The 288,358-nt window shown below is 44.1% G+C and overlaps 1 protein-coding gene across 1 annotated transcript; it reads right to left on the reverse strand.

The window, feature by feature from the left end:
* Positions 1-27,304: 27,304 nt before the first annotated feature.
* Positions 27,305-219,203, reverse strand: EBF2 (EBF transcription factor 2; the record flags this gene model as incomplete). Its single annotated transcript, XM_082616105.1, has 16 exons — positions 27,305-27,336; positions 32,877-33,044; positions 40,997-41,182; positions 43,726-43,903; positions 43,987-44,052; positions 45,386-45,474; positions 65,174-65,300; positions 66,225-66,355; positions 67,879-67,996; positions 83,480-83,561; positions 208,226-208,294; positions 214,430-214,503; positions 215,018-215,073; positions 215,347-215,410; positions 216,472-216,628; positions 219,073-219,203. 16 exons carry the CDS (start codon positions 219,201-219,203, stop codon positions 27,305-27,307), a joined length of 1,728 nt encoding a protein of 575 aa, XP_082472231.1.
* Positions 219,204-288,358: the final 69,155 nt, after the last annotated feature.

Consider the following 288,358-nt stretch of genomic DNA (forward strand, 5'->3'; position numbering starts at 1 on the left):
ACTCATTCTGGGCCAAAAGTCACATTTCTACTACATGGATCAAAATACAGGAAGGGTCATTGGGATACACAGGGCAGTATTTTGAAGGGTAGAAGGAGAGGCAACTACTATTTTTGATCCTCTGACATATGCCAGAAAGTAAGAGGTGTGCTTTCACCTAAGGTACCTCATCTAATTACCACAGCGCCACTATGAGGCAGGTAATGTGATCCTAGCTTTGCTAGTGAGGAAATTGAGGCTAGTGACTTGCTTATGGTTATTCAGCTAATGCAGAAAATGGAAGCATCAAGTATGGAGCCCAGCTTTCTGGCTTGAACAAATGGGTGCATGTTATTGCCATCTGCTGATGTGAAAAACTTGGATTGGAGGATAGTTTTGGGGGGGATTCAGAAGTTTACTTTCGACATGGTGAATTGAGCTTTCTGTGAAATATCCAAGTTAGCATCTCTCTGAACCTCAAAAGAGAAAATGTAGATGTGAGCGACGTCAACATAGAAGCAGGTACTAAAAGCCAGGCTTGGGGTGAGAGTATAAATTGACACAACCTCTACAGATGGGGGAACCATGTCATTTATCATCTAAACCCAATACTTAAGAGCAAGAGGTATTATTACTAATAACTACATTGAGGCAATGCCCTTGGCAAACTAGAGCAATCGGGCTTTCTTTCTATAGGAGGTAATCTGGCAATTACAAAAGCATATAATTTATCCTTCAGACATACTACAAATATTCTCATATATGTGCAAAACAACAAATTTATTAAATATTAATTACATTATTAATAATAGCAAAAAATAAAAATGTCAATGTCAAGAATAGGGAAATGGTCAAATAAAATATTTACATTAAAAAATGGAATATGATACAGTGATTAAAAATAAGCTTCTCTTTGTGTGTTATGGTAGTCTTCAAACTGTATAGTTATATATGTTTTAAAAACCCACAAGGTCCAAAACATTGTGTAGCATGTGTTACTGTTTGTAGAAAATTTTGGCGGGGGATTTTATATATATATATATATATATATATATATATATATATATATATATATGATTACATATATATATGTGGTTATATATATAATATATAGAAAGAGAGAGAAAAAGAGAAATTACAGATAGATAAATAGATAGATAGACTACCTCTGGGAAAATACACAAGAAATTGGTAATATTGGTATCCTCCAAAGGAAATTGGGTGACTATGAGACAGTGTCTGAGGGAAATTTTTCACTGTACCTTTTGACTATCTTGAATCTTAAACCATGTTAAGATGCTACCTCTTCAAGAAAAAAAAACCAACACATATTAACTTTAAAATAATTCAATAAAATAAAGACAGACTGAACTTTAACCCATAGAAGAAATGTAATGTGAGACTTGCAGTGTTTTATGCATTGTTTCATACAAGGTAAGAACTACAAATACATTAGATTATGCAGGGAAAACTGTTCTTCTCATGTATGGTAACCAAGACATCTGCTCTCAGACCAACAGACTGACACTAAGCAAAAGATGGCAAAATACCGTGAAATGGTATTCCAGATGAATACCTGGAAAGGAGCAATCATAGCATCCAGATGGATACTGAAGATTAGTAAAGATGCTCTATGCACACTTCTACCCAGCAGACACAGACTAGGAAGGATCCCTTCCTGCTCATGAATGAGTAAATAGAAAATGACCACATGGATCTGTTCTGTGAATGTATAGATAAAGAGTGGAGAGCCCAAGAGTCAGAGAAACAGCATATAGTTTTGAAAAAAGGTTTTTCAAAAGAACTGTGACAGTGAGAGAAAGAAAACAAAAATAGTGAACCCTCCAGTTGCTGTGGCTTCCTGCCTGGAGGCACTTTCTGGACCTCAGCACAGGGAGGAGGAACCCAAGCAGGGCACGGCAATCTTGCTGAGTTGAGGAAACAGATTGAAGTTTGTGGGGCAAACTACTGGAGACAAAGAAGCAATAGGAAGGGAATGGCGTGGGGGGAGAGAGAGAGAGAGGGAAAGAGATGTCCAGAAGTCTGCATAAGAGCCTCCTAGAGTCTGATACTGAATAGTAAGCCATACATATATAGGACGCAATTCCATGAGGCCATACAAAATCTACTGATGGGAACTGTAAAGCTGAACAATTGCCAGAGTTCCCCAAGAACTGAGAGATGTCCAAGTTCCAACCAGCCAAAGTGGAGAGACATCGTTGAACACTTAGGCATTCAGGAGACCCCAGAAAGGTCATGTCTTAATGGGAAGACGAAATTAACTCTGGAGTAAAGGCTACTCTAGATTTTCCCTTAATATTTTTTTGGATCTGTCTACTAAAGCAAAGGAAATAAAAGCAAAAATAAACAAGGGACCTAATTAAACTTAAAAGCTTTGCACAGTAAAGGAAACCATCAACAAAATGAAAAGACAGCCTACTGAATGGAAGAAAATATTTGCAAATTTTATGACCATTAAGGGATTAATACCCAATATATATAAACAGCTCATACAACTTAACATCAAAAAACCATACAACCCAATTAAAAAATGGGCAGAAGCACTGAACAGACATTTTTCCAAAGAGGACATACAGATGGCCAGCAAGCACATGAAGAGATGTTTAACATCACTAATCATCAGGGAAGTGCAGATCAAAACCACAATGAGATATCACCTCACATTGGTAAGAATGGGTATTATCAAAAAGAACACAAATAACAAATTGTTGGTGAGGATGTAGAAAAAAGGGAACCCTCATACACGGTCGGTGGGAATGTAAATTGGTGCAGTCACTGTGGAAAACAGTATGGAGGTTTCTTACAAAACTAAAAGTAGAACTACCATGTGATCAAGCAATCCCAAGATGGGTGGATCTAGAGGGTATTATGCTAAGTGAAATAAATCAGACAGAGAGAGACATACACCATATGATCTCACTTATATGTGGAACCTAAAAAAAAAACAAATGAACAAACAAAGCAAACAGACACAGACTCATAGATACAGAGAACAAATGGGTGATTGCCAGAGGGGAAGGGGAGCAAGATAAGTGAAGGGGATTAAGAGGTACAAACCTCCTGGGCTTCCCTGGTGGCGCAGTGGTTGAGAGTCTGCCTGCCGAGGCAGGGGACGCGGGTTCGTGCCCTGCTTTGGGAAGGTCCCACATGCCGCAGAGTGGCTGGGCCCGTGAGCCATGGCCGCTGGGCCTGCACGTCCGGAGCCTGTGCGCCGCAACGGGAGAGGCCACAGCAGTGAGAGGCCCGCGTACCACAAAAAAAAAAAAAAAAAGAGGTACAAACCTCCAGTTATACAATGAATAAGCCACAGTGATGTAAGGTATAGCATATGAAATATGGTTAATAATATTTTAATAACTTTGTATGGGGACAGATGGTTACTGGACATTGTGGTGATCATTTCATAATGTATACAAATGTCAAATCACTATGTAGTACACCTGAAACTAGCATAGTATTGTATGTCAATTATATTTCAATTTAAAATAAATAAGAAAATAAGAAACATAGAAACTAATGACTAGGTCATGTAGTAAAAATCCCCATTGCTTAGAAATTAGAAAAGTGCACATGAAATAATACTTGGGTCAAAAACGCAAAACCAAAATTAAGAATATTGTCAGCTCCCTGGTTAAGCAAAAAACCAAAAACCAAAATTGATCACATTAAGCAAAATAGAAAGATGTACTGAAAGGATCCTGAGGTAACACAAAGAACTGAACGGCAATATGGGCAAAGAAATCTCAGGAAAGTCCAACCACGGTCGTTCCAGGACCTCTCACAGTGGGAGCTAATGGTGGCTCACCGAGGCTGCTGCTAAAACTGGGAGACGTAGGTTCAGTAGATGAAGACAATAGTTACTATGATTCCACAGATGAGAAAAATGACAATTTAAAAACAGTGGGTTGGAGTCAAATCTGTATTCAGAGAGAATTTAAATAACATTAAATCGTATTTCTAATAAATAAAAAGGTAAATAAACTTCACTGAAGTTAAAAAAGAAAACATATCACCACACTATTCCCCCAAAGGAAAGAGATAAGAAAAAACATGATAAAAGTAAACTTTGAAATTTTAATGGAGAATTAGTAATAAATGCAAGAATTAGTTCTTTGAAAAAATAATAAAGTACCAAATTACTAAAAGTTTAACCCCTCCCAAAAAATAGGCCACAAAAAAGTAGGAATTATGCATAATTCTATGCTAATCAATTTGAAATTCTTAATATAATGGTCATTCATGTAGAAAAATTTAAAGTGATAAAATTGACACAAGATGAAATAAAAATCCTTAATTAATCAGTAATTATGAGTAACACAGAAAAAGCTGTCAGAGAATTCTCTCCAACAAAAGCTCCAAGCCCAGAAGTTTTTATGAGCAATTTTTAATTGTTTTTCAAGAAAAATAATTCTCTCCTGTTATGTAAGCTAAAAAATAATGAAAGTATTCCAATTTATTTCATGATTCTAATATTACTCAAGAACACAAGCTTGGTACTGCTAAAAATGAAAAATATAAACCAGTCTTACTTTTGATTTGACTACAAATCAAATCCAGCTGCTTATTTAAATGAAGAACACAGCAGAATGTAGAGTGCAAAAATGGTTTAATGATAGGAGATCTGTTGATATAATTCATCATCTTTATAAATCAAAGGAGTCACATGATCATCTTACTAGATGCCCAAGATACGTTTGATAATTTTCAGTATCATTCTTGACTTTTATTAAAACAAAATTTAAAAAGAAACTTCTTAGCAACAAATAGAAGACTTCCTTAACCAGGTAAAGAATATTTATGTCAAATTGGCCAATATCATATTTAATGAGGAAACCTGGATATTAAAGTCAGACCTAGACATGTGAGCTTGCTATCATCACGACTTTTTAATATTTTCTGGAACTCTTAGTCAACAGTACGTCAACAAAAAGAAATATGAAGTATAAATATTGTATAGGAGAGAAAAGCTGTTATTTGCCTCAGAGGTGACTAGAATAATATCCTTGATGGGCTTGGGCTTTTGGAAACCAGATTGTCCGTATTTTCTGCTTTTTGCCCCGTCTCCTTTCTCCCCTGAGGCAATAAGCAAGTTGCCTTCTATCTGCTTGAAGTAGAGAGAGAAGGAAAAGGGATGTATAGTGGGAAGAAAGAAAGAAAAACTGGGAATACCTCAAAAATATTACACATGCACACAATACACACACACAGAGAAAACAAATTTGGAGAAAATTATAACAGGGCTTATTTCTCAATGGCAAAATGACAATTGGGTTTTTTTCTTTATGCTTTCCAACTACTTCCACATTTTCTACAGTGAACATTATTACCCATGTACTAGAAAAAAAATCATTGTTGTTTCAAAGCAGAAGGCAAATAGGGGAGGAAAGGTTTGCACATTGCAAGAGAGATGTGACTGGCAGGAAGCTGCCAGAAGCAAAGGGGTATGAGGCATTGGGATATATTGGAAGAACCATGACTTTGCAACCAGAAGACCTGGATGCATTTCTGGTTGTGTCACTTCTAAGCATGTTAACTCCAGGCAAATCCCTTAACTCTCTGAGCCTTAGTTTCCTTTGGGGGAGACTACTATTCCCCCCTCCTCACATTCCTACATGGAGGGGCTTCCCTGGAGAAATAGGGCTTTCACCTTGCGTGACATTGGACCTCATGGCTCAAGTAACCATGCATCACAATTTGCCCGGGACAGTTAATCCTTTTTTCTCATAGTATTTATTCATCTCTTGCTTTTCACTCTCAAAACTGTCCTAGTTTAAACAATAAATGGATGTGGTCAGCCCACTCCTGGCGGCTTTGTCCATGGGAAAATGGATATTTTTATACTGTTTTAAGTAAAAGTGGACTTTAGCAGACTCTAGCTGCCGGACTTGAACGAGCAGGCCGCTGGGGTCTTAGTGAAGCCCAGTTTCACGTGTGGCGGCTGCAGCTTCCCCTGGAACCACCGAGGCACAGCAGGGCATCGACGACTCTTAGGCACTGGCACGCAGCACTGTGCTTGCAGCTTTGACTGTGGCTCATAGTCAAGTCTGCAGGCGAAAAGTTTAAATCATGTAGACAGCACATGATCTGCAGAGCCCAAGGGGGTCTTGTGCTAGGCATAGGTAAAGCGGGGCTAGATCAGAGGTTCCAGATGACTTTGTGTTGCTTTGATCTCTCTTGGCACTGAGGGAGGGAACCATGGAGGAATTCAGAAATCTAGCTGGATTCACATGGCTTGTTCACACATTCCAAAATTCACCCCACTTTGGCTTTGAGTTTCTTTAAACACATAAGCACTGACCATGATTTTAGATTTCAGGACCCAAATTGTGGCTTAGCCCACAGATTTTCTCCTTTCCCCCAAATATTACTTACTGGGCCTCTGGTAACACTAAACACTAAATAATTGTGCTCAGATAAGTTCTCTGGTGACTGGAGATTTCTTGTGGTTCCATCTTATGTGTTCTGTTAACTCCTTGAACATGGGGCTCCTGAGAGGATATGAAGGAGCCACACCCATTCCCATGGAAGGCAGCCTGGTCTGCAGCTGCTAAAGGCCAAGACCCTCTGGTTGAGACTGGGCAGGACTGGAAATTGGAAAATGAAATCTGGACATGAATTTCTTTGCATATCAAATCACAGGAAAAACGAAAAATTTGAATTTAATTTCTTGGACTTTTAAGTCCACAAGTTGAGGAAATTTAATTTTGGACTTTAATTCTTTTGGACTGAAACTTCTTTGGACTTGCCTTAGACGAGGATTATTTAATTTTTGGATTTCAGTATCTTCCTTGGAATTTCCAAATGGGAGGGAGTTTATATTCAAACTCGGTCCCCTCTATGTTGCTTGTTTATATAATTGACTATCTTTGTATTGTTATTTAACCATATTGTCAAACCTCTGAAAAGCATTATATTAGAGAATGCGGCTGAACAGTTTTGGTCTGGGGCCGGGGGAGGAAAACAGAGTGAATGTGTACTTAGTTAAATTAATGTATTCTTTGCATCCATTCAGTCTTCTGAGGGCAAATTCTAAACTGTCCACGTGCGATCCCAGAAGGGTTCGCTGAAGGTGCTGTGGCTAAGGTTGGGGGGCTGGCCTCCCCAAGTGGGAGCAGCACTGCTAAGAGAAAAAGTTCCCTCAGGAAAAACAGACTCCCCTGGGATGACCGTCATGTTGATGGTTACACGCAATGCGCTAGGAGAACAAAGGAGTGGGGTGCATCGCTTCCCCTCCTCTCCTGATGTTTCCATGGGTAACACTACTGGCTCTCCTGACCCCTCATCTACTTGTCCCCCAGAAGAGGAGGGAGTTCCCTGATCACTAAGTGGCAGCTGTCTGTAGATGCCTCTCAGTGGGATGGGGTGCGTCTTCCAAAAGCCAGTAAGCACAAGAGATGCGTGCTGTTCCCCCTCACCCCGGATTCTTAGCAAGTGAGTCTGCTGTGAATACTCAAACCTGTACTTGAATGGGCTGCCTCAAGGTCTATCCTGACGTGTGTTGTGTGTGCCTGTGGGAATATTAACAGACTCATCACATGTCTCAGTCACGCTGCCAGATAACTTCTATCAGTAACAAAGCTGACATTTTCCTCTTCACTTGCCTGGCTCCCCTAGGTTCTGAACTTGGGCAAGAGCAGCAGTATTATTTGTTTACTCTGTAGAGCCCCCCAAAAAGTCATCTTTAAAGGGTGAGTAATAAGCACCTCTTCCAGCCAATCTCGAATGGAAAGTCTAAGTAGGTAATGGATGTGAAAATATTTTGTAACTTGCTAATCATTACGTACTTTAGCCAGTGATCGTTGTTACTTTCATTAGTTATCAGATAACCATCACCTATTCTGCAACTCAGAATTTAAAAGGGCAGTGCTCACTGTAGTGTCTTAAGAGTGAAGAATCACCACCTATTGACTGCGCTGGGCGCTCAAGACAGTTTCCCACTCTGAGCATTTCTTGCTTAATGGACATCACAACTTTCCTCCAAATGTCGGGAAAAATATGAAGTTCCTGCAGTAGGGACGGTGGGATGTAGAGAAGGATGAATGTATGCCAACAGGAGGTGCTGGATGTCATTTCTCATAAATACAGAAAAGAGGTGATATTTGATATGGTCACAGCCTTAGGCAGGAAGAGTTGTGAACACTCTGTGTTCTTCTTCAAGGTTGGAAAGGGGCATAGGTTACCCACTTCCTCTCGTTTAAGTTGATATCGCTGTGTCAACTTCCCATTAGCTATTCTGTCGACACTCCGTATAGCTCCAGCTGCCCGGGGAACCCTATCCCCCAAGCAGAGATAATGAGACAGTGCTCCTTATATAACCTGGTCTGATTAGAGTCTCAGATCTTTGCACCTCAACAGCTGTGTGTTGTCACCAATGGAAATTTTTAACTCGTCTGCCAAGTCCCTGGTTGCCCAAATAAGTGGCTGAAAGAGTGGCTGCTGTTTCATCGTTTATTAGCATGGAATTTAGGTTCTGATAAACCCTAATGCTGAAAATTAGCTTCAAGGAAACTGCTGCTGCAGTTCTTGGCCTCTGGCTGATAGGAACAAGTAGAATTTATTCAGGTGGGTTTTTTTTATCCTGTAGACAGTTCAGCACACAAATTACTTCAGAGCTATTCTTAAAAACGTAATAGGACCAATACTTAGGAGAGCCAGATGCAGTGTGAGGAGGATCAGAAAGCATCTATTATAGGCTTGACATTTGCTCTCCTGCAAAGCCTCGAAAGATATTGAAAAATCTCTTCCCGATCTTCCTGGAGGCTGAGCCAATGTTGCTGGAGTTCTCTGGGTGTTGGCACGACCATGGGTGAAGAAGCCATGTTAGCCTGCAAAGTCATGTTGGAATTAGCCTTTTCTTATGGGAGAAGTCAGGGGCATCCTTCTTTATTCAGACTGTGAGTCACATGGAGAGGTCACCCCACGACTACATTCATTCAAAACTTGGGCAATTGAACATCTTTTTGAGGTCTTCAAAGCAAGAGATTTTATATACTTGGCTGGTGTGTTCAAGTGTCTCACACCTATTTCAGATGGAAAAAGATAGTTATTTTTCAAAAGCATTCTAGAACTTTCTTGTTCTGCTGTCATGGAGCATAAACCCTCTTTTCATTACCACTCCCCTCTGATTCTTTTACACATGGTTCTTGGTGGTTGTAATGAATTCCACCCCCTTGGCTTGTCCTTTTTCAGACTGAAATGATCCATAGCTCAACCAGAAAATACTACGTTCCCAGCTGGGAACCTCAGCGGGACAGGAGGAGGCCACTGAGCGAAGTTATAAGATACAGTTCCTGGTCTCATTGGAACTTACCATCTCGTGAACAAATTCTTTAATTTTTTTCCCTGTCAGGAAAAGTTTTCTTGTTTCTCTCCCAAGCTTTTGTCCGTTTTGGCCGTGTCCTTCCCAAACCTTTCCAAGTTCTCCCAATTCCTGCTTTGTTTCCAAGGCCCAGCTTGAATCTTGTACAGGGAAACAATAATCTTATTTTAAAAGATTTTTAAATTCAGAAAAAATGACATCTTGCTTATATTATCTTAAAATTCAGATGGGAAATCAGGGGAATTAGAGGCAGGGTTGGATTCTGGCTCTGCCTGGCTGTCAGACTTCTGGCGAGGGTCCCTAACTTTTCTCAGCCTCAGTTAAGTCACTTCTAAAATGTGGGATGCAATAGTCGATTTCAGGCTTGGTGGGAGTATTAGACACTAGATAGAGAACCTTGTACTGATTTCTTAAAGTGAAACATTAAAAATATCTGAATCCTATTGCCTTTTAATGAATTCAAACAGGCCCGTGAGTCTCAAAAACAGTGAGTGATACCTTTCCTTAGACAGAGCTGGACCTTCCTGGCCAGTTCCCACAGCCCACGGTTCATGCTCTCCTACCTAATAGAACATTCTGGAGCTGTGTGTCTATAAACCTGCCCCTTCATGGGTAGTGAGGTCCTCCGGGAAATGTGGAGCGTCATTTCACCTATGCGTCCCCAGCACATTGGTACTTGCCTCCCAGTTTATAAATCACTTTCAGATGTGTTTTCATCTCCTCTCATTTAGATCCTTTCAACAATCCCAAGAGCTAGTTGTTTGGGCCCATTTTACAGTTGATAAAATGTGCTCAGAGAAACCACGTAATTTTTCTACCATCAAAATGCTCAAGAACTGGGAGATTTTTGTTTAATGGATATAGAGTTTCTGTTTGAAATGATGACAAAGTTCTGGAAATGGAGAGTGGTGACGGTTGCACAATATTGTGAATATACTTAATGCCAGTGAATCGTACATTTAAAAATGGTTAAAATGGTAAAGTTTATATTATCTATATTTTATCACATTAAAAGGGGGGGAAGAGCTGAAAATTATATACATTATATATATGAAATTCATGCTTCTTATAAAAAGTTAAAATATAAAAAAAATGCTCATGAACAAAGTAACTTGAACGTGAATCTCAGTCTTTTCTTGTTTTTTTTTTTTTGCGGTACACGGGCCTCTCACTACTGCGGCCTCTCCCGTTGCGGAGCACAGGCTCCGGACGCGCAGGCTCAGCGGCCATGGCTCACGGGCCCAGCCGCTCCGCGGCATGTGGGGTCTTCCCGGACCGGGGCACGAACCCGTGTCCCCTGCATCGGCAGGCGGACTCTCAACCACTGCGCCACCAGGGAAGCCCAGAATCTCAGTCTTTTGACAGTTTATTTGGTGTCTCTGCGGCCTCTCTGTCCTATTGCCCTGGCATTCTCTGTTTCCTGCTTCCCCTGCTATCCCTTTTACACACATGCACTCAACGTGCTTCTCTGGGCCTGGAGGTTAAACCACCCCCAGCTAGGCTGAAGGCTCAGATAATCCCCAGGCTTGTGAATTCCAGAAGCGTACTTAAGTTGCCGGGTATCTCTGATGGAGGAGCAGGCTTTGACGGGGACCCACCCAAAGAGCACCAGGCTGTCCTGGGAGCTTGCTCAGCTTACTCTGTGCACCAGAATCTTGCTTGGAATAGTTTTGTATTATCTATAAAGACACACTGAGTGGTTTTAAACTCCAGGCATCATGTGGACAAAAAAGGTGTAGCTGAGAATGGTCAAAACCACACAGTTGAGCAGATTCATAGGCAATGGCTATAAATATCTTATTGCAGCTTCTGATCTTAAGTCCTATTAAGTCCTACTTCCTCGTCACCAAAATGATTAGCAAGTGTACATAAGGTTGGCAGGGGGGTGGGGGTGGGGGTGGGGGGGTCCTCTGTGCTGATCCTGACCAGATTTCTTTTCCTGGGTTACTGTGTTCACTGTTCCCGTCTTGTCTATCCTGGGATATACCCGATGCTCTTCCTCAGCCTCTGCCATCATACTTGCTCAAGGGTCTGTCTGAGCAGAAGGTTGGTCCACTCCCATGTGCTGATCAGAGTGCTTGTTGCTTCTTCCTTTCAGGGAGAAGGAAACAGCTCTTTCTGTTTCCTCAACCCTGTAGTTTTACATCTCCGTTGATTCTGGAAGCTCTGCGTCCTCTGACCCGTTGTGCTTGTGCTATAGTGAAGGGAATGGACGCTCTGTTGTCCACTTCTTTTGGAAAAACCATGGGTTCCAAGATAAAAATTGATTCCCCAGTGGACAAAAGCAAGGACACCAGGACATGTTGTCAACATTCTTTCTGATCAAAACAGACGGAACTTTTACAGTTTTTGTATTTTATCTCCAATCATGGGTGGGCTCACCATGTGTCCAAGGAGCAGATCTTGGCTGTCATCTTCACCTGAATTGGAAGAGGAATGGGATGCCTCTAGAATCCTCGAGGGTGGGGGAGGGGTGTTCCTTGTCATCCCCTGTGTTCTTTGTACAGCCTGAGGCCACCAAGGTGGGGGCAGGATGAAGCTAAACAAAAGAGGCAACATAGACCCCCTCTGCTGTAAGCCTTAGACTTTTTTTTCTCTTGAATTTATCTTTGTGTCTTTTTGTCTCTCTCTTTTTTAAAACCACTTTGCGAAGGCATAATTGACATACAGTAAACTGCAAGTACTTAAAGCATAGTCTTTCTAAAAAACTCTTAGAGGAAAACATAGGAAGAACACTCTTTGACATAAATCACAGCAAGATCTTTTTTGACCCACCTCCTAGAGTAATGGAAATAAAAACAAAAATAAACAAATGGGACCTAATGAAACTTAAAAGCTTTTGCATAGCAAAGGAAACTATAAACAAGATGAAAAGACAACCCTCAGAATGGGAGAAAATATTTGCAAATGAATCAACAGACAAAGGGTTAATCTCCAAAATTTACAAGCAGCTCATGCAGCTCAATGTCAAAAACAAAAACAAACAACCCAATCCAAAAATGGGCAGAAGACCTAAACAAGACATTTCTCCAAAGAAGACATACAGATGGCCAAGAGGCACATGAAAAGCTGCTCCATATCACTAATTATTAGAGAAATACAAATTAAAGCTACAATGAGGTATCACCTCACACTGGTCAGAATGGCCATCATCAAAAAATCTACAAACAATAGATGCTGGAGAGCGTGTGGAGAAATGGGAACCCTCTTGCACTGTTGGTAGGAATGTAACTTGATATGGAGAACAGTATGAAGGTTCCTTAAAAACTAAAAATAGAATTACCATATGACCCAGCAATCCCACTACTGGGCATATATACCCTGAGAAAACCATAATTCAAAAAGAGTCATGTACCAAAATATTCATTGCAGCTCTATTAACAATAGCCAGGACATGGAAGCAACCTAAGTGTCCATCAACAGATGAATGGATAAAGAAGATGCGGTACATATATACAATGGAATATTACTCAGGCATAAAAAGGGATGAAATTGGGTCATTTGTAGAGAAGTGGATAGACCTAGAGACTGTCATACAGAGTGAAGTAAGTCAGAAAGAGAAAAACAAATACCGTATGCTAACACATACATGTGGAATCTAGAAAAATGGTACAGAGGAACCTGTTTGCAAGGCAGAAATAGAGACATAGACATGGAGAACAAACGTATGGACACCAAGGTAGGGGAAGGGGGGTGGGATGAATTGGGAGATCGGGATTGACATGTATACACTAATATGTATAAAGTAGATAACTAATGAGAACCTGCTGTACAGCACAGGGAACTCCACTTCACTGTACAGTAGAAACTAACACAACATTGTAAAACAACTATACCCCAATTTAAAAGAAAGAAAAGAAGACAAAGGAAAGTATAGTCTTTGAAAGTTTTGACATATGTAAACCCCCATGAAACCATCGTTAATCAAGCAAGTGAATACACCCAGCCCCCTCCAAAGTTCTCCTATGTCCTTTATAATCTTCTGAGATCCCCAGCAGCCACTGATCTGCTTGCTGTCACTGTTAGGTGAGTTTGCAGTTTCTAGAGTTTTATAAAAAGGAGATCATAAAATAATGTTCTAAAAGAAAAACAATTTATTGAGATATAATTTACATCCAGTGAAATTCACTGGTTTTAAGTGCAGTGTTAGGGTTCTCCAGACAAAAAGAATATATACATATATGTCAGAGAGAGAAATTTGTTTTAAGAAATTGGCTCATGTAATTGTGGGACTGGCCAGCCTGAAATCTGTAGGGTAGACCAGTAGACTGGAAACAGGCAGAAGTCGATGTGACAGTCTTAAAGCAGAATTTCTTTTCCTGAAAACCTGTTTTTGCTCTTCAGGCCTTTCACCTGATTGCGTGAGGTCCACTCACATTATCGAGGGTAATCCTCTTTACTTCAAATCAACTGACTGTAGGTGTTAACCACATTTACAGAATACCTTCACAGCAACAGTAGACTAGCATTTGATTCAATAAATAGATATTTTCACCCACAAGTTGACACTCAAAACTAACCATCACAGGGTACAACTCAATAGTTTTAGTCTCTTTATTTACTAAAGTTCTGCTCCATCATCAAACCTAATTTTAGGACAGTTCCATCACCCAAAGTCTTCAACACTTTTTCCCTTGGATTTACCTTTCTATGTCTCTTTTTTGTCATCAAGGTCATCAGTGGAAAAGGGACCAAAGCTACCTCTAGTCTAATTCTTCAGATCTTCTGACCTAACAAAGTTTAGCAAGGCTTTTCCATAATTGCCTACTGATTATCTATGACTTATCAATATATTAGAATTGTAAAACAGTCACTGTGTAATAAGGGCCCATTCCTTGATTCACACGCGAGCACTGAATCCCACTGGTGGGTATGGACTTCTGCTCTGTGCTGGGAGCATTCACAGGAGTTGTCACGCTTGGTTCTAACCACACCTCACGAGGTAATTAGGGTTCGGCCCATTTGGCAGGACAGAGAATGGAGTGTCACAGAGGCCAAGAGCTGACGCAATGAATCAGCAGACACACTGAGATTTGAAGAGGCCTTCTGATTCTGTGTCCTCCCATTGCAGGCCAGCGGCCCACATGAGACATTGCCTGCTCTGTGTTCTTTAAAGAGCCGGATAGAGCATCACATGCACATGACTAGACTTTGTCAGGATAAAGAAATACCTTGTGAAGGTCCTGAAGGCAGGAAGCTTGATTAGAACCTGAGAATACAGCTTCACCTGGTATTTCCACGCACGCCCGAAAAGGCCACCACAAAAGGGCACTAGCATATTTACCTTTGTTACAACTATTGAAATTCTTGGTTTTTAGAAAACTAGTTTAGAGCATGTTGGAGAAAGCATCCTTCCCAGACTGATTCCCTCTGGCCTTTCTATTACCAACAGAGTCCTCTATTAGACAGCAAGGACCAGTGCTTACAGGAGGAACCTGGAGCCTTTTGCCTAAGGCTTTGCATCTCCTTGCTTCTTCCTTGCCTCCTCCAGCTGCAGCCTCTGCTTCAGGTTCCTTCTCCTTTGTCACTCTGAGGAAGGTCAAGGTGAGGCTCCATGTTCTTCTGTCATTTCCCAGAAATGGATGCCGTCAGTCACCTCTCCTGTGTTCTCACAAAGGAACAGCCCCCTCCTCACTCCCACATCAAAATATGTCCTACAGGACAGAATTCGGGTGTTGCTTCCTATTTCTCTTCTCTTGTGCCTAAGACCTCTGAGAATTTACTGAGCTGAACTTTTCTTCAGCGTGGTGCTCAGTTCCTTGCCAGTATACACCGCCATGCTAGAAAATTCTTCTGTTCTTTGTTTTAAGATCAAATCCATATCCTATTACATATTTGAAAGTTGCTGAGAGAGGAAATCTTAAAAGTTCCCATCACAAGAAAAAGAAATTTTCATAACTATGTAGGTGACGGATGTTAACTAGACTTACCGTTGTGGTGGTCATTTCACAATATATACAAGTATTGAATCATTCTGTTGTATGCCTGAAACTCACATAATGTTATGTGTCAATTATACCTCCACTTAAAAAAAAAAAGATCAAATACATATCATGTCCTCTCTTTGCTTTATCTCTTCTTCTGCTTCCTGACATTCCAACTTAAACAAAACAGAACAAACAATTAAAAAGGAAAGAGAGGGTAACTAGACTGGAAACTAAACACCATGCAAATTAGCTTAGGCTCACAAACTTGGGGCCCTTAGCGAGTATGGTATGATTCAACATAGAAGAGAAATCTAGCCTCATACATGAACATTGCCCCAGGCTTCCAGGCACACCATTTTCTCTACTCAATATGCCTACCCTGTGAAGCCTGCAGAAAGGGTCGATTTTTAGAAGGCTTATTATACAGGATGAAATTTCTTTTTGGTTTTCCTGCAAAGCCAGGGTAAGTTTCCCTGAAGAGCTGGTTCACTTTCTGTTCTCACCTCTTGCACACTCAGTCAACTCCAGAAAGTGATGTATTCTTGGGTCTCAGCCCACACATACATAAAGACTGTGGAGACAAGAACCAGTTGCTTTAAGTTATCAAAAATAAGACAATGAAAGCACCAGGGCATCACTTAGTAGGTGATTTTGTGGCTTATGCCATAGAACTCTGTACCTCCTGGATTTTCTAAGACAACCCAGTTTTAGACACATTTATAGCTGTCAAGTCATGCATTCTGATTTTTGGCTTACAAAATATGATCGCTTTGGTTATAAGTAAGCCTGTGCTACATGAGGTCATTTTGGGAACTTATTTTTCGTGGGTGGTGTCAAAGATGACTCTGAGTTCTACCAAACTATAGGCTAAATGAGTCATATTATTGAGAGGATACAGTGCAGTTACCAGGTGGTTCTGCTAATAATTAGAAACACATTTCTATATTTCATAGAACCAAAGAAAGGAAAACATCACCAGGAAAATGTTACATGTGGGGACAATTATTCAATAGGTCCTTGGCTGGGATTTGTGGATATGAACATAATTCAGAAGCAAAAATGAAATACTGGACTAATACATGGAGATTTCTGTTATCAATGCTGAGTTGCAGAAAACAGGAATTAACATTCAGCCAAGTCTTGATTATTCAAGGAATGATGACCCAATTTGTAGCTTACCAAAACCTTCCCTCCTCTTTCTCGTTGCTATAGTACAGTACTTCACAAGTTCAGGTAATGTATTTAGAAGAAAATCTTTAAAAGGTCACAGTGTTTCTTAAATGATTGATATGATCATTGTATTAAAATTTACACAGAACTGTAAGATCTAATATTACATTCCTTATGCTAAACTAAAATTTAAGATTAAATTTGTAGACGCTGTTTTAAATAAAAATAATTCATAAAGTAAAAACACCCAACATTGTGAAATCAATAAATGGAATATTAACTCCATTAATTCCCAGTAATGGGTGATGCTGTTCAGCTGGATTCTTTCCTTGTGACCAGAAGCAGACATGAACCAAATATTAGAGATTAGTTTTAGAGATCTGCAACTCCCGCCTCGTCCCATTGGCCATCACACTCCTCCCCCAGGGATTTATAAATCTTAGCTTGAGGAGTACTTCTTTTATTCATGTAGAATTGAGTTTCTTTTTCCATTCCTATTTTCCAAGATCTGCAAGGGCAAAGAAATGATGTGAAACCAAAATGGCTCAGATATCCTTCTTGTTGGTAAAAATTGTCACTAAAGGGAACATAGAGTGATTTGTAAATTTCAATTAAATAAACTTTTGACCTCTTTTCGTTGGTTTCTCATCACCCAGGCTATTAGAGGATCATCTGTAATATTGCATCTCCAGAAATGCCTGCCAACTGCACAGAACTGGCTGTAGCATGGCAGGCAGACACATGTCTTTTTCCAAAGACTTCCACATTGATTTTTGAATGAGGGAACACATTTATTAGGACTCACTTACATTGTAAGCAGATCCACTTGAAGGAGCAGCCAACTCATGTATTGTGATGTAAATGGTGCTGTTCCACACCCAGCACTTGCATCTTCTAAGTGTTTCACAAACACTGACTAATTAATAATCCCACCTTCAGGGCTGCCAGGGAGGAGTTGTACAGAAAGAGTGATGGTGGTTTTCCAGATAAACACATGTTAATTTCTACCCCAGGCTAAGGAGAAAGAAGCAAAAATGTATAGAACCAACACTTTTATATTCATTTTTAAATTTAAACCTCAACCTTGGCGGGAAAATAATCTTGGCGTAAAGGTCTTCTTATCACTATTTTTACAGAGGACGAAGCTGTAGCTCCTTAAGATAATTTTCTGATAGTTATACAGTTACAGTAAGGGATGGAAGTGGGATTTGAACTCAGGTCTGCTACTTTCCAGTGCTCCCACTCCTTTTGCCACTCCACAGTGTCTAGAACGGAAGTTTAGCATTTTCACTGTATTCGTCATTATCGTTATTATTGCTAACAACAAGTGTTATTCATATTTGATGACTGATATTTCACATTTATGTAGTCACAATCTTTGAGGCACTAAAAGCTTTAGGCAACTCTTCTGCCCTTGCTCAGTGCAGAAATGGTAGATATTTGGATTTGATATTATAAGTCATTCTGGTCTCATTCCCGTCTTAAAAGCAATTTTTCACGGGTTCAAACTCTTGGACTTGCGAAAATCTGGAATTGAAAACAATGCTTGCTTTGTCTTCAAAAGTCAGATTCATGACACACCAGATGTTCTGGTCTATGATAAAAAAAATTCTTCTTAACTTTTAATGGAAGAAAACATAGACTGGTGATTGGGACACACATCCTTTACTCTTTTTTTATTATCACTTAAAAAGAACTGGGACCGTGGCTTCTCTTGGGTATACCACTCCCAAGGATGCAGAGTGCCGGAGAGCTCTTTCCTGTTCATGGGGCCTATTGCTCTACCCTAATTTTTACTGTTGGCACAGAGGGTGTCCGTGACCAAATAATGGGCTCATTGCTCTTCATTCTTTTATCCCCAAAACAGACTGGAGTGAGCCTTGTGCTCTGACTGCTTCTCTTCTTAGCTCCTGTCTTGAGAAGCAGCTGGAACCGTGTGAGAGGAAGATGTGAAGTGATTCCAAGGCAGGACCAGGCACGATAGTTTGGCTCTTGCAAAGGTGATGAACCAGAGAGTGCTGAGTTCCCGTGCGTATTCCATCCTTTTACTGGCAAATGGGAGAACTAGGATGCAAACCTGAGTCTGTAGAACTCAAAAGCCCATGCTGAAGCTGTGGTTTTGAATTCACTGAGGCATTTTACATGGCATCCACATGGAGGCATCCAGGAATCCACGGGTAGGCATTTTAGGCATTTTACATATTCATTTAATTGTTAATTTCTTATTGAGGGCTGCCTGCTCAGTACTATTTGAAGTGCTGGGAATAGAGTAGTAAACAGACCCAAACCAGAAAATTATCACTCATGGAGCTTACATCCTTTAATGTACATACATGTTTTCTTTTAATCATAATAACAATGATACATATATACATACATAATGATATCGATCCTTAGCTGTGTACGTCCTTAGTTATGTAATCTTGAATAAATTGCTGCATTGGGTCTTGGTCTTCTCAAATGCAAAACAAGGAAAAGAACAATTCTGTGTATATATGGGTGTGTGTATAGTATACATATGATAGCCATGTGTGTATACATACACACATATACATACACATATAGATGTATAGTTGTTCTTGGTTTACATCTGAAAAGAATAAGACAATGTAGTGATTTACTCAAGATTACATAGATAAGGATAGTACAATTTGAATTTGAATCAACATCTCTGAATTCTAGCCATTCCCATTTTATCATACTGCCTTCTATGCATATGATTTATGGAAAATAGAGTTTTACTGTTTAAAGTGGGATCATCTTTGGGGGAATAAACAAGAGCACTGATGGCATGACAGAGTATGTGCCATTTCATCATATTTCCAAGAGTCAAGCTATGGGTCCCTTTTTGTTTTTTATTCATTGTGACAAATTTCAGCTGGACAATCATTTTACTAGTCGTTTGGGGAATTACGTGTATCTTATTATTTGTGTTTGGTAGAGTCCAATGGAGAAAGTGAAGAATGTAGCCAGTGAGCTGGGCCCCAAGAGCTGGTTATCAAGGGTAATCTACAAGGTCAAAGGTAGAATGGTGGTAGAATGGAGTTCATAGCCCTGTGCAGCAATCCCTTTTTCATGAATTACCAAGATGCAAGGCAGAGAATATGAAGACGTCAGATGAAAATGCTATCATAAGACCTTTTCCATCAATTCCCACTCAGAATCACTCAAAAGAAAACAAGGAAAGGAGAAGGAGAGGCGTGCATTTCACCTTTGATGAAACTAGGAAAATTGGTTACCCCAAAACACAATTAATGAGGAGGGGATGGCAGTGGCAGTGAAAGTCAAACAGAAATGGGTAGAGCCTGAGAAAGGATGCTTCAGATGCTAATGTCAGACAAAGCTGCTGGGATAAATGCGGCTATCCTAAGGGTCAAAACCAACAGTCTCTTGTTGAAACAACTGGAACAAACAGAATCTGACCGTGGACATATCTCTGGACCCCATTTGACAGAGGCAGGAAGCACAGAAGGCAAGACTGATGAGGGAATTGCCCAAACAAGCCAGAAGTGTAAGAAGCAGCCAGTTGGTGAGGAAGAGTAGTATGTATTGTGAGCATTTGTGGAAATGCTGATTTATTTTGCCCAAGAAGAAGTAAAAGCTAAAAGAAGTCTCCCCACCCCCCGACCCTACCACTATTCTTGTATACAAACACATGCACATCTCTGAAATAAGAATTCCTGCTGGCCTGGTACATGGTCCTAGACCCTCTGCTCTCAAACTTCTGGCAAATAGCTGATCCAGGAAAAACTCACCTCAATCAAAGATGAATATTCTCAAAGAGGTATCTAAATATGATTTATATACATAGACCATGAAGGGAAAAAAGAAAAAGTAAACAAATGATAGGTAAAGATACTTACCTGAAAAAAAATCAGTTTTCATGGAGCAGATGGTAATTTTGATCAAGTTCTTTATGATGATAATAATAATAAAATCACAAAATAATTTCTCTATAAAACAATAGCTCAGTGCAGAGATGCAATAGCTCAAAGAAAATAAGCAACACAATAGAAAATGATAGGATATAAGGTGGCACAGCTTATGAAAAAGTGAAAGAGAAAAATAAAACTATCGGAGAAATTAAGGCCGCATGAGAAGGGATACAGAGGAGGACAAGAGCGAGAAAAGCAAGCATACAAATGACCTAAGAGTCAAGAGTGGCTGGAGAGAATGTGATAGACGTGAATGGTGGACCCTAGAGATCCAGCAAATGCATAATTTGTGTCTCTAGTAAGAACAGCGAAAATAAAAGGAACAGAGAAAATATTTTAATATTGTATTTAAAGAAAAACTTCCAGAAATAAAAGAAGACTTGAATCTACACATTGAGAGGGAATGCTGCATCCCAGGGGGGAAAAATTACACAGAACAATCAACACTAAGACACGTCCCAATAAAGTTACTGGACTTCAAATACAAAGAAAGACTCCTTTGGGCAGGCAGACAAAAATACGAAGTCATTTATAAGTAGAGTGACCAAGTGCCAGTTTACTTCTGTTTTCTAGTCATAATTATTGTGGCCTTTTCACGCTCAAAAGTGTCCTGACTTAGAAAACAAATTATAGGATTGCCTTGCTTATATGAGAGCAATAAAAGGAGAGAATGAGAAAAAGAGGCATTAAAAAAAAAAAGAAAAAGAGGCATGCTTCAGACGTCATCACAGAAACATTCAACACTAGAAGATAGTTTTTAAAAACTCCTATGAAGTCCTCAAAGAAAGAGAGTGTAACTCAGGAAAATTTTATACCCAACTAAACAGCCAGTCAAATAGAAATAGAGTAGCCATTTGTTTTTGTATGTGTGAACCAGGGAGTATAATTCTCCTGAGTCCTTCCTGAATAAACTGTAGAAAGCAATCACCAAGTAACCATGAAAGAAAAGGAGGAACTGCAACAGATGTGCCCCAATTTAAAATCATCATATCTTTCAATTCCCTGCAACAGGTTTCTCTCTTTATTCCCTACTTCAGCTAATGTTACCACAAAATCCAATAGTCTAACTAGCAAACTGGGAGTTATCCTAGTCACCCCATCTCCTTCATTCTCACATCTAACCCGTTATAAAGTCCCGTCAAACTGCAAAGCTTTCTCTCAAATCTTTCCTCTACTTTCCATCTCTGTTGCCCAGCCTTAGTTCAGGTATGACTCTCTCTTGTCTGGATTATTGCCATAGCCTCCTAACGGCAGAGTCATTTTAAAACATTTATCAGGCTTCCCTGGTGGCGCAGTGGTTGAGAGTCCGCCTGCCGATGCAGGGGACACGGGTTCGTGCCCCGGTCCGGGAAGATCCCACATGCCGCAGAGCGGCTGGGCCCGTGAGCCATGGCCACTGAGCCTGCGCGTCCGGAGCCTGTGCTCCGCAATGGGAGAGGCCACAGCAGTGAGAGGCCCGCGTACTGCAAAAAAACAAAACAAAACATTGAGCAGCTGGCATGGCACAGACACTGACCAACCAGAATGACACCAGTTGTAGCGGTGGTCCAGCACACTGGTCCTTGTCAGCTGTCTTTTATCCCTAGCCTAATTGGTCTCCTTGCCTCCAATATCCACTTGCTCCAATCCATAATCCACACTGGAATTTTTCTATGGCATAAAGTGGATCGTGTCACTCCTTGACTCAAGTTCTTTTAATAGTTTTCCATTACCTACAGCATAGTCCTGTGGATGAAGACTAAACTCTCTGGCATGATGAACAAGGTCCTTTAGGACCTAGTCCCCACCTAGTTCTTAAAGTTTTCAATCTCATCCCAGTCTCACATTCAGTGCCCTACAGCCACTCTGAACTTCTTGCAGTTCTGTGAATGCACCGTAAGCTCTTTGAGATTTAGGTCTGCAGTGGACAAGTCAAGTGGCATATCTGGAATAGGAATGGAATGTACATTCCCCCAAAGGACCCCATTTCTGGTTCTAGAATGACATCTGAGCATCAGGAGAATCCACAGAATTTCTAGGGCCAAGGGACAAAGTGACCTACCCAACAGGATACCAGCCACAGATCTTTTTTTATTCCTCACTTCCTTCTCATTTTGAGTTTCCTATGTTTATTAAGCAGCCAGTCACTTTATATTATAGACACACTCCATCATTTTTTTTGGGTTAGCTGACTGACAAGATAGTCCCTAAAGAGTGGATTCTCAAAGTGATACTGTTTCCTATCATTTGTGACAGATCAGCTGCCTCTCCCACATGCCAAGGCAGGGCTGCCTCTAGGGATCAGAATTCAGTCTCTCAATTGCTCATTTAACAAGTATTCGTGGGGCATCTCAGGCACTGGGCTCTGAGCTCCACATCCAGGATTGTGACAGATAATGGACCCTGTTCTTATGAGCCTTCAATCTAAAGTGGACCACAAATGAATTCAAATTACAAGGACACAAACAGAGGCCAGCTAAAGAGAATAGGTGGGAAATCTGCATGGTCGGAGGTCAGCAAAGTCCTCCCTGAGTAGATGCTACTTAAACTGTGGCCTGAAGGCTGAGAAGGCACCAGGCAAAGACCCGGGGGAAGCACAGTCTTCGCAGAGAGTCGGTCAACACGGAAAAAAGCAAAACCACAGTGGCTTTTTCAGAATAGTGATTAGAAATAGCATCTCATCCACTTATGCAAGGAGCACAATTTATGTGTTCCTTGCAGATCTCTATACCCTTGTAAAAGAAATCAGATAGTCCTATTATGAGTGTGCTTGTGAATAGTCTGGTGGAAAAATGGTGCTCAGAATCACATTCTCCTAGATGTGCTTTGTGAATTTCCCTTTACTTGCCTTTTTCATGATGGCCTTCCCCTCTGCAGTGCTCACTGCCAACCTCTACTGCAACATTTCTACCGTCCTTTGAAGGCCCCATCAAGCCCGGCCTCCCCCATGGAACCTTCTCTGACCACTCCAACTCGCTGTGATAGCTGTCTTCTCTGAGCTCCTACAGCGCTTCCATCTTCCTGTATGAGCTATTTTCTATAAATTATCTCCTTCCAGAGGCATGTGTCTTGTTCTCTTCCTATGATCTAAAAACAAGCATCACGTCTGTGTCCAGCCTCAGTGTCTGATGGATCAGCCTATAACATTTGTTCAATTTTGCAGTTTCAAATCTAAGTAGACTACTCACCTACCCTAAAAAGTCCAACCCTGGATGTAGGGTCATTGAGTTTTTATGAAGGGATTTGACCAGATGGACACATAAATAAATACATACAGAAAAATGGCCTAAAGTCATACATGTTTCCTCTTCCAGGTAAGCACCTCAGAACACTTTCCATGTAAGCAAAAGATAATAGTAAGATTTCCTCAACCAGAGTTCAGGGACTTGCAGCTATGAGAAGATCCCCAAACTTAAGAATAAGTTCCAAAGTCAATTTTTTCCACTTCAAAAAAAAAAAGCCGGGCTTCCCTGGTGGCGCAGTGGTTAAGAATCTGCCTGCCAATGCAGGGGACACGGGTTCGAGCCCTGGTCTGGGAAGATCCCACATGCCGCGAAGCAACTAAGCCCATGCACCACAACTACTGAGCCTGCACTCTAGAGCCTGTGAGCCACAACTACTAAACCTGTGAGCCACAACTACTGAAGCCCGCGTGCCTAGAGGCTGTGCTTCGCAACAAGAGAAGCCACTGCAATGAGAAGCCCGTGCATCGCAACGAAGAGTAGCCCCACTCGCCACAACTAGAGAAAGTCCATGTGCAGCAACTAAGACCCAATGCAGCCAAAAATAAATATTTTTTTTAAAAAAAGCCAAGTTCCGGGCCTCCCTGGTGGCGCAGTGGTTGAGAGTCCGCCTGCCGATGCAGGGGATACGGGTTCGTGCCCCGGTCTGGGAGGATCCCATATGCCGCGGAGCGGCTGGGCCCGTGAGCCATGGCCGCTGAGCCTGTGCGTCCGGAGCCTGTGCTTCGCAACGGGAGAGGCCACAACAGTGAGAGGCCCGCGTACAGCAAAAAAAAAAAAAAAAGCCAAGTTCCAATTATTTTTACAGTACAAAAATTTTATTTTTTGTTAGGATAATTTAAAGTTTAAAACTGAAGTAGACATATTCATTTTACAAACAAGATATTCTTTCATAAGTAAGACCATTAAAAACAGTAAACAAAAAAGCTGTCTTTACAAAAAGCTCTGTGCATAGCAACTTTATACTGTATATAACTGACAAAGCAAAACGATAAAATGAAACTATACAGTTTGAAAATGAGACCTTACTGTACAAAAGGTAGAGAAGGGGATGGTTTTTAAACCATGCATAATTGAAATGTGCAAAGAAAAACTGGGGGAAAATATGATGCTATAACAAAAAAAAATGAGATAAATAATGAAGTAAATTGTCCCTTTAAGTGAAAAATCTTAACACAGCTCCTTTTACAAAGATAGGATAGAATTTGTAGTTACCTACAGAAATACTTATTCCAAGTGGCACAAAATAACCTGGGACCGGAATGATTTAACAGCAATGACTAAAGAGGAGAGAGTAGCTTTGTCTTTAATTTATTAGTAACTAAAAATCATCCTTACACACATTTGTACACTTAAATAGATCTGTCACTGCTGAGGTTCTAGCTGAATGGTCAAGGATGTCTGGTATTTAGTTACATTTTTCGGTGTAAAGCTACCAAGAAATTCTACAACCATTTTGAAGACAGTACTGCACTCATCTTCATGCAAGAGTGAACTTCACAGATTCTAAAAGCAACGCTACTTAAAAAAAAACATTTCCTTATGTTGGATTGGCTCAAATCCAGGTCTAAACATGCTTAGTTTTGTTCTGCTTTCACTTTTGGGTGGTGATGTTTGTCATCCACACTCTTCCTCTCCCATCAGATTTTTCACTGGGGAAAGTTCTCTTGTGTGTTTCCGTTTTTTTTTTTTTTTTTTTTTTTTTTTTTTTTTGGTGCTTTAAGCCCTGACTAGGAGGAACAGGGACGGTCAGCAGGAATTACAAGTATGCCAGGTTTCCAAACCCTTGGATTATCATGTGCGTAGAACTAATATTTGGGTCATATTGGGTAGTTCTAGAATAGATTAAAGGCAAATAAGACCATTGGGGGTTGAATAGGTGTGAGCAAATGGAAGGAAGGCTGAATTTATGAAGTTGTCCAAAATTGGCTCAGATGCACTAAACATGTTTTTCCAGCAGAGCTGCATCCATTTCTAATAGAACCCCAACCAAGAAGCCCAAACTGAAGTCTGTATAGAGACTATACTGTGGTGCCAATGAGTCAGCAAGGAGAACCCTGGTCTGGAAAAAAAATGACATCCTTGTTGGCAATCCAGATAATTCTGGAAACAGCTCCAGGATCACACAGGCTTTCAAGACTTTACTCCATGTTAGCAGTTCCTGCAAGGTTTCTCCCACTAAGAGGTAGCCCCAGAACTTACGAGTGCCTGTCGCAGGCCTGGGGAAATGTGTTGCTTGGAACACAGATGCCCCTACTCTCTGACCCTGCTAAGAATCTAGGTTTCCATTTCTTTGAAGATCAGAAGAGAGATTAGGGCTTTTAACATGCCTCTTCTGCACCCCATCACATTCTTGCCTGGAAACTGTGTCAAATTGAATATATATTTTTTTCAGGTGAGTTTAATGCCATGAAAGGGGAAATCTGCAGCGAGAAGAAAGAATGCGAACATCCTAAGATTAACGATGAAAGAGTACAAGAAACAGAGTCACCGTCTTCAAATCCAGTTTCTGAAGTTCTGTGGGGCTTAAATCTCTGTGCTGAACCAGGTAAGCAAAGAGGAGGGAGGGAGGGGCTCTGAAAGGGAGATTCCACAGAGGCCACTTGTTTGGGAAAGTCACATGGCTTTGGCTGTCTTTAAGGTGAGACCCGTCTTTGCCTGGGATGCAAAGCCGGGGACACACTAAAACATGGGAATTCTCTGCACTGCTCAGGGGAGAATGTTGAACGCTAATATAAATTTTAAAAATTATGTATTCACAGAGAGTGAATACCTAAAGGGACATGTAGACTATTTAGAAAGCAGACGGAGCTGGGAATGGATTGATGGATTTGAGTATTTGTGTACGTGCATGGCCTTGCATCGTTGTTTCTGCATCGGGTTGTTCTACATAAGATACATGTTCTTGCCTGTGGGTCAGTAAAATGATGGAAAAAGAGGGGGATGCGGGATGGGGGATAAGAGTCTAGTAAGTAACTGCAGTAATAATCACACACCTTTTAAACTTGTTACTACATGTTTGCATCACTTCCATTTTACATCAGGAAGAGAAATTCCTCTCTCTTCCAAAAAGGTCTTAATTTCTACCTCTACTTACAATAAGTTACACGTTTATTTATTTAAATAATTGTAAAACATTTTAAAATTTTTCCTTTTTGTTTTTTTTTTTTGTTTGTTTTTTAAAGAGATTAAACTATAAGCAAACACACATACAACAACATTTCATCATTCAATTCAGGTTTCATTTTAAGAAAGTCTTCCATGCTGGTACCCTGTTTTGTTCAATTTTTTTTCCTGCATAAACTAAATTGGTATCTGAAAGGCTTCATAGAAAATAGAAACTTTCAACTTTTTTTTCCTACAAAGAAAAACAAATAGTATCCAAAATATTAAGCATGAACCGTTTGCCAATTTTTTTTCTTAAATATTTTACAAACATAGGAAGGTGGTTCTCATAATGTTCATAGCAAAGAATTGCATTTCTGCTCTTAGCACTGACTACGTCAATGACATCTTTTGTCCTTGTTCCCAAGAGGGTCAGTTTGTGTAGTTACCATCAGAGCTACACAAGAAACGTGAGACCAGGTAAGAGGCAGCTCCTTGCAAACCCAGATCTGTCCATCGTGTTCACTTGGGGCACAACTTTCCGCAGAGAGCCCCTAGTGCTTTCTTCATTATTGGTCCATCAGAGTAAGCAGTTTTGTGCTATAAGAAAGCAGTTCTTCCTCTTCTTTACATCGGGGGCACGACAAGTCCGGTCATGGCTGCAAGGGAAGAGTGGCACAGGCATGAGACTTAGAGATTCTTTACATGAAGGTCTAGAAACCAGAGAGAGGGGCGGGGCCTGGGATGGACAGTCTGGTACCGTCCAGGGCGATGGTGCCCTCAGCTGATATGGGAAACCCATTTTCTCCAGGTCTGGTCTAGCAGACAGCCAATGAGAGGCACCAAAGCCTTATTGAATCACTGAAACATAAACAAAGCTTGTTGAAGTTTTGCTTGGGAGGCCAAAAATTATGTTTTGCTTTACATTAATGGGTTGTATACACGACATGAGAGATGTAAACATGTAAACTAAATTGTAATATATGTCTAATATATTTTTCACTATTAGACTAAAATAATTTCTATATTATATGATTGGAAGAGGAAAATAAATTCCAGGTGCCAAGCCTATTGAGTTACTTACTAGGCATCGTTTATAACAAATCGGACTTTCTATCCATCCTAGCTGAAATTGGATGAGTTGTTTTTTTTTTTCCTAACTAGCTCATCTTCCTTTGGGGCTCACTGCTGTATGTGATGTCCATTCACTAAGGGATGCTGATCCACTGGAACAAAAGACTTAATTTAGTTCCTAATTTGGGAGTCACCCCAATCTCTACTCTTCACCCCCAATCCAAGCGCAGTGTCCAGCGCCCCTCTGTCAAGAGGATACGGAAAATGCCTGTCTGGGTGGCATCAGGTCCAAGGTTTCCCCTCGATGTGAGAAATAAAGCAGCATCAGCACAATGTGGAAAAATCACACAGCAAAACGCAACCCTCTGGCCTTGGCTTTCGGGTGATGAACCCATCGAATTTTCACATTCTTGGAAACGGGCAGAATAGTTTCCTTGTGTCCACACTTCACACTGCATCTAGAATTTGATCCTTTGAGTTTTACTGCCTAAGCCTCATCTAGAGGGCTTATCAAACATCATAGGAGCATTTTGCTGAACGGTGTTCACTAACCTGATAAGCAAATGGACAGAATTCTTCCTGCTTCTTCCAGCACCGATCTCTCTCCCTCCCTCCCTCCTTCCCTCCTCTCTCCCCCACCCCTCCCTCCCCTCTCCCTCTCCTCTTCCCTCCCCTCCCTCTACACCTCTTCTCTCCTTGCTAGCCAGTCTTCTCAGGCAGAATTGTCAGCCATCTATTTCCCTGACCATACAGCCTTTATTGAATGTTTGTGAGATCCAGATTAAGGTCTTACACAGCGAGCAAACCCTTAATTATTTTTGCCTGTATTACTATATATTGAATCGATGTAACTTTTCAATAAAGGCAGTTCAATTCTGGACACTCCCCAATGATTTGGAGATATAGCAACCCTGGTAATTATCCCAGAGTGTAGGAGGTATTTTATTTTATTCTTTTTTTTTTTTTTTTCCTGGAGGGAGCTGGAAAACGAATCTGGCACACAGCGCACACTATTATCTCGACGATCTATACTCATCAACTGTGAATGCCTGATAAATGAGGTAGAAGGTGGGGAAAATGAACACTGCATGTATAGCTCCCCAGCAGTAGGTTTCGGGCTCACGTTTTCAACGTTAACTTGTCTATTACACTTCAGACTCACCAGCCCCTTCCTTTTCCTGCGTCCTCAGAGTTATCTAAGGAGCTTATTAAAAGGGCAGAGCCGCTCCAAGAACAAGATCCACTGCATGACTGAAGAACAGCAGATTTCATGGATTTTCCTTCTTCCTGGTCCCACACCAGGCACTGCGTGGGCTGCACTCTGCTCCGTGGTGACCCTGACTTTTTGCTTGTAGAAACCGTAGCCAACAGACAGAAAGCAGCAGTGATTTGGGAGGATCCTTAACTGCACTTTGTCCAATTTCTTTTTACCTTTGACGTTTCATGGGAATGTAATAATCCCTCTTCGGTCCAGGTGGAAAGTTGGTACGGGCGAACGGTGAAGAAAGGACCTATACTACGTCTGTCCCCGGAGAGACAGCGGGCTGTCGGAGCACAGGCTCTGGGGTCAAAACGTCTGAGTTCACGTCATCAGTCACTGGCTGTGTGGCCCTGGGCAAGCTCCTTAACTAAAAATGGTGATACCAGTATGACCTTCGCCTTTGGGTCACACAAGAGGCTGGAACAAGATAATTCCTATAAGGCACTTGGTTCAGCGTCTTGCACGTGGGATCCAGGCACAGTCAGCGAGTCTTGGAGAGTGTGGGCTGCACAGTCCCTCTGCAGGTGACTAAGACGACCTCACCTTAGAGCAGGTGAAGAGAAGAAACTCCCTCTCAGCCTGTGATCACCCTCCACCTCAGGCCACATTTACACTCTCCCACTGTCCCTAAAGAGATGGAGCGTCCACTCAGCCCCCGTCACCCCAGGATCCCTTCATTCGGTGATTGCAGGCAGTGTATTCCAGGTCAGCGTGGCTCTCTGCACCAGCGGGACACCTGGTGATGCTGGACCTTGAACTGCGAGTCACCGGTCCCAAATGAGGGAAGAACCAGAGTGAAGGCTTCTGGAAGGCGTCCTTTGTCAGCTCCAGCCTCTCTCTGCCGTACGAAACGTCCTTCACCTCTCCTACTTCTTTGCACACGTTGCTTCTCAACCACCTTGGGATAGAGCGAGCCGTTCTCCTGTTTAACAGGCTAGGAGACTGAGGCGATCCGATGACAGTGACTGGTACGGATGCACTGGTACAGCCTGCAGTGTCTGCTGAAGTCAAGTTCCGTGTTCTCCCCACGGTTGGTAGTCTTTGAGGTTCTCCTCGGAATTCTCTCCCACTTCTCCGCACACTACTTTGTATTTTCATAGTTCTTTGTGTTTCAGTCTCCAGCTCCTAACTTAAGTGTTGCTATCTCCTTCCCCTCCACCTTTTCCTCCTCCATCCCGCCCCCCCATCCTCCTCCTCCTCCTCAAGGTTAAAATCACCAGGGCAATTGGGAGGGAGTTGTAGGATCTCAAAGAGGCTCAGGACTTCTCAGTGATTCTATAGAAATGAACTAGAGCCCAGGACCCGTGTCTGTGTGTAACCAACTCAGTGGTCACTCCTGCACACACAGTTAAGACTGTGCCGCTCAGACACTCCGTCACTGGTAGTGACGGAAGCTCGCAAGGCCGAGGACCCTAGGGGGGGGTCTTCTGGCTATTTCAGCTGCCGCTGCCTCTGCCAGGAAACCTTGCTGTGACCACACAGACCGTTCCAGCCCTTTGGGACAACTGCACCCTGACCAGGTGACACCACAGGAGGCCCTTGGGCATGCAGCCACCAGCAGGGTGGAGATTCCAGGCCACGGCTGCCAGTGAAAACTTTGTCCTGGCCTCCCTGAGGGCTGCAAGCTGGACAGGCCCCACAGATGGGTCTCCCTGGACAGCACAGACACAGAAGGGCCTGAGTCAACCAGCTCTGTTCCCCCGGCTCAGCCCCTGCGTGAGAGAGGGGCTGGGGGAGGGGTGGCAAGTGGCGGGCAAGTGGCACTCTTCTTCCTCAAAGTGAAGCTGAAAATATTTACAGGAGTTGATGCCTGGAGTGAAGGAAGGGCTGTGCCCCTCCTGTCCTCCTCCTGCACCTGCGCTTGCCCTTTGCCCTTGGTCTTTCTTGGGCCTCTCACTCTGCATTTCCCCAACGAAACCTGTGTGGCCCCCGCCAGGTTTTTTTGTGTTTTTAAAAAATTTTTCTTGGAGCCTAGTTGATTTACAATGCTGTGTTAGTTTCTGCTGTACAGCAGAGTGAATCAGTTATACATATACATATGTTCACTCTTTTTGAGGTTCTTTTCCCATATAGGCCATTACAGAGTATTGAGTAGAGTTCCCTGGGCGATACAGTAGGTCCTTATTTGTTATCTACTGTATATACAGTCGTGTGTATATGTCAATCCCAATCCCCCAATTTATCCCTCCTCCCCTTACTCCCTGGTAACCACAAGTTTGTTTTCTAGAATCTGTAGCTCTGTTTCTGTTTTGTAGATAGGTACGAGTTCCTTTGTACCCTTTTTTTAGATTCCACATACAAGCCATATCACACAATATTTGTCTTTCTCTGTCTGACTTACTTCACTCAGTATGACAATCTCTAGGTCCAGCCATGTTGCTGCAACCCTGCCAGGTCTAACGGACATGACTACAACCGTAGTACTTGGAAAGGGGAGTCATATTGCTGAAGGGGAACATGCAGCAAGAATTCAGCAGTTGTTTTCCTATCCCAGTCTGGAGGTGAAGCCATCGTGGGAAAAGTTCTGAGCATGTCCCCTAATGACAGGCTAGAAACCACTGGTCTCTGTTGGGAGGTGTGGCAGGTGGAGACGCTTAGCTACAGGCTGAGCCTGTTTCTCTCTGGATCTGACATCTGGATAAAAAGCAAATACATATATATATATTTTTCCTACAAATAATACAGATGTTTCCAACTATTCCCATGCTGGGCGGTATGTAGACCCAGCTGCTTTGTCTAGTTAGAAGCAAAAGAATTTTTAGGGGCTCTTCTGAGGGCTGGGCTTTCAACTCTTATTTCACAGTTTGTCTGTCAAGTCACTTGACTTCAAGGAGGTACCATCGCTCTACTGGTAGAATGTGTCAGGAAACTGATGTACCTCCCAGAGCTGTGCTTGGCCACAACGGGTGAGTGCACCCTCACGGGTGTCCCCAGAGGCTCGGGAACCCCTGTGCAATCATAAAGCCACTAGGCAGATGCCATTCCAGGGACAGCACAGCCCATTCGAGGCTCTGCTGACCTCGGAGGCTTTGATCCACGAGGGGTTAACCAAACCAAACCTCTGCCCTCTTTGGTTTTATCCAACACCGCTTGTCGTGAATGTTTTCATGTCAAGACGCAGGGAGCAGCCTAAAAATAATGTGGGTCGTTAAGCTCCCTGGCGTTCAGCAGTTTCCAATTTGCTCTTTTGCCATCAGCTGCCTCCCATTCACAATAAGATGATTAGATTCTCATGTACTCATCACATTCGTGCTATGTCATGTCATATTATATTTTAGGACATTGCTCAAAAATGGGTTTGACGGGGGATATTAATGTTTGTTCTTAGACCCAGTATGTCTTTTTTTCTTTCTTCCCTACCCCACCCCGATCAGGCACCTGCTATCAATTTGACCAGCATGTAACCAGAATTCTCAGAACTTGCTCGTGGCTCCTGACGGATCTTGTCCATTCGTGCCATGGGACTGGGAATGCACTGCAGATGGCAAGCTGATTCGGTAAGTAGTAGTCACCACGTGGCATCTGCTGTGGTGGCCAGGCACCTTCTGGGAAATAGTGACATGGCCTTGTGAAAAGCAGAGGTCTGGGGAGTCCGATTCTCCTAGAGGGTATATATGACCCCACCATAGTTAATCTGTGTCCTTGCAGAGTTGTCCGACTTCTCTGTTATTCCCCCATCTCGCTCTTGGATAGAGAACTAGCCCAGCTGTACAAGTCATTTTCAGGTCTTGTGATGAAAACACCAAAGCATCTCCTTGTAGGTAAATGGCTAGAGATACAGAAGGATGCTGAGCTGTTTACTCTTACTTTGCTGACCCTGTGGCACATGTATCATGCGGATGCCCAGGGTGCTGCTTTGCTTACCTCTGAATCCATTTCCGTTGCCACTGGAGCAAGCAGGTGAAGGGGAGCCTTGGGGCCTGATGACAGGGGCGAAGGCACTCTTCTGTTTGACAGCAGGAAAAACTGAAGAGGAAAATGGGAGGATGGAGGACGTGCTGGAAGATCCAACAGTGGGACTGGATGACATGACTGGAAAGCAAATGCACAATCCTTTTTTAGAAAGAGAAACATCTAGAAGTTACGTTCTGTCTTCAGTACATACAGCCTCTACACACTGATTGAGAAATCACGAATTTATTCCAGGCATTGTTCCTGATTCCAGGGATTCAAAAAGAAGTTGAATGTGACAAGGTCCCTGCCCTGTCCCGTGGGAGGAATAAACAAATAAAAAAACTACTAGGGGGGCTTCCCTGGTGGCGCAGTGGTTGAGAGTCCGCCTGCTGATGCAGGGGACACGGGTTCGTGCCCCGGTCCGGGAAGATCCCATATGCCGCGGAGTGGCTGGGCCCGTGAGCCATGGCCGCTGAGCCTGCGTGTCCGGAACCTGTGCTCCGCAACGGGAGAGGCCACAACAGTGAGAGGCCCGTGTACCGCAAAAAAAAAAAAAAAAAAAAAAAAAAAAAAAATACTAATAGGGTCATTGTCCTATTGGAGGAGTGTACACGATGCTGAGATACAGCGGACAGAGTGCTTTTCCGCCTGGAAGAGTCAGGAAAGTGTCAGCAGGAGATGAAATTGTGATAGGTCTTAATCCACGAGTAGAAGCTCGACCAGAGAAGGCTAAGACCAACAACTGAAAAATTATCAAGTCTCCTAAAAAACAGAAACCTCTTTTTTTACCCTAAAAAGTAGTCCTGTCTGGGAGCCGTGTGCTTCCCTGGCAATTCTCAGGGCACCAGAGGTTTGATCTGTAGGGTTGGCATCTTCTCGGAGTGCACCATCTCTATGGGCCACTTCCTCATTAAATGTAAAAGTTTATTAACATTTAAGAGATTACCTCCTTCTTCCTCTACTTTCAGAGCTCCTGGGAAATAAACTGCAAGTCAGCCTCCTCAGATGTGATGTGTAGAAAAAAATACCAATATTAACATTAAAGTGACTTAAAGGAAGCCAAAAACTAAGTATTGTGGATTTCCAGGAAAAATAAAGGCAATTTACACAACGAAGGGCCCCATGTCTTAATGTCAGACACTCCACCAAGTCACATCATACAAGAAGAAAATCTTCTCCTAGGTTCAACTTGCTCGAGAAAGGAGTAAACTTGAGTTCACAAGGGTAGAATTGTTCGAGATAGCATTTTATAGTATAAGGTCAAGTATCAGGGGCTCATTTTAGCATAATGTCCAGAATTCTGAACTGTCCAAGTCACATGACTTGGTAAAAGAATTACTGGAATGTAATGGCAACGGCCATGACAAAGGCTAAGACTGATTTCTACTTCATATCATCAGTGGTCCAGATACTCCACAAACTAAATCTGAAAGTGAGAACATGAGTGCGAGTTATGGTTCAAAGACCAAGTACAAGGTGAATTGAAGGTCCAGTGTTCTGATATCCTGTGGAAGACTCCATCCCCATTTCCCCCCTCTCCATATAAAGATAGACTTTAGGCTGTGTTCACAAATTGTCTATATAAAGCAATCATACAGTGTACCTCCAATATGATGTCTTTTACAGCTGTACAACAAACCAAAGACTTCAAAAAAAAAAAAAGAGCTTTATCTAAAAACTTCTTATCCTGAAGTGGTCCTGATTTAAAGGGCAGTGCAGAAGGAAGCATCCGAATACATCTCGGTCTTTCCACAAGTAATATGAATCAAAAGAAAAAAATGGTGGCATCAATATATAGAGAATGAATAAACAAGGTCCTACTGTGTAGCACAGGGAACTACATTCAATATCCCGTGATAAACCATAATGGAAAAGAATATGAAAAAGAATGTATATGTATGTATAACTGAGTCACTTTGCTCTACAGCAGTAATTAACACAACATTGTAATTCAACTATACGTCAATAAAAAAATAGAAAAGAGAAAAAACTGGAAAGGAGGAAAAATCCTTAAAGAATCTCATGTCATACTTGAAGCTGCAAATGAAGAAGTCTGGCTAATTCACTATTGTTATGGGAGAGGATACAGGTTTAAGCACTGAGAATGGATCTTATTCGTAGTTCTAAGTCAATCTCCTCTTCTAGCCTTGGTTTTAGTATCAGTGAAATGGGTGTGTGTGAGCAGGGTGGGTGGGTGAGTCCTCTCCTCTTTCTGTAAGGCACAGAATCAGAGGCCAAAGGAACGCTGAGAATCAGGAGCCCCTGATTCTGACCACCATCCAATCTCTGCCATTGTGTGATCCATGCGAGCACCAAAATGGCACCTTGGTTTCTGAGTCTGCAATAGCAGAATCTCCCCTCATACACCATGATAGAGGAGGGTTTTTATAACGTGAATTAGCACCCCCCCACACACACACACTCAATTCCATGTATGTTCAGCATATGACTCACTTTTACAAATACTTCTTTTCTAGTAACAGATCTAAAAGCATGCTCAGTAGCATGGCCACCTCTCAGTGGGAAAGGAGTCACTTCAGGCTTCACCAAGTGGTGTAAAAGAATTGTTACAGAGTTGAATAAGCACAGAGCTGTAACATGCCCATTTAAAATATTTTTAATCAGTCTTATACTAGCATAGAAATAGGCAGACCAATCCTTGGCAAAAATAGAGTCCAGAAACAGACCTGAGTATACATGAGAATTAGAACTTAATAAAGGTGACATTTCAAATGAGTGGGGAAATAAACACATGGGAACAATACGCTAGCCATTTGGAGACAAAATTTAGAGTGCCGCCTCGTGTTAAACACGAAAGTAAATCTAAGTGGATTAAACAGTTATTTGTAAAGAGCAAAATTATAAAGGAGCTAGTAGAAAAATTAGGAAGTTATATAATTTACCTAATCCTTTCAACCCCAAAACCTAAACAGAACATCATAAGACATGACAAAAATATTTCTGTAACACATACAGAAAAGGCAAATGACAAATTAGGAAAAATATCTGTCATAATTATTTAGATATATTCAGATTCTCGGTAGCTAATAAGTTTTTATAAATTAATCAGAGAACATCCCACTAGAAAAATGGGCAAGGGAAGTGAAAAGGAATGTCACAGAAGGAAAAATGAAAATGACCAAAAGGCCTTTATAGATCTATAAATGGTCAAACCAATTAGGAATCATATGCAAATTAAAACAGTAATGAGATGTTATTTTCCACTTGCCAAATTGATAAAGATTAAGAAAAAATTAAGAGGGCAGGGAAACAGATACTATCCCTTTTCTAAGGGGAGTACTAACCTCTCTGGAGGACTTCAATAATATGTATCAAAGTATTTGAAAATGTGCATATTTTTAACCCAGTAATTTAATTTCTAGAAATTAATCCCAAGGAAATAATCATAAATGTGCAAAAAAAAAAATCCAAGGGTGTTTTTATAGTCTTGAAAAACTGGGAAATAAGTGAAGTGACCAGCAATAAGGTAAACTATATTAGGTCCATAAAGTGGAACACTATGCAAACATTAAAACTAATATTGGAGAAGAATATTTAATGGCATGGAAAGATACGCCTCCTCAGATGACTAAAGCAGATTACATAATAACATAGACAATGAGCCCACTTTTATTTTTTAAAAACACAAAGCAGAAGTCTAGAAGGATGTGATACACATCCAAATTTTTAATGATGATATCTGGTTGACAGAATTGTGAAGATTCTTCAATTTCTTTCTCTTACTTGTCTATATTTTCAAAATTTCCTACAATGAACATGTATTACTTTTGATGTAGCAGAAAGCAGCAAAAGCTGTTAAAAGAAACAAACGGAAAATCTCTATTTCTTTGGGAAAAAATAGTATAGTCCTGAGCAATAGGCGTAATAGCTTTCCTGGATGTTAATGTGCCTCTTTGATCTAAAGTTTAACTGTCTGTAAACAAGGTTGTCTGTTAACTGTTCTTTCACAAATTCCTGGGAGAAGCTTGTGACTGTAGTTAACTTTGCAACGCAAACACCACTCCTAATATCTGTTCTCCATTCTTAGGACACAGGTCTGCACTGATGGATTTTACGGAGCCTAGTTTCATAACTGTGACTGAGAATTTTGCCATTTTTCTTCTGCTCTCTGTTTCATTGATCTTATGGCTGAAACCCATTAGCTGTGCATCAGAGCAGACGCTGTAATTTTCAAAATGTATCTATCCGTAACTGCAAGGCTATACTTTAAAAGTTAACCATGGTTATCTCTGCATAGAAATGAAGTGTGTCATTTTTCTTTTCTTTTTTACATAGGCGTGCTTTTCAATGCGTCTACAGTGAGAATGTTACAATTGTCATAGGATATTTTTTTTTTCCTTTCTGAAGAAAAAGACAATAGAAATACACCAAAATATTAACAAGGTGGTTTTTTAGGATGGGAGTATACTTTCTTTTAAAAACTATTTCCACGTGTTCTACCATAATCATTTAACACTCTACGACAGAAAATGTCTTGATATTTACTTTTGAAAACATGAAAATATTGAGGCCTGGGACAGACTCTAAGACTATATAACTGAAGTAGGAATCCCTGAGACCAGGTTGGATTCTGTCTGTATGGATCCTGTTCCAAACTTTGCATATGCTTGGTGGCTATTCTACTTTGGAAGAAGTGGTCCCTTGGGTGTTGCAGGCTTGTTGAGTACAACATCTTTGGGGACACCAGAGTGTACTGTTTTAGGAAAGTTGATCACACATACTTGAAATTGAAAATTTCTCTGGACACCTCTCTCTGTGCATAGAGGCCAAAGTAAAGGCAAGCACTTCTAGCCCAGAAATCTCTGTGAACATGGGGAGTTAAGGAAAAACCACTTTTCTTCTTCTAAGGATTGATTGGCTTGCACCGTCCCAGCTGGAACTCACCAGGCACACATCCTCCTTTGCATCGAGCCATTGCATTTGTTGGCGCTAAGGGGTCTGTCAGCGTTTCATTATAACCTCCTATTGTCAGGGGTTTAGAATTCAGCCATAAAAACTTGCACTGAGCTGGAACTTGGCACATACTGCTACCGCCAGGAAGTGAAGTTTGTATGTGAAATTGAAAAAACATCTGTTTGGCCATTTTTGAAGTGGTGTGAGAGCAAAAACAGTAAAGATGCAGGTTTTTGATACTCTGCGTTGGCCGTCATGCAAGTCAACTTGACTGAGAGGTTTGACTTTATTTCTTTTTAACGTCTCTGGCAAGTGATTGCTCCATGGCATGGCCCAGCCACATCAGACTAGTTTAGAAAATAAAATGAAAAATCAGAGAAGGGTGTTTTCAGACACAAGCAACTGAACTGATGAAATGGTATCCCCCTGAGCTTTTTAATTTTTTTTATTTGAAACAATTTTTTTTGTATTTCCCAGAGAATTTGAGACTTAGCTGGGTAGAAATACAGGTCACGTGCTATTGTAATGAACTCCATAGGGTATTCAGTATTTTTGCAGTAGGGGATTTTATTGTTATGAATGCACTGTTTGGAATTCCATTCCCAGTCTGCAATTCCTTCAGACCATTCCTCAGAAAAGGAAGGTGAAAGGGGTCTCACAGACCCAGTAGGAAACAAGAGGACATTCTCTGCTGTGTTTCCCACTCCCTCTGGGCAGGGCACTTTCCTCTTTCTATTTTGTGTATGCTCTCTCTCTTGTTTTAATGGGTGACTTGAAGACAGGGTGTTACTATTTTTCTTGTGGCAGTGGGACTGACTGATCAAGAAAGGATAGTGGAAGGAAGCTGTCACTTGCTGGAGTGGGAAGGGTCCCTTTCTACCGAATGAATTATCTAGTAAGTAACATCAAGCCATCCACACCAGATGGGCAATTTCATTCATCCATTCACTCTCTCTCTGTCTCTCTCCTTCTCTCTGTCTCTCCACCCACACCCCACCCACTCCTTCCTGTCTTTTTTTTCCTCTCTCCCTCACCCATCACCACACTAAGCACTATATTGTTATATTAACCATGTTTGATCTACAAAAATGAGAATTTCACATGGTTCAACCATGTTTATATGATTGAACATATGAAATTACACATTTTGGAAATAAAAAAGAGGTGGTTTCATACGGCTCAGCCTAATAATGTGTTATAAAGACATGAAATATTTTTAATATTATTGAATAATTTAAAAACATGATATCCTGAATCTGATGACATATGATCTAGCCACATTTTTACTGTTTATTGGCAATGAACCCTTGAGTAAGTCATTTAATAACCCTTCATATCTTAGAAGGGAAAATGATGAGGATACTAGTATAATAAATTATATTAATAAATATATAAACATGTAAATTATATACATAATAAGTTATTATGATGATTATATCCATATTATATGGTTGTGAGGATCTGATTGGACTCTATGTGTGAACATGCTTTTTAAGCTGTAAGGTGGAACGTGACTGTAAATTACTCTTACTGTTGTGACCGTTATCATGTGACATTATTTATGCAATGGCTCTTTTGCCCTTGTGTCACTTGCAGGGGCTATTGAAGATGTGGTCCCTTCTGCACGTAGGGTACCCTCTCCACAAGGATGCATGGGAGAAATCTCTCCAAGGTCTCAGCCACAGAAAAATCAGGTTTCTCTTGAGCGGCTGCTGCTACTACTAATAATGTGTGGACATAAAACTTTATAACAAATAGCGCTTGTCTCTTTGCTTTACCATCTTGTAAGCTTCCGAACCAAAGTAACGACTCCCTTCAGTAGACCAAACGACATCCATACTAACCCTTGGGTTCATCTAATTTTCTGATACGTATTTTTTTCTTTTATCTGTTTCTTATAGTTTCTATTTTACACTTTCATACTGCCCATCTGACTATTAATATTCCCCCAGAACATTTTTGGAACAAGAGAAGGTAAAAACAAGTAAGTAAGTAAATAAATAAATAAATGAAGCAAGCAACAGTTTGTTTTCCTCGGTCCCTCTGATCTCATTGATCTAGTTGGCCATCTGACAGGACACCATGAAGAACTCATGTCTTTGCAGCAATGAGATTTTAGTTGTCCTGGGAGAACCAACCTCTGCTGCTTGGCTACTATATCTTCACCGCACTTAGTAGAGTGTTGAGTGTAATGAATTGAACAGATAACCCAGAAGTAACTCCTGGATGTGTGTCCCCAGGGAACCACAGGCCCAAAGGCTGAGAGCGGTGGCCTCCAGACCCTTGGCACCACTTCCCGAGCTGCGGCAGAAAAGGCCCTGACTCACCCTTGTTCCTGGCACGAGGGAACCGCTCTGGGCAGCAGAGCCTTGCAACAAGGTACAGCATTTCAAGGACACTCCACTCAATCGCTCAGGCTCTCCACGGTGGCTTCTCCCCCAGCCTGAAATATTCCCTAAGTAGCCTCATCTTCTGTGAGGCTCCTGGGTTCATTGTGCAAGGTCCCAGCTTAGCCCCCAAAGCCACCCGAACGAGTTTTCATAACTTTCTAGAACGTCTAGCTTGCTGCTAGCCCACAGATTAGGACTAAGAGCTTCTGTCCCCGTATATTACACTGTCACCGGCAGTCAAGTTCCGTCTCTCTGGAGGTACATAAGGGAGGGGAGAGCCATGTAACAAAGTGAAAAGGGAGATGGTGTGTTACACAGAATAACCTGAAGTCATCAACTCTGTGTCCAGATTCTTGTCCTGCTCCATTCTAGCTGTGTGATCTTGCACAAGTCAGTTAACTGCTGGGTACCTAAGCTTCCTTGCCTATACTGGCCTCAGAGAATTCTTGTGAAGAGTAAATAAAACACTACATCTGAAAGTGCCTAATGCAGAGTACACAGAATGTTAACTGAATTGGAATCTTCATTCCTTGCTCTCATCTACACAAGCCACATCTGTTGTTTCCCCGTAAAAAGGGAATCGTTTCACTCCTTTTCTCTCCCTTGAAAGGCTTTGAGTAACCAGATGAGCCCAAGTCCACTAAAGGAAAAGTACAAAAGGCAGGAAAGGACCACTCCTCCGTGTGTCAGTGAGATGTCGGAATGCCACTCTACCTCAAAAGGCTGAAGAGTAACACCCAGGGACAGAGAGACAGGGAGAGCTGGAGGGGTGGACAGGGCACTTACTTCCGTAAGGGGAGCCTGTGGGGGAGCCGTTTAGAAACCCTGGAGACCCTGGGACACCCAGGTTGGCCATGGGGACGTTGCTGTAGCCGTTCATACTGTTACTGGAGGTGCCGTAGTTAGACTGCTGAGGCGTAGAGCTGGAAGAGTAGCCCCGCGGAGAGATGCTGCTCGTGTTGCGGATGTATCCTGGACAACAGAGAAAGCCCAGATAAACGAACCTGGACACACACAGACACAGACACACACAGCACAGACCAAACATGGCAGCATAGGTCCACGTGGCCCCCAGTCTACAGAATTCCAAGTTGACTGTGGGCTGTAGTGGAAAAGCCTGCAGTTTGTCTTCACACTTCTTATGCCTTCCTGTCTCTTCCCCATCTCGCACAAAGCCATATCCCTGCAATTCCCCCCTTCCTCGTCTTTCCCACTGGCAGTCAACGTCTCCACCTCACACCAAGGAGTGAATGACTAACAGCAGTGTGCAGTGACACCTCCCAAATCCTACTTCATGTAACGCTAGAGCCCTCTGAGATACTGATGGGTGTCACTGAGAAAAGCGTTCTGTGGTCAAATAAATAAAGCTTGGCAGATGGTGCGTACCGTAGCATACTGAAGATTCGTATATGAAGGTCCTGGAGAATAAATAAACCGGTTTTACTTTGCTAACCTAGTGTTTCCCAAATTTAACATAACATAGCGTCTTTTCTGGGTGTGATGGGGAAAAGGCATCCTAATAACATTTCAAGAGGCACTCTGAAGATCACAGCTATAGAAGTCTGAAGTTGTTACCATGCCCTGCTGTGTGGGGTGGGGAACATTTTCATTTAAAATGCATTGACGGGCTTCCCTGGTGGCGCAGTGGCTGAGAGTCCGCCTGCCAATGCAGGGGACACGGGTTCATGCCCCAGTCCGGGAAGATCCCACGTGCTGCGGAGTGGCTGGGCCCGTGGGCCATCGCCGCTGAGCCTGCATGTCTGGAGCCTGTGCTCCGCAACGGGAGAGGCCACAACAGTGAGAGGCCCGCGTGCCCCTCACAAAAAACAAACAAACACATAAATAAATAAATAAAATGCATTGATAAGTTCATCTAAATGGGCTGTTCTTTCGAAATAATGCCATTTGCAGCAACATGGATAACACCAGAGCTTATCATACTAAGTGAAGTAAGTTGGAAAGACAAAGACAAATACCATATGATATCACTTATATGTGGAATCTAAAATATGGCACAAATGAACCAATCTGGGAAACAGAAAGAGACTCACAGACATAGAGAACAGACTTGTGGTTACCAAGGTGGAGGGGAAGTAGGGGAAGGGATGGATTGGGAGTTTGGGGCTAGCAGATGTAAACTATTTTATATAGGATGGATAAACAACAAGGTCCTACTGTAGAGCACATGGAACTATATCCAATCTCCTGGGATAAACCATAATGGAAAAGAATATGAAAAAGAAAGAATGTACACATGTGTATAACTGAGTCATTTTTCTGTACAGCAGAAATTAATGCAACATTGTAAATCAACTACACTTCAATTAAAAAAATAAGTTAAAAAAATAAATCAATGGGCTGTTCTTTGACCAAAGACTTGGAAGCATCAGCAATTGAATGCATGGAGATCCAATCCAGAGTGGGATGAGTCCTCCCCGTACTTCTGAAACCCCAGCACAGAGACCTCACCTAATCTATCCTGAAATAACCCACATAGGATAACTGTCTCTAAAGCTATTTAAGAAATGACCCAAATTTAGGGGGAAAAAAAAGGTAATAATATGTCCCACCCATATTTCTGTAAGAAGAACTCACCCTGAGCATGAGACTGAGGAATTCCCTTGCAATGGATGATAGAATTAGAAATAAAACTATCCCAAGGTTAGGTACATCAGCAGAAACATTTACTCCTTTTAAAAAATGATTTATGATAAATTTAGCACCTTAATACAATCAACCTCGATGACAAAAACCTTTACTCAATGTGCTTTACATGTAAAGGCAATGTTAACTGTGTTGCTATATTTATATATTTGTATACATTTGCACATATATATATATATATGAGATAATACACAAATAGAAGTTACCAAACAAATCTAAGCCATTCACCCTTGGCACTAGGAATTTGGGTGCAATTAACAATAATAGCAATAACTCAGCTTCTTTCCATTATTCAGTTTGATGATCACAATAGCAGAAGTGTAGATTTTATTCAAATAATACCTGTAAATCTAGTTTTAGTAATCCTAAACTCTTCTAAATTCACAATACTTAATCTTATTCTTAAATGTTTCCAGTTAAAGGATTCTGCCAGGTACCTAAAGAGCTTAAAGTCTAACAATACACCTAATGTTGAGATAGATAATCCAATGATTGCACTGCTTATCTGGGACACACTCTTTTTTTTTTTTTTTTTTTTTTTTTTTGCGGTATGCGTTCCTCTCACTGTTGTGGCCTCTCCCGTTACGGAGCACAGGCTCCGGACGCGCAGGCTCAGCGGCCACGGCTCACGGGCCCAGCCGCTCCGCGGCACGTGGGATCCTCCCGGACCGGGGCACGAACCCGCGTCCCCCGCATCGGCAGGCGGACCCTCAACCACTGCGCCACCACGGAAGCCCTGGGACACACTCTTTTGATGGCATAGGAATCAAGCTTTAACTCCTTCCACTCCAGCAGAACCAGCCTTTTAAATGTATAAGACGTTTGCCTTTTGACTCTGAGAAAGGCAGTACCTTGATTGTTTCCCTGTGTTGACTCTGAGATGCTGACCCCAAGCTGGCTGCCGTAGGAATTGATGCCCATCATGCCACTGTGAGCCGGAGAGCTGGAGAGAGCTGGGATCTGGCTGGGATTCCTGGGGACACTGTACAGGGCTTCAGCGATGTCTGCGGCACGCTTCAAAATGATGTCCTACAAAGTGGCAGGTTGAGGTGAGTGTTTTTATCGAGCAATAAGAGATAGACCCAAGAGAGTGCAAAATGCGAGCACCTCACCTGGTTATTGTGTGGCGTCCCGTAGAGCGCCTCCACCAGATCTGCAGCTCTTTTCAACAGCATTTCCTAGAAAAAGAAAAGAAAGCGTGGGACATAAGCAAAGGTAAAACCCAAACTGGCCAACACAAAGGAAAATTACATATAAAAATTGAAAGTCCAGGCACCCCCCTAACATGTAAGTAACTCGCCAAGAGGTCCTATATTTGGTTTGACAGGTAGAATAGAATCACACGCATGAACCCCCCTATTAATGCGTATCTACGTGAAATACTTCTCAATAAAAGGGCTCCATAAATAGCTTGGCTACCTCAACAAAACACAACCACATTAAGGGTAAAGTTGGCTAAAATTAATAACGTCATGGGGGTTCCATTAAAAACTACTTACAGACCATTCCATTAAAAAAATCTGGTATTCTAATTAACCAAACAGTCTCAAAATGATTGATTGACCTGAGTTTAGCTGCTTGCCAAGGAGTTGTCCAGAGTACTGAAATTATCTTGGCAATGTCTTCTGCAAAATTTTACTCTAATAAAGATGAATTCTTTCAGTAATATTTCCCCCTGTTCACTTTAACCAGAGAGAATTAGTAACCAGTAATCCCTTTCCTCTCATTTTGTCTTTTCCACCTTCTGTTTTTAACGGCCTTTTAAATTGCTATTAACCTACTTTCCAGATATCATCTAATTTAATGGTGGGGCTGGGGATTTTTCCAAGAGGAAAATAAAGGTGTGGTGCAGAAGCAACTGCGGTACTTGAATTTCACTCACACTACAGAAAAGAGAACATGGCATTTTATAATGTATATGCTTAAAATGTAAATAAAAATGTTAAAATTTCATAATTTCTCATTAATTAATACCTAATAAATTGACGTAGTTTTAAAGAAAGCTAAAATAATGGGCCAGATTCACTATATAATTTTTGTGAGCAAGTTCATTTGAAACGGATACATTTCATAGAAATTATATATGGATGTGTTTTCACTTCCTTAAATATCTGTGCACGTACTAAGGCTTCAGTGAATACTTGATTGTGGATTACTATGTCCCTGTAATTACGGGTAAACAAAATTACGTTTAAATACAAAGGAATGGGAACTTATACTTTTAAGCAATTATACAGTTATTTATTTTCATAAAGTTGGCAATGTTTTATAAGCTGAATAATTGTAGTGTGTTTGTTTTATAGGCCCAAATTTTCAGATTTCATATTTCCTCAGAGATTGATCATAACATATTTCACAGTTAGTAGATATTTTATGCGCATCTTGTATCTCCAGCTTAGCCAAATTTCAATGCCTAACTTAATTTTAAAGAGACTTAAGTCGCTAGATTTATCTGAGTTTGCTGAAATTCTCCAAGAAGGTTTTCACATGTCATTTTCCAAAGCATCTTACCTTAGCTAATCTCTCAGGATCTCCAGGATGCCTTGGGATGACTTTCTGCAGTCTCTGAAAGCCATAGTCTATGGTGGGTTCATTTAATGCTGAAAAACAAAAGTCTTCTTTTTGAGTATATAAACTGGCCATAAAGCAAAGCTTCTAATTAAGTCTGCCATGGGTAATAGAAAGGTCTCCAACGTTCAGGATTATTATAATTATTTTATCATTTCTGCCTTAAGTACACACACTTATCATTCTCTGCTCACTCTTGAATAATCAGAAACATTACACAGTCAACCATATCCCATCCCAGCTTCTTAGGAAGACGATAAAGTACCTTTACATGCTTTTCCCATCTTCCCTCTTTGCCTTCTTCCCCAGTATGCCTTCATCATCTAGTAGTTCTTCTCCTAAACATCACTTTTTCTTAATTATGCTCTTAAATATTTACGTTCATACATATATAAACCTTCTGTGAGTTTATTCTCATAAAACCCTCTATGCATAATAGACTTTCAGAATTTTCAATTATGTTTTGTTACACATACGTTCACTTCATGTCAGGCTTCACCAGATACTGCCAAGTTCCACAGGAGCAGAATTCACGCTTACTTTGTTTTGCCACTGTGTCCTCATTGTTGGAGACAGAGCCTGGCACATAACAGGCACTTAGTGTCAGCAATTGTAAACTGAATGAGTGAGGGAATGAATGAATGATCTATTTTGGCATTTCTACTGCGCTAAAGAGTTTGGGGGGTTGATTCCTTTATCCTTTGTCTGTCTTTCCTCCTTTACTTTTAAATAATTTGTTGCTTATATTTTATGGTTTTAAAATTAATGCACGATCAAAGTAAAGAAAAAAGATATAAAGGGTAAAATAATCATCACCTGCACTCCCATTAGGCAGCAGTAAACACAGGAGGGTGTATTTCCTTTTTAATCTTACTTTTTGCATATATGTTTTATAAATATTTGTTTCTTTTATTTGAACTCTCAAAGCAACACCTTTTATTTAAAGAAATTATTGAACTTTTTAAATATAGAAGCAAAAATAAAATCATCCATAATCTCACAATTTTAGAGATGATGTGGGTTGACATTTTTGCTTATACCCTCCAAGATTTTTTTTTTTTTTTTTTTGCGGTACACGGGCCTCTCACTGTTGTGGCCTTTCCCGTTGCGGAGCACAGGCTCCGGACTTGCAGGCTCAGCGGCCATGGCTCACTGGGCCAGCTGCTCCGCGGCATGTGGGATCTTCCCGGACTGGGGCACGAACCCGTGTCCCCTGCATCGGCAGGCGGACTCTCAACCACTGCGCCACCAGGGAAGCCCACCCTCCAAGATTTAAACACACACACATACTTAAAATTATTCAGAGCATACTATTCATACCATTACATAACCTACTTTTTATCCATTTAAAAATATATCAAATTTTCCCCCAGGTTATTAAATATTCTTTTATAACATTATTTAAAATTCCTGCATATTTTTCCATGACATGGTCTGTAATTTATTTAAATGGCTTCCTAATGTTTGGCATTTAACGTGGTCCTAATTTCTCATTATTATAAAAATCAGAGCAAAAATTATCCTTTGTGCATAACTTTAATTCTTTCAACTGGAAAATTCTAAGAATTACCAGAGCAAAAATTATGATTTATATTTAAGGCCTTTCATACATACTGTCAGACCACTCCTCAGAAGAACATATAAATTTATACTCTCTCCAGCAAGGCATGTGGTCCTTTTAACTTACATTTCTTTATTCATCAGAGAGGCTGACGTTTTTTTCTTACACTTGCTGATCATTTTAATTTTTTCTTTTATGAACAGCTTATAATACTTTCTGCACTCTTTTCTATTGAGAATTAGGCCTTTTTTTTTACTTGTAAAAATACTTTACATATTAATACTTTTAACACTCTGTCACCATGTTACAACATTATGTCCAAATTTGTCCTTAGGTATTACAGGTAGAAAGACCATCCCAACTCCAAGATCTGGCAAAACACACACACACACACACACACACACACACACACACACACAGTGGGGGGGTGTTGCATATACATACATATATATACATAAACGAATTCTTTAGGTCCACCAGTAAAATGTGTACTGTTCATCGTACAGGTAATAAGATTTTTGGTTTTCATTTTTTGCTATGTATTTCACTTTTTGTTGATTTTATTGTGAATATGATTACTCCCTCATCATATTTTCTAAGAGTTTTACTAGCACCTAGAAACACTTTGGTTGATATGTGTCTGCACAGGCAGTGTGTGTGAGGGTAGTGTGTGGTAGTATATACTATAGTCATTAAGAGAATCAGCTTTAGAGTCAAGTAGATCTTGGGTTTAAATTCCAGCTCCGCCATTAACTTCTGTGAGCTTCTGTTTAAAATCCATCTCATGGGTTTGCTGTCAAAATTAAATGAAACATTGTATAGCATGCCCCCAGCACAGTTCTTTGCAGGTAAAAGATCTTAACCAATAGTAGTTGTCTCTTATTTTGTAACCAAACCCCTGACAGATGTACTTATTTTTTCTGTTCATTCTTAGGCTTGTACATTCAGAGCATCTATATGTGATGATCATTTTGTCTCCTTTTGATAAGTATATTAATTCCATTTAGTTCTCTGAATCCCATTCTTGTATTGGCTAAAACTTCCCAAAAAGTGTCTGAAAAGAGGATGATAGTGGATATTCTTGCTTTTTTTCCTTTAAAGTGGGAATGACACTAACACTTCAGCACCAAATGTGATGTTGGCTATTTGAGATAGATATTAGTTATCATGTTTTGATAAGGGCTTTTATCAGGACTTCTTAGAATTTTAGGAAATTACAGTCATATGAATTTTCTCCCTGGACCAATTTAAATTGTATTTTAGAGTAGATTTCTCAATATTTCACAATTAATCCTTGACTCATGGATGTGGTATATAATTTGCTTAGTATACTTCTGAATACAATTTGTTAATGTTTTCTTATGATTGCTGGTGGGAGGATGAAATCAATTACATTACTGAGAATAGTGCCTGGCACATTTTAAGCCCTCAGCAAGCGTCTGTTACTATTATTGTTGCCGGGCATTTGTGTGCCCATGTTAATAACTGGGACAGCGTGCATGGTGTTGTCGGCTTCTGAATTTTTATTGTATACCAGCTTTGAAAAAATAAATTGAGAAGCTTTCTATATTGTATCCTATGCACTATAAAACTTATATTGCATGGATATTATCTCTTGACTCAAAGTTTGAAAGAACCCCTGTGAAATTGCTCTTGTCAAAGTCACCAATAACATCTTAGCCAAACCAAGAGGAAATTTTCCATTCTTATCTTAAACTCAAGTTAGCATCTGACCCTGGAAAAACTCTCCTGCTGGAAATACTTCCACTCATTGGCTTTCCTGAATGCACACTGGCCTGTTTCACCCCCGCCGCTCCACTCAGGCAACCTCAACCTACGTTGAGGACTGCTCTTCCTCTGTCTGATGCTTCTTGTTGCCAAGGCAGTCTTCTGCTTGCCTATACATTCTTCCTCAGCAACCTCATTAGTGCCCCCAGGATTCCCATGTCAGGCTACATGCTATGACAACTCTTTATTTCCAGTTCAGATAGCCTGCCCAAGATTCAGCCTTATTTATCCAAGTATTGGCTGGAAATGTCCACCTGGATGACCCATAGATTCCTGCCATTCAAGATACCCCAACCTCATGCTACTCACACTGAATAGCCATGAGCCATCAAGAAATCATGCATTTCATTAAGATTTTAACTGTTTTAGCATAGAATCTAATATAGTATTTGTTTAAAATTTCTACTCTCCTAGTTTTGACGCTCCACACAGTCCCTCACCCCGCACCAACTTTGTTACAACATTCTGAAGAGTCCTGTTTCTAATTTTGGCTTCCTTTAGTTCCAAAGAGAATATCCTAAAGTTTCTAGGTGATTGAGTATTAAACTCTTAATTTATTCTAATTAATTGCACTGGATTCAAAAAGGTGGCCTGCAGAATACCTGCCTTTTGAAATTTATTAAGTTTTTTGTGAATTCATATTAGTCTTGTCTGTGTTCCCCGGGAAATGCTTTCAATGTATTATTTAATCTATCTTTTTTTTTTTTTTTTTTTTTGCGGTACGCGGGCCTCTCACTGTTGTGGCCTCTCCCGTTGTGGAGCACAGGCTCCGGGCGCGCAGGCTCAGTGGCCATGGCTCACGGGCCCAGCCGCTCCGTGGCATGTGGGATCTTCCCGGACCGGGGCACGAACCCGTGTCCCCTGCATCGGCAGGTGGACTCTCAACCACTGCGCCACCAGGGAAGCCCTAATCTATCTTTTTGAACATATTATTTAGCATCTTTTATACATAATTGCTACTATAAATTTATCCTTCCCCATGTTCCTGGTATGTCTAATAGGTTTTTAATGTATATGTTTTTCTCCAGTGATTAGGAAGATGCACATCCTATTTTAATTTAAAATAGCCCCTCTGGCTTTCTATAAAAGTATTTTATTTTTCCTAATTGTTTGAGTCTATGGAGCCCGTCCACATATAAAAAAAAACTGTTGCTTACCCTTAATTTCCCCACCTCATTCTCTTTTTGTTGATGGTTCATCCTGTTTAGCTAATATTCCTATTATTAGATTTTCTATGATCTGTCCCTTTAAGACATTAATTTTCATGTTTATGTTAAGCTTTGTCATCGTATTAACAATAATTCAGATACTATATGTTTCACCGCTTTTTCTGCTGACCAGTGGGCCTGTGGTACCCTAACTTTTCCTTTCTTGCATTCCTCACTGATCAGTTCTCCAGGAGTCAGCTTACCTCAGGAGGAATAAGGACTGAATTCTGCCGGGGCCCCTGAAACAAGAGAACGTCTTTCTGTTTTCCCCACATATTAATGACAACGTCTCGGGACATGGAATTGTTGAGCGGACTCCTTCTACTCAAGATCTAGTTTCTGCTGTGTCGCTTGTTCTCACTCTGGGGGAGGATCTGGGAGGTTCTGTCAGGGTTTCCCCCATTATTTCCTGGCCCAGCTCTTCTTTTCCCACGAGCGGAATGTCACACATCCTCCAACACAACCCCATCTGCACACATCAGCACAATGGCACAAAATTTCTGGCATATTGATGAGACCAGCCTAGCTTCACGCACGAATACCAGATTTCCCTTATTTTTATGTTTTCTTGAAAATATTCTCCAATATATCCTGGGGATGGGGGCCGATTAAACACTTGTACTCAGATTACCATCTTACCCAGAAACACATGTAAGAATAGCTGTGTGTATAATTGGAATCATTCCGTAAACTGGTTTTTTTTTTTCTCCACTTAGCACTATAATGTCAGCACTTTCTGAAGACTTTTTCTTTAATTGTAGGATTTTTAGTGGCTATAATACTCGAAAATGGTTACGATCTCTGTTAGAATGAAGGTTTTACCATGTTACAGGCATTATGCTCATGCCTTTTACATATATTAGCTCATTCAACCCTCATTACAACCCTAAGACATGGATTTTATGCCTATTTTAAATGCACCTCCGGGCGGTAAAGGTGGGATCTGTACCCTGGATTCTATCATTTCAAGGCCTGTGCGCTTCATCTTTTCTGCTGTAGAGCCAGAGGTGTCATTCCAAGCCCCCGCTAGATATGCCAGCAGCCCCCCCCACCCCGGGCCAAAGGCTACCCCTCTGTCCTTCGCTACTGGACTGGAGCTGACCAAGGGCAGGGTGTTGAACGTGGCCATGCTACCCTCTGCTCCCACCCACCCACTCCCTGCACCGCCTTCCACCCCTCCCCAGGCTCCCTCTGCAGCTCCTAGCAAAGGGCAGATCAGACAGTGCAGCCCTGCGCAGAACACTGAGGGGGAGAGAAGCCCCATTTGGTATCAATCAGCGAAGACCAACAGCGTCCCAGCGCTGCGGGGTGAGCAGACTTAGTGAGAAAATGGTCTAAATCCATCATAGCCTCGTCTTTTTTCAAATATGCACCATTTCATTACCTAAGATGCTGATTTTCTTACATGGAGAAAACGGAGATTTTAAATATGGGTATACTCACACTGTGCTGAGCATAAAGTACGGGCATATCCCAGAAGGCAGAGAATCTAGCCACCCCCCCCAAGGTCCCCACCGTCTCCATGACTGTCCTTGGCCCTTCTCATCCATCTGCACGGGGAACAGGTTCTCGCTCCCTCTCGCTAGAGCTCTAGCGGTCCACCCTCAGCTGCCACTAACCTCCTGATTCCTGGGTCCTTCCTGCTGCTCACAAAGGAATCTGCTAAAGCTGGGCTCTGATCAGCCCACATAATGCCTTCTCTCTCATAGACTTTATCACACGGTTGTACCCACTGTTGTCCCTGTTAGATGAAAACCCCCAGGACACAAGGGTGATGTCTGGTTCGTCTTGTCTGCCCTCCCCTCCTTGCTCCCCACCTAAGTCCGAAATAGCAGACTCTCCTGACCACACTGGGTTAGCAATTCACGTTTTAAACTGAATAAGCAAAACAGACATACTCATCTATTTCTCACGTTGAGTGTTTTCTGGAGGCTCCTGCCAAACTTCACAGGCATAACCTGTGGATGGGTTCTGTGTGCATCCAAGATGAGAAAGGGACACACACCGTCATGTATATCTATATGGACAGGGAATAATCACACGGGTGTGCCTGTGAACACACACGCACACACACACACCATGCCACTTAAGTGCAATTGTGAAGTAAAAATCATGAAGTCCATACTGTTTACTCAACACCAAACTGTAAGAGGAAAAATCAGTCAGTCCCTCAAGGGTTCAGCCTTCAAAACATCAGGATTGCATTGGACAACTTTTACTCTGGTTCCAAACTCACGTCGCATCAGACCAGTTGTTCGGCCTCACCTTGAGTCCCAACTTCCCCCCTCCCCCCTCCCTGGGTGTTCTCTGACTTTTCAGGCCTGGTGTGAGCCAAGTGTACCTCAATTAGCTAATGAGGTGCCCGAGACCAGCACCAAGACTGTCTCTAAGGGCCAACCAGATCATTAACTGCCATCATCAGTGTGAATTTACAGCCTCTGCTACCACATGGAGTGCGGGCATGGTGTGAAGTCCTGCCAACCCCTTGGCTGACGGGGACATAGAGAAATGCTGGCAAGGCAAAAACACAGTAAATTAAAAATATGCTTCAATGTATAGGCTCTATTTATCTATGTCTTTCTTTAGTAAAATAACATTAAGGTAAAAGGTCATATCCCCACTGAAATATAATTTATATTTACCTTTTATTAAATAATTATGGCATGGCATGAAGTTAAATATTACAGAAGCTAATCAAGGGGGAATTCAATAGAGAAAACTCAGACATGAGAATTTCGCCTTTGCTATACATAGAATGTCTTAATCCTCCACTGGGAGTCATTCGGGTTTGCTTAAGGAGTTTAATAATACACATTTCAACTGCCACAGAATCTAAATCCCATTTGGATCAGCCTTGGAAAAACTTTCATCAATACCTTGAGATTTCATAATATTTCTCCTGAGAGCTTGGATCTTACGTGTCATTTCTTATTTTGATTGCAGGGATAATATATGAGGTTACTTACGTATCTTGGACCCAATGACTAGATATAAACTATAAGCAATGTGTGAAGGGTTCCCTTTATAAGTAAATAGTATTTAACTAAAAATATCTACTGGGAACCACTCATTTTTAAAAAGCTGGCTGTTGCTCAATATTAATTTTCCCAAAGCATTAGTGAGATGGATAAATTCTATATGATCGTTTTTCCTGAAGAGGAGTCCCAGAGAGAAGATAATGCTTACCCCAGCTTATGCCTCTAGTTCTGTTTCCCAGAAATAGAGGGAACACTGGCTAACATGGAAAGGGGACTCCTGGTTAGAGTTCTGGTCAACCCTCAACAAAGACACTGTTGACTTTGCAGGTAGGTGATCATTTCTGCCATTGACCAACAGAAGTACTTATCGCAAAGGTGGCAATGTCAAGGGCCGATTGAGTTCCTTCACAGAAATTTGAGAGGAGACCAAGAAGATGATGGGGTGAGGGAGATCTGGGTGTTCTGTCAGGCTGCCACTCTGGGATGTTGGCCTGGGTTGCAGCTTTCCTCACTAGTAAGTCTTCAGTTGGAGCCTAGGACATTGCAGAGTCTATGGGTGGCCATCAAGAGGCCGACAAAAGTCTAGAAGTCCGAACCTAGTTGTGGGTCTGCAGCTACGTGCGTTTATCTGCAGCAAAGGATCTTCACTTCTATCACAGAGACCACGGGCCACTAAGGGGTTCAGGCCACAGAACTAGAGGATCTCTCCAGTCCTAAGTGTAAATTCCAACCTTCTCCAAGAATAAAGAAAGCAATGGAAAAAGAATCCTGCTCAAGAACACTAAAGTCTATGTAATGTGACTGCCAGATCAGAAGATGGACTTTGATGTGCAGGCCGAGGAGAAAACATGCATGAGGAACACCTCTCCGCACAGCTCTGGTCAAAGACAGTTACTCTCTATTGACAGGACAGGAAGGAGTAAAACAGCCTTGTTTGCCTGGGGAGGAATTTGCATGCACACCGACTAGCTCCTGCCCTCATGCCACCTTTAGGATGTCTCCATTCTGCTCTTCCCTCAGTGTCTATGTCTTCAAAGTGCTTTGATCTTAACGTATTGATTCCTGTGAGGTCTGCCTTCTTTGTGCTATGATTTTGGTTCCTCTCTTTCTCTCCCAATCCTTCCAATTTTCTCATCTATTCATCTACCTTCTGCCATACTCCTCAGGTGTCCAAGATTCAAGGCTATGTTCGATTGGCATTATAATGCTCCCAAGTTAAATAGTTTCATAGCATTTGATGGTGTGGTGGAGATAAAGCTGGCCTTTTCCTGGGATGCCTTAATTCCTAACCCTGACCAATCACACCACCTTCAAGGGCAGGTGGACTTTGGTTTATGTCTCTGCAAAAACAAAAGGTTGGGCTAAATGGCCTTGAAGACCCCTTGTAAGCTCTTGCATTATATGATTCTAGGACTATTACTTATTTGGTGCAGTGAAATTCTTCCTTGAGAAGTGGAGATGGGTGGAGTTGAGGCCATGGGCTGTTGAATTAAGTTGTCTTTAACCTTTGCTTCACTGAAATCTCTCCCTACATCCATTTGTTTCAACGTAGCAAAGGTTCAGTGTCACCAATGTAAAAAAAAAAAAAAGAACAAAGATAATATATAGGAACACATTATAAAGAGGTGGTACCTGCCTTTGTGGATACAGGAATGAGAACACGAGGTGAGAAATAGCAGTGCACAAGTGAAAGATTCGACGGAAGCCTTTGATATTTAATTTTAAATGAAATATTAATTTAATATTTAATTACGCTTTGGTTTCAAGAAAAACTGCAGCAGCAAGACAGATTGTTTGAAGAAGGGAGTAATAAACATGGTTAAGGAGACAACTGTAAAAATTACAGATAAATTTCAAGGGTAAATCTAAATGCCACCACGGAGCAGTTAGGAATACGCTCTGCTCTCTGTAATGTGCATTTAGAATATTACAGCTGAGACCTCCAGGCCATTAAGAGGCTGTGATGTCTCTAGTGAAACAACAGCCCCCTATTCTGGGGTCTCCAACGGAGACATCCTTCCTCAGACTCAGCCGAATGATGGATCCAAATTTTACAGGCAGTGGGAGTTTTAACTTCAGTAAAGCTACAGGCTACCAGGAGGGCTCTTCATGCAACCTGTTTCTAGTGCAAACCGGGAACAACTGGTACTTGGGCCCCTTTATGATATCCGAATTGGGTATGTTTAACTAAAAATCAGATTCATTTCTTAAATGAGATTTTTTTTTTCAGGATAATGCTATAAGAAAAAAAAAGAAGAAATGTGAACTGGGTGAGCTATTAACAGTTGCCATCCAGCGTGCACATCTGTGCAGTGCGGCTCAGTGGAAGCGGGACCCCATGCCCTGTGCCCAGCCTCGGGGAGGAGGCTGTGCAGGGCATGATGTGGGCGGCAGGGCTGTGGAAACATCTAGGCCTCCCATTTCTCCTCCCAAGTGCTGCCTGGTTTTGGCCATTTTCTTGTTGATTAATGCTTTCGCCCAAATAATGAACAGGGAAATCAAATGCAATTGTTTGTGCTAAAGGACTTGAGGACACAGGGAGGGGGAAGGGTAAGCTGGGACGAAGTGAGTGAGTGGCATGGACATATATACACTACCAGATGTAAAATAGATAGCTAGTGGGAAGCAGCTGCATAGCACAGGGAGATCAGCTCGGTGCTTTGTGACCGCCTGGAGGGGTGGGATAGGGAGGGTGGGAGGGAGATGCAAGAGGGAAGAGATATGGGGATATATGTATATGTACAACTGATTCACTTTGTTATACAGCAGAAACTAACACACCGTTGAAAAGCAATTATACTCCAATAAAGATGTTAAAAAAAAAAAGTAAAACATAAGAATTGTTCTGGGAAGGAGGTGAGTTGACGTGGATCCTTTGGCTTCTACTTGTTTCTACATAGCCAGGGTGTTTTGTCAGCTTCTAAGTTCAGTGCACACCTTGGGAAGCAGCTCCTGAGCCTGCACCTGGGCCGGCTGGGCCCTGTCGGCCTCTCCTTTGAAAACCTGTTTCCCCTTCAACCCACTTGCAAACAGCACCCACGCTCTCGGGCTGCCTTGGCCTTCTCTGTCACCTAAAAACCCTAATTTCTAATCTCGACCCAGATATGAAAGGTGTGATACAGTGGGTCTTTCAAGAAGAAGCCACCTTTTACAGAAGAGAAGGCATGCAAAACAAAGTCCACCCTTGATCAAACAGCAGTGAGGAAGGAATACCAAGAACTCATCCCAGGAACTCTGTATCCCACAGCCAAACACTTAGAATAGTAAATTTTGCTCTTATTTGTATATTCCTATACAAAATACATTTGCATATCTATGTAATTTCATCCTCCCAGTAAGATAGGTATCTTCCTATTTTTTAGGTTAGAAAACTAAGGTGAAGAATAGGTGATTTGCTGGAAAGTTCAGACTCAAATTCAGGCCTCTAAACTCTGCATCACTGACTGTCTTCCATTCCAATGCTAAGTTTTCTCAAGTTTAATAACAAAGTGGAGTTCATACTTTTTTGCCTTCTGCAATTTCAGTTATTCATGAAGAGGATAATTTCTATGACTTCTAGGGAATTCAAAGCACTTCATGGGCTCTAAGCCTACATATCACACTGAAATAGAAATAGCCATTTAGCAATCTGGAACACCAGGGCATGGGTAAGGCCATCCTCTGAGCCCCCTCCATGCTCACTGGCCAGGCCTGTCTCCCGTGTACTTCCTCAGAGTAACAGCCAGAGAGCCAAGGCCACTGGCATTTGCCAAGTAAAACTCCGGATGAAGCCAAATAATGGCCTTAGCGTAATTTCTTGGAAGAAGCTATACACTATTGGTAAGTGGCACAGTTCAATGGTTAAGAGCACAACTCTGGGATAAGACGGCTATGTTTGGACCTAGCTTGGTGGCCTTAGGCAGCAGGATTCTCATCTCTAAAGCTGAGATACGAATGGAACCATTAACATGGGAAAAGGTGGTGATTATATGAGCTCAAAAGACAGAGCCTGGCCCTACGTGCTCAATAGACGACAGACGTGATCACTGAAGTAGTGGCATCATTTTTTTTCTTATAAGTTCTGTCCAAACTTAACCAGCAATCAAATGTGAAACCCAGACTCTGCAAAAGGCCATATAGGAAGATACTGAAAAGCTGTGCACATTTACTCCCATACCCTCAGTGACCTGCCATCCACTCACGCATCATGATCTTTCACTGGTTTCTGTGGATGGTACAGATTTTACAATTGTAGACGGTGGAAATCCTACCCCCAAATGCCTTGTTCCAGACTTTCTCTCCCTGCATCCTCAAGACAGACAAGAAGTACACTGAACAATCAATAAGCATGGTCCCATTGGGTGCCCCTACCAGGATTATATTTCTGCACTGCCAGTTTTTTGTAGAAAAGTCTGCAAGGGGTATAGGGGATCTCTTCCCCACTAAGCCTCGGCTGGTACCATCTCTAGGTCTCAGACCAGATAGAGGAAATGGGACCTTTCCTGATGAGCTGGATTCTGGTGTGGATCTCTTGACGCTGCAGCAGCAGGCTGCACTTTAGCAAATCGTGGTTGGAGGAAAATAGACCGGCAAAGTCACATGTGTGAAGAAAACGTGTTGCTTTTCAGAGCCCTGATGTTGTTTATATTGTACTTGGCAGCAACAACTGTGGGAAGCTGATTACTGCATCTTGTCTAATTATACCAGGTAAAATTCCATCTAACAGGCTTGGGTTTATTGTGGTGGTGCATCCTTGGATACAGGAACCATCAACAGTTGGACCATGAACCATAAGATGTGTGTGGTGGGGTGGCGGCTGAGGGAGGGGAGGTTTTCTGGAGGCTGCCATCCTACCTCCTGCTTTTTGAGTCTCTTTCTAGAAGATTCCACTTACGAGTAAATACTATTGCGTTCGTGGTGTAAATGACTCAGTCTCAAAAGAACTGCCCCATGTTGTCGAACACTTTACAAGCCAGGAAGTCACTGCAGCAGCCTGATGAGCAGGACTCAGGTTTCCCAAACTCATTTCTTTGTTTAAAACACAGATTCTCAGACCCTCCCAGAAGAGTACAATTCGATATGTCTGGAGCGGGGCCCAGCATGATTCTTATCCTCAGCCAAACTCGGGAAACATCTATGGGTCATAGTATAATTAGCACCAGAGCTTTATAGATGAAGAAAATGAGGCTCAGAGAGGTTAGGTGACTTGACAAAAGGACAAACAAGACGTGGATGACACAGCCCACATCCAAAAGCAGGTCTTGTGGCTGAGTCCGCTGTCCCTCCTCTTAGATCCCATCCCATCCCGGAATCTCACTCCATCCCCACTAAAACCCTCTAGGTTCAGGGTTTCCCTTTCCTCTGGCATCAATGTGATATTTCCCACCTCACCACGGAGCTGAGTGTTGTGTCTCAGCCTTCAGTGGTCTCTGAAGCATCTTCCTGTAGTAGCACTGGCTGGGACTGGAGGAGCTGATTCCCAAGGGACTCACAACGTGTGGCTCTGAGGCCAGGCTGGCTGGAACGCCTCACAGGGAGAAGGCCACCACGATCCTGCAGGCTCCCTGGAGGAGGCCCCAGCCCCATCTTCAGTCACCGGGGCGAAGCCACTGCCTTTCCAGCTGTTGGTCTAAGATTCCCAGTGGGTTGTAAATTAGCTTTACATGTTAGTGGCTGCTAGCTGAGTGGACCAGAAAAGAGACCACCCATCCACTTCCTGTGGTGTCTGGTCCTCTCTCTGGATAACATCAGCCGCTTGCCTCCACCAACCTGAGTCGCATTTGGCCCAGGAACCTCAAAGCGGAAGTTTTTAGGGAGAGTGGCCAGGCTCCTGAGCCATCCTGGACCGCGTTTGTATTTCTGTTTTCTTCTCTGACTGCGAAAGCGTACACGTCTGCGTCCCCACTCTCCTCACCCCTAACTGCCTCCTGAGGTCCTTCCTTCTCAAAGGCGAGAAGGATGAAGTTTCACTGCTTCATCTGGAAATACTTTCTTTGTACCTAAAGAATCAAGACTGCCGATGTGTGCTGTTTCCGTATTTAAATGTGTGATGCTAATTTCTTATAGATTTTCTTCATTTAATTTTGAGTTTAAAATTACTTCATTTTGTTAGAAAATAATAAATATAAGTAAAGAAAATGAAAAAAATTAAATAATAATATCAACATCCAGAAGCCACCACTGTTAACACCTTGGTATGCAGGCTTTCATACCTTGGGTTTTTTAATGCAACTACTCTTTTTCATATATATATATATATGTGTATGTATATATATATACACATAATACATATATATACATACACATACATATATATATATATACACACATACATACATATACATATATATATAATTGGACCATACTGGACATACAGTTTTTAAGCTTTTTTTAAAAAAAAATCACCAACATCTTTCATGTAACTAAATATCCATCCACAGCATTACTTTTAATATCTAAAATGTGTTTCAGTATAAGGATGTTTTGTTATTTATTTAATGAGTTCCCTAATGGACACTAAGAATGCTTTTAATTTTTCACGATTATGAACAGTGCTCCAATGAACAACCTTCAGGCAAACTTAATTATTTCCCAAGTATACATTCCTAAAAGTAGAATTGTTGGGTTAAAGGGTACACACACTTTTTTAAGGCTAGTACCATTAGGGTACTCTCCTGAAGCCATCTACCTTCCTATAGCAGGATGTTAGAAAGTCCCCACTTTCCTCTAATTTTGCCATCCTAGGCATTTTCATTTGTTTAAAAAAAACTTTGCCAACTTGATAGGGAAAAAAATGTTATCCTGCAGTTGCCTTAATTTGCTTTTATTTGATTATCAATGTGGTTGGGATTTTTAAAAACATGTTTATTGCTTGATTATATTCCTTCCTGAATTAATTCCTGATGCTCCTTGCTAGCTTTTTAAAATTAATCTTTATTGGAGTACAGTTGCTTCACAACGTTGTGTTAGTTTCTGCTGTACAGCAGAGTGAGTCAGCTACATGTATACACAGATCCCCTCTTTTTTGGATTTCCTTCGCATTTAGGTCACCACAGAGCACTGAGAAGTGTTCCCTGTGCTATACAGGAGGTTCTCATTAATTACCTATTTTATACATAGTAGTGTATATATGTCAATCCCAATCTCCCAGTTCGTCCCACCCTCCCTTCCCCCCCGCCCAGTACCTTGCTAGCTTTTATTTGGGGGGGGGGTTCTGCTTAATTTATAAGATATCTAATGTTCACCTGGTTATCCACAATGTATAACATAATGGCTGACAAAGAGTAGGCATAAAATGAAGTTTGCTGAACAAATGAATGAATCTTTTTATATGTAAGATAATATGTCATCTGTAACAAATACGTTCCCAGTTAGTCCTTTTCCTTTTGATTTAATGAGGGAAACTTAGACACGCAAAAATTTTCTTTTTATGTTATCACATATTTATGCTTGGTGGTTTCTGTCTTTGGGATCAAGATTAGCAAGGCTCAATTATAATAATTTTTTAAATGCCTACATTTTTAATTAAAAATATTTAATTCAAATATGTTTCAGTTTATGATATGAAATTAGATATCTAACCTTTTTTTTTAATGCTTAACTAGTTGGCCCAACACCGTTTGTTACACATTCCATATTTTCCACACTGACTTGAGATGTCTCCTCACCCATACAGATACTTCTGTATTTATACTATTCGTGTGTACAAAAACTGTTTATTTTTAAGTGTTCTCTCCTGTTGCATGACCTTTCTATATGTTCCTGCAAAACCCCATATTCTTCTAATTATTGAAACTTAAAATAGGTTTTAAAGTCTGGTAGGGTGAGGCCCTCTCATTTTTCAAAATGCGGGGTCCTACTTTAGCACCTTTACTCTTACAGGTGGACTTTTGTAAAGTTCCCCCTAACATTTTGTTGGTACTTTGATTGGCATTGTGTTAAATTTATTCATTAATCGACATCTTTACATTATTAAATCTTCCCACCTCCCCACCAGCTGGAAGTATTCTGTCCTTCCTCTGAACTCCCTTAGCACTTTATACCTTTTTAAAAGTCACTTTTCTAAGCTCTACCCACCCAATTTCTCAAACCTGAAACCCGAGAGTCGTCCCCTCCCCTTCCTTCCCCAACCTTCACCCCATCCAATCAATCATCAAGTCCCGTCAATGTTACCTCCTAAATTTCATCCACTTCTGCCTGTCCCCACCACCAGCACTCTAGCCAAGCTGCCATCATTTCTGGCTGGGGCCACCACACTGGTCCCCAACTGACCTCCCTAGCTTCCAAGCCATTCTCACTGCAGCAGCCAGAATACTCTTTTAAAAGGCAAATCTGATCATGGCACTCCCAGCTTTAACTATTCCAACAGCTCCCCATGGCACTTGGGATAGAGCCAAACAAGCAGCCTCAACCCTCTCTTCCAGCTTGAACCCAACCTCTCTTTAACATTCTTTCTTCCTTGTTCATAGTTGCCATCAAATATATCCCATGTTCTTTCCTACCACAGGGCCTTTGCACATACTGTTTCATGTGTTTGAACTGTCCTTAACCTTCCCTATCATTTTAAGATTCCTCTGACATATATCCCCAGCATCCTATACAACTCGTCACATTTGTAATTCCTTGTTCAAGTCAGCCTCCGTGATGATAACAGTAATAGCAATAATAATATTAATAATATACACCTTTTGAATAATAAGATACAGTTGCTCTCTATTTCAAATGCTTTACATGCAGAGGTGCTCTAGACCTGGTGTGTACCAGCTCATGAGAGCAGGTTGTTAAATTTTCAGGAATGCTGTGAGCTAGCTGATGTCATACTGGTAGCTTGAAATCAGCCATGGCGAGAGTACCTGCACCATGGAAATCAGCAAATGCTACAAACCAATGCTCCCCCTCCCCTTTTCCCTGGAGAGCTGGCTGTTAAACCTTTACCGGCACACCACTGTTGCCATGCACTGTATTAGTCCTCATCACAGGTCTGGAAGGTAGGTAGCCCATTTTCTAGATGGGGAAACTAAGAGGTTAAGTCACTCCTACAAGATTTAAAACTATGTAGAGGCCAGCCAAGCTGTGCATCCAGCCAGTCTGACCCCAGAGCATGAGCAGCTCATGTTTATTTCACTATATCATAACGTTGAGGAAGGAAGGTTCCCCCTGGTCTGACTGGTCTGCAGCGTCCCCAGCACAGAGCACAGGGCTGAGCAGAACGGGCACTTTCAACTGATATTTGCTTCAGGAATAAGTCAACGATGTCTCAGCACACCAGGAAAACAGAACTATTTGCCGACACTGCATTGCTAAACAGAAGTCACCAGACAGGATGGCCAGAGCCCTGAGTCCTTGTTCTGACTCCACACTGAATTCAATGGGCAAGTCATTTCTCCCTGGGTCTCAGTTTTCTCACCTGCAACAGAGGGAGTTTGACCAGATGCTCTTCGATGTCTCATTATCTCTAAAATTTCTGGATTTACATGTAACATAACATCTATTATTTTTACTGTTATGTGGGCTCCTTTTTTAAAAAATCAGGCTTATTCCCACCTCTCAGGCTGTCATCTGTTCTCTACCTGAGACACTTGCCCCCAATTCATTGACTGCCAGGTACTATTCTAGCTAACGCTGGTGAACCAAACAGAAAACACAGCCCCGAGGAGGTCCAGGGACAGAGGAAATGTGAATGGAGAGGACAGGAGGTCAGAAAGATAAGGACGGAGGCAGACAGATTTCCACACCTGCGATACATGTCTCTGCTCAATGCCCCTTCCTCAGAGAGACCCTCCCTCATTCTCTATCCCGTCCTTGTCACTATCTGAAATTATATCATGTATGTTCTTGTTGTCTGTCTCCCCCTCTAGAATGCAAGCTTTATTAAGATGGAGGGCTTTATCTTGCCCACTTCTATATCCCAGAGCCCAGAGTGGTGCCAGCCCATGGTAGGCATGTAATAAATGCTCATTTAAATGACTCAAAAACTATGTCCCTTTGGAGCTAGAATAGTAAATATTTTATTGCAACTGCAATAGAGTCTTCCATAGAGCCACAAAAAAAGGTAACCCAACCAAGATGTGCCTATCGCAGAGAGAAAACCTCAGAGGCAAAATGTTAAATATATACCTAAAAATCACCCTCTTCCACCTACTCCTAACTGATATCTAACCTGACATTTACGCTTAAACAAGAACAGGAGGTTAAGTCCAAATGAGAAAGAATACACTATAATATTATTAGAAATTCATAATATGTCTGATATAGTTTCTTGATTTCTATATTTCTTTCTTTCCCCTTATCTTCTCTTCAAAATAACAATATTCTAGTTGATCTCCCTGCCCTCAGCTGTTCCCCTAACTCAGTCTTTATATATCAACAGCATTCGTTTTTCCTAAGATAACAGCTTTGAGTTACTCTCCCTCACACAGGAACCTTCAATGTCATCTTAGATCTTGCCAAATTAAGTCCTAGCTCCCATACAAGGCCTTTTTTTCATTTTTTAAAACAGTGGTAAAATACACATAACAAAATTTACTTTTTTTTTTTTTTTGCGGTACGCGGGCCTCTCGCTGCTGTGGCCTCTCCCGTTGCAGAGCACAGGCTCCGGACGCGCAAGCTCAGCGGCCATGGCTCACGGGCCCAGCCGCTCCGCGGCATGTGGGATCCTCCCGGACCGGGGCACAAACCCGCGTCCCCTGCATCGGCAGGCGGACTCTCAACCACTGCGCCACCAGGGAAGCCCCAAAACTTACCTTTTTAACCCACTTCTAAATGTGCAGTTCGGTAGTGTTAAGTACATTCACTTTGCTGTGCAGCCAACCTCCAGAACTTCTGCATCTTGCAAAACTAAAACTCCGTACCCATTAAACAACAATTGCCCCCATCCCCCCAGCTCTGGTAACCACCATGCGACTCTCTGTCTCTATAAACATGAACTTTACATCAGTTCTCCAGGCTTTACTTCATGCGACCCTGCTTTACATCACTTCCGCAGGCTTTTTTTACGTCTATTCCCCAGGCTTTTCGTCATGTGACCTTGTTTAATGTCACGTGACCCTGTTTTAGGCACCATACGGAACTTTTTTTTTTTTGGCGGTACGCGGGCCTCTCACTGTTGCGGCCCCTCCCGTTGCGGAGCACAGGCTCCTGACGCGCAGGCTCTGGACGCGCAGGCTCACTGGCCATGGCTCACGGGCCCAGCCGCTCCGCGGCATGTGGGATCTTCCCGGACTGGGGCACGAACCGGTGCCCCCTGCATCGGCAGGCGGACTCTCAACCACCGCACCACCAGGGAAGCCCCATACAGAACTTTTGAGCTGTTTTATGGTTCCTTCCCTGCCATGCCTAGCTCATCTCAGCTAAGTTCTGGTATAAGTTCTACCTAAGTGGATCCCCACAGCTGTTGAACCAGCCTTCTCTCCTCCAGATATAAGCACACGTCACCCTTTGCACCTTTGCACGTAAGAGTCCCATAGTTGAAACTCTCTTCCTTTTTCTCTTTACCTATCCAAATCCTCCCCATCCTTAAAAATGGTCTTCAATTTCACCTCCTCCTTGAAACCTCATCCCACTACTCTAGTCCACATTAAGGTCACTCTTCCTGAAACTCGTATTCCATTCACTGGAAATACTAAACATTTTGAACACTCTAACTCTCCTGCTGTTCTGTGCAATGTACCATTGCCTCTTCCAATAGTTTCTAAATTTCCAAATAGGGACCATGTCTTCTATGTCATTGTCCCTTTAACCAGATGGAAAAAAGTAGTAGATACAATGTAGGCATTCAACAAATATTGAACCAATTAGATAATTTCTACTTTCATAAAATTTTAAAATCATTTGAATCACTCTGCAGCATCATTAGGCAACTTTCTTGAATCCTTTTCAAGAAAATTTAGTTATAGCCAGCAACTTTGTTGAATTTTTTAATCTGATTTGCTTGGATAAAAATCTATTCTAGCATGGTTCCAGCTGAATTAAATTCATAAGGATGGACTCCTGAAATGAGGTGCCATGACCATCTCCCAGACTGCAGAAATTGCTTACATAAAATACAAATTTAGAATCAGGTTCACATGTCCCCGTTCAATGCCTATCACCCAGTCCACACTTCCCACACCGGTAGAAAGACCTAGAAGAGTTAGAATGATTATAAAGTGTAAAGAGTAGGAACTAGAGCAAAGGTGAACCGGGAGCCAGTCTCCCTTGGAATCATTTTCTCACCCACCTGTGTAAATGAACCTCCCTGGAGCTCCTTTGCAGAACTGTTTGGATTTATAAGATAATGTCACTTCTACTACTCCAGGAATGTGCCGAGGAGGAGTCTGCACTCTGATGGCATGAGGAGTTATTAGCTGAGGAATGAACAGGCAGAGAAATAGAATACCTATTATACAAGTTATCATGGAGATACTGAGCACAGGAGCATCTCCTGCTGCTACCCCTCCCCCATCCAGGGCAAACTGGTGCACTCATGACACCCCAGATGCTTTGAATGCCCTGTCCCTGTGTCTCATGTGTTTCTCTCTCTCACCCTGGAAGTTCCTTTCAACCCAACCTGTGTACGCTTCCCTTCCTATCAGCCCAGCTCAAGCCCCTCTCACCTCCTGTGCCCACCCCGCCCCCATCCCTGTCATCATTCCCTTCCCTCGTTCCTACACTGCCATGACCTCGCAAATTGATTTGGCAATTTCTGTTACAAACTTAGCACTGTTGCATATCTTTTTGTAACTTGTTCTGCTGCTTTTCTCATTATCACAGTAGAAAAATTGGAAATTACAGAAAAATAAAGAGAAAACTGTTAACATTGCATAACCCAGAGACAACCGTTATTCATCTTTGGCATGTTTTCAGTACTCTTCTATGGTTGTGTGTTATATAATTAGATTTTACATCCATAGATACTGTTGTCCTGGTTTTTTTTCGCTTAGCATTATAGCATATGTTCCCTTTTCCTGTGCCATGAAAAATATTTCAAATAAAATTTTTAAATGAATGATGACACTTCATCATTTAACCATTCTTCTATTATCCAGTATCCAGCCAGTTTCTAATTTTTCACAATTATAAACAGTACTGCAGTGAATATTTATCTTTTTTAAGGGATCCATGCCTGCAGTAACCTGTGGCTTACGTGTCTTTTAATCCTGGTGCCCCACTTATAATAGGTACTCAGTAGTGTATGTTCCTGCTGCTGGCACTGCAGAATTACTAGTTTCCCCAGATCAAAACAATCTTTGGGGCAAAGAAAATCAGGGAAGCGAGTTGCCTTCGCCTACCTCACTCCATACAAGCATAGTCCCAAACACCACTTGGAGGCCATCAAAGAAGTTGTCCCCAATGATGATGACCATGGCTCCTCCGGTGGTCCAGCCTTCACTCGGGCTAATGGCTTTGATGCATGGAGTAGCTAAGAAGATAGGAAAGAAGAAGTCAGGTTTGCCCTTTGGTGGTTGACGTTTGGAGTTTGGGGGCTGGCTTCTCTTGAAAGCTCTTGGTCATCTCAGAAGTTCAAGTTGAGCTTTGCTGACTTACCCTCATTCCCTAATTGGTTGTTGGTTTTCACCAGGTCATTAAAGCCTAATGAGTTGACCAGTATATATGAAAATGGCCAATTGTGCAAAAGGTGCTTTTAAAACTCTGTTGTTTTTCCCCATATTTTAATAAGTTGATCACACTACAAATGTGTAAATCCCTTTTCTCTCCCCACCTCCTCTGTCCCGAGATGTTAAGATCTACAAGGTCTGTTAATGTGCTAGAGAGAGAAGGAGAAAGCAAAATCTATCAGGGTTGAAGGTTTTTTTCAGCTCTATCAAGAGACAATTTCTAATCACTTGCCTAACGTTGTAGGAAGGATTTTCCCTCCTTCTTCCATATGTTCAAGGCCTCTGGACTTTACATCCCAACAGGAACCCAATATGGTTTTCAGGCCATAACTAAAGTCAATCCATCACTCCATTTCCAAAGTTGACAGGGTCAAAGGTGGAGGAGAACTTTGGCAGGACTCCAAAAACATGAACCCCCTTTGAACAGCCAGCCAATCACATCCAATCAGTCAAAAGAAACTGGATGGGTTCCTAGTTCTGAACCCTGGGATTTTCTTCCCCCCTTTCAGTGCCCACTGTGGGAGAATTAACACCACTCCAAATTCTTTACTGATTCAATCATTTTCTTTCAGTTCATTAATTCCTGTTTGAAACGATACAAGACACATTTTAAGGGCCAAGATGGGGTGGGGTCTGGTGGGCAGTATACAGCAAGACATCACACTAAAATAGGAGGCCCATTTAGCCATTCATTCTATATTACAAGAGTTGAGTTGTACACTAATGAGTTGAGGAATGGGGAAAAAAGAATGTAGATGGGATTTACTTAGGTTTGTCAGTTATCTTCCTCCATATACTTTATTTTCTTGGACAACTTGAAGTTTAACAGTTACCAGTATTTCTAATTACTTTAACGCACTTGGAAAACTACCCAGAGCAGACCATGATTTCTTCTTGTCCAAGCAAACAAAAATCAATTAGTGTCAGTTTCATTCTGCACATTGTTTTGTTTTGCCCACAATCTGTTTAAGGGCACATCTGACACTTATTCATACACGTCTGGCACGGTAATGTTCCTGTTTAACTAAGATGTCATAGGCCTACATTTGCCTGAAATGCCCCTCTAGCAAAAAAAGGAAAAAAAGAAAAACCCACAGAACTGAATGAAAGGGCCAGTGAGGCATGGGGGCCTGAACATTGGCTGGGAGATGTGTGGGGCTTACATGAAAGCAGGCAGAAGTCACTGTTTACAGCTGCATTTTTAAATCCACATGGTCTTGTGTACTTTCTCCACTCCTACTCAGAGACATCAATTTGAAATTCAAACAAGGAAATCTGTGAACATCATTTGTCTGCCAGGCTCAGCCTGGACAGCAGAGAGCCCTACCTTCGGATGGGTCCAGCCTTCTTGCTCTCCGCCCGTGCTTTGAGTTGTTATGAACAAACATGTTGTCGGAAACAGCCAGCACGTGTCCATCCACGTTCACCGTTGTTGACAAAACGACCTGCAGATTTCAAGGATAAGAGGTGGGGGGGGGGTGAGTTAATTTCTCAGAAAGTCATAAAAGTTGCAAAATGCTTTTGCCAGACTTCCATGAGGCTAACAAGAGACAGACCAGAACTTTGGGATGAGCCATGCTCCTGGCATCTCAACAGGTTAGCCTTTTCCTGTAACAATAGCAGAGCATCCTAGAAAGAGACGCCGCCTTTCGCCCATGTGCTATCACGTATTTGTGCTCCAACTATGCCCGGGTGATGAAGTGTGGAAGCTGGCAATCTGACTGGCTGGTTCTAGGAACCTCATCTCTATCAAAGGACTTGGACGATCATTCCCAGGTGACCCTTCGGGCTGCAGTCAAGGAGCAGATTGTGCGTGGTCAGGAAGCTAAGACGGAAACACCAGCTGGGAGGTCATTTCTCAATTTTCAGGAATGGGTTCCTGAACATCTGATGTGTGCCAAAGTAATGCTGGGGTATGGACATGCTGCCTGATGTCCTGATGTACCTGGTGTCCCCCATGCTGGAGAGCAGCGGCGGAGATGCTCAGACCTTGGGTGAGAAGGTAAGGTTTCGGAATTCAGTGTTGAAAATGTAGGACATTTAGCATCTAACCAGACGAAAGGGAAGAGATGGGTGTGGAGTAGTGGAAGGGCATGATTTAAAGTCCAACAAAACGGAACTCAAATCCCATGCCTGCTACTTCCTAACTTAGAACCTTTGAAGAATTATACTTAACCTTTTCGGATGTCCACTTTCCTTATCTGTAAAACATACACAATGATGCCTATCTTGAGGACTGAATGAGATAAAATAAGGATAAAATGAGAAAATAAACGTAAAGCATTTATGGATGAGTTCCCATCCTAGGTGCCTCGCCCCTGCCTTGTTTGGCCAGTCCATAGGACAGAGGATATTACTCACTGAGCCCCTCCCACAGGGGAGGCTCCAGCAAGGGGGACTCAGGGGCTAGGTGACCACAAAAGTTACAAGGCATAGTCCCTACCCTCAGAGAGCTTACTTGCAGGTTGGAGAAACATGGCAAACAAGCAAAGCAAGTAGCACACAGAATGAGGTCAGATTGAGTTCTGTGTGTGTGTGTGCTGCAGATCAGGGTGCAGGAGGAGTTCAAAGAGGTGGCGACCGGCCAAGGAACAGTGGGAAAGCACAGCAGAACTGCGTTGACTTGGGCATATCCACCACCTACTTACTGACCCAGGAAGGTGAGTCATCCTAGAAACCAGTCTACTTGGTAGTTACACATGCCATTTTTTTTTTGAGAAAGGAACTTGTTACATACATATTCATGTATATGTATAGGCCGGAGGAAAGGCATTGAATAGATATGTAATGAAGAGCTGTGTTTAAAAATGGCTCTTCCTGTCCACTCCCAAATGAAATTCACTGATATGCTACTTGGAAATTTTCTGCCATCCCTTCCTTACTTATTAAACAATGTGGGGACAAACCTTGACCCTGCCTTACTTCTTAACATGAAAGAAGATTCACTCCACAGCACTTAAAGTTTTTTTTTTTACTATGAATTATTTCAAGCAAACAAAATAAATAGAATGAACCCCCCCTTTTAAAGTGAAATTTACATGCATTGAAATGTACAAATCTTAGCTGCACAATTTTGACAAAAGGGATACAGCTAGGTAACCCACGCCATATCACAGTATAGAACATTTCTATCTCCCCAGAAAGTTACCTGGTGCCCCTTTTCAGTCCACCCTACCCTCTACCCCTTGCCAAGGCAACACTCTCCTGAATTTTTTTAACCTTAAATAGGATTTCAGATGGTATCTCTAAAAGGAATTTTTATATGTATTGTAATATAATAAGGGTTTGGGAGAACCCCTAAACTCATGAGTCCACAAAGTATTTCACCTAGCCTGGTGCCATGGCATAACAGTGGCATACAGGAATTTTTACATGGACATAAATGGCTGTGCTTACCAACTCCAAAGCATTCCCTGAGCTCCTGGTATGTATTGGGTATTATTATGTCAGGCCCTAGAGATTCTAAGACCACAGAACACTGTGTTCCTGGTTGGCTAGTGTCTCTCCCACACCTCAGCTCCTCACTTGTGACGGCACCACCGATTCGGTGTCCCTGCCTCCCTGTGACACCAGAATGAACTTAAAGGAAACTCCGTTGTCATTCAGAAAATTCTATCAGTGTAATTGCTCACAAGTCAGGGATGCAGCCTGTCTAGCGCCAGGTCTGTTTTCAATTGTGTCCATGTTAACATGGTAAGAGTCTGGGGAAAGGCCTTCCAGAAAGTTCCTATCCTGCAGTGGCAACCATAAGACAGAGACATCCATCACTCCCTGCAAGGGCACGAGGCACAAGCTCTTATCAGGGCCTCTCAGCAGAGCACAGGATGGAATCATAGTCAAAGGGAGAGAGGGGTTAAGATGAACACGAAAGCTGAAAGCAATCACCTCTGTTTCTGCTTATCCGCAGAAAATAATAGGACAAAGCGGAGTAAAAAAAGAGGAATCGGATCACTTTTGTAAATTGTGTGCGTGAATGGATTTTCAGAGACATAGCTGTTAAGATGCAGGGGTGGCAAAGAAGGTAGGCTCCAAAATCACTCTTAGTCTTTGTGACTGGAAGGATGCTGATTTCATCACATTATTCAGGTAAGACCAAAGAAAGAGTATGTCTTAGTTTATATGCATAAAATACCACATCCACTCCTCAGCTTAATACTTGCTGTTCCCTTGATCAGGAACACTGTTCCCATCCTTCAACACACAAGTTAAAAAAAAAAAAAAAAAAGACATAGCTGTCATCCCTGGAAAAAACCAAAAACGAGAGGGTGCTTCAGGCTTTAACTGCTAACGAGCTGTGCTAGGCGCAGGAGGGGAACCTCAACCTGTGTGAAGATGATGCGGATGTGAAGAGCGTTCTCTCCGAGACCACGTTAATTCATTCCACAAGCTCCGTGTTATACTGTACTTGAACGCTCCTCGTGCATTCCTGCCACAAAATATGGGGCTTTCTTGAGCCAGCTGATTTCATCATTGTCCATTTGGGTGGAGTGAGACTTGGTTCCAAAGAGAACATTTCCCGAATGACATACCCTGATGGTTCAGATGCACTTCATTATTTTCTATTAACAATGGAAATAAATTTTAATCTCTTGCTGGCTAGCACTGGCCTCTCATGACAGCAAGGGAATTAACCTGAATTATTTCAGTGTCTGCAAAATTTATTACAAGAATTTAAATTATGTCCAAATGTATGTGCGTGTGCCTGTATATATATAGATATGAGGCAAGTTCCCGTTTTTAATATTCCAAATATCTTAGACTTTGAGGGATCTAAGAGAGCCTGCCAATTTAACTGAATTTATAAAATGTAAAGGATTTGATACACAAACTCCACCACGTGAAACCAGACATGTTTGGTGGTGGTTCTTTTTTTTTTTAGGAATGGTTGTTTTTCTTATACATGGAGACACACACAAATATTGACTTTTCCATACACTCACTCTCCTTCTGGAAGAGTGAACTACATTATGGAGGTGAAGATCCATTTGGTACATTCAAAGCTTCGAGTTTAACTTCCTTCACTGTTTTCTGATGAACGATGACAACACTGATATTATTCTATTCAGAGAAGTTAACGTTTCTGAATGTTTGAAGACTGAAGGAAGTGGACTGTGCATTCCAGCATCGTCTCCCTCCCAGGCCTTCCCCTTCCACAAGCCAACTTCTTTCCCCCAGTGAGTATTTCCTGGGTCACGAAGGCTGACCTTTTCCATCTGGAGTCAATCAGTCAACCCCTGACAACTTCCTGAAACACCTCACTCCATTTCCTGTTCTCTCCCCCTTCTCTCTTTCCCCCTGGTTTGCTTCACTCTTCAAAACTGCAGGCCACAGCAGCTTAATGTTAGAGGGTCAGACACAGTTAGACTCCAAAACACTACACAAGGACACCTTTGACCTTCAAAAATCTTTACATCTTAGCTAAACAAATCAAGGTCAACATTTCTTACCATTACCTTGTTAACTATTTGTAGGCATCTTTGCCAACGATCTTCTGATCACAGACTCATCAATACCATACCGCTTGTTCTCCTAAGATCATAAACTGATCTGTTTTAGAAGTAGTGAATTTAGTATTGACAAAATACCATTCATATTTTAGATTGAGTTACCTGAAACAAAAAATCTCGAGTATTATAATAAACATATGGAGAGTATTCCATCCAAAAGGACTTCTCTGTCTCATCAGTGTCTCCTATCACCTAAACCTGATACCTAGTCTTCTATACAGCTGTCAGACTCTCTTGGCACTGCCATTCTGCTGGCACAGCCCGAAAGGATGCCAGTTAGGAATACAGATGTCCATAATTTGTGTGGGATGGACCCCCAGCTTTTGCTGTTGACACTGGTGACAGCTTTCATTTGTTTCTCAAAGTTGGTGTATCTGTATTTCAGCTCAAAGCTCCAGTAGGAGAGTCTGCAGATCTGAAAACTAAGCCATTGTAGACTAGAGCTCTCCTCAACTGGTACGCTCCAACTCAACACAAAAGCAACAACCAATTATATTCATGCAAATATCATTTATGACACGGTAGCTTTCATTCAAGGTGTCAAGAAAGAGAAGTAAGGATCTATTGAAATTGCTTGCATTATTTTAAGCGAAAGTAGTTTTTCACATTTTGCCACTCCTCATTTTGTTTAGCGTGATCTCTAATTTTTGGTGAGGCCAGATCAATAAACGCAGACCAACTGGTGCGTGACAGTGTAGGTTCCATTTTGAATCATCCAGTTAAACGGCAGTTTTAGCTGATTATACAGAGGTAGAAACGTGAGTAAAAAGTTTGTATTTCCCCTTGAAAAATACAAGAAAGTTTTAAGAACAAAAGCTACAACTGTGTGAGCAGTCCACTCAAAGTACTCAAGAAAACGGATTGGCTTTCTCAAATTATATTTTCCTTCTCATTATCCAAAAGCACTCCCATGTCCCCCACTCTAATAATTTATACAAAGCAGGAGCTGAGTTGTAAAGAGCTCTTTCCTGCCTATAAAAGGCCACAGTGGGAGTTACCCTTTAGGTGGACACATCCGTTAATCTGCCTGTACAACTAATTTTCCAGTAGAGGAGCTGTTTCTTTGGCATCAGAATGACAGCACGTGGCAGGAGGACTTCTACCACCCTGATTGATTCCCACCATCTCTCCAAAATGTCTATGGCTCTTTGGAACATCACATTTAAGAAAAAAAAATCCATCCTTCTCAAAGCTCTAACCGTATGACTTAGTTGAATCAGAAGAATGACCAGCTTGGATACTACTCCCAGCCAGGCTTTCTCAGCTCATACCCAGGTGTTCCTACAAAGACCCTAAGTCTCATACAGGAGGGTAAAAGAAAAAGAGAAGTCAAAATGAAAAAGGTGTGGAATGACTAAATGATCTGCTCTTTGAAACAGGCGAGAATCCCAGTGTCTGTACTTGCTAGAGAATAATCACATTGGTTGGAAACCTCCCTGTATGGATCAGAGTCGTTGCTTTGAAAACACACCCAATTCTACCATTAGTCAGACACATTTCCCCTCCATTTCAATGAGGATCATGTACCTTCTAACTGCAGATGGGGCGTTTGGTAGTTTAATCTCAGTTAAGTTACAATAGGTAGCATTTATAGCCCACTCGACGTGGAAGACTCTGATACCTACTTACAAACATGCGTACACCAAGCTAAATAAGATGGCCTCGAAAATCCCTGTTATTTTGCCAAGTATGGAAAAAATTCTTTATGACATTTTACATCTGGAAATGGACTTAAATTCATGATGTGCTTTCCCCTTATAACTGTTCGGTTGCTATATATGTTATTTCAGCTTTCCCAAAGCATAACTATTATGTGGGATTTTATTTTCCACCTGTGGAAGGAGGAAAGAAACGCAGAGACGACTAAAGGGACAGAGAAAATCAAGACAGACTTCTGGTTGTGGTGGGCAATCAGGTTTGGAGTCCATATCGTGAGAAGAAATACTCCATTGATGTTTTTAAACACTGGCGAGTTCTCACATTCGACAAGGGGAATCTGATGAAACAATTAGCCTAAGCCTCCGTAATTCAACCCAGGCAAAGAACAAACAAATTGGCTACTGCAAATTGTTTCTCCCTACCTCTTTATTCTTGGCACACATTACATTTCCAAGCCAGATTGAAAGCCCGGATTTTTCTTTGTTACTAGACTTCAGAGTCTCCAAAATTACCTTTAAACACCTACCTACCCCATAAGTATGGATTTTGTCATCCTTTTTTTTTTTTTAAGAAATTCCCAGCATTCTTAGCAATCGCTGGTGTTTCATATTCCCCAAGGTTACATTTTCTGTTCAGTTGAGTATCAAGTAGCAAACGAGAGAACGCAAAGTTGATTGCTGCTGAGACAGATGTGGGGCGTTCTGGAGTTGCTCACAGCAAGGGAGGGGGCTGTGGCATTAATGACATAAGTCCCGAGAAGATACATTCGTAAGTCACCAGACAGCGCTGTGTTTCAGTGAGTCAGAGTTATTTTGTGATCTTCCAGGCACCATGCCACATGCAATGGAAGCCTACAGAAAACACTGTCACTACCTCAAGGCGTTTACCATGCAACTTTTTTTTTTGCGGTACGCGGGGCCTCTCACTGTTGTGGCCTCTCCCGTTGCGGAGCACAGGCTCCGGACGCACAGGCTCAGCGGCCATGGCTCACGGGCCCAGCTGCTCCGCGGCATGTGGGATCTCCCCGGACCGGGGCACGAACCCGCGTCCCCTGCATCGGCAGGCAGACGCTCAACCACTGCGCCACCAGGGAAACCCCCTAGCATGCAACTTTTAAAGCAGAACAAACACTACACATAATCAGGAGATATTACTATGTGGTAATACATAATTGAGGGCTGAATTATGTGGCCACTGTATCCTCTAGGAGTCCAAAGGTAAGAAAATTAACCCGAACTGAAGGCAGTAACAAACAGTTTTATCAAGGAAATGAGATTTGAGATAGGGCCTTGAAGAGCTGAAAAACTTTTATCATACAACCCAAGGGTACCAAAAGGATTATTCTGGCAGTAAAAAAAAAATTCTAACTGGTGTAAGTGGAGCAGTATGCCAAAGGGCATGTCTGCTGGCATATTTTGGCAAGTTTGGCTTAGGATGGACACCTTTTAGAGCTTGTTTTTAAAAAACTAGTTGAATAGGTACAGAAATCAAGTGGCAATTTTTTTATCCTGCCTTTTAGGTCATCAGGAAGCCCAAAGGTCATTGACCTGCTTTACAACCAAATTTCTCTTCATCTCAAAGGCCAGTGATGCTTGCTACCATCTACCCTACATCATTTTATTCCATTGAGGGCAATGCTTGTCCCATCTGAAACGTATGCCAAGAGGGATGGTTATGGTCCAGGGCAGTATTTTACTAGCAAACATTTTGAGGCTCACAGGGGAGCCTTAACACATTCGATGCCATTCTTGATTTGGCTGGGCCATTCTCTTTCACCAAACTCTGTCCCTAGGGACCTCGTGAATCACCTGTCATGCGTCAAAACCCAGGAGCACGTAGGCCCCATAAGCAGCTTAAGAATCTATGCACTCTGATTGTGAAACTAAGAAAGCTTTGCTTTCCAGGAAGTTCTGCATCTGATGGTCCTGGAACATGTTCAAGGGTAGGTTTTAGTGCCCAAATTTGAGTCTCTTAAAATGGTGGAGCATTTAGGGTTTGTTTCCACCTAACTGAAATCTGACATATCCTTTCCCAAGGGTTATATAGGCAACTACCTGCTTTTGTGTCTCTCCTTTTCTCCCACAAATAATTCAAAACACAGTTCCTGTGTGAGTTGGTCAAAATTCTTAAACCCTAATTCTTGTCCCCATGTGAGATAGCAAAAGTAGGGGGTGATGGGGGTGGGCAGAGGATATACTGTCCAACAGGCAAGAGCTTGAAGTTACCCACAGAAAGCTTTTCCCAAGCTTAAAGCATTAGACTGGGCAGAGGATCCTCAGGCCTTCAGGGGTTTTCTTCTGACTCCAAAGAGATAATTAGTATTTCTTTTGTGTGTGTGTGTGGTACGCGGGCCTCTCACTGCCGTGGCCTCTCCCGTCGCGGAGCACAGGCTCAGCAGCCACAGCTCACGGGCCCAGCCGCTCTGCGGCATGTGGGATCCTCCCAGAGCGGGGCACGAACCCAGGTCCCCTGCATCGGCAGGCGGACTCTCAACCACTGTGCCACCAGGGAAGCCCCAATAATTACTATTTCTTAATTTGGACTCGCTGGTTTGTGCTATCACCAGATAATGGACCCACCTGTTGATCAGAGACGCCATAAGTCAAGTGCTTTTCATTCTGTGCTTTAAAAGTGTGGCTCAGTAGCCCAGCAACCTTCACACGGTGGGTGAGATCACAGAGCACCTGGGGTGGATCTTGAACTGAGAGACTTGAACTGAAGAAACCTGCAGGCAGCTGGAGCTGTATTAAATCTTTACCATTTGGAGTTAATTTAAACTCTCGTTTCCCTCTTCACGGGTGTGAGAGAAATAGTCACCATTCTTTTTATTTAAGGAAAATAGATGGTGATGCCATTAAAACGTTTTATGTAAGAGCTGGGGTTTAAGAAGTCATACGGGTTTGTTGGATGGAGCTTGGCCCCGTTCCAAGGCATGAGTAGCCCTGCCCTTTGCTTTCGCATCGTTTAGTCAAATAGACGAATGGCCGCCACCCAGCTGTGTGGACTAGGGGCCCTGCCATCCACGTGAACTTCTCCGTTGTTTTGGTGCAGTGGTCGCCTCCAGCACGTTGCAGTAACAGGCTGTAGGCCTCCCACGTTATCCAACTACCCTGATGACGTCAGTCCATCCTCACACGCCTCACTTCGTTTCTCCGTTCTGATGGAGGAGATCTTGGTGTCTTCTCACCACCGTGCATGTCTGCTTTCTTCCTCAGAGGTCTGCGAGACCTGCTAGGTGTGTCCTTGCAAAGGACACCAACCCCTCCCTCACCTCCTCCAGGACCCCCCTCAAAAGGCCCTTCTAGCAGGCCCCTCCTGGGGTTGTACACAGATCTCTGTAATCAAACAGGAATCAATTCAGCACTGATGTCTCTCCCAATCTGACCCTGGAAATGACTTCTCTTTCACCTGAAAGCATGTATGCACCCCTCCACACCTCCTGAATTCTTATCTTTTGAAGCAAAGCATGGCGAGAACTGTTGACGTATCTCCATTCTCTCCCCGACACGGCTGTATAACAAAATGATTACTTTGGTGGACCTCATCTAAAAAGGGAATCGTTAGGGGTGAACTTGAGAGACACCCGTGAGTCACTCAGAAACGTTCAGCAAATGCTAGGAAGAATCTGTATCCCAACAACAAGAAAGCTACACGCTGGAATGAAGGAATTCATTTTAAATGATTCTAGGGTTGGAGATTCAAGGCACCTGCTACCAACTCCAGAAAGAGTAATGTAGCAGTTGGTGCAGCCCATGTGATGGGAAATACTGCAGTCTTCTGCAGTGGCCAGGTCTGTTTAAAACAGTCCTTCTGAGGCAGGGTGGGGTGGGGGAATTGGTAAGGCCTCTCAGCTTCCCAGTCTCCAGTACGTGATCTGCTGACGTGTGTCCTATTATAGCTGATGCTGTGGAAAACTCTGAAAGCTATTGGGAAGAGCATCCACACTTGCTATTATTACAATGGCAGGTAGCACTGGGCTCCCATACCATCTGTACCTGACCACACCACTGAGTCCCAGCAGGCAATACGAGGACGACGGGCACCAGGGCCCCTGTGCCTCCAGTCAGTTCACTTGAAGACCTCAGAAAAGCAGAGCTAAGCTACGTCAATCACTCATTTATCTCACTTTCCTCATCTCCCCACTAGGATATAAGTCCCACAAGGGTGAGGAATTTTCTCTGTTTTGCTTGCTGATGTATCTGCAGCACCTAGGATACTGCCTGGCTCACAGAAGTTCCTCGATAGTACTGGTGGGGGAATGAATCAGTGAAGGAGAGCGTCTGTGTTTTCCCTCTGACGCGGAGCAGACCCAGCCAGCCTGTCTATGAGAGTGAACTGGCAACAAAAGCCCTGATTCTTGTCAACTTCTCCTGTGTTTCAGAATTTGAATGTGGGTAATGACAACATGCCTGACTCTTCCAAGAAAGTGGCTTGAGTTTCTTCTGGATTTTCCAACTGTCTGCTCTCCACTCACGATGCAGAGAAATAAAGAACGGGGTACATTATGTCTTAACAGGCCTGTCAGCTTAAACTATACATAAATTTCTTTTCCTTTCCTTCACTGAGCTGTTAATCTGCGTGTTTCAACTAATTGTTCCATTTCAAGGAGGGCAGAAGTGATTTTCTGCCTTAATGGTCCATGGATTCACATACTTTGGGGGCCCTTTTCTTATTTTCCTTCCTCCCTTTCTCCCTCCCTCCCTCCCTTTCTTCCTTCCTTCCTATCTTTCTTCTTTCTTTCTCTTAAAAAATTCATTGAATAGGGCTTCCCTGGTGGCACAGTGGTTAAGAATCCACCTGCCAATGCAGGGGATGTGGGTTGGAGCCCTGGTCCGGGAAGATCCCACATGCCACGGAGCAACTAAGCCCGCGAGCCACAACTACTGAGCCTGCGCTCTAGAGCCCGCGAGCCACAACTACTGAGCCCACGCGCCCAACTACTGAAGCCCATGCACCTAGAGCCTGTGCTCGGCAACAAGAGAAGCCACCTCAATGGGAAGCCCGCGCACCGCAACGAACAGTAGCCCCTGCTCTCTGCAACTAGAGAAAGCCCACACGCAGCAACGAAGACCCAACAGAGCCATAAATCAATCAATCAATCAATCAATCAATCCATTCATTTAATAACAATTTTTTGAGCTCCACAGAGTGACTGGCATGGGGGAGAAATACAAAAATAAATAAAACATACAGATTATCCTCAAGCAGCACACAGGCTATTAGACAAATAGTAATTGGAAGACAATGTGATCAATGGCATAGTAGAAGCCTGTAGAGAAGTATGTTGGCCAATAGGTCTGCCAGAAAATGCCTCACTAAAGAGATGATGCTCAGGTGCAGGCTTGAAGCATGAGCAGAAGTCACAGACTGGTGAAGAGTAAAGGGCTCCCAGGCAGAGGGGTGAGAAGGTTCCCAGCAATATTCCATGGAATAGAAATCAGTGAGGTGTGCCTGGTGGGTGGGGGAATGTACGGAAGCATCAGGACGGGCGCATGGCAGAAGCCCTGCCTGGTATGAAGCTACTTCTCAGCCGTGCCTTTTAAAATCTGAGCTTTTGTCCATGGACAGGAGATATTTATCACCTACTTTAAGCAGAGGAGTGACATGTTCTAAAAGATCGCTTTGGCAGCCGTGCTGAGGATGCAGTAGACAAGGAAGGAGGAAAGGCAAGGGCCTACTGCAGGTTTTCAGGAGAGGGAGGCTGATTTTACAGATACTTAGGAGGAAGGCACGGATCCGGGAGGAAGCACTGAGTTCTGCTGTGAGCATGCACTCACTAGTCATCCAAGGGAAGATGCCCAGGAGGGAGGCAGATCTGGGTGTCTGCAGCTCCAGAGAAGGGGGGGTCTGAGGATGTGGATCCAGGCGTCATCCGGGAACAGCCAAGAGAAGGGGAAGATCATCAGGATGTGTCCTAAGTGGACAGGTCCCCATCGTAAGGGTTAAGTTACACAGAGGGTGCCCACTGGGTGGTAGATGAATTTCATTTCTTTAGATCAGGGGTCCGTGGAATTCTCAGAGATGTCTTAAGAGGTCTCGGAAGCCCTGACATGGTAAGCAAAACTTTGTTGAAATGTAGCTTTTTACTGGGACAAAACTACAGCTCATACCAAATTCTCAAAGGGGTCTCAGCACCCCCCCAAAAAAAGGGTTAAAACCCTTGCGTTTCAATAAATATTTTATATGCCCATGATACTTAGGACTTGAACTGAATGAAAGAGAGGTTTGGTTCAGATTGGAAAATAAGTTTGATATAATGATTTTGTTCTCATTTGATCATTTTTGGAAAAAGAATTTAGGTTCCACCAATGTTTGGGGGATAGTGGACAGAGAAGGGGTGAGAGAGGAGAGAGAGTTTGGCTGGATTCATGATTTGGTTAGAAATATTTTGTATTTTTATCCTGCTCAGATCAAATCTCCACAAAAAAACAAAACAAAACAATCAAAAAACTTCAGATTAAATCTACGTTTGATCATATAACAAAAGTAGAGCATTGAAGTTATTTGTTCATCTGGTTTAAAATTATTACATTTGTCATTCTGAATGATATATATGTATATTCTAGGAATTCCTAAGCTACCATTCCTTTAGATCACTCTCATGATTATCTACCATCTCTGGTTTTGTTTCATATTTTGAACTTGATCCAAGCTTTTCACTTGACCATTACAGCACATAGTCAAGCCTTTCTGCATGTGAAAGATCTTTCATGGAAGGCTATACTTGTCACAGAATCTGAGTACGGTATAAAAATTGTCAATTCTTTTGTGAATCAAAGGATAGTGTCAAGAAAGTGAAAAGCCAGTGATAGAATGAGAAAAATATTTGCAAATCACTTATCTGATAACAGCCTAGTATTCCGAATATATAAAGAACTCTTACAACTCAACAATAAAAGAGTAAACCAATTTGAGAATAGGCAAAAGATCTGAATAGAGATTTCTCCAGAGAAGATCCACAAATGGCCAAAAAGTACATGAAAAGATGCTCAAATCATTAGTCATTAGGGAAAGACAAATCAAAGCCATAATGAGATACCACTTCACACTTACAGGATGGCTAGGATTTTTTCTATTTAAACAGGAAATAACAAGTAGTGGAAAAGATATGGAGAAATTGGGACCTTCATACATTAGTGATGGGAATGTAAAATGGTGCAGCCACTGTGGAAAATAGCTTGGCACTTCCTCAAAAAGTTAAAGCTGGAGTTACCATACAACCCAGAAATTCTACTCTTAGGTATATACTCAAGATATCAAAAACATGTTCACAAAATAACTTGTACATAAATGTTCATAACAGCATGATTTATAAAAGCCAGAAAGTAGAAACAACCCAAATGTCCATCAACTGATGTACAGATAAACAAAATATGGTATATTCTTACAATGGAATATTATTCAGCCATAAAAAGAAATGAAATACTGACACATGCTACAATATGGATGGACCTTGAACACATTATGCTACGTGAAAGAAACCAGACACAAAAGGCCACATATCGTATCATTCCATTGACAGGAAATGACCAGAATAGACAAATCTGTAGAGACGGAAAGTAGATTAGTGGTTGTCAGTGGGTGGACAGAAAAGGGAATTGGGAAGTATGGGGTTTCTTTCTGGGATGATGGAAATGTTCTGGAATGACATGGTGGTAATTGTTGCACAACACTGTGAATATACTAAAAGCCACTGGATCACACACTTTAAAATGGTCTAAATGATGAATATATGTTATATGAATTTTATCTCAATAAAAAAATGCAAAAAAAATTTTTTCCAGTTGACTTCAGCTCTACCCCAGAAATAAGACAGTCGTAGAATCCACAAACTTAAAAAAAAATCTTTTCCCTTGTCTTTGCAAAAGTCAAGTACATTCACATAGGATGAGAATTCCTCGTATTTTGAGATGAACAATATTTATTCTAACCCTGTTAAAAAATTCAGGCACATGAAAAATTTCACTCAGTAAATAACTGGAGAAGTAGAGGAAATATTACGTGCATCTGCTTAGTAAGTACATTTCTAAAATTTGGGATAAATAAAATAAAATAAAAAGTAAAATGACAAGGCATTCTATTTAAAGCCTCCTAGAAGTGTCTTCTCAAATTTAAAACTCTTTGGAAGGGATGATAGAGAGTAAGGGGGGATAGGAATCTAAGCTGCTAGCTTCTTTCCCTGCCTCTGTTTCTTGCAGACGTGAAAGCTAAGCTTTGGTCATCTGGGCACTTTGGAATTCTTTCGAATTTCACTCTTTTGGGGGACTGAAATGATTAATGTTTCCATTTGGAACACTGAGTACCATAAACTTCCACTGTGCACCATGTTCCTGCTTGACGCCCGCCCCCCCAAGAAAACAATTTCATTTCTATTTGTCTTCTTATCATGCAGCAGGGGAACAGTCTGCAGGATGGAGAGCTGAGGTTTAACTTGCTCAGGCGAGGCTTGTATTAGTGCTCCACAGCGAACAAAAAAAATCGTTCCAGTCACAGCAAGATAGTTTGATACCCATGATGCGGTGAAAAAACATTACAGGAATTTTTGTTTTTCAAGGTCGTGCTCCTGGCCTTGCATGTACCCATCTCTCCTATTAATTCTTTAATGACTCTGCTGCCAAACCACAGAAGCTGTTTGAGCAACAGGCAGGAGCAGCTACATCATTTGTGGGATCCAGTGTAAAGCGAATATGTGCGGCCCCTTGTTCAGAAATGATTCAGAATTTAGAAAAAGGCAACAGCAAAGCATAAACCTGGCAGCTGCACACGCTGCAAACCCAGGGTCCAGTGGAAAGAGCTTGATCAGACACATCCTCCGGCCTCCGGGTTCCACCACCTCCTGCCCGTGATTAGAGGCGAGTTACGTAAACTCCCAGAACCTCACTTTCCCCACCTGAAACGTGAGGCTAATAATCCCCATCTCTCATCTCTCACGTTGCTCTCAGGATTTTTCTTTTTTTTTTTTTTTTAAGTCTCAAGCCTGAATAATATTGTTTAACGTGTTTTCCATTTTTCTATGGGGAAAGGAGCGGGAAGTATTTCCATTGGGCGTGAGTGGCAGGAAAGCCATTTGGTGGATTAAACGTGGGTCCTTCAAAGATGAAGGAGGGGGCCAAGAGGGGCTGCTTTCCTCGCATCTCCAACCTGACACACTTTGCCTCGCTCTGTGTTTTTATTAGCTTGTATCCCCAGTACATCAGTGGCAGGGGTGATGAAACCGGTGGCAGATTTAACTGCCAGGCAGCTGGGTTACTGTCCCGTGGGTCTTGTTGTCATGCTGAGATCTTAAAGTGACCACGGCTGCTTGGTCTGCTGCTGTCCCAGACACTCTGAGAGAGACCACTGAATAGTTAACCGGTGGCAAAGGAAAGGAAGAGGCTGTTGCTTGCAGAAAGCACAGAGAAGCTGCTTTGAAAAATCCCAAGGTGGCTGAGTATCAGGAACGCTGTTCCTGCTTGTGGGCAGCTGTGTGTGCGAAGGCCAGCCTGAGGGCTTAAAATCAAATCTCCAGCCTGGGTTGGTGCCCCTCCCCTGGGGCTTTGGCAATGCAGGCAGAAGGCCTTAAACACTACAAAATGAAGAAACCCTCAGTACTGTCTGAAGAGGGCGGTCATTTACAGTTATCTTTTTTGTTGTTAGCAGCACCCGTGAATAATGTTTTCTAAGGGGCGAAAAAAAAAAAAAGAAAGGAAAAGAAAAAAAGAGTGCTAAGGAGAAAGAAAACAGGATGACTTATTTACCAGGAAAGAACGGCAGGCCCCTTACCTGAAACCTTCTCATGTCCCTTGGGTTTCCTGCTGTTTTCAAACAATTCTGATTGCACTTGAGGAAAAATTTTAAAAAGAATCTGTGAAGAGAAAGCAAGGTGTTACCTTTTTAAGTAAACATGTTTTAGGAGAGAATATATCTGCATTATATTAGATTTGATTGGAAAGTGATTGGATTTCAGGTCTGGGGAATTTCAGCCAGCCCTGCCTGTGAAGGAACATAGCTGACCCACTGCAGTTTGCAAATTTGGATGTTTTTGGTCCCAAGTTGGCTCTGTTGAGGGCTGCGAAGTGGCTCACAAGCTGGGCTCTGGTTTGTACACCCACCCCCGAGTGGCTAGGGCATGCTCTCTCCAAAAAAGAGAGACAGAGACAGAGAGAGAGAAAAGAAGAAAAAAAAAGGCTTCACAAGCAGCAGTTGACTCCTGCTGTATAAAATTAGCTTGCTCCAGAGGGTTAAAAGTGGCATGACTTAGCCCAGAATCCCAGGGTTCGTCACGTATGTGGCTTTCCGCTGGCCACACACATCTTCATGCACACATACCTCACACGTAGACCCTCACACACAAAGGGGGCCTGATATTTTCAACTGATGGATATAAAATCAGAAAATAATGTTACTGTCCAAAGACAGTCAGTCTGTGCAGGTATATGCTGGGGTTTTTATGATTAATAACAAGTGTGAATGTCCTTTCAGACCTTCTATAGATTATCCAGAAATATACAAAGGCACAGAATAATGGTCTGAGGTTATCATTTGTAAGACATATTTTTAAGCCAATATTCTCCTAGATAACCTTTTTGTGCACTTTTAAAATTGGGCTTCTTTGGTCAGATGAGTACAGAAACCAAGAAAAATGGCAGAAGTGGTCTTTTCAGCCATTTACCTATCTAATGTTTGGAATGTTTCGAAATACAATAAGTTTTTCATTTATTTCACTTGCAGAGTCCTCTTCCTTAAAAAAAAAAAAAAAAAAAAAAAAAATCCAGCTTTTGCAGTGTTAAAGTCCCAGGTGAGCAAGGCCTATTTCCCTTTCTGTTACTATGACAACGAAATTTTACCGCAGTCCCAAAGTCCCTTCAGAACTCTACCATCCACGCCTTGAATTAGAACTTTAAAGGAAAAGATATACATTTTTTCCCCAGGATTTACTAACAAAAATAAGTAGAAATCAACAATGCTTCCAAAAATTCTATTTTAAAGCAACGGTTGGTGAGATGCTGTCGTGGTGACCTTCTGTTTATTTTTATTTCTTTAACAATCACACGAAAGAATTAGAGAGTGTGCCAATTAATTGTATTTAGTGCTTAAAAAAAAGAAAACCTGATGGGGAGATAAACAGTAAATGATGAAAGAGGAGAGAAGAGGAATTGCCCTTTTCAGAGCATTTTCTCTAGATTTGCTAAAAATATTTGGCCGAGTGTTCCTGACCCCTATCTATGAATAAGGTTGGGTGTGAATCTAGAAAGAATAGCTAAATACTTTTTTTTCATAATTTTATAGCATCTGCTTTTCACTTCTCTCTTTGCATCCTTTCTGGGGCGGGGGCTAAGCATTGCTTCCTGGGCCATGAAGGTGTCCAGGGCCTTTATCCGAGGTACCAGGCAGAGAATAACAAGGCAGGGGAAGCCCTCTCCTTGCTGCTTTATGCCGTGTTCACATTCACAGCCTGCCTCTGCTTTCGAAAGTGCAGTGGGGCGTCCGTCCAGAGCAGCCGGAGTGCGTTAGGAAGGAGAGCTGCTTGTATTTAAGAACAGATTGGTCAAAACTCAAACCGTTTCTTTCTTAAGGCGAAGCATTCTTTCACTTGCGCCTTCCTAGCGGGGTCACCTACAGCAACTTAACATGCCTGGAGATGCTCTCACAAAAGACTTAACACTGGCCTTTCCCTCACTTGAGTCTCCTTCCAAACAAAAACCCCTGCCCTCACACCACCTTTGCCCTCCAGCCCCCGCCCCTCCCCCATGAGTGATGTACATCTTTTCCCCTACTAAAACCAAATTTTCTTTTTCTCACAGATTCCTTGGTTTTTGGCAAGTGTTAGCACAACCGGACTCCTTATAATGCATCCTGTGTGTTATACTTCCCCTCACCTACCCACCCCCCTCACCTTCCCGAAAATGTATCTGTTGAAAACATTAATGTTCGTGAAGGCATTATTATACGAATGGTATGAAAGTGCAAAGGAGATAAATGTTTACATAAAATCAAATTGATTTAGGGACAGAAGGGACCCGCTGAAAGGCTTGATTCATTTTAAATTACGACCCGTAACAGTTCTTTGGCTAGAAAACACCCAGTGTTGACTCTTTTGCTGGCCTGGGGTCTGAGTTTGGAACCTACCCAGCCCCCTGCACACCAAGGATATAACATCCTGTTCACCAAGGGGAAGCAAGGGGGGAAGGAGGGAGGGAGGAGGGGGAGAGAGAAGGAAAATTCCTTTACACCGTGTAGTACTTTCTAAAAGAAGGCGTAGCTACTTCTAAATGGCTAGCACCACAAATTATGAGCTGCGTATTTTAGATGGGGACCTAGAAATCAATTTAAAGGCATTCTGGGGCTTACTGACATCCCCATTTTTTTTCTCTTCCTTTTACTGATGTCTCCCACTTTCCTTCCCTTCACCCCCTCCACCCGCTATGCTCAGGGGCTTGGTACAGAATCCTCTACTAACCATCCCATCCATGAACCATAGGGTAACTTGCAGGGAATAAATCTCCTGGGTCTAGATCCCTCTGAAGCCTGGAAAATGTCAGCTCTCTCCACTCAGTGACGGGAAACCAAAATGAATTACAAGATTCAGACCAAATGTGCAGAGATGCATCAGGATGGAAGTTGTAATTTTCACTGTCTCCAAACAATGTTGACTCCAGAAATATTCTAACCACTTAGCATGGTACACTCTACAAGGCTTCTGATCTCATTCCTTAAGAGTGAATGCTAACGGCGACAGGTTTATCCTTGTTTTATTAGAGAAAGAGGAATAGAGAGTGGGGTCCAAATCTGAACTCAAGCCCTCAGCTTTCAGTCTGGTTCCTGGGTCAAGTGAGGTGACAGAACAGACCCAAAGGCAGTCCTTCACTGCCCTGATATCTATTAAATGCTGACAGTGTACTAGTCTTGAACTGCTACCAACTAACTATGTAACCAAGTTACTTTGCTCCTCTAGGCCTCAGTTGCTTTGACTGTTAAAAGGAGGGTTTAACTGGATTATCTCTAGGGTTTCTTCCAACCTTATTATTCTATGATTGCAAAGAAAAATGTGTAGGGTTGACAACCCTCCAGAAATGGCGGCATTGGAGGAAGAAACCACTGGAAACAAAAGTCTGTGACTTATTGAAGTCCAAGTGGGGGTGTGTGTGGGCGGTTTCTGAAAGAGAGAACAAACCCCCTGATCGGAGACTGGGAAAGAAGAATAAGTGAGGAGAGCTGATGGGTGGAAAGTGGGGCATCTTGGCTGATGCCTTGGCCAGAGCTGGTGGGACCCAGAGGTTGATGGGCCGGTGGTTGAGTGAGAGGCACCATTCTCTTAGGATCCTTTCTCTGTGCTTCAGCAGCAGGAGAAGGTAGCTCAGGAATATCACAGATCAGAGCCATCTCTGTCCCTGCTCGCCATCCTGTGTGGTCCAGAAGCTGAAGGGTACAGGGGTCACAGTGGGGGGGAAAGAAGGTTTGCCAAATGTCAGCTCCATGCCACACTCTGAGCTATGTGCTTGATATCCAACGCCTCATTTATTTCTCACAACAACTGTATGAGTGACAAATCATCTCACAGCTAGGAAAAACAAAGACGCCAAGAATTTAAGAAATGTGGCCCAAGCTCACACCGCTTGTCAGTGGCAGAAACAAGGATTTGAACCTGGGTCTTTCCGGCAGCAAGCTCCACCGGGCGTTCTATGTTTCCTGCATCAATTACATTGTCGTGATGGTTGCACAACGCTGTCAGTAGAGTAAAAGCCATTGAATGATACGCTTTGAATGGGTGAACTGTATAGTATGTAAACTATATCTCAATATAACTGTTTAAGAAGAAACTTCAGAACACATAGTCTGAAAAAAATCAAAAACCACCCCCAAAAACCCATGAAAGATGCTGGTTTCTTGGCGAGGGAGAGAGAGGACTATGGTATCCCTAAAGGAAAACGTGAGGTCAAAGATAGTTGCGTGGAAGTAAATGCTTACGACTGAAACCCCCTGATGAATTCATTCATTTACTCATTTGGCTGATTATTAAGTGTGGAATACGTGCCATAAAGGTTCAGAAGAATGGCAAACAAGATGGACGAAATCGTGCCCTCATGGAGCACACAACCAAACCATTTGAAAAATGCTTCTTCAGTTTCTGAGATGAGCCTGGAGACCCCTGAATACGGGTCTGAATAAGATCCCAGGGGATTACCTAGTACCCAAGAAATCTCTTCTCCTCCTCATCTCTGGCATATTAGAACACTCGGCATTGTTCAAGAACACAATAAAAGCTCCTAGATGGCTCTAGACATGTCCTGAGCCCACCCCAAATAAAAACAAACTCAAACTAGATGTACCAATAGGGCGCAGAGTTCAGGTCCAGTGGTGGGGTCAGTGGGGAATCTCTAAATCACAGGAAGGGTAGCTACTTAATATTCATGCCAGACTTCGAGATTATAGCCAGTGATCTAGTACAAAAGCAGCATACTCTTCCTCCAGAATTGTGGAAGAGGCCATTCAACTGACCTCCAATCAGAAGCCCAGGATCTAGCGCCTTCTAAAAAATGATAATACAAAGAATCTTTCGGAAAGCACTGTGGAAGGCACAAAGTCTTCGTTCAAGGAAAAAATTAGATAGGAGTATATATCAAAAGAGTGTGAACTTGGCACCAGTAACAGCTACCATTATGCAGAGCCTTACTCTATGCAAAATAACATGTAAAGTACCTTTCACTTTGAAATTTCATTCCTTATTCCCTTAAAAAAATTCAAATTCCATCTACTCTGGAAACAGCTTCTGTGATGACATGGCCACATCTCATACACCACGGAGATGGGAACATCCCCACACTCTCCAAGGGCCAAGAATGGGGATACTGTATCTGGTTCTCTTTCTGCCACAATGGCCACATATGCAGGTTGGATCACTAAAGGCTGAGCGCTATATAGAGTTGATAAACCATGTAGGTGCTTAAAGGTCTCTGTCTATTGATTTTTGAGGAAGACACATTTCACCTGGATTAACTGCTAAACTTCCTTTTCCAGAGTCCAAAAAATTAAAATGTCATTGCCTTCCACTGTTTGTGCATACTGCTGAAAAGAAGATAATCCCTTTCTCTCAGAACACTCTCTCATATGATTTGTGAGAACTACCAAATGTTGGGATGGGCTGAATCATAAAATCATATGTGAAGGAAATGGGCAGTTACCTCTCTTCTCCCAGGATTCTTTCAAGCTTACAGTCTTTACAGGCAGAGGGAGAAGTCGTGTTGGATGGTCACATCCATGGGGCCATTTTCTTACTCTAAGAATAGCCTGCATGGCAGCTCGCTCTGCTTTAGACGGTAGGAAAACCCCTAAGTGATTGGTTTCCACTTGAGACCAGTGTAAAACACAAAGATAATGTTCAGCTTTAATCTAGGTCTTAATTGTAACATCCTCTTTGAACCTTCTGACAATAGAGAGAACACGTTTTCCTCCCCACAAAGCCTCCAACAGAATCCAAACTCAGGCAGCCCAAATAAGGAGAAGGACAGCAGTGGGCCCCAGCCTTGGCCAGAAGATGACGTGCCCTTGATCAATCTGTTGATTGTTGAGGTGTCAGCCCAAGATTAGAAAGGGACCTGAAGCTCTTAAGGCCTTGTGAAGACTCTCACTCAAGTCCACAAAAAAGAAGAGACTGTGGGAGGTCAAACTTCGAGTTGGCTCTTGCTACACCCCAAATAAAAGTGTGACAATGGGACATCTGAGAATGCTTGCTACTTGCAATCTGCTTGGTAAGGTGGCAGTTGGTACAAAGACCCAAGAAGATCCATGGAAAGAGGAGATAATTTAAATTTTTTGACTGACTGGCTTATTTAAGCTTAAATCAAATACTCATTTTTATAAGCTGATTTTCCATGCAATCCATTTATTTACACGACTCCTTAAAATGTAAATATAAGTACACAAACAGAGTAAGTACAGCATCTTTACTCTCTACAGACATTCCTAAAGGGTTGTATTACCACAAAAGCTTATTCACCTGCATGATTCCAATGAAAGCCCATTTCAGATCTGAAAGATTTAAGTTTACAGAAAATTCTTAAGGAATATATTTTCTTACTTCTGATTACATTCAATCCCTCTAACTCCCCTTGGCTCGAAGTCTAATTATGATAATGATTATGAAAATAATAAATAAATAGCCCCTATTCATTGACTTCATATTATTAGCCATGTATGGTTTCATTTAATCGCCCCAACTCTGAGAGTAGGAGAAATAACATCCCCATTTTACAGAGGAGATAATCAAGACTCATAAAGGTTAGATTACTTGCCCAAAGTCAAACAGCTGGTAAGTGGAAGAGCCCAGAGTGGACCTCAGGTTTGTCTGACTCAGGAAAACATTGTTAAGGTGGGAGCTTGGCCAAGTTTCTTCTGAAGGAAAAGATGGAACATGTTGCCAAGCAGCTCTCTTTTTCAGGAGACCAGTGAGTGCCTCATCGATCTACACGGGGGATCATGTCGCTGTCTACATCTTACTCTCTGTAAATAAGCATGGGGTCACTCCTCATGTTACAAAACAAAACAAGCAAACCAACAACCATGTCTATCATTCCTATCAGGGACTGTGTTCTCTAGAAATTCTGTGGCTGCATTGGATTCTGCAGAGGAAGATAAGCAAGTCTATCAGATATTTGGAAAACAAGACACCTCAAGAACCCACATGGTCTCAAGAGGGCATGGCCCACATGGCTGTAGTCTCTACAAGAAGAGTGTAAAAGGTTGCTTCAGTGGATGAGGAAGATGCAAGGTCATTCGTCCATCAAGACTATGGAGGAAAAAAAGCTGGAAGTCAAATGTGTAACATAAGAAGTTGAATTAAGTCTTGGAAAATTTTTTTGAGGATAAGTCACCAAAGCTAAACTTTGAAAGCATTACCCAGGGGACGGAGGGGAGTCTTCTACATTGGAGATTTTTAAATAGACCAGCAAGCGAACTCCTTTGAAGGCAGATAATTTCAGTCCATGTGGTACCTCACTGGGGTGTCCCTATCAAGCCATTTCCAGGGGATGTCAAGGCTTTTGCAGTTATTATTATTGTGGTTGTTGCTTAATGTTTCAACAGGGACCTTCAGTTTCATCCTCTGTAACATGACCTCAAAGGCCGATAGTGAGGATTAGTTATCCATGCAAAGTCTTTGGGTAAATGCCTGGTAACGTCACCACTCGCTCTGCCCCCCTCCCCCGAATTGCCCCTTCTCCCCCCACCACACTTTAAAATGGCCCATTTTGGGCTTCCCTGGTGGCGCAGTGGTTGAGAGTCTGCCTGCTAATGCAGGGGACACGGGTTCGAGCCCTGGTCTGGGAAGATCCCACATGCCGCGGAGCGGCTGGGCCCGTGAGCCACGGCTACTGAGCCTGCGCGTCCGGAGCCTGTGCTCCAGCAACAAAAGAGGCCTTGATAGTGAGAGGCCCGCGCACCACGATGAAGAGTGACCCCCCGCTTGCCACAACTAGAGAAAGCCCTCGCACAGAAGTGAAGAACCAACATAGCCAAAAATAAAAAATAAATAAACAAATGTGGGTTTAAAAAAATATATATTTAAAAAAAAATAAAAAATAAAAAATAAAATAAAATAAAATGGCCCATTTTCCAAACCAAACTATACCAGAGGGGACTTGCCACAAATTCAAACCTGGTTCTCTCTGCACTGTTTATCTCTCCAGTACTGGTATATACTCCACGTGAAGAACTTCCCTTAATTTTTAGGGAGAGGTACTTTAAAAAAAAATGTAATTAACCCATTACAACAGATTGTAGGAAAAGCACAACAACAACAAAAAGATGGTAGGTCAAAAATCCTCATCACGGTTTCCAGGAAACTATGGTCAGGCAAAAGAATTCAGAGCCGCGTACACCCGCTAACTGGCAGTGGGCCCCATCGAATCATTTTCTGTTCAGCATTCACTCCAATTACAAGCTCCTGGAAGTGGCATTTCAGTTTGGCAATACACCCTTCGTTACCAAACACCAACTCCTGAGTGGGATCTGCTGTGCTCATTTAGGTACCAGAAGGGAGCGACTTCCCCCACTGTGTAATTCTGATTCCATAGCCACAGATTTCATTTCCAAGCCATTTCATGATTTCTTCCGAAGTGAGGGTCTCCCAAGCTCAAGTGGCAAGGAGTTGACTGTAAACAGCCACCGAGGTGCAAAAACAGGGGCTACTTTGATTCTCCACTTATTTCTGACTAGTGACACACTACAGTTTCTGAGGACCTGGTGTTATATGTTGGGAATTTTTTTTCTTCTGTATTCAGACATGTCTTCACTCTCCTGAATTCCATCACTTGGCACCAGGAAGCTTGTAGGGAAAAAAATCTCTAAGGAAAAGTCCTTGTTTTTGCACTCAGATGAAAACCTGACACCACTAAGGAAAATAATAATTGAACTCTTTGGGCTTGAATTGGAATGAAACACAACACTAAGAGCATGTTTGTAATTCCAATTGTTCTCATAAAATGTCTTTGGAGCGCTCTTTGCAACGCGCACAGTTCCATCTTTTCCTCTTTCTGTTGTTGTTTTTAACCCGAATCCTCTTCTTTGCCCTATCCTTTCCTCTCCCTTCTCACCAAGAAAGAAAAAAGACTGAGCAAAACTGAACATGCCACAGACTGACTTCAGAAAACGTCTTGCAGTTAGACTTCAGAATTCGTTTACGAATCTATTTCCCTTTCTGATTCCATGACTACTCGGGTGAGGGAGAGAAATGAAGTTATTAGCCAGCCATCAGCTTCATGGGTCCTTACTGTCCTATTTCCTTAGTGTCCCTTCTCCCCTGCTGCAGCCTTCCCCTCCCCCTCCCGCCTTTCTGCCCTCCCCGTGAAGCTCATCTATGCTAGGCTGAGCAGTGAACACCAATTACACCAAGAGCCCTTTGCTGCTGCCTGGTCCGCTGGTTTTACTGCTTTGCCAGATGGTTGAGGCCAATGTGTAAAACTCTCTACCCTACCATTAATTCATAACTCCGTAATAACTTTCCCACGGCTCTAGGAAATTGAAATGAAGTGCAAACGTGAATATTTGGAAAGGGAATCAGGGTTGGACAACTATTTTACACCTGACAGAATAGATACCAGTCAGACAAAAAGATGCCCCTCTTTACACAGGCTGGAGCGTGACTTTCCCGAAACTAAGGCCAACTGACTCCATATGCGATGTTGGATAATGTAGCAAACGAAGCTCAGAGCTGGGGTTCCTCCCATTCTCGCCTTCTCTCTGCAGTTTCCAGCTTTATACCTATTGCACCTATGGGTCCATTCACTGATGACCTTGAGTTTGAGCATCTATGTAATGTTATATTCTGATGACAGAGTTATAGATTAGCAGATATGAGTGCATTCTCTTGCTAAGACAGGACACCATCTAATGTTTGTTAGCATCATTAAACTAAAACTGACTTTTCACCTGCTCCCATACCATATGCAGCTGCAAATTTTTAAATTAAACTATGAAGCCATGCATAAATTTACATATATTACAGACTAGCCTCTCCATTTAACATGCAAATGTACTCCAATGTTTCAGAACACCTTCTGTCGCTAATTAATTTGCTGAATTATAATTAGACTAATCCTGCATAATTAATAAGCACAGATTTTTTTTTAATTTGTAAGCAGCTTGAGGAGATCATTCACTTCCTTCTATAAACTGCTAAGTAAGTGTTAAAAAAAATCTGGAAAGAACATGTGTGAAAAGGTATGTTTGATGTCGCATACAAACTCAAACTAGCGTGCAAGATGCAGAAGTCAGTACTGATAAAGGTACATATTTGAAGCCAACATTCAAACAATCAAAAAAAATCACATTCAGAGGATGGGGACTAATTCTCCCTTTGTCTCCTTGTATATAGTGTTTTATTCTTTGCCTTCTATCCATCGGCTCTTCCAAGATCACAGAGGCGGGAGAGGATTAAAGTAACCGTATGTTGTATTAGGAGAGATAATGATATTAACACTCCACTGTATATCAAAACACTCTGTGCATGCTGGGTGCTTATAAGCCCCTTTGATGGTATTTGGAATCATTTTCATTTTGGCTGCCAAAAACACCCGAGATCCATCTAGTGGAAACAATTAAGTTCCATTAGTACTGTATCCATTTGGTAATGATTACAATGAAGGGTCCCTCTTTAATGCTGAAGAGTAGAGTCTCAAAGAAACGTATGCATCTGTGCACTTGAAAACGTGAAACCACACAGTTTTACAACCAAGCATGAAGCTTAATTTTGACCCCTAAAATAAACCAGGATCAGGAGAGCTCAAGGTATGGGTAGATGACCAGTTAGAAAATTTGAAGCAAGGTGGGAATCTAGAAGGCCAAGGTATGCTTAATAGATAGCCACACAAATTGAGAGTCTAGAAAGACAAAGTGGGAAATGTGTGTCCTGGCAGGGAAGTTATTAAACCTTCAAAGAGAAATTGAATTTTAGAGAAAATAGAGAGCTCCTTGGCCCTTCCACTCAGCGAAATCACTAATATCAGCGGCCAAAAGATTGTTAGGCCAAAAGGATGGAGCCACCTGAAATAAGCTTGGCTTTCTATCATTGCAATTTCATTTTTTATAGTGACTCTATATACAGTAGAAATGTCTTCTGAAGAATGGGAAACAATATACACTAATGATGAAAAATGTGAAAGAGAAGTTAAGGAAACACTCCCATTTACCATTGCAACAAGAAGAATAAAATACCCAGGAATAAACCGACCTAAGGAGACAAAAGGCCTGTATGCAGAAAACTATGAGACACTGATGACAGAAATTAAAGATGATACAAACAGATGGAGAGATATTCCATGTTCTTGGATTGGAAGAATCAATATTGTGAAAGTGACTTTACTACCCAAAGCAATCTACAGAATCAATGCAATCCCTATCAAACTACCAACGGCATTTTTCACAGAACTAGAACAAAAAATTTCACAATTTATATGGAAACACAAAAGACCCCGAATAGCCAAAGCAATCTTGAGAAAGAAAAATGGAGCTGGAGGAATCAGGCTCCTGGACTTCAGACTATACTACAAAGCTACAGTAATCAAGACAGTATGGTACTGGCACAAAAACCAGAAATATAGATCAATGAAACAGGATGGAAAGCCCAGAGATAAACCCACGCACATATGGTCACCTTATTTTTGATAAAGGAGGCAAAAATATACTATGGAGAAAAGACAGCCTCTTCAATAAGTGATGCTGGGACAACTGGACAGCTGCATGTAAAAGAATGAAATTAGAACACTGCCTAACACCATACACAAAAATAAATTCAAAATGGATTAAAGACCTAAATGTAAGGCCAGACACTATCAAACTCTTAGAGGAAAACACAGGCAGAATACTCTATGACATAAATCACAGCAAGATCCTTTCTGACCCACCTCCTAGAGTAATGGAAATAAAAACAAAAAGAAACAAATGGGACCTAATGAAACTTAAAAGCTTTTGCACAGCAAAGGAAAACATAAACAAGACGAACAGATAACCCTCAGAATGGGAGAAAATATTTGCAAATGAAGCAACTGACAAAGGATTAATCTCCAAAATTTACAAGCAGCTCATGCAGCTCAATATCAAAAAAACAAACAACCCAATCCAAAAATGGGCAGAAGACCTAAATAGACATTTCTCCAAAGAAGATATACAGATTGCCAACAAACACATGAAAGGACGCTCAACATCACTAATCATTAGAGAAATGCAAATCAAAACTACAATGAGGTATCACCTCACACCAGTCAGAATGGCCATCATCAAAAAATCTACAAACAATAAATGCTGGAGAGGGTGTGGAGAAAAGGGAACCCTCTTGCACTGTTGGTGGGAATGTAAATTGATACAGCCACTATGGAGAACAGTATGGAGGTTCCTTAAAAAACTGAAAACAGAACTACCATATGACCCAGCAATCCCACTACTGGGCATGTACCCTGAGAAAACCATAATTCAAAAAGAGTCATGTACCACAATGTTCATTGCAGCTCTATTTACAATAGCCAGGACATGGAAGCAACCTAAGTGTCCATCAACAGATGAATGGATAAAGAAGATGTGGTACATATATACAATGGAATATTACTCAGCCATAAAAAGAAACGAAATTGAGTTATTTGTAGTGAGGTGGACGGACCTAGAGTCTGTCATACAGACTGAAGTAAGTCAGAAATATAAAAACAAATACCGTATGCTAACACATATATATGGACTCTAAAAAAAAAAAGGTTCTGAAGAACCTAGGGGCAGGACAGGAATAAAGATGCAGATGTAGAGAATGGACTTGAGGACATGGGGAGGGGGAAGGGTAAGCTGGGATGAAGTGAGAGAGTGGCATGGACATATATACACTATCAAATGTAAAATAGATATCTGGTGGGAAGCAGCTGCATAGCACAGAGAGATCAGCTCAGTGCTTTGTGACCACCTAGAGGGATGGGATAGGGAGGGTGGGAGGGAAACGCAAGAGGGAGGAGATATGGGGATATATGTATATGTATAGCTGATTCACTTTGTTATAAATCCGAAACTAACACACCAGTGTAAAGCAATTATACTCCGATAAAGATGTTTAAAAAAAAAAGAATGGGTAACAATTTTCCCAGGTTGATTACCAAACCAAGTATATCCTCTCCCTTACTAGCCAGCCAACATTTTTTTTTTTTTTTTTGACAAAGCTAAGACATAAGCTAGCTTGAGACTTGAGAAGAAAGTTAAAAAGTGCACTGATCCCTCAGAGGCCCGTGGCCACATCCAGGAGCAGATGCTGGGGGCTAAATGGAGGGGCTGCTTCTGCTTCTGCCCTGAGATGCATTTATTAGACTCCTCCCCTCCTTATCCGGAAGGAGGACCCAGAACAGCTACCTCCTGGGGCTAGTGCAATGACTAACCAGAGTGAGAAGAATATTTTGAAAGCACCTGGAAAAAGCTGCTGCAATTTTTCTGAGCGAAGCCATGTTATTACTTGGATAGTTTGGACACATAAGACATCTGGACCGTTCTTCTGATCCAAACCATAGCCTTTGCCGTTGGTCCCCATCTGAAGAGATTAAATGGTTCAGGAAGATTTTTAAAAGCCTAAAAGAAAGGGAGCTTTCTGTGCCTTTCTGAGTTACTCAGAAGGAACATAACAACAGCTGGAATAATAATATTAATAAGAGGCTAAAATTATTTCCTTTCCAAAAAATATACGAGTGGCAGTGGAAATCTTTAGTAATCTCTTCACCTTTCAAGAAAAATCATTTTAATGTATTGTGCTTGTCTTTCAGACTCCCCATACCCCATTTTGAGTGGTTATAAGAGGAAATCTGGATGCTCGGTAGTCGGGAACGTGTGCGGGTCTATTTTTCTAAAGCCAACAAGTGTTTAATGGTTAAAATCAAAGTGAAAGGCAGGGTCTCCCCACTTCCTACCGTAATGTGTTGGACCGAGCATCCTACCGACTCTCTGGGGAGCATCTTAGAGATGGAAAGAGCCAGACAGGTCGCCCGGTCAAAATCCCTGTATTGACAGGCAAGTGGTTTGGTTTTGGCATTTGGGGGGTATTTTCTTCAGCTTTGCCCAGTCAATTTATAACTATGTCCCAGTGGGAAAGAGCAAAGGGGAAACAATTGTGATCCACGTATAGTTAGCTTTTGAGAAATTCCTGACAAGTTCTTAGGGGGAAAGAGAAATGACTTAGGGGCATTTAAACACAAAGGTGTAAAACAATTAGCTCACAAATCCACATCTCCGGCTGGTGGGTTTTTCCCCTCACAGATATATTCCAGGCAATTTCTCTAAATTAATTTTTTTGGCAGGAGGATTTTCCCCCCCAAACATCATTCTAGTTTATACTTGTGATTCATTCTCTCTCTTTCCCTTTCTCTTCTCTCTCTTCCCAGTTTCCAAATTCAGGATGGTGTGTTATGGTTTTTAAGGGCTTCATCAAAGTTCACGGCAGGGTCGGGGGAGCGCTGAGTTGGGAAGAAGAGGTGACTGCAGAAAAGACACCAAGATGAGAATTACATCAAAGCTCCATTTCATCTGAAAAGTATGACGGCTTGCCTCCACTCCAGCCACGAAGACCCACATTCACAGCTAATGTAACCTTCATGCCAAAAAAAGGGAAAAAGAAAGACCGTGTAACCTGACAGGTAGCAGGTGGTACATATGGAATTATCATTGGCTATTAACACCAGGTCGGATATCATATTAGCCACTTTCAGACTGCCTCTGCCAAACCCACATAAAAATATAAAACCAGGTATTTCAATATTCTGTCGCTCCCTTAGCAAAACAGATTTCCTTATATTACTCATAGTGGAGTCAGCCGGCTTTCATTAGAATTTTTTTAACTTTTTTTTTTCCTTAAAGGAAGAACTAAACCTAGTTGACAGAAAAGAGAAACTGGGACAAAAATCAGGTCAAGAATTTAATACAAAAGGCATTCAGATAAAGCTAATAATATTCCAGAGTGTTGTTAGTTGAGCAGACTATGATTACATTCGTCTAATCTCAACCCAACCCCTATATAATCTACGTGAGGTTCCAGGAATCAGACAATATTTCCATTTTTTTTCATTCAAACTTTGTTGATTCTAAGTCCTCTATTCACTCTGTGGGATGTGACTAACTTTTTGGAGGTTTCCAAATCTTAGAACCAAAAAAATGAAACCTTTCTTTTAGCTGCCTTTAAGAGATTTTTACATGTCCCCCTTTTCTTCATTGTCTGGAATACAACTGCATTTTGTATTAACTCTGGTCATCTCAGAAAGGCCACTAACTAGTCAGTTTTCATTTTGCCCATGAGTAGAGAACCAGAATCTCTCCTTTCATTTTCTCTTTTAAAAAACTAAGGCTCTGACGAAAAGTCTCATGATGGAGCCAGGAATCATCTAGACCCCAGCCTCTCCACGGGGAACAGAAGCGGCCCCTGGGCACTTTTCCTGGGCCATCCCACATTTCTAACCTTTCTCTTCCATACCATAGGATCAGTACGCTGGATTACCAAAACAGGACATGAAACTGAACCACTTTATTTCAAAAATGGAGGCTAGGCATAAAGCCCCATTTGAGCTATTGGGATTTCTCACCCCAGGTTCAAAAGGAGGCTAGATGTGAATGGGGCAGATTCATGTGACGCCCATAAGTCAGCCCCAGTTTGCTAAAAACAAGGCCCTGAGTTCATTTTCAGGGTTCAAAAGTCCTTGACTGAGCCTCGCCAAACTCCAGCTGTCCCAAGAAGTCCCAACTGATGAGAGTTTATCTTTTTTTTAAACCTGGTTTTATGTTACTTGGTGTTGTACAAGTCCAGACCATTTCTAAAGATTGAAGTTGATTTCTGATACTTATTCCTACCCTTCATTAAATGAGATCTATTCTTAAAGCCTGCTGCAGTACATAGTGTATTCACTTGAGACCATATAATCAGGATGACTCTAATAAAGAAAACTGTTCTTGAGAAACCGACTGTGAGGGTATTTGATATCTACAAAGATCCTAAACTTTAAAATAGTTCAACTGCTCATTTCCTCTGCCAGAACAGAGAGCATTATTGCGTCAACACGCACACACATGCGCACACGAGACAGGGTAGCACAGAAAAATATAAACGTTGCATCTAGTCCCTAAAACTCAGTTGCTATTGGCTTTCTCTCTCTCCAAAATGCCTTTGAAAGAAGTTCTCATAAGCCAAAAGAACCACCGCAAGTTCTTTTCAGGATGCGGCAGAGAATTAAGTAAATGACTAAAATTTTAACATCGTGAGGGTAAAGGAAGACCCGGAAAAACAACATGCTCAATATCAGAAAATCTGCAAAAACCTGAGACTGGGTTTTACCCAAAGGAGCCTTCCCTGCCCTAGACTTTGGAGTTGGGTTCATGGTCTCTCCCCACTCGGTGGATAACGGAACAAAGCCATTAATGAAGAAAAAAAAAAACTGACTTCCTCTGGGGAGTCAAACAGCTGACCTGGAAGTAAAACATCTCAGCCCTTCACTCAGAGGCCACAGAGCCTGTTCAGCTTTCTCAGCGAGCACAGGACTGGGTCCAGGAGCATGGGAAAGCGATGGCCACAGCTCCCTGGGGAAGACGCACAGAAGGTCGCGCGGCCAGGCTGGGAGAAAGGCAGCTCTTGCAGCCCAGCAGTGGCTGACTCGGACACCAGCAATCCAATGCCAGCTTCTCCCTGTTGAACCCATAGCCAGGACGGCCACCCCCAGAAATGGCCCAGAAAAGCCTCTGGCCCAGCACAATCCCAGGGAAGTCATCTTGTCCCATGCGTGAGTCGGAATGTATTGGCTGTTCATTTGACCTGAACTGAAGTTAAAAGTCCTCCGCTCCTCCCATTAGAATCCTGCCTTGAAATACAGCAGAACCAGAAAAATCAGGCCCATTTCTTTCACCAGCCCTCAGCTTGCCAAGGTGATTACAACAAAGCCACGCTGAACAAACAGCTAGGCATCTAGTCCGCGTCTAAAGTTCTTTATTTTTTAAGAAAAAAAAAAAAAGAAAAGAAAAGGAGATTTCACTATTCCTGGTGTGACATGCCTGCTTCCAATATTTTTTTAATAATACAGGTTTTGAGCTGATCAAAATGTGTTTCCATCTCTCTGCTTTGTTATCTAAGGTCTTAAGTTGGAGGTGAGGGGGGCATTTTTAGTTCAAGTTCCATATAAGTCAGAATGAAAGGCCCAGTGAAGTCTAACTCATGGTCCTTCACAGTTTGTCCTAATCTTTTATGATTTTGTTAGGAATATATTCTATCTTGGGGCTGGCCAAGATTATAATAATGCCTTTTTTGGTGAACAAAACTAGGCAGATTGACTTTTATATTACAATTTAGAAAAACAACAACAAAAAGTAAAACAAGAGATTAAAGTAGTTCGTGGACCAATTTTGTTCTTAACTCTTTTAACCTGGGCTTCACCCTTCTCCGAATGAGATGACTCACTGAAAAGTGAAGATAAATGTCATCTCCGTTCCATGTGATCTATAAAATTAATCCCCCATGCTCATGTTAATACCGATCACGTAACGTAGGATGCAGTCTGACCTACAGGATAAAACAGAAGAGGCAGGAGAACATGTTCAATCACTGTCTATACTGCCGACAATATTTTCACCTCTCTTGTGTTTCACTTGTCTATCTCACCCCTTGTACACGTTCCCCCACATCTTCCCTGTAAAATTGGGCAATACCTCTGAGAGATGCTGGGAGAATTACTGAGGTGCTTTGGGAAACAACTTAAAACACCTTTTAGAACTTTCCTGTAAAACAGCAGATATCGTTTCTACCCATAGCATCGGTCTTCTGGTGAAGAACCACAACACATTTAGCAAACTGTCCTTCTCCTCAGTAGAAAAACGATCCCCCGCAGGTGACCCTCCCCCCAAGGTGTTCCGTTTATTTCCTGAGAATAAATTACACGGAAGGAGGGCACGACGTCTAGGAATTAAGTCGCCAAGTGACGAAGGGATCAACGCTTACACTTTAGGGGTTAAACCCAGAGCCGATGACTTCGGGAAGGAATTCATGTTCTGTATTCAGCTGTAAAATAAACTGGGAGTTCTGTGTTTGGTGTCTGAAACGTCTTTCGAAACACGAAATCAATTTAATATCAATAATTGCCAGATAGATGCTCGATTAAATGAACCAACGCAGACAGCTTTGTTCACAGAGAAAACAGGGCCAAATGGCTTTCGTTAGCATGACTAATCCTGAAGTTGCGTGGTTCGATAATCAGACGTCTAAGCATGAATTTTGACTCTTGCAATATAGAGTTTGGCACAAGACGTTATAAATCCAGCTATCCTACGCCTTTAACATACAGGCTGGATGTCAGAAAAGCAAGGTGACATTTAAAGCACCTGTATCAACTACAACGGTGCCCACCGGAGCTCGGTAAAATACCAGATGCGTGGAAAATAAGGAACTTGCCCTTCAGTGCGGGGCTGAGGCTTTTCCCAGACCTGTTTCTGGGGTGCTCTGGAAACACCTGCTTTGCCCTTGGGGGGACGATCTTAACAGCGGTTTCAAAAACCAGGCCTGTTTTCATAGCTCTCCAGCAGTCCTGTAATGCCGGCATTTTCCTGTTGTGATCACAGGACCAAATGGGGCCCCGTCACGTGGGGAGTTGGTAGTATTTTCACCTCAGCCCCTGAGAATATTTCCATTTTCTGGAAATTCGGACATACCTCTTCTCCTTGTAACGCCCTCGATTGTGAAAAGTTATGACAAATTTGATCCCTAAACCACCTGTGAATTTCAGACTCTCTCTCAGGCTTAAGTGGAAAAGAATGGGCTTTGCAGGAAGGCAGGGGTGTATAAAATGAGTCAAGGAAGGTGAGCAGAGTGACTGGTGAGGGTGGAAGCTGGGGGACTGTCAGGGCCTGGGCTCCTCCAGGGACTCTGGGCCCTGGTACAGGGGGGTGTCACGTGGACATGTGCAGTGCTGGCAGAGCATTTGGGACCTTGCAGAAGGTACCCTGTGCACGTTGTCACTTGTCTCTAAACCCCAGGTGCAGCCACTCGCCCTTGACCCACCGTGACATCAACTCCAGCTAGTCCTTGAGACTACACTTCATCAGTTGCCTTTTGAAGCGTGTGTGTCTGTGTGTGTGTCTGTGTGTGTGTCTGTGTGTGTGTGTGGACTGCCAGAAACACAGAATAGCTCTTCGGGGCCTAATCACGGGGCGGCCAAACCTCTGCTCAAGTCTCCTTTGGAGGTCTGCGGGAGCCTTGGGTCTGAGCAGCTGCCTCTGAGTCACGATGGGCCTTGGGGCCCCAAATCCCTTCATAGGCCATCTGGGGAAAGGGAGAGAGAACTCAGCTTTTCATTTCCATGATACAAAAGAAGATTTTTTTTTTAAGCCCTTATAACCTATGCGGGGAATGCATTTAAATGTCAAGCATGATTATCTCTATATTTGGGTTTGAAATTCACAGACACTGATTAGAAATGTTTCTGAAGTACAACTGATTTCTGCAAGTATCAGCCAGTTTCTTCCAGGCTCTACTCTCTGTTGGTGTGTGAGTGTGTGTGTGTGTGTGTGAGTGTGTGTGTGCATTGTTGATCATAATGGTTCTCTTACTTACCCAGTTTACATGGCTGCAAACTGTTCCTCAACCCTCCCTAACCCAACAGGAGTTCTCAGGAGTCTGGACTCAGACGCGCAGTCAGCTCAGAGGAGTGAAGAGGTGTCAGGCTCTCTGCTGTGAGGCGGGACCACCAGGTGAGGGCTCCCTGTCCCCAGGTACCGACAGACCACACCACGACCACGACATGTGAAGAGGACCTCTTCGTCCTCTCCCTGTGGTGGCCTGGTTGAGAAATGAAGGTTTTCTGTGAGTTCTCTGGGACTGAATCAAAGGCAGCCTGGCTCACCCACTGGAGATGCCGTTGCAAAAGGAAGGTACTTAGGAAACATCCTGTCTGGCCCATGAACTCTCTCCTCCCACCCCCACCTTTCCTGTCTTTCTAATGGTCTTCCCAAGTCTCGCTAAGAAATAATACATGACTGCTTGGATTGGATGGTGATCAAGTCTCTTAGGAAATAGTCTGGAGAGGTGGAGAGGACTCCTGCCTCTGTGAGCTGAGCCTCGGTCTTTATCCCTCGACCTGGACTTTTTCTCCAGCATCACCTTCTCTGATTCAGAGTGCACCTTATTGAGGGTTTTCATTTCATCAGAAGATCTGCGTGGGTCCCAGTTTCCATGAGGCTCATTGATCCCTCCCACGTGTTTTACTTTGTAAAGAAGTGAAGGCCAACTCCCAGAGGCCCGAGTCCTGTCCACATTTCCAGGCTATTTCCTATGAGATTTTATCACCTTCAACCCAGGCAATAGTTTATTATTTTGCAGCAAGACTTGAGAGGTACCCTAGAAAGTTCTATGCATCACCTTTGAAGCAATCTAAATTCACTAAACTACCTGAAAGGTAGGAGAAGGGGATCTCCAAGTTCAGGTCATCTCTTGGGATCAGGAAGAAAGTCCCTATGAGCTCTTGGGGCCAGCAAGAGGGTTTTGAAGTCCCAGGATTCAGGAAACAGAAGAGAGTTTCAGAACTGTGACGGTGAGTTTTGAATGTCAACTTGGCTGGGCTAGAGTACCCAGTTATTCAATCAAACACTAATCCAAGTGTTACTGTGAGGGTATTTTGTGAATGTGGTTCACATCTATAATCAGTCGACTTTCAGTAAAGAAGACGATCCTCATAATGTGGGTGGGCCTCATCCAATTGGTTGGAGGCCTCCGAAGGGCTAAGATGGACGTTTCCCAGAAATTCTGCCCCAAGATTACAGCATCAATTCCTGCCTGAGTCTCTAGGCTGCCAGGCTGCCCTGTGGGTTTTAGACTTGCCAACCCAACTGCATGAGCCAATTCCTTAAAAGAAATAAATTAATATATACACTTAATTTATTTATTTTAAGGCATTATATATATATATTTGTTGAATTACATATATTATTTATTTAAAGAATTATATATATGTATATATATGTACACACACACACACACATATATATATAGTCTCCTATTGGTTCCTCTCCAGAGAGAACTTCCATCATAGACACTTAAAGACACAAAAGGACCTGACAGTACCAAATAGTGGGCACTTTTTCGCCTGCGTGGATAACTCCTGGTGAGCTGTCCTGTTCTTGGTGCACAGTTAACCTTCCTTCTGAGTGTTAGAAGATGGGATGCGGGAGGAGAAGAGGGAAGAGCACTGTGATTTGTGTTGCCCTGGCCTCACAACACTTAGTTTTACATCTCAGTTGGAACTTAACTCTGAAACAGAGTGAGTTTACATGATCTTGTTTTTATTATGGTCCAGCTCTAATTAAAGTGTGTCAAGTATTGTGGGTTTTTTTTTTTTTTTTTCTTCTCTGAGAAATTCCCTACGTCTCCAGAAGGGTTACATAACTAATAAGAAAATCTTGTCAGGAATAAAACCTGGCCTGTATGGCCTCAGGAAATGTATTTACTCCATTCAGTGAAAACAGAAATACAAGGAATCAGGCCCACTGTATACGGAAACAAGGCTTGTCCCCTTTCCTCCACACAACTGTGGCCAAGCTTTCAGAAACGGTCAAAGTGGGTTTCCCCTAATTAGTAGGGAAAAGAAACGGTTGAGACTCTGGTAGATTAAATGTTTTTCTTTAGGGTGAATTCAGTCAGGGGGGCTGGGGCAGGCGGGGGAAGGCACAGCTAGCATGGATTCCTAAAACATTTACCCTGCTTTCTTGGGGCTGTTCGGCCTGTACGATGCACATGCCGAATTTCCATGTGCTTCAGGAAGAGAAGAACCTCTTAGAAACCTGGTTTTTCTGAGCTCAAGTCTTACATATGTTGACTGCAAAAGAAGAGTAAGAAACCCACAGAAACCTTTCATTTGTTCCAGTCCATGGGGATGGAAATCTATTCCACCATGGAGACGGAGGGTGGAAATGAACCAGAGGATATCCCTTTTCCACCAAGAAGTGGACCAGACTTGGCAAAGCTACAAACTGAGCAGGAAATATTCCCTACCTTCCAAGATGAACCTTCTATGTGGGAGGCCCCTACCCTACAGGGTTCTTATTGAGATGCCTCCATATCAACACTCCATAAGTGGTAGTTGTTAGTTTTGTTCTCAGTTCAAAAAGAACTGTGCAGAGTCCTACTGCAAATAATACAACCACCTAATGCTCGCTGAGCGCTGACCAAGATCTGCTTGTATGAATTCATCTGCACGCTCACAATGCATTAACTGTATTATATTCATGCGTTGCATTAATTGTAACGTATGAATGCACTGAATGCTTGTGAGATGAGCATCATTCACATCCTCCTTGTACACAGATGGGGAAACTGAGATGTAAAGAGGTAAGGCGCTTGCACGAGGTCACACAGCTATTGGACGATGTAGAAGGGATATAAGCCCAGGAATTCTGGCTCCAGAGCTGACGTGTTTAACCACGGCACTCATCCAACTCCCATGAGGTGGAGAAGTGATCACTGCAATTTCTTTTTTCCTCTGAAGCATTTTTATCGGGTGATTTAAAGAACTGAGTTCAATGTTTATTGAGAGCAGACACTCAGTAAGGCTGTTTATTGTGTGATCATTCTGTTTTGAAGGCAGAGAGCGTTTCTGTTTTAAACTGTATTCCCTTTGTTCCTTCATTCCCTTCTATCGGGTACCTTTTAATTTTCTGCTTTTGAAACCTAAGTTCTACTCATCTTTTGGGGAACACACAAAGGTCATCTCCTTTATAAATCTTGATGCTTCGGTCCACAGGGTTGCTCCCTCCTTGGCTCACATGCACACATGCATGAGGAAGGTCGTACTGGTCCTGGGGGAGCCTTTACAACTCCTTTCTCCACCCCCGCCCCCCTACCCTATCACTAAGTTGCAGGCCTTAACCAGATGCAGATAACTAGTGGGAAGACGAGTGATGTGGAATTGCATTAGAAAGGGTTAAGGTTTGCAAGAGACAGACAGACAGGGAGAGAGAAGGGGAAAAAGTGAGAGGGTGAGAACTTAAGGATGAGAATGAGGAGAGGGGATTTCGTGGCAGCTGAGGGTGGGAGAAGGATGGAGAACAAAATAACGATGCAAAATCTTATGAATTGCATCCCCTCACTTACTTTACTGCTCCTTGAAAGATGTTTAGAAGAAAACTAGAATTATTTTCAACTACTTCTGAAATGCTTGGATGTGACACATGTTGAGACAGGCACACACAGGCTTTTGGTTGTACTCAGCTCACATCCCCAAGGCTCATCCAAGATCATGTATACTTCTTGACCGTACTGCTGACTTGGTCCTTAATCTTCCACTGACCTGAGTTGTCCCAAGTAGTATAGAAGAAAAGTTCTGGGAGAACTGGTTGAGAGCCCATTATTTCACCGCTGTGTGACTTTAGGGAAGTCACTGAACTGCTCTGAGCCTCACTAATATCCACCTTTGAGAAGCAGGTAAGACAATCTATGCAGAAGTGTGCTGGGAACCATGAAGTGCTACATAAATGTTACCGCGGCTCACTGCCTGGAAGGGACTCATTGAAATCTTGTTGATTGATTGACTGATGGATGAACTCTGGCCAGCTTCCTTAAAACTTCCCTCATTGAGCTGAGAAGGCGGACAGCTCTGTACGTCAAGCGACATCCAAGAAAATCCACTTGGCTTTAGAGCAGCCCAGTCCAAGGGGTTTTTAAGTTTATAAATTTACTTACGAACAAACCACTTTCTGTTGTTCAATGAACTGCACTTTGGTTGAGATGATGAGATTCGTCAGAAGAAATGAGAATGTCATTTTGGCTAAAGGCACATTTGAAGTTGGAAGGACCTGGATTCCCAGAATCTAATTGGAGAAGACAGAGACGCCAACACCCTGGACCAGCTCTAGACACACAGTAGGCGTTTCTGAAAACACTAGGGCTTTGATTGGGTCCATCCATTTCTGAGTATGCTAGCCTGCCTGGTAAGGCTATTGTGAAACACCTCAGCACTTCCGTGACCTCATGCAAACAAGAATGACTTGAAGTTGAATAGCGTTGAAGTGAAGGAAACTTCAAACTAAATTTTTATTGAAATTCTCCCCATTGTCAGCCGACATTTTCAATTTTCATTTCCCTGCCTCAGCCCATTTTGCCATAGAAACTTGGATGTTTTCATTGAACAGCAGCCAGTGAACACTGGACTGAAGGGGTACACTATAAATTTGGAAAAATAAATAAATGCTTCAGAACTTCCACTTGAAAACCACAGCTAAAAATGAAATCAAATCTGACCCACCCCTTTTCTTTTAAATTGTGGGAACAGACTCAGTCTGCCTCAATTTTTAAGCCCATATTAAATTTTATATAAGCACCTTGGAGACCCATGCCTGGCCTGGTCTGAAGAAACTGTGGACCCTCTGACTCATACACAAGGTTTGAACAGCTTGAACGAGAAGGTATCATCCCTCCTACACCATGTTCCTTAATAAACATGTGTGCTTAAAAAATAAAAAGGGAAGAAAAATCGGTTTATGGGCATAGAGAAAATAATTTACTCCAAATTGCTCCTTTGATGAATGTGGACAAAAGAATAAAATTTGTCACCCAGCTAATATTACCATCAATATTTTGTCCAGCTACATTCCTTCCAATTTAAAAACAGTTCAATATCCCTTTTACCTTCAAGTAGCAGCACTTAATAAACAGTGATGGATGGTTTTTATTTTTGTTCGCATTTCAGTCTTCCCTGCTTCTGTTACGAGGGCACTGTTTTGCTTGGGGGAAATGTAGATCTTCCGTCTTTCTTGCATTGACATACATCCCTCAAGGAAAGACGGCCATATTTAATTCATAACCCCCATCGGCTACACAAACATACAACTTCCCATCAATTAGGCAACACAGAGATGCTGTTAAAAATCAATGAGCTTATTATTAAATATATTTTTTTCATGTAGCAAAAATAGTTATTGCCACACTATCGTTATTACTGCAATGTCAGCTGTTTAGGCAGCTTTTCAGAGAGTTTGATTGGTTTTGATGTTGCTAGCAAGGCATTCTATGAAACGAGGGATCCGGGTGAGACTCTCCTGTTCTGTCTCCTGCCACATTTAGAAGCCATCAAGAAAAGGGGGAAAATGAATGCTGTAGAGGAAGGAACCTTCGACTGGAAGCAAAAGACCTGGGTTCTAGACCCAGCTCTGCACATAACTAGCTGTGTGACCTTGGGTAAGTCTCTTCTCCACTCTGAGCCTTAGCTTTCCTCATTTCTAAAAATGAGAGGGTTAGCCCACATGATTGCTGGGGTCCCCTCCATTCTGAAATGTGGGTTTTTCTAATAACTGTTGTTTTACTGGCAACGGAAACAGGGAGAAATTGGTTCAGTTCAGCAACCCTCAATTGTTCTTTTCAAAAGACTCTTGTTTTAAAAAAAGGAGTGGGTAGAGCAGGGGAAATGCTACCAAATCTGGAACAGACGTTCAATTGATCCGAAAACCAAGTACGTCCATGTTTGTGTTTTCATCCTCGTTGTGTGTTTATTAAAAATAATTTTGATATTTTGACACATGCCACTACTGTGGGAGCCTCCTGCCTACAAACAGAGATGTTAAAACTGTGCCAGCACATGCAAAGGTTAAAAACAACACTGCACAGATTTTGGCAACTACATCATATGCTGTCTGGCCGCAGCTGATCTGAACTGAGTCCCCCATAATTACAGGAGAAGGTGGAACAGGTTTGCTGCTAATTGGAAAATTCTGCAAATGGCAGCACTGAAGTAAATTGACAGTCGTTAGAATATTAGCAAAATGAGAGTACTGATTAGTAAAAAGCTCAGATGCAGACTTTTTTTTTTACTGCCGGATTCTACGGGCAAATTGATAATAAAAGCTGAACTTAATAATAACAGCTGTTATTTGACCTGGTAATATTTTTTTTAATCTGTTGCTGTTCCCAGACCAATAACACATAAAGAAGGTCTGTATCCACTGTTGCAAAATTATTTTGAATCCCAAAAGGTATGTTCAGAGTCAGTGAAGGAAAACGGTGCTTAAAGGGGCAGCCCATCACTAGCCACGTTCTAATGAAAGTGCATTCACTGCAGAGCCGTGAGTTGTCTTGTTCTCACCTGCCACCTTCCAACAGGCCTGGGTGGAGGTGCTGGGTGTTAAGGGGTCCTTTTCGGAACAGGGCCTGAATTTTACTTACAGTTCACTTTAAATCTGTGACTGGTAACAATGTCAAAGTTAACTTATTTTTCACTTTAAAGTGGACAGGAAGGAAAGTTGGACTTTGCCAGATTCTGAGCCTTCTATCAACACTTAGCTGTTTGTACTTATTATTTTTCAGCCAGATGGGAGGAGATTTGGGAATGGACATATTAATTAGAAATGCTGCCATGAATCTATGGAAAAGGGACTGTAACTTCACCACACATAGTTCTACATTATGCAGACACACACGAATATGCCCAGAAGACTTGCATTTTGGGGTGCCCTGATCCACTACTGGTGGGAGTACAAGTTGGTCCAATCTTTCTAGCTATATGGCAATATGGATCAAAAATCTTAAAAATGCCTATAGCCTTTGACCCAGCAATTCTTTTTTAAGGGTTTTTCCCAGAGAAAGAGTCACGGATACACCTAAAGCTTTACCTACAAAAGATGTTCCTTGCAGCATTGTTTATAATAAATATAAGTGCAGAAACCACGTTTGTCCTGAAATGAATAATTGACTATGATATACAAAAGAATACTACATAATTATGTAAAATCTGTTGTAGAATATTTAATGATATGGGAAGATAGTCTAATAAGTGAAAAAATAAAACAGACTACAAAAGAATAAACAGGATATTCACTCTTTTTTAACTATACAAACAGAGACAAGAGTGGAAGAGGGGTAACCAAGGAGATTAATGGTTCTTCCTGAGTGGTGGGCTAATTAATGGGTAGTTTTCCTTTTATTCTCTTTTGCTGGTCCAGATTTTCTAAATTTTCTCAAGTTAGCATGCATTGTTTCAGTCAGAAGAAAACACACAAATTATTTTTAGATTAAAAAAATCTCTAGAGGGTTCCTATTGTTGTTTTAAATAAAAATTCAATCTATAGCAGCGGGCACAAACATATTCCCGAATAACAAGTTGGTTCCTTGACTACAAATCCACATTTGATCTAGGGAAGGAAAAGGACCAGCTGAAAGCAAATCCTAAAACTCTAGGTAAAGAGCCAGCCTGCTGCTTACGGCTAATTTACACACACGCGTGCACGCGCACACACACACACACACAGTAACCCTCTTTTTGATATCTCTTCTCTGAAAACACAGGTCAGCAACCACTTTAGGCCCTTACAGAAATGGATTTCCTTTTCTGACTTTGGACCTCATACTCTGGTAATTTTGTCGTTTTCTTTTGCCCTTACTATGATAACACAGACCCTCGTTTGTTTTGAAGCCGTGCAGGAGGGGGTCATTGCAATTTTCAGGGTTTGTCTGTCCACTAGTCGACTGGAGGGGAGTGGGGGGGTTGCCGTGTGGACTCAGAAAAATCCAGATACAACCCACGGCCTCACGGAACACACTCCGTCCGTGTATTATCACAAGTAAAGTTCACTCCTAACCAGACGCAGCCAGCCATGCTGCCTAGGCCCCATTTGACGGATCTCTGCATATTTAACCTCAGCCACAAAATGTTAGTACTTGAGCTCTCAAGACACCCCCTGTACTTGAATATCAGCCAAGAAGTTGAGCCAGGCTGCAGCATTGCAGAGCTGGCCTTAGACTGCGTGTACATCTGCTGGGGCGAAGATGGATGCATTGTGTTTCTTAACAGGTCTGCTTTTAAAAAACCGTGTATTAACATCCTACGGCACCACTGCCAAAAACATAAAATTCCAAAGGCAAATCCCCTCAGTTCCAGCACTGCCAGGACTGGGCTGACTAGGCTCCGCCCAGGGACTGTAAACGGCCACAGTTGCTTCTAGCAAGGAGCACAAAGCCCACCCCATTAGTTTCAGTCACAGGACCAAGCGACTCTCAAGCTGCTTCTCGCCAGGAGTGTGGGTGGGCAGTGGGCAGGCTCCCAACGCGACAACTAGACTCAATTGACTGTAACCCAGAATTTTTTTTAAGTGGCTTTTTTGGATGATGGTACCCAGCGCCCACCCCCCGCCCCACATCCTTCATCCTTTCTAATGGGTTCTGCAGCATCAGGACAACAAAGCGAGGGGGAGGGGGAGGGGGGCGTTGCTGCAGTCCGCGTGTGCCAAATACAGTTAAGGGTGGAGAGGGAGGTAGGATTGGAAAGGGGGTAAAAAATCAAGTCACTTTCAATCAAGTGTCACACCTTTAAATAGTGGTTAAATCTTTGCATTATGCAGCTCATCCCTTTACAACATGGGGTTCCCTTAGAGAATTCCCTGTTTACACTGGGAATTCCTCCAGGGCCGCATCAATAAAGCTGAACAGATGTCAGGGTGGAATGCCAGCGGCAATGGCTGTTGTCAGGGGTACTGGGGAGGGAGGCACAGAACAATGAGGGAGGCATCTGCTACACAAAGCCTCGCGCGTGGGTCAGGTTCTGCCGGCGTGTAGAGATTCCACCCCTACCCTTTGTCTGGGCACATTGCCTTTCTTGTTTCTCCATGACAAGGGTTTGACACATGTCACCCGGCCCTATCAGGAGTGTTATTTGTTTGCCACTTGCATATGCACCAGCGTTCCTGACCTCCCCTGCCTGCCTCTCCACCGAACGCACGGAGCAACGCGGAAACTCTCCAGCGCTACCCCAATCCAGGATTTCATTATGCACTTGGAGTCGAAAGTGGGATGTAGATGTCCTTCTTTTTAATTAAAAACATGATGGATGAGACTTAACTGACAGTAGGAAATGCAATTTAAATATTCCTTAAAGAGGCACTAACCCTGTTTGCGTGGCGAGGGTTGCGTCGGTCTGCAAAGTTGGAACCAGCGGGAGAAAGGGAATTAAAATAAAAGCCCGTCAGAAGTCCGCTGGCTGTGGAAGGGTGGTAACATTACACAGCATCTGCAGCCGTGTAACCAGAAACTTACGTGCATTAGGAGCTAATGGGAGGTGTTCCTCGGTAATGGGGCTCTTCGCTGTGATGAAAGCGGCCGATGAGTGGGGAAGGATACGACCGGGGAGCGTGTCCAAGCAAAAACCAACGAATTCACCGTATTGTGAAGGGACGACTGGCTTCCAAGACCTTATCCCCGCACTCCCCATTTGTCAGCTCTACAAATGTGGTTTTTTCCCCTCGCTGCTGTGTTGCTGGATTTCTCCGGCCTCGGCCCCTCTCTCGAGCTGCTTTCCCTACACCGTCCCTTTAAAGTCCACAGTATAAGAAAAGTCCTCCGTGCCTGGGACAGTCCGTCTGCAGCCTGGACTGAGTCTGCAGGTCTAAGGCAAACAGGAAAGCGTTCACAATTTTGTGTTAAAGGCCTTCTCAGATGTATTCCCTCGGTGACTGCTAAGTGATCAGGAAAAATTATGCGGACCACGGGATACAGTAATGGGAAGCCCGAAACGCACTAGTCGGAGGCCGGAGCAAGTTTTCCTAATTATGGGACCTTGGCCTGGGTGTTTTCAATCTAGAAATAATAGATGAAGAATCTTGGTCTGTATTAACGTAGCATAACTTAAATACCAACAATAATAGCAGGTTGAAATTTATTTTCAAAACAAATCTCCCTCTCTCTTTCTCGGTATCATTTACAAAGGGATAGTTTTGGTTGTTGTTTCGGGCTGCTTTGTTTTGTTTTCCATGGAAATAGTTATTTTCTGAGAAACAGCAACTTCGAATTAAAAAGAGAATAATACTTTCCTAAAAGTACACACAAGAATAGCCGAGTCCACCCTCTGGAAGCCTACTCACAGCATAATCTTCATATGTTTTTCAGACCTAAAGATTTTATTCTAGGTTTGCAAAATCCCCTAAAGAGCCATAGATACTACTAAAGTCTAGATCTTTTCCATTTAAGACCTAGTTAAAGGCTGAGAAAAAGAAAAGCTTTTACTGAAATGCTTGGATTAAAAGGAAAGGGGGTTACAACTGGAGTTGACTTTTGGTGAGTATTTAACTAGCAAAGGTTAATTAGAATTGTAGCAATGAGATGTAAAATAACAGATTCTGATCAATTGATTAATGAGATGTCGGAAGGTGCAAGAATTCACCTTCGGGAGAAACATATTAAAAATGAAATATATTTGCAAAGCCATCATGTCTTCCCTCTTATTTCGTTTATTAACGCTAGCAGCCGCTGTAGATGGTTTTTCCATCTATGACATCTGCAGAAAATAATGGCCCCCAAATCCACCAAAAGCACCACCAAAATGTTACCCAATGTGCCCTAATACCCATAAAAGTTCACAAAGTCTCTAGGAAGAGGCCAAAATCTTCAGCAGTTCCTCTCGGTCCTCTCTCTCCGCATTCCTTCTGCATTATAGATTCAGATTCATTTAAAAGATAAGTGGTTTTGAAATTCTGAAACTATTTAAATCGGGCACGTTATGCCCATTCTGGATTTATCGATTCATTAGCCCCGTATCGATTTCACAGTTGACGTGGGGATGGGGTAGGGGAAAGAATGTCACGAACATTTTTCCTTTCTCATGCAGTGGTCCTGGTGGACAAACAGATCCCCCTGTTTGTGGCAGAGATGTCCTTTGTCACAATAACCTACAGTATATTATGTTTAGATATATCCTTCAGGCATGTCACAACAGTTTGGCATTCTGAGCTGCTCTACCACAGTGTACATTAAATAGTCATGTAGTTACATTAAACAGTGGGGAGTTCACACTTCACAACCACTCAGTGTTTTAAAACAGATGTGCGCTGTCTGTTGTCAGACTCTAGTGCAAAAGCTCAGAAGGATCTGGGTGGGAACACAATCTCCAAATGACTGAGGGCTCCCTAAATTTTCCACAAAAGTTCCTTCATCCCTCCCATACTAGAGGTTGAGCGTGAGAGAGATTTGGGGGAAAGGGAGAGAAAAAAAGGGGTGCCAGGAAGCAACAACTTTTATGTCTTATAGAACAGAGATCTGAAAAAAAGAATTCAGAATTCGGAATACTTTGTGGCATGGAATATTTTGAGCGGGGTGGGCTTGCTAGGGTATCCTGGGATTTACTGACAGGAGAATTTTTGACAGTTGATGGACAGATGAATTCCGTCATGGAAGCGTTAGTCGAAAGCGGCAAGGCCAGATGGAAACTCACAGCTTGTCTTTAATATTAATTTTCTTTTTTTTTTTTCAGGAGATCAGAATTCCCTAATTCCCTAAAATGTTTCAATGCATCTTGAGGTATTATTTTTCAGATGCCTTTCTCCACCTACTCTTAGTAAGAGTGTTCCTTTGTGTTAATGTTTCTTCCCTTACTTTGAAAAAAAAAGCCTAGTTTGTTCTTTTCCTTCCTTCCTTCCTCTCTCTTTCTTTTTCTTTCTTTCCTTTTTTCCTCTAGTTGTACAATTGTTAACATTTTTCCTTCATTTCCAGCAAACATAGAAAGATAAATATAGTAACCTTGTAAGATACTAAATCTAAATATGAGAAATTCATCCGAAGCAATTGTGACTTAGAGCTCTGATAAAGGAAATAACGGTAAGACTGTCTTTGTGGCTGAATGAAAGGCTTAACTCTTCCTGCTTTCCGAAAGATGGAAGGGGCAATTGTTTTCAGGGTGTCCATCTTCTGGACAGTAAGAATTAAGTCATCTCCTCTGCTCAGTGATGCACTGGGGAGAGAACTGAGCTCAGAATCAAGGGCCAGACCGCCAGTCCTGGCTCTGCAGACTTCTCTGCGTGACATCACCTGAGTCACGACAATTGCCTGGGCCTCAGTTTCCTTATCTGCAAAATACAGTTGGTATTGCAAGAAGGCAGTGAGTCCCCAGCGATCTCCATGGCTCCTTTGAGGGTACCTCGAAACCTCTAAGAGAAAAGCTGACTGTTGGTATCAATAAGTCACGACTACTCCATTCTTCACCTCCCTGCCGAGCTTCTTAGGGACCAGACAACCCCTCCGTGGCAGTTTAGGGACTGCAACGATGCCCCCACCTTTATTCTCAGTCTTTTTTCTGCTGTTCCACACAAAACATAACTACTGTGCCTCCTGTCGTGGTGACTTCATTCCTAAGACAAATATCTAAAAATAAAAAAATGAGTGACCAGGGGTGATAGTCCATATTCCAACAAAACAAAGCTCAAATGCTCCTCAGTTTTCAGTTCTGTGATCTTTTTTCCCTAGTTCCTTTATTTTACGTCACTGGACCCACTCAAGTTGAGAGCAGTACTTTAAAACTAAGAGATCTTTCTTCTGTGTCTGTGTGTTATCTATTTTCCTAATAGTCTTTCCAGTTTAATGTAAAAACATTAACGTGGGACAGCTTTCTCCAGTTTCCTGATGCATCACTTTGGTTATATGTTGACTCCCTGTGTGTGTGTGTGTGTGTTAGTGAGTTTGTCTTGGTTGACCAGAAAAATCTTTTGCAATTAATGTAATGAAAACATTTAGCTAAACCAAGGAATCCAAAACAAAGGAATGGATTGTGGTTTGTTGGGAAAATGACACAGGGGCTTCCCTACATCAGTTGCAAGACCATTTCTCTGTGGCTCAGGGAGTGTAAGCAGCAGTGATGAACACCCCCGGCAACAAGTTCTCATCATCCTCTGACATGTCCCAGGGATGTGACCAGGGACAAGTCACTTTGTCCTTTATCTGTGAAGCACAGAGAAGATTATTAAGCTAGACAAGAGAAGAGTCTGAGATAGAATTAATATGAATAACTTCAGATCAATTAGGGTTCCAGAAGATGGGAAGCAGGACCAGTGGGTAGGATTGACCAAGGAGCAGACCTGGCTCAATATGAGAAAAACTTGATAAAGTATAACACAGCTCAAAATCAAAATCGGCTCCCAGGTTGGGCAAGATTTCCCCATCATGATAACTGATCCATTGTCAAGGATGCTGTAAAGAGAACTGCTGTGTGACTTAGCAGGTTTGGACTAGATGACACCTAAGCCCCTTCGAATCAAAATATAGGTATCTTTGATGATTTCAGATGCACAGCTGGTCAACAGGGTGCTTCACAAAATACTTGGAAATATAGTCACAGAAGAATAGACTATTAGAACTGGAGAAGACCTTGGGGGAGAAAACTTGGGGCAGCCCCTACATTCCTCTGAAGCTGGTGGCAGAGCCAGGGTCAGCAATGACATGTCTGAAGAGTATTTTGTGACCTAGTTTTTCATATACCTCCATTGAGCCTCACAGCAACCTTCTGAGATGGGACCTACCAACTGTACATTTTACGTGACTTGCGTAAGTCTGGGCAGTCAGCAAGCGGAAGGGTCAGGGCTGGGACTCCAGGTGCCATCCCCGAGCTGCTCCCTTGTCTCCTGGGCACTTTTCTTTCCAAGACCTCTGAGCATTTCTCTCTGAGTCTCCTTATTCCTGCAGCATTCACGCAGATATGCGTGAGTATTATCAGCTGCAGAGACTCTTCAGTTACCAGGGATGGAAAGGAAACTCTATGGTCATTTCCCTCCATTCTTTTGTTTTCCAAAAAAGAAAACTGAGGCTTGCAGAAGTCATCATTTAGTGAGCCCTCTGCAATGAAAACCTTGATTTCTCAAAGACCCTAAAATAGGCACCCACTCCCTCAACCAGGCAAGTGATGATTTAAACCAGGTGAGTGCAAGAATGATTTCATTCATTGCGTTTTTCCATGTGCCTCTTGAGGGAAGGCATGTGGAACATGTGTACATAGAGAGAGACCCCCGACCACCGTCGCCTCCCCCTCCTCCTGCACGTAGTAGACTAGTAAATGTTTGCCAACTATTTGCAAGGCTGACGGTGGGGATTATTTTTCCCATGTGCCAAGCAACTTCATCCTAAAGGAAAGATTTCACTCTGGCAAGATTTAATAACAATTACAATGATACTTTGTACAGCACTCTAGTTCTAAACTATTTTTTCCAAGCATTATTTCATTGGTTAGTTGATAGGGTGTGACACCAAGCCTCAAGGGTGTGAAGAGTGAGCTGGCAGTAATAGTAGGGGTAGAGGCCACTCCCCCTTCTGGTCCTGGGGCCTCCCCACCCCCATGCTTCCACTGCTACTGAGCTGGATGACAACTGGTGGCCCCGAGGTCATTGCTGCTCCCCATCCTTGATGGTCACCTTTCCCATCTGACATTTTTTGGGTGGCGGGGATGGGACAAGAGCACTACAGAAGAAGCAAAGGAACCTGGGAAAGGAAGGGGCCTCAGAAACCAGGACTCCTCCACCATAGGATGCCTTAGTCTGTGCTTTATGCCACGCAGAAGCATTACAGACACCCAGGTTGACCAGAAGGATCCAACTACAGACCTGGACCACTGGCTGTTGTCAGAAGGGCCAGACCCATGTCCACATCGCCTACTGGCCCTGCCCTCTTCCTCTCCTTCTTTACTAAACGTCCCACTGTCACCAACTTATTTTTTGCAACACTGCAATAAACTTGTTAAAATGTTGTCAGAGTCTCCAAAGTGAACCGTGTCCAATCATAAGATGGCCTGGGGTTTTAGTCCATTTTAGGCCATGCCATGGCTAAATTATAGCCACACCATGGCTAAATTATGGATGACTTGTTCATTCAACAAATATTTATTGATTATTTGCTAAGTACTGTGCTGGAGGCTGGAAAGAGAAAAGCATGTTCCTGCCCTCAGGGAACTCGTGATCCAGTGGAAGAGATGGACGCTGGAGAGAAAACTGTGAGATGATGTGTCAGGACGCAGGACAGAGGTGAGCCCAGGATGGAAACTCAGGAAGAACAATGAACCCCATCAGGGGACACAGAATGAGTCTCAAGCATAGTTGCCAGTCTGAAAATGAAACATGTAAAAGCCACCTCCAGCAACCTGTATTCTAATAGAACCTTTTCCCAGCTGACTTTGGTGTGTGTCTTAGAGGATGGAGGTGTGGTTAGATGGTAGCCAAAAATCAGGCGCCTTTTTTGTGAAGAATGTACAGTCCAGTCACCCTCAGTATAATATTGCTCCGTGTCAGTCCTCAATTTGTGGAGTAAATGAGGCCTCCAAGGAAAGGGGGTGTTTCCAGGGAATCTGGGAAGAGACGGACTGGGCATAAATCCTATTATGTTGCCAAGCATTCAATTTCTTTAACCTTTTTAAGATGTTGTATAATTTATGTTTGGTTCATTTGTAGGATATTTTTTTGGAGGCGTTCATATTTTGCAGTTTTGAAAACTGGTAACAAAGAACATTTTCATTCTGGAAAACAGATAACTAAAAAGCCTTCTGCATGGGCCCAGGGGGTGACCACCAGGTCCTGGAAGAGTGTCTGTTTGTGGTTTCACTGCTTTGCTTTTCACTCTGGGCCCTCACTCGGGTGTATGTACGTGATGCAATCTGACACTACGAATGGCTAGCATGGTGTATCTGTCGGTGTGCACTCACTACGATCATGGGAAATGTGGAGGATCCTTCTGAGGGATATACTGTGTTGTAGTACTTGATATGAGAAAAAAAATATGTAGACATATGATATATATAAATAAATAGTATATAGAACATATGTCATATATAATGAATATTATGTAAGATGTATACATATATTAACCTCCATAAATGTCTGCTGGATTAATATATTTATCAATATATTCATTAATTACAGCAACTCCCTTTCCAACGCCCTGGGATTTGGGCAGCAGCTCCAACATGGTAGGATTTTAGAACTGTCTCCTCCCTTTCCTTTCTTTCCTGTATTCTCAATGCTCCCCAAAACCCCTGATCTGAATTCTTCTCCCACTTCCAGGGGCGAGCTCTTTGTTACCCAGAAGTTCCGGGATCCTCAAATGGTCTGAAAATCGGTCCACCTAAGTCTGGTTCAGGATTGAGAGAAGCTGCAAATTCCTCCACCCAACGAAGAGAAAGTCTTCAGGCTGCAGTGTCCTGGAAATACACTGTTTTTCTTTTCTGGGAGCAGCATTCCTCCAGTACTTGGGGGTTTCCGAAGCCTTTTACAGTCATTAGTAAACTGACACACCATCCCTGTGGGGCTTAGCCCCCTTTTAGAGAGGCTCCAGAGAGATTAACTGCTGTCTAGGGTCACCCAGAGCAGAGTCGAAGCCCAAGCCCCCTGCCCAGGCGCCTGCAGAGATACATATATGGCAAAATCGCTCTGCAGCTGGAAACTGAAAGCCTTCTCTAACTTGACCTAAGCCTAAATTGGAGATTCTACACATATCTCCTTTCCTCGATAATTAAATGAGGAGGTTGGGGCTTTGAGGCCCAGAGCGGCCGTGAAAGCTGGACCGCCCCTGTCCCTGCCCCGCCTACCACCTCCAGCCTAGGGGTTGCTTCCTTCTGGGGCCACAGAACTTAATGACTACTGTATATGCTCTTCCATTGGTCAAGGTTGCTTTGTGGACTTGGCGCAAACGGGTTGGAGGACGTTTTGCAGATGTGTACGTGGTGCGCTGTACGTGTTCTACCTCAGGGGAGGGGTAAGTTCCTTGAGCACGGGAATTTTCTCCGTGAAACTTGTCTGAAAACTAGAGTTGATCTTCACGAGGAACTTCACGGGGCTCTTTTCTCTTCAAGCTTGAGCACCTTGTCTCAACTGGGTAGGGGCTGAATTGGCCTAATAGCCAAATATTTGTTTCTCCTATGGAATAAAATTGTTAAACTAGACTCCAGAGGCCACCTGGTGGAAACATCTTATTTAAAAGTGAGTTTTCCCAACTCCTGGCTCTCTGTTCCTTCCTGTTTCCCATCTTGCTAGTGCAGCATCTTGTACCTGGTTGCCTTCAAAAAACTAGTTGGCGACTGCATTAGTCCTGGACACCTGGCTCGTAGATTAGGTGATAAGCCTCCACCTATTAAAACAGGACCCTCTGGGTTGAGCTGGAAAGCTGGACAGCCCCAGAAAAATGCAGTCTTCCCAGTATAATTCCCAGCCAAAACACTATGAAAGAGGCCTATTTTGATCTAGAACATTCTTCTCTTCCTCCCCCATTCTTTGCTGGAACTAGGGTGGAGTAAGATACCAGAGAATTCCCACGACTGTCTTGATATCCTGAAGGATCACAAATGTCCTTATCAGCTTTCAGCCAGAGGAAAAAAAATCCTGGAGGAGAACGGGGCCCCACTGTGCTCCAGACTCGTGGCCCCCAGCCACACCCCAAACAGGCTCTTGTTCGCCCTTGGAAAACACTTGTCTGAACACATGAGCTTAAAAAAGAGGACATCTCCATAAAAAATTCATCTCCTTAAGATTTTTTATTCAAGTTATGTTAATCACTATTATTTGCTCGGCTTCTATTGGGTACTCTATGGGGATAAGAGAAAAGCATAAGCAGGGTTCCAGCTCTCCAAGAAGCCACAGCTAATATGAGGAACAGACGTAGATGACAGAACTAGCAAGAAACTTAACAACCTAACATTTATAGACAACTTCGTAACTCAGATGAAGTAATCTTTCTCACCTCTAAACTCCTAAGTACACCTACGACCCCATCCCTCTTTAGACCTCTAGTATTGCCTGCTTGGCTAGTGCATTCCTCATGGGTGTCAGTCTTCTGTCCCGAGGAGACTAGGAATTTTTGCAGGCAGAGGTCCAAGTATGCTGTTTGAATCCCCCTTACCCTCTAGCACAGAGCTTTGTACATGGTTGGCCTTCAAAAACGATAGATGGAGGCTCAATGATGAAGCACAGTGGCATATCCAGCTAAGGAGTCAGGGCCTTAGAGGTATTCTGACTCGAGGCCTCTGTTTGGTAGGAAAGGATGCAGGTATTCAGGCCTGCTCTTAAGAAAGCTGTTTAACTCTTTGGGCTTCAGGTGTCTCAAATGCAAAACAAAATATTGGATTCGATTTTAAGATCCAAGGGTTTGATTCATGTCCTTATCCCATGTGATGATCCTTCAAGCATGTGAAGATTGCTTTGTTGCCCCCTCTCCTCCTGCCCCAGACTCGTTTGCTCCAAGCTTCTCCAGCCTCATGACCTGCACCATGGGTCCATGACCCAGTTTCAGGGCCTGCATGATTCTAATTCTCTCTTTGTCACAGGCCCAGTTTATCAGTGTTCTTCTGCTGTGGCCCCAAAGCTGAACCCAATAACTTTCTCTGTCTTATTTCACGTGAGTTTCTTTGGGGCCATAACTCCCTCAGTCTATATTTACGTGGTGGTCCAGACCAGGGAATTTCTAACATTTCTTCCCCTCTGTAATTCTGTGTGTTGCTAACTTCAGGGCCAGCTAGACTAAGGGAACCCTGCCACCCTCTTCTGTGCTTTTCCTGCATTTTATTCTCATTTTATTCAAGCTCTTGGCCTGAATGAATCTTCTTGCATCCCCTGGTTAGAGGAACAAAGAGAATCTGCCCAGGTTCACCCAACTCTGAGGGTCTCCTGTCCCAAACATCAAGATATGGGAAGAGTGGTATAATTGATAAAGAATCGACTATTTCTTTCTTCCCCTATTTTATGTCTTTCTTCAACTTAAGCTGTGTTTAGCTTCAGGGGTACAGTGAAAGTGTTGGAAGGAAGGTGGTTCTGATTCCAGCTCTGTTAAATTTTTAATGCTGCTGGAGGGTAACTAAATTGACTGGGGGAAAGGGAATTTGTATTCCTGGTGTTCTATAAGAATTCAGGACTCCTAAACCTCCTAAAATGATCTTTCTTTCATACCAAATGCAGGAGAGCTTTTTACTATTAATAAAGAATGCTGAAGTGTGGTCTCAGAATGAACAAGGGCTTGGAACTGGAAGGTTGGTCCAAGGTGAAAGCAGAGCAGCCGTCATCTTTGTGGTTTGCCTGCCGAGGCACCAGGAAGTCCTCACAGACCAAAAGCTTCTCTTCCACTGTCTGGTATGATGGGGAAGTGCCACCATGAGATTAAATCATTTCTGATAAGGAGTTCTTCAACTTCCAGAATCTCCTATCAAAGTGTATCCATTTAGAACAGCCAAATCTCCTTTATCAGAAGTGTATTTGGAATGAGGCAATAGGTAACTAAGAACAAATTCCCTTCGGGAGTGAGGCACAGCAAATGTGAGCATCGGATGGAGGGCAGGCCAAAGAGAGTGTATACGAACGAGACCAGTATGTAAACACCTTGGGAATGGGGCCTGTACCTTATTCTCCAAGGCCTAGCATGGTATCTTATATCACATACAAATACAAATATGCCTGCTAAGAGAAAAGTGAATGAAAGAAAAATGGAAAAGTACCAAAGACCTCCCAGTTTTCCAGTCATCTGGATGGTAGAGAGGGGACCACAGCCATTAATGGGAAAGATTTATTCTTCTGGATTCTACAGAGATGGTATCATTTTCACCCTTCTGTGCCCTCCACCCACCCCATCTCCATAACCTAAACCAGGAACTACTCCCAAACTATCCTCAGGTCGACACCCACCTCTATATCCAATCTGTCAACTAAGGTAGAAACACACAAGGCAGCCCAGACTTCTCCCTCTGACTCACGTTCACATCCAATCAAATCCTGCTGCTTCTGCATCTACCAGTAGCTTTCAAGGTTGTCCCCTACTCTCTGTACCTACTGCTATGCCTTCGTTCAAGCCTCCATCACTTCTAGCTTAAATTAGCCGATAGTCCCCTAGTTGGTTGCCATGGGGGCGCTCTCCCCCATGCGCAGTCCTGGCTCCACACCCCACCTCTAGTCAAAGGCAAATTCAATCACATCACCCCCCCCCAGTTTTCTAATTCTTCTCCAACCACCCCCAACACCACCACTGCATTTAGACCAGAGCCATACTCGGCCTAAGAATGCCTTGATAACTGACACCTCCCTCCCGCCCCAGCCTCACCGTGAGCCCTGCTTCAAGTTTTGCAATGTGCACATACGCCTTCTCTTTTGCACGTGCTGTTGTTCCTTCTCCCTGGATGCTGTTCCCTCCTTCCCTACCCTAGTAACCCTGCTTCACTCCTCACCCAGTCTGGGCATCACCCACTCTGGGAAATTATCCATGATTCTGCTTTTTGCCAAGGCAGTAGTGGGTGCCCTTCCTATAAATTTGGCACAGACCTTTGATAAACACTTACATGTTCTTCTGTCATTTTGGGCTTCCTTGTCTTCTCCTCTAGCTGAACTAAGACCCTCTGGAGAACAGGGACTGTGACACCCAACACAACCCATAGAGCAGAAAGTCTGTTCCACGGAAGATGCATGATAAATATCTCTTAAGGGCATGAATGATGCCAGAAAGTTCTTCCAAAGAGCTTAGTTGGCCAAGCATTCATTCATTCATTCATTCTTTCATTCATTCATAGAGTCATTCTACAAGCCTCCTCTACTTTGGAGGTAGAATCTGACTAGAGGTTAATCCTAAGGGAACTGGTTCTCTCAGTGATTCGATTTCTCCTTGCCCTGTCTTGAAGAAACCAAAATGACAACGAGGGCAGTGTCTCTCCCGCCACACACTCACCCCAGCTCAGGGGTTCTGTGGACGAGTGAAAATTCTTAACGTGTTATTTCTCTGGAGAGCAGGCACTGTTACTCTGGGTAAACAAGCCAATTCTATGACTTTGAACAAGCAACCACATAGAACAGCCTAGAAGACGATTGGTGAAAAGTCACTCCTTTTCCGGATACCCCTCTGATCCAGAGGAAGCAAACCAGCACATTGCTTTACCTTCCCCAGTTACAATGTCTTGCGAGGGATGGGCCCAGAGTCCCACTCTAATTATACCCTGTTTGACTAGGAAACGAAGCTCCTGATCGCACTCCTAAATCTCAAACTGAAGCGACATTTATAACTACATTAAAAAGGAAATGCTCTTTGCTGTGTGCCTTCACTCCAGATAATTGTACAGCGGTAATACGGTAGAGGGCCTAAGGCCCTTCCCAAAATGACAGAACAGAACCATGACTCATACAGTGAAGGAAATAGTAGTTCCCTCCTTGAGCCCTGAACACAAGGGAAATAAACAGAGCCTTAACTGAAAGATGAACGCATCTCACAGAACTCCGGAGTCTGGGAACTCGGGAAGTTCCAAAATCTAATCCTGCATCGGTGCTCACCGCTTCGGCCTCTTCTTATCTCTGCAAAAGGAGGCCAGCCAGGGTGTGCCTCGACCCAGACTCCAACTATGGTTGCAGACTCCTGGGCAGCTGGCGGGTTACTGCAAGTGATCCCGGAATCCTAACGCACACCAGATATCATGGCTAATTAAAAAATAGGTCTTGCACAGGTATACTTTCTTGCACAGATATACTTTCTTGCACAGATATACCTTCTACTTTCAAAAGTTTTCAGTCATCATTATCATCATCGTTATCATATATTGAGGGCTTACAACATGCCCAGTACCTTCCAACACTATCTATACATGAACTGATTGAATCCTCACAACCACCCAGGGGGGTACATTACCATTATTGTTCTTACTTCATAGATGAGAAAACAGAGGTACAGAGAGCTCAAGTAACTTTCCCATGGTCACACAGCTAGGAAGAAGTGGAGCTGCAGTTCAAGCCAGACCATCTGGTTCCAGCACGCCGTACAATGGACTATATTATGCTGCCTCCCCCATTTCTCAATTACTGGTTGTTAAAATTACCCCCATCAGCATGTTGGGAATCTGATGACTTCCTTTTATCTTTTTCTGTTTAACAAGGATCCTCACATAATTTGGAACCATACTGATTGGGCTAAATAAAACTATTGTAAGAGCTACTCCCTGATAAAATATTCCTCCTGCTAACGCCTAACGTTGGCTATCAGAGATCTCTTCCGTGGGTTTAAAGGTGACCTTCTTCATGTCCTTTTAAGATCCAAGGACTCTAACAAGGGTAATAAAAGAAGTCACTAGTACTCACACTAAGGCGTGAGTGAGGTTTCCGGATCATTCCTTCATTAGCAGAAAAGAAAAAAATCAAGGACATTGAAAGGGTATTATGGGAAGTAGGGGAAGGGGAGTGTGGGAGTATTGGAAAGGGAGAAAAGGGAGATGGTCCTGAAAAGGATGGAGAGTGACCACATCCAGAAGCAGTCAGGGACGTCGAAAATGAACCTGGCCTACTTCACAGTTTTGCCTAGAGCTGGCCTAGGGGCATGCATCAGTACCACACAGGATGACATTTTTGGTGACATGTTTTAAAATCAGTGAAGGGCTAAATCATTATTTCTAGAACTATTAACCTCACCACCTTTTGAAATAAAAACTGTACCAATAAGCAAAAGGCCAAGCAAATCTGAGACTTTACTTGAGGAAGACAACAGGGCATAGCTTCTCAGTCTAGAAATGTATTAACGAAGAGCGTCTGATGACCCACTTTGATAAAGGGCGGCCTTCTTTATCAGAGCATCTGAAATGAGCCACCCCACTAAGCTGGCTGTTTTCCCCTTTTATTACTGATGAATAGTGGAAAGCTAGGTTCCTCTACTTTTGCAAAGCCCTCTCTTCCATTAAGCTCATACAATGGCCTCTCAAATTCCATAGTTTGCTAAAACAAGATGGCTGCCATCACCAATACCCACCCCACATCATATTTGCACACTTTTATTAAAAAGAATAATAGAAATGTATTACAATACAATTGGTCTCATTTCTCAATTACAAGGAAAGGCTGGAAAGCTCATGCAGAGTCTTTGCATAAAGATGCATCTGTAACACATGGGTCCTCAGACTCTACATGCTCCTGTGTTCCAGAAGGCTCCTGAGGGCTGAGGCAGGTAATCAAGCCACCTTTGACCACTGCCCTTAACATCTCATCTCATTTGGTCCAAGAGGGACAAAAGTCACCATTAAGAACACCTTATCAGGGACTTCCCTGGTGGTGCAGTGGTTAAGAATCTGCCTGCCAATGCAGTGGATACAGGTTCGAGCCCTGGTCCGGGAAGATCCCACATGCCGCAGAGCAACTAAGCCCGTGCACTACAACTACTGAAGCCTGTGCTCTAGAGCCCGTGCTCCGCAACAAGAGAAGACACCGCAACGAGAAGCCGGCACACCACAACGAAGAGTAGCCCCCGCTCACCGCAACTAGAGAAAGCTCGCACGTAGCAACGAAGACCCAACGCAGCCAAAAATAAATAAATAAATTTATTAAAAAAACAAACCAAAAAACACCTTATCCATTGTTACATCTTAGTATTAATGCTTGGGAGTAAGTTATTACAGCTAAATGAATAACAAAAAGATTGGGTCTTCTTAGGGGAGGAGTGGGTTAAAGTCTGTTAAACTGTTGACCCAGGCTCAAAGATGTCACCGGAATTGTTCATCATCCACCTCAGACATAGAACCACAATCTTAGGGTTTGGGCAACTTTCGGGCAATCTTTTTAATGCCCGGGTGCTCCAAATTGTATCAGAAATGCATAAGTCACAGGCCAGTTAACAAAGGAGGTCAATCCTCCACAATTTTAACACAAATAGATATAAAGAATCCAGACTAAAAATAAGTGCAACTCATAAATGAAATGAAAGTAAAAGAGTTTTTTCTTCCTCCCACCACCCCTACCCTGAGCTGATACCCCAACCTAGAACAAAGTAGTTTTTACAGATTTTCAAAAGAAAAAAAATCTCTCTGAGCATGCTGTATATCTTTCTCCCCAAATGAAAACCAAAAATAGATGTTGCTTCCCAAATTTATCTGGTTTGGAAATTATTTGTCATTTTTAGAAATTGATTTTTCCAGTCAATTAAATTAGCCAGTAATTTGATATCACCATCTTATTTCATTATATAGAACACATGCTGAAATGGCACACAACCTCATTTTCATTTATTATTTTTGCAAATTTAGTACTCATAAAAAGGTGTTTGGATTGACAGTGCCAGCAGCTAGACTCTTCCCTGCTGGCTGGGAGAGAGCCTGAGCAGCGGTTACGTGAGCTGGAGCCCAGGCCCATGCAGGCTGGGATTACCAGCTGTGAGAGCAAGATCAAATCCCACGACGGACAGCTCTTTATTCTCTGCTCCAGAATCCATCCAATTGAACATGATAAATGGCGCCACCGCTGGATGGAATCCACCCCCTCACTTCTCAATGGCCACCTGGTATTTCTATGATGCCTCTGTCCAAAGAATTTTTAAACACCTTCCAAGTCATCCAACTCAGTCCTCCAACCCTTTCAGACAAAGACAGATCTTTGAAAGCCTGAAAATTCACTTGGGAGGAGAGAGGACACACACACACTTTGCTGCAGCAGAAACGAGTGAGTTTTTGCCTCTCTGCAGCTTCTAAGGGTGTACTGCTCTGTCCTGCTACAGGGAGAATGAGGGTGAAGATTTCTTTTGGCTCCATAGGTTCTTAGGAAGAAATGAAAGTACCAAGCGTTTCCTGGGTCATCAAAGGCACAGAAAGGAGCAAGGGCTTCAAGCATGAACCCTAAGACAAAAAGGCAAGGTCAAGATGAACGTCCAGCGTTCGTCAAAAATGATACTTTTGTTTAATCTTTTTTTTTTTTTTTTTTTTGCGGTACGCGGGCCTCTCACTGCTGTGGCCTCTCCCGTTACGGAGCACAGGCTCCGGACGCGCAGGCTCAGCGGCCATGGCTCACGGGCCCAGCCGCTCCGCGGCACGTGGGATCTTCCCGGACCGGGGCACGACCCCACGTCGCCTGCATCGGCAGGCGGACTCTCAACCACTGAGCCACCAGGGAAGCCCTATTGAATCATTTTTAATGTGAACACTTCGAAGAGTGATCAAAGGGGGCTCTGTTAATAATTACACCAGGAAAACAGGCATGTAAACCAGAACCGTCTGGGGCTACCTGGGGCATATGCTCACCCTGTGCGTGTTGGAATTTACAAACCACCTGGGCAATCGTTAAGTTAAGAACTATTACAAATCATTTCAGCCTTTTGACTCTTCCCCAATATGCCAGGTTCACTCCTTGCAGACTTTGTTAATTTCCCCCAACTCCCATGCCTGGAGTATCCTTCCTAACCTGCGCTTCATCTAGGCAAATCCTACACTTTAGTTAAAACCCAAATGAATGTCCATCTCTCCCTTGCCACTCTTTTTGCCTACTCCAACTCATTCTATTCTTTTCCTTTTCTGATTTTTTTTTTTTTTAGTATTTATTATGTATGTCATATAACACAGCTCTGACCTACAGAATGCTTTGGAATTTTTCCTATTTGTTGTGTTGAGTATGAAGTTCTTTTCCCAATTAGGCTGTAAGCCCCTGGAGGGCTGGGATCTGTCTTATTGCTTCTCTTGCGTCCTCCGCAGGACAGCCTCACACCTTATTCAAGATGTTCAGACAGCTAGGGGCAGGACAGGAAAAAAGACGCAGACATAGAGAATGGACTTGAGGACACGGGGAGGGGGAAGGGTAAGCTGGGATGAAGTGAGAGAGTGGCATGGACATATATACACTACCAAACGTAAAATAGATAGCTAGTGGGAAGCAGCCGCAGAGCACAGGGAGATCAGCTCGGTGCTTTATGACCACCTAGAGGGGTGGGATAGGAAGGGTGGGAGGGAGACACAAGAGGGAAGAGATATGGGAACAGATGTATATGTATAGCTGATTCACTTTGTTGTAAAGCAGAAACTAACACACCATTGTAAAGCAATTATACTCCAATAAAGATGTTAAAAAAAAAAAAAGATGTTCAGGCGGGAAAACAAACAAGCAAACAAACTTCACAGAGCCCATCTAATTGAGCTGCAGATCAAGAACCTGAAGCCCAGTGCCGCCTTCCCAGAGACCCCCAGCTCTGACACAGACTGGGGTATGGTCCCCTGCTCTGTGTCCCCACGGGACTTAGTGCACTTCACTGCCTGGCACTCGCCACTGTGGTATTTCTTTACCGTAATAACTGGACCATAATGACTTGTTTACTTGGTTGTCCATCCACCATATCAGAAAGCTTTGGAGGGCAGGAATTCTACTGGATTGATTATTACATCTTCTATATATACATAATAGACCTTCATCGAAGGAATGATCGAAGGAATGAATGAATACATAGTTTTCCTTAAGGTACTAATACAGGCACTAATTGGATTTAATCCGATTACTAAAATTTAGTCAGGAGAGAAGAGACTTCTTCCCTTCCCTAGACAAGTCATAGGAAGCAGACCGGGGTAGCTGATTCCTGGCTTCTGCTTGCTTTCTAGACTGGCTAGGAGAACCCATTTCCATTGGCTTTCAGCATCCTGCCATGGAGCAGAAAAGGCACTGAAGTCAAAGTCAGAGCAAGTGATCTGGGAGCTGCCCTCCACTGGGTCTGTAGCACCACCAGCAAGACACTGCTTTGGGCTTCAGATTTACCATCAGAAATAGAAGAAGCCTGACCCCAGGGACTGGAGAGGCCCCTCCAACGCCAGTGCTTATTGCCCCAGACCCCAACTCAATGAGCACTCCTCCAGGTGAATGAGGGTCCCTGGGCAGGGCGACACAGCCCCACAGGGCTGGATGCACCAGGGCTCCTGTTCTCTTCAGTCAGGGAGTGACAGCTGAGCAGACAGAGCCTCTGACTCTCCCTTCAGCTGCTTCCCGGTGGGAAAGTGAGCTTCACAGTAGCACATTAGGTTACATATTAAACAGATGGGATGCAGATTTGAGACCTCTTAAAGGCTGGGGGTTTTCTTTTTTTTTTTTTTTTTCATAAGCTGCTGTCAAGGTGTGTTCGTATCTCTTTATTTAAACAGCCTCCTTAAGTCTTGGTACCCAGAGCTGGGACTCAAAAAAAAATTGAGTAGAATAAATAATCTATCATGCTAGCAACATAATTATAAGAACATATGTTAGCTCGAACTAGCTATATTCTCGTCATATTAAGGGTATGTGTGGGAGAAAGGATGGCAGGAGCATCTCAAAATAGCTCAGGCAGAGGAAGAGTGAAATCAGGCTACATGGTAATCCAAACTGCTTTCCTAGAGCCTCCATTCTAGCATCCCTAGTGTCCCAGAGGGCCGCCTTAGGTGGTGGCCTGCTGTGAAACGCAGCCACCTGGGTCTGGAACTCCAGCGGCATCTTGGCTGCCCCACCTGAGCGCCCAGGCCAAGAAGGCAGTGTTCCTGTTTCACCCAGTCGCTCTCTGCCAGGTGCAGAGACAGCACGGGTCCAGGGAGAAGGCGCCCGAGAGGCAAAGGCAACCAACGGGTCTTGGTTCTCACAAATGCCCCATGCTCAGAGGCACTGAAGAAAAAATATCCACGTATTTTTTGACAGCCTTCATCAAGGGAGTCAATTGGAAATATATACATATATACATAGTTTCAGCTGCTTCTTCCTCTCTGCTCATCCAGATGTCACCCACACCGTTCAAGGACCTACTCAAATCTCCCTTCTCGTCCCCACCCCCCGCCAGCTTCGCCCACCTCTCCTGCTGGGGAACTCCCACACATCTTCAGGCCTCCTGTCCCCATCTCTCCCAACGGGAAGCTTTTCCCGCTCCCTACACGGGTTTGGGTCCCCTGGTTATTTGCTGCCATAGCATCCTGCAGTTCTGGATGATACTGATATTCATTGCACTTTTAATTATACCATGTCTGTCTTCCCCATATGGATTACTGCCTCTGCAAAGGTAGAAGCTGTGCCTAATTTGTTCATCACGGTGACGGCTGCGCAGGCTTTGGGACCTGGGGTCTCCGCTCTGAGGATGCAGACACAGCGTGGCAGCTTGTGACACAGCTGTAAACTAGGTGCCCTAAGAACTGCCCTACGCTGGGAGGATCAGAGAAGGGGGTCCAGTGCACATCCTCGAGAACAACTTGAGCAGCAGAGTGGAGAAACCACGTGCATCACTGTGATCACAAAGCCTCGGCTCCATGCTAGCCTGGCTGAGCTGGAGACCAAGGACTGATGCATGGTCTTCCCTTGCAGGTACCAGAAGCTGCTGCCAGGTCCTTAAGCAGAGGTGCAGATGCCATCAAGTTTGAGCTCTAGGAAGTTAAAAATTCTGGGGCAGAAGAAGCGCCTGGAGACAGGAAACCAGCTGCGAGGCCACTATATTTGCCATGGTGAGAGATAAGGGGCTAAATTAGGGTGGAGGCCATGGGAATAGAGAGGAGGAAAAAGTTCCAGAGACATTTTATGGGTAGGATTATTATTTATATTATGAGATGCTAAGCATTTGGGGGGGGGCTTAAGACGTTAAGGGCATAATTGAGATTTTTTTTTTTTTTTTTTTTTTTTTTTTTTTTTTGCGGTATGCGGGCCTCTCACTGTTGTGGCCTCTCCCGTTGCGGAGCACAGGCTCCGGATGCGCAGGCCCAGCGGCCATGGCTCACGGGCCCAGCCGCTCCGCGGCACATGGGATCCTCCCAGACCGGGGCACGAACCCGTATCCCCTGCATCGGCAGGCGGACTCTCAACCACTGCGCCACCAGGGAGGCCCCATAATTGAGATTTAATAAATACTTGCCAACCTGTAAAATACATACACTCATGTGTTTAGGATCATATATAAAAATGAAAGTGGATTTTTATAAAAATATTTTTAAATATTGTTATTTTTAATACATTTTCTATATTTTTAGGTAGTCTGTTGATGTTTTTAAAAGGAGAAGAAATAAAGGACATGAAGGAAGGAAAAAGGATAGCTCTTGGGAGAGTCGACTGCTTATACTCTCAAAAATGCATTCACAAGCCATGTTCAAGGGCACTTTCACCTAACTGTTCCCATCCAGGTTACATCCCTTTAAAAGGTCTCATTTTGGCTACAGTTAAGTGCTACCTTCTGTACAGATAAGTGAGAATAGATAAGAAATTGAAATCTTGATGTACATTTTCTCCTCCCAAAAAGCAAGGTACAAGATGGTAGGATGTACAGGTAGGTCTGCAGATGGATGGGCAAGGGAGACCATTACTTCTGATCCGGGAACATCAGAGGAAGTTGGAAAGGTAAGGATGGAGCCCTACGGGGGGCTGGTGGTACTGCTGAGACAAGGAAGTTTTCATGGTCACCCGCACTCCAATTCTTACCCAATTTTCACTTTTAAATGCTAACATTTAAACAGTATTCTTTCCCAAGATGACACACAGTCAGAATTGAATGTAATCCAGACATTATGTCAACAGCATTGATATAAAACACATGACATTTGTGCATATCCCCAAGGAAACACTGCTCATCAAGTGGAAGAAAGCGGGAAGTCCAGATTGATATATTACCCACTGCTGTGCATTTGCCAATATCCATATTGATAGATGGGAAATCTTGGCCAGGACCACATTTATTGCTACATCTTCTACTGCTCTTAAAACACGAACCAGAGGGGCCACAGGGCACATCAAAAAGCATTCACTTTCACTCTTTGAAAGAAATGACTGTGGGATGTTTGTGTCCAGACTGTCTTCTGCCTCGTGACACCTTACCTCTTTGCTAAAATGGCAATTTCACCTCTAAGAGCAGACCTTTCCGCCCACAGATGATGAAGGTGATGGTACTTTGCGTAAGAAAACACAGGATATTCTGCAAGACCCTTTCATACGTATTTCCTCACAAGCATCTCACCAAAAAACAAATGCTCTAAAATACATTGGGTAGTTACAGTTAGTCCTGTTGGGAAAATGAGAAATTGACATTTAAGGGTGGCAAAGTGACTTTGGCCCGTGTCCCCTTCCTAGTTCAGAATCGAAGCCGTTTCCACTCCCCCGCAGGTTGCCTCCACCACGCCCACTGCCTCCCAGCCCCACTGTCTATGGATCTAGTATTTGGCTGGGTCCTTCACATTAGTTATTTCTGCCCAAGGACGGACAAGAAAGAGACAGGGTACAGTACAGAGGCCAATGGCCAATGTCAACCTTCCTGTTCGTTAAGCCAAATAAGACAATGTTTAAACTCAGGGACTGTCCTGTAACTCAGCCAAAGAGGTTCAACCTAGCACCTCCAGATGGGGGTGAGATGGGGAGGGGGGCAGAAACAAAATGATCAGCCTCCCCTCCACAGCCAACCGAGAGGGTGACTGCTAGAGAGGGTCAGACCTCCTGTGAGCTCCCCAGACAACTAACCCGCCCAATGATCCGAGCTCTCCGGAGATGTCCCACACATTCTAAATAAAGAGCAACCGATGGATGGCGTTCCTGAGTGGACCCCAAAGAGCAACTCATACCTGGATTCAGCCTGCCCAGCCCCACCGGGAGCCTCCCGACAGAAACAGCCCAGTCGGTCCAGAGCAGGAAAAGGTAAAAGTAAATAAACGCTGCCTTAATCTCTCCCGTAGATTGGAACAATCTGACCCAACCTGTAATTTCAACCAGACATGCGGGGAGAATAATTTTTAAAACTCTGCGAAACAGAAATGTACCTCTACTCATTATGATTTCCTGGGCATATTTTTTTCCTTCCTAGCCCTTCTCCATCTGCACTTTATTCAATGAACACATCTGCATTCCTTCTCTCTCTCTCTCTCTCTCTCTCTCTCTTTTTTTTTTTTGGCCAGAAACTCTATACAACCTTATCACTGACACCTCTCTGCAGTTTCAAATTCCAACTTTGTGCCAAATCCCCATTTCCTGCTGCTTAATTTCCATTCATTTACTCTTGTTTTTGCTTCTTCTGCCATTCCCAGCATGGACCAGCTCCAGCCCAGCTTCTTCTAATTTTTTAAGGAAGGCTCCCCATCGAGTGCTATTGGAATCTGAGCCTGCGCTCCATGCCAGTGACTGGCCATTGTTTATACTACCTAACAACAGTTGCCAATAGGACTGCTCCTTTCCTTTTCTTTGTTTCACTCCCTGAGTGTGTACACTAAGGCCCAAGAGAACTTTTCCCCCCCGCATATGGTGACCCAGTGGGTCTGGTTTTATTATGACTTCAGTAGAATCTGAAGTAGCCTCTTTCCATTTCTTTTTCGAGAGGAAAAAGAAAAGAAAATCGAGCCTGGATGCTTTGTTTACCCTGCTCTCAGCAGCATGATCAACCTCAGCCCCTGCTAAACTGCTCTGAGGACTGGGTCCTTGGGAGCCTCATCAAGTTAGGGCAGTAAAAGGGCCAGGAGAAAGGTGCTGGGGCAGGATAAGCTGAGGCCGTTTACAGAGGGGTGGAGGAATGACCACTCCGGAGTTCTTGGGCTCAAGGAGGTCTTAGATTTGTTAAGATTGTTCTGCAAAGAAACAGAGTCACAGATGTAGGGAACAGACTTGTGGTTAGCAAGGGGGGAAGGGGGTGTGGGATGCGCTGGGGTGTTGGGACTGACATATATACAGTACTACGTATAAAACAGATAACGAATGAGAACCTACTGTACAGCACAGGGCACTCTACTCAATGCTCTGTGGTGACCGAAATGGGAAGGAAACCTAAAAAAGAATGGATCTCTATACGTATGGCTGATGAACTTTGCTCACAGCAGAAACGAACGCAACATTGTAAAGCAATTATACTCCAATAAAAATCAATTAAAAATTAAAGCAAGATTGTTCTGCAAAGACGAGGGGCAACGTAGGGTTGGTTTTCTGGCTTCCGGGGCTTGGGGGGGCGGGGGTGGGGGGAGGGGCCAACTCATTCTTAAAATATGTTCCTACAAGCAAATGACTTGTGGTATGAAAAGGTAACCAACGTTTTTCTTCCCACAGAGGGGCTGATCCTAATCCGTTGTTTGGGGAGGGGTTTTGTTTGTTTGTTTTTAATTTCTTCTTCCTAAGCCCGTAGCTCAGCTGCCAGCTCGGCCCTCCACATCACAGCCATTTCACCGTCACTCCAAACATCTCTGTCTGCAACTTCTGCCCCCTTCCTCTCCCTCTGGGTTTCATTACCTAGATTTACATCTCTGCAGCCCCATCTAAAACACGGCATCCAAAATAGAAGTGTTAAAAGTCAGACGCCTCAGAAGCAAATGTCATCAGGAAGTGAGGAAAGAAAATCGTCCGTCGTCACAAGCACTCCTGATCGTCTCTCCTCCCATCTGTTCCCACTGCAGCCCCTAAATTGCAGAGCAGCCTCCCTGAAATCCCGCTACATCCAGGTTTCTTTGTCCATCTGGCCTCTGGTCTCCTGATATCAGGTTCTCCTATGCTGCACTCCTTCTCTGAAGTTGCAGTTAAAACATGTTGTGTCCAAGAGGAGAAAGTTCCATCCCACAAAGTCTGAAATGTTCTCAGACACTTTCTTTCCCAGTGTGCACAGCAATAATATCACTTCTCAGGAGGGCAAAGGGAAGGCGTCTTCTTACACAGTTTTATGGTGTAGATGTGTCTCCAAAACATAACTTTTTGTGGATTTACTTCATTCACATTTTAAGAGCAAAGTCATTTTTCCAGTAGAGCAGAGTTGGGTTATCCTCCTGATCCAACCCAGACCAACAGTCCCTCAAATCGTATAACTTAAATAACACCAAAGACCTGAAAGCATTTCTCCGATTTTTAAAAATTATTTGTGTGTCTGGTCAGTCCATCTCAAGAACAGGAACAATAATTAGGTGATAAAGCTTCATTCTGCAGATAAGAAACCAATAGTTCAGGGCTGTACCCAAGGGCAAGTCTAAGGCAGAGTAAACACGAATGATCCAAATCCCAGCCTACTTGTGTTTCCTGGTTTCTGGCAGGGCTACCCTTGAACTCATCTGTTACCCTGAAGCAATGATCTTCAAGCATCTAAGGGAGGAGGATCGAACTTCACTGGCAACTCAAAGGTTATGACCATCCACCCTCACTTTGTTCCTCCAGCCCATGACGGGCAGATTCAGCCCTTGCTCCGTGATGTAGGCATACTCAGTATCATGACCTCATTTGAGTTCCTGAGTGAAGGAAAGTCTGTCATCAGATGGACAGCCTACTTTAAAAGAGGTGGGAGTCCAACTGGAAGGACCAATCCCACACCCTGGGCCATCTGTGGCTCTCTTCACTCAGCTTGGCATAGGGTCCCTAAAGCTAGCTTGTAAAGTAGGCAGTAAGGCCCATTTTCCAACAATGGAAGGCAAAGCAAAAGTACTACCTCTGAAAACAAACTTCACATACAAATAAACAAATAGATGGCCAGAATAAACAGTCATCAGATTACACTCAATAAATGAACGAGGGATTAAAATTTGTGGGACTATCATTTATCACAATAACAGTCAAGATGAACCCCACTGGGAAGGTTCAATTTACTGTAAATTTTCTGCTTTGCTGGAGGATACCTGTAGATGTTTCTCACACTAGATGACTCAGTAAAAGAAGAAGTGGTCCTCTGAAAATACTTTGCATATTCAAGAGCCTTTACTCTTTGACACTGTTCTCTCTCAAAAGCATCATCAAAAGATCTCCTGAGAGCTGGAGTTGTTGGGTTGGTCAGGATTCTTTATACCAGTGAAGAATCACTGGTAGATTCTTCAGAAAGCCAGAATATAATATGTAATTAATTAAATCCACTTAAAGGTATCTTTCCCCACCTCTTTCAATTCCTCAACTTTAGACTCTTAAAACTGTGGATGAGGATAATGCTATTGGAATATAAATATATATGTGTATATATATCCACATATGTTTTTTAAATGTTATATGTGTGTTCATAACTATCTCTATCAATCAATATAAAAACTCAAAGACTCATTTCATTATATGCATGGCACATGGTGGGGAAAGAGGCAAAAAATGTATACTGTGTTGTGTTGTACAGATGAAAAAGAGAAATAGCAGAAAGTTACAATTAGAATTCAAAAAGAAAGTTGAAACGAGCTTGGGTGATAGGATACATGAAAATTCACTATATTATTCTCTCCACTTTTATGTGTGTTTGAAGTTTTCCAAAAGAGAAAGTTTAAAATGTAAACTTAAAAGATAGGAATTCAACTTCCCTGCAGTAATTTAAATGAATTTTATCATTTGTTATTTATGGGACATTTTGAGTAAACAACAACATGGAGACTCTTCCTCATTTTGCTGGTTTTCCTAAACTGCTCTCAATTCTGAACAGAAAAGAATGAATCTTTTTGGAAGGGCTCCACACACCAGGGGAGCCCACAGTTGAGGATGGGTAAACCAAATGGTGGTTCTCCCCGAGATGGAAAACACATTCATCATTATTCCTATCAAGTTAAAAGCTCACTTTTTGTTATCTTTCTGTGGAGTACAGTCTATCCAAACTGTCTTTAGAAAATTTATAAGCCAACCATATTTTACATAATTCTAAAATGTCCTTCCAGGGAATTCCCTGGCTTCCACTGCAGGGGGCATGGGTTCGATCCCTGATCGGGGAACTAAGATCCCGTATGCCGTGCAGCGCAGCCAAAGAAATACTTCCACCCATTTCCCAGCTGACCTGGGCATAAGGAATAGTCATATCTAGACACAAATAATAAACGAGGGTGGGGAGGGATGTGCATTTTGAATACCAAATACAAATCTTATTTGTTTCCTGCTCCATTCAAACATGTATTGTGAGTTAGTATATCCCCACACATGAAGGGTAAAACAAAGAAACGAGAGGGTGGTCGAATTTTTGATTCCAAATCCTATCCAAGACCCACTTTCTTGAGGGTTATGAGCAATATGAGTACTGGGTGTTGGGGGTGGTACCCTCTGATGCACCTGGTTTCCTGGTACCCAGTTTCAAGAGGTCTGCCTCGCATATCAAGTTAGTCCCAGGATAACAGTCCCCTCCAGAAGCAAGAAGTATTGGCCCTGATGTAAATATGCCGGTCCCAAGAGACGGCAACCCCTTTGGATCCACTTCTGTTATCCAGACGTATCCAAACCCAAAGCCACCATCCATCACGGGAAATACCACATACTTTCTTGGATCCACACAGCCTGACCCCAAGAAAAAAATCCACAAGTGTGTGACATCAACATGTTTTCCTCGGCTAACAAGCTTCTCTATTCTCCAGCAGCCAAAAACTTTAAGTGCCTCTTAAACAAAGACAGCCCCACGAAAATAATGATGTCAAGCCCAAGCCCTAGTTCCATGGTGTGAACACAACATCTACAGAACCCAAGTGAAAAATGATTTACAGACAGTTTGATCAGAGTCAGATGTAAAATGGTGTCTCACTGGAGACAGGCCAGGGGCTATCAATCCGAATCCCCTAGAATAAGTGATGTCATTAGTCAGAATCGATACATTATGGAGACGATTTTCTCTTTTGTCTCTTGGTCCCGGGAGTTTTTTGTTGCGTTTCATCACTAGATTGCAAGGCACTCGTGTTACAAAGTGGCTGACAGGAATCGCAACCAGGACTCCGTCACACGGCTCTTTGGAGGAGCGGGGGAAAAGTTCAAGGATTAAATCCAGTTAGACATGGGAGACTCGGAATGACTAGTCCAAGGTCTCTGTTGTCAGGTCGATGTTGAACCTGTCTAACCCATTCCTGTTGTTTATATAACTTTGAAGGGCATGACTTTGGACTCTCAGGTGTAAGAACAGTATGGGGGGAAATGCTTAGTTCCACGTCCCCCCATGGGAGAAATCACCTGGTCACCTTGGCTTAGCCAAGACTTAGGGAAATGACTCTCCTTGCCACCAGACAGCCCCGTTTACCTGTAAGATCTTCATGTCCCTACAGTCTTCCTAAATCCCTAAAGAATGGCCAGAGTGTGGCCATTTAATATGAGGGCAGTTCTGTAAGATCCTCCCCAAGTACCAATATGTAGACAATACTTCTTCTCTCGTTAATGTTATCAAGGATATTTTGCATCATACACAGCCTCATGTTGTCTTTTAGGATCTTCCAAAGCTCTCTTAAGGGGTATGGTAGAGAATAGGAATGAAAACAGGAAAATTAAAGAAACTGAGACTCTCATTTTCTTATTGCCTTCAAGCTCTTCCTAGAGAAAAATCCTCTCTTCAGTCCCATGTGCGTCTCCAATACAGGGTATTTTTCCAGCTCACTGGTATTTCATAAACACCATTTGTTGTCATGTGGTTAAATTAAAACTGAGGATATCAAACATCAAACAGTATGTTAATGTCAAGTATGCTTGAATAAATAGTAAGAGTTCAACTGAATGGAATATGTGGATTGCTAGCTAATTAAGCAAGAAGCAGGTGTGAAAAAAATCTAATTTAGGCAATTTTTTTATAATTAATAATGTTTACTTGTAGTACCCTTCTAATGGGGCTCTAGTTTAGCCTCTTGTGAATTGCTAGGAGTTTACTCCAGTATTTTAAAATTATAATTGAATGGAGAATTTTACGAGATATCAGGTTTCCTTGCTGATGATGAAGCAAGTGCTATGTACATGGAAATGTCCTGACAGTATTTTGTATCAATAGGATCAATTAGCAAATCACTCCCAGCAATTAAAACTTAAAGCACACACAGGCAGACCTCCACACCCAAAAGTTCTCTTGTAAACCCCAGCACCTGTGAAGGTAGACGTGAACTTGGATGAACCAACTTGAATGAGAATATTGTGTTCAAACCAATCGCTGGACATGGATGATGAGGGCTTTGGTGAGTGTCTTGCAAAGAGCAGTGACAGAGAACATTTTGTTGCGATTAGGAACAAAAAAAATTAAGATCCTATCTAAACTGTCCTGGCAAATTGCATACCACCCATCAATTAATCCAAGTATACATTTAAATTTGGTTTTCTTTCCAAGAAGCCAAATGGAAGTAAAGGAGGAGAAAATGTCCGCAGATGTGAAAACAGACCTGGATTATTTCATGGACGTGACATATCTACTGCATTTAATTAAAAGAAGAATGTATGAGAACAATGTATCCTTCTCAATTGGGTTGAGGGAACAAAACAGGACTGGATTAGATAGGACAACTGTAATCTCCAGAGACAGGCCCGTGTTTAATGGGAGGAGCACATGTTTGATATGCAGGGAAGTAAGTGGGTGTCCTGGACACAATCCACTATTCATCATAATACCACAGCCTTGTTCATTCCCAGAGAAGAGACTGGAAACCATGAAACCATATGTAGAATATTAAAAATCATTTAACGTTAAAATGCACATTAGGAAAGCATGCACTTTGGGCAAGGCTGCAGTCCAAGAGAGCTCTGAGAAATCTCCAGTTCAGTAGATAATGGTTGTAAAGGTAGACTGAGTTGTCCACACACACACACACACACACGGACTCTTACAGAAACTTGGTCCTTAGCTCTACGATGCTGCCTTTTCTCACTCTGTTTTCCTTACTGATTTCTGTAGTGAGGTCAGTGGTCAGTATTAATAATTGACTGAGATATGATACCTAGAGCATCAGTACATTAATTTATAATTAAAGATGAGAAACACCGGTTCCTCTCCTATCACCCATCATTTGGAATTAAATTTTGTATATGTATATATATGTAAAATATATGTGTGTGTGTGTGTGTGTCTGTGTGGCAGATATTACATTGTTTCACAGACAGAGTCAATAACCTTACTATATTTCCCTGGTCTTTTCATTGTCACTGAATTAATCACAGCCCTGCCCCTAACCACATGGAATTTTATTTCCCATAAGAGCGATGTTTACTTTGGTTTACTCTGTTGGAACTCAAAGTACGTATTCAGTCTATAAAGATTTAGTGTAGCATATTTTGTTCAGCAACATTAAAAGCACGCACTAACAGACCCTGTCGTCCATTGCTTTGCGTCCATGCAGCATCTGTGTGCCTTCCATCTCACATCACTCCCCAGCAAAGGCAATGCTGAGTCCCACCCCAGGTTGCGTGGAAATGCTAATGCCTTCGGAGACCAAGAGTTCTATTTATTTTCCTCAGTTGCCAAAAATAATATATGGAGTGAAAAGTGAATGCCTCGAAGCTGAGCCTGCACCTGGGGAGAAATCCTATTCGTCAACTTTTAGCAGGAGATGACAGACATCAGAGATGGTACCAACTCAAACTGTCGGTGGTTTGAGTCTTACCATTATAACTAAAAACATAGGACAGATGACTGCTATAAGGCTACAGGGGACATTAAAAGTCCCCTGCCGAAGGGGACCCACCTCCTTCCCCATCCCCCCCACAAACTCACTGTAGGGCTCTAAAGTCACCTCTTCCACCCGTTGTCCCAGCTCTGCAGGTGGCAGATGGGAGGACATTTACTTGAATGGCAAACATCAGATCAAATGAGAGGGAAACCCAGAGGTCTGTCCCTGACCAAGAGCAGCATGGCTGTGAGACTGCCGTTGGCAGGGCTTTAGCAAAGTGTTTCCTGCCCTCAGCTACGCTGACTGCAGCTGACACATCACGACTCACTGAAGAGTGACTAATTGTGGAGGAGGTGTGTCACCTCCCTAACTGATCCTTTGGGGAGGAGGTTGAAACAGTGCAAGGAAGGGGAAGCCAAAGGGAAATAAGGGTGGGGAACTCCTAGCAACCCAGGTGTGGGTACCTATTCCAGCATACTCCAGGTCGGGCTGGCTCCTTCTCAAAGGAAAAGGGGGCTTTTGCTCAAAGCCTGAGGCCTGAGGAACAGCAACATCTTTCTAATGGGGAAAGGGGGGCACATGACTTCTGGAGAGTTTGATGAGAAGCCTGGCAAGACAAGAACAGGCATATCTGACGTAAGGGACTGACAACTGCCCCTGGCCCCAAGCAGATGGAGAAAGCAAAGCGCAGCACTGCAGCATAGGCACTGTTCTCCCTCTGCTCTCTTCCCAACCCAAGCCTGTTTCTAGGAGACTCTGGGACCCCGAGGGAATCACTTCCTGGACTTTGCCCTCACCCGCTCATTCACCAAACAACAGAACATCAGTCTAGGCAAAAAGAAAGAGAACAGTAGTTGCAAGAAGGTAACTGCAGTCTGAGAGTTTTGCTGCAAACTACAGGAGGGCTGTATTCTATTACATAAAGTACGAGGTGGAGGTTTCAGAACTGTCTTTGTGAAAAAACCAGAGTTCTTTCTCAGCATCCTGATGAGAAGTTGCCTTGGCCCATCTCCTCCCTGTGTGCCTGAGAAAAGACCCAGACTACTATACTCCTTCCTGCAGCTTCAACCTTCTTGCCTTTGGGGTGATGAGAGCCTTGATAAAGCAAGGCAAACCTAGACAATCAGCATGCTGCAATGCACGAGAAGACAAAAAGGAGTTTTCCAGACCAAGATGGTGCTACAAAGAGCCTGGCACCCTTCTTGGCACATGGTTGGCCAGAGATCTTTTTCTGTGGTCTGGCAGTAGATGACCTGCCCTGACATCATACCAGAATATATATAATTTCTTAAGTCAATATCAACAGCATATGGGAGAAGTGACCATGGATAAGCTGCAGTGGATTTAGCTTCAATAGATGGTGGGGAGGCTAATCAACTAATTCATCTTCAGTGATGATGTAGGAAAATGCAGATGAGTCTATATATTTGGGAAATCAAACCTCTAATGAATGGTGCACCCAGCTTGTTCCTGGGTGGGCGCTGACTTTGGGTGGAGGCTGGAGAGGAAAAGGTAGTAGATGTTTATTAAATCATGGCTAAGGACAGAGGCTAGAGGTAAGAGCTTGGGAATCTGTTGTTAAGTCTTGAAAGTGAAAACAGAAAAATAGAACTCTTTCTTGGGTAGAGAATCGGGATATATGTGTATATGTGTTGGGGGTAGGTGGATACATTTAATGGATCATTACCCACTTTCCATGAGGCAGCAAAGAGTTCAGATGGCAGCTCTGGCCTCAGACTGCCTGGGTTCGAGTCCTGCTCCCCTATTTACTAACTTGGGCCGATTTCTTAATCTAAGTCTTATACACTCATATGTAAAATACGGGTCATAATAGGACCTCCCACATAGGAGTGTAATTGTGAAGCTAAAATGAGGTAGCTAGGTAAAACACCTCTCACAGTGCCTGGCACACACTGTATGTACTCACAGTATGTACGCACATACTTATGTACTTACAATATGCAGCTTAACTGAAAAAATCAGGACAAAAGCTTTTAAATATATATATAGGCTGCAGGTGGTAATTTTTCGGGACACTGATGGGCTATTTAGTGAGACAGGGTGCCTGAGAGCTACTTAAGAATGTCAGTGAATCACATGATCAAAAAGTCCTTTTCCAATGGAGATTCTGGTCCCTGGTCCCTGGATTCTCCCTGTATCAGAGGCTCCTTCTCTGAAGACACCCCCAAGTCAAATCTTGGAGAATAAAGAATTGTCTAAGAAGATGTAGGTTCAAGTCTGATTAACAACAAAATCCATCCCTGAAAGTTGACAAATTCCTCCCCATTCCATATTTGAATGGCTTCCCTGGTGTCTAGAACTGGCTCCATTTCTGGTGGGCAGCCTAGGAATCAGAGATTTTAAAAAAACCATCCAACAGTGTGAGCTAGGAAGGAGGCTCTGAAACCAATCACCTGTTTCAGAAAATGGAAGACAGTTGAGACTCTTGTCCCCTGGTGGTCTCCCCGTACTTCTGCGGGGCAGGGGATGAGCCTAAGGACCCCTCTGAGTCCCAGCGGGCCTGGGTCTCTTTTATGGCTGGCAGGAAAGACAGTATCAACATGTGTGGAGCATCCATCCTGGGAAGACACTTTCTAAAAGGAGACTGTAAAGGGCAAAGGACATTTTCAATGAGAACCCGAGAACATCTCAGGACACAGTAAATGTGTGTCACCGCCATGTTACTTGGAAGGTCTTTCTCACCCATGAATCTCATTCGAAGCAGGTTAGTTCAAAGCTCAGGCTTCAGAGTCAGACAAATCTGGGTTGCTGAGTAACCACGGGCAAGGAATTTCAGCTCTCCTGGCACCAGTTCCCTCACCTTCAAAACGTGGCTGACGTCATTACCTATTTCTTAAGGCTGCAGTTAAAATCCAGTGAGGTGACGGGTCAAAGAGGCTTAGTCCAGTGCCTAATATGTAGCAAGTGCTCAACGAATGGGAGCCATTTTATTTATTATTCTCACTACAGGCCTTTGAAACAGATTTTCTTCTCTTCCCATTATTAAGAAGGAAGTGGCCACACAGAGGTGAGTGACATGGCTAAGGGGATGTTGTCCCATCTACATCACCCCCTCTTCTGGTTCCATCCTTTCTGGTCTGCTTTCGAAAGAGAAGAGCCCTTTGGATCCCTGGACAGGCCAGGCCAAGGGTTCCGGATTCCAGATAAAGCAGGAAGCTGCTTCCGGGTTGGTCTCTGACTTTCCCATCCTGAGCTGGTGCCAGTGCGTAAGTGAAATGCTCTGCCGGCACTTCCATCCCGCCCGACAGGAGCCTTCATCTGCTCCGCCTCTGGGAGCACACGTGGGTCTCCGAGCCTGGTGCTGAAGCAGGTGCGGGCATATTTTAAGCTCCAGCAAATAACTTTAATTGAGCTCTCCTTAGACATATGAACCCACAGAGCGATTTTTTTTCTCCCTTCTAATAAAAAAAAGACCCACAACAAACCAGATGGGTCTCGGTCCCTCTCCGACACCTCCTCCCCACTCTTCAGGCTCCCCTAATAAATCTTTTAACTCTAACGAAATTACCTTGCTTGAAGTGGGTATTTTATGTGGTTGCATGTGTGGACCCGGGCTGCCTCTGTGGGCCGGAACAGGGGTCACAAGTTACGCACGCAGGCCGCAGAAGTGAGGCCTGCTGATTCAGGCCAGGTTGGTACTTGTGTTGGTACTCATCCAGAACTTTCCATCGCAACTTGTTTCCCTATATCTCCTGACCACCTCTGTGGCTACCCCCACCTCTCGTCAGATTCCACACCTTCACCTTTCATCGTCCTCACCTAAAGTAAAACCTCCACCTTGGTGTGGACCTTCCGTGCTGCTGGCTAATGTGGAAGGATCTAGAGAGAATCCCCTCCACTAGAAGCCAGCTTGACTCCTGGGCCATGGGTCCAGAAACAGTGATGAAAAAGGAAGCCGGACGCCCCCTGTCACCAGAACAAGGCAGTGCTGGGGCGCGGGGTTCTGTCTCATTTCGCAGACGTGAGCTCCCTTCTAAGGCCCCATGAGAAGATGGCAGCAGGAGAAGGAGGGAAATGCGATGTGAATGGATTCCAGATCCCCACTAGAAAAAAGACTTCAAGAATCGCCCAGGGCAAGAGAGAGGGAAGAGCAACACGCTCTGGGTTCTGATTTATGAGCCCTGAATTAGTGGTAGGAGGGGCCCAGGAGGAGTCATTTACAACAGAAATTATTGCAGGCCAATGTTGGTTGGTATTTTAAATCACTCACTAATATTGATAGGTTAATGCCTGTCACACTTGCTTAAGGGTCACAGGGAAAAAAAAAAAAAAGAAAGAAAAAACCCACCAAGCTTTATCTTCGACTTGGTACCGGCTAAGTATAATGTAGATACACCTTTTTTGGTTTTGTGGTTTTGTTTTGCTTTGTTTTTTTTTCCTTGAGCAAAGCCTGCTGTATTATTTATGGTCTTCTGAGTCACTAGCTGTAGCCTGCATGTGGATTCTAAAAGGTTGATTTGCAAAAAAACAAAAACAGGGCACCCGTCTAGCGAGGCTGGTGGGAACACAGTCACTGCTCACAGCGGGCCCCTCCAAGGGCCCTCGGCTGTTCAGGGAGCCTCGGGCAGCCGGGGCCAGATGGCGAGGGCATATTGTTCCCTTTTCGGTGATAGTCCTGCTGTGGCAAATAAAGTTAAATCAAAAGGTTAGCGCTCTGCAAGGGGGTGGCCGAGTGGCTGCAGCTGACAGGGGCCAAGGATGCTGAACAGCGAGGATGCAGCGGCTGTTCCCTCGGAAGGGAACACAAGGGAGTGCAAAGGAAAAACCCTGGCTGCACAAACGAAGTGGGGAGAGTCATGGGTCCCAGGGCCCTTCCTTCACGGGGCCTGAGGACAAGCCGAAAAATACACCCTTGGTCCACCCACGGCCAAGGCTGGAGCGAGGGACAGTCGCTCTCCATCAGTCTGAGGTCAAAAGAGCTCCCCCGCACACACACCGCAGCCCGACTGGACTTTCCCCAATAAACAGTGTATTCCTTTGGGGGTGATTAGGTGATATTTGCAAGGTCGGGGGAGCACAGCCTGGGAGGGTCAGGTGCCCACAACTGTCATGAATGGAATAAAACTTTGGAACCCGGGCAGGCAGCTCAGGATCATTTCTAATGGGGGCATAAGATTTTCAACCCGGACACAGAATTCACGGATTACTTCCTAGGATGTCAGAGCTGGAAAAGATTGAAGAAACTATGGAAACCGCCTCTCTTCCCCCCACACCCCTGCAACTCACCCCGCATTTTACAGATGGACCAAAAGAAGGCCAGGGCGGAAAAGTGATTTGCTCAAGGCTCAAGGTCACACGAGGGAGGACGTGGATCCAGCACCGAGGGCCAGCCTTCTGCTGCACCACCTGGGCGGCCACCAGCAGGATGCGTGGCGTGGCAGGGCTCCGAGTGTGCCGGGGGTGTGCAGAATCACAGGATCTATAAGGTGTGCGAGTTTTAAACAACGACTGGGAGAGGATGTTCCCATAAAAATAAACGGATCCAGGGCTTCCCTGGTGGCGCAGTGGTTGAGAGTCCGCCTGCCGATGCCGGGGACACAGGTTCGTGCCCTGGTCTGGGAAGATCCCACATGCCGCGGAGCGGCTGGGCCCGTGAGCCATGGCCGCTGAGCCTGCGCGTCCGGAGCCTGTGCTCCGCAATGGGAGAGGCCACAGCAGTGAGAGGCCTGCGTACAGCAAAAAAATAAAAAAATAAAAAATAAACGGGTCCAATATGGAATAGAATGCCGTTTGGGTGTTGTTTGTTAAATCACCTTTTTCATAAATCATGTCTGAGCTTGGCTTGTGCTTCAAAATCTGCCCCCCACGACCCCCAGCTCCAAGGGTGGGAGCTTCTGCTTTCCTCTCCTCTGCTGGGCTCCGCCCTGTGCTCTAACTCGAGGACACGTCTTTTTTCTTTGAGTTTCCAAAGCACACCATTTACCCAGAGGCCTGCCGTTTCCGGAGTGTGGAACACAAGGAGGCGGTCTGCAGAGTGTCTGTTATTTACCTGTGAGACCCAGGCCGTCCTTTGGTACCACTGGGTCTCTCAGGTAAATATGAACTTGGGCAGACTCAAAAAGGAAAGAAAAAAAAAAAAGGTAAACATTAAAAGGGTTATTTAGGGAGTTTTAAATGCTGATTCCGTTCTTTTTCGTTAAGTACCTTTCTTTCCCCCGCCCCACTTCAGTCCTCTAAACAGAATATAATTTATGCGATTTCAGTGCTTCTGACGCTGTTCTAATTTAGACCATATTTATGGGCTGACCTTGTTTTTTTTTACCACATTTGACTGGCTTGACTGCATAGCAACCCGTTTCTGTTAAGCAGTGTTTTGACTTCCCTTTGAAAAGTTACTTAGGAGAAGGTGGTATTTCCAACAGTGTGTAAAATCATTGATGAAACCGGTTTAACTTCAAAAAAAAAAAAAGGGAGCTCTATTTCCATTCAAGCAGACTTAAAAAAAAAAAAAAAAAAACTCTCAAACCCCTCCATTTCCATCCTCACATCAGTCCGCAAGGTTAGATTGTTTTACCCCCTTGAAGCCTGTCGAAGTTTCTCACCTGCATTAGGAAATGCACAGGAATCTGTTCCTTTCCAAAGAGGGCGAGGTCTGAGCGCCATAGCTCTGTCTATTGATTAGAGTTCCAAACGGCCACTATTTGAGAGATTCTAAATTCTTGCTAAAGAGAAGAACTTAACAGTGGGGAGAGGCAGGTAAGATCATGTTATCCGGCTCTGATTTTACAGGTGAGCTCACTGAACACCCAGGTAAACGGGCACAGGTCCCAGATGGAGTGGGCAGGGCCGAGGCCAGGACCCGGTCCCCGGACACCTCGCCAAGTGCTCTCGCCACCACCTCCCAATGACTATCTAGCACCCGACTCGTGGTTTGAGCAACCAGTGACTTCATCCTGCAGGCCTGACGATCACCAGAAAACAAGAGTACATAAGAAATCTGATCAAAGCCTAGTGCATCCGATTATACTTGATACAAGCTGAGAACACTGCTGGAGAAATATCCTAGTTATCAAAGTGAAAACCTCCACCCTTAGGCCGGTTTGGGAAGGTCTCTGATTTGGAGAATAACTAGTGACGAGAGCCAGAAACTGAGTAAGATCTTAGTTTGAACTTTGAATGTCGTGGGAACTAACAACCGAGTTAAAAATTTGCTATTCAACTGAGCATCTTTAAATATGCAGTTTCATTAATATTTTTAAAATATGTATCTGACAGTACACAAATATATTAACAGTAAAGTAAGTAGGACTCGAAGTGTAAAATATTATGAGCTCCCACTCTCCCTCTCCGTCCCTCCACTCTCTGCTCCCACCCCAGCCAAAAAATACAGTTTTCCAAGAACTGCATTTTTCTGACATCTTGTGCCTTTTGAGGTCCAGGGAGACTTCCCATTTTCCACACTCAGCACTTTGAGGGCCAGCAGGGTCAAGGCACCAGTATTCCCCAAAGATCCCTGAGAGTTCATCCAGAACAATCACGCTACTGGGCGCTCCGCCCCTCTCGTTACTAGCTGACATCCATTTCTCAAGGAAGCGTTACCTTTCTGTTGTTGTTTTCTACCAGACACACAAAGCAAAAAGATTAATCAGATACATGATGTAGTAACAGCAGTCCCAGACTCAGCTCTAAGTCCTGTTCCTTAAACACCATGTGCCCAGGTTAGAAAAAATAAAATGAAACTTTACGTCATGGTCTCAGACAGAAGCTTCTATTACCACTGAACTGAAATTCACATCTTCTGCTCAACTCCGAGAGCAGGGACTACAGGGGAAAATGAAAGAAATGATACATGTTTCAAAACTTACAGCAGTTTACATCATGCAAAACTGAAAGGACCTTAGAGGTTTCATTCTCACTGAAGGAGAGTTGGTATAGAATCAGTGAGGTCCCAGGAAAACAGGCCACAGGCACATAATGTAATGTAGGCAAACATGGAAGCAATGTCAGATACCTTTCCCACTGCTTCGTTATGATAAAATTCAGATGCAGATTTTTTACTGGTTAAATAATGTGACAGGGTTATAACAGACATCCAAGCATTCATAAGTTAAGTAATATGCTCTGCAAATTATTAATATGCTGATCGTACACACTGGCTTTATTAAACGAAATATCTGAAATACACAATCTGCTTTTTATTTCATTTTTAAAATTGTGCTCTATATTTTTATGTAAACAAGACATATATTTTGTGTGTGTTATACATAGTTCTTATATAAACAAGATTCTAAGATTCTTTCATCTTTTTCTTGCCTAACCCAAAACTGCAGGATTAGGTTAAATGAGTAGAGTGTTTATATTTCCAAGCATCATTTAAAGAAAAAAAAAAGTTTTCTTTTCACTTCTACAGTAACTCAAACTTATCCTGAGTTGTGAAAACTGGCACTGTGTACACAATTAGTGAAGAGGATTAATAGGTGGAAAGTCATCACAGAATCTGAAAATTCTGTTTAGGGAGAGCTGATGACTGGTGATTTCAGATCTGACTTTGCACAGCTGCCAAAGGAAAGTTAAAATTACATCTAAAGGATGAACAGCTGTGGTCAAAATTATGCTGCAATGTTAATCTTTATGAGCTTCTTCGATAGGATTCAAACCAATGCCAAAATTATCCAGAGATTCCTTCCACAGAATGAGTCAGAGTTACCATGTTCTAAGGTTTGGGTCTTCTTGCAAATAAAATAATAGTAAATTTGATTACATTAAAACTCTCCTCAGATGAAAATTAAAAATGCAACTCTGTTGCATCATGCTTTTTTATAAAGATGAATTAAAATGTCTTCATTGCTTTTAAAGCATGTGGTTAAAATTATTAAATTATTATTAAATCTAGTTCTCAAAAACCACTTGCAGCTTTTTTTCCATGTTCTTCCACATGTTACAATGGAGATCCCTAAAAATTTTGCCAATTTGGCAACAGGTCCCATAGATGGTTATTAAGCAATGCTCAACTGTTAAGCTTTCTAACTTTCATAATATTTTGTAGTCCCCTACAGAACTCAAACTACCATTTGCCATCTTTAGAATAATTCGTAATGTTCTGGGCAAAACCTTAGGAAAATGACACAGAGTTAGAGTTAGCTGCCAAGATACAATATATTTCTACTGAAGACTAATAATATTTGGAAATGATTTCCTGTATTTCTTCTCTACTTATTTGTTAACCTGATATAGTTTCCAGGGTTTGGAATGTTCATGCCTTTTGTATTCTAAAAAGAGATTAGGGGCTTCCTGAAAAAGACCAAAAAAATCAACTTACTTTCCCTAGCTTGAGTCTCACTTCATGCTGAAGGTCTCTTAAGCCTTCCAAGTAAACATAACTGTGCATATATTAGTGGTGCTTGCTTTGAAAAAAACAAAAAGAGAAAAAAAGAAAGGAAGGTTGGCCTTTCCCTGTAAATATGGACTCGTAAGCCTCTAAATGACTTGCCAGGCCGAACCAGATAATAAAGGGTTTAAACTTTGCCACTTTGGGGTTAATGTGAAAGGCTTGTCAACATCAGATTGTTTAGACATTAAAAGGAACGCGCTGTGTGCCTCCTTTTAAACCCCATGTTCACTTGAGTTGCAGCTCCCAGTGAATTTACCCAGCTGTAAGTGATTCCAGATGCTCTGCAGTGACAAGCTTCAGTCTCAGGGTACTTATTCATTTCACATTAAAATCTCATGTTCCCAGGTCTGAGCTGTTATCTGCCTGAGATCTGATTAGGGAATACAGCAAAGAGGCATTTCCAAACCCAGAGCCTGCCCTGACTCCCTGGCACCAATCTCTGACCATCAGGCATCTCAGCGCGAGGGAGAGGCATTCGGAGGTGACAGCAAAGGGGAGGGCGCGGGCTCAGATCTATCGTTCTTCTACACATCACCTACGCCAAGGCCTTCCACGAGGCTATCTCATTGACTCCTGGATGGAGCCCCGGCCTCTCAGCCTGGCTAATTCCGCAATCCAACACAAGCTTCCTCCCCCCAGTTAAGAGGGGCAGGGCGTGGGATTTTGTACATTGTCTGGCACAGCACCCGAGCATGAGGAAGGGCACTCAGTCAATGCAGTGTGAGTGATGATTGATTTGCCAGGTCCACAAGCCTTCAGTTCTCCCTCTAGCCCCCAGCTATGCTCAGACCACGAGAGAAGAAGGAAAGGAGAAGCGCGAGGGAAGAGAAGGAAACAGAAAGGAGGTCAGGGGCGTAGAGACAGCACCTAATTCCACCAAGCTGCTGTGCCTTTGTTCCCACGCGAAGGAGTGGCGGTCCTTCCTGACCTCTGGCACGAACAGGGTACTTCGATCGGAGTCTGTTTTTACTTCTGTACCCAAAGTGCAGAAGTACAAACGCGATTGGCTGACCGTTTCTTCCAGGACACACGTCAAAGACATTTTTCAGGTTACAGAAATATTAGGTGAGACGAAGACTGTGGACAGAGATGAAAGATCATGGAGGCCGTGTGGGGAGGATGCTACCTCTGCGATGCCCGAGTTAGGGAAAAAAATTAGGATCCTTATTTTTTTTTTTTTAATTTTCCCCTCCAGCCAGGTTTTGGGTTTGGTTTGGGTTTTCCCGTCCTGTTTTGTTTCTTCTTACCCCGTTGTCACTTTGAAGAGGTAGAGAGAAAGCACCAGGAGCCCCCAGCTGATCAACTGTGGTCACAGGCTGCTGGGCAGCCCCAGAGCCCGTCAGGAGCTCCTGTCACTGGACTCTCATCACACTGGAAGCTCCAGAAAACATGCATTGAATACTGTAACCACCACCCCACACACTCAGCCTCCCCCCCACACAGGAGGAGTGGAAAAGAATCACTCAAACCCCCAGGTTCAGAAGGGAGAGGATTTAAAAAGTCAGGGTAGCCCCCGACCCGCCTTGGGGGGCTTGCATGAGGAAAACGAGACGGCCACATGCAAGAGGAGCGGCGGCATTTGGTCTGGTGGAAGGCAGCTTTTCTTTTATGACTGCTAAACGCCTGCCTTTCTCCCTAAGCAATTACAGCGCTGTTTCCCATCAAGATGGCTGTTAGTGGGGATCTCCAAGTTGCTGCAAATAAATCAAAAATGCTATTGGCAGCTGTCGTGGAGAGTGGCCTGGATGGTCATTCTGGTCATTCCACGGTGGCGGTAAAGGGCATCGCAGCAATGGTCCAAGCCGAGCTGCAGCTTGCAGCTAAAGGAAAGAGGGCAGCAGCCCCCTGAGGCCCAAATGGGTCAAAGGGAAAGGTATACTGAAGGCTCAGAACCGGAGGGCACCTATGAACTTGAACTCCCCCTGCCCCTTGGCAATGTTTTGCCCAAAGACACACAACCAAGGCACCTCCCTTCTGCACATGGAGTGGCATCGAATGCTGTCATTACAGTTAATTAGAAGCAGCACAAAGGGGCGATTCGGTGCACGGTGGGCACAATTCATGTAGTAATGAAAGCTTTTAGAAGATGATGCCGAGGACGCTTGTTAGACGCTGAGGGCAAATAACAGGTCTGATGCCAGGGAGGATTGCACTCTACAACTTGCGGTGGCTTCTGGCTGGAAAACAGGCTGCTCAAACCTCGTGGCACCTTTGATCTTCTTGTGCCGTGGAGGGTTCTCAGAATATCAGTCCTGAACCTGTTCTTTGTGTGGATGTACACACACACACACACACACACACACACACACACACCCATGAAGGATCCACCGAGAGAGCGATGGTGAGCTTCCCATGGCTTGGCACAATGCTCTCCGCTCACTCTGTCATTTTCACACCCGTATCCCACAGAACCATGACCAGTGACTTGCTGTCTATCCCACAGATGCAGAAGGCATCTCCTCCATGACACTGGAGTGAAAATGAGAGTAAATGATTTGGGGAAAGCTGCCAGGGGCGTTTGGAGGCCAGGTGGGCTGTGTCCTCGGAGGGAAATGCGTACTCGGCTAAGGAGCAGTCCCCACGCCGGACAGGCTCCATGTGCCAGCTGCAGACCCAAGCCCTGCCCCCGGCCCCCGAGTCACTTTGTGTCATGCCACACAGCATTTGGATCCGGAGACGGCTGTGGCATGCTGCGTAATATTTTTAAAAGCCCATTTCCCTGTTCAAGGGGGAAGCAGGTGGAAAGCAGAACCCCTGAAGGGCAGATACTTTGAAAGGCCCCACAGGCAATTCTCCAATAAAAGAGCGAGCAAAGCTGGCATATATCCCAAACTTTCAAATTGACCTTCTCTCTTGATCTGGGACTTAATGCCTCCAAACCAAACTAATTCCAAAAGTCACCTTCTCAACTTCTCTGCACAATTTTTTTTTTGAAACAAATGAAAGCTCAGGTAGAGGCTCCCCTCGCAGCCCTTCTGACGTCCTTAGCTGCTTAAATTAAATCTGAATGGTTCGTCTCTTTTTATTATACGATGGGCCATATGTCACCAAAATAAAAACCCAGCTGAAATCCCAGTACAGATAAAGGGCATGAAAGGCTGTTCCGGCCACAAAATAGAGACCCTGTTTAAATCTTATTAAACAATAACTCCCACCCAAGCAACCCCTCCCCCTCTGGAAAAAAAAATTCAGGAAGGAAATTGTGGTTAAATCATCTCATAGTTTGGCAAAAACTTCTACCTCTGAAAAATGAAAAGGGGAAAAAAAAACCCTTCATTCTGTGCTGGACTCACACAGGCTAATAAAAAGCAGGACTGTATTGCTTTGCACTGTAGCTGTCAAATTCTCAGCAATGAAATACAGATCCTGACTCTCCCTGTCCCTGGAGTCCTACCCCCTCAGACCACCAAAAAAGGAACAACGGGGCCAGGGGTGGGGTGGTGGGTGGGACATCATTTATCCTCTCCCACTCCAGAGTGAATCTTGTTTGTTGCTTTGTTTTATTTTTAATTTTTGTTTTTCTGGCCTGCACATCTCGTTTCCTGAATCAAGTTTCTTTCCATGGTTCTTACGAACAGAGTTAGATAGATATGTAAGGGGGCGTTCGGGGCTTTGACTTTAAAGAGCTGTGATTCTGCTTTCTTACAAAGATACTACACACTTACATTCAGGGAAGTTCAGGCATTGCCACACTGGTATGTGCGTCTTTAAATTAAGAAAAGAAAGAGAGTGAGAGAGAGAGAGATCAAAAAGAAAAAACATTTCCATTTCACAAGGTCCCCTAGTGGCCTCAAACACTCCTCCTCCACCATCAAAAATTCATAAAGGGGATCAGCATTCTTTACCGAATGGATCCCAGTGGCACCATAGACCTTGTCGGGGAGAGAGGTAATAAATATCGAATTATACACCTCATGGGAAGAAAGGACTGAAGACGCGGCTTCAAGCCCTCCACATGGTCCCTGGGGGAGCAGGGTCCAGACTCAAGGTCCAGCGCAGAAAGGAAATGGGTCAAGTGGGTCAATTTCTAGACCAATGACCTTTGACCTGCTTAATGACACTGGGAGGCCACCACTAAAAAAAAAAAATAAAAAAAGAGGGAGATGCCAAATGTCTTGGAGGAAAGATGTGGGAGGAAGGGTACCTTGGGGACCACAAGAAAACTGCAACCACGGCATTGCGTGGGGGACGATCTGTGGACCCCCTTGTTAACTGTGATTTGTCCTTGGGAGGATTTGTCCAGCTGAGTGGTAGAATGTCCCAGAGTGGAGAACTTCATTTATGTATCAACTATGTGGGGCTCCCAGCCCCCGGAATGGCTCATCTTCTGCCTGAAACTCCAAGAGCATTTCTTGCTCATTCCATCTCTTGCCCATGGCAGAGCCCTCCCCTCTCCCTATGATGCCCCCAAGCCTTCTCATACCCGCTGCTGACCCTCACTTCCGGCTGCCACCGTCCTGTGAGCAGCCACACACGTGGGCTCAGTGCTCGGCTGTCCTGCACCACTCCCTCTGCACATGCATTTTGCTATCTCCCTATTTCTATCTCCTAGCCAGCAGGAGCTCCCAGCCCCCATGCCACCCTCCCACACCTCCCACTGTCACGGATGCCCAGTCAATGCTCTGTCATCCATGTCGATTGTTGCAAAGCAAAAGGAAGAGTCTGGGTTCCAAAATGAAATGTACAGGGCAACGGAAGTGGGGGGCAAAGCACAACCAAGTGTGTCCAGAGAGCACCTATCTGAATCTTCCTGGTTTAAAAATGTGCACAGTTATCCATTCAATAAACAGTATACAGAACAGGCACCCAGTATTCCTTTCCTTAAATCAAAGGATCTAGATTTTCAAAATAATCTCGCAACTAGATGCAAGTTAGGAGTCTCACAATCGGTTCATACAGTTTTCTATGGACCAGAACACTTTCAGGTAGTCGCATAGTGTTCATGGACTAAAGCTTGAAAAATAAATAAATAAAAAGCACTTGGCTGCACTGGTCCCAGAGGGAGGTCCCAGGAGCTCCAGCCCCTCATATTAATATATCAAGCTGACCCAATTAGAGTTGGGAGTCGGATGGGCATTTTTAGCTCCTGCTCTCAGAGTCCTGGGCTGAAGTTCCCGTTTACGCTTCAAAAACAGTTAAAGCTCTTCTTCATCCTCTACGCTTTCTGAACTCTACTGCCAACTCCATGAGCTAGTCCTTCAGACATCTGCTAAATGGTAAGTGGCGAGAAAACTGCCCAGAACACCCACACTGAGCTGTTCTTTCTCCCCGTTCCCAGAACAAGGGCTGGGCGGCCGCGAGCCTGAGCCTTCTTCAGCTGGACTCCATAGCAAAAGCCCCCGCCCAGTTAACTGGTGACTCCGCATCTTCACCCTTATCCTCCTCCTCCTCCTCACTCCTGGCCCTTTCCGCAGTGCCTCTGACTCTCCACCAAAAAGTAGGTGTGAGAAGTACAAGGTGAAACTGAGATCGGTCCCAGGGGAAGAGTTTTAGTGCCAGGCTCTGTGGCGGGGGTGGGGGGGGGAGCCTGAAACTACCACCTAATAGGAGGCTGGGGGATTGTGTGTGGATTTCTCTGATCTGTGTTTACACTGCCCTCCAAGACCATCAAGAGGCCCGTTCAGTGGCTCCTAACCTTTTGAGAATGGTAACCCCTTAGTGCTGTCAGATTTCACCAGCCACCCTCCTTTCACCTCCACCTCTATGGAGGGAAAAAGTGTCCTGTTCCTTTCTTTTTAAGTTAACATTGGTTTAACTTATTTCAGTTTTCAGAATATGGAACAGGTCCTTAAATTCAACAGAAACATACAAGGGTGACATATGCACCAAATTTTTTGTGTTTATATTATACCATGTTATTATAATGTGTATAAACATTGTATATAAATGTACTGTTATATATCCATATATTATATTTATATATTATGAATATGTTACATTTATACATTTCTATTTATAAGGTTTATATTTATAGGTAAGATAGGTCTAATAATCTTGATTCTATGGTGAAAAAATGAGACTCAAAGTAGTTCAACGGCTCTCTACAAATCACCCAGCCAATACGTAGCAGAAAAAGGACTCACACCCTCATCTTCTCTACAGGCACGAATAGGTTCATCCCAGCATTTTTGGAAGTAAAAAATTTAGAACTTCTAGATATCAAAAATAACACTGAAATGGTTAAGTGTGTTATGTCACATTCATCTGCTCAATGGAAGAGTATCTACTCATTAGAAAAAGCACAAAGAATATATCAGAGCCTGGAAAATGCTTTTCACTCAATGTGAAAGTTGAAATAACAGAATACAAAATCACTTGCACTCTAACAGGCATAAAAATACACCCATAAAAAAGACTGAAGGGAACACACAAAAGTGAAAATCATTATGCTCAAGTGCGGAGAGTTAGAGTGATTTTTTTCCCTTCTATTTTCCAGACTTTTATTTTGCTTTGCTATTTCATTTTATAACTGAAGAGAAAACTGATCAAACACATGTCCCCAGATCCAAGCTCAGTGCTGCCCCCAATGGGAAGATGTCTTTCACTCCCCTGTCTTCTCCCCTGGCCACTCACTGGCACCCCTTTTGGGGACTGGGCTTTGGGTTCCCAGCACTACCTAAGTAGCTGGAAGCAAGGAAACATCAGGATTCCCAAGTTCCAGTCTCCAAGGTCACCCCCTCAGCCCCAGCTTCCCGAGCCCTGTGCTCGGCTCTTGGCTGTGTGTAGTCCCTGTTCATCAGGGGCCTCTGGGCTTATGAATTATGAAAGCTCTCTGGGTGTGCCCACTGGTGCATATGGATCAGCTGAGATCCGAGGGCTGGAGACATAACAAAGGATTTCCCCCCTTGGTATCAATGTCAATTTAAAAACCAGAAACTTTGCTTTTTGAACTTTATCCTTCCACGTCAGTGGGGTGTTGTTTAAAAGATACCTTAGGATAACTGCTCAATGATCGCTTTAAAAATACAGAGTAAAATCTAAGCACTTCTTTCAATGGTGGATTTTTTTTTCCCCTCCACGTTTGCCACGCTGCCATATGCTGGGTTCTCTCCTCCGAGATCTCGTGGTAATGGGTACCAGGGTCAAGGAGAGGTGTGGGACTAACCAAAAGGTGTGGGTTTACTTTGTGGGTTTATGTAGGTACTTGGATATAAACTGGAATCCCCCCCAAAATATTTCTGGAATGTGAAATCGAGGAGGAGCTAGGTCTTCAAATTTATGAAGACTATAACAACTAGAGCATTTCACAGAGCAGCGCAAAAAAAAAAAAAAAAAAAAAGGTCTGTTTCACTGGAACAGTCTTGGCCGACTAAATTTGAGTGTCAGATTCACACACAGTTGCATTAGCCATATAATTAAAAGCGTATGTAAATAGACTCCAAAATCCAGGTTTGCTTACATTTACAAGCAAGCAAGGCACAGAGCCTGGGAAAACTCAGTGAGCTCCATCAAGCCCGCTAGCATCTCAGAACACCCAGCACCTCACACGCCCAGTTTCCAGGCGATGACATTTGCCCAATGTTCCTTGATGCCTAGATTTTGGGAACAGCCCAGGGTTCTTTCTTTGGGTAGAGGCAGTCAGATTTTTACAGAATGAGATCTGCAAAGCTCAGATCTGTAGCTACCCATCCTGGGTGTTCTCAGAGATTATCCACCCACTCCCTGAAACTGAGAAACATCTCAAAAAACGAGACTTCTGCCAAGACAAAACAAACAAACAAAAAACCCCCACGCCTCTACAATAAGCAAAGGAAAAGGTATCTTTCTTCTGCCTTCAGATCTCAGGGACATTAGATTCTGCTCTTAAGGGGGAGAACTGTTTGATATTTGAAAAGCGATAAAACAGAACTGAGCAAAGCAGGGGCTGCCATGGAGAGGAAAGTTACCAAGATGGGAATTCACCAGTACAATTCAAGCCGCCAATGAGTTCTCAGCGTTCCCCGGGGCTCCATGTGGCAGGCCCCCTCTTTTCTGCCAACACTGTATGAGACGTACCCTTTAAATTGGCTGGGAATTTAGCCACCATCTTCTCTGAAATACCCAGTGGCTGCATATAAAATATATGGTGCCACCGCAGATTTCTTCACGCATGATATACACATAAAATTTCAGCCTACTCTATGAGTAAACCCAGGTGGTAGGCCCCTGGAGAGCAAGGCAGGATACATGGTCCAGGGGACTGGAGAAGTTTCCTGAGTCAACGTGGCCCTAATGAGAAAGCCAGGCACTCACTGGAGAAGCCAGATTTCTGAACAGAAGACGACGCTGTAGCGCAAACACTAACTAGCTGTGTGACCCTGGGTAAGTCACTTAACCTCTCTGGGTTTTGGTTTCCTCCTCTGTAAAGGTACACACTAAAGGTCATTCTCAAGTCCCTGACATTCACGGAAAGGCTATTCTTGGTCCAGCCAGGAGAGCAGTTAAGGGGAACAGGAAGTCGTGGGATTCTCGCTATTGAAAAACAAAGTGAGGTGTTGGCAAAGTTTCATGAGCTTAACAGTGATGCTGCTTAGCCCTAAGATATGCACTCATTTATACGACACGTATTTGCTAAGCAACTACTGGCTGCTGGGTACACAGACTGGAGCGTGAAACACCATGGTTCTTGCCCTCCTGAAGCTTACGTTCCAGCGTGGCCGTTGTCTCTGAAGCTTTCAAGCATCCTCGTGGTACGCGCCAGGCTGGGTCCAGCTCCTCTGCCTTGGTCGTGCTGCAGCCAGCCTCCACCCCGGCAATGCCCTCCACCTATTTAAATCCCACACGTGTTTCAACTCCCAGCTCCTTTGTGAAGCCTTCCTCTATTACTGCAGTCGACACTGACCTCGCTCTTCTCTGGGCTACCGTACTTAAAGGAGCACTGTTGAATGTGAAATCATATCGCGCGTGAATTAGTGTTAAGTGCCCCAAAATTATCACCCTAACTAGATTATAAACTCCCCAAAGACAGGGACAGTGCCTCCCTTTTTGTCACATCCCCCATGGTGCCAAACTTAGTAGTTTCTCAATATCTATGCCTTGATTGATGCTTACCTGTGTGAAAGTCTCAATTAAGGGGGCAGCCTTCTGGTTATCTGAGAGTTAATTTTTATTTCAACCTTTACTGTTTAATCCTTTTAAGTAGGATTAGTAGTCTACTTTGAACCCGTATCCCCTGCATCGGCAGGCGGACTCTCAACCACTGCGCCACCAGGGAGGCCCAGTAGTCTACTTTCTTAAGGTGGCACATCAATAAAAACAAATTTTTTAAAGACTAGCGTTTTTGGGTTTTGGCAGGCACGTTACTTTGTGGTTCATCAGTATCACCAACACTGCTCCGTGATCTCTAATAGACACGGATGGAGAAAGTTCCTGAGACGGGAGCTGAATCTGTGTTGACTCAAACTATTTAAAGCAGCTGAACTCTTCTGTCAAATAACATTTTACAGAGAAGCCCAATGTGGATAAAGTCTCTGCCAAAGCCAAAATGGGGAGCCCAGGCCTTTGCCTGGCCATCCTGTCCTCACCCCCACCAGCTCTGTGGCACTTCTCTTGGACCCTCAACCCAAAACCCCCCTGCTCTAGACTTTACCCCCCAAATTTAAAAAATCCATAATAATTTTCATTAAATAATTTCTCATTAAAGTAGAAGAGGAGAAGGTTAAAGAGGTGGGAAGGGGGCAAGGAGAGAGAAATCAATGATGTGGTCACATTCACTGGATAATAATCTAAATTATATAAGATATGATATGCATATGTACATCATATATAAGTGCTTTATATTAAATAAAACATTGATTGAGACCTTAATTGTGTATTCAACTGTGTGTATTATTTGCCCCCACTTTACAGATGAGGAAACTGAGGCACAGAGAGGTTCAGTAGCTTGCCCAAGGTCATACAGTCGGCAGTTAGTAAAGCTGGGAGTTCATCCCACTTTAAGTCCCAAGAGTCCTTCTCTTAATCACTCCACCACAGCTGTCTCCACAGGTCATTCAAGCCTTCAAAAACCAACAATCAAACCACCTTTTATTTGCTCTACACTTCAGAGTTTTCTAAGAACTTTTATGCCTGGTGTCCCATCTGAGCCATTCAACTATCGTGTATGAGGATCATTGCTTCAGTTCTTCAGCTGAGCCAACTGAGTCTCACAAAGGTTCAATTCTATCCAGATAACACAGCCAGACCAAAGCCCAGGTCTGCTGACCCCTAAGTTCAGTGCTTCTACATCAGACGACTCTTCCCTAAACCAAACTTCACAAGAATCCCACCCCCATTTAATGCCCCTCCAGAAAGCTTCTGCTACACTTCTAGAAGCCCCTCCTCCCAGGGCATTCCAAGCACTAACTTGGGATCCAGGTAGCAGCTGGGTGTCTACAGACACATCATCAACCACTTAAGTATATGTTATAGCAATACACAAAAAATAATAATTAAAAAAAAATCTCTTGAGGACACCAACTTACTAAGGTTTTCACTTTACAGGGAATCTTACAGTTCACTGACTTCTTTCACACATACACTCCATGAACAACTCAGTCGTGTTCCTACTCCCTCAGCACTGCCTGCCCCTCCCAGCCTGGCACTTCTTGTCTGTAGATCCATTTCGTCAGCCATTGGATGGAAGGTTGGGAGTGTGGGTAGGTGGGAAAATAGGGGGTGGGGACACACACTGCCACCCTGGGGCCTTTGCCACACTCCGAGAGCCCTGGACACATCAAAGAGGTGCCCTCAGAGCCTCAACAACCAGAGACCAGCATACAAGCTTCGATCTTGCAAAGGCTCCATTAGCCTCTGTGCATCAGCTGTTAGTAACCACCTCCCCGCTCCCCCGCCACTAATGGTGAACTCCCCACACATGTGCAGAAATACTCTACATGATCATACATGCACACATATAAATGAATTTTACAAGCCCCTGTACACACATATGAATGTTGACATATATATGTATTAAGAAACATTTTTCGGTCTGGCAAAAATTATCTCTTGGGTGTCGCCATTTGAATGGAGACGTATAACGCAGTAGGGAAAAGAAACAAAAGGATGGAAGGCATGGTCTCAGCTTTCAATCAATCAATGAATCAATCAGCTTATATATACTGAGTAACTTCTATGTCGCTGGCACTATGCTAAGTTCTAGAAATAGAAAAGCAATGTGACATAGCCCAGCAAGGAATGTACAATCTAGTTGAAGAGAGAATTAGAATAATAATTCTAATAATTTTGTATTTTGCAAACTAGCCCGTTTCTCAAACACCATCCCCCATGCTTCACACGACATCTACCACCATCCCCATTTTGCAGATGAGGAAAAGGAGGCTCAAAACTGATTTGTCCCAAATCGCAAAACGAAAGAGTGAAAGAGCAAGAACGTCAACTCAGTTCTTCAAACTCCAAATCCACAGCTCTTTCCAAGAAGCCATGCTGGTTCTGCAAAGCAAGACCAATCCAGGAAAACTAAAAGAATAGTATCGTATGATCCAATTATATTAAATTAATGGATGAGACCCGACTATGAGGGACAGGTGGGAGAAAGAGGAAGCCACACTGGACTTAGATGCAGACACCCATGCTCTGTCATTTGCTGGTGAATCTCTGATGACATCACGCAAATCCCTTAGCCAATTCGAGCCTCACTTTTCTACACAATGGTGATAACGGCAGCCACCCCAGGGGGCTGGTGTCGGGTGTAAGAGAAAGAATGTCTGTGAAGATGCTCTACAGACAGAATAGGAACAAAGGAGTGTGACTTGTTAGGTATGGGTGGTGGCGTGACAGGAAGGGGCTGCCCTCAGCCGGGGATGTCGGCAGAGAAAACGATGCCTATGCAATCTAGAAAAATGGTAGAGATGAACTTATTCGTAGAGCTGAAATAGAGACACAGACGTAGAGAACAAACTTATGGATACCAAAGGGGGAAGGGGGGTGGGATGAACTGGGAGAATGGGACTGACATATATACACTACTATGTATAAAATAGATAACTAATGAGAACCTACTGTAGAGCACAGGGAACTCTACTCAGTGCTCTGTGGTGACCTAAATGGGAAGGAAATCTACAAAAGAGGGGATATACGTATACCTGATTCACTTTGCCACACGGCAGAAACTAACACAACATTGTAAAGCAACTATACTCTAATAAAAATTAATTTTAGGGCTTCCCTGGTGGCGCAGTGGTTGAGAGTCCGCCAGCCGATGCAGGGGACACGGGTTCATGCCCCGGTCCGGGAAGATCCCACATGTCGCGGAGCGGCTGGGCCCGTGAGCCATGGCCGCTGAGCCTGCGCGTCCGGAGCCTGTGCTCCGCAACGGGAGAGGCCACAACAGTGAGAGGCCCGCGTACCGCAAAAAAAAAAAAAAAAAATTAATTTTAAAAACATGCCTGGGCCAGTGCCACCTTCAAGCACATTTCACTGCCTCCCAAGTGACACGAGGAGCCCCGTGTGGCTCACAGCGCATTCAAATCTGGGTTCTAAAGATCTATGTTGTAGCAAGTTCGTGGAAGAACAAGATCTCATCTGATCCACTCAGGAAGATGAACAAACAACACGATTTGCAAAGCACATTATTTGGCATACGAAACTCTGATTCTTTTAAGAAATATCCATTTAACAAGGGGGTTTCAGAGAGCACAGGCACTATCCCACTCAGCCCCGTACCTCTGAGGCACTTGGAAGTAAAAGTGATTCCGACATATGACAATGCAGGTGTTTGCAGAGAACTCTCCCTGTATTTCTGGTCCAGTCTGCAACAGAAAGACAGGTGTGTTCCGTATAAATAATGAGACAAAGGGCCTGAGAGGCTCCTTTCCACAAGCTCGGCTGACTTGGCTTCAGGATAAAAGGGCGGGTGGGTTGCCCAGTTCCTGTGCTTACCAGTAAGTCCACGTGATCAGCTGGGGCGCACTTTCCAGGAAGCCTTCCACTGAGGGTTAATGGTTTCCCTCTCTGCCAGTTCACTTGGCCTAGGGGTCAACTGCTAGAGCCTGAAGCTGCATTAGGATTAGCCTGGGAATTTAGCCCCTGAGGACTCTCTCCTGTCATCTCCTCTTCCCAGCCCCCAATGCAGATAGAAAAGGAAGCCCAAGGTCAAGAAGCAAGATCTCCATTCGTCTGCACACAGTAGGTATACGATAACATCTCACCCAAACCAGTTTTACATAATCAGTCACATTGTGGAAATAAGTATCTTGATACACATGCGTACATAGAGCACAGTGCTCCGGGTGTCCACACACTCACACACACACACACATCTATACACGTATAATCATTAGACCCATTCCTACAACAGCACATCTTTCCTCTGAGGTTAAAAGATCCTGTTTAGGGTTTCCCTGGTGGCGCAGTGGTTGAGAGTCCGCCTGCCGATGCAGGGGACGCGGGTTCGTGCCCCGGTCCGGGAAGATCCCACATGCCGCGGAGCGGCTGGGCCCGTGAGCCATGGCCGCTGAGCCTGCACGTCCGGAGCCTGTGCTCCGCAACGGGAGAGGCCACAACAGTGAGAGGCCCGTGTACCGCAAAAAAAAAAAAAAAAAAAAAAAGATCCTGTTCAAATATGCATTGAATCACTTTGCTGTACACCAGAAACTAACACCACATTGTAAATCAGCTATACTGCAATTTTTTTTAAAGTTAGGAAAAAAATAATACAATCAAGGGAAAAATAAAATAAATATGCATTATGAGATTAATAACAAAAAGGTCTATAAGTAGAAACTTTACAAGATCATATACAATTTTAAACAGAAAGCTTCAAATATACAATGTTGAGAGTAATCTGAGAACCCTCCTCCATGTCAACCTGTAATGACAAAGAAAAAGCTCAATTCAGTCAGCTTGGGGCCAAGCCCTCCTGTCCAGGTTCTTGAAGACTGTGTTAGAAAATAATAGCCGGTCCTTCTTATCTCAACAAAATCTGCCATCCCCAGAACTAAATTCAAATATTCTGCATTTTTAAGCCAAGAAAGGGGAAAGGGCTGTCTTTACCACATCAGTAGACTCGCCTGGAAATATTAAATTGACTCAACCCATGTTTTATTAGACACAGCTTAACAACTCTGAGTTTACAAAACTCAGCCAAACAGCATCAGGCTTCAGCATAAACTTCTGCTAACTAGCCCACATAGTTCCCATATGCTATGAGATGTTGTTTGAGCCGACTGGGTATCTTATAATTATAAACACACGTCTTTCAGCTCTTCTGTGTATTCTTCCCAGGCAGAACGGAAATATGTCACTTAAATTAGCACTTGGAGTACAGCGTGGCTGCCAAATTTGGGTTAGCACAAACAGGGTAAATAAAGCAGCACCAAATTAAAACGGTAAAATAAACTTCTTTATGCTCCAGTGGAAACTAAGTCCTAGCTGAATGGCAGCTAATGGGTCTGGGAAAAGGATATCCCTCAAACTGTAGTTCTTGGCTTTTGAATAAGGTTTCCTCATCCAAGGATCTCGAAGCAATTTCTTACAAAACTCGAGTAGTGTGAAGAAAAAAAAAAAAAAAGTAGATGCTATTTCTCTTGCAAACTCTTTGGCCATCATGTTTCTTCATCATCCCCTTTCTCTAATACTGGGAAGGTTTATATTTTTATCCTTATGTAACTCATGGGGAAAGGGAAAGATGTTAGAGAAATAAATGAAAGCGGATAGAGGTGACATACGTTGGCAGAGTAGTAGAGCTAGAAAATGATGTAGAAATCTAATCGTAAAAAGTCTTTCAAAGAGAAGCCTTTGTGGCTACCCTGTATAATCATAACTAGCACTTACTGACTGCCTACGGTGTGCCTGGGACAGACCTCAGAGATTTTTATACATTATCTCACCTTGTCCTTCCATAACCCCATGAGACAGGAATTCTTCTCTCCATTTTGCCCACACATCCTGAATGTACTCTGGAACCCAAAAGGGGGGAGGAGGTAACTGGGCGGGAAGGCAGCAAAAACAAAAGGAAGGATTCATAACAGCTTTATTCATGATGGTGAGCACTGACCACCAGGAGGAAAAGAGCCAAAACAGACTAGTGGTGTCTTCGTACAATGGAATACTACTTGGCAATAAAGAAGGAACAACTAGGGCTTCCCTGGTGGCGCAGTGGTTGAGAGTCTGCCTGCCAATGCAGGGGACACGGGTTCGTGCCCCGGTCCGGGAAGATCCCACATGCCGCGGAGCGGCTGGGCCCGTGAGCCGTGGCCGCTGAGCCTGTGCGTCCGGAGCCTGTGCTCCGCAATGGGAGAGGCCACAGCAGTGAGAGGCCTGCGTACCGCAAAAAAAAAAAAAAAAAAGAAGGAACAACTACTGATAGTTGGACAAATCTTAGAAATATTTTGCTGAGTGAGAGAAGCCTCCCAGAAATCAGTACATTTTTGTATGAAGTTCTAGAATAGGCTCATCCACAGTGGTAAATTATCGCACCAGAAGTTGTCTCTCAAGGGAGGAGTGGGGACAAGAATTGACTGAGAAGGGACATCAAGGAACTGTCTGAGGTGATTGGAAGGTTCTCTGTCTTGAGAGGGCTTTGGATTACTCAGGTGTACTCATCGGTCAAAACTCATGCAATGGTACACTTAAGATTTGTGAAGTTTATTTTGTGTACATTTTCCCTTAAGAGAAAAACAGGAACAGTAAACAAATATTGAATTCTAGTTAGGCTTATTGAAGTACTTGGAAAGAATCTACTGTTGACTGATAACCTCAAATTTACTTTGAGATCATCCAAAAATATACAGATTGCTGGATGGATAGAGAGATAAACAAATATGTGATAAGGCGAGTTTTACAAAATGTTTAATAATGAACTCTGGATGGTGAGTATAGAGGTATCAGTGTAAGATTCTTTCAAGACTGTGTATTTTAATATTTTTATAATAAAATGGAAAATAGCGGGAGGACAGGGAGAAAAGACAGACTATGAAGGAAAGTGAAGGAAAGGCTTGGAAAAGAGAAGGATGGGAGAGGAAGATTATGAAGAGAAGTCTGGGAAAGTAACAGTGGAAGGAAGTCAAGTTGGAGGATGCCAGAAAATACCAACAGAAATCATGGGAGGAAAATATACAAGAAAGAAAAGAAAAAATAAGAAGAAAGGGGGCCACGTATGTAGTAAGAAACAAAGGGCAGATGAGGTGAAAGAAACAGGCAAGAATGGAGAAAGACAGCGTACAGACTGGTGGTAAACGAAGCCCAGGTCTTTTCCAAACCACCCAGCTCAATGAAGCTGAACTGTGACGTGTACAACCGGTCTCATAGCTGCCATGCCACTGCCATGTGGGGATACACTTGGTCAGAATCTAGATTAAGAGTGTGGAGAGGATTTGAGCCTCTTTTGTATTAAAGCCACTGACCCATCAAGCCCAAAGACTAGAGGCAACATGGTATCCTGAAATGCTTTCCAAACTTGATTGTTTAGCAATAGAATTTCTTTAGATAAAAATTTCATGCTTACAAATTACAAGAATATGATAGGCAAAAGGGGTGATGCTCTGGTCATTGAGGCAGCATGGGAGCCAGGTCCTGGGTGCTGAGTTGACCCACTACCTCTCACTGCCCCCCACCCCACCCCAGTGACAATTCCAGAGTCTCTTCAGATCCCCAAGGCCATGAATACACTAGCTAAGTAGAAAGTCCATGGCATTAAAAAACAGAACATGAGGTCATGATTCTATCGCAAAGTGGTGACTTCAAGCAAGTTATTGAATGACCCAGCGTCTTAGTTTTATTGTCTCCATCTGCACTGTCAACCACTCAAGGGTAAGAGGCTCAATTAAGGCATTACTATATCAATTTTAAAGGCATTCATTGATGCTCAACAATTAGGACTCCTCTTCCCTAGAAATTTGCCACATATGCACATGAAGAGTCTGTGAGCCAACCTCTGGTTCCAAATGGCCTCCAGCTAACAGGTCCCTATGTCATCTCTGCTATCTTCTTACTACAAGAGCCAGAGAGACAACAAAACAAAAGAAAGCTGACAACAACATGCACATTTCCTTCTAAAATGTATCTCGAATTCATTGGCTTCTTTCTAACTCTACTTCCACCTCCGTGATCTGAGTCACAAGAGCCACATTAATTGCTCTCCCAACTGCTTCCATCCCCAGCTACCTTCCAGTCCATTCTTCATACAGCAGCCAAGGAGAAAACTGAAACCACGATGTGGACCACAAGCTTGAGGTGCTCTCCCAGAAAACAGAAGGAAAGGACAAAGAAATGCAATGGAAGAAACATAAAAAAACATAATAGAGGAATGTTTTTTCTGAGTTGAAGAAATGTATGTAGATTTTGAAAGCTCATTTTGTTCCAGGAATAATCAATGAAAATCAAGGCATTACCCAACTTTCCCATTTCAACATTAAATGCTACAATCACTAGGCAATGTCTAAGTAGTTTTAAGTGGAAAAGGGTATGACCCAAGAGTTTTACAGCCAATATTTTAAAAGTGAAAACCTCAGAGAAAGACTCTTAGATATGCAAAGTGTCAAAAAATATAGCACCTATGCACCCTTCATGAGAAGATTATTGAGGACGTAATCCAACTTCTGAAAACTGAAGCAAAATTAAAAGTTCAAAAGTGTAGATATTATAATATGAAGGAATTAGTGGAAATGCTGAGATCAATTAAAATAGAGGTGAGCCTAATAATCAATACAAATATTGCTACAAAACTTAAATATAAGTGCTAAAAATAGTTATTCAAAGGGAAGCTATGTAATTTAAAAATTTGATATAATTACATTAATCTGGTTATAAAAGCCAAATTTATCATTTTAAAAGACTAAGAAATAGCATAAAGAGAAAGAGGATGAAAGGGATGATGTAAAGGCAAAATTGTGCTAAATTACTTGTATTAAATAGAAAGGTGCATTTCACTCATGGCTGATAGTAAGAAAAATATAGGCTAAGAAGGTTTTTGAAAAGAATTGAACCAATAGTAAAATTTTAAAAGATACATTTGTTCAGAAATATTCAAGATTAAAAGCAAAGAAAACAAGTTCTATGTACAAAAAGAGAACAGACAAAGGAAAGAGCAAGGAAATAGAAAAGGAACAAGATGACAGATTATGGCCAAAATTATCAGCTATAACAGTAACTGAATCACTTTGCTACACCTGAAACTAACACAACAATGTTAATCAACTATACTCCAATATAAAATAAAAAAATTTTTTAATTAAAAGAAATAAATGTAAATAACTTAAACTCTCCTATTAAAGGGAGATTGAATAATGAAAAGATACATGCACCCCAATGTTCATGGCAGCATTATTTACAATTGCCAAGACATGGAAGCAACCTAAGGGTTCATCCAGATGAATGGATAAAGAAGATGTGGTATTTTATATACACACACACACACACACACACACACACACAATGGAATACTACTCAGCCATAAAAAAAGAATGAAGTTTTGCCATTTGCAACAACATGGATGAACTTGGAGGGTATTATGCTAAGTGAAATAAGCCAGATAGAGAAAGACAAATACTGAATGTATCACTTATATGTGGAATCTACAAATACAATAAAGTAGTGAACATAAAAAAAAGAAACAAACTCACAGATATAGAGAACAAACTAGTGGTTACCACTGGGGAGAGGGAAGGGGGGAGGGGCAATATAGGGGTAGGGAATTAAGAGGTACAAACTATGTATAAAATAAGCTACAAGGATATATTGTATAACACAGGGAATATAGCCAATATTTTATAATAACTATAAATTGAGTATAACATTTAAAAATTGTGAATGACTATGTGGTACACCTGTAACTTATATAATATTGTACATCAAACATACTTCAACTTGGGCTTCCCTGGTGGCGCAGTGGTTGAGAGTCCGCCTGCCGATGCAGGGGATACGGGTTCGTGCCCCGATCCCGGAAGATCCCACATGCCGCGGAGCGGCTGGGCCCGCGAGCCATGGCCGCGGAGCCTGTGTGTCCGGAGCCTGTGCTCCGCAACGGGAGAGGCCACAGCAGTGAGAGGCCCGCGTACAGCAAAAAAAAAAAAAAAAAAAAAAAAAAAAAAAACATACTTCAACTTAAAAAAAATTTTTTAAGGGACTGAACGAGATATTCACATTGAATGAAAAATATATCCAGCTGCATGCTATTTAAAAGAATGTTCTGATGTTCCATTATTAAAATGATAAATTAAACACTGAAAATGGAAGAATTTTATGGTATGTCAACTCTACTTCAATAAAACTGTTTAAGAAAAAAGAACACTCAAATCAAAGATGAGAAATAAAAGGACTTGCAAAGGATTATGAGGCAAAGGTAAGCAAAAACAAGGGAGAGGTCACAAAATTAACAGTAGACAAAGTAAAGTGAAAGGCAAAACGTTCTAAACTGAATAAAAATATATAAGTTTATAATAATAAAAAGTTAACATTTATATTGATAATAATACATAGTAATCATGAATGTAAATGCACTATATCAAAATATATAAATCTTTTTCTTTTTTCTTTGTGGTACGCAGGCCTCTCACTGTTGTGGCCTCTCCCGTTGCAGATCACAGGCTCCAGACGCGCAGGCTCAGCAGCCATGGCTCACGGGCCTAGCCACTCCGCGGCATGTGGGATCTTCCCGGACCGGGGCACGAACCCGTGTCCCCTGCATCGGCAGGCGGACGCCCAACCACTGCGCCACCAGGGAAGCCCCCAAATATATAAATCTTTAAATATTAGAATGCCAAGAATAACTTTGCAGAAAGATCATTATAGCTAGAGATTTTAACATAGCCCTCTTACTCTTTGGCAGATAAAATAGACTAAAAAATAAACAAGGCTGGAGAAGATGTGAATAACATTAATAAAAAATTTTTAGGTCCCTAGAAGTAGAAATGGTCCAAAGCACATTCTCTAATCAAAATGCAATAATTCAAGGTAATCTCTTTGATGTTAACAAAAATAATTCACTTAGAAATCAAAAATGCAGTTTGAGTACTTATAAATAAATGACAGGGGGGAAGAAAAAAGTATGGCAGTCACATCCAAAACTGTACATAGAGAAAAATGCATGGCCCCAAATGCTTTTTTTTGGTGAAAAAGAAAAGAAAAACTAAAAATAAATAAGCTAAAATTTCAATCAAGGAAACTTGAAAGTGAAATAACCCCACAAAGGAAAAAGATGGACTTACCAGAGATAAAAGCAGACCCAATCAAGTAGAACTGACAAATAAATTTAAATAAATAATTTAAGTATAACTTAGACGAACTTCTGCCAAGGAGAATAGGAAGAGAGGGTGAGGGAGTGAGAGGCAAAGAGACACAAATGCACCTACTTCATCAGAAATGAGGAACGTCAGGGAAATTAACCACAGATGAAGTGGAGATTTTTAAAACTAGAATACTATGAGAACTACCTGTTAATGAGTACGAAAAATGTTGACTAAACGCATGAGTTGTAGGAAAATGCTGAATTTCAGGATAAAACTTCTTCAAGAAGAAATCGAAAAGGTACACTGACCAATGATTGTTATAAAACTGTTTTCAAAAGGCATCACGTGAGCAAAGATTTTGTGTTCACAATGGAGGGGGTGGAGGTGGGTTACCGTGAGATCCTGAAGAGGGCACCTACAGCTCACTCCCTCCTGTCCATCCCATGCTAAGATACATCCCATTTCATGCTGTGGTTTCATTCCTCTGAGATCAGCAGGTCTCACAGCTACATTCTCTCTGATTATCACCATTGTTCATGTGATTTAAAAAATTATTTAATGGACTAGGAGAAAATATTTGCAAATGATGTGACCAAAAAGGGTTTAATTTCCAAAATACACAAAGAGCTCATAGAAATCAATAACAAAAAAACAGGGACTTCCCTGCTGGCACAGTGATTAAGAATCTGCCTGCCAGTGCAGGGGACACGGGTTCAATCCCTGGTCTGGGAAGATCCCACAAGTCATGGAGCAACTAAGCCCTTGCGCCACAACTACTGAGCCTGTGCTCTAGATCCCGCGTGCCACAACTACTGAGCCCACGTGCTGCAACTCCTGAAGCCCACGCTCCTAGAGCCTGTGCTCCGCAACAAGAGAAGCCACCACAATGAGAAGCCTGTGCACTGCAACGAAGAGTAGCCCCCACTCGCTGCAGCTAGAGAAAGCCCGCACGCAGCAACGAAGACCCAATGCGGCCAAAAACGAACAAACAACCCAATCGAAAAATGGGCAGAAGACCGAAATAGACATTTCTCCAAAGAAGACATACAGATGGCCAAGAGGCACATGAAAAGATGCTCAACATCACTAGTGATTAGAGAAATGCAAATCAAAACTACAATGAGGCATCACCTCACACCAGTCAGAATGGCCATCACTAAAATGTCTACAAATAATAAATGTTGGAGAGGGTGTGGAAAAATGGGAACCCTTTTATGCTGTTGGTGGGAATGTAAATTGGTGCAGCAATTATGGAAAACAATATGGAGGTTCCTCAAAAAACTAAAAATAGAGTTGCCATGTGATCCAGCAATCCCACTCCTGGGCATATACCTAGGCAAAACTATAATTCGAAAAGATACATGCACCCCTATGTTCACAGCAGCACTATTTACAATAGCCAAGACATGGAAACAACCTAAATGACAGATGAATGGATAAAGAAGATGTGGTACATATATTAAACTGAAGGGGACTTCCCTGGTGGTCCAGTGATTAAGAATCTGCCTTCCAATGCAGGGGACAAGGGTTTGATCCCTGATTGGGGAACTAAGATCTCACATGCTGAGAGGCAACTAAGCCTGCATGCTGCAACTACTGAGCCCATGTGCCACAACTACTGAGCCTGTGCACCACAACTAGAGAGAAGCCCACGCACCACAATGAAAGATCCTGCGTGCCACAGCTAAGACCCAACATAGGCAATAAATAAATAAATAAATAAATAAATAAATAAACTTTTTTAAAAGAATAGTATTGTTTACAAATAAATGGAATACTACTCAGACATTTTTTTAAAAATGAAATAATGCCATTTGCAGCAACATGGATGGACCTAGAGATTATGATACTAAGCGAAGTAAGCCAGAAAGAGAAAGAGAAATACCATATGACATCACTTATATGTGGAATCTAAAACATGACACAAACTTATCTACGAAACAGAAACAGACTCACAGATATCGAGAACAGACTTGTGGTTGCCAAGAGGGAAGGAGGGTGCAGGAGGAAGGATTGGGACTTTGGGATAAGCAGATGCAAACTAGTATATATAAGATGGATAAATGACAAAGTCCTACCGTATAGCACAGGGAACTATATTCAATATCCTGTGATAAACCATAATGGAAAAGAATATGAAAAAGAATATATATGTGTATAACTGAGTCACTTTGCTGTACAGCAGAAGTTAACACAACATTGTAAATCAACTATACTTCAACAAACTTTTTAAAAAATTATTTTAATTTAACAGACCAATTGTAGCCATCTCCACGAAACCTAGAGCACAGTAGAAAGAGCATTCAAACTGGGGGCCAGAAGCCTGAGGTCCAATCCTGTTTTACCACTAACCACAGTTTTAAAACTATTTTGGAGAAGGCTGCTTCTCTCTCTCTGGCCCTCAGCTGACACATAAGCTTCGGCTTGAATGTGCTGTGATTCCATGGATCTAGTTTACAAACAAATCTAAAAGGAAGAACAGCAATGCCAGTTCCAAAAGCAGCTCCCTCGGCACACGTATTTATACTGTCTTCCCCATCCCTTCCTCACCCTCCGCATCCTCCATCACCATCACTGGAAATACTGGACAGAAGCTAGAAACTTCCATCTGGAAGACCACAGGACACCTACCATGCAAAATCAGGCGAGACCTAATTCTACTTGCCAGAGCCTCACAGTGTCATGAGGGAGATGCGACTGCCAGTGTCAAACAGTAGCAGAAAAAAGAGAGGATTCAGGGACCAAATGGGAGGTTAGGGGAAGTGAGCGAGGCTGAGTCCACAGCAGAAGCAGAACTCAAGCTTCCTCGCACTGTTTCAAGCAATACACAAAGAAGGAATTGTCCAGTCTTGAAGGAGACATAGGCAACATGAAGAAAGATGAAGAAAGTATATTTTAAGCGGTCATGTCAGAGCATAATTGCCATAATTGGAAGAATTTCTGCATCCTGATACAGAGGGATCATCGCACATAAACTTCTCTTGGTGACGTTCTGCTTTCTTCCCATTTATTCATAGTACTTTCTGGGTTGTGTTTCAGAGTGTCATTTAATGTCATTTTATGACTCCCTGGTTGTAAGTGTCTGAGTATTACCAGGGCTTCGAGATTTACAGCCTATTTTAAACTCAGATAATGATGTTTAATTTGTTATTGGCTGTGTAAAGGTTAACAAAGAAATAACTCAAATTATCATCTCAGGGATAATGCATTACAAGAGGGCAATTAAGCGCAGTACCTGGCATTACACAAAAGATTGATATCTCGTTACAAGAGTACAGATGCGTTCCGATTTCACAATACAGGAAATACACTCGTCACCACCATCTCTTTGCATAAACAAATAGCGGGTCCGCTCAGCACCACTGAGTAACCAGAAGGGGAAGAAAACACTTTTCAAGAAAAGGAAAGATTGATATGCAGCCAATTTCTTGTAGAAGAGCTGGAGAAGAAAGAAAGAAACTCGGCCTCCTGGAGAAAATGAGGTTGATGTTACTCTAGTCAAAGATTAGGTTCCCTCTTAGACGTAAACAAACGATGCTAACGAGCAAGCAAAATAGACAGGGGTCCAATAGGCCCTTGAGAAGAGAAAGCAAAACAAATAAAAGCGTCAAAGCCAAATCGTTATTAAATTGTCTCTGAAATGGAAAATGAAAAACAATCTATTCCAACCATCACTTTTGTCTCTCTTCTTCTGCCCAAAACACCTTTCCATGATGGCTTGGTATCTGCATTCCCCTGGTTCTGGTGCCAGTCAAAATACAAATAAATAATAGGTTTAAAAATTCATTAGAGGGTTTCCCTGGTGGCGCAGTAGTTAGGAGTCCGCCTGCCGATGCAGGGGACACGAGTTCGAGCCCTGGTCCTGGAAGATCTCACATGCGGCGGAGCAACTAAGCCCGTGCGCCACAGCTACTGAGCCTGCGCTCTAGAGCCCACGAGCCACAACTACTGAGCCCATGTGCCACAACTACTGAAGCCCGCGCACCTAGAGTCTGTGCTCTGCAACAAGAGAAGCCACCACAATGAGAAGCCCGTGCACTGCAACGAAGAGTAGACCCCGCTCACCTCAAGTAGAAGCCACCACAATGAGAAGCCTGTGCACTGCAACGAAGAGTAGCCCCCACTCGCTGCAGCTAGAGAAAGCCCGCACGCAGCAACGAAGACCCAATGCGGCCAAAAACGAACAAACAACCCAATCGAAAAATGGGCAGAAGACCGAAATAGACATTTCTCCAAAGAAGACATACAGATGGCCAAGAGGCACATGAAAAGATGCTCAACATCACTAGTGATTAGAGAAATGCAAATCAAAACTACAATGAGGCATCACCTCACACCAGTCAGCAACAAAGACCCAATGCAGCCAAAAATAAAATTATTTTTTAAAAAAACTCATTAGAGATGTATTTGTATTTCTCAGCCCTCTCTTTCTGGAGTTGGCTAACAAATGCATTAGTCTCATCTGACTAATGCCCTATTTATCTCCCTCAAAGAGGACTCCCAAGTTTTTTTTTCTAGATTCATTTTCCATCCCTTTCTTCCTCTTCCCTCTGCAGTCTTGGTCTCTCTCCAACTGGGTTTTTAATTTCCTCTTTCATTTCTCCCCGCATCTTCTGCTTTCTCTCGTGTTCTCACTCTAGAGTTCATCTCCCCTTTTTGGTTCCTTGCCTCTCATTTCCCAAACCTTCTCCTGTGAGCTTGCATTTTCTCTTCCGTGAGAGTTCCTGTTCTCTCTCCCCTCCTCCAACTTGTCGTGTTCAGTCTTTTCACCCAGTTCTTCTCTGTCTAGTTTATCTACGATCCCATTCTTCAGCAATTCTCAATTCTCTCACCATTTTTGTCACTTCCCACCTCCCACCAAATTTCTCCATCCCCCACTGTGCAGCTCAAACCCTTTTCTATTTGGGCAAAGACGTCTAAACAAAGTCTTTGAAGCGGACATTCCCCCTGTGCTCTTGACCTCAAAACTTTCAGCAATAACAGAGGGTCTGTCCACCCTGACCAAACACTCCTGAGTACCCAGAAACTCATAACCAGAACCATGAAAATTGCAGAAATCACAATGGCATTGTCCCAGTATATTTTTGGAGTCCTGGAGCCTCCTAACTTACAGCCAAGTGAGAGCCTGGCATTTTTTGAGTCCTTACCCCCCATCACGCTACCGCTGGGGCGTTGATATGGGCCCAGTCTTCTGTTCGACTTTATGTCATCAAGGGAAAGAAACAAGGGGTGGTGTGTATAATTTGCCACCAGGCTTCACATTTTTGGCTCGCCCCGTTGACAAAGAACACAAATGCTACCTATGCCACCGTCATCGATATCAAGTAGCATTTATGAAGCACAGACATATTTTGCATCGAGTGCCAAGCCTTGGGGAAGATGGAGAGTCGTGGTCGCTATTGTGTCAGCAATTCCAGCCTGCAAACCGGCACCACCAGCAATGCTTACCAGTGCTGAGGCCACATTGCATGAGAAAAATCGGACAGTCCAATTCAGTAACTAGCCTCTGTTGACACATAAATAAATGCACTATTCATGTGTTCCTTTAATCAACTGGCTGTCCCTTGGTTCCGTAATCCCTAATAAGTGGAATTGTTAGTATTTCATCAGGATGTGTACATTCTAGCAGGCTTGAATGTCACACCAGGGAGTCAAGCTCAGACAACACTGTCATATGGAAACACCTGGGATCAGGGGATAACGCATTAGTTAAGCAAACTAACCTTGAGCTTTTGGAACTGAAATATCAACAAAAGGATAAAATAAATGTGCAAATTGTTCGTCCCTGTGGACATTAGCCAGGCGTTTGTTCTTTAGCCAACAACAATCAACAGGCACAACATACCATAAAAATGCCAGCGGAGGAGCTAATCCAATAAATAAAGAAAAATCCATGTATTATGGATAGGCCGCCAATGGTCATGCAGCCGTGCGAAGTGAGCAGTGAATTCAAATAGGAGCGGGCAGGCGGGAGTCAAAGTGAGACCCACCTCAGGGAGGGCCCCTGACCGTTAACATAAATTTCAGATTTAATGCTTTCTTTAGCATATGATTTCTGGCATGCAAAGCAACCATATGGCAATTTGGGCACCTAAAAAATTGTAATAAAATGCAACCCAGTGAGCGCTAAGTGCATACAAAGTGCCAGGCACTGTGCCTGACAACGGCTTGTTGCCTCTCAAAGGGAAATCCTGCCAAGCTGTTCACCCAAGACCGGAAGGGAAGGGAAGTGAGACATGGGTCGGGGTCTTCTAACACTGGCTCCTCCTACCTTTCAAAAAAGGTTCCTATATTGAGAAGAAAAGAGGGAGGAAGGAGGGAAGAAGGAAAACAGGTTGATGGAAAGAGATCTGACTAGATATCTGAAAGCAGATTTACCCAATGTTATTAGTGGCCAGTCCTCACCTGTGGACTTTTTTTTCCTCTTACAGTATCTGTACTTGCAAATAATCTTTCTCCATTACACATGGAATGTGTACAACAGGAAGTACACTTGTTTAAATTTTTAAAAAGAACATCTCTACCTGTTTTCCCTCCCCATCCCTGTTCCCCACGCAGCCTCCAGACCCTCATGATGCTCTTCTCATAAGGGCCCCAGAAATAGGAAGGATGACAGATAAACGTGACCTGAAATAAACTGAACTCACTACATGACTATGAAAAAGAAGAGAGCTTCCCTTCCCGAGGCATAATAGCCAGAAGAACCTCGGTACCACCCAACTTTAGCACAGATGAGGTGAGAGAGGTGATCAGGAAGAGGAAGTTTAGGGATTCAGGTCCTCCTTGCGTGAAAGCTGGCTGGGGCCCCACTTCCAAGCCTATGGCCTCCTTGTCTGAGGCCACATCAAGAAGTCTGCTGGGGGCGGGGGCTGGGCTTGATGGGAGATGGATTTTATTTTGTTGTTTGGTTCTTGGATAAGGGTGTTAGGGAAAAAATTATTGATGAACTACTTTGTCATCGTTAAGAGTATTGCTGACACGCTCCCAGCAGGCCCACTGCGAGGCAGACAGGGCCCGTCTACCCAACGCCTTTTGTAGCCGAGACATGTGCTGTGCATTAGGCAAGGTGTGTAAATTATAACAGCCCGAGTTCTCCGGCGAAGGCCCGGGTCTGAGCACTCCTCTGCCTCCTTCTCCCTTCTGTGCTCTGTTTCCCCACGGCACTTGCCTCAAAGCCAGTGGGGCTCCTCAGAGGGCACGTTAACAGGCAGAGGCTCCAGCTTGGAGTAAATATTGCAGGATTGAAACGCAGAGGGAATTATACTTCTTTCCCTTGCAGACTTTGGAGCGCTGAGTGAGAAATAAATAATGAGGGTAATAATGGGCCCAATTCTTCCTGGCTCCACCTCTCCCACTGGGTGTGGAGTCTTCTAAAGTTGGAGGGTGGCTGCTTGTGGCTCTGGATTCCATCTCGAAGCCGACAGGAGGGCCAGCCTTGGGCAGGAGAGCAGGTGGCTAGAAGAAGCCCTGCCCGGGACAGTTCCCCAGACAGCTCTCATCTGGAGAGGGTCCCTTCCTGGGTCTGGCCTCATTTTGCCCAGAGAACAAAGGAAATGCCCGATTGTTTTGGGGGGTAGGAATCTGATCCTAGTCTGTACGCAAAAGACTCTTCTGGGTTGTTCCTTTACACCCACTCTGGGAGTCTCTCAGAACTTTGAAGAAAAATGGAGCTGGGAGGTTTGGAGTGCTGAGTGATCGATACGTAAGTGTATGGCTTATCCTCGGGCACTGAGCCTGTGGGCAAACGTGCTCAGAAGTGGCCAGAAACTTCCAGGCTCTTTCAGAAAGGGGCTGAAAGTCCCACTACTTCTTCTTCCCCACTCCTATTCAACCACTGCTGCCAATGCATTTTCTGTGGGTGAGAATTTTCATAATTTCCCTGATAGCTCTGTCTTTTCCCTCTACTCCCAATCCTTTCCCCAAAAGAGGGCGATGAATGTTATTTACAATTAGTACTTGTACAGTCATCACCCAGTATCCAAGGGGGATTGGTTCCAGGACCGCCACAGATACCAAAATCCCCATAGGCTCAAGTGCCTTCTATAAAATGGTGTCGTATTTGCATATAACCTACAGCGCACCTCTAGATTACCTGTAATACCTAATACAATGTAAATGCTATGTAAATCGTTGTAAATACAATGTAAACGCTATGTAAATAGTTGCTGGTGGGCCACAAATTCAAGTTTGGCTTTTTGGAACTTTCTAGAATTTTTTTCTTTGGATAGTTTTGTTCTGTGTTTGGTGGAACCTGAGGATGTGGACCCTGCAGATATGGAGGGCCTGGAGGGCCAACTGTATGTGGTTAAAGCAGCAGGGAGGTCAATCTCCTGCACTGGAACTTCCAGAATCAGATCCAGCCTCAGGAGGTTATGGAGCCTGCTGGGGTCATTTCTATGGGGTGCACAGTGGTGCAGGCAGGGGCGTTGGGGACCTCTTCCTGACCCTGGGCAAGCTCAGGCTGAAATCTGAAGCCCTCTTAGAAGCAACAATAGGTGGTGTTCAGAGAGGTAACTCTCACTGCGAGAAGCCTGCGGGTGGATAACAAGCAAGTCTTAGGGCCCTGGGCCATCAGTACAGGTGCGTGAGTGATTCCCTGGCCTCTACCCCAGACATGACCCCCTAGGAGAAGGTGATGGACAGCTTGCTTCCAGCCCTGTCCTGAGAAGGCAAACATTGGCCCTCCTACCACCAAATTTTTGAAACCTCTGATCTGAACCCTTATATCTTCTTCTGAAAAAATCATCTCTCTGGCAAAGCACCAAGAGAACAATTAGGGATTAACCAAAGTGTTCCCTCTTGCCAGCAAGGGTCTGAACTCTCAGGGGACCAGGAGCAGTTTGTACTGAAGCTCTTTGTCTCTGCAACTCCCTCGTCTTTGTTTTCCATCTCGTTAGGCTTTTTCCTTCCACTGTGCAGAGGACTTTTGCTTCTAGGTGGCATTTAATTGTTGAATTAATATTTTCTCCATGTTCAAAGGCATTAGGACAATAGGGACATGTGGGGGGGAAGAGGGGATTAAAACTAAAGATAAAAAAAACCAACATGTGGAGTTTGTTGTTACTATTGGCTTTGATATTTATAAATCCTTTACACATGGCTTTTTTTTTTAACCCCAATGTCTCTAAACCGGCATACATTTGGTAAAATTATTGCAAGAAAAATGAATAAGGTAGAATTTTTTCCATGATTTGTATCGATACCTAACTTCCAAATTGTACTCCAAGTGCAAGTTACTTCAACTCTTAAGATAGAGCTAAAATCAAAGTGGCCCCTTATATAATGCTACCTATAAAAACTACTCCACCAAAATAAAAACCATCATTTTTTTAAGCACAACTGTCCCCTAAAACGCACTTGAGCCCCTCCACTTTCCAAATGGGATCTTCATAACCAGGGCTGAGAGATAGCTGTCATAGCTCAAACTGAGCCCACCTCAACCAGAATATAGAGTCTGGTTATAAAGAGGAAAACGAAATTGTCTTTAATTTCCTCATTTACCTAGAACAACAGGATCATACACAACCATCCCATGGGGCTGCTGGTGTTCCTTCAAGGCAGACAAGAGACACGAGGAAAATAATTGAGGCACAGAGAGGAAGACCCATCTGCCCAGAAACACAACCTTAATGGCAAAAATCAAGTTAAAGTACAGGGTTTCCTTATCTATCATGTTTTCTACCAGGTCATGAAAAGCCTACAGACTGTTGCTAAGGAGTTACTTAGACAGCAGCTGGGCTATTTTTTGTAAGAGGTGTTTTCTATATTGATGTCTACAGAAACAACTCTATTATGAGAGAGAGCATCCTATGTGTGTTTTGTTTTGTTTTTTTTTTGCGGTACGCGGGCCTTTCACTGTTGCGGCCTCTCCCGTTGTGGAGCACAGGATCCGGACGCGCAGGCTCAGCGGCCATGGCTCACGGGCCCAGCCGCTCCGTGGCATGTGGGATCCTCCTGGACCGGGGCACGAACCCGTGTCCCCTGCATCGGCAGGCAGACTCTCAACCACTGCGCCACCAGGGAAGCCCCCTATGTGTGTTTTTAACGGGAAGAGTTTAGAAGTTACTAGGAACAGGACCATTGGATAAGCAGTGACATCAAAGCATGAGTCTTCCCCAAAGTAGCCACAACTTAATTTGCCACTTTAAAATGGTCAGGGCCTCCATGTAGCGTGTCTCCATTGGCATCCTGATTCCTCCTCAGCACAAGGGAAAAAAGTCCTTCCTGCAGGATAAAGACCCATTTTTACAAACAGCTAAGCATCCTTGAACCTAGATGAATCCCGAGCGGGAACAAAAAGTTAAAACATACTCTGAGTCAAGTCTTCAAAGGGCTGGTCTAGGCGACCCTTCTTAGGAATGTTTTAATTACATTAGGAAGGAGAATCAAAGCAGAACATAAAAAACAGATCCAGAGCCATCATCACACCACCTTAACCACTGACTCTTTTACTTCCCTTGATTTCTGCAGGCACATTTTACAGGGCACCAGGGTACCTACAATATACATTCTCTATTTTTCACTGAACGTTTTCCCACATGGCTAGACAGATAATTCTTTGCATTGGCTACAGACTAGCGCATCAAACTGCTGTGCCATCCTCTGCTTAGTCATTCTCTTCTTTGTGAAACAAGCTAGGTTGCCCAGGTCTTTGCAATTCTAGATAATAAATGATGTAGTGAACATCTTCGTGGATAGAGGGTTTTTCTTTCTGTTATGTGATCCCCAATGATTCTATTTTTAAATCAACAATCTTGAATATACTTCCTGGTGAGAAAACTACGTCGCCCGGTTACATACCTTTTCTTGACACCATCTCTTTGCCAGTGCCCAGGAGGGGTGTTCTCAGAACAAAACTCAGAAGCCCCAAGCAAGGCTGATGTTGGCTTTAGTAGGACATGGCATCCCGCCAAGGCCTCGTCCCTCTGCTTCTAAGAGACTGGAAATAGTATTTTAACTTCTGAGTTGTGTCTCTTCAGAACCAGAGTAATTTCTTTTTCCCTTTAGAGGTCGTGGGACTCGGCAATATGAACACAGCAGTACCCACTCAGCACATACTTTGCAGCCCACAATCTGATGTAATTATCATCAGAAAGCACTCCTCTGACCATCTTCATGTTGTCACCTTCATGTGGCCCAAGATGAGAGCGTAGTCTTTCTCACCAGAAGGGCTAAATAAATTTTTTTTCTGTTACTGAAGGAGCAGGCCTTTCAAGGAAGCCATAGTAGAAGCAAAGAAATTGATCGGGTTAACATACAGAAGCCTTAACAAATATTCTCAATGAGACATGAAGTATAATTTAGAGAACTGTGGTTTAGCCTTGCTCTCTTGAACCACGTTTCTTCAATGAAGATGGCTTCATTGTGATCTGATCATTTCACTGATCTGATCATTTCACATTACCATGTTTTAAATGACTGGGTGAACAGGGAGAGAGGTTGGCCTTTGGGTGAGCTGTCAGGATGCTATGCTTTGTGACCTGCCTTCCACACTGGCTCAGTCCATGACCTTGAGTGAGTCCCTGATCATTCCTGTGGCCTCTGACATTCTCCATTCACAAAATGTGAATCACTTTGGTATCAGTTCCCTTTGGGAAACTCGAGATGCTATTTGCCCCATCATGTTTTCCTGCCAATATTGTCATTTACTATTTGTTCTCCTGTACTTCACTTGAGCTGTTTATCCAAGATCATCTAATCCAGGGTCAATTTGTAACAACAAAACAGATATGCAAAGAAATAAATACCAAATTAGTCCCTTTTAGAAAACAAAAGCACAAGTGGAGGCTGCTAGGAAGGGTCATGCTGAGAGTACAGAGAAGACATTGAGACTTTTTAAATCCCAGCATGGAGGTCCCAGGCTCACACTGGGCCTCCAAACCATAGAGCAGAGGCTGGGCTGCAAGACTGGGATTGTCCTGAATTCCTGGATCAGACTCAGATCTTGACCCCCTAAAGAACCATCACTTTCCCACATGCTTGCAACTTTTTGCATGCGCACGCACGCGCGCGCGCGCGCGCACACACACACACACACACACACACACACACACACACACCACGGAGAAGGAGCTCCCAATTCCACACCTCAGCCCAGCCTGGTATAACTTGAAAAGTATCATATGCAGGTTTCCCTTAAAAATAATTTTACCAGATATCTCAGTGTTTTTCCCTGAAAAAAGAAAGATATTGCTGCATAGTTTCCAAGTGAAATAGTTTTAAATGTCCTACATTTGGGCTAATATTTGAATCCACTTGGGAGAACGTGTCCCCAATTCCAATGCAATCATCATGACCAGCAGGGCCTGGGACATCTTCGAGGTCAATATTCGTTTTCACAAATTGCGTACAAGATGGACTTGAGTGAAACACGGGTGTGGGTCTATTTTTATAAAGCGGTATTTACAGCATACAGCTAGAGGCAGGGACACTTTTCTAAGGCCCTGCCCTCAGGAAGAATACGGAAAACCACAGTGGGCACGACGGCTGTATTCACACATTTTCTCCTTCGTTTACTGCACTTCCCTCCACACGCTTCCTATTCTGCATCTGACCAATAACACTGCAAAACACGCTCTGCCTTTATCACCCTGAGAAGCCTTGGTTGAGGAGGACCCAGGGAGGTCATATTCCAGGCCCATTAAATTGATGTTTAAGCCACTGTTCAAGACCAAAAAGGCAGCCTGCTGGTGCCACAGAGAGACAGACTGGGGTGGTGCCCAAGATATGCAGTGCATCAATCTACTCAGTTAACCACCCAAATACTCATTGAGATACCTGTAATTAATGGAGAGTTGGAGGGGGAGGGAATCCTCTATTGAAAAGTGCAGTGAGGGATATTTCCTGGTGGTCCAGTGGTTAGGAGTCGGTGCTTTCATTGCCGAGGGTATGGGTTCGATCCCTAGTCGGGGAACTAAGATCCCGCAAGCCACGCAGCGCAGCCAAAAAAAAAAAAAGAGAAAAACTAAAAAAAAAAAGTGCAGTGAGGATAAGAATTATGTTTCACGTTTTATTTTTTCCTTTTGCCTGAAATTCTAATGCTGAAATTAAATTAGCAGCATTTTATCACCTTTGCTTTTCATATCCCAGGCATCTGTTCCCTTAGAAACTAAACAGGAAAAAAAAAAAAAGCTACTCTATATAGAAATACATAGTTAACTGTCCATCCCAGAATAAACAAACTACTCTCAACCCCATTTATCAACCTCTCAAAGACAAAACTAAACTAAAACAAAAATAAAAACAACACACAGTGTGTGTGTAAAATTGCAGGCAAAGGTAGTTAAGCTGCAGAGTTTGTGATATTCTATTCAGCATGCTCAAACTAAGAACAAATTTTGGATTGCTTATATATTCTGAAGTGTTTCCTGCCTACATATCCTCAGAACTCCCAGGAGCTTTCCTGGACACATGGAAAATTTCAAGTTGAGCCATTTTTAAGTTATCCATGAGTGAAAAGGGAAAAAAAAAAAAAAAAAAAAAACACAACAGCACATGAAGTGGGAGTTTGAATTTGTCCTCAAAGAAGAAAACAGTTATTTTGTTCTTTCTTTCCCTTCCCTTGAGTTACTTGACAATGGCTGAACATACTTCACCCAAGATTTTTATTTCTCAGAAAGAAGAGAATCGCCTTTGTGCTAAAGCCAAGTATGATCATACTCAGTGTATTCTACACGAGCGCGGCACCAGGGAATTCTGAAGGCAGATCGACGTGTAACCGTAAAACGAGCGTTACCAGACACGAATCAGATCGCACATCATAATGATAAATAACTGCATGAGTAGTAAAGCAAGCATGGACTCAGTATCCATCAAACAAAAAAGAATTCTACTTTTCAAATTATTTTAAAGCGCTTAACACAGAAATGATCATCCACAAGGAGGAGATCGTTTACTGAAACACAAACACGGCAAAAGCCTGGCAGCTGGATGTTGACTGGGTTTCGGGTCCTCCAGCTGTGACTCTCTAAGAAATACTGCCCCCAAATTAAAGGCTTCCGAGAGCCTTTGCAAACGGCCTCCGTGTGGTATCTCGCAGAGCCTAGCAATTGTGTGCCAATAACAGGCGGGGCAGAGAGGTATAGCAATCCTGGAATGTTTATTGGAGAAGAGTTGAACAGCTCAGGAGAGGATAGGGCCAAAACTGCTTTGCAGGGAAACACCCCACTCAGAAATGTCGTTCCTGGCTTCGTGTCATGAATCTCACATAAATATCTGAGGAGATTGCTGACATCCTAGAGCCAAGAGGAAAAACATGCACTGAAAGAACGAGCCAGAGAAGCCAGAACATGGGATAATCATTTCCCTGGCCGCCCTCCACTTCAGATACCAATGCCTGAGACTCCTGTTAAGAAGGAACGAGAAAATGGATGAGAGATGCTACCCAGCCAGGAAGGGAAGAAACTTTGATAAATAAACTTGTCACGGAGATAGGCCACACATCAGAAAGGAAAGGCGGCGCGGGGGGAGGGGGGCGGCAGAGGGGGGAACCTGCATGGCCGTGGCGGGGTGGGGGGTGTGCCCAAGGTGATGGAGCCCTCCCATCTCCCATCTCGGCTGGTCCAGGAGGCAGGGGAAACCGAATATTAGCATTGTCTGGTGGCCCGGGCGATTTTTCCCCTTCTCATAATATAACTTTGTGAATATGTTGAAGAGAGTGTCTGCTGTTATTGGTCTAATGAGCTAACTCTGAAATCTGAGCTAAAGACAGCTCCCTAGTGGCTGCTCACTGTTCCACAGACAGAAAGGAAACTCCTTTCAGGGGCCCATCAGGGTGAACCACTGCTGACAGCTTGGAACGGCACAACACACAGATTTATTTCACAGACAGCCACAGACAGGAATTTAGCACCCTGTGCTGGCCTCCTGCTTCGTGGAGAAGGTGTTAAAATGCAACCATGCAGAGCTCTCCCTTGAACAAAACCCAGTAGCGACTAATCAAGCGGTCACCCGTCCCCCCAGCAGAAAATTCTGGGCGCTGAGCTGGGCGCCCCATCCTGACAGCTGCTGCTCGGGCGCCCGCTGCAGCTTGAGAGCTGCCTCGGAAATCGCGAAATATTTTGCCTGACCTTTCAACTTACAAATTAATTGATTTCTAAACAACGGCAAATGTTATTTATTTATTTATGACATCTCGGAATGCCTGCTCGCAGGAAGGGCGAGACGCCCGGGAGAATATTCCCTGAGGCCTGCTGAGGCATCAGACTCTGAGGGTGCTGGTTCTCACTGTCCCTCCTCAACATGCCTTCCCAGGATGCTGAGCTCAGAGGCACTGATGTGTAGACACTTACCTGCCCACACTCAGCAAGTCCATAACGTTGTACTGCCTGCATAAAATAAGCACGTTGACTTTGTTTTATGCATCTATGTGTGCGTGTATATATGTATTTATGTATGTATATATATATGTGCATGTGTGTGTATATAAAATATAAAATATATATACACACACACGCATATCTGTCTCCAAGGTAGGCTTCACCTTCAAATTTGTAGCAAAAGTTACTAACCCTCTCCCCACCGCTGCCCACCCTAAACAAGTACGCAACAGTTGATCAGCTGAGCTATTTAGGGATAAAGGCAAACTACATTTATTAAAGCAACTGAAATTGCATCCTGGTAACCAGGGGTTGTTCCCAAGGAAATTGCATACCGTTGGTGATACTGTTTATATTGATTATTTTGCTAATCTCGCTCTCACACATGCTACAGTTTCTTCTCTTTAGGTTGTGTTTCTGAAAGAACCAACTTATTCTGGTAAGAGGAGGAGAAAAGAGAGGAGGAGGAGGAACGGGAGAAGAAATATTTTCCTTGCTTATTTTCTGTGCTGAGAGCAAGCTCCTTGTTTTCTCATTTTAAATTCCATTTTGTTGTTGTTGTTTTTTTTTTGCAGTACGCGGGCCTCTCACTGTTGTGGCCTCTCCCGTTGCGGAGCACAGGCTCCGGACGCGCAGGCTCAGCGGCCATGGCTCACGGGCCCAGCCGCTCTGCGTCATGTGGGATCTTCCCGGACCGGGGCACAAACCCGTGTCCCCTGCATCGGCAGGCGGACTCTCAACCACTGTGCCACCAGGGAAGCCCTAAATTCCATTTTGAATGGCTCTAAATGCTGTCCTCACCCACTGTATTCCCAATAAACCTGTGTCTTCAGGTCACTTCTCTTTCTGTCCACCTCAACTCTTAAAGTTTGCCAATGGATAAATAATAATGACCAGATACTCTCTCAGTCTGATTTTGTCCCCATGCACGATGCCAAAGGCAGACACACATCAGTCCAAACAGCAATCCACGTCCCAGAAGGTCTTTAATCAATGACGCAGAAGTGACCATGGGATGGCACCATCAACTGAAAGGACTCTGCCCAAGAACCCTCACTGCATCTTTGCAGAATCAAGCCCACAAATAGCTACTACTCTGCAGCACCGTCCCAGGTGCGTTTTGCCATTCTGTCGGTATTCTCAGGGGAGTATAACATTTATTTGGACTTTTTTTTTAACCAACGTGTTATCAAATTTCTGGGACACTTGCATAGCCAAAAGAGGCATAAGATCAATAGAAAACTGATACTTAGGCAAGCGCCCCCTCTCGGAGCTCCTTCTCCAGAGCAGGTAACCTTTTCCCACCTCACTGTGGTAACTTACAAAGGGAGCCTTGAAAGAAGTCAAGGCTCAGAAAACTGAAGCGAGGAAAGAAACCTCATCACCTCGGGGAGCCAAATCCGTCTGCTCCCATTCCAAGACAGAGAAGAAAAAATGATGCCCTGTTTACTTTTCTACTTCTCCCACTTCTTTGCAGGCATATCATTCTCCTAGAGTTCTTGTGTCGTAGGTCTTGGTTAAAGGAACGAGATTTTATTTTTGTTTTTAAAGTCAAAGGGGGTGTGTGTGTAGGGTGGGGCACAGGAGAAGGAGGGAAGGTAGCCACAGGGAAGACGTGTCAAAGGGACTCTCCAGGGAAGGCGGCCTCTGCCAGTTTTATGGAAGGGCATGTATGTAAATTTCATATCCTACTTACTAGTATAGGAAACATTAGGATAAGTGTATTTCTATTCATATAAAAATAATGGTCTGTAGGGACCCTACACAAAGAAAAATGCAATAAAAAATAAATCACTCGCAATAGACTGAGAAATGTGCCTAATCCCAAATTGAGAATCCCCTAAGCGATTCCTGATACCTACTAAGTTGGTCCCCTTGCTCTCATTTTCCCTCTTGTTCTCTTCCAAGAGTGGGAAGCATATATCTAGTATATTCAACAGGCCCTTTCATTTCGGGGTTTGCCTTCTGAGATGAAATCAATTCAGACGAAGATGAAGTGTGAACCCACATGGGCAGATGAGGTTCTGAACTTTTCCACTAATGGACATAGTGACAGTTTTTATTCTGGACTTGGATGCATATATTCTGCCTTTGAGACATTTTCCCTACTTGCAGTATTTGCAGATTTCAAACAGGTACTACAAGCGAGGCACCCAGGTAAAAGGAAGTGGCCCTGTCTCTTGCTTAGTATGTGCTGTATATACTCAAAGCGACCCCAATACCTCTGACCTTCTCTGTGAAAGATTAAGCGAAGTTTTCCAAGATGCAGGTCTTCTGTTGTGTACTCCTGAAGCAAATAGTCATGATACCAACTGTGTGTTAGGCGTTACTCCAGATGTTCGAGATAAACCACTAAACAGAAAAGCAAAAACCTCTGCCTTTCTATGACTTAGTAGTGGGAGTCAGGGAGGGCAATATGGACAACTGACAAACAAACGAGCAAAAATATATAGCATGTTAATTGGTAAAAAGTGCTGTGGGAAAAATCAAACAGGAAAGAGGGCCAGGAACTGCAGGATTGGGAAGGAAGTGTCCACTGAGAGGACATTTAAGCCACGCCCCAAAGGACAGCTGAGCAAAAACTTCACACTGAAACCTACAGTTCCAGTTAAAAAGTAGATGTGAATTAACTGATGACAGCAATTTCTCCATCCGTTTTTATCATTCCAATCACAGCCAATGGTAAAACAGCTGTATTTCTCCCTATTTTTCTTCCAGAGGCCAGATTGCGATTTCCCACACTGTGCTTTTCCCACTGAACTTGCACCATTTGGTTCCTGCTGTCTTAACAGTAGGTTCTCTCATTCCTTTAAGTAATATTTGCTGAGCGCCTACTCTGTGTCAACATTTTGAGGAAGAAATACCAAGATGGCGAGAGGCAGCGTCTATCATGTCACACACGACTCTCTCCCCGAGGGTCATCATCACCTACCCACTCCACCAGCTCCCACCCATGCTACTTGCTTTTTTTTCCTTCTTAAGGCAAAAAAATTCAGGGATCTCCATTCAGTACTTGGAATTTTTAAATTCTAGATGCCCCCCCAAATTATAAATAGATGTGCTCTGGTTACAACAATTCAGATTCCCTGGTTTTCTGATACACAGGACTTTAAATCGCATTTCTACCCACTATTAAAAAATCAAGGCAAGCCACAACCAGACGACTCCGTGCAATTTTGTATCACAGGTAAAAGAAAACCTTGTCGATATGAAATCAGACAGTGTAAAATTCTCTCCCAGAGGAACCTGGCATTATTACATCCCCCATCAATCATGGTATTGTTTCTCCAACAACTGTATCAGACTCGGCATCTGGATATTGCTATGTCATCCTACCAATTCAGCAGGGAAGTCAGGTACCATTACAAACAAGTCCAGGCCCACCAAAATCTAAACCCTTTCAGGAGATTTCAAAGTCCTCATTGGTTTCCAGCCATGATCAACTCTCCAAATTCCAGGACTTTAGTATTGGGTGTAATGGAATTTGACCTAAACATTAATGTATGACCTATATATATACACTTATGAGAAAACTCTATGAATTTGACCTAGGCATATGTGAAGAAATGCTATATATACATTATAATATAATAATATATAATATGATCATATATTATTAGATGGCATATACTTTAAATCTTAACTTATCAAAGATTAGTTCCTATTCTGGACATTCCATTTAATGACAGGTAATAATTCCCTCCAGCCCATATATGGATAACTTATAGATCACCTGTAGACAGTATCTAGGCAATGTTCCAAGTGTCAAGGATACAATAGATAGATACACTAATGGATCCAGCAAAGCCTCACCTTCTAAAATGACTTTTTTTTTCAGTAGAAATTTGGGGGTTTTGGTTCATCAGATACTCCCAATGTGGGTTAAAAATTACAACACCAAGCTTAAGTTTAGTATAGATACTGGCTGAACTTCGAAACTGCCTTTTCTTTATCCCCTTGTGCCACTAGGAAGAAAACACTCCCCCTCCCCTCTCTTTGCCAGCCCCCCACCAGACTAAAAAGTTGACTTTGAAGGTTTCAGTTTCCCTTAACTTTCCCTTTGTCCCTGCCACTGGTAAACCAAAGCAAGCGAAGTGACGGTCTTGCCTTGGCCCCTGCACAGAAACGGCCACAATACATCCACCTTATGTACCTTATTTATAATCCTCTGTAAATTCACCCCAAAGTCATGAACTACATAATACTAATTCTTATAGGTTGACATATTTCCCTGATCTTTCATGAGCCACATGGGGAAACAGTTTTCTCCTGATCTGAATGAAGAAGAAAAACAGTGATCCTAATCAACCATTTGCCCTTAGTGGCTTCCCTAAACAAATCTGGGAAAGCGCTTAAAGGCTTGGGAATAACCATGACCCTGCTTGATGCACTGTAATAACCCTGCCTAATTATACTGATATAAAAACTAATTGGAAAGATAGCAAATGTCAGGGTAAGATGCAAATCGTAGGGTGTTAATTGCTGAACAGGTGCTGGAATAGAATTAAATGAGCATTCTGATTAAAAGAGTGGAGGAAACAAATGTGGACCCCTGATACAACTTGGCCATGTGATTTCTTCAGAGGTCCATTCCACTAGGAAAAGGTCACGGTGCTGTGACCTCTGTCCCATGATGGGTAGACCAAGAAAATAAGAGTGACCACAGAAGAAAAAAAAAAACAATATAGCAACAATATCAACATGACTTCTAGAACCCACTGCTAAGTTTGAGCCCTGGAGATATCCAGCGTATCTTAGGAGTTCTTTGGTGCGTGGATAAGCTGAGAGAATCAGGAATGTATAAATGCTCAGCTTTTGCCCAGCTACAAGCCTGTGCCGTTCCACCTTGAACCAGAAGTCCTCCTATTCCCCCATGGCATAACCACAGTGCTGAGTGCTACTAAGGACTCACTACACATTTGTGGGCTGACCAAATGCTTGATTAATCAGCTGAATCAGTAGCATGGCTTGACTTCCTTAAGTTGAGACAGTATGAGAGCCATGGCAGTGGGGTGGGATGACTTGACATGGAGAACACATCAGAGGCTCCACTTGCTAGAAGCTACTCTTTTTTTTTTTTTTTTTTTTTAGTTTTTTACTGTGGTAAGAAACACTTAACCTGAGATCTACCCTCTTAACAAACTTTTTTTTCTTTTTGGCTGTGCTGCACAGCCTGTGAGATCTTAGTTCCCTGACCAGGGATGGAACCCAGGCCCTCGGCAGTGACAGCTCCAAGTCCTAACCACTGGACCGCCAGGGAATTCCCAAAGCCGCTCATTCTTATTACCAGTGGTACTCACTGATGCTCTAGTAATCCAAATTTCAAACTACATCTATAAAGGAGATTTCCTCCCTAGCCCACTGTGTCCGTGAAGGTTTCTTCACAAACTCCTGGTGCCTTGGTCAAGCTTTTGGACAACCGTCCTGAAATTTCCTGATGTGTGGCAAAGGCTGGACCAATGGTACCTGCATGCTGAGCCCTTCAAGAAAGAAGAACCCCTGGGGGCAGTGACTATAGGTGGATGCTGGTGAGAGCAGCTCCTAAGCTACAGGGGACTTGATAAGACCCCTTCCCAACACCACAATGGCCTCCATGGCTCTCCTACCTCAAGAAGCCTTTTACTTCCCACTGGAAGGAATGTTCTACTTCAAAGCCCTAATATTTTCCCCAATCGACTGCCATAAATAACCTAGAAGGGAATTGTTCCATTTCCAGGTAGGATGCTACAGCGTAAATGTTCTTTTCTCACAGTAGTTTGCAGGCCTTTGAGATTTATGATGCCAGAAACCTACATACGCTCTTTGGTGCTGGGCGGGTGAAGCAGCCGGTCTTGCTCTCTTCTGATATTTCTCACGTTACCCTGCCCCCCCAGGATAAGAGCAATTCATTTACTGGGCTCATTCCACTTGGGGACCTCTTTACCATTCTGCCTACACAGATTTGGTTTTGGTGATATAGGCTAAGGGCAGCAGGGGAGAGATGGCTCCAAAGTTAACTCTTCTCACGCAGACCTACGTCTACTAAAGTTAGAGCAGAGAACTGATCAACCCAGTTTGCTTCCTTTTATTTTATTTCATCTTGTTTCATTTTATTTTTCTTTGTATTTAATCGATTTGGCCTCTACTTATATTGGTCAAAAGAAAATCCTATGATGGTTACATCAGACAATGCTTCCACTTCAGCAACCCAATTTCCAAATGCAAACAGAGGAGATTCCCAAATGCTTTAAGAAGGAAATGTGGGTGCAGGAGGCATGGGTGAGATTCCACCTTGTTTATTTATGCTTTTATAAGGACACTGAGAATAATAATAAAACAGGATAGGAAAGAGAAAGATTTTGCTCCAGCATAGAGATGGGTGGGTATAACCTCCTCACTCTTTCCTTGTCTTTGATCTTAGGAAAAGCTCACTCTCTCTTGTTCACTCTCTCTTTAAGGAACAAAAATAAACTGTCTCCTGAGTAATAAAGTCACGACAGTTTGCCAGTAAAAATTGGTTAAGGTCATCACTTCTGAAGGTCAAACAAGTTTGAGACAAGCTGTCATGTGGGATCACCATTCAGCACATTTAGTTAAATGGGTAAAAATAATAAAAATAATGACTAGTAGAGTTATCTTTAAAAAAAAAAAAAAAGCACAGAAGGCAGAGCAAATGAGAGAACCAGATGTCCTGAAAGAATGCTGGGAAACGCTTAAGAGAAAGATTTCTCCCACCCCAAACAAAAGCTTCCCCAAGGATCTTTTGAGACTTGCTGTCAGTATCTGATGTCGATGCAACATCGTATATCTTTTTGGTGTTTTGTTGTGCAGTTTTCTTATTTATTTATTTTATTTGAACAAAGAAGACGCAATAGGGAAAACTTTTCTTTTAAAGGATGGCAATTCGAGTTGACCCCAAAGTGAGTCTTTCCCCAGGTCCCTTGCGCTTCTGCCTTGTCTAAAGATCCAAAAGACACTCGAAGTTATATTGCTCCATTGCTGGATTGGAACAGAAAGAGGCCAGCTAGCTTCACATTCAGCTTTTCTGAAAATGATACCATGGATTGAAGGGAGAAGAAGATACCACCATTTATCCAGGTTCCAAAGGAAGATCTCCACTCTTTATAAAACAGAGCATGAACAGGTCGAAGCTAAGAGACTGCTGGGAGATGCAAATGAGCTCTCATGGGAGATCTCCACGGCTCCAAAAACAAACTCGGAATCCACACTGTCAGTGCAGCTGGGGTTCTAGGTTATGCCACATCCTCTCACGGGGCGAAGTGGGCAGCCAGGCCTGGGGCTTTTATGATCCGTTTGCGTTTTACAGGCTACCAGCTCAACCACAGAACCAAAAAGTCTCTGTGCCAAGGGATGCTTTAAAACTCCGGTGAGGCCCCCCTGCAAGACGCAAGTTCCAAGGATTACTCGATGCCAGTGGCAATTAGAACAATCTGAAAATGTTCCTCCCAGAAAAATACACTCTTTTCTGTTGTAACAGAGGTGTAAACGCCAGCCAATCTCTTCTGGCACCCAGTACTGGAAGAAGTGCTTTCACTGTGCCACCTCCCGACAAAAACGCGCTCAACGAGCGTCCTCCAAGGACCAGCTTTGAAAAGGGGTTTCGCGTATCAGGTTAATGCATGCACTTGGCACGGCCCAACTTTTGCACCAAAGGCTCTGGGGTATGGGGTGATAAGAGCCAGGTTCTGTTTGTTAACGATAAGGCAATTATTTCTTTGGTCCTTCATAGGAAAAAAAAAATCTTACAGCAAAGATTCAAACAAGGATCCCTAGGGAGACAACGGAACTCGTAGGTTGGAAAAGTTTGTTTTTTTTTTCTTCTTCTTCACAGGAGCAAACAAATGGGCCACTGAGAGCAACAGACCGGCTAAGACGAAGTTACCGACAAACACGCTGGCAGCCAGCTCCTGCCGAAGTCCTCAGTGACTTAGGGAGAGATACAGGCGAGGAGAGGAAGGAGGGACAGAAAAAGGACAGACAAAACGAGAGGAGAGGAAAAAGAGAAAATGAGGAAAGAGCAAGGGTGAGGGGAAAGTGAAGAGGCAAGAAAGAGAACAGAGAGGGTGGAGATGAGATAAAGAAAGGAGAGGGCTTCCCTGGTGGCGCAGTGGTTGAGAGTCCGCCTGCCGATGCAGGGGACGCGGGTTCGTGCCCCGGTCCAGGAAGATCCCACATGCCGCGGAGCGGCTGGGCCCGTGAGCCGCGGCCTTTGAGCCTGCGCGTCCAGAGCCTGCGCGTCCAGAGCCTGTGCTCCACAACGGGAGAGGCCACAACAGTGAGAGGCCTGCGTACCGCAAAAAAAAAAAAAAGAGAGACTGTGCCATTGGCGGCACTTCCCACGTGTCTAGAGATGGAAGAGGTCCATGAACTTGGATGGGTAAACATTAGATCTTTATTTTCACTGCCCCCAACCTAAATTTAGCAGTTCCTTCCATTTTAAATGTAGACAAGAAGCCCCAACAGTATTATAGATCCATAGGATTCCCTGGACCATCAATGGGATCCATGGTTATAAAACAAAGTGGCGGAGGGGGCCGCAGTTTAGGACTCCGAAATTCTGGGAAGGTAATAGGCATCCTCCCCCTTTGCGGGCATAATAGTTCAGAGGAGAGGTGGGCAAAATTTTCAGTTTGGAAAGGAGATCCTTTCATTTACTCCCTGGGTCGGGTTTTCTGCCTTTAGGCCAAGGTTTCCGAACCTTACCTGGACCTCTCTAACGTGCAACAAGTTTAGGCTTCAGATGCCAGGGAGCTTTCAGAAGTTTTTCTCAAGGTCATCACATCTGAGTAACAGCTGAGAGTTAGTTCCACAGTTTTGCAGGTCAGATCCAACATGACAATTTTTTTTTTCTGACACAGTTTTGCCCAGCTGGTTCCCGCTAAGCTCTGTAAAACTCGAAAAAATGGTAGGCTGTGACTTCCCAAAGAAACATGTCACTGACGCCTCATTTTTAGTTTCCGACTAGGGGAAAAAAAATGCTGAAGAGATCAAGAGAGTCTACAGATGGAATGGGTCTCAAAACAACTGGCCTTCTGCTCAACCCTTGACATTACAGAATCCTGCTGTCAGGGTAGGCTAGCATCCAGAAGTCAGTGGACCATTGGCCCCATGACCTATGGGGTAACTACTAGTTAAGGCCTCTATAGATGCCGGTGGGGATGCCCTTGGAAATTCCCACCTAGTAGTCCAGCATCACAGGTCGGACTGTCCCAAGTGATAGAAATCATGCCAACTCACCAAATGGCTCTCTCTGCTCTAGTCTGCCAGTACTTAGGTTTACTGCAGAACCTGGGCTCTGTGGTAGAAGTTTCTAAGCTAAAGCATTCCCATCCTCACGAAGCAAGGAGACCTTACACCTTGACTTGGGGCTTCCTTGGTGCTGGATTAGGTTGGAAATTCTCAGAATAGGCGTCACACTGAAACCACCTACCTGATCGGGGTTAAGAAAGGAAGAGAAAGTTTTCAGCGAAGAGCCAATTATGACAAATTTCAAGCACTTTTCTCATCTAAAGAGGGGAGTGTTTTAAAGGACAGGGGAGGGCTTCTCAAAGAGAAGCCCACAGCTCCACTTCCTCTTTAGCGAAAGAATGTTTCTACCTGACAAGAAAGAGCTGGGGGGGGCGGGGGGGTCCTCCACGTGAGTCACGCCCATGTGTAGGTGGTGCCGGCCATCAGGGGTTGGAAGGTCAGGCAGAAGGAGGAGAAAGATGCTGAACGAGATGGGCCCCAACCCAAACCATACACAGGATAGGCTAACATCAATGTCTGGTTTATTTGCTTCCAGTCGCAGCGATGGGAATTAGACAATTGCTTTAAAAACTCAGAAGCCACCGTAAAAACAGAAAATTATTGCTTCCTGTCATGACCAAATATTAAACACAGTGCACACCTAATGACTCTATCCCTCCCCAGGGAAGGAGCTTTACGAACAGTAAAATCCCAGCGGACTGGCACTGTTTGGGTTTGGAGGTCTCATGATGCGCTCACTGATCCAGCACACTTTACAGGCTCAGTGGACTCCACTCGGAGTGAAAACCACCAAGCCACAGGTATAAACAGAACACTTACAGTAAAACCAGCATTTTACTCTTCATCGGGGAAGGAAAAGGGGGAAGGAAGGATCAGAAAGAAAGGCATTAGGGACAAGTTGCTCATGGCAAGAGTTCTGACCACCTGCGCTGGAATCAAGTTCAGACCCACCACTAGAGAGCAACGCAGGGACTTCCCTGGCGGTCCAGTGGTTAGGACTCCACGCTTTCACTGCTGAGGGCTGGGGTTTGATCCCTGGTCGGGGAAATAAGATCCCACAAGCGGCGCGGCTCAGCCAAAAAAAAAAAAAAAAAAAAAGCACAAGGCAGGCGGGGAGAAAGCAAGGGAGACCCTAAAGGTGAAGGCAGGAAGGAAAAAGAACGTGAACAAAGGTGAAAGAGGTAGATGGGGACGAGGTGGGGCACGAGAGAAGCAGAAGAGGAATTTTTCAATCTGCTGCTCCTTTTTCTACACAGGCTGACTCGACATGACATCAACTTCTCAAAGTTAGATTTTTTTTTTAAGTTCACTAAATTACCCAGATAGATGTCTACATGATGGTTATCCTTCATCTTGTGACTCAACATCTGGATGATAAAATGCATAAGCCAGTCTACGCTGACTTGGGCAAGCACCAAGTGGACCGCTCGCGTTAAATCGAAGGAAAGTCTGGCTCTTGTTCAAACGTCAGCCCAGTCCAAGTCGGGAGAGAGGAGCTTCCCCTTTACCTTTAACTTCATGCAATTTATCACTTGAGCCTAAACAATCCCACATGTGTGAAGCATTGAAGACAGAGACTCGGGGAAGGCCGAACAAAGGCTTTCAGGAAAGGCAGAAAGTGAACAGGAGACGGTGGATGGTGGACTCGAAGCAAAAGCAATGCTGGGGAGGCGACAAGTTAATAAAACAGGGACTAGACGGGACATGAGCCCAAGGCACCGAGAGGTGACAAAAGAGAGAAAAGAGACAGAACACGGGGCTGCGGGGGAGTGCTGGGTGGAGAAACTGGCAAAGACGAGGGGCCCCCGAAATGCTGCTGGTTCCCAGTAAAGCTTCCTGCTCACCTCTCAGCCTCCAACCTGAATCTCCTAAGTGTGAATCAACTTCCACACGGACATGTGGGTCAAAGGTGATAAGCCCCAGGTGAAGACAGAAAAAGCGCTACCAGGAGGGACCGTACACGTGCTGGTTGGCCCTCGGGCCAGTTGGGGTTCAGAGCTCCTTCACGCATCTCTCTCCCCTTCTTAGCACCGTAAGGCAGCCCTGCCTTCCCTATTCTTCAGATAAGAAACTGGGATTCAGGTAGCCTTGCCAGATAAAATACAGGATGCCCAAGTGATTTTGAATTTCAGACAAACAACGAATACTTTTTCAGTGTAAGTATACTGCATAAGAAAGGCTCATACTTTTCAGTATTTGTTGTTTTTCTGAAATTCAAATTTAACTGGGACTTATTTATACTAAAAAAAAACTCATTCGTGTTTATCTGATATTTAAATTTAACTGGGCATTTTATATTTGTATGCGCTAAATCTGGCAACTCCAGATTCAGTGAGAGGGAGGAATGAGTGAATGGGTGAACGCATGAATGGCAAGAGAGTAGTCAAACCCAGATCTGAGATTATTCTACAGTCATTATCGTAAGACAGGAATAATAGTCACTTCAAGCACTCAACCCACACAGGTCATAAATCTATGTCCTCCGTACAACCTCACCTCTTCTGGAGTAAGAAAAAGCCTTTTGCACAGAAGAAACTGGCTACGTACGAACTGACTGCTATAGTCAACTAAAATGCCACCAGTGTGACCCCTGGCTTGGAAGGTGATGAGTCCTCCGAAGCTCAGTCTGCTTAGAAGCTTTGCAGAACGGCAGCGGTATATCGACATGAATGCCACAGCTTTTCCTGCCTGCTCCCTCAGCTTTCATAGACCATCCCAGCTTTGCCTGGGGAGCTGGAGATCCTGTCTCTAATCCCAACTGAGTCTTTGACCTGCTTGTTACACAGCCCCTGGAGTAGTTGCTCTTCAGTTGGGTTTTCTCATCTGAAATGGGATGACAGCGCCAGTACCTAGCCATAATGAGTCATGTGCTTAGCTTTAAATCAATCATGAAAATATCCTGTGCAATTGTGCAAATTGGACCCAAAGCCAAAAAAAAAAAAAAAAAAAGGCTCATTCTTGGTCTCCATAGCGACCCACCTCAGAGGTCTTACTGAAAGGGCTTGGTATAACAGCATTCACAGGGGCAGTGACCCTAAGCGTTCCACCATTTTGCAAGTTCTCTTTTTTAAAAGTCCTAGCATCTTATGGGCCTTAAAAAAAAAAAATGGAGGTGGGGCTTCCCTGGTGGCGCAGTGGTGGAGAGTCCGCCTGCCGATGCAGGGGACACGGGTTCGTGCCCCGGTCCGGGAAGATCCCACATGCCGCGTAGCGGCTGGGCCCGTGAGCCATGGCCGCTGAGCCTGCGCGTCCGGAGCCTGTGCTCCGCAATGGGAGAGGCCACAACAGTGAGAGGCCCGCGTACAGCAAAAAAAAAAAAAAAAAAAAAATGGAGGTGTTAACCCCAAAGTGTTGGCCTGAATCCAATGGTTCCACCCCTCCAAATTCTTCCACTCCTGCCATTATTTCAGTGGGACTAGGAATTTCTCCCTTACTTCCTTCTCGAAAGCTCCTGTTATACGGGAGCAGCTGCCGTGTTTCTCACCAGCTCTGGCTCCTTGGTGGTCTTGAGGGGGCGGAAAGGTTAAGATTAGAGAAGAACTTTTCTGGAGGACAATCATTTAATTAATTACCTGGTCCAGACTGATGAGATGCTGACTCCCTATAGACTTGGGTCTTGGCTGCCTAACATGCTTTGGGCATCTTGTCACTCAACAACTTTCCTTTCTGATCAAATACCTCCTCCGATGCAACTCTAGGTCACTGTGCAGCACAGAACAGAGCCACAAAAAGAACAACTTTTACAGGATTTCAATCAACAAATAATCTAGTCAAGCCCTAGTGGGTAGAATCCTAAATCTGCAAATCATCTGCGGATAACGACCTTTTCATCTCCTTGGGATATGTGTCCTATTTTCCAGCCATTTGGTCTGGTAGTCACTTGGCTGGGTCAAAAATAGACCCAGAAGAACTTATCCAGCCCTGTTTGCTCAAACAGAAAGGGAGAGAAAATAACTGGAAGTTCTAGAAAGTTCTCTCTGGGTGAGCATGTAGGCTTATCAATCTTTCCTAAGTTCCGGGGCCTTTGTTCCCCCTGAAAGCCAGAGAGACAACTTTGGAAAAAGATACCTTTCTTATAGACAAATATCTATTTCTTATTTCCAGCACAGCACCATTTCAGAGTACTCTTCTTCCACTTCTGGACTCATTTACTTCCTGGCAAATCTGCCATTTAATCACATCACACAATTTTATGAGGAAGAAGCTGGAAGTTGAAGTGTACCATTATCTGTTCTGAACAACCCCATACATCCAGCTGGCCCTCTGACTTTCAATGTGAATTGATCCAGGGGACCTGCTCAAGTACTTTGAATGAGAGGATGCTAGTAAAGGTGAACTGGTTTTGGTCTTTCTCCCTCTTTTCTAAAAAATTACTTATAAATGGTTCAGGTCTGGCCTCCGAGTTTCTGCTTTCTCACAAACATCCAGGCTACTAAAAAATTCACAGATTGCCAGATGGCACAACAGCAGTTCTTTGCAAAGGATCTGAGCTTTCCAGTGAACAAAGGACGCATACTCATGGGGACAAGTGGCAACATCAGCAAAAGCTTTGGAGTGGTGGGTGTATTGGGGGAGGGGAAGTGGGGTGTGGAGAGGTGAGAAAATGGGCCTTTCACCTCCGTGACTGGTATCTGGCAAGGAAAAAACTGATTCCCAGCTGTTGCTGGTAGAAGAAGGCACACACGTCCAGAAGAAGTTGAAAGAAACAGAATCAGAAACTGAAACATTTTATTTCACAAAATTGAAGCCTGTGCCCATCTTCCCAATCCCTGATGGCATAGGGTGATGGAAATAATGCTCAAGCTTTGGCAGGTAAACCTATATATTCCCAAAGAGCCACGAAAAGAAACGCATTTGTGAACCATTGTAACGTCTTCCTAATAGGTTACCCTACATTCATTCTCCATTTTCTCATTGTACTACTCAGAATCCTTTGATATCTTCCCACTGCCAACACAAAAATGTCAACACACTTTTGTAAAGGCGTATAAAGTCTTCGGAAATCTGGGCCCAAATAACCTTTCCACCCTCTCCTACTGTCCCCCTTTACACATATACATGCACCTCTAAAATAATGAGCGGATTTAAGGAATTCTTTGCCTTCCACATGCCTTTTCCTGCATGCCTTCCGTCTCGAATGCCCTTTGACCTCACCTGCCTATGTCCACGTTACAGCTCTCACCACGTACACCACTGCCTAGATGAAATTCATCTTCCCACTTTCAGTTCTTCCAGAGTTTTTAATCTCTACCTCTTTTGTGGCACTTTTCACATTCTACATTCCATCACGGTTATTTCTGCACATCTTTTGTTTTTTCCATTTGAACTGTAAGCTCCTGATGGCAAAGCTCTGTGTCTACTCAGTCTTATTATTCCTAAGAGCACCTTGCCACGTCCATGACACGACAGGCCCTAGATAAATAGTTCCTGAATGATTCATTCTGCCTTACAACCCTAGCTCTCTCTTCTTGGCATTGTTTTGTACCACTCTGCCCCTGGGGGGTAAGACTGCTAAGCAGTTGTCAAATACAGGTACTTACAAGAAAGGTCCTATATAAACTGGCAAAAGACTCCGTCATCTAAACTCTCTGATGCTTGGCAGGCAGAGATTAATCTGCCAACTAATATTTACTGAGTGTCTGTAGTATCCAAGCCACTGGTTAGACACTGAGAGACACAGGCTAATAATTGCTATGACTCTTTTAAAAGCATCTGTTCTGTCATGCACTGTATGGGCACCATACACACGTTAATGATTTAACACAACAACTCAATGGAAGAGGTAGTACTATTAACACCATCACAGAGCTAATGATATTAGAGTCAAGACCTAAGTGACATATGTTGTCTGACATCCAAGAATTACAATATAGTTGGGAATGTAAGGCAAGCCCACATAGGGAAAAAGATAACAATACCCATACATCCTAACAAGAGCGAGTATATGTGACAGTGTCAATGAAAAGACTTTGGCTACAAGAATTGATTTCTTTCAAATGGTAGAATCTAAACAAGGTCTTGAAAAGGGGATCAGATTTACATTGGCAGAGAGTTGGCGGTGGGGATTCCAGGCTGGACTGATGTGTGCAGAGGGAGATGGGGGGCATATTCGAGGTCTGTTTGATGGAACAAACATTTTGATTCCATGTTGATTCTTAGAGAAAGAAATGATGGGACTAGAAAGTTGAAACCTGTCTACCATTCACTCACCTAGTCTTCAAAGCACTTTCACAGTTTGCAAATGCATTTTTCTCTGTGTGATTATTTAAACTGTCAGCTCCATGAGAGCAGAACCATGCCTGTGGTATTCCCTTATGGCCTCTCAGTGCCAGGGATTCACGAATATTAGCTTAATAACTGAACAACAGAAAAAAATACTAAATGAATGAATGATGGAGTGAATCGATGTATAGACAACTAGGCTAGCTTGTGTCAAATGCTAAAGTTCTGAAGTCTAGGAAGACTGGTCAGTCTAGTGGAGACTATAATTCTTAAAAATTAAACCAATTACAGAAATGAAGATCATAACTTTGCAGTTCTTTAATTAGGAGGAGGAGAATGATTTCCTCAAAGGAAATTTCGTTTCTTGTTTCCCACTTGTCTCAGGTTGTCATCCAATGAAGAGTCTCAACCCAAAGGGACATTCTTCTGCACCAGAAATTAGAAGAGTCCCTTCTCCTACCTGTATCTCCCCAAAATGCCCAAGAAACTAGCAAAGGTTTTACTAGAAAACAAAGGAAGGAGAACATGAAAGAATGATGTTTTCACTTTGGTTAAATAATCTGTGTTTTTTAGTGAGAACATCTAAACCTCTCTGAGGCAATGGAATTTTCACTAAAAAAAAAAAAAAAAAAAAAAAAGCCCAAGGCCAGGATTTTGTAGACTCTTCACAGCACTGGGCTCCCCTATGCCCAGTAGGGAGATGGGGAGTCTGTGCAGAGAAGGCACATATGAATAGCTCCCGTAAATTATTGGTGAGAAAGGATGATGAGTTAGCATGCCTGACACCCAAACCTGGGCCTCTGCTAGGAGCAGAGAATTTAGAGCTGGAAGGTAATGTAAAGCTCACCCACTAATCCAAAGCACTTCATTTTACAGATAGGGAAACTGAGGCTCAGAGAGGCGGCTCATGACCTCCATGACATGAGACCGCTAATTAGTGAACGATCTGGGGTCAGAAGCAGGTGTCCTGATCCTAGCCCAGGGCCATTCCTGCTACATCATGCTGTCTCTCTGGGGACCAATATTCCGTCAAACCTGTCACACCGTTGCACATGACTTGTACAATCTCAGAGTTAAATGATACTTCAGAGGCCAGCGATGCCCACCACTTCCCAGAGAACCCATCCTCTCTCTCTAGTGTTCCCATCAGGAGTTCTTCAAACCATGCTCACCAGGTTTTCCTGTTCCTCAACAGCTCTAAATTCTGGGAAGCTTCTCCTTCTATTACACCAAACCCTTTTTCTCCATAACTTCCACCCACTGACGACACTCCAATTTCACCACGGAAGCTGGCTTTGTGACCTACCTCCTTAAGACTCATTTCTTCCTCTGTAAAATTAAGACTTTTCTCAACTGTTGAAGATTAGTTAAGATTAGTTAGTGAACACAAATTGCTTAGCACTCTGCCCAGCACACCATAAGTGCCAGTTAAATGTTAGATAAATGTTGAGTATTGTTCTTATGCATCCTTCTCAGAGACAGAATTCTTCGTTCAGGAGGAGTCACTACTGATATATCTGATTTGTCCATTTCTAGGGAGAGGGAGGGAGTGGTCACAGACTGAAAACCAGCCTGAGTGGCCTAGGATGGTAAGAATCCACTGGGCTTTGTGGACATAAATCTGACCTACAGTTCACTACTATCCAAATACTGCTTCTATGCTGAAAGGGACAGTGGGGTTAAAAGCAGAATCTACACCACAAATCAAGAAGAGATCAATATGGAGTTCATTTGATAAATTAACCAAAAGAAAAACTCCAGTGTTCAGGATTAATGTCACACCCTCCAGCATGCACGGAAGGTCCATAAGGGCTTTACTACCCACAGTTATTCTCTGAAAGCTCCACTTTCTGGAGTTAAGCGATACACGGAGAGAGGAATAGTAAGTGTGGCCCAGAGGAAAGAGGAACCAAACACTTCTCTGGTAGAACAAGGTAGCTGGTGAGGCAGAGAGAAGCAGGAAGAGGATGTGCCAGATGGCAGGGGGAGGGCAAACGAGAAGCCTGGACCAGAGCGGGGGAAAGCAGCAGGTGAGGATGCCTTCCAAGATGGTAGCAGGAGAAAGCTTCACTAAAAAATGAAAAAACTCATACTCATTAGGATGGCAACTATATAAAAAAAAACAAAACACTAAACTAAACAAGAAAATAACAAGTAATTTGGGATGTGGCGAAAATGGAACGTTTGTGCACTGCTGGTGGGAACGTAAAATGGCATAACTGCTATGGACGTGGCATGATGGTTCTCTGGACTACCATGTGATCCAGCAGTTCCACTTCTGGGTGTATACCCAGAAGAGTTAAAAGCAGAGACTCGCAGAGATATTTGTACATCCATTTGTACAAGCCAAAAGGTTGAAGCAACCCATGTGTCCATTGACAGACGAATAGAACAAAATGTAGCACAGCCAGACAATGGAATATTATTCTGCCTTAAAAATGAAGGCAATCTTGATACATATTGCAACATTAAGGAAACTTAAGGATATCATGCTGTGAAATAAGCCAGTCAAAGAAGGACAAATACAGTATCATAGGAGGTACCTACAGGAGTCAAATTCATAGAGGAAGTATCAATAGCATGGTGGTTGCCATGAACTGGGGGGAGGGGGAAATGGGGAGAGAGTTTCCATTTGGGAAGACGAAAAGAGTTCTGTAAATGGATGCTGGTGATGGTTGCACAGCAAGGTGAATGTACTTAATACCTCTAAACTGTATGCTTAAAAATGGTTAAGATAGTTAATTTATGTTATATATATATTACCACAACTAAAAAAAATTTTTTTTAAAAAAAGGAAGATAATATCAGGAAAATGCCTCATGGGCAAATAAATACCAGATATTTCTGTGTAAACCTTCTGAATGAAGATCATTCTGATGCTTGTTTGGCTTCTTGAAAAATAAAATAAACAAAAATTACGGAAACTTAAAACAGTCCTTCTGGAAGCAGAGCTCATAAATATAGGAGCCCAGGATCCAAAGACAAAAGTCTGCGATATTTCGCATGTGAGAAACAGGTGGGAGCTGCCCTTTAACAGAAAATATCATACAAAGATTCAGAAAGAACTCTTGTCCCCTCCTCCCATCTGACTTTTCGTGGGGCTGCAAGAACAGGAACGGTGAAGACCCGTTCTCCTTCTCCCAAGTCTGTGAGATTGTCCCTAAAATCCTCTTCCCATGGACCACCAAACTCTCCTGAGCCCAGAGATGCGGTAGCTGTTCAGAAGAAGTTTCAGAGAGAAAAGAGAGTCTAAAGAAAGCACAGCCCATGAAAAACAAGGTTGAATTAGTGCTTCCTTCTGAAACCACAAACGTAAATCCGTTTGAGCCCTTTTATTTTTATTTACCACACAGAGGTCTTTACGGACAAGGTGTAGGCTGAAGACCTCGGTATGGATTATGTCTTCATTGTTGGTTTTGTTTTGTTCTGTTTTGTTGAGTTTTCTTCAGATAGGAACTTTGAATTCTTACACTCAAAATGAATAAACCCTTACTGCCACTCTGGGCGCGCATTTCTACACAGAGGGAAGGCTCTGCTGGAGGCCCATGATTCAGCAGCAAGTCCTGCTGGGCTGTGTGTTGGCCTGGCTTTTTGGAGAGGCGTGTGGCTGCCCAAGAATTCACAAAAGCATGCCGAAAAGACAATTGAAAATAAAAATTAAATTTATGTTTCTAGAGAGATTAAGGCAGGGAGTCATTTAGACGGGGAAAAAATATTCCCAATCTGGGGCTAAGTCTTAGGAAACGGAAAACTCAGTCTCTGATGGGATGCCCTATTGTACAATCCAGTGATTTTCAATTAAGGGTCCACGAGGTTGTGAAAGCTATTTTTCATATTTCAAACAGCCTATTGGCGATGGAACGTCTGCCCAAGACACGGTCACATGGGCTAAATGAAAAGTCAAGTTGTTTCGTGTTTGAGCTGGCAGTCTATCAAGTTAGGGTGGTAACACTGGTGGTTCTAGTCCAGATCAGAAACTCCGACTGGCCATTGATGAGGTCAAGGGCATTTCTTTTTTTTTAATTTTCAATTCTTTCTTTCTTTCTTTTGGCTGCGCCGTGTGGCATGCGGGATCTTAGTTCAGTTCCCCGACCAGGGATCGAACCCCTGCCCCCTGCAGTGGAAGCATAGAGTCTTAACCATCCTGACCGCCAGGGACGTCCTGAGATCAAGGGCATTTCTGGAATGAGATTTTTCCTTCCCGTTCTGTTGTACGTCTTCAGTTAATAAAAACGAAATTACAGCTGGATTATTACTTGTTAATTGCAGCTTGGCAGGCAAAATCTTGCAGAACCTGGCTCACCAAAGGAAAAAATAAGAGGGGTCCCTGGCGGTGAATATTTGGGAACCACTTTTGATCCGCCCCTTCCCCTCCCCCGGACATACACAATTCCAAGGGAATAAACAGGCTTCCCTGGAGCCAGAGTGGAACATGCCTATTGTGTGAGAAAACTCAGAGAGACAGTGTAAATTAACTGCATCTGGTTAGATGGAGCAAGCAGGGGGAGGAGATAATTAGTTGGCGTTATAGGAACAAGGGCAAAGAAGAGAGTTATCTATTTACTCAGAGAAAATCCAAAATAGACTACTTAGCACCCCTTTGGGGCTCATGGGTCATCTCAACATCTCTAAGCCGGCAGGTGTTGAACCCAGGGACCAGAGGCACCGCTCAAGCCCTGGATGACACAAGACACCCATCCCACCTCCGGCAAATGGAACCCTGCCTTCATCCCCTTTCCCTTCCACAAAGGAAGGGAGGAAGGCAAAGGAATGCCCAAAAGACAGGAGCAAGAAGCAAGATTCTGGTGAAGAAACAAGCAGTGTCTTCAAACAAAATCCCTACAATGAGGAAACCGGACCAACGCATCTGTTTATAATAAGATGAGTTCTCTAAAAATCTGATCCGGGTCAATTTATAGCACCCTTTGGTATGTATGTTTCCATGTGTAGATGCACAACATTTCGGAAGTAACACATATTTCAAGTGATGCAGAGACATCGCTGGGCTGTTTTATTGTGCACAGGCTAGTAAAAATAAATGCCACAGTCACATAAAGCTCCTTAAGACGCAGCTAAAATACAAGTTCCACCTTCTCAGAAGAATTTAAAGCATTCTAGCACAAACAACGAAGGCACACAACCTGAAGATCCTTTCTCTCCATAGATGCCAAAAGCCTACGTACATTAACATGTGCATTATGTAGAGCATGTTCGGCTCTCTCCCTGAGTTCAGGTTCTACGTAGTTTCTTAGAGAAAGAACTGCTACTAAGTGCAGAGCCTTTAGGATGTGTGCTTATGAGATGTAAGGTGCAGGTTAGCATTTACGGGTTTGTAAACATTTCTAAAGCTGGTTTATGGGTTGTTTATTACAAGACAAGATGTAACAACCGTGAGGTTAGAGTACCCTCTTGAAAGAGGAGCTAAAGCTAGTTAAAAAAAAAAAAAAAAAAAAAAAAGACTAGATGAAGATTAGTGAGCTCAGTGGACACGCTGGAAAGGACGGCTTCCGTGTCTAGGCTGCCCTCATGGGCTTCATGTTCCCCAGAGGATCCAAGTGCATCCTAGGAAGTTGGGAAATCATGTCAAGTGTGATCACATAAATTGGGACAGAGAGTGCTGGGAGGAAAACGTTGTGGCAGTGAGAGGCTCACAGGCCAGAAGTAAGGACAGCTGTGTTCTAGGGCCAGTTCTGCTCCAACCAGCTGTGCAACTGCGGGCAAGTCGTGTCACCGTTCCCGAGTTCAGTCTTTTCACCCATCAAATGAGAAAGACAGCTGGCCCCCAAGGGTTCTTGCAACTCATTAATTTTAAGCTTCTGTGCACTTTCAGAAAAACTAAAAACATTCCAGAGCCCCCTAAATTGATGTCACCTGAACCCCCTAATATCGGCAGCATATACCTCCAGCAAACATCCTCTATGTGTCTATCATCCTCCTCCAAGGATCTCCGAGAATACTGCAAAACTGCCATGGATATTTTAGCTACCTTCTGAAACCTACAGCAACAGGCCATACCCTCCAGGTATACCCTTCACGATACTATTGAACAGAGATGTTGAGTGCTTTGTCCAAGGTCAGAAGCTAGGACAGGATCAGAATTCCAGCCTCCTCATTCCTAGGGCTATGCTATACTTTCCACGAAGAAAGCAAGCTGGCTTTCTGGGAAGAATGCCAGAGGTTCCATTCTCCCAACTGAGAATTCGTTGGAATATTGGAATAACAACTTTGGAGACTGTGGTCTCTCCAATCCATTTCAGGACCTGTCTAGAAACACAAAAACCCAGAGAAAGAAGCAAGAGGGAATTATTCCGTTTTTTAACGAAAGAGAAAAAAATTAGGGGTGGGAATATGGGATTTCTTAAAAATTACATGATTGCTGGAAGTTAAATTGGTATTCCTTCATTGGTTTGTAAGTTCTGTTTCCAATCACAAAAACATACAGCTGAGGATGCCGACATCACATTTCAATGAATTAGCATCTTGTCCCAAAGAATCTTTCCCACTCTGAACAAAACATAGAACCCAGAATGCAACCCTCTATGGTAGAAAGGAATCTCCCTCAGTACAACAGAGAGCTTGTCATCATCCTCTAAACCATAATCTAATTTGACAGTCTTCAAGCCCAACAGCACAATCACGGACAATGATAAGAAAGTTACTGCGTAACTTGGGATATACTGCCTCTTCTAGGAAACTGATTGAGGCCCTATCCTGCCAGATGGGAGAGATGTCATCCTTTACCATCTTTTACCATCCACCCACGCCTTATTAGGCTGAAGTCAGTGCACCTGGAAAATAATCCCATCATAGATTTAGAGACATATGTTCAAAAAGGAAGGTTCTGACTTCTTCCAAGAAAGGCCAACAAAAACAAGAAAACACATGTTGGACCAGCTCCAAGCCTTGAAGATAAAATGAAACCAACCTTACGGCAAAGCCCAGTGATCCACACTCAGAGTTGAGATTCTAAAGGAAAGAAACCAGAAACAGTTTTTTTAAAAATCACTTTTTCCCCCTACCTGTCGATGATGACAGGGTCTGAAGGAGTCTCATTTCGGTTGCCACAACTTTTCTTTTCGCAACATCGACTGTAGATTGGGGAGGAGCCAAAAGAGTAAGAGAAATGCGTTAAAATCAAGAAAACACAATGAGCATACAATGTAAGAACATTCACAAAAACGCGTACGTCCTAGGTAACTGCTCAACTATGAGCTGCTTGATATGAATGTACGGCCATGTTCAAAAGCAACGCTAAACTTGAAACCCAGACTCTTCATTCAAATTCTTCCTCTATGACTTATAAACTGGGTCATTCTCAGCAAATCACAACTTTTCTGAGAGCTATATTTATAATTTGAATGATGGACAATTGGATTTTAAGATCCAGAATGTCATCTCCAGCTCCGTGATGAATGATCTTATTATTGTATTTATTATCATATATTTTTAGATCTTTGTGTCGTAACAAATACTTGAAGGAAGAGGGGAGAGGCAAATGTATGAAAAAGACCCCAAGTAGCTGCCTGGATTACTATAAACCTTAGTTATATAACATCTTTCTTCAGAGAACTCGGTGTACTTTGTAACCATTTATTCATTCATTCATTTCCATTATTTTCTAAAGACGAAGAAAGAAGACAGGAACTATGGTGTGCTTTGTCAAATAGGGGGAAAAAATGAGGCAGGGAGCTGTAAAGTGATATCTCCAATAATTTTCAACAAGTCCAGAACAGAAATGGGACACGGCATGTAAGCCCCATCCTGCAAACTCTGCGTCCCAAGACTTCCACTGGCAAAGTGCTGGGTTTCAGGTAGATACCCGTGAAATGCTTACGGAATCATCTGAGAGGAAGAGAGAAAGAAGGGGCCCTAGAGCAAATACAACAGATGGGAAGGACTCCGTAGGACCTAAAGAGAACAAAACACTCCCCTCCAAAGGTACCTGTGTGAAAGACCTAAACAAATATGAAAAGGGCAAGGGAGGCTGGGTAGCTGGAAGCACTGGAAAATCACATCCCTGTGTTGCCTGTTGGCTGCTTGTCAGGACCACAGACTTCTAAATACCTCTCAGCTCATCCAAGCATGTGGTCCACCATGAATAGGAGCTGGTGAAGGATGTAGCCTTGACATGGCTCATAAGAAAAGCATTATCATCCACACCAGTTGGAGAATATGCGTCATAAATGTTAGCAATAACCAAATTTATGTAAGTGTTGCCCTTCCCGTGATAGTTTCTGTATAGTTTAAGATCGATGCAGCACAATAGAAGGACCGGTAAAGTGGGAATCGGGGCTCTGGCGTCTAACCCAACTTTGTCACTAACCAGTTGCATGGATTTAGTCAAATCTCCTTCGCCCCACTGGGATTTGCCTTGCTTATCTATAAAATTAAAGTGTTGGACTAGATTATCTCCAGAGTCTCTTTTAGGTTTGAGAAGGGCACAGGCTATGAGATTCCCTGAGCATCCTTCAATTCGAAAGTGGTGACAGATTAGGGAAAAGACGAAGTCGCTGTGGCATCAGGGACCCAAAGGCCTAACACCATCCCAGTCTTAGATTTGCTTTCTGGTTCTGCGCAGTGCACTTGCCCTCTCTGATCCTCTACAGAATTACCAACAGACAGATATATTTTTTTAAATTTAAGTCCATCTCTCTCATGCAGGGATGTGTGGATTATTCAGTGAACAATTCTACCATTCTCAAAAAGTTAAAAGTACTTGAGAGAGTCTAAAAAAACCTTTCAGCCAATGGGCACAATGGGGTTGTAAGAAATTTAATCAAATTAGTAAGAAGTAAAGGAAAAATTGTCTCAAGTTTTTTAAATACCAGAGTTTGCCACTGGGACGCGGAAATAATAGTTTGCCTTTGAAATTATATTAGGTCTTAACTTTTAAAATTTCCATCTCAAGATTAACACCAATAAAAATTCTGACCGTCTGCTCTCCCAGAACCTTTGTCTCTCTTCCCAACTCCCTACCCGTTGCTCCTGAAGCCACCATCCCTGTCTCCCCCCTCTCCTGTTTCTATTGCTTCAGTCAGCAGAATAATACCTTTGCAACTCAGGCAAACCTTTTTTCTTAGCAAGACAATTTCAAAACACCCTATACAGGCTAGTTATCTGAAGACCTTCTAACTAGACCCCTCTTTGACATCACCAGCATGTCAACCTAACCCAAATCTGTGTGCGATTCTAAGTACAATTTAATTACAAGAGAACACTCTCAGGATGTGCCAATCTATTTAGCTTGAGAAGGCATGATTCTAAGGAGGCCGAGTAAGTTTGCAAAATTGCTCAGCTGAGTTCAGCTGCTTTCCATGGGGACTTTCTCTGGAGGAAAAGAAAAACAGATAAAAATGTAAGCCTGGTGCCAGTGTAATACAATGTGGGGAATCAACTCAGGGAAGGAAATGATCCTCCAAGAAAAATGCAGAGAAACTTTAGGACCCAACCTTCCATTTTCCAACAGTAACATATTTAAGTATAATCTCTAACTTTAACACCCAGAAAAGAGGTAGCAGACACTTGGCTGTCGGACTATAATAGTGAAGGAATAAAAATTACAGGAGTGGACTGTATTCACCCCATCTGAGCCCTTCGTAAAATTTCTCTTGGTTAGCCAAAGCGAATTCTTTTTTCTTTCTTCCTTTCTATTTTAAAAAGAAAAGGTCTCATCAAGATGTCCAAGTTATCCTTTATTTCATTTCTTAAATGACATTCCGTCCTCAAGCCAGCAATAGTAACACAAGCAAAGGGAAATGGAGAGTGGAAGACATTCATGAACCCACATTCCCTAAACAACCGCTCTGGGATCAGGAGGTGGGGAGCTGACATGAAGAACCGGGTCCCTGAATTACTCAGATAATAAGCTCAAATCTCCCTTCCTTTGCTATAGAGACAAAGCCTGAGTGACCAACTTCAGGTGCAGCTACTTTCATGAAAAGGCTTTTTAGGGTTATTTTCTAACAAGCCATTCTCCAAGTCTGAAAGTCTTTTTAAACACTGAACAAGACTAAAAAAATAGGAAGAGAGGGGAAACAAACAAAGAGAAGAGGCAACTGAATTTGGCACGAGGTTAAGGTTGTGTCCCTAACTACCACGGGGAGGCTCAGAAGTACTCTTTTTTTTCCTAATGAATGAAAATGAAAGCTCTTCCTCTGTTCCTCGTTTGGCTTGGTTTGGCATATTTTATTCTTGTCCTTATTTGGAGAACCTTTTACCTGAAATACTCTCAGTTTGCTTACAGGCCTCTTCCACCCTCCCTGTCTCCTCGTGGTGGTCTTTGGAGAGGGAAAGAGAAAGAAAGCAAACCAGTTGGGGATGGGAGGTGGGAAATACGAGAAATTTTCTCCCAATCCTGAATCTTACCTGCATTTTTCAGAAAGGGATCAAGATGGGGGATATGCAAAAGAAAAAAGCCCCAGCCCTGGACACAGGGTGTCCAAGTCAGCCAAACTCCTGCTCGAGACCAGCCAGTGTGCCCTTTCCCCTCCAAAATCGTTTTTAAAATTCAACCCTCAACTTTCAAAAATCTGTCTCTAATTTCAAACTCAAATAAGCGCACAGCATGGTGGCTTTTGTTTTGTTTTCTTCTCCCCAACTCCTCCCTGCGATTGCATAACAAAAGTGTCTAAATTCACACCATCTGGCCGATAAAGACACTGGCCTCACTGCCCGGCTGGCCCATCTGATTAGGGCCCCGTCTAGCCTGCGCCTTGTGGCGAAAAGTCACAGCTGTGGGGTTTGCTCACGCTCAATACAACTCTGTTATTAGCCAGCTGTAGGCCTTGAGACGACTTCTGTTCAAATTATAATATCTTTTAACCCTCTGAGCATTGAGGGCACAGGGGTGGCTGGCAGCGACATAACAACTAGACTTCTCCTTGCTAATAAATGGCAAAATGAACTAAAGCAGGGAAGAGGGGAGAGGAGACAATTGGGGAAGGGAGAGAAAAGTTATACCTAAAAGAGATTTATTTTGTTGCCGCCTAAAAGCTAAACACCAGTTTATGAGCTTTTTTTTTTTTTTAAACTAAAGATTACAGAACACAAAACCATTCAGGAAAATTCCCAGGTATGCCCAAGAACACCATGCAAATGAAACTAAGTGTGTGCAGTACCCACTGAGAAACAGGGCATCTGATTCATCCCTTAATCACTGACTGTGATAACTGACTCTTAAAATGTGACAGAAGGAACTTTTTTCCCTGAAAAAAGTCAACCAGCTCTGACTGACAGATTGAATGGGAACTTCCCTTTTAGATGCATCCAATACTTGCCATCACCCCAGCTCGTCCCCCAAAACACACACACACACACACACACACACACACACACACACACTACAGACACAGTACCCATCCCATGGATCATTTATTTACCCACAGTTAATATTTGTTTTAAATTCTAGTTTGGGAAGAAAATAGCAGAGCATCTTCCCACGTCTCAAATGCAGAAAAGTTACAGTACATTAAATTTTTATATTGTGTTACTAATGCAGACTAAACTAGAGGCTTTAAAAATTGATGCTGCTACTTAAACAGCATAAAATGAGGAGGATTTGATTGGGCTTAAAAAATAAAAATGTCAGCCTTAACTACAGCTGGATAGGGCATGCAAGTATTATTTAAAGTGATAGGTATAATTCGTCAGACAATGGGTCAGATTTAGGTTTTGTTTTCTTTTCTTTGAAGAAGATAATCTCTCCAAACAAAGACATTTAAAAGTAGAAAGAAGAATTTAAAAAAAAAAACCCTGCCTTTCACTTAGCCAACCAAATAAAAGTGTTCTGACTATTTAATCTAGGTACTACATGCAAGTTCATCTTGGAATTGTATTTTCTTTCTGAATGTACCTATCAAGGGGCCCTGGGATAACGGAGTAGCTATTTGCTTACCCCATTGTCCCACATCTCACCCAGCTACTCAGGAGAGGAAGCCTCGAGTCCCCTCAGCTGAGGCCACTGGCAGAGTTGAACTTTGCAGTTGGCGAAGTTTGTTTTTCTAATACTTGGTCAAAACCAAAACAAACATGTCTGATTGTTATGGTTTCTTCCTGACTGCTTGAGGAGGGAGACGGGGCTGCCGGGAGCTGCCCATAAAACAGTCCAAACTAAATCAGACTGCCTGCAATTACCCAAAGTCTGGAGTTGGAAGATATTCACTGAAGCAACAGTGGAGTAAGGAAGAATTGAGGCTTTCTCTCCAATCAGAGATTTTGGAGGAAGAAAAATGTGCATGGAATAGCATTTAAATTTTTATAATAAAATAACCACCTCTTCCCAGAGTTTCCTTTCTATAGCTTTTCTCCTTTGCTGTGGGATTCCCCCATAACCAGCACATATTAGACACTCAATAAACATTTATTGAAAGAATGAATAAATGTACGGGTTAGATTTTTTTTTTAATTTTCTTCTGCTCCAGCAGAAGAAAGGACTCGAAATGGATTGGTCTCAGAAGAGAAGATGGGAAAAGGTGTAGGAATTCGACTTAGACTGCACCTTTCACAACTTGGCCCTCAGAATCCAGCTGTTGCTCCAGACCTCGTACCTCCCCGGTTGGGGTCCTCTCCCCACTTCCTCCCATCCACAGGTGGTGAACCCGACTGGTCTTTCTAGCCGGTAGTTCCTCCTGACTTAAGAAACTCCCGTGGCTCGGGAAATCTAGGAAAAGCAACTTCCCTGGAGGAAGAAAACGCTTCTGCGTCACAGACAGGTGCCTCAGCTGGGGGGCAAGGGGTAGCGCCCCCAAAGCGGGCCGTTCCATCCCCTGCGGTGGTCGCCCTTCCAGACTGCCAGTCGTTCCAGGACCTTGACTCGGTAACTCCACAAGTGGCCCCTCCTGGGCATCTACCCCTAGCGGGTCGGACCGGCGGGCCTTGGACCGCGACCGACTCAGGGAAAGCCCCCGATCCCAAACTTGACCCGCGGCTGCCCAGCCCCTCCCCGCGCTGCCGCCTACCGCTGGACAGCGGACCTTCCATGGAGCACAGGAAACTCCTGAGACGCCTGGGGGTGGAATCCTGAGTGGTTCTGGGTTTCCTGTTTGACCCCCAACCGATTTGCTCTTAGAATCTGTCTTTTAAGGAGGCAAGCCCGGGCGAGGCCGCCCGCTCCGCGCGCCAGCGTTCGCGAAGGTCAGCGCCCGAGACGCACGCGAGCCAGCGCGCCGGGCGCAGCTCACCTGCCCCGCGCTCCGGCAAAGCCTGCAGGAAAACACGGCTCTTACCTGCACATCACTTCGTGTGTCAGGAGAACTCGGCACATTTCCGGATTCTTATTTTGTCCCTCGTAAGCTATGGGCTGCGAAGGAGGCGGGGGCAGGGTGGGGAGATACGAGGGAGTGGAGGGACAAAGAAAAGGGGACTTAGGAGCGAGCACAAAATCGGGTTTCCTCTCTCTGCCCGCTACTTCCTCGGGAGCTCCCGCTGGCAGCACAGGACCTGAGCTGTGGCCTGGTTAACTCGAGCGAAATAGTAAGAGAAAAGTTTGCCCTGGTGAGGACGTATTTCTCGCAAAAGGGAATATTTGGGGGGGACTGAATCTCCCAATAATTGTTTCCGCTCTTCATCCCTTTGCTCACCTACTACCATCTCCAGAGTCTCCCCAGCCAGAAAGACAGGACAACTGGGGAGTGAGAGGGAACATTTATTTTTCCAGAGCAGACAAAGTGTGGGTTTCTGTGGAGGGGCTGTGAAGACTGACCCAGGAAATTGCGGAGGGTAGGGGGAGGTCAGAGACAGGCCAGAGGGGGGAGGGGGCAGGACGGAGGGCCCCACCCCCCACCCCCGCGAGAGGAGGGGACAGCCGGGCTCACCTGCTTGGTGACCGAGTCGATGAGCCTTACGTACAGGTCCTGCTCCGTGCGGACACCTGCCGGGGAGGCAGGAGGGCGCGAGGTGAGGGCCGCGGAGCCCCGCCCCGGTCATCCCAAACCTGTCCCGCCGTGGGGCCCGGGCCCGAGCGCAGGGGGAGCCGTCCTGGGGGCAAACACCACCCGCCCGCCCCGGCCCCCGGCCCTGAGCGAGCCTCCCGCAGCCCTGCACTCCCCAGGCCTGGAGCCCGGCTGCCGGTGACCGCGACAAGGTCAACTGCCTTCCTTGAAAAGAGGAACAAGAGGGCGCCGCGGGCACTCAGGGCGCTCACCGTTGCTGTAGAGGAGCTGTAACTTGTAGTGGGTGCCGTTGTTGGTCTTCTCGTTGCCTTGTTCCTGAAAAGACAGAGTCCCCTGCTTTCCAGCCCCCAAAAAGGAGAGAGAGGGGGCTTCCCTAACCCACTTCCCACTGCCTTTCTCCCAGTCACCGGGCAGCTTTGAACAGCCCCCTGCCCAGGTCCGGGTCAAAGGGCAGGAGCATCTGCCGCTGTCCAAGCTCCAAAACTTTCCAAGGCTTGCGGTCACTTGACCCTCTCCAGCCGTCTGTCCCTCTCCCTTAAAAATGCCCTCAGAAGCGCGACCCCGGCGCTGGGACCACCGGACACTATGTCCAGGCTGCCTTTAAACAAGCCCCACCCAACCTATCGGGCTCTGCCTGTCCTGCAGAAAGGTGAAGGGACCTGTCACTTGGAAGAGCAGCATTTGGCCCTGTCCCACCAGGACAGCAGCCTTGGAGCCACTGCTAGTTCAGGGACCCAGGTCCGGGTTCAAGAAGAAACTTGGGAAGAGCCGGCTCCAAAGCTTGAATGGTACAGCTGAAGAGACGGAGGCCCAGAGAGAGCAAGAGACTTTGCTTTCCTCCCACATCAGCTTCGTTTGAGATAAAATTCAGCGCCCATACCGGGGCCTGGGCCGGGGCAGGTACTGCCTTGGGAACCAGAGTGGAAGAGAAGGCTGGGGGTGGAGAGGCAAGGCTGGGCTATGGGTTTCCACCTTGTACCTATCTAACCCACCCTGCCGCGCTGGCAGGTGCAAAATAATAATAAAATAATAATAATAACCCGGAGAAGGTCAGGGGCGGCTTTGAGTATACGTTTAAACTATGCTCTAGTTGGAAGGGCTTTGCTCCGGTCAGTCCGTGCCCAGGCTCTGCTAATGATCCAGAAGCCGGGTGCGCAGGGCCACAAGCGCCGCTGCAGTGGGAGGTGCGGGCAGAGAGTGCCGGCGGGAGAAGCTGCGGGGAAATCGACTGATTTAAGGGCTAGGGGTGAGAAGCCTCGATTTATCATCCCTGCTGATGTGAGCGGAAAAGTGTCGGGAGTGACAGATGGGATCTTTAGTGCTTTGCAAGGAGGTAGTTATTAGGCCGCGAGGGGAAGAGGGGGACCTGCGCTTACTTTGTCGTTCTCCACGAAGTCTACGAAGGCGGTGCGCTCTATCTCCACCGGCTGCCCCTGCCTGTCGTAGAGCGCCAGGACGAAGTGAAAGAAGTTGGATTTCCTCAAGTTGGAAGGAGGCTGCTTCTCAAAGTGGGCCCGGGACAGGGCTACTCCGCTGCGCACGAAGAGACACGGGGGACACCAGACACGGGAAAGGAGAGAAAGACACGAAGTTACCAACGCGCCCACGCAACATCGCAGAGGGTCAAGGGTCCATGTCCCGGTCCAGGCTTCTGGACCCCTCGGGCGCTTTTTTCTATTAGGATTAAGAAGCGGGCACTCCTTAGAGGAGTCACAGTGGCCACGGGGGTCGGATAGCAGGGCCCACGACTCTGGACTTTGCCACCGCCAGCCGTTCCAGCCTCCGGGCATCTCATGCCCAGTAGCTCAATGTCCGGCCTTTAGTGGAGACCAAGGAATCGCAACTGCAGGCCGAAGCCCGGAGGGTCCCCCCGAGACGGCGGCCCAAGTCTTGTCGTTGTGCCGCCCCAATCTTCTTCCTCTTCCCGCCGCCGACCGGGTCCGGATTCGGAGCTGGGCCCGAGGGGTAGGGGACTAAGCGCCTCGTTAGTTTTGAACAAGTGACCCTTTTCCTTCATCTTCATTGGAGTGACCTGTCCTGGCACTGCTGCCCACAACGCACCACCCCCCAAGCTATCTCGGAAAGGTGGTGGGAGAGAACCCCGTGGGGGCGGATGGGAAGCCCAGAGGCCAAGTCTCGGTCCTACAGGAAGAGGCCTCACCTCCTGCTTCCCTCGCTCTTCCGAAAAGTTGCGCCTGGGACAGTGGCAGGACAGAATCCCCCTCGACCAGTACTAGCGATCGAGGACCACCGCGGACGACATCATACTGAGGACCCCGCCCCTAGAACTGCTGAGCTTGGAGAAGCCGAAAACTTGAAAACTCGCCTCTTGACTCTCGCCTGGGGCCGAGAGTCTCCCCGCTCTAGCCGCATCTCTGGGCGGCGCCGGCCAAACGCGCTGACCGCGAAAGCCGTGTTGGAGGACCCGGCAGACGCCCTGAAGCGTGTTGAGTATGTGCACACACCTCCCTGCCGACCTGTCGCGGCCGGGAACAAACTGGCCGCCAGATCACATTTAACGGGAGACTCGGGGTCCAGGCGAGCAAGCAGATGGACGGAGCTGCTCCGGGGCGCTGGGGTCGCGGGGCGTCCTGCCCCAGGGCGCGAGCATTTTCCCTTTTTTGAAGGGTGTAAAATTTTGACTAGACTCCCCCAACGGACAGCCTGTTCCAACTTGAACAATTACTTGATCTGGGAAAGGAGGAAATTAGGGGAGGTGTCTTTCAGGAGCTCAGCTAGGGAACTGCGCCGTGGAGACCGGTCTGCGGCGCTGCCTGGTTTCCCTCAGCCTGCAGCCCAGCGAGTCCCCAGCGTGCCATCTGCTGAAGGACACTGGCGCCCCCCCGGGCTCGGGCAGGAGGGAGGGAGCCGCCGCCTGCCCCGGTCTCCTGAGCGATGCGACTTTTGCTTCCTCTCCTCCAAGGGTGGCGGCCCGGTTCGCTCTACCCGGGACACCTAGAGTCCTGGCCTGGAAAGGAGTAATTTCTCTGCGTGATGTCGGGACTGCGAGGGGGATGGCCAGGAGAGTGGATAGAGAGGCGTCGGTGCTGGGTAGAAGTCTTGGGGGTACGGGGGCTGTCTCTCGCAGACAAGGTCGTGGAGATCACAAACCTCAGCTCAATAGTGGTGGTGAGGGAGGGGAACCAGAATGTCTTCATGGGGTGGCAGCCTAGACAAGGCGTTTACTACGTCAGCAGGAGAATGCTCACAAACAAAGTCAACTTCAGGGACCAGCAAAACTAGAGGCTTGTGATCCCTGCGTTTGCGGTGCGTCTCCTTTCTTCCGTGACTCTTTCTACGGTTACTCCTTCGTCTTTTCTCTTTAGTCTCTTCTCTACCCTCACCCCCGCCTCTGTGCATCTAGTCCACTGTTTTCTCTCTGCGCCCGTACCCTCCAGCCTGCCCCCCTCCCAGGGCACCCGGCCGCTCTGCCTTCCCAGGCAGGCGCTCCGGCCTCTCCTGCTCCTCTAGCTGCCATCGGGCCTTGGGCTCTCGGCCTCCAAGAATCGGCCGGCAAGATGCGGGAGGAGAGGCGCTCGTAAGCAGCTGGGCGAAACCCGGGAGTCGCCGGGAAGCCGGCTCTCCTCCAGCGGCCGCCGCTGCCGGCTCCGATCCTCACGCTCTGCCCCTGGCTGGGCCCGCCTCGCAGAACTAGGGGCTGAGCTAAGAGGCATCAGATACGACTTTGTTATTTTTCCTCCCAAAGAGTAGTCTGTGGGGAAGGAGTGGAGCATCCAGGCAGTTCAGAAACTCGAGTGTTGGCTGCGGGATAAGTGTTTCCCCTAACTGCAGCGACCTGCCTGCCGGAGGGCGAGCCATAGCGCGCGGGGCCAGGGCGACAGATGCGGGGGAGAGCGAGCGAGCGCGAGCGCGAGCAGCGAGGGGGGTGACACACACACACAGAGAAAGACAGTGAGAGCGAGGGAGCGAACAAGCGAGAGATTGCGAGCATAATCATTGTGCGGCCGTCTCGTTACCTCTGCGCAGCGACATTGGCGTCCACCACGCCGACATTCCGGACCCAGGACCTGACCGAATCCATCTCGGCGCCCAGCGATTTCTCTTTCAGAGCTGGTCCTCTTCCTAAAGTATCTTGGATCCCAAACATTTAAAAAGTCTGATCTACTGTCGCTTTAAAAATGAGTTACAACGCTGTCCTCACTGTCCCCAACGTTGTCACCAAACCGTCTCCTCCAAAGCAATCCAGGAAAAGGGATCAAGTGCCGAAGTTTGAGTCTCTCTTGTGAAAAAAAAATTTAAAAAGATAACCCGTCCTTTGCTTCCACGCGTGAGGTGCGGACTGATGTCGTTAAAGTTTGGGTTATATCCTCCTCAAGTTCAGATCTGCCGCCTCAGGCCCTCCGCCCTAGGTCTCTCGCATCCTTCCAGGGGCAGCGCTGCCTCAAGAAAGTGATCACAATTTTGAAGCATCACCTGTTCTGGGAGAAACAGGAGGAGATTGATGGCTGCCTAATCTCTCCCCTTCCTCCTGGTCCCCCACCCCCCTCCCTGCTCCTCCCCACCGCTCCAATTTAGAAAAAAAAAAAAAAAAGTCCCCAACAGGATCAGTTGTGAAAGGAAGGGGAAGACCCGGAGCCGAGAGGAGGCGGTGGCAGCGAGCGCTGCGGAGCCGGGCTACAGCCGCTCGCCTGCCCCATGAATGGGTTACTACGGCCCGGGACGCGGAAGGCGGAGCCGCGGCCCGATAAGGAGCCTCATTTGCATGGACGCTCGGGATTGGCCAGCGCTGGGAAGGCCCGGCCGACGTCCTCCGGCGGCGCGCGCCTCGCTCGGCGTTGCCTGGAGTCCGGGAGGTGAAAGGGGACAGAAAGCTGCGGGCCCTGCGTCCTAGCCCGAACCCCATGTGCGTGCGTGAGATGAGGGCCCGCAAATCCTGCACTGAAGCGGGGTAGCCCGGCCCTGCCGGCTGGTACGCTCCGGCTCAGTCTGGTCGCGGGAGCCGGAGGCTTCCATAGATCCTGCCTCTAAATGCAGATTTTTGTAGCCTGCGGGAGGCGTATTCATTCCCGGGGCTTGGGTTCTGTGTGCAGGTTTGTGAAGAAGCGGAGTGTGACCGCATGTACTTATGTTTGGTACAAACGTTCCCGAGAGCAATTCAGTTTCCCTGGACAGCTCTCCCAAGTCTCCTGGAGTTACTTGGTGACACTCAGGTTTTGTGTGCGGTTTACAAGTTGAGAGACAAGGATATATGAATGAAGGCGGGGGTGGGGACGAACAAGGCTCAAGTGCTATTCAAATAAACAGAGTGTCGGGGGAAACGGTCAAAGAGCTAAGGAAAATACCCCGGGGCGGACGCGAGCGGGAGTTGCACCCGTGCAGATGAGAGGTTGCTGACAGATCGTGGCAGGCTGAGTGCTAGAGCTGCCCTGCCTTGTCCCGGGAGCCCCCTCCTGTCCCCAGTCCCCCCACCCCCGCCCAGTTCCCGAAACCCGGGGGAGCCAGCAGAGGAGCTGCTGGGAGGCAGCGGGGGAGTCGCGGAAACTTTGCCCAAGGCGCGCGGTCGCCGCGGTGCTGGCCGCGGGCTGATGATGGCCGGGAGACGGCTGCAGCTCCGCCAAACAGCTGAAACTCTAGGCGGCTTTTTAACTACGCCGGGCAGCTCGCAGTGCCTATTAAAACTCCTCCTGGCTGGGTGTTATTTTCTTGCTTCTCCTTTTGTATTCTGATCTGCGCATAGATCTGCTACTGAAATCTAGAACACCAGCGCGAAAACAGATTTGAAGACAATGAATGCAAATCTGTGCTCAAAGACCATCTGCCGTGGAGGAGACAAATCAGCTGTTCCGCAGTTCGAGCAACTGTGCCCGAGCCTCCCGGCCTCATTACCGAGAGGGCCTTGGCGAAAGCCTGGATTTCATTCAGGAGACTCCCCACCCCCCCAACTTAGGACTCAAATCTGAGTGTGAATTGACTCCCGACCAGATCCCATAGGTGTGTAGGTGAGCGCTCACAAATGAACTGCGAGAGTTTGCCGCTAGAGGACACAGCGCCTTGCAACTCGTTTGCCTGGGCGGACAGGAAGCTCGCACTTTCAGAAATGCCGCTCTCCTGAGAAAGGGACGGATCCGCGCCTCCACTCTACCCCTGGGGCAAACCGCGACCTGACTGCGGGGACCGATAGCGCTCAGGAAGCGCATGTCTTTACTGCGGAGATTCTCTTGAAAACCGATGGGGAGGAGGAGAGGGTGCCCTGACCCTCTTCACACAAACCCGGATCCTGGGATTGGGGAGGTTGATGGTGGGGGTAGAGAGCGTAGAGACCGTGAAGTCCCCGCCTCTGGGTTGTGTAGACTGTGGCACCCCGACCCCAGGGCTCTGGATTGGCCTCATTGGACAAGAGGGCAGAGGGAGCCATAAGGGAAACTGGGCATAAGAATATGGAACGGGACTGTTGTAAAAGCCAAGTAAGATAGGAGTTGTCCAAAGAAGGAAGAAGGAGGGTGGGAGAAAAATTGGTAGGATGAAATTTACTACCTTGTTTCAGCTAGGCAATTCTCTATTGTATGCAGATTGTAGCGGTAATTTCAGTCCCTGCAAAAACTAACCGCCCGGAGTCTTCTACCCAGGCCCCACTCTTTGTAAATCTCTCTGAACCTCAAGTAACCACCTACCCCCATCCTCATCCTCGGGCTGTGGCCGGCGGAGCCAATGGGCTCCTTGGCGGAGAGTGTTGAACAGCCCGTGAACCCCTCAAGACGTGTTGAGGAGCCCGGCGACTTTTTTTTTTTCAGGGGGCCTCTGACCTGCAGCATCTCGTACCAGGAGAGGTACGGGGCGCAGCCCCGAGGGGCCGCGAGGCAGCCGTGGGCCCGGGCCTGGCCCGGACCGTCTTCCCCTCGGGCCCGTGTTGGCTGGGGTTAAAGGGCAGACCCGGGGTCGAGGACACTGGCTCTCCTCTCCCGCAACAGCTGCTACCCAAACTTATGCCCCTCAGGAAGCGAATGAATGGGTTCTTTCTCCCGGGTCCCTGCTGCCCGCCCCAGACCAGACCCACCGCACCCCACCTCCCACAGACGAGTTCAGGGGCCGTGGTGCTCTGCCGGGTGGCAGTTTAAAACACCGTGGCCCCGGAACTATGACCTGGGTGTAGCGGGGAGCCGCACCGCTCCTCGCGGGCTCGACTACCGCACTGGGCGATCGGGGCGAACGGACGCCAAGACGCCGCGGGCCCTGTGGGCTTCGAGCCGCGGACGCCGAAGTTCCCTCCAGGCGGGGACGGAGTGCCCTGGCTTGCGCCGGGAGGGGGGTGGAGGGGGTCAGGAATGGGGGAGCAGCCTTGGGCCCCGCAAGGCGGCGCTTCGGCCTTCGCGGAGCAGGGAGCGTCTCTGCCCTCCGAGTTGGGTTTAATTAGCTTCGTGTGGGTATTCGGGAGGGGTGGGCGCACAGTCGGCCACGCGCGCCGAGGAGGAACGCGGGTGAGTGACGGAGTGCGCGGCGGTGGCTGCGCCTGGAGGGTCTCTCGCCTCCGGCGACCCCCGAACAAACCTTTTCGAACACGCCACACAAAACCCGCCCTGAGCCGCACGGAGGCCCGACAGGCGCAGCTGCGGCCCGGGGAAAGCCCGGCCCGGCGGGGGTGAGGCGCCCGCGCGCGCCTCCCGGGCTCCGGCCCGCCAGCTTCGTTCCGCCCCTGGCCGGGGTCGAGAAAATCCGAGATGAACACTATTAAAATGTTTCCCGACCATCTAGTTACATAAAACGGAGGCAGGGGTGGTGTTATTCCGTCTTTTACCCTGTCCCCTCCTTTGTTCGCTCTTCCCAATGAACCCCCGGGTATTTTCCCCCGTTCATGTTTCACATCTGCATCTCGGTGCGCTATGTTCAGTTTCCTCCCGATTGGCTGTAAGGCCCATTTCCCCAGTCTCTCGGTCCAGTCTCCTGGGCGCCGCGTCTCTCCTCCGGGTCAGAGGTTCGAGCTTTTTCTTAGAAAATTGCTCTCTGGGCCTAGTTCTCGTCCAGCATGGCCCTGAGGTGAAATCGGAGGTGTGAGAACGCTTCCCTCCCACAGCCCGACCTCCACCCCCAGCCCCAGACACACACGCGGCGCCTGGGTCTAAGCAACCCGACGGACAGAGCCTGACTACTACCCAGGGAATGAGATCCACAGGGACAGTCAGTCTGGGTTTGATAAATGAAACAAGTAGCAGTCTCTTCGGACGTGAATTTTCAAATTTGTTTGTTTTAGTTGGCACCTTTGATTTTTATTTGTCCGAGTAGAAATAGTTTTGTCACCATCTCAGAACCCTGACGAATATTTAGCTCACAGAGCTTCGTGAAATAATTTTTTTAAATATCCAACTCTCCTCCCTCCCACTTCAAATTTCAACTTTGCATCAGTTAAATATCCAAAGCCACTAACTCCATTCCAAATATCTTACTGAAATTGGACTTGAATGCTCCATAAATGAGAATTCCCGGAGACGGGGGCGGGGGGGCGGAGAAACTACGGTATTCACAAATGTACTACAAATATTTCACGAGGACTCCACCATCCATACCGAACAGAGCCCTTTTAGGACAATTTGGTAAGAACTTAGATTCTCTTCCTGATTTGCTTTTACATACTCAAGGGGATTTTACATACTGAAGAGCTACAGAAATATGGAGGCGTCGAAAAACACTTTCTAGACCCACGATGTGCCACCCAGGCCAGTCAAAATGGACTGAGGGAGCCAGAGTTGGTTCTATCCTAACAACCGACAACTCCAGAAAATCTCTTCCTCCTCTCTCTCCTCTTTTTCTTCCTCTTCTTTTCTCTCCCGCTCCCTCTCCCCCCTCAGAAATACCCTTCCCTCCCATTTCCTTGTTCCGGGAGTGCGGAGCGAGCGAGGGAGCCGAGGCAGAGATGCGGGAAGGTCAAGAGAGCAAATGTTAGGAGCGGCGGCCGCGTTTGGGCGTTCGGAGCGCGGACATCCGAGCAGAGCCCGCGGTGTGTGTGTTGGGGGACAGGTGATCCGTAGGGAGAGCAGTGCCTGGTGCGGCCTCCACGCGCACCTGGGGACCTGATTTCCCGGGTGCGCAGGGTGGCGTGCTCGTCAAGCCCCGGGTTTGGGCTGTGCTGGGGTAAACCGGCCGGTTGCAGTCCCTTCCAGGAAGCTGCGCACCAAGGCGGTGGCATCTCCGTCACCGCGGTATTAAGGCGCAGCGATCTAGGGGCGAATTGACCCTCACTAAGAGGCCCAATCGAGCAAGTGTCCACGCAGAATAGCGCTGAGAGGAAGGCAAACGAACGGAGGCAGGACGTTTACCCAACACTGCCTGGGAGCCAGGCAGTGCCACGCACTTTCTCACCCTTAAACTTGACAGCCACACTTGAAGCGGGACCTATTTGCCCCCATTTTACAGTCGAATGAAATGAGGATGGGAGATGACAAGTAGCATCTCAGCTGATAAGTAGGGAACAAAGACCCCTGCCGGTGTCCCACTTCCAAGGCAACACAATGGCGAGCAATTTAAGGCCTTTAAACAGAAAAAGTTCAATGTGACTCCTCCCCGCCGTTTTTCGGGTTTCTCGGCTCAGTTGAGGGGTAGATAACAGGAGCTCCTCCGAAGTGCCCCCTCTTTTCCTAGTGGTCCCCGCCCCCCCGCCAGCCGGCAAGGGAAAGCCCTCGAGACCTGCCAGCTCCCTCTCCGCTCGCTGCGGAGGTGTGAACGATGTGTTGATTATTCACATTTTTGCCGAGCGTACACTCCGCCGCGGCCGGCGGCGCCACATTTCACACGTACACGCACGCACACACTTGTACACGCGCGCTCCGCGGCCCCGCGCTCTGCGCGCAGGGGCATCGCGCCCCCCACCCCAAGGACCCGCTCCTTGGATAGGGGAGGGGTGACAATAGGGTCCCACCCTCCCTTGCACAGGTCGCCTCTTCCTCCAAGCCCCAGAAACACAGTCTTGGCTTCCAGATCCAACTTTCTTCTCCATAATACACTTGTCTTCCCACCTCCCCCTCCTGGATTATGTGGGGGGAGGCGGGAGTGGGTACAGCTACAGATACGGCACCAGCTAGAATATCATTCCATTGGGCACCAGGCCACCTCCTCCTCCAGCACACAGACTCCACCGTCACCTCCACACACACCACACACCTTGGCGACAAGAGAGCAAATCGGGAAAAGGCACTTGAGTAAAAGGCATGCTTTCACGTGGTCCTTAACGGTGTACACTGGACTTCTAGCTCTGGGATCTCCTCAAACACGGCCCAAGGCCTAGAAATTCCATTTCTGGCTGATGGGAACCCACCTCCGCACCTCCAGGGAGCCGGACAAGCTTTTCAGGGTGGGAGGGTCCAGGGTCAGGAAACCTCAGAACCGGCTGGGAAAACAGCTAGCTCGCCGGGCTGCGTAGCTCCGTCCCACCCTCGAAGGGGCGACAGAATTTCCACTTACTCTGGCTTCTCGGAGGAGACCAGGCAGGGGTCGCGGTGCTTGAGGTGTCCCGCGCGGGAACAGTCTCGAGGTCCCGGAAGCGCTTCGAACAGTATTTTGGGCAATGCCGGCCGAGCCCTATAGGGGGCGCTGGACTAAAGGCCGTAAAACCCTCACAACTGCCGCACTTTCTGCAGCTCTGACCCGGGACAAGTTGGGGCGCACCCGTGGTTCCTACAGGGCGAAGCAGCGTGAAGAAGGAGAAACTCTTCCGGATTTGGTGTCCCCAGACCCAGGTTAGAGCCACGCATTTACTGGTGAGGTCTTAGGCATTTCATCTGACTTGTCGGAGCCTCAGTTTCCTAATGGGTAAAATGGGGGTGTTATTCCTTTGAGCCACAGTTTCCTGATTGGTAAAATGGGGATATTTATTCCCCCAGAGCTTCACTTGCCTTATGGACAAGAAGACAGCTTCGGTGAAAATATCCGGCACGTAGTAGGTGTTCAATAAACGCCGGTTTCCCTTCACCATCTGCATCTGTAAAATGAGCAGGATGATGTTGGCTTATTGTACGTCACTAGGTCCTGTGAGTCCCCTATGGGGATGGTTTCCTCCCACCACCCCCACCCCACGCCACCCCGCCTATGAGCTCCTTGAGCAGGAATTGTCACTTGCTTGTCTTAGCTCCTTGGCCTGCAAGGGCTGGTTCCCGCAGTGCGCACTCAGTATTTTTTTTTTTTTTTTAACATGGAATTTCTCTAGGCAAGTGCTTTGGAACCTATTTGGTGCCCACAGAGGGTACGGAAGGCACCCGATAGAGGTGCTTTCCCGGGGAGGGTCTGGGACTTCCTAGGAGGCTGCTATGGGGGCCCAGCGCTGCCTTTTCCCGCCGCAGTGGACTGACCGCACCCAGAACGCGAGCGCGGTTGGCTCTGGGGCCGCTGCAGGTGGGCAGGCGTGCTGGGATCGCGGAAACCCCCAGAGAATTGAAGAAAATCGCGAGGCGTTCTGGAAAGGTCCTCCCGTTGGTGCGGCAAACACCAGTTGATTGGTGGGTCACAGGGGAACCGGGAGCCCCTCCCCGCGCTGCGCCCTCGGCGGGGCACGCGGCTCTCCAGGCGCTGCGTGCGGTCTCCGTGTCCGCAGAGCTTAACTCCCGGGAGCAGCGCTTTCCAGAATCGGCGTTCAGCGAAGCTGGGCAGGGAAACCAAGGGGTGAAAGAAACCAGACGCAGTGAGCCTGGAGGTGGCAGAAAAGGAGGCTGGGGGCCCGGTGGAAGAGAGAGGTTCCAAAATTTAACATTCCATAGGACTAAAGCCTCCTAGAAGCTCCTTTTTAATTGCAACTTTTAGGCAAAAGCACTGCATGTTTAATGCAGAAAAATATGTCTGGAAACAAACAAAACAACAACAAAAGAAATAACCACCCCTAATGACACTAACAAAAAACGGTTGTTAATATTTCGGTGGGTTTTCTCTCAACCCTTCTTGCTTATTTCTATATGCTGATTTGTAACTTTTCTGTTCACTTAACATAGCATATTTTTCCATACCACTGAATATTTTCCTACAGTAACGTTTAATATTGGCATTCTGTTTCATTATCCAGAAAAGAGACACTATAAATTGTTTAACCAATTGCTATTGTTGAATATTTAAGTTATTTATAATTTTTCACCATTATAAATAACACTGTGATGAACATCTTTGTAGTTGTTGCTTTTCACATACTATAATTCCTTCCTTGAGATAAAGTCTTAGAAGTAAACTTGCAAAATCAAGGGCTATGCATTTTTCTTAAGCCTTGATAAATTGTCCTCTGGAAAGACAGTATTTACTCTCTCCCTGCCCCCACCCTCAATTTTCCTCAATCTTGGAAGTTATTTTCTTGTTTTAAAATTTTGTCAATTTGTTGGATTGGAAATGTTTTTTGATATTAATTTTTAAATTTTATTTATTTAATTTATTTATTTTTGGCTGTGTTGGGTCTTCGTTGCTGCACACGGGCTTTCTCTAGTTGCGGTGAGTGGGGCCTACTCTTCACTGAGGTGTGCACGATTCTCACTGCGGTGACTTCTCTTGTTGCAGAGCACAGGCTCTAGGCGCACAGGCTTCAATAGTTGTGACGTGTGAGCTCAGTAGTTTTGGCTTGCAGGCTCTAGAGCTCAGCCTCAATAGTTGTGGCGCCTGGGCTTAGTTGCTCTGCAGCATGTGGGATCTTCCCAGACCAGCGCTTGAACTGGTGTCCACTGCATTGGCAGGCTGATTCTTAACCACTGCGCCACCAGGGAAGCCCTGATATTTTTATTTGAAATTTATTTGTATTTTATGAATTTCCAGTAAGGAGAAATTGTTTTTCATCTTCTTTTTGGTTTTTTTTTTTTTTTTGGCCATTGTACATTTTGGGGGAGTTGGAAGTTCTTATTTTATTAGGATATTACATTTTAATTTATCATATATGTTACAGATATTTCCCCAATCTTTGTTTGCCCTTCATTTTATTTATGGTAATTTTTTGGTGGCAGATATAGAAGTATTTAAATTTTTTTAATCTCTAAGTAACAAAATAACAGTGGCTTAAATGATAAAGACACTTAATTATCTGACATAACAAGAAGTCTGGGGGTAGATGGCCCCAAGTTAGGGGTACCACTCACTAATGCCATTAACTACCTGGTTCTTTTGCTCTTCATCCCTTTGTCCTTTGCATGTTGAGTTTTTATTTTTATTTTTATTTTTTTTACATCTTGATTGGATTATAATTGCTTTACAATGTTGTGTTAGTTTCTGCCGTACAACAAAGTGAATCCGCTATAGATATACCTATATTCCCTCCCTCTTGAGCCTCCCTCTCACCCTCCCCATCCCACCCCTCTAGGTGGTCACAAAGCACTGAGCTGATCTCCTTGTGTTATACAGCAGCTTCCCACTAGCTATCTATTTTACACATGGTAGTGTATATATGTCAACGCTACTCTCTCAATTCGTCCCACCCTCCCCATCTCCCCCTGTGTCCACAAGGCCATTCTCTACGTCTGCATCTCTATTCCTGCCCTGCCTCTAGGTTCATCAGTGTCTCATGGTGGTGAGATTGTTGATGTAGCTGCAGACACCATAGCACAAATTCAAGGCAGGAAGCAAGAGGAACAGAGGTACCAGAAGATTCTGTCCCTTTGTATAACTAAGTAAAAGCTTTTCCTGAAACATCCCTTATGTCTCCTTTGCTATAATTAAGTTAATGGATATCCATAGTCAGATAGGTAGCTGAGAAAGCAAGTACCCACTTTTCCATCCTCTTTGTGACAGGCCTCAGAGCTGGGGATTGAAAATGGCAGTGGGATTAGGCAATCAATCGAGCCCACCATAAAAAAGTGTCTTTAAATCATATGTAGTTAAATCCACCCATCTTTTCCATTATAATATCCTCCTTTTGTGTCATTCTCAGGTAATCCTTTCCCATTCTAAAATAACTTAAATATTAACTTATATTTTCTTATGATTTCTTTTTCCATTAAAATTTTTTTCCCTCAGTAAGTAGATTTGTTTGTTGTGGTCTTGGTTCCACTTTCAACAGTAAGCACCGAAGTCTTAGAAGGCTAATTTAAATAGAAGGTTAGTTATAGATACATTTAAATATTTAATTCACTCATTATTTTATTCAAAACATCTTTGCTATTTATGTATCAACTACATGCCATCTGGAATTTATTTTGGTCATGTTATGAGGTGGAAATCAAAATTCTGTCACCAAATTGTTAGTTGTACCAATAGTACTTATTACATACTCTATTATTTCCCCTAAAATGTGAACAGTCACTATATGTTTTAATAAACATTGAGATTTTTAAACTGAAACTGGAAATGTATGAGATATTTAGAAACTAGGAAAACCACATGCTCCTCGGCTTACTGTTTCCCTTTATGTCCTACAGTGCAACTTTACAGAATTCTTCATATAGGTCTAGCAAAAAGTTTGTTCAAGTTATTCCTAGGTAATCTTTGAATACAAATATTTATATATTTGTAACTCCTAACTGATTAGTGTTGAAATCTAAGGAAGTTGTTTATTTATTATGCAATCAGTCATCTTACTTACTCCTTATAAGTTGTTTAGTTTTTTAACTGATTCAGTAGACTTTCCAAATAGACAATTATATCACCTATTCATGGTCTCTTTCCTTGTGGTAAATATACCTGATTTTTTTTTTTTTTTTTTTTTTTTTGCGGTATGCGGGCCTCTCACTGCTGTGGCCTCTCCCGTCGCGGAGCACAGGCTCTGGACACGCAGGCTCAGCAGCCATGGCTCACAGGCCCAGCCGCTCCGCGGCACGTGGGATCCTCCCGGACCAGGGCACGAACCCATGTCCCCTGCATCGGCAGGCGGACTCTCAACCACCGCGCCACCAGGGAAGCCCTACCTGATTTCTTTTACTTGTCTCATTGCATTGGCTAGGTCCTCAAATACAATGGCAAATGGTAGAAGTATTGGAGAGAAACTTTGTCTTGTACCTGACTATTACAGGTATTTTTGTAATATGTCATTATTAAATTAAGTATTGTGTCAGATATTATAAAATAAGTATTTCTTTTAGGTTACTAAGAGTTTCGATCACAAATATATGTTGAACTATATCAAATACTTTTATAGCACTTTTTAGGACTATCATAAAACTTTTCTCTTTCTATTATTGTGACTACTTATATTAATACATTTACTAATGTTGGCTTGCTCTTGTATTTCTATAATAAACCCAACAGGGTCAATCATTTATTCATTCATTACAAATTTATCAAACACTCGCCTTGCTGGAGACACCATGGTAAGGAATGCCAAGTCCACACCCTTGTGGAATTTATATTCCAATAGGAAAGATAGCAGTTGATCTGCAATTTTTTTCCTTGTTAATTTTATCTTTGCCTGTGTGTGATGTATTTGATTGCTTGACACCCATCATTTATTCCCACTTCCTATGCCTTCCTGTCCTGGAGGTTAACTGCTTTGGGGTTCTGTGAGACATTCTTAAGGCCCTGCTTAAAGTCTGCCTCTCCAAATCTTCCAGTGATTTTGCAAGCTCCAAAATGTCCTGTATTAAGTCCCCTTCTGCTTATGATGTTTGGAACAGTTTAAAGTTCTTGCACCAAACTCTTACTAGCACATCAGGTTTTGTAAAACCAAGCTATGTAAAAATAATCTCTGTCCTTTCTTATGTTCAGTATTAGTTTAAATAGCATAGAATCTATGTATTTCTAAACTAACAGTACTCCAGCTTCTTTTGAATCCCATTTTCATGGAATATCTTTTTCCATCCCTTCACTTTCAGTCTGTATGTGTCCCTAGGTCTGAAGTGGGTCTCTTGTAGACAGCATATATATGGGTCTTGTTTTTGTATCCATTTAGCCAGTCTGCGTCTTTTGGTTGGGACATTTAATCCATTTACATTCAAAGTTATTATCAATATGTATGTTCCTACTACCATTTTCTTAATTGTTTTGGGTTTGTTTTTGTGGGTCTTTTTCTTCTCTTGTGTTTCCCACCTAGAGAAGTTTCTTTAGCATTTGTTGTAAAGCTGGTTTGGTGGTGCTGAATTCTCTTAGCTTTTGCATGTCTGAAAAGCTTTTGATTTCTCTATCAAATCTGAATGAGATCCTTGCTGGGTAGAGTAATCTTGGTTGCAGGTTTTTCTCTTTCATCACTTTAAGTATATCCTGCCACTCCCTTCTTGTCTGCAGAGTTTCTGCTGAAAAATCAGCTGATAACCTTATGAGGATTCCTTTGTATGCTATTTGTTGTTTTTCCCTTGCTGCTTTTAATATTTTTTCTTTGAACTTAATTCTTGTTAGTTTGATTAATATGTGTCTTGGTGTGTTTTTCCTAGGGTTTATCCTGTATGGGACTCTCTGTGCTTCCTGGATTTGCGTGACTATTTCCTTTCCCATGTTAGAGAAGTTTTTGACTATAATCTCTTCAAATATTTTCTCAGACCCTTTCTTTTTTTCTTCTTCTTCTGGGACCCCTATAATTCAAATGTTGGTGCATTTAGTGTTGTCCCAGAGGTCTCTGAGATTGTCTTCAATTCTTTTCATTCTTTTTTCTTTATTCTGCTCTGCAGCAGTTATTTCCACCATTTTGTCTTCCAGCTCACTTATTCGTTCTTCTGCCTCAGTTATTCTGTTACTGATTCCTTCTAGTGTATTTTTCATTTCAGTTATTGTGTTGTTCATCTCTGTTTGTTTGTTCTTTAGTTCTTCTAGATCTTTGTTAAACATTTCTTGTATTTTCTCAGTCCGTGCCTCCATTCTATAATCTCTCTTGAGTTTAACTTGCAATGTGGTCTAGATTTTGTTTTCTCCCTTAAGTGAGCCACAAAAATGTGATGGTTACATTGTAACATGGTAAGAAAGAAAATTGTCCCAAGTCAGGTTTGGGACAGAACTTCTTTTATGAATGTGATGTAATTACAATTCCTTCTGGGAAATAATTAGCATTCTTGAGCAACTTTTGGATAGCCTTTACTGAGATCATGAGCACCTTCTGAGAAGTTGTGCGTCTTGAGAGGAATCTGATAATATTAACTGGTACCACTGTATTATACCACTGTCCATTTTCTATCAATTTTCCTGCCAAGAGAAAAGCCTTTGAAGTGACTAGAGCTCAGGACACTATCCCCTCGTGGCAAATTTGGTATACAACTTTGACATGGACTTGTAATAATTTTTTTCAGAAAAGTTGCTTTAACGACAGTTGGTACAGTGTTCGCTTTGGCGAAAATTGCAATGATACAGAGAAAATTAGCATGGCCCCTGCGCAAGGAGAACAGTTGATACAGTCTTCAGCTCTTCATTTAGATACATTAGATACATTTCCCAGTTGACCAAAGTATTTCTTTGAGTAATTTTTCTGGAAATTATATGTGGATATTATCATTTTTACAGCGATATCACTGTCTCTATTACAGTTCTGTTTGATAATAATTCCCAAGGGTTGTTTAGAATCATTTCACACAATGTTGACATTAAGTGTTAGCTTCCAGTACATTCTCTACTCTCACTGTGGATGACAGTCATTTAAAAGTGTCATTTTTCCAGTGATTCTACACTGGTTCATCAGATTTCTCTCTCTCTCTTCTTTCCCTCTCTAACTAAAAATTCTCTTTAAATGTCTAAAGACTTTACACAGCCAGTGATTGCTCTTCTGACAAAGGGGTGTCAATTTAAGGATCCTGGGCAAGCTGCTTCACATTTCTAAGCTTCAGTTTTCCCATCTGTAAGATGTCATAAAGGTACATTTCAGCTATTTTTGTTATGCTTTCAGATAATAGGAGTTGAGTTGGTGTCTTGTATGGACTTTGTTCAGCTCCTCCAGGACTCAGTGAAGAAAGAAGAGAAACTCTTAGAATGATTGTACATTTTACTTTTCTCAATTTAAGCTCCAGTGGTCTATGGAGAATAGGAAGGCAGCTATAGCTGGAGGCCACTACACTAAAGAGCCTCATTCTTATGTCTGAGAGTTTTGTTTTCATGTTTGTTATGATGAACCATGTTAACTGGGGCAGTGACCTTTAATTTAGGGGCCCTCCTGAGGTGCCCACACCATGTTTAGGATACAGCCCCAAACAGATGACTGTTATGAGTGCTGAAGAGTTCCCCTCCCCCTGAGAACCTTGCTATGCCTAGTGCATGGCTCTGGGGCACAGATAGAATTGGGAGGTCTCCCATGTCACCTCCAGTCCCTGCTGCTCTGATTTAGGGCACACTGGTGGGGTGACTTCCACTGGTCCCCGGGTAATTTTTCATCTGAAGAAAATGAGTGAAAGGAATGCAGAGGAAACACCTGTCATGGCAGACCCTTCCCTCAATCCGGTCTCACCTGTAATATGTCTTGGAGAAATTCCTTGAAGTTTATTATATGAGAATGGCACCTTTCTCTGGTTTCCAGCTATAGTGTGTCTTTTTATTACAATATTCTTTTGGCAATTTCAGTAGGAATTTGGAAGCTGGGGTCAGAGGACTGGAATCTCTTACTCATGTCTGTATGCCCAGCACCTAGTAAAATATAGTAAGTGTAAAGAATATGTGTATGATGAAGAAGAGATGAATTCAGTGAATTCTGATCATATAACATAGAGTCTAAATCAGGACCCTTTTGAGAATTAAAGGGGGCACTGACCAGATGAGTCACCAGATTACCAGGAGTAAAATAGGACTCTTCCCAGCAAACAGGGATATATGGTTGCTCTACGCATAGGAGAAATGGGGAAGAAAGAGGAGAAAGAAAGAGGAAAAAGAGAAGAGTGGAAGAATGAGAGAGAAAATAATGTACTGGGAAACCAACTTTGAGATGGAGACTGGGATGTAGGAAAGTGATTGAAGAATGCTCTTGTCAACAGTGAATGAGGTGGAGTGAGAGAAGTAAGACTGGGCAGAGGGAGAAGTTAACCTTGATGAGCCACAGGGAGCTCTGAAGCTGGGATGGCCCTTCAGAGATATCCCAGATCAAGGCAAGGAACCTGTGCCTTTTTACTCCAGCATCATCTGGTCAAGGGATATATGCTGACCATGGGAAGGTGGTATGACCTTGGGAGAGGCAGCTTTCTTCCATAAAGGTCAATTCCCTCCCAGGGATGTAGCTGTGGATCTTCACCAGCCAACACACCCAGTAGCTACGGTGTGCTAGGGCCTAAAGCAGGGTCTGGGTAGCTCACCACAGTGGCCACTGCTGTCTACCCCTGGTGCTACTCAATCGCCTCCTTCAGAGAGTAGGTTCACCCCCATCTGGGAAGTTCAGAGGGGATTCAGTCAAACAAGCTGCAGCTGGACCCACAGCCACAGCTGATACTCATCATCTGCCTCTACTACCCAATTCTAGATTCCCCTTGGTCTCAAATGGCACTTCCACTGGTCAGGGTGACTTAGAACCTCATCCATGAGAAGTTTGAGTCCCCAGTGACCATACCTCTCTCAGGTTGTGGCTGTTGGATGTTTCCGTTTGCCATCAGAACTGGGTACCAAGAGATTCCCCCATTGGATCACTTGTGAGCCAAACACATCCCTCCCTGCTCCCCTTGTGTAACAGCAACCCCCCTTCTCCCAGTGATCAGGGTCAATTACCGCAGGCAGGATGGTGACCCCTTTATTCGGCTGCTGGTCTCTTAGCACAAGGAGCCCCAAATGGCCAAGCAATAGCCACAGCTTAAAGTTTAAAGTTCTGTGGTGAAAGTATTCCCTTTCTGGAGACCAGGACCTCTAGGCACTTACAGTGTCAAGGAAAAGAAGCCTAAGTTCCCTAAGTGGGTCACCGAGAATGAGGAAAACGGGGCTACTTCTACTTCCCTACCATGTTTCTCAGCCTTCTGTGTTCTGTCTATTGGGAACACAGTACCACGTAATAGCATCCGTTAAGGGAGTATGCTAAATCCTGGAAAATGGTACTCCATCTTCATAATATATCATCTGGAAGCTGGCACATCAATTATTCTATCAGGGCAGCAGTTTCTGGGTGGTGAAGTATATGATTGGGCCAATTGGTCCCCCGTTCATGTGCCCACTGCGCCCCCTCCCTCGTTAGAAAGTGGGTCCCCTGGTCTGATGGGTTGTTTTGCAGGATCCATGTTGGTGGAGCAATACTGTGTAAACAGAGTTGTGTTGGCTTCAGCACTACAAGCAGGAAAGGCAAACCCACATCCCAATTACGTGTCCATCTTAGTCAAGATGAATCACAGGTCACTTTACACCAAGTGGCAGGTGTCTATCCAAAGGCTCAGCATTGGTCTATTGCTGGCAGGCTGGACACTGGGCAGTGGCAGTGGTCAGTCTTTGTGAGTGGACCCTCATGTGGTTGGGCCCCTGCATTTCTGCCACCAGGGCTGTGCTGTTTGTGTGCTCCTTGTCTCCGCATTGTAGTGTCAGAGGTTGGCTGATGACAACTGACTGAGTCATTATGTTTGCTTGGTTGGTAAGTACCTCTTTTCCTGGTAGATGCTGTCTGGTGTGTGTAAGCATGTAACAGAGATCTTCACTCTTCATTCCCACTCCAATGGGTCCAACAACCCAGGACAGAGCTCCATACATTTCCAGGCTCCCTTATGCCCTCTCTCTAGCAGGGTGGGGGCATGATGACACTTTGGGTGCCCAGGTATCAATGTCAACTTGGAATATGTGTCCAACAGTCCTCCCTAATGTCTGAATTGTCACCTTTCCCCAGGGAACAACTACTGAAATAAATGGCCCTAGATCCCTTTTGAGAAGGACATTGGCAATGATTACAGACTTGCCACGGTGTTGTAGGGCCCATTCTTCTGAGTTCCCTTCCTCTACTTCATTCAGTGGGTTCCAGGTCTGAAAACTGCTCAGGTCTGGAAACGGGACATGGGATCATGACCTTTATCCGGATGGCTGCCCTCAACCTCCTGACCACCCTTCCTTGCTTCCTATTTATTCTACAGACTGAGTGATACCCCTGTTGGCTGCTCATCTGTCTTGTCCCTCTGGTTGCCTGTTGAGGGATTTGGGGGCTGACCAAGAAAAAGTTATGACCGCAAGGGGACACACAATGAGCTTGCTTGCTTTGGGCAGTGCTTGGATAGGCAGGGGGGTGCCCCTCACAGCAGGAGACCTTCCAGAGCCGGGGGACACCATCCAGAGGGGAGGAAGGCAAGAGAACTCACAGGGGAGAAGGGAACCAGAGGGGGCTTAGGTGTCTGGGAGATGTCACTCAGTAGCACGGCAGGGAGTCTCTGGGTCAGGAGAGCTCCAAAGGGCAGCTGTGGCCCCCAGTGTTGTATAGCCCCAGGATTCGTCTTGTCTATGGCTAGCAGATGTGGGGTGCATGTGTTTTGAAGGGTATGCCAAGCAGGCTCTAAGTAGCTAAAAATCTATTGGGGCTATATTTAAAGCAATTGGATGCTTTAAATTTAAAAGTTTGAGCTTGACTCACATGGGCTTTTGAGCTAATGGTCTCAGCATGTTATGAAGAAGTGAACAAATTAGTGGCAATATGCAGGGGTCCTCTTTGGCTCATTGACATAACTCCATGTTCTCTTCATTATCTCTGTCGTTCCCCTGGGTCGGGTCCCCTGGCTGCCACTGTGATTTTGCTTCCATGTACCTCTGATGGCTAAGTGCCCCATTTGGCCTCTACTACTGAAGGATCTTTTCCTCCCCATTGCTACGGAAGCCCAGTCACCTAACATCAACTCCTGCCATTTGCCCTGACCAGTGGAAAGTCTCAGTGATGCTGGCACCCCTCTCGCCAGCTCAGCCAGCTCATTTCTCATTGCTTTGATGAACAGCATGCTTTCCAGGTCCTCCCAGGGCACATGGTGGGCTGGTGAGTTTTCCAGCCTTACGTGGCATGCCTTCTTCACTGAAGCTTTTGATTCTGTCTTCCACAACTGCCCCAAACCATCCTAAGTATGTTAGTGGTATCTCCCATGATCCCAGAGTCCCAGGGCCCCTGGGTCCTTGCCAAGGTACTAAATACTGCTGTGTGCCTTCAAATCCACAAACTCTACCCTACTTTGTGTCCCACCCACCTTGATCCAGTGTCCTCAGAACCCATCCTCATATAAACTCTCCTGGCTCTTGCTAGCACATGGTACCTGGGTCCTGCAGCTCCTTCAGGGCACAGTCCATTTCCTCTCTTAGCGGGCCCAGCACTTCCCTGACCGGGTTATGTTGGGACCTGACCTTACTTATTGGCCTGATGGCTAGAAGTGGAGGTGGGGCTAAGTCCTGAGAGGGGTGTACGCTGCCTGGAAGGATTGAGACCTGTGCATTGTCTTCAAGCAGATGGAAGGTGCCAGCCTTTAACAGGAAGGAGTGGCTGCTTCTGTAGGCTCAAGATGTTCAAGGGCCTCTGGGAATTCAGACGTTCAAGTGTAGATGGCACCATCCAATCTCTCAGGGTCCCATTCTTCCTGATCAGGACCCTTGACATCTGGAGCTATGGAACTCATAATTCAGTGCCAGGCTGGTCCTTGGCCTTTTCTGTCTTTGACCTACAGAATATGAGTGTCTCTCTCTCTTTTTTTTTTTTAATGTTGAGCCTTCTTTTAATTTATTTATTTTTATTTTTGGCTGTGTTGGGTCTTCGTTTCTGTGCAAGGGCTTTCTCTAGTTGTGGCAAGCGGGGGCCACTCTTCATCGCGGTGCGCAGGCCTCTCACTGTCGCAGCCTCTCCTGTTGCGGAGCACAGGCTCCAGACGCACAGGCTCAGTAGTCATGGCTCATGGGCCCAGCTGCTCCACGGCACGTGGGATCTTCCCAGACCAGGGCTTGAACCGGTGTCCCCTGCATTAGCAGGCAGATTCTCAACCACTGCGCCACCAGGGAAGCCCTATGAGTGTCTCTTTACATGCTGCCAGGGAGGCCTCTGGATTCCACACTGTGAGGCATCCGCTGCACCCAGCAATAGTGATCCAATTTTGTAAAACTTATAATTACTACTACCCTGGTTATTGGACTGAATGTCTGTGTCCCTCCCCCCTAAATTTATACATTGAAGCCCTAACCCCCTCCCTTCCCCCCAGCGCGATGGTATTTGAGGATGAGGCCGTTGGGAAGTACTTGGGTTTAGATGAGGTCATGAGGGTGGAGCCCCCATGATGGGATTAGTGCCCTTGTAAGAAGAGACCCAGGAGCACTCTCCCCTGCCATGTTGAGGACACAGCAAAAGGCAGCCATCTGCACACCAGGAACAGGGCCCACCAAGAAACGAATTTGCCAGCACCTTGACCTTGGACATTCCAGCCTCCACAGCTGTGATAAATAAATGTCTGCTGTTTAAGTCACCCACTCTATGGTGCTGTGTGACAGCGGCCTGAGCAGAATAAGACACTGGCTCATCTCAAAGGCCTGAGTTACTTCACCCACCACTATCATTGTCTCCCATCATTTTCTTATATTTCACTACCAGTAAAAGTTTTAGCAAGTGCACAACTGCAACGTGACAGTGCCTCTCCATACTCACCTGCCACCAGTGCTGTGGCCCTCACTGCCAGCCTGCCAGCTGGTGATCTATCTCCAAAATCCCATTTTCAAGGACTGCTTCCTGGGACCGCTCCCACTGCCAACTGTTATTTGGGTTCTCAGAGAAACAGACCATGAAACTCTAAGATTCGTGAGCGAGAGTTCTATTGGGGAGTGCTCTCAAAACCAAAACCTGTGAAGGAGCAAAGACAGTAGAACTGGTTGGGAGGGAGAAGCTGATCGGTCTCAAGGAGCCCTGAAGCTTGGAGAACCAGGTCCTCAGACAGCCCTGCAGAGTGGAGTCTGCACACATGCCACATCCTTCTGCTGTCCCGGCAGGAGCTCTGAGTCAGTGGCGTTTGGGGGCAGTGGTTCTATGAAGGTGAGACGCACTGTGATCCCTTCATCTGGGAGGATGGCAAAGACACCCTGCTCCACCTCAGCGACTTCCCTTTCCACCTTCTCCCAATTTTTTCCCATGTAAAGTGCATAGCCCTGTTCAAGGAGCAGAACGAACCCCTTCTTAGGTTTCTATTTGTTAAATGGCTAAGCAGAATGGGTGATAGTACAAAGCCCAGAAAACTGCGAACAAACTCAAGTTGTATTTGTGTTGCATCTTCTAATGTTTTCAGAGTGACTTCTCATCTATTATTCCCTTTTTTTTTTTTTTTTTTTTTTTTTTTTTTTTTTGCGGTACGCGGGCCTCTCACTGCCGTCCGTGACCTCTCCCATTGCGGAGCACAGGCTCCGGACGCGCAGGCTCAGCAGGCATGGCTCACGGGTCCAGCCGCTCCGCGGCATGTGGGATCTTCCCAGACCGGGGCACGAACCCATGTCTCCTGCATCAGCAGGCGGACTCCCAACCACTGTGCCACCAGGGGAGCCCTATTATTCCCATATTTGACTTTACAACATCCTTATAAGAAACAGGAAGGAGGACTATTCCCTTTTAGCAAATGAAAAACTGGGTATGTCAAAGCCAAGCAACTAGCAGAACAAGGCTTAGAAAGCTGGACGTTTTTTAAGAGCAGGAATTCTATAGACCAACAATGGGTCAGAAACGTATTAGGAAACAGTGGCTCCCGGGGTTTATGTTAAAATGTCGATCCTTTCCTGACAGATGTCAGATAGGAAGGTAAGAGGACAATTGGTGGTTTTTCTAAACCGGTTATTCACTAAAGGTATATTTGGTGTCTAAAAGATATACCCAAGTATACTTGGGATTGGGAGTTTGGGATTAGCAGATGCAAACTATTGTGTACGGGATGGATAAACAACAAGGTCCTACTGTAGAGCACAGGGAACTGTATTCAATATCCTGTGATAAACTATAATGGAAAAGAAAATAAAAGATATACACAATTCAGTTTTTTATCTCTCAACATGTATAAGCCTTTAAAAGCCTTCCATGTAGGATCTCTGTCTATAACAAATATTGCTCACACCATGATGTTAGTTACGTGGTTAACTGCACTGAATCAGTTTTGTCCTTGCAACTCCTCTTTGTAAATAAAAGGAAAATGTGGTCATTGGGAGTTCACAGAGTATACCAATCTATTTTGAGCCTTTTCCAAAGGTAACGAAGAAAGCCAACATTTCCTCAAAGTGCCCCAGCTGACTTGACTAAATAATCACCAACAGCCAAAAGAAATACTCTTTTCGTCCAGAAAGGATCAGAGAGAAGATTCCCCTGATGGCAGCCAGGCAAATAAACCCTGGCCCACAATTTTACATCCTAGATGAAATCGAGAAGTGACATGGATGTAGTAGTTTAACCACAATTGAAACACTACGCAGTACTAGTCCTATATTTTTCACCAACATGTCCTTATAGCCACAGTAATGGCTCCAGCAGACTCCTGAAATTCACTGGCCAACCACACTGCATTCAGAACCTTCAGCAAACCCGTTCTCCCCTATGGTTTGAGCAACAGATGCCCCATCATAGGTGTGGGTAATGGGGTGGCTGTGGCCATGGTTTCAGGCTGCTGCTGCTCGAGGCTTATTTAACAAGTATGAAAGAATCAGAAGGTCCTCAGGAGTGATTTAAATGAAAAGTTCGAGGGGGCGGTGGGGGGGATCAGATGGAGGCAGTCGAAAGACACGAACTTCCAGTTATAAGATAAATAAGTACTAAGGATGTAATGTGCAGCATGATAAATATAATTATCACTGTTGTACGTTATACATTAAAGCTGTTAAGAGGGTAAATCCGAAGAGTCCTCATCACAAGAAAAAAAATGTGTCTGTTTCTTTAATTTGGTACCTGTATGAGATGATGGACGTTCACTAAACTTATCGCGATAATCACTTTCGCGATATACGTAAATCAGATCATTATACCTTAAACTTATTCAGTGCTGTATGTCAATTATATCTCAAAACTGGGAGAAAACATGTAATACAAAAATAATAATTTAAAAATTAATTAAAAGTTTGATGATTACACTTGATAAAGATCACAGTGGCAGTCAGGATGGTAAGAATAACACACTCTCGAAGACATGTGGATTTAACCCGTGTTGCACCTGTTAGCTTTCTTTCCCTTCATTCTTTCTTTTTTTTTTTTTTTTTTTTTGCGGTACATGGGCCTCTCACTGTTGTGGCCTCTCCCGTTGCAGAGCACAGGCTCCGGACACACAGGCTCAGCGGTCATGGCTCACGGGCCCAGCCGCTCCGCGGCATGTGGGATCTTCCCGGACCGGGGCACGAACCCGTGTCCCCTGCATCGGCAGGTGGACTCTCAACCACTGTGCCACCAGGGAAGCCTCCCTTCATTATTTCTTATAACACCCCAACCCTTCCAGCCATCTGAAAATGCCCAAGGGTCTGGGCAAGAGCCTGCAGAGAGGTCAAGGCAAACCATCAAGGTCCATATCCCATTAGAAATGGTACCTTCCCATACCAAAGAGGAGAGCTCAGCACTTTTAATAGTTTATACCTATTATGGATTAGGACTCTATTGTAAAAGACCTAAAATCTTATTTCAAGTTTTAAAACTTTAAGTTTATTTTAATCTATTTTTAAAAACTTAAAATCTTCCCTACCTGATCCACAGGTGGGACAAGAAGCACAAGAAAGAGGGTGAGCATTTGCATTAAGGGGTAACGAGTAGTTGAGCTGTGTGGTCCAACATGGGAGCCTCCAGCCACATGTGGAAGTGTTGCTAGCATGGCTGAGAAACTGGATTTTCAATGATATTTCATTTTAATTAATTTACATTTAAATAGCCGCTTGTGGTGGGAGAGCACGGAGTTAGAAGAAGAAAAATAACAGGACCAGCAAAACAGTTCCTATTTTTCAGCAATTTTGGATGTTGTTTCTCATTTGAGTCCCATCACGTTGCACATCGGGCAGGATGCGCAGGTAATATTATCCACATTTTAAGCAGACATTAAAAAGATAAACGGACTCATTGAGAGTCATCAGGTAGTTTATAATAGAAGCATGCCTCCGACTCACAATTTTTGATAACTAGCTCAGAGCTTTATCCTTGGTATCTGTATAAGAATGGTGACAATAATACATTAACGATGTACCTAATATTATGGACTGCTCACTATGTGCCAGGAAGCTCTTAACGTGTGATGCCTGGTGTTTCCAAACAGTTACACAACGTGGCACTCAAAGAAAATGATTGTGCAGATATGGCACTCCGGGGGGTACACCGGGATAAGCTACACCCCTCCAGCAGGCCATCTGAAACAATCCATTACACTCAATTTACATTTTATAATTAAGATAAAAGATAAAATGCAAAGTAGAAGGCCAGAAATTAAGTGTTGATTTTGTATCCAACTTCCAAATGTGTCATGAGAAACTTGAGCCTGTTTCCTTGACCGTAATTTTTTAATATCTATGCTTGAAATGGCTATGCACAATTCCTGACCCAAACTTTTTAAAGGTGATCTCTTGAATTCTTAATGTTCACCATTGAAGAGAAATTTTGTTCACACAAATATGTCACAAAGATGTTCAACCCTTTTCACAACCATTCAAAAATGTACAACAGTTGAAATTATATTTAAAGAATCTATAGTTCATTGACATATATAACATTGACATATTTTGAACCCAGTCAAACGTTTTCAATAACAAATATTTCAAAATCCTGATGAAATTTGAATTTGTAGGAGGTACGTGCATTGTGAGCACAATCGCTCTGTTTAGATGGCGCTGAATAGGGACACATCAGCCACGGAGATCCAGAAGCATCTCATTTTGGTAAAGACTGAGATTCCGGCCCTCATGTGAAGCTGGGCACACCAGAAGTAACTGTGTCCCCTGCCAAGCCACCTCCCCATCATCTCATTGGAGCACCACCACGGCCCTGAGGGCCCCTTGCCAGTGGTGGGTGGAGGAACATTCAGTGGATGTCTGCTGCCATCGATTTGGATCTCAGGGGGCTCGGATCATGTGACTATCCTCGGCACATTGCAGTGGAGCAGGTGTTGATGTCACTTATGCTCAATGTCACTCATCAGGCTCAATACCTACAGGCCGGACCAGCTTTGAGACCAGGCAGCCAGTGCCATCACCCAGGGCCATGTGCTTGAAGGACTGCACACTTGATTTAATGCTCTGCTATAACCATCTTGAAATTCTTCATAATTTTTGTTTTTGGTGGAGATGCCGGGACCCTAATAATTTTTTAACAGGAGACCCTTCATTTTCTTTGCACGCTGGGACACATCATTATATTGCCAGCCCTCCAGCACTGCTCATGACCTAATGGGAGACCCTCTGCTCCCCTGGGGGGCTTCAGTATCTCACAGCAAACTGTACACTGGCACAGTACACAGGCTGGAAAGCTTGGCAATATCTCATTTAATTTTTATAGCAATCCTAAGAGGCCATTACTATGAGCATCCCTATTTTATATTTTATTTTATTTTATATTTTATTTTATTTTATTTTATTTTATTTTATCTATTCTATTCTATTCATTTTATTTTATTTTATCTATTCTATTCTATTCATTTTATTTTATTTTATTTTTGGCCACGCTGTGCAGCTTGTGGGATCATAGTTCCCCGACCAAGGATTGAACCCGGGCCTTCAGCAGTGAAAGCACAGAGTCCTAACCACTGGACCCCTGGGGAATTCCTTAAGCATCCCCATTTTATTTTTTTTGTTTGTTTTATTCTCTTTTTTTTTTTTTTTTGGCTGGGTTGGGTCTTCATTGCTATGCATGGGCTTTTCTCTAGTTGTGGTCAGCGGGAGCTACCCTTCATTGTGGTGCACAGGCTTCTCAGTGTGGTGGCTTCTCTCGTTGCAGAGCACGGGCTCTAGGCGTCTGGGCTTCAGTCGTTGCAGCACGCAGGCTCAGTAGTTGTGGCGCACGGGCTTAGTGGGATCCGCGGCATGTGGGATCTTCCCGGACCAGGGATCGAACCCATGCCCCCTGCATTGGCAGGTGGATTCTTAACCACTGCGACACCAGGGAAGTCCCGGCATCCCCATTTTAAAGATGAGAAAATTAAGACAGAATGGCTAAGTAACCTCTCAAAGGCCAAGCAGCTCTAGGGAACCGCTAGATTCACATACAACTGTCTGGCTCAGGGATTGAATTCCTAAGTCTGCGAACTTTTAGTCCTGGGCTTCATCCATGGAATCTCAATTATTAATACTCAAAAAAGCAGCAAGGAGAACAGTGTAAGAAAAGATTCAGAGGGCTATTCTGACAAATATATTTTCAAAAACCACCTCGATACTGTGGAACTCAAAAGACCATCCCAGTTGTCATAAATACAAAATACAAAATTGGGTCTGATGCATTCATGGCATCTCTGAGATTTTTTAAAAATAAATTTACGTATTTATTTTATATTTTATTTTTGGCTCTGTTGGGTCTTCATTCCTGGGTGCAGGCTTTCTCTAGTTGCAGCGAGTGGGGGCTACTCTGTTTGCAGTGCTCGGGTTTCTCACTGCAGTGGCTTCTCTTGTTGCGGAGCATGGGCTCTAGGCACACAGGCTTCAGTAGTTGTGGCACGCAGGCTCAGTAGTTGTGGCTCACAGGTTCTAGAGCGCAGGCTCAGTAGTTGTGGCGCACAGGCTTAGTTGCTCCGTGGCATGTGGGATCTTCCCAGACCAGGGCTCGAACCTGTGACCCCTGCACTGGCAGGCAGATTCTTAACCACTGCGCCACCAGGGAAGTCCACATCTCTGAGATTTTAAGCATAGAAAAACTGTGTGACTTGGACAATTTTTGGCTTATGAGCATGAAAAGGCTGGCTCAGTAACCTTCCAGGGAAATGACCACAGGGCTCTGACCCACACAACAGCCCCCCTTCACCTCTACCGCAGGGAACACATGCTATCGCCCACCGCCAGCCCTCAACATTGGCGATACGTCTGCTGGACACGAGCATGGTAGCTCGTTTGACTTGGACACAACCTTGTTAAGGCATAAAGCATGTGGACGTGCCCTCCAGCCATGCCCAAGTGCACGTGCACATATATGGCTATGTGTTAACACCTGTATGCATGTGCATAATGTATATGCACGCCTGTACACATAAACTCATCCATGTATATATACACACACGTGTGCACATACACAGGCACATGCACGCACGCCTGTGCAATTCATATATGCTCACATGCATGTGAGTGCACGTGTGTACACATGTGCTGGAAGCTGTGCGTATAGGCATACAATCCATGTACACACATGTGCAATACAATGCACACACATACGTCTACACATACATGCATGTACACAGACACATGGGCACATGTACACAGTACACATGTGCATGTGTCCATGCACACACCACACGTACACACATACACAATACACCCACACACACATATATACACATGCATGCACTTACACGTGCACACGCAGCTCTGGGACAGGCCAGCCCTCTGGGGGAGCTGCGGTCCTCTCCATCTGAACAGTGCAGGACACAGCACTCTTTCTTTGACTATTGTTCTCTGTACAAAAACAAACTCCCAGCCAAGTTCGACTTTATTTTGTGACTTGCGTGCAACTTCCATCTGAGCGCTGTTGGAAAGACTCTTGAACTTGACAAAGTGTAAGAAGCTGATGTCACTTCTGTGAGTTGCTGCAGATGGCCTGAGCAGGTCGACGGCAAGGGCCAGACCTCAGAGGCCAGAGCCGCCTGGCCCCTCCACGTGGGGCCTCTGGGCCGGCTGATGTCAGAGGACTCCATTCTCTGTTGTGTCACTCTTAGAGCCAACCTCCGCTCTGCAAGCAGGCCCTGCCTTCCCTGGGCTGCATCCACAGCCTCCAGACCCTCTCCTTCCTAGACCCCTAAACCTTGGAGAAAGAAAGACTTTCATGACAAGTTTTATTAGCAATGCCTCTTGTGCAAACTCTCTTAATGCTATTAAGCCCATTTTACAGAGAGGGAAACAGACCCAGAGAGGGCAAATGCTTCACTCAAGGTCACACAGCATGTTGGGGCAGAGTAGGACCATCAGCCCCAGACTGTTTACTGGGCTAAGACACAAGGATTTGAGATGCAGGATTCTAGGGAGTTCAAGCTGAAGGTCCTGGAACGCAGACCTCAGGACCTCCAGAGATGGACGCGGGGGCAGCATCCGAAATCTTCACTGCTGCGTGACAGTGCCTCACCACCCACCCCCAGCTCCCACCTTCCCTTTGTTCCGCTAGCTGGGTAATGCATTCCAGTCGCCTAAATGTAGCTAGGCTACAGCTTCTAAAGAACTTCAACGGCTACAGGACCTTCTGGCGCCATCAGCTAGATTCCAAAGGCAGAGCAGAAAGCAACTGGATTATAGTCTGTCTTGATTTTTCTTCGAACTGATGCTGAAACGCTCACGTCTCACCGCTGCATCACTGGCCCTCACAGCAAGGGGTGGGGGCAGTGGCATAGGCTGCCCTCCGCCTCTCCTTCAACCCCCCAGCACTTAGCATGAGGCTGGACATAAACAAGAGCCCGGTACCCACTTGTAAAAAGGAAATGAAAGAAGAAGGCAAGGAGGAAATGACAGACGTGCAAACTGGGAAAACATGAAAACCAAAGGCCACAAACCTCAGCGCAGAAAGTAGGTCCCCTGGGCCAAAGCATGTGTTTACGCCTGGCTCTCCCAAGGAGCTTTAAGAGGGCAAATCAGCCCACGTGCTGGTAACGGGTGCATCCTGGGACGGAGCCCAGACGCTTGGTGTGCGCTGCTGAGCTTGTGAATTCCGGCTGCCAGAGGCTCGCAGGTTTGACAGATCCAACTTGGCCCTGCTGGTATTGGAGGTTCCCAAGAATCTACAGACCCCGGACACCCCAGCTCCTCCATGTGGATGGAAAGGTCGTCTGCAGGGAGCCCTCCATGTCCCCCTATGTGAAGGTCTGTTCTCACCTTCCTGGGCTTTCTTCCCAAAGATCCCCCCTTCAGCAAATCTTCACCCACTCTTTTTTTTTTAATTGAAGTATAGTTGATTTACAACGTTGTGTTAGTTTCAGGTGTACAGCAAAGTGATCCAGTCATATATATATGTATATTCTTTTTCAGATTCTTCTCCCTCATAGGTCATCACAAAATATTGAGTAGCGTTCTCTGTGCTGTACAGTAGGTCCTTGTTGGTTATCTATTTTATATCTAGTCGTGTGTATATGTTAATCCCAAACTCCTAATTTACTCCCCCCTCTTGCCCCTTTGGTAACCATAAATTTGTTTTCTTAGGTCTGTGGATCTATTTCTACTTTGTCCATAAATTCATTTGTATCACTTTTTTTTAGATCCCACATATAGGCAATATCATATGATATTTGTCTTTCTCTGTCTGGCTTACTTCACTTAGTATGATAATCTCTAGGTCCATCCATGTTGCTGCAAATGGCATTATTTCATTTTTATGGCTGAGTAATATTCCACTGTATATATATATATATACCATATCTTCTTTATCCATTCATCTGTCGATGGACATTTAGGTTGATTCCATGTCTTGGCTGTTGTAAACAGTGCTGCTATGAACATTGGGGTACGTGTATCCTTTTGAGTTATAGTTTTCTCTGGATGTATGCCCATGAGTGGGATTGCTGAATCATATGGCAACTCTATTTTTAGATTTTCAAGGGACCTCTATACTGTTCTGCATAGTGGCTGCACCAATTTACATTCCCAACAACAGTGTAGGAGGGTTCCCTTTTCTCCACAAAATCTTTACCCGCTCTTGTGAGTGACACCCACCAGCCTCAGGCAAGTTGGGGCGGGATGAGCACAGGGCACGTTTTTCATCCGCTTTAGTTCCCCAGCATTCTGTCCCCCTCCCTGTCAGGCCCTTCCCTCTGTGTTAGTCGGCTCAGCCTTTCGAAACGAAATATCATAGGCTGCAGTAGCTTAAACCACAGACATTTATTGTCTCATGGTTCTGGAGGCTGGAAGTCTAAGATGAAGGTGTTGACAGGGTTGGTTTCACAGGAGGGCTCTCTCCTTGGTTTGTAGATGGCCGCCTTCTGTGTCCTCACATGGTCGTCCCCCTGTGCACATGTACCTGGTGTCTCTCTGTATCCCCAAGTTTTCTCTTCGCGTAAGGACACTGGTCAGACTGGACTGGGGCCCATCCCAACAGCCTCATTGAACTTAATCGTCTCTCTAAAGGTCCTGTCTGCAAAAACAATCACACTCTGTGGTTCTGGGGGTTAGAGCTTCAACATAGGAATGGGAGGGGGACACAATTCAGTCCATAACACCTTCTTGGGAGTCTGAATGGGAGACAGTTTGATTTCCCCAGTGGAAGCTGGAGAGGTCCTCTTCCCTCCATTCCTGGCCTCCCTTGCTGCTGGGCTGGGCGTGGGACTTGGCCAATGGATGCTCGGCCCCTGGACTCTGGGTCTGGAGCAGGTGAGGCAGGCGCCGGGGACACAGGGGTACCCTCTTCCTTTGGGGTTGGTGGCAGCACGGCAAGAGCAGCCACACCATGTTCCTGGAGCGGAAGAGGGGGTGTGGCTGGCAGCAGAGGCCACTTCAGCGAGTCTGTGCTCCTGGCCCAGAACACAGCATGAAGCACACAGCGGTACCCAGCGCTCAGCTCAGCGATGGAGGTTTCCAGTTTCCACAGCATGGTTTTGGGCATGGTTCCTGACAGCTTAGCCTCAAACTCTGGTCCTCCAGTCCTCCCTGTGATTCTGTGAGCTGCCTGATATGCTTTCTAGTAAGTTCCCTTTCTGCTTAAAGCAGTCAGAGCCAGATTCTGTTGCTTGTGATTGAGAATCTGAACTCCTACAGAGGAGAAACTTTTCACTTTTGAGTGAGATCTCCACTGACTTAAAAAAAAATAGGGAATAAAATCAACTTTCATGTAATTCGGGAACAAAAAAAGACTTTCAACAGAACTATTCATTGAGTTGCATAAACACTAAAAGTTTTACCTCCAGACCAATCTCATAAAACACTCTCCCTCAAGAACTTGTGATGGCTCCCTAGTGCCCACAGTTTCAAGTTAAGCTCCTTTGTCTGGCTTTTAAGAACCTCCATAACATAATTACAGCCTGTCTGGCCCCTCTCGTGCCCTTCTGCTGCGGTCTTCTACAGTCAGAACAGCCTCCTGCTTGGTGGTGAAGCACACAGGTTTTCTCGTCAGACTGCTTTTGTTTGAATCCAGCCCAGCCACATTCTGGGAATGTGAAGTTGGATGCTTGAAATCTCTCAGCCTCAGTTTCCTTGTATGTACAATGGAGATGGTGATGGTCCGTGGAAGGCATTTTGACTGACTTCCTACCATCTCTATCCCAGGAGATGAGTCTGACTCAGCAGGTCTCAGGTATAGTTACAGGACCACCAGCAAGAGCATCACCTGGGAATTTGTTAGGAATGCCATCCCGGACGTGCAGCGTCAGGCATTCTGGGGGTGGAGCCCAGCGTTCTGTTTTAACAAGCCATCCCGGGGATTCTGATGTAGCTAGTGTGAGGACCACTGCTCTAAGCTAGTACTGGTTCCATCACCACTGCCAGCCACTAATTAAGAAGAGCCAAGACTAATACCAACAAGACTCATGGAAAAAGTTGCTGCGGCTTCTAGAAAAGAAGCTTCTTGGCTCCTAGGAGAAAGCCATGGATCTCCCCCCCACCCTCCCTCTTCCCCAGGATTGCAGAGGAAATAAGATGCAGTCAGGAGGGAGGTTGAAGCTGATGCATGGTGAGGGCAGTCCTGGGAGGCGCACTGAGAAATGAGAAATGAAGCCAGAGCTGTGATGAAACCCTGCCCACAACCCACCCTACTTCCAAACGTCCAGTTACATGAGCCAGGAAAATGCCTTATTTTTCAGCTGATTTGAGTCAGCTTTCTGTGACTTGCAGCCAAAAGAACCCTAATGATTTACCTCCTAAGATTGCTATGAGGTGAGATTATACACAACGTCTGATACCCTGGAAACGCTCAGGACACGTCTATCGTCAGTATCGTTAGTATTATTATCACTATGATTATTAAATACATTCCAGATGCATTGAAACCAACTGTATCTTGACCAATTCTATTTTTCCGGCCGGGAACACACACCATTGCATGCTTTAGTTTTCTAAATCCCACCTTCCTATTTCAAGGCCCATCGCAAATGGAATCTCTTCTGAAGCCGTTGAGAATTAGAGTTTTTTTCATCCTCTCCACTGAATTCCTGTTGTGTCCGTTTCCATGTCTTCGTCTTCTCTGGTTTGGTATATGACTGTGATATAACTGTGTCCACAGGGGCTGTTTATACAGTTGGACAGTTGAATACGACACAGCTTTCCCTGCCATGGGTGGGCGGGGGTAGGGATTGCGGGGGGTGGGCAGGCCTGTGTGTCAAACCTTTGCTTTCTCTTCCCAATGACAATGTAAGCTCCTTGCAAGCTGAGCCCAAGTGTTTTGTTTCTCTGCAAGACCTAGCATGGTGCTGAGTGCTTGGGCAAGGGGAACTGATAGTCATCAGAGCACCCGCCAGATACCCCTCGAATGCTTTACCTGTATTACCACATTAAGTTCTTATAACAGTTCTACAAAGTAGTTACAACTGTATTTCTCAGGCCCACCAGCATGGCAGGAGAAATAGTTGCGAAAGGAATCTTTTTTTTTTTTTTTTTTCTATTCTTTTTGCGGTATGCGGGCCTCTCACTGTTGTGGCCTCTCCCGTTGCGGAGCACAGGCTCCGGATGCGCAGGCCCAGCGGCCGTGGCTCACGGGCCCAGCCGCTCCGCGGCATATGGGATCCTCCCAGACCGGGGCACGAACCCGTATCCCCTGCATCGGCAGGCGGACTCTCAACCACTGCGCCACCAGGGAGGCCCGAAAGGAATCTTTAAAGACTGTATTCTCTGTGTTCAACCTTACTGGAAATTCCAGACCATCTGAGACCCAAATTGTTCCGAGATTCCCCCAGAAGTGTGGCTCCCCTACGTTCTGTAGACCAGCCTCTTAGCTCACCCCTGCATCTGCCATCTTCCCCCTGTCATCCTCCCCCAGCTGCACCCCCACGCCCACGCTGTTCCTGCCACGGCCAAGGTCCGAGGGTCAGACGTGCTGGCATCCTGCACCCCTTTGCCGTGTCAGAGCCTGGGATGGAGAATACCAACCAGCGATGCTGCGGATACACATGCTGCAGACGGTCCAGCACAGACACGCGGCCTCTCACTTCCTCACCACCGTGAACGTGCCGTCTTCCTTCTTGTAGCTTCTAAAGCATCTCTCATACCGTGAACTCACTCACGCCTTCTTTTTCGAGGACTCCCAACCCGGGGAAGCCCAGCCCACTTCATCTGCTTTCCTGCTGCCAAGTACAGTTGAAGAACAGCCAGCACCCCGGTACCTGCCTTTGCTCCCACGGACACTGGTAGTTCTTTAACTCATTTCCTGCTGACGGTTGAACCCTTCTTCCACTCTTGTCTGCTCACATACCATCAAGTAGATGCCAACGTTAGGGGAAGCTGGGTGAAGGGTATATGGAAACTCTCTACTGTCTTTGCAGCTTTTCTGTAAATCTCGAATGAATGCAAAATTAAAAGTTTATTTTCAAGAAACAGGGTGCAGACATAAATAAATCAATGACACACTAAGCATTATTTTATTTTATGACAATGACACATGTTTCTGATGAATGGTCTTTTTCTTTGGAGGAGACCCTTCCGGAGTCTAAGGGAATTCCCTCCTCCAATATCTGGGCAGTATCATGTGAACAAGATTATCTTGCTTGTGTGTTTTTTATTCTGATGATGATATAAATTCTTGGGGAAATGACAGAGTAGGTCAGAACAAACAGGATAGGGGGGTTTGATCATGGCTAGGGTGTGTTTCTGCAACCTGCTATCATCCTCGGCTAAAGAACATTCTGGTTCCTTAAAGCCTGGCTAAACTTTTTAAGAGGCCCAAGGGGCTCATGACCAAGGAGTGTCTGATGGAGAATGATGGCTAGCAACATATTTTAGCGACTCTGCCCCTCCACCACTGCATGTGTCTTCTGATTTAAAACTTTCTATTCTACATTTTAAAACTTCTGTTCTGGGGGACAAGTCTAACTGACAAAGAGACTTTTCTCTACAAAGTAAATAAGTATAGAGCGAGTTCCTTTGATGTATTTAAAAGTTCATTCTCGTGTGCAGTTAGCATGTTTCTTGGTGCTCTATTGTGTGCCAGGCACAGTCCCGTGCAATTTACATCCCGGTTGGGGAGTCAGATTAGAAATGTCGAAATAAACAAGAAAGGTTATTTCTGGTTATATGAGTCTGCTAAGGCTGCTGAAACAAAATACCACAGACTGTGTGGATTAAGCAACAGAAATTTATTTTTCTCACAGTTCTGGAGGCTGGAAGTCCAATATCAAGGTGTTGGCAGGTTTGGCTTCTCCTGAGGCCTCTCTTCTTAGCTTGCAGACGGCCACCTTCTGGCTCTGTCCTTACATGGCCTTTGCTCTGTGCACACACATCCCTGGTGTCTCTTCCTCTTTGTGTAAGGACATCAGTCCATTGGTCCTATTGCATTAGGGCCCCTCTTGTATGATCTCATTTAACCTTAAGTACTTCGGCAAAGGCCCTATCTCCAAATACGGTCACATTGAAGGGTTGGGGCTTCAACATACGAATTGGAGTGGAGTTGGGGGGCAGTCAGCCCAAAACACTGGTGCTGATAAGCACTATGAAAAAAAGTAAATATAAGAATGAGGGGGGGCTTCCCCGGTGGTGCACTGGTTGAGAATCTGCCTGCCAATGCAGGGGACACAGCTTCGATCCCTGGCCCGGGAAGATCCCACACGCCGCAGAGCAACTAAGCTTGTGTGCCACAACTACTGAGCCTGTGCTCTAGAGCCCGTGAGCCACAACTACTGAGCCCGCGTGCCACAACTACTGAAGCTTGCGCGCCTAGAGCCTGTGCTCCACAATGAGAGAAGCCACTGCAATGAGAAGGCCGCACACCGCAACGAAGAGTAGCCCCCACTCGCTGCAACTAGAGAAAGCCCGCATGCAGCAACGAAGACCCAACACAGCCAAAAATAAATAACTAAATAAATAAAATTAAAAAAAAAAAAAAAGAATGAGGGGGGACTTCCCTGGCAGTCCAGTGATTAGGACTCCATGCTTCCACTGCAGGGGGCATGGGTTCGATCCCTGGTCGGGGAACTAAGATCCCACATGCCATGTGGTACGGCCAAAAAATGAATAAATAAATATAAATTAAAAAAAAAAAAGAATGAGAGTGAGGTCATAGGGCCAGGGTTTAGATGGGGTGGCAAAGGAAGTCCTCTCCTAGGAGCGCTGAGGCCTGACAGACGAGACATCTGTTCCCAGATGTGCACCACTTACAAGCTAGTCTGGCTTTAGACATTCATAAAAATGGATGGTGAAAGGAGCTTTATGGTTCAGCTGCTCCAAACCCCTCATTTCTAGACATGGAAGTCTAGAAAAGATAAACAGCATTTTACAATTGTTTTGCACTTATAGCCTCTCACTCCATCCTTATACCAGCCTTGTACTGGAAGACTTTGTTTTAATCCTTTATTATGGAACAGTTTCAACATACACAAGAGTAGGCCCAATAGCATAATAAACCCTCACTCTTCTTCAAAACTTTGCTAGTCTTTCATCTCTTCCCCTTTCTTTCCCCCAGAACATTTTAGAATAATTCCACGTCTGGATTCACCAGTATATATTTCCGCCTGCATTACCAGCGAATAAAGGAATTCTTTGTTGTCACTCTTGGTTTTTTTATAACTAGTAAGGTAAGTGTTGTCACCCTCAGTGAGGGCACTGAGACCCCAAGCTCTGGTGAATGTCACACCTCTGGAAGATCCAGGTCCCCAAACTGAGTCTTCCAACTCCAAATCCAGGCTTTTCTAGTACACAGCTAACGTACTGCCAATAGTGGGAATCACTGCCAATAATTTAAGAATCATTTCCCTAAGTGTGTAATGCAATTAATGAGTTTACACACATCTTTTTAAGAACACAGTTAAGTAAATGAGGGAACATCACTATTTCTTTTTTGCTCCCCGTTTAAAAAAAAACATGGCTGAGTGTGGGGTGGCAGAGGGAAGGTAATTCTAGTAGAAACTGCATTATCTAGGTAAAGAATCAATAGGCCTTGTGTTAATGTGCCTCCAGGATATTGCCATTAATATCGAACTCGGACTCCTTCCCCAAATCCGGGGACCATTTGCCTGGACTGGGGCGCCATCTAGTGGACTTTCCCACATTCTCTTCAGTACTGAGTCTAGCCCCGCACTGAACGCCAGATGGCCTGCTCAGTCTCTCAAAGTTTCCCTAGGCCTTTGGGGTAAAAACTGATTTTAACAGGAAAAACCTATTCCGGTATTTCTTCTCTTTATTTCGAAGATGCAGCTGCATATCACAGACTACTTGGCTTGCCTTTCCTCAAAACTTTGATTATGAGTTCTGATTTCTGGATTTTCTATTTGTTTTTCATAGGAGGTCCCCATGGGTCCTGATACAGCAGTCGCCAGGCAAGCCTGTGTGTGTGTGTGTGTGTGTGTGTGTGTGTGTGTGTGTGTGTGTGTGTGTGTGTGTGTGCAGATTAGTAATGCAGCGTGATGGGCTGCAGCACTGTAATGCAGTCGACTTTTCAAGCCAGGCCTGATGTGTACCTCGCTTGATCTTTTCCAGAGGCTCAAGCATCCACTGCAGGGACTGTTCTCACGGAGGTGTGTGACCTCGGAGGGAAGTCTCCTGGACACATCCAGCCTACAAGGCAGTTAATACAGCATACTGTTAAGTCACTCGGAACACAGGAGAGTAGGTGATGCTTCCAGCTGGTCAATCAATTTGGCGCATTTTATTAGCACTTATCTTCCATCTGTGCTTCTTTTTGTACCCATAACCTCTGAAGCACTTGGGAAGGGAGAAGCACTTTTTCAAGGTCCTCAAGCAACCAAGTGATATTTATTTCCCTCTTTAAAAAAATATACCCACTGCCTCCCTGAAATCTAGGTCTTAAGGAATGCTTTCATGAATAAAATGAGGATATTTTTTTTTTTTGCAAAATCCTATTCACAAGAGTATATTTTGGTAAGAACAATGTCTCTTAATTGAAATGGGGCAGTTACAGAATCTTCTCAGAGTTTGATAAAAAAAATATGAATTGTCTCTATAAAAATATGCTCCAATATACAACATTGTGACTCACTGCCTCCCAAAAGGGCTTAAAAACTACAAACTAGAGAAAGGGAGTATATACTGCTGTGGTTCATGGTCTTTTCAGCATCCAGAATTTCTTTTCAATTCAACATTATTCAGTCAAGCACTGGAGTGCTTGCCAGGTGCCCAGGCACTGGGCTGGGTGCTGAGTATACAAAAATAAATAGACATAATCCATGACTTTAAGAAATGTTGTAACATTTTCTCATTTTATTATTTTCCTCCAGAGACCTCACACTTTGAAAGCATCTATTCATACAACTTCAATTATTGGTTATTTTCTATTTGTCTTCCCATGAGATGACAAATGTCACTGCCATGAGGAATCCAAGGCCTCGCAGAGAACCTGGTACACAGCAGGTGCTCCGTAAATGTTTGCTCAGTTATACTGAATTGAGTTGATAAAATTCGAATCAAAAGTGAAAACAGGGAGTTCCCTGGTGGCCTAGTGGTTGGGATTCCAGGCTTTCACTGCCGTGGCCCAGGTTCAATCCCTGGCCGCAAACTGAGATCCTGCAAACTGCAGTGCGGCCAAAAAAAAAGTGAAAACATAGTTAATGTTTGAGTTTTATCACGGGTAAACTGTTTTTCTAAAGGATAAACTGATTTCTCATAGGGCTTTTGAAATACTGAAACTAACCTCTGAATGCTCTGTTTAATCTGAGAGTACCAGTTGCCAAGAGCCACGGGCTAGAAACCCAGAATCTGCCGTCCTTGGAAAAACTCTTCACGTTTTAAGAATTTCAGTTATTCAGTAGAAGTCACTAAGATGTTTGGTTAGTGAAAGGAATGTAAATATAAATTCTTTTCTCATATCATGAACCAAAACCAATTCTAGAAGAATTAAAGAGTTAAAGGTTTTAAAATGAGACGGGTGGGGGGAGAAGGGAGGGAGATAGGGAAGAAAGAAAAAAGATATAAATGAATACAGATCCTCCTCAGCTTACGATGGGCTTATGTCCTGATAAACCCATTGTCAACTGAAAGTATCATAAGTCAAAAATGCATTTAATACCCCTAACCAACCAAACATCACAGCTTAGCCCAGCCTACCTTAAACCCACTCAGAACGCTTACCTTAGCCTACAGTTGGGCAAAATGATTTAACCCAAGGCCTATTTTACAATAAAGTGCTGACTATCTCATGTAACATATTGAATTTTTTTTTTTTTTTTTTTGCAGTACGCGGGCCTCTCACTGCTGTGGCTTCTCCTGTTGCGGAGCACAGGCTCCGGACGCACAGGCTCAGCGGCCATGACTCACAGGCCCAGCCGCTCCGTGGCATGTGGGATCTTCCCGGACCGGGGCACGAACCTGTGTCCCCTGCATCGGCAGGCGGACTCTCAACCACTGCGCCACCAGGGAAGCCCTGAATTTTATACTGAGAGTGCAAAACATAATGTTTGTCTGGGTACAGAATGGTTGTAAGTGTATCAGTTGCTGACCCTTCTGATCACGTGGCTGTCTGGGAGCCTCAGCTCGCTGCCACTGCCCAGCATCAGAAGAGAGTACGGGTAAAGCAACTACACGCCACTAAAAATTAATTTTTAAAAATTTAAAAATTAAAAAGAAAAAAGAGTACTGTACTGCATGTCACTAGCCTGAAAAAAAGATGAAAATTCAAAATTTGAAGTTCGGTTTCTACTGAATACATATCACTTTTGCACCATCGTAAAGGTGAAAAATCCTAAGTTGAACCATCGTAAGTCAGGAACTGTCTGTATCTGATTTCTGAGTAGGAAGGGATGTTCTGCATAAAAATAAGTAAAAAAATTCCAGGGGCTTCCCTGGTGGTGCAGTGGTTGAGAGTCCGCCTGCCGATGCAGGGGACACGGGTTCGTGCCCCGGTCTGGGAAGATCCCACATGCCGCGGAGCGGCTGGGCCCGTGAGCCATGGCCGCTGAGCCTGCGTGTCCGGAGCCTGTGCTCCGCAACGGGAGAGGCCACGACAGTGAGAGGCCCGTGTACCGCAAAAAAAAAAAAAAAATTCCAGTAAGACAACTCAGCATTCGACTTTTCAAAAACCCTAAAAGGCAAGTAGCAAACTGGGAAACTAATTTACAACAAATATGGCAAAGGCTGAATGACATTAATCAAAGAATCAAAGCATATTATGAGTAGAACAGACAATCAGGCAAAGATGTCTAAATGGGGCAGACACGGAGCCCTCACTCACCCAGCATGGATGTCACCTCCTCTGTGCCCTCCTGTACCAGAGACCAGAACGCTGAAAACTACATTTCCCTGACTCCCTTGCTGGAGGGTGTTCATTTCAGATATATATACAGACATCAAATGAGACCAGGGAGCTCTCTTAGACTCTACAACTCTCCCTTTCCTAACGCCATATTGGTTTGGGCACAATTCAGGATGGCATTCTGCAACACTGTGAAGGCTTGATTTGTTGATGTTCTTCTCTTTCAGAGGAATCCTTTCCTAAGCACCTAGTACTGCTACTTACAAGGGGTCTACCCAGCCATTGAGTGCAGTGTGTCCCCGGGTTTCTGGCTAGGACATCCGGTAAAGAAAAGTATGATGGTGGATACTATGACCCACGGCGGTCCTGAAACATGACGTCTGCTTGGCCCATCGGCCTGAGTCTCTGCCTCAATTCCCAGCTCCCATGCCTTTCACCTCGTTTGCCCCCAGGGCCCATGTCCTGCCCTGAACCTAGCCTGGTTGGCTGTGTTCCCATTGCCTCTGTTAGCTATCAAATTCCCCTGGGTGTCAAAGCTCACTGTCTATTTCTTGTCTTCCCCAGCCCTTGGGGGTGGGGAGGTGGCAGTTAACATCCTGAATGCACATGTATTTCTCTAGCTGAAGCCACATGGTTGCCTGGTATCTAGAATCCCTAGCTGTCATACACCACCCACCGGATTGGACATCCAAGTTTTGCTTCTTAGCGGAATCAAGCCTGAGCTACCCATGCATCTGGGACATTGTACCTTATACCGCACGTCTGTGTTTGGTGGACGGGTCTCTACAATTCGGTCGAGGCTCCTACCCAAGCAATAACCTGTACCTGAGGAAACGGAGCATCGTCAGTGCCAGCTCACTTCCACCTCTGCTGTCTTGCCACCATGTTCCAGCATCTTTGTTCTGGATCTCATTGAATTTATGACAGCACAAGGGTTATATCCAAATAAATGGTTTTCCTTAAAACAATCAAGAAGTCTAGATTCTTTCCAATTTCGTAGTCACTTCTGAGGATTAAAAAAATCCTCAGAATAATAAATAAGTGCAATTGATAGACCTGTATTTTTTCAGATGGGTGGCACTCTTAATGGCAATGCTGCCTAGTGCATTGGCTAGAGAGCGCCACCTAGTGGGGAAATAAGCTGCCTATCATGGAGGTGCCAGAAAATAAAACAGAGAATAAAATAATAACTATTATTGACATTAGAGATATATGGAATCCCACAAGGACAAATCACTCTACTAAAAACAGGAAAGAAGGAAAAGCTCTTGAAGATACTAAATCATTCCAGCAAAACTATTTTGGTACCTTTTCAGAATAAATATATAAATTTATTTTCAGGTAGATAACTATGTACTTTTTTAGGATATTATATAATTGAACTTTACACTCCCTGTTTTTAGGCACATATGCAAATAAGAAGTTAAAGTTTACAATAGCTTTTTACTGAAGGAAATTATGTCCAATATATGTCAGAGAATCAAAAGAGTTTAGACTCAATCTCCTACTTTCTGTAGCTTCCATACAGTAAATGTTAATGTTCATACTGATGGAAGTAAAGCAGTGGTTCTCAAGTACTGCACCTCAGAGCCACGTCTCTAAACATGACAGTGTGTTTTAAAATCCAAATATCTGGTCTCTAAATCAGCGACTCAGACTCACTGGTCTGGATTAGGGCCCAGAAATCTGCATTTTTAACAAGCACACTAAGTGATTCTAAAGCACGTAGTCTCTTAACAAGCTTGGAGACATGATTTAAGACACTGTAAGATGCCATGGTTCCTTCTGAATCATTAAAGAACAATGAAATTATGTGTATTCAAATGTTATTTTAATGCTTCAAAAGCTAGTAACCCCATGTGAGTCACAATCAGCGTACGCAATCAGGGTACCTGATAATACAAAACAATTCAATACCTGAGCACGTTGGGTAGCTGGTAACTCACTCCTGAGTGTCAGAAACAGGGTTCTAGGTTCAATATTCCCACTGGGAAACAGAGGCATAGGAAGACTTGCTACTTGCCCAATGTCTACCTGCCAGCCAACCCCAGACCACGTTTCAGAACATGTGTTATTTCTCCCTAGCGTCTGCCTCTCCCCACAGCTGGAGCCACTGCCCTCCTCTGCAGGTTCAGCTCTGAAACCTCCCCAGTGAAGCTCCACTACCCTCGGAGGAGTCCCCTAGGCAGTGACACCAAGAGCAGTGAGTTCTCCTGACTTTTTTTTTTTAATAAATTTATTTATTTGTTTTTATTTTCGGCTGTATTGGGTCTTCATTGCGGTGTGCGGGCTTCTCATTGCGGTGGCTTCTCTCGTTGTGGAGCACGGGCTCTAGGCACGAGGGCCTCAGTAGTTGTGGTGCACGGGCTCAGTTGCTCCGCCGCATGTGGGATCTTCCCAGCCAAGGGCTTGAACCTGTGTCCCCTGCATTGGCAGGTGGATTCTTAACCACTGTGGCACTAGGGAAGCCCCCCTGACTTCTTAAAATATCTCCCTAAGGCTTGTGTAATAAAACTGGATTCTAGGGGTTCCCTGGTGGCGCAGTGGTTGAGAGTCCACCTGCCAGTGCAGGGGACACAGGTTCGTGCCCCGGTCCAGGAAGATCCCACATGCCGCTGAGCGGCTGGGCCCGTGAGCCATGGCCGCTGAGCCTGCGCGTCCGGAGCCTGTGCTCCGCAATGGGAGAGGCCACAACAATGAGAGGCCCGCTTACCGCAAAAAAAAAAAAAAAGAAAAAAAAAAGTATAAAAAACCCCCAAAAACTGGATTCTATCCGAAACAAAATGACCAATTCAGAGAGTACCAGCTCCTGCCTTTTCAGCCCAATTCTATCAGGTCTTCTTCAAATATACATAGATAGGTATCCTCCAGTCCTTCCCCTTCAGCTATTTAGAGCAGTGATTCTCAACCTTGACTGCCATTAGAATCATTACAGATGCTTTAAAAAATTCCACTGCCTGCCCATCAGCATATACAAAACTTAACTCAAAATGGATCAAAGACCTAAATGTAAGCGGGGGGAAAAAAAAAACCCAAGAAGGAAACAGGGGTAAATCATCAAGACCTTGGATTTGGCAATGGATTCTTAGATATGGCACCAAAAGCAAAAGCAATGAAAGAAAAAGTAGATAAATTGGACTTTATCAAAATTTTAAAATTTTGTACATCAAAGAAAGTGAAAAGACCACCTATGGAATGGGAGAAAATGTTTGCTAAATCATCTGTCTGAGAAGGGTCTAGTATCTAGAATATATAAAGAACTCTTACAACTCAACAAAAACAGCAACAACAATGAAACAGCCCAGTCCATTAAAAAAATGGACACAGGACTTGAATGAACATTTCCCCAAAGAGGATATACAGATGGCCAACAAGAACATGAAAAGATGTTCACCAGTGTTAATCATTAGGGCTAATGCAAATCCAAAGTACAAGGAGAAACCAATTTATACCCACTAAGATGCTATAATTTAGAAAGGGGTGGAAATAACAACGTTTGGTAAAGATGTAGAGAACGTGGAACATCGCTGTTAGGATTGTAATATAGTACAGCTGCTATAGAAAAACAGTTTGGCAGGTCCTCAAAAAGTTAAAGGTAAATTTACTATATGACCTAGCAATTTCACTCCTAGGTATATGACCAAAAGATTTGAAAACAGATACCAGAAGAAGAATTTGTACACAAATGTTCATAGCAGCATCATTCACAATAGCCAAAAAGTGGTAACAACCCAAATGCCCATCAACTTGGACCTAAAGACTGTCATAGAGAGTGAAGTAAGTCAGAAACAGAAAAACAAATGTTGTATATTAACGCATATATGTGGAATCTGAAAAAATCAGTACAGACTCTCTTATTTACAAAGCAGAAATAGAGACACAGATGTAGAGAACAAAGGTATGGATACCATGGGGGGTAAGGCAGGGGGTGGGAGGAAGTGGGAGACTGGGATTGACATGTATACACTATTGATACAATGTATAAAATAGAAAACTAATGAGAACCTACTGTACAGCACAGGGAACTCGATTCAGTGCTCTGTGGTGACCTAAATGGGAAGGAAATCCAAAAAAGAGGGGATACATGTATATTTATAGCTGATTCACTTTGCTGTACAGTAGAAACTAACACAACATCATAAAGCAACTATACTCTAATAAAAAATTTTTTTAAATGCCAATCAACTGATGAATGGATAAACAAAATGTGGTATATTCATATGATGGAGTATTATTCAGCCATAAAAAAGAATGAAGTACTGATACTTGCTACAACACAGATGAATCTCAAAAACATTATGCTACATGAACGATGACAGACACAAAATGTCACATATTGAATGATTCCATTTATATGAAATATCCAAAATAGGTAAATCCATAGAGACTGAAAGCAGGTTGGTGATTTCCAGGGGCTGGGAAAGGGAGGTGGGGAAAACAGGGAGTGAATGCTTGATGGGTGCGGGGTTTCCTTTTGAGATGACAAAAATATTCTGGAACTAAATAGAGGTAATGGTTGCATAATGAGTGTACTAAACACCACTGAATTGTTCACTTTAAAATGGTGAATACATCACTCCAGACCTATTAAATCTGGATTTCTGGGGTGGGACCTAGGCATCAGTATACAATGAAGCTCTCCAGGTGACTTCCACATGCAAGCAAGGGTAAGAGTCACTGACTAATATAAGTTTCATCCTTCCCAGAGCCCCAGTGGGATCTGGAATTGTAGCCTTGAAAAGTCCAGGCAGCTGGGGCTTCCCTGGTGGCGCAGTGGTTGAGAGTCCGCCTGCCGATGCAGGGGACACGGGTTCGTGCCCCGGTCCGGGAAGATCCCACATGCCACGGAGCGGCTGGGCCCCTGAGCCATGGCCGCTGAGCCTGCGCATCCGGAGCCTGTGCTCCGCAACGGGAGAGGCCACAGCAGGGACAGGCCACAGCAGGGACAGGCCCGCGTACCTCAAAAAAAAAAAAAAAAAAAGTCCAGGCAGCATCTTTTTTGAGCACACTATGGCCCTTTGTCTTGGCTCTCTGGGGTTCACCAACCACCCTTCAAGGGGCTGGTGTCCAGGAGGAGTCTTGCCGACATCCCCGTCAGCCATAGCCAGCTTTGTTTTATCCAATGGTCTCTTCCACCAAATCCTAACGTGGAGTCCAGGCTTGGATGGTCATGGTCCTGGTACACTTTCCAATGTTCTGGAAGGAATTCTCACAATGACCAGGCTTTGCAGTGGCTTCTTCACACCGTCTCTGCCATTTCACCATTGCACCGAGTCTAAACGCTTTCCTTTCAGGAATTCCAACCCTATGTGTCAAGGGGAGAGGCAAAGGTCCAGCTGAAAATGCCAAGCACTCCCCTGCAGCGAGGCGTGGGCACGTCACCCGAGTTGGCCAATAGGAGGAACCCATTCCAGACTTGGAAACGAGCGAGAGATGCAGAGAAGCAAGGGCAGCAGGGGCGCCTCCTGGGGGCAGTTGCTGGGCACTCCGTGGTCACTGTCCAGGGCAGGGCGGTCAGCAGCCCAGTCTCTCAGCACCACGAACAACACCAGAGTGTCCAACCCGTTTAGCACGTGGTTTGCGGCTGGTTTCTGCCTGCATAGCCTCTGCTATTTCAATATGTTCAATTGGTTCTTCAATTAGAGATGATTTCTTAGATTAGTAATATTATATCCTTTCCCTTCGCATTCAGACATTCCTCCGTTCATCTCCCTAACACCCCTCCCCTTCTGCCTAACTTTGACCTAGACTGATTGCTTGGACTTGATCTTGGTGGTATGGGGTGTAGAGAAATACCTTCCCAACCTCTTTGTAGCTCAGCTCCTGCCAGCTCCACGTCCCCCTTGATGTGGCTGTCCCCTTGACCTCGGCAGGGCTCACAGCCACGGCAGATGAGGGCTCCACCCCTTGCTGGGGGCGACCTTGGGGTGGGGACGCTAGTCTTAATTGAACACCAGAGCATTGCAGTGCTCAGTGGAAACAGCGTCACTGGCCATACATCCAGATCAACCCATCCCTCTGCCAGTTCTGTAACCATTCATTCATTCAACAGATACTTCTGAGTGCCTACTGTGTGCCAAATCATTGGAGAAAATGGTGAACAAGACAGTCCCAGCTTGCATGCTGCTTAGATTTTAGGGGGGGAAAGAGAAATATGCCAATTAATTTCAAATGGTGATAAGAGTTATGAGGACAATCAAAGAAGGAAGATAAAGGGTAGGTGGACAGCAGGAGAGGGTGGGGTGGGCACTGTGCTTCACTGACTGTCCACATGGTCAGGGAATGAATGACATTTGAGCTGAGGTCGGAGTCATGAAAAGCCAAGCAGGTGGCCATTTGGGCAAGAGCTTTGTGGACGGGGCAAACTAAAGAAGGCCACATATCCTTTGCCTCTGTTCCCATTGAGAGGTGGAATCTATGGATCCAGCTGAATCCTCTGGATCTGGCTGGGCTCCATAACTGCCTGGACCAATAGAAGCTGGCAGGATTGATGCTGGGCCAGTTTCCAGGCCATAAGAGACTGGCAACTTCCACTTCCTGTCTCTTGGGACCCTTGCTTGTGAACCCTGAGATACCAAGTGAGAAGTCTGGCTGCTGACACTAACTAAGCAGAGAGAGGTCTTCCAGGTCCATCCATGTTGTAGCAGAACTTCCTTCCTTTATAAGGCTGAATAATGTTCCACTGTATGTCTATACCATGCGTTCTTTTTCCTTTGTTTGGTCACTGGACATCTGGGTTTCTTGTTTACTCTCAAAGCACACGCCCACTTACTCTCACCTCTGGAAGCTCCCCAAGTCTGCATCACCTGATGATGACAGAGGCGGGAGCACAGTGCCTGCCCAGTGTCGGGGCACGGCGGGGAGAGTGGGCTGGGAGTCACCTTTTGCAGGGTCACTTTTGGGAATTGGGAGTAGTGTCAGAGATGCTGGCTGGGCACATCATCTGGGGTTCTGCTTTCCCTGGGACGTTGTGCCCTCAGTCAGCGGGTCCACTCTTCTCCTGTTGGTCAAGGTCAAAAACCAGAGGCATTGGTGGAAACTCTGCAGCCTCCATTAGGACCGAAGTTTGAGATGGAAGCTTATCTTCCCTGCCCCCTCCCCCATGTGACTTGACAGGCTTTCCTGAGGCAGAATCTGGTTAAGTCGGCTCTGGTGATGCTAGAACTCCTCATCCATCTTTATAGACTATTTCTTCTATGGATAACTAAATTCCTTTGTTACATTTCTTTAATAATTTTTATTTCATCATAAACATTGAAAAGATTCAAAAAGGCAAAGGGAAGAAAAAAAGTATCCATAATTTCACCACCAGGAAACAATTTCCCATCAGGTCCTTGCCTCTCCCTTCTTTTTTAATAAATTTATTTATTTATTTATTTATTTATTTATTTATCTTTGGCTGTGTTGGGTCTTCGTTGCTGCGCGCGGGCTTTCTCTAGTTGTGGCGAGCAGGGGCTACTCTTCGTTGCGGTGCGCGAGCTTCTCATTGCAGTGGTTTCCCTTGTTGCGGAGCACGGGCTCTAGGTGTGTGGACTTCAGTAGTTGTGGCTCGCGGGCTCAGTAGTTGTGGCTCGTGGGCTCTAGAGCACAGGCTCAGTAGTTGTGGCACACAGGCTTAGTTGCTCCGTGGCACGTGGGATCTTCCCGGACCAGGGCTCAAACCCGTGTCCCCTGCATTGGCAGGTGGATTCTTAGCCACTGTGCCACCAGGGAAGCCCTAGAAGCAAGTCTTTGCCAAAGACTCCGGCAGCCTCAACACATCTGAGGTTTGCAAGGTAAGGAGGTTAGTACTGGCAGAAAAAAGTTCATTGTCTCAGGGACGGGACATGCTGAAGAATCTAAAAGGCTTGATGTGCCTCCCGAAACATACCAAAGTGGAGGGACTGATGCTACCTCCACTTCTACCCCAGAAGGGAGCTAGGGTGCTGAGAGGACGGCAGCGGGGTCAGCGAGGACACTGCAGGAGACAACAGAGGACACAGAGGGAGAATGAGCATTTAGATGCCTGGGAGGAATGGACGCCACTGATAAGTAAATAAATACTTTATACCTCTGGACTCCAGCAGTCTATGATACCACAATAGTATGGTCACTTAATATGTTAGCAATATTAAGAAGAAAGGGAATATGTCATGACCACCAGGTGGCATATTACTTTATCAAAACTAAAATAAATAAAAATAATTTAGATTGGCAAAAGAATAGACAAGTAGATCAATGGTATGGAATAGTCCAGAAATAGATCCACATAAATATGGTTAACTGATCTTTGACAAAGAAGCAAAGGCAATACAATGGAGCAAAGAGAGTCTTTTCAACAAATGGTGCTGGAATAACTGGACATCCACATGCAAAAAAAAAACCACAAAAGAATCTAGACACATAACACCCTTCACAAAAGTTCACTCAAAAATATCAATAGATCACAGAAATATAAAATGCAAAATTATAAAACTCCTAGAAGATAGGGGAAAATCTCAATGACCTTGCATTTGGAGATGACTCTCTGGATATGACACAAAAGACATGACCATGAAAGAAAAAAGGCAATAAGCTGGACTGAATTAAAATTTTCCATTCTGCAAAAGACAATGTCAAGGGACCTCCCTGGTGGCACAGTGGTTAAGAATCGCCTGCCAACGCAGGGGACACGGGTTCGAGCCCTGGTCTGGGAAGATCGCACATGCCGCGGAGCAACTAAGCCCGCGCGCCACAACTACTGAAGCCTGTGTACCTAGAGCCCGTGCTCCGCAACAAGAGAAGACACCGCAATGCGAAGCTCACACACCGCAACAAAGAGTAGCCCCTGCTCACCACAACTAGAGAAAGCCCAAGCACAGCAACAAAGACCCAACACAGCCAAAAATATAAATAAATAAATAAATAAATAAATAAATAAATAAATAAATAAGAATACGTATTAATAAAAAAGACAATGTCAAGAAAATGAAAAGACAAGCCACAGACTGGGAGAAAATACTGCAAAAGACACATCTGATAAAGGACTGTTATCCAAGCTATACAAAGAACTCTCAAAACTCAACAGTAAGAAAACAAACAACCTAATTTAAAAAAATAGGTCAAAGACCTTAACAGACATTTCACCATTGAAGATATACAGATGGCAAATAAGCATATGAAAAGATGTTCCACATCATATGCCATAGGGAAATGCAAATTAGAACAACAGTGGGATAAAACTGCACAACTATTAGAATGGCCAACATCCAGAACACTGACAACACCAAATTCTGGAGAGGATGTGGAGCAACAGGAACTCTCATTTGTTGCTGTAGGAATGCAAAATGGTACAGCCACTTTGGAAGACAGTTTGGCAGTTTCTTATAAAGCTGAACATACTCTTACCATACAATCCAGAAATTGTGCTCCTTGGTATTTACCCAAAAGAGCTGAAAACTCACGTCCACACAAAAACCTGCAGGCAAATGTTTGTCACAGCTTTATTCACAACTGTCTAAACTTGGAAGCAATCAAGATGTCCTTCAGTAGGTAAATGGGTAAATAAACTATGGTATATCCAGACAATAGAATATTATTCAGTGCTAAAAAGAAATTAGCTATCAAGCCATGAAAAAAATGGAGGAAACTTAAATGCATATTATTAAACAAACTATTCTTATGATACTATAATGGTGAATATGTGTCATTATACATTCGTCCAAACCCACAGAATGTGCAATACCAAGAGTGAACTTTACTGTAAACTGTGGACTCTGAGTGATTATAATGTGTCAGCATAGGTTCATCAGCTGTTACAAATGTACCATCGGTTGTAACAAATGTACCATCTGGTGGTGGAGGGGGAGTGTGTGGAGGCAGAGAGTCTATGGGACATCTCTCTATCTTCTCAATTTTACTATGAAGCCAAAACTGCTCTAAAAAAATAAACTCTTCAGGGACTTCCAGGGAAGATGGCGGAAGAGTAAGACGCGGAGACCACCTTCCTCCCCACAGGTACACCAGAAATACATCTACACGTGGAACAACTCCTACAGAACAGCTACTGAACGCTGGCAGAAGACCTCAGACCTCCCAAAAGGCAAGAAACTCTCCACGTACCTGGGTAGGGCAAAGCGGAGAGATTCCCGCACAGAGGATCGGTGCCGACCAGCACTCACCAGCCCGAGAGACTTGTCTGCTCGCCCGCCGGGGTGCGCGGGGCTGGGAGCTGAGGCTCGGGCTTCGGTCGGAGCGCAGGAAGAGGACTGGGGCTGGCGGCGTGAACACAGCCTGCAGGGGGTTAGTGTGCCACGGCTGGCCGGGAGGGAGTCCGGGGAAAAGTCTGGACCTGCCGAAGAGGCAAGAGACTTTTTCTTCCCTTTTTGTTTCCTGGTGCGCGAGGAGAGGGGATTAAGAGCGCTGCTTAAAGGAGCTCCAGAGACGGGCGCGAGTCGCGGCTAAAAGCGCGGACTCCAGAGACGGGCGTGGGACGCTGGGGCTGCTGCTGCTGCCGCCAAGAGGCCTGTGTGCGAGCGCAGGTCACTATCCACACCCCCCTTCCGGGGAGCCTGTGCAGCCCGCCACTGCCGGCGTCCGTGGATCCAGGGATGGCTTCCCCGGGAGAACGCACGGCACGCCTCGGGCTGGTGCAACGTCACGCCGGCCTCTGACGCCGCACGCTCGCCCCGCCTCCGTACGCCTCCCTCCCCCCGGCCTGAGTGAGCCAGAGCGCCCTAAGCAGCTGCCCCTTTAACTCCGTCCTGTCTGAGCGAAGAACAGACGCCCTCCCGCGACCTACACGCAGAGGCGGGGCCAAATCCAAAACTGAGACCCGGGAGCTGTGAGAACAAAGAAGAGAAAGGGAAATCTCTCCCAGCAGCCTCAGAAGCAGCAGATTAAAGCTCCACAATCAACTTGATGCACCCTGCATCTGTGGAATACATGAATAGATAACGAGTCATCCCAAATTGAGGAGGTGGACTTGGAGAGCAAGATTTATGATTTTTTTCCCCTTTTCCTCTTTTTGTGAGTGTGTGTGTGTATGCTTCTGTGTGAGATTTTGTCTGTACAGCTTTGCTTCCACCATTTGTCCTAGGGTTCTATCTGTCCGTTCTACTTCTACTAATTCTTTCTTTCTACTTTTTCTCCCTTTTATTCTGAGCCTGAAAGGCTCTTGGTGCTGCAGCCAGGAGTCAGTGCTGTGCCTCTGAGGTGGGAGAGCCAACTTCAGGACACTGGTCCACAAGAAACCTCCCAGCTCCACATAATATCAAACGGCAAAAATCTCCCAGAGATCTCCATCTCAACACCAGCACCCAGCTTCACTCAACGACCAGCAAGCTACAGTGCTTGACACCCTATGCCAAACAACTAGGAAGACAGGAACACAACCCCACCCATTAGCAGAGAGGCTGCCTAAAATCATAATAAGTCCACAGACACCCTAAAATACACCACCAGATGTGGACCTGCCCACCAGGAAGACAAGATCCAGCCTCATCCACCAGAACACAGGCACTAGTCCCCTCCACCAGGAAGCCTACACAACCCACTGAACCAACCTTAGCCACTGGGGACAGACACCAAAAACAACGGGAACTACAAACCCGCAGCCTGCAAAAAGGAGACCCCAAACACAGTAACATAAGCAAAATGAGAAGACAGAAAAACACACAGCAGGTGAAGGAGCAAGATAAAAACCCACCAGACCTAACAAATGAAGAGGAAATAGGCAGTCTACCTGAAAAAGAATTCAGAATAATGATAGTAAAGATGATCCAAAATCTTGGAAATAGAATAGACAAAATGCAAGAAACATTTAACAAGGACCTAGAAGAACTAAAGATGAAACAAGCAATGATGAACAACACAATAAATGAAATTAAAAATACTCTAGATGAGATCAATAGCAGAATAACTGAGGCAGAAGAACGGATAAGTGACGTAGAAGATAAAATAGTGGAAATAACTACTGCAGAGCAGAATAAAGTAAAAAGAATGAAAAGAACTGAGGACAGTCTCAGAGACCTCTGGGACAACATTAAATGCACCAACATTCGAATTATAGGGGTTCCAGAAGAAGAAGAGAAAAAGAAAGGGACTGAGAAAATATTTGAAGAGATTATAGTTGAAAACTTCCCTAACATGGGAAAGGAAATAGTTAATCAAGTCCAGGAGGCATAGAGAGTCCCATATAGAATAAATCCAAGGAGAAATACGCCAAGACACATATTAATCAAACTGTCAAAAATTAAATACAAAGAAAACATATTAAAAGCAGCAAGGGAAAAACAACAAATAACACACAAGGGAATCCCCATAAGGTTAACAGCTGATCTTTCAGCAGAAACTCTGCAAGCCAGAAGGGACTGGCAGGACATATTTAAAGTGATGAGGGAGAAAAACCTGCAACCAAGATTACCCAGCAAGGATCTCATTCAGATTTGATGGGGAAATTAAAACTTTTACAGACAAGCAAAAGCTGAGAGAGTTCAGCACCACCAAACCAGCTTTACAACAAATGCTAAAGGAAATTCTCTAGGCAAGAAACACAACAGAAGGAAAAGACCTACAATGACGAACCCAAAACAATTAAGAAAATGGGAATAGGAACATACATATCGATAATTACCTTAAATGTAAATGGACTAAATGCTCCCACCAAAAGACACAGATTGGCTGAATGGATACAAAAACAAGACCCATATATATGCTGTCTACAAGAAACCCACTTCAGACCTAGAGACACATACAGCCTGAAAGTAAGGGGATGAAAAAAGATATTCCATGCAAATGGAAACCAAAAGAAAGCTGGAGTAGCAATTCTCATATCAGACAAAATAGACTTTAAAATAAAGACTATTAGAAGAGACAAAGAAGGACACTACATAATGATCAAGGGATCGATCCAAGAAGAAGATATAACAGTTGTAAATATTTATGCACCCAACATAGGAGCACCTCAATACATAAGGCAAATACTAACAGCCATAAAAGGGGAAATCGACAGTAACACATTCATAGTAGGGGACTTGAACACCCCACTTTCACCAATAGACAGATCATCCAAAATGAAAATAAATAAGGAAACACAAGCTTTAAATGATACATTAAACAAGATGGACTTCATTGATACTTATAGGACATTCCATCCAAAAACAACAGAATACACATTTTTCTCAAGTGCTCATGGAACATTCTCCAGGATAGATCATATCTTGGGTCACAAATCAAGCCTTGGTAAATTTAAGAAAATTGAAATTGTATCAAGTATCTTTTCTGACCACAACGCTATGAGACTAGATATCAATTACAGGAAAAGATCTGTAAAAAATACAAACACATGGAGGATAACCAATACACTACTTAATAACGAAGTGATCACTGAAGAAATCAAAGAGGAAATCAAAAAATACCTAGAAACAAATGGCAGTGGAGACATGACGACCCAAAAGCTATGGGAGGCAGCAAAAGCAGTTCTAAGAGGGAAGTTTATAGCAATACAATCCCACCTTAAGAAACAGGAAACACCTCGAATAAACAACCTAACCTTGCACCTAAAGCAATTAGAGAAAGAAGAACAAACAAACAAACAAAAAAAACCCCAAAGTTAGCAGAAGGAAAGAAATCATAAAGATCAGATCAGAAATAAATGAAAAAGAAATGAAGGAAATGATAGCACAGATCAATAAAACTAAAAGCTGGTTCTTTGAGAAGATAAACAAAATTGATAAACCATTAGCCAGACTCATCAAGGAAAAAAGGGAGAAGTCTCAAATCAATAGAATTAGAAATGAAAAAGGAGAAGTAACAACTGACACTGCAGAAATACAAAAGATCATGAGACATTACTACAAGCAACTCTATGCCAATAAAATGGACAACCTGGAAGAAATGGACAAATTCTTAGAAATGCACAACCTGCCAAGACTGAATCAGGAAGAAATAGAAAATATGAACAGACCAATCACTAGCACTGAAATTGAAACTGTGATTTAAAATCTTCCAACAAACAAAAGCCCAGGACCAGATGGCTTCACAGGCGAATTCTATCAAACATTTAGAGAAGAGCTAACACCTATCCTTCTGAAACTCTTCCAAAATATAGCAGAGGGAGGAAAACTCCCAAACTCATTCTACGAGGCCACCATCACCTTGATACCAAAGCCAGACAAGGATGTCACAAAGAAAGAAAACTACAGGCCAATATCATTGATGATCATAGATGCAAAAATCCTCAACAAAATACTAGCAAACAGAATCCAACAGCACATTAAAAGGATCATACACCAGGATCACGTGGGGTTTATTCCAGGAATGCAAGGATTCTTCAATATACGCAAATCAATCAATGTGATACACCATATTAAATTGAAGGAGAAAAACCATATGATCATCTCAATAGATGCAGAGAAAGCTTTCAACAAAATTCAACACCCATTTATGATAAAAATCCTGCAGAAAGTAGGCATAGAGGGAACTTTCCTCAACATAGTAAAGGCCATATATGACAAACCCACAGGCAACATCATCCTCAATGGTGAAAAACTGAGAGCATTTCCACTAAGATCAAGAACAAGACAAGGTTGCCCACTCTCACCACTCTTATTCAACATAGTTTTGGAAGTTTTAGCCACAGCAATCAGGGAAGAAAAGGAAATAAAAGGAATCCAAATCGGAAAAGAAGAAGTAAAGCTGTCACTGTTTGCAGATGACATGATACTATACATAGAGAATCCTAAAGATGCTACCAGAAAACTACTAGAGCTAATCAATGAATTTGGTAAAGTAGCAGGATACAAAATTAATGCACAGAAATCTCTGGCATTCCTATACACTAATGATGAAAAAGCTGAAAGTGAAAGCAAGAAAACACTCCCATTTACCATTGCACCAAAAAGAATAAAATATCTAGGAATAAACCTACCTAAGGAGACAAAAGACCTGTTTGCAGAAAATTATAAGACACTGATGAAAGAAATTAAAGATGATACAAATAGATGGAGAGATATACCATGCTCCTGGATTGGAAGAATCAATATTGTGAAAATGACTCTACTACCCAAAGCAATCTACAGATTCAATGCAATCCCTATCAAACTACCACTGGCATTTTTCACAGAACTAGAACAAAAAATTTCAAAATTTGTTTGGAAACACAAAAGGCCCCGAATAGCCAAAGCAATCTTGAGAACGAAAAACGGAGCTGGAGGAATCAGGCTTCCTGACTTCAGACTATACTACAAAGCTACAGTAATCAAGACAGTGTGGTACTGGCATAAAAACAGAAAGATAGATCAGTGGATCAGGATAGAAAGCCCAGAGATAAACCCACGCACATATGGCCAACTTATCTTTGATAAAGGAGGCAGGAATGTACAGTGGAGAAAGGACAGCCTCTTCAATAAGTGGTTCTGGGAAACCTGGACAGGGACATGTAAAAGTTTGAGATTAGATCATTCCCTAACACCATACACAAAAATAAGCTCAAAATGGATTAAAGACTTAAATGTAAGGCCAGAAACTATCAAACTCTTAGAGGAAAACATAGGTAGAACACTCTAAGACATAAATCACAGCAAGATCCTTTTGGACCCACCTCCTAGAGAAATGGAAATAAAAACAAAGATAAACAAATGGGACCTAATGAAACTTCAAAGCTTTTGCACAGCAAAGGAAACCATAAAGAAGACCAAAAGACAATCCTCAGAATGGGAGAAAATATTTGCAAATGAAGCAACTGACAAAGGATTAATCTCCAAAATTTATAAACAGCTCATGCAGCTCAATAGCAAAAAAACAAACAACCCAATCCAAAAATGGGCAGAAGACTTAAATAGGCATTTCTCCAAAGAAGATATACAGACTGCCAACAAACACATGAAAGAATGCTCAACATCATTAATCATTAGAGAAATGCAAATCAAAACTACAATGAGATATCATCTCACACCAGTCAGAATGGCCATGATCAAGAAATCTAGAAACAATAAATGCTGGAGAGGGTGTGGAGAAAAGGGAACCCTCTTGCACTGCTGGTGGGAATGTGAATTGGTACAGCCACTATGGAGAACAGTATGGAGGTTCCTTAAAAAACTAAAAATAGAACTACCATATGACCCAGCAATCCCACTACTAGGCATATACCCTGAGAAAACCATAATTCAAAAAGAGACATGTACCAAAATGTTCATTGCAGCTCTATTCACAATAGCCCAGAGCTGGAAACAACCTAAGTGTCCATCATCGGATGAATGGATAAAGAAGATGTGGCACATATATACAATGGAATATTACTCAGCCATAAAAAGAAACGAAATTGAGCTATTTGTAATGAGGTGGATAGACCTAGAGTCTGTCATTCAGAGTGAAGTAAGTCAGAAAGAGAAAGACAAATACCATATGCTAACACACATATATGGAATTTAAGAAAAAAAATGTCATGAAGAACCTAGGGGTAAAACAGGAATAAAGACACAGACCTACTAGAGAATGGATTTGAGGATATGGGGAGGGGGAAGGGTAAGCTGTAACAAAGCGAAAGAGAGGCATGGACATATATACACTACGAAACGTAAGGTAGATAGCTAGTGGGAAGCAGCCGCATAGCACAGGGAGATCAGCTCGGTGCTTTGTGACCGCCTGGAGGGGTGGGATAGGGAGGGTGGGAGGGAGGGAAATGCAAGAGGGAGGGGATATGGAAACAGATGTATATGTGTAACTGATTCGCTTTGTTATAAAGCAGAAACTAATACACCATTGTGAAGCAATTATACTCCAATAAAGTTGTAAAAAAAAACAATCCAAAATAATAAATAAATAAACAAATAAAGTCTTCAAATAAAGTCTTTAACTATAATAAATCAAATTAATTAAAATAAAAATTAATAACTCTTGTAATACAAGCTTTTTAGATGCAGGAAATCTTGACTTGAGTTCCAAAACTATGAAAATGTCTATTATCTTAGTCTATGCAGCTCTCCCTAGAGGATAAAAATAAAGTATTTTTCCCCTAATTATCTTAGCTCAGAGTTCCAAATATGTAAAATAAAGCCTTTCTTAGCTAGAATATTTCAGTATTGGTTATTCAGTAGTCATAACAGTAATAACAAAGACGAACAAGTTAACCATGGGTAGGAGGATAAGAAGCAAGGACCTCATTTCCTGGGAAAGAATTTTTTTTTTTTTTTCAGTACGCGGGCCCCTCACTGCTGTGGCCTCTCCCGTTGTGGAGCACAGGCTCTGGACGCGAAGGCTCAGTGGCCATGGCTCACGGGCCCAGCCGCTCTGTGGCATGTGGGATTTTCCAGGACCGGGGCACGAACCCGTGTCCCCTGCATCGGCAGGCGGACTCTCAACCACTGTGCCACCAGGGAAGCCCTGGGAAAGAATTTTTGAAGCAGGGGAGGAGTAGCTGAGTGAAGACCTAACATGTTGAGTTTTATTCTCAGGCTGCAGATTCCCCTGAAAGCATGCAGTCCATGTAGATTCCTGAGTCTGAGCTCAAACCAAGAAGTTTCTTCACCTGGTGTTTTTGGGGGGTTTTGTTTGTTTGTTTGTTTGTTTGAGGATGACTTACCCATGCTTGAGTTCTTAATTTTGGTTTATCTTTTTTTTTTTTTTTTTTTTTTTTTTTGCGGTACGCGGGCTCCTCACTGTCGTGGCCTCTCCCATCGCGGAGCACAGGCGTCAGACGCGCAGGCTCAGCGGCCATGGCCCACGGGCCCAGCAGCTCCGCGGCATGTGGGATCCTCCCGGAGCGGGGCACGAACCCGTGTCTCCTGCATCGGCAGGCGGACTCTCAACCACTGCGCCACCAGGGAAGCCCTGGTTTATCTTTAAGTTGGCAATATGAAGCAATTTTTCTCAAGAAGAATGCATGGATATATTTTGTGAGCTCTGCATAGCAAAGAATGTTTCTGTGTTAATTTCTCACACAAACAAACTTTACTACATAAAAAGTTCTCAAAAGAATGCTAGAGTTGCTGATATTTTATGTTTTTTTGTGACATTCACTTTTGCAAAAGAAAAGTCTGTGGACAGTCTGGTTTTGTTCCCTTTTAGGACACCAGTTTTGAAGCCCAAATTAATGTAAAAGATATTTTTCTTTATCCTTGTCATACTAAATTTTTCCAGGAAGTGAGATGCTGTTTTCAGAGCCTCACTTTGAAATACGATGATTCTTTTCTATGTACACACAATGCCTTTTTTCAAAAAAGATTGTCTCCATTTCATCCTTGATCATTGCTTCTGTTTGAGGTATTCTGTTTCTTAAAGAGCCCTAGTAAACCGTGGGTTGGATCTCTAAACTCTATCATCCATATTGATTATCTTAATAATCCCTCACACTTGTCTTTTTCTTTCTGTTTCTCTAGAACTTTTCAGGTTTGTTTCTCATGTCATTGATTTAGCTTATCCACTGTATCAGCTCTATCCTTTGCAGCTTCAAATGAAGGTTTTCATGTTGCTTTGATTACCTTCCTGATCTTAAGCTATCATTGATGGCAATTAACCAAAAATCCTGAGTCAATTCAACTTACACAGTAAGGAAATCTATTATTTCACGTAACAAGGATTTCTCAGACCATCAGCTGGATATTAGCATGACGTACATGGCTCCTGACCCAATTTCTATTATCTTGGAAGTCATCATCTACTCTGTCTTTGCTGGACTTAAATGGAATCCTTACCCCCCTCCACTGCCTATTACTTTGATTTAATTATCCATTGAAATACCTGAAAGGATATAATCCTGGAGACCTGCCTCCAGGACTTCCTGTCCCTGACTTTGCCGATGGTATTTCCTTGAGGGCACTGATTGATTGTTCTTTCTAGGATGCACCAGGATGCAAAGCATGTTCTTCCCCAGCATCATCTCTCTGTCTCTGTCTGTCTGTCTCTCTCTTTTCCTGTTCATCTCTGGGAGTGGCAGTCACGGTATGGATGTGTTCTGAACTGTAGTGATACCCGGTGAAGATCAAGGGATTGGAATGGTCCTCATGCTGCAGGAACAGGCTACTTCCAGGAACAGCCTTAGAGAGATGGCTTCACCATTCACTGGTTGGTTCGAGTCTTGAGTTTTTGATCCAGGATGAGGACTAAAGAGGCACATGCCCTTATTCCAAGCTGGCAGCAGGCTGAGCAGCCTACTCATTAATTTACTTTCAACATGATTCCCTCGGCCCTGATCTTAGTAGACCCTCCTTCCAAATTCAGATATTGGGTTGATTGTCAGTATGAACTGATGATGATTGGTAAGTTTTGATCTTTTTCTGTGTCTATGTAGATACAGATATCTTTATCTGAACTTGCACTAATCAGAAAATATGCTACTTTTTGAAAAAATAGTCACCCAAAATCCACTATCAAAATCTGAACTCAGGGAGGGTGGGAGGGAGGGAGACGCGATGGGGAAGGGATATGGGAACATATGTGTGTGTGTGTGACTGATTCACTTTGTTATGAAGCAGAAACTAGCACACCATTGTAAAACAATCATACTCCAATAAAGATGTAAAAAAAAATTGTAAGACCACAGAAAACAATGCTACATGTTGTTTATGGTTACATATATATGTATTACATGTATGAAAACTGGAAAAAAAATCTGAACTCTACTGCAAGAAATTGGCATGCCTGGACCAGTGAGCACACTCAGTAATCCCGAGCCTGGGTTACAGGGTATAGAGAGCTATCATCTTCCCCACCCTGTCCTAGGGATGAAGCCCTACATGATTTCCACGTTAGGGTCCCCAGGGCACCTGGGGGCACTAACAATCTGGGTCCAGTGTAGACAAAAACTTCAATGCTGTTGACTTGTTATTTCATTATAGACTCACGTTGCTGTACATGTCCACTGCAGGGTGTAGAGGGAACACATAATTGTAACTGATATGGCTCAGAGATATTGTAAATATACGTTCCACAAAGAGACCTAATAATGAATTCATTAACTGTTATGTAACTGAGGATTTAAAATGCTTTATTTTTTTTTCAAAAATTCTTAGTGGGTTTTTATGCTTAAGAGTATCGTGGTGGGTTTTTTTTTCTTTTCAGAAAAAAAGTAGTTGAGGTTTTAGGTGACCAGGGAAGCATTATTATTTTTCCCACTTAAAAAAATAAGGCTACCACTCTCTAAAAAATTGTCATTCAACACATTTTCAGGAAAGAGTGAGTTTTAGATATCAAGGGATGACTGTATTTCAGCGGGAAGTAAGAACTGGGTCGGCGCTGCTAGCCAGTGTCATTTTCCTCTCCCTTCTTGATCTGATCTGCTCTCCTCTCCCTTCCTGGTGGTTGCAGGTGGATGGGCCCCAGTTGTTGTCTCTGTAATATCTTGGAACTCTGGAACTATATTACTGTCAACCTTGTCTCTAATGACTGACCCCAGCAGCCGGTGTTACTTCTGGTGGAGGCGTCTACAGGCCAAGCATGAGTAATAACTAATGGTGGTCGGCAGATTGCAGTGAGGAACTAATGCAAAGCAAAGATTGGATCAGTGCCTGTAGGAAAGGAAAGACTCCCCTACCCTCCCCTACACCTCTTCTTCTCTCCCTCTCTCCCATCTCTCTTTCTCTCTCTCTCTTACACACACACACACACACGCACACGTGCTGTTCATGCTACAAACAGCAGCATAAGGGGTTAAATAACATTAAAGAAACAAATCCATTTTCCTCTTTTCACATCCTCCAGACCTGGCAGCTGGTAAAGATTGCTCTCACGGACATCATGTGTCAGTGATAACTCAAATGAGCTCATTATTTCCTCATCAAAATAGCATTTTCTAACATCACTATTGGCAGAAACCAACTTTAAAGAAAAAAGAATAAACGAATCCAACGACATCTGATTTATTTCTTTTAATCGAATACCCTGGCTTAGACCAAAGTGATAACAGATTTTTGCATCCCCTCCCCACCCCAAAAAAACAACCATCTTATTTTTGAAAACTTAGGGATGGAGTAAAGTGCATTTGTTTGTATATTAAGTATTTGCAATTATTTATTAACCCAGGGATTGGCAAACTACAGGCCAAATCTAGCCCACTGACTGTTTTTGTACAACCTGTAGGCTAAAAATAGTTTTTATATTTTTAGATGACTGGGAGAAAGAAACTAAAAGAAGATGGATATTTTGTGACATGTGCCAATTATATAAAATTCAGATTTTGAAAAAACTTCAGATTTTGATGTCTCTAAATAACATTTTATTGGAACCCAGCCATGCTCATGCATTACATATTGTCTATGGCTGTCAACTCAGCTACCTTCTACATCCTCCGCTAGGAGGAGCACACAGGACCATCTAGACCCTTCTCTACCACACAGGAGCCTAGAAACCCGTGCAGGGTGGACCTTTCTCTGTCCTCTCTGTCTAGACCTTTCACTCGGCCCTCTCTGACTCATCACGTGGATGGCATCATGTGAGATGTAGCAGTTCTCTGGGACTTGACATTTCCCCCATCTGTACCTGGAAAGTGAGGAACAAAGCCACTGCTCTGAGATTTCCCCAGCCACCTGGACACGTACAACGTGGTCCCCCTTCAGGGGAAGAAGCCAGGACACACGTGTCTGATTATTTTCTCTCCTGACTTCCTGTCTGGCCAGCATCTCCCTTATGAAATAACCTGAGTTCTCTACCTAAGGCGTATGTGTCAAAATGCCAGCTCTAACCCCCCAAACATAAAGAGAGCTTTTAAAATGCAGAAAATAAACATTTTCTCTCTCCATAAAGCCTGGCTTTCAAAACTATAATTTCAATATGGAATCAACAAAGTCAGCTTTTGAAAGTCAAAGTTCATCAATGACCTTTTTATTCCAGGCACTACCCACCCTCACCTGTCCTGCAGTCTACAGCTTAACATCCATGGTGGAAGGCCGTGGGGAGACATGATTTACAGGGGTATGAAAAACATGTCAGTTTAATATTTCAAAATATTATTCCTATTACCTTTGCTAAGTTAAAATCTTTTGTAAACATTTTTAGTCTTTTTAAAAAAAATTATATTATACCCTAGCAGAACACATTGAACTCAGCTGTTGTATTAATTTGCTCAGGCTGCCATAACAAAATTCCCCAGTCTGGATGGCTTAAAGAACACACATTTCTTTTCTCACGATTCTGGAGGCTGGAAGTCTAAGATGTGAGCAGGGTTGGTCTTTCCTGGGTCCTCTCTCCTTGGCTTGCAGATGGCTACCTTCTCCCTGTGTCCTCACATGGTCTTCCCTCTGTGTGCACTTATGCCTGTCTCAACCTCCTCTTCTTATAAAAGCACCAATCCTATTGGATTAGGGCCCACCCTAATGACTTCATTTTAACTTAATCACATATTTAAATGCCCCATTGGGACTTCGCTCGTGGCACAGTGGTTAAGAATCCGCCTGCCAATGCAGGGGACGTGGGTTCAAGCCCTGGTCTGGGAAGATCCTACATGCCACAGAGCAACTAAGCCCGTGCACCACAGCTACTGAAGCCCGCATGCCTAGAGCCCATGCTCTGCAACAAGAGAAGCCACCGCAATGAGAAGCCCGTGCAGCTCAACAAAGAGTAGCCCCTGCTCACCACAACTAGAGAAAGCCCGCGTGCAGCAACAAAGACCCAACACAGCCAAAAATAAATAAATTTATAAAAATAAAAAAATAAAGGCCCCATCTCTAAACACAGTCACATTGGGGGTCAAGGCTTCAACTTATGAATGGGGAGGGGGCACAATTCCATCTGTAACAGTTGTCAAGGCAGCATCAAATGAAGATTTTATATTGTTGCTGCTGGTGTGTCTCCTACAAAAGGATTACAGGAAAACAAACTTCAGCCGATAAATGTGGGTTGATCACATGAATTTTCACTCACATGACAGGTTCTGGATGTCGTATAAGCTCAGGGTTCTCCCGGCAATGGTGACGCAATTCATTCTGGACCAATGCTTTTCAACCCTGACTGTACATCAGAATCACCTAGAGAGCTTTAAAAGCAATGATTTGTAGCAGGTAGAAAAGCCACTATCTTGACAACTGCCACCGAAGTTCCTCTTAGGGAAGGGAACCTTTCTGTTCAGGAGAGCATGTTGAATACAAAGGATGAGAAGGGGACAGCCTCTGAGAGCTGAGGTTAGAAGACGGGGCAAAGAAAAAGGCCATTGTTTTGCATAAGCAATAAGCTGGAATTGGAGGCACAGGGGAAAGAATACAAGAGAAGGGAGGAGGAGGGAAAAGAGAAAGGTGAGATGACAGGAGCGAAGAGTGGAGCCTGAGGACAAAGCTGGCCAAAGGAGGAAAATCCCGGGGGTTAGTGGATGTTTTCTGCTAGGGCTGCCATAACACAGGCCACATGCTGCATGGCTTAAACAACAGAAATTTATTTCTCACTCTTCTGGAGACTAGAAGTCCAAGACCAAGGTGTCGGGAAGGTTGGTTCCTTCTGAAGGCTGTGAGGGAGAATCTGTTCCAGGCCCCTCTCCTTGGCTTGTAGATGTCCATCATCATGTTCACATGGCATTCTCCCTGTATGCCTGCCTGTGTCCAAATTTCCTCTTAAGGATACCAGTCATATCAGATTAGGGCCCACCCTGATGAGACCTTATTTTAAATGATTACCTCTGTAAAGACTGTATAAAGTCACATTCGAAAGGGGTTAGGACTCAAAAATATCTTTTGGTGGGGACCACAATTCAACCCGTAATAGTGGGCCAAAGAGGACACGGTGATGTCTAGTATTCAAGGCAGAGTTATTTGTGTTCTGGGGGTAAACCTCTATTTCCTCAGAGTAAAAACACAGGGGATTTAGATGTCTGGTAGCCAAAAGCATCCTGCCCATGGCCATCGTCCACAGCCAGCCAGAAGGTGAGGGACAGTGACCAGAAGCAGAGTGAAGCTTCCCACAGTTTAGCCGAGAGCCGCCCAAGAAGCGGCTGTAGTGAGGCCTCAAACTTTTTCCCCAAATAGATAATCTCAGAAGGAGGAGAGATTACTATCAGACCTACTTATAGACACACAGTCAGGCCCAGACCTACAGAATCAAAATCCAAGGAACCCAAGGGTTTCTAACCCTACTCCCAATACAAGTCTGATGCCGTGTTTTAGAACCACTGCCGTCACCTAAAGCAGAAAAGGGTCCAGGTCACGTCTGTTCTCTCTGGAATTGTTTAGCCCTAATCTTAGTTAAATTCTTCACCCTTCTTACCTCCCAAGATACAGCATCTCCCAGGAGTGACGACTAATATAGCTGACCCCATTTTCAAAATAGCCCCCTGACTCTCCAAAATTATGGCTGAATTATTTGGGGGAGAGGGTTCCTGTCTTCTGAAATCACACCAGTTTTTTTCTGATTGAATATTTTCTCATAAAGTCTTTCCAGAGGATTTAAGTAGGTTTTAGACACAACTCTTCCACGCTGACAATTTTCACAGTGTTTCGGGTCACTGAGAGGTAACCACGATCTGTGTAACTCACTTTGCTGCAGTCACTGATTTTTTTTTAAGGAGGTAGTGCTTGAAAAGAAGTGGGTAAAGCAATACTATAGTGTCAAGATGAACAAAGCTGGCCCGAAGTGGTCAGAAAAGATTTTAATCAGTAATATACTATCGTAGTGGGGAAAAAAAGTGCAGCGGGAACTTAACTCAGCTTCGATTCATATAGAGGTGAGCTGGGCGTTTTAATGGGACAGTGAGGGGATAGGGAGGGGGTGAGAGGGGATTCAGTAGAGTCAGGGATGTGAAAAATTATTGGGTTGGCCAAAAAGTTTGTTGGGTTTTTCTGTAAGATAAGGTGAAAATCCAAACGAACTATTTGGCCAGCCCAACACTAAAAGCAGGAGTGGGGTTGGTCCCTGTGAAACCCATCTGGGTTGCTAACTGGGACTCCTCCTTCCCACAGAGGCTGGGAGACAGGGCACTGTTTTCAGGTGGCATCTGGAAGAAACAGTAAATTCTTTTAGCAGCCTTGAGTGTTCTCAGGCAGGCACTTTAAGGCAGGTCTAGGGTCATCCTAGGGATGCAGCTTGGAGCTGTTAGAAACTGAGTTAGTGTTTGTTCATATCTTTATAGGCCAAGGTGGAGGGCTCAGAGGAGCCTGGCTGGGGTTTGATCAAGGAGAGAACCTTGGTCAGTCTGCAGCCCTGAGAACTTGCTCGAAGTTTCATGCCTGCCACCATCAGACCCAACAAGGCTCTTTTTTTAACTGACTAAATTGGCAGACAAGTTCTAAAGGGTAATAGGACTTGGTCTTAACCTGTTTGGGTTTTCGGGTTTACATTAAAGAACAAGGCACAGTCAGTTAGGTGAACCATGTGCATGGCCACAGCCATAGGCCGTGGGATGTGACCAGCAGACTCCTGTTGTGCTGATAGCACAGGTTCATTGTCACCATGAATCAGAAGCAGCCTTGACAACAACTGGACATGCTCCCCAAGCCAGGACACTGGCTTGATTATTATAATTAAAGTGTGAGATAAAAATCTGTCTGTTCTACTGTATGATTCCCTGGCTATAACATTCTCAAAATGAAACAAATCGTCAGGATAGAAAAGAGATTGGCTGCCAAAGGTTAGGGACGGTGTGGAGGGTATGAGTATAAAAAGGTGGCATGGGGCTTCCCTGGTGGCGCAGTGGTTGAGAGTCTGCCTGCCGATGCAGGGGACCTGGGTTTGTGCCCCGGTCCGGGAAGATCCCACATGCCACGGAGCGGCTGGGCCCGTGAGCCATGGCCGCTGAGCCTGCGCGTCCGGAGCCTGTGCTCCACAACAGGAGAGACCACAACAGTGAGAGGCCCGCATACCGCAAAAAAAAAAATAAATAAAAAAATAAAATAAAAATAAAGCGTATTTTTTAAAAAAGTAATGTACGTGTAACATGAACTGATTCTCTCCTCTTTATTCCAGAAAGTGGGACTCATCCAATAGTGACACAAATACTGGTTGAATGGGTAGGGGATGGGATTCATTTTTATTTTAATTTATTTTTTATTGAAGTATAGTTGAATTACAATATTATGTTAATTACTGCTCTACAGCAAAATGACTCATTTATACATGTATATACATTGTTTTTCATATTCTTTTCCATTATGGTTTATCACAGGATATTAAATATAGTTCCCAGTGCTATACAGTAGGACCTTGTTGTTTATCCATCCTATATATTCCAGTTTGCATCTGCTAACCCCAAACTCCCATTCCTACCCTCTCTCACGCCCCTCCCCCTTGGCCACCACCAGTCTATTCTCTATGTCTCTGATTCTGTTTGTTTCATAGATAGGTTCATTTGTGTCATATTTTATATTCCACATATAAGTGATATCATATGGTATTTGTCTTTGTCTTGGATGGGATTCTTTTTTTATTTTTTTTTGCGGTGCGCGGGCCTCTCACTGTTGTGGCCTCTCCCACTGCCGAGCACAGGCTCCGGATGCGTAGGCTCAGCGGCCATGGCTCATGGGCCTAGCCGCTCCGTGGCATGTGGGATCCTCCCGGACCAGGGCACGAACCCATGTCCCCTGCATCGGCAGGCGGACTCTCAACCACTGCGCCACCAGGGAAGCCCCAGGATTCTTTTTTTTATTTTTTTTTATTTTTTTATTTATTTATTTTTTTTGCGGTATGTGGGCCTCTCACTGTTGTGGCCTCTCCCGTTGCGGAGCACAGGCTCCGGATGCGCAGGCCCAGCGGCCATGGCTCACGGGCCCAGCCGCTCCGCGGCATATGGGATCCTCCCAGACCGGGGCACGAACCCATGTCCCCTGCATCGGCAGGCGGACTCTCAACCACTGCGCCACCAGGGAGGCCCGGATTCTTTTTTTTTAATAAATTTATTTATTTTATTTTTGGCTGCGTTGGGTCTTCATTGCTGCGTGTGGGCTTTCTCTAGCTGTGGCGAGTGGGGGCTACTCTTCGTTGTGGTGCGCAGGCTTCTCATTGCGGTGGCCTCTCTTGTTGTGGAGCACGGGCTCTAGGCTCCCTGGCTTCAGTAGTTGTGGCATGTGGGGTCAGTAGTTGTGGCTCGCGGGTTCTAGAGCGCAGCCTCAGTAGTTGTGGTGCACAGGCTTAGTTGCTCCACAGTGTGTGGGATCTTCCCGGACCAGGGCTCAAACCCGTGTCCCCTGCATTGGCAAGCAGATGCCTAACCACTGCACCATCAGGGAAGCCCTTGGATGGGATTCTTATTCCAACACAAGCTTGAAAGAAGGGGTGATTGGGAGCAGTGGTGTGACTCCAGCCTTCTTGAGTGTGAGTTGGAGCCCACGATTGCTTCTTTCCTGGGCCTCCATTGGTAGAGAAGGAGGCTTACCTTTCCCATCCTCCCAGGACTCAGTATGGGTCACTGCACACAGGCAGGGCCAGCTCCAGGGACGTCCACAATGGGCTCCTTGCCCAGACCAACCCTGCACTCACTTCGTCTGAAGCTCTGGTGGGGCCATCTAAAAGTTCTAAATAATTTTGAGCAAGGGCCCTTCCATTTTCATCTGGCACCAAGCCCCAGAAATTGTGAAGCCAGTCATGCTCCCAGAAAATGTGCAGGCTGGGCTCTAGAGTTCCAAATATTTAGGGTATGACAGAGACTGTACTTTCAACCCTCATGTGAATTAATAATTCACTTCTGCTCTTTAATAAAAGCCAAGCCTTCCCTATCGGGTTCTCCCAATAATTCAAATAATAGTTTATTTTTCTACCCAAGAAATAGGTGAAAGAACTAGGCTTTTATACTGTTCAAATATTCTTGGTCTCTTGACATCTTTGAGGACTCCTAATTGAGAAATGGATAAAGTGGTTTTTTTTTATTTTATTTATTTATTTATGGCTGTGTTGGGTCCTCGTGTCTGTGTGAGGGTTTTCTCTAGTTGTGGCAAGTGGGGGCCACTCCTCATCGCGGTGCACGGGCCTCTCATTATCGTGGCCTCTCTTGTTGCGGAGCACAGGCTCCAGACGTGCAGGCTCAGTAATTGTCGCTCACGGGGCCAGCTGCTCTGCGGCATGTGGGATCTTCCCAGACCAGGGCTCGAACTCATGTGTCCTGCATCGTCAGGCGGACTCTCAACCACTGTGCCACCAGGGAAGCCCCTGGATAAAGTGTTTTTAAAAACAATATTTGACATCACTACCAGATGTACGGCAGATCAGAAGTTTGAGACTTCTATACAACCCACAAGTTGTGCGGGGTTTGCTTGGCTTTTGTTTTTAAATTTTTTAATTTTTTGCCAAGCCAAACAGCATGTGGGATCTGAGTTCCCCGACCAGGGGTGGAACCTGTGGCCCCCGCAGTGGAAGGGCAGAGCCCTAACCACTGGACCGCAAGGGAATTTATTTCCTGCTTGGCTTTTATTACTTTTTTTTTTTTTTACATTTCTGATTGGAGGTGCTATCAAAATTTCAGAAACAAAACATTCCAGATATTGATGGTTCTGCCCCTGAGTGTGTGGTTCAAAGTCCTCAAATTTGCACTGTTCTTGGGAAGACCAGCCCTCAAGCCTGCAGCAGCCTGGGAAGCTCAGTGCTTTCTTCCTGCATCTGGACTGGGGTGAAAGAACAGTGGGGAGATATCCAGAGCCAAGGTTGTAGCAATTAACACTACCAATCAGAATTTAAAAAGCTCTAGAAAAAACAGCCTTTGCATCATTTCATTGGTTACTTCAACACATAATGTGTTGCCAGCTGAGGGATAAAATAGCCAAGGAGTAGCACTTTCCTCCTTCTACGTCAGGGACTGTCTATAACTGAGCTGTCAGACGTGGAAGTTGGGTGGAGTCATCCAGGAAATCAACGGGGCACTGAGGGCTCCTCAGGCTGGATTCTGAGGCTGTGAGTTTTTTCTAACTTCCTGGATTCCAATGCTCCTCACTTACCACTCAAAAGGAGATTTAGGGGAGCATACAGAGTGCATAAGCCCACAAGCTCTGGAACTAAATTCTCTAGCTATACTAGCGGTGTGATCCTGATTTAAGCACACTGCTTTAGTCCTCTTGTTGGCACAAGGCGGGTAATAAAGACTCTTAACTTACTTCTCCAGGGTTGCTGTGAGGATTAAGTGAACTAATCAATGTAAAACACTTAGAACAGGTCCGGCATGCAGTAAGTGCTCTATAGATGGTAGCCTGAAAATAAGCCTGCAGTTTACCCACATCTCTCTAGGTGCCCAGGAAATACAAGCTATGCTCTCTCTCTTCTAGGAATGTGGTATTTAAATTGTGCTTCTTGGGTCCTCGCAGGTTCCTGTGAAGGGTATCCATATCCATGGTGGCCGTGGGAGATGACGGTGGAGGATGGTGAGCAGGTAGTCCTTTATCCCACTTAAGACAGGAATCTTTACTTATCTAATGTCTATAGACAGTCCCCGACTTAACGATTTTTCACGCTTACGATGGTGCAAAAGCAATACGCACTCAGTAGGAACCATACTTAAGATTTTGAATTTTGAGCTCTTCCTGGGCTAGGGATGTGTGGCACCATAATTTTCTTTTCTTTCTTTCTTTTTTTAAAATTTATTTATTTATTTATTTATTTATTTATGGCTGTGTTGGGTCTTCCTTTCTGTGCGAGGGCTTTCTCTAGTTGTGGCAAGCAGGGGCCACTCTTCATTGCGGTGCGCGGGCCTCTCACTATCGCGGCCTCTCTTGTTGCGGAGCACAGGCTCTGGACGCGCAGGCTCAGTAATTGTGGCTCATGGGCCCAGTTGCTCCACCGCATGTGGGATCCTCCCAGACCAGGGCTCGAACCTGTGTCCCCTGCATTAGCAGGCAGATTCTCAACCACTGCGCCACCAGGGAAGCCCTCTTTCTTTTTTTTTTTAAACATCTTTATTGGAGTATAATTGCTTTAAAATGGTGTGTTAGCTTCTGCTGTATAACAAAGTGAATCAGCTATATGTATACACATATCCCCATATCCCCTCCCTCTTGGGTCTCCCTCCCACATTGCCTATCCCACCCCTCTAGGTGGAGAGAAAGCACCGAGCTGATGTTCCTGTGCTATGTGGCTGCTTCCCACTAGCTACCTATTTTACATTTGGTAGTGTGTATATATGCACATGCCACTCTCTCACTTTGTCCCAGCTTAACCTTCCCCCTCCCCATATCCTCAAGTTCATTCTCTACGTCTGCATCTTTATTCCTGTCCTTCCCCTAGGTTCTTCAGAACCTTTTTTTTTTTTTTAGATTCCATATATATGTGTTAGCATACAGTATTTGTTTTTCTCTTTCTGACTTACTTCACTCTGTATGACAATCTCTAGGTCCATCCACCTCACTACAAATAACTCAGTTTCATTTCTTTTTATGGCTGAGTAATATTCCATTGTATATATGTGGCACCATACTTTTCTGTGATGCTGGGCAGCCAGCGAGCCACAGCTTTTAGTCAGCCATGCGATCATGAGGGTAAACAACTGATACACTTACAACCATCCTATTTTTCACTTTCAGTGCAGTATTCAATAAATTACATGAGATAGTCAACGCTTTATTATAAAATAGGCTTTGTGTTAGGTGATTCTGCCAAACGGTAGGCTAAGGTAAGTGTTCTGAGCATGTTTAAGGTAGGCTGGGCTAAGCTAGGATGTCTAGTAAGTTAGGTGTATTAAATGCACTTTTGACCTACTATATTTTCAACTTACCATGTGTTTATCAGGATGTAACCATGTTGTAAGTCAAGGAGGGTATGTATGTTGAGTTCTGAGGGAAGATGTCATTTGAAGAAAACATCCCAAGCAAGGCTCTGAAGAGTTTGAAAACCACTGCTCCTGGAAACTGCTATCTAAACGGAGACCCAGGGATGCATCCAGGAAACAAGTAAGCAGTTCTGCACAGCAATGTGATTTAGGTTCCCTGTTAGTCAGGGTCACAGGAGGAACAAGTGACCCACACTCCAATGGGTTATTAGAGCAGAGTATAATGAGGGCACTCTTGGTATATGGAAGTCAGAGAGAGGTGATCCATTACCTGGAGCCAGAGATCCATTACCAGAGACCTGAAGAGGGAAGGAGAAGAAATATCTGGATTCTAGAGAAGGTACATGCATGGAGTGGGTGCCTGACAGCAGCTATCACCTTTGTAAAGGGATGCAGCCAATCTGTGGGAACCTGTGAGGGATGGAGCCAGGAGAAAGGATACTCTGACCACGCTCTCTTCTCATCCTTCAATCCCCTGCAGGGGCCTCCCAAT

The sequence above is a fragment of the Mesoplodon mirus genome, assembly GCF_964341445.2.
Source record: "Mesoplodon mirus genome assembly, chromosome: 1".
Lineage (NCBI taxonomy): Eukaryota > Metazoa > Chordata > Mammalia > Artiodactyla > Ziphiidae > Mesoplodon > Mesoplodon mirus.